At 46.6% G+C, this 242,084-nt stretch overlaps 1 protein-coding gene across 14 annotated transcripts; it reads left to right on the top strand.

Moving 5' to 3' along the window:
* The first annotated feature begins 33,176 nt into the window (after positions 1–33,176).
* On the top strand, positions 33,177–233,475 carry MAP2 (microtubule associated protein 2). Of its 14 annotated transcripts, none has more exons than XM_083154432.1 (18): positions 33,177–33,273; positions 57,783–57,828; positions 123,133–123,195; positions 147,413–147,489; positions 158,159–158,430; positions 188,566–188,679; positions 195,317–195,394; positions 197,552–197,779; positions 206,857–210,225; positions 212,033–212,239; positions 212,429–212,563; positions 217,307–217,362; positions 218,999–219,155; positions 221,259–221,599; positions 221,979–222,071; positions 223,749–223,830; positions 225,994–226,106; positions 228,762–233,475. In XM_083154432.1, exons 5-18 carry the CDS (start codon positions 158,178–158,180, stop codon positions 228,975–228,977), a joined length of 5,442 nt encoding a protein of 1,813 aa, XP_083010558.1. In that variant the 5' UTR covers positions 33,177–33,273; positions 57,783–57,828; positions 123,133–123,195; positions 147,413–147,489; positions 158,159–158,177; the 3' UTR covers positions 228,978–233,475. The 14 variants fall into 14 exon arrangements, with proteins under 14 accessions (XP_083010558.1, XP_083010559.1, XP_083010555.1 ...); XM_083154433.1 differs by having other exon boundaries at positions 197,549–197,779; positions 206,869–210,225; XM_083154429.1 differs by having other exon boundaries at positions 197,549–197,779.
* The last annotated feature ends 8,609 nt before the right edge of the window (positions 233,476–242,084 follow it).

The following is a 242,084-nucleotide window of genomic DNA, read 5'->3' as shown; positions in this document are numbered from 1 at the left end:
GAAAGGCAGATGTATGGAGTGATTAGGGCTTAATTTAAAAGTGTGGCGTAGGGTTAACCATAGTTTGCGGACCGACATTAGGAGGGGATTAGTTTGTATTTCTGGAGGGATGTCTCTGTCTTCTAGATGTAGGAAGGCAGTTAGGGATATATGGGGTAAGAAATTTTGTTCTAGAGTGGTGTTGGCATAGGTATGGTTCATAAGTAACCAGTCTTTGAGGTATCTAAATACCGCCGCCTGATTGTATACCGTTATATCTGGGAAATTAATACCGCCGTTCCATTTAGGTTGAGTTAGTTTTATCATTCCAATCCTTGCCCTCCCCTTGTTCCAAATAAAAGTTCGGAACAGCTTTGTGATAGCGAGGGTATCGGATTTAGTAAGAAGAAGGGGCAAAACCTGAATTTGATATAGGATTTTAGGGAAGTATATCATTCGCAGGAGGTTCGCCCTTCCCAAGTAGGACAGCTGGAGGTGACTCATTCCACCCAGGTCTCTGGCGAGATTTTTAATAGTTTTGCTTATGTTATAGGTGTATAGGTTTTGTATGTTTTTGGGCAGGGTTATGCCTAAATAAGTCAGGCGGCCCTTAGCCCATCTCATGGGTAGCTGTGAGGCCCACTTGGGGCGCATGAACCCCTGCTTTAAATATAGGATTTCTGACTTTTCCAAATTAATCTGGAAGCCGGATAACCGGCCTGAACTATGTAGTAGGTCTAAGAGTGGGCGTAAAGAAGTTTTGGGGTTTGCTATATAAATTAAGACATCGTCCGCGAACGCAGTTGTTTTAATTTCCATATTGCCTACATGTATACCTTGTAGGGTGGGCCAGGAGTCAATTAGTCTGAGGATGGGGTCTAGGGAGAGGTTAAATAGAATCGGGGAGAGGGGGCACCCCTGCCTAGTCCCCCTGTGCATCTGGATAGGTGTACTTTTAGTTCCGTTAATGAGTAGGGAAGTGCTAGGGGTGTCATAGAAAAATTTAACCAAGTTTATGAAATGGGGTCCAAAGGAGTAGGCTGACAGTGTTAGGAATAAAAAGGGCCATGAAACAGTGTCGAATGCTTTATGGGCATCTAAGCTCAGTAACATATGTGGGGCATTGGGGTGGAGATTGGAGGCAATTACCGAGGCGATAGCCGTACGGATACCTTTGACGGATTGTCGACCCGCGACAAATCCCATTTGGGTAGGTGAGATGATTTCCGAGAAGAAGGACTGTATCCTAGTTGCCATTATTTTAGATAAGAGCTTGAAATCTACGTTCAAGAGGGTGATGGGGCGGTATGAGTCCAGCTTCATGGGGTCACGTCCGGGTTTGGGGATTAAGGTCGTGTATGCCGCATTAAATGTGGGGTAAGAGGGTCGGGACTTGTGAATAGTCTGGAATAGTTCTAACAGTGCCGGGATGATATCCGGTTGCAGTATTTTGTAATATTCCCCGGAAAGTCCGTCCGGCCCCGGGGATTTATATGTTTGGAGGGACGAAATAGCTTGAGTCACCTCCTCAGCTGTGATGTCTTTATCAAGCATTTCTATTTGGGATTGGGTGAGGGATGGAAGTCTAGAGTCTCTTATCAATTGGTCCATTTGTGTATAATCTGGGGTGTCCGCCTTGTAAAGTGTAGTGTAAAAATCCTGGAACGCGTTAACTATGTCGTGTGTCTTTGTCAGAGGTGGGGAGTCACTGGTTCGTTTTATGGATGTGATGTGGCTTCTGCGGTGGAAGGGTTTAGTTAGATTGGCTAATAAACGCCCCGTGCGGTTCCCCCATCTATAATATCTGTTCTTTGTGTAGTCAAGGTGTCTTTGAGCTTGTGAAAGTAGGAAGTCTTCGAGAAGGTGTTTCGCCTGCTGGTAAGCTGTGTGATTGTCATCAGTGGGGTTAGAGATGTAAGCGTTGAGACAAGAGTTCATATTGGTATGGAGGGAGTCGTATTGTGTTCTGGATGCTTTATTTCGTTTGGCTACATATGCTATTATGTGTCCCCTCATTACTGTTTTTGCAGCTTCCCAGAATAATACTGGTGTGTCCCAATGTTCTATGTTGGTGTCTACATAATCTAGCCAGTGGTGCTTTAGATATTGGCGAAAGTTTTCTGAGTGAAATAGATAAGAGGGAAATCTCCAAGATCTGTGTAGCGTGTTTGTAGTGGATATGTTGAGGGATATATTTATGGGGGCGTTAATTATAGGAGGAGATTTCAATGTAGTCAAAGACCCCATATTGGACAAACTACCTCCCCCACGAACCACTTCTTCCAACATCTGGACAGCATTCAACACATTCTTGACCCAAACACATGTGACAGATACATGGAGACTATTCCACCCTACGGACAAATCATACACATTCCACTCAAAAGGAGAAGAATAATATCTCACATAAAACACTACGACCCAGATATCACCCTACTACAAGAGACTCACTGGAAGGCCGGTGCCAAATCTCCCAACTGTGCTAGTAGTTGGGAGATTTGGCAGAGAAAGTCTGAGGTCTGGGTGTTGGGGGGCGTATATATTCAAGATGGTGTATGTCGAGTCTCCTATCCGGATATCTAATAGTAAGAATCTGCCCTCAGGGTCTAAAATTGAGTCAGTAATGGAATAAACCAGTTTTTTTGAGAAAAGTATGGCCACTCCTCTTGATTTAGTGACATATGGGGCGGATATGCACTCTGCAATCCATGGGGCTCTCAGTGTTGAGTCCTCACCGGCCTTCCAGTGAGTCTCTTGTAGTAGGGTGATATCTGGGTCGTAGTGTTTTATGTGAGATATTATTCTTCTCCCGAGTGGAATGTGTATGATTTGTCCGTAGGGTGGAATAGTCTCCATGTATCTGTCACATGTGTTTGGGTCAAGAATGTGTTGAATGCTGTCCAGATGTTGGAAGAAGTGGTTCGTGGGGGAGGTAGTTTGTCCAATATGGGGTCTTTGACTACATTGAAATCTCCTCCTATAATTAACGGGGAATTTGGTCGTTGTGCTAGTAGTTGGGAGATTTGGCAGAGAAAGTCTGAGGTCTGGGTGTTGGGGGCGTATATATTCAAGATGGTGTATGTCGAGTCTCCTATCCGGATATCTAATAGTAAGAATCTGCCCTCAGGGTCTAAAATTGAGTCAGTAATGGAATAAACCAGTTTTTTTGAGAAAAGTATGGCCACTCCTCTTGATTTAGTGACATATGGGGCGGATATGCACTCTGCAATCCATGGGGCTCTCAGTGTTGAGTCCTCACCGGCCTTCCAGTGAGTCTCTTGTAGTAGGGTGATATCTGGGTCGTAGTGTTTTATGTGAGATATTATTCTTCTCCTTTTGATTGGGGAGTTTAGGCCGCACACATTCCAAGATAATACATTAATAGAGTGTGGGGGGGATGAGTATGGTAGGGTCGTGGGAATGTGCGGTGTCATCCTACTCCAGCCCTGGCAAAGATATTAGAGCAGAAATTAAACATACAAGACGGTCCCACATCCCAGGGGCGACTAATCTTTCACTGCTAGCTGCCACCCTAGGGTCCGCTACTTCCACTTCCTCTGCTCTCTACGCTCAGGGGCAGATTTATTAAGCTCCGTGAAGTGATAAAGTGTCTGGTTCTCAAAATGGGCAAAACCATGCTGCACTGCAGGTGGGGCAGATGTAACATGTGCAGAGAGAGTTACATTTGGGTGGGGTGTGTTGAAGCTGAAATCTAAATTGCAGTGTAAAAAACAATGCAGCCTGTATTTACCCTGCACAGAAACAAAATAACTCACCCAAATCTAACTCTCTCTGCACATGTTACATCTGCCCCACCTGCAGTGCACATGGTTTTGCCCATTTTGAGAACAAATTTGTACTATGATCAGATCTGAATAAGGGCCATAGAGCGGTGTCTGTATCAGTTATACGTCTTTCAAACATTGTGGAAATGCAATCAATCCTTACTGTAAAAGGGATACAGTCGACACTATGAAGTCTACAAACATTAGGTCGATGGGAAGGTCTACCGTAAAAAGGTTGACATGAGTTTCCCACTTTTTTGCCCCAACTTGTGCTGACAGATGGTATTTCATACCCTTCCATCCACTAGGGTGCGGTGGGAGAATATAATAGTGTGCTGTTCGCTGCGAGATGCGGTACACTGATACTGTGTCCATGTCGACTTACGTCGACAGTACAAAAAAATAGGCGTGATTCAGTCCTGATCACACAGCTGTGATTTAGCAGGCCTGGCAATTGTCATTAGACTGAGCAAGCACACAGCCCATAGGCTGTCCTGCGATAAGAGCCTGCTACTTTTTTGGATCGTTGGCCAAAGCCAAGGTGATTGCCAGGATGCTGGCATGTGGGTGTGGCAACCGGTTGTTTCCTGGGAGAGTCAGGAAAATCACAGGAGTATCCAGGTGTTTTAGGGAAAGGCCTGTGACGTCAGCTCTGGCCCTGAGTAAGTCCCTGGGCTACCCACAGACTGTGCACACTGGAAAAATCATACCATGCGGGCTTGTTTGGGGCAGGATTCATTCTGGCATGGTGGCGATCGTACGTTCGATGGGCTCTGAAAATTAGCAGCCGTGCAATCCGGTCTAATAATCAGGCCCTATACCTGTAGTATCACTGACCGCTAATTGTGCACAGAGGTTAGGCCCTTATTCTGGTTGGTTCGGACGGATGCGTATTTCGGACATGAACCGAGCGTTCTTAGCCCCGCCTACCATTTAGCATCCGAATGCGGTAAGACGCCAAGCAAACGGACCGCGAGTGGATGTTTCATGTGAACAATTCCCCCAGCTGTGGGAACCTCCCCCATCCTCCGATGGTCGCCGACCATCGAATGATGGACCGAGCGGTCAGACAGCACCGAGTGCTCCAGACCACTCGGACATGTTTCTGTATGAAAGCAGGGATCTGGGCGGGCAGCTGACATCCGGCTATGTCATATGTCCGCCCCCCACACGTGCGTCACGGCCGCATTACCGTATGTACGCCCAGCGTTTTCATGGGAACGCCCATGAAACGCGGAGCGTACGCATATGTTAATGAGCCTAATCAGCCGTTCACACCCCTCTCCACCCCCTGCTCGGACGGTTCTGACCGATCATTTTCTGCACGGAACTCACGCCGTGTTCGGACGTGCGAAGCGTTCGCACATGCGCAGATATTCCTCTGCACATGCACAAACACAATACATAGGTCGTCCGACCGCACACGGAGCCGTCCGACTCAATCAGAATAAGGGCCTTAGTTCTGATCTGTGTCTTTTCCAATGAGAGTAAGCATACAGATGTGTAATCTATACAGACAATCATGTGTCCTAAACTGATCCCCCAACATTGGGTAATATAAAACTATACTGACGCATTATTTTTATGAACTAGAACTTAATTTACTTTTTTAAATTAAACTTAAAAAACTTTAACTTTCAATTAAATTAAATTGTGATGACCTGGTGTAATTAACTTAGCACAGGGGTAGAACAGTTTGGTTCCGGATGACAGATACATCTACAAATGTAATAATATGAGAGATTCAGAAAGTGAGAGATTTGGTAAGAAATCTCCAGGTTTTTTAAAGCGACAATCATTTAGGGCCTTATTTTGGTTCATTCTTTCTGACAAAATCCTTCTTAGATGGGCAAAACCATGTGCACTGCAGGTGGGGCAGATGTAACATGTGCAGAGATAATTAGATTTGGGTGGGGTTTTACTTCAAAGTGAGATCTATATTGCAGTGTAAAAATAAAGCAGTCAGTATTTTCCCTGCACAGAAACAAAATTACTCACCCAAATCTAATTCTCTCTGCACATGTTACATCTGCCCCCCCTGCAGTGCACATGGTTTTGTCCATCTAAGAAGGATTTTGTCAGAAAGAATGAACCAAAATAAGGCCCTTACACTGCAAAATCAAACTGGTATTGCAGTGTAAATGATTGCCGCTTTAAAAAAAAACCCTGGAGATTTCTTAACAAATCTCTCACTTTCTGAATCTCTCATCCCATTAAATTTCCCCCACAGTGTCTACATAGGTCTACCCCAAAAGATCGACATGCTAAAGGTCGCTCAGGTCAAAATTATGACAGGGTCAAAAGGTCAACAGGAAATAAGGTAGACACATGACATGAGTTTTTTATGATTTTTTTTTTCTTAAACTGGCTTGTCCTTACTTCACCATCTCCAGAGGGAGAATGTAAGCCATGCAAGTATGCATTAGGACAGGCCAACCTGTGGCTCTCCAGATGTTGTGAAACTACAAATCCCAGCATGCCTTGCCACAGTTTTAACACTCCCTTATAGCAAAACTGTGGCAAGCCATGATGGGATTTGTAGTTTCACAACATCTGGAGGGGATCCATTGTCAACAATTGTTGACATTGTCACCAAAACAATGGAAAAACTCATGTCGACATTTCATGTGTCTATCTTTTTATATTGATATTTTGTACATGTCCACCTTAACCATGTTGACCTTTTGACCCTGTCGATCTATTGCATGTTGACCTTTTGAGGTCAACCTATTGACTGTCTATCGAGAAACTTTCTATCTCATAATCCACACCCGAAAAGTTTACCGTCACACCACCACACTATACTGAGGTTTTTTCCCTGTGTGGATGGATCCCTTCTGCCCCACACAGCAGAGGCGTAACTATAGCACTGCAGCCCCCGTGGTCGTGGGGGGGTGCTGTGCATGTGGGGGCGCCGGGGGGCTGCGGTGCCATAGTAATGCCCCCGCCCCCTATCCCCCGCAGGCTTACCTGTCTGCGCGTCCCGGCTCCCCTCCTGGCTTCAATCAATTCTATGGAGACGGACCATGATAAAATGGCCGCCCCATAAAGCAGACTGTTCTCTGAAACTGTCTGCGGTATGGGGGCGGCCATTTTATCGTGGTCCGTCTGGATAGAATTATTAATTGAAGCCAGGAGGGGAGCCGGGACGCGCAGACAGGTAAGCCTGCGGCGATGGGGGGGGGGGGCACCGGCGGGGAGGGGGAGGGGGGAAGGCGCCTCCCCCATTAACGGCGGGGGGGGGGGGACCACAAACCAAGCTACGCCACTGCCACACAGAAAACATGGGACAGTAATGCAATTTACCTTCATACTGCTACACTATACTGGGGGGAATTTACTACGATGGGAGATCTATTTCGGATGGGATGTTGCTAATAGAAACCAATCAGATACTATCTATTATCTTCTAGACAATACTATCTATTGTCCTCTAATCTTCTGTCCAACCTGCGGCCCTCCAGCTGTTGTGAAACTACACATCCCAGCATGCCTTGCCATAGTTTTAGCATTCCCTAATAGCGAAACTGGGGCAAGGCATGATGGGACGTGTAGTTTCAAAACAGCTGGAGGGCCGCAGGTTAGACATGCCTGTTCTAGACTTTCATGGCATGCCCAATTACTTTGATTGACATCTGGCCATTTTCCAATCAGTATGCGGAAACTTCCTTATAGTCTGTTAAAAGACCAGTAGTAACAGCCGCCTACTGGGTACGTACAGCTTGGATGAAGTCTGGTCCAAAGGATTAGGCTGCAGGAAGGAGGGGGGAGGGGGGGGGAGGGGGGGGGGGGTGATTTGATCTTTCATACTACGATACACTGGTGATTCAGCAAACCTTTGCCATCCAGGGACTCTCTCTACTTAACCCTTTCCTACACCACATATAAATACGCGACCGGACTTAACTGCTCTTTAAATGCTGAAATGAATAAAGTATGACTAAACTACAGAATGACACTGAGGCAGAACCCCAGGTCTGGCATATGGCTGCAAACACAATCGTGTGAATAACAAGTACTACACAGCCTAGACAGGGTGTCAATTAATTTTCAATCTGCATAATTAATCACTGCTCCGCCCGGCGGTGGTGCTGTGCTGTTCTCCAATGAATGAGACAATAAGCAATTGCAGTCATAGAGACATTTCCATTCTCCTAGACGCTACTTTCAGTTGTAAGACATAATATTTTATAACCGTCATTACTAGAATGTAAAATGGAGGCACCATAGCTCATAATTACACATAAATATGAATAACTGCGAGCATGATCAGCTGTATATTAATATACGTCAGTTTGTATCAGCGTTCTTCAGCCCCATACAGTGGCGTAACTAGAAACATGTGGGCCCCATAGCAAAAGTTTGTAAGGACCCCTATTTCTCACCTAATGCTAAAAAATGCATAAAGCATATAATACTTTGACAGGCAAAATGGGCCCCTCTCAGCTCTGGGCCCCATAGCAGCTGCACCCCCTGCACCCATGGTAGTTACGCCCTTGGCCCCATACACACGGGGGAGATATATTGCTCAGTTTCTCCTTTTCATCAGCGACCAGAGATGGTCACTGATGAAAGGGAACCTCTACCGGGGGAGCCCGGCAGTGGTAATCAGCTGGTCGCAGGCAGGCCCGGCGACAGGGGGGGTCAAAGGGGACAGAGGGGCCCCATGATCACTGCCTCTATGAGACTTTGCATAATGCACAGTAGAAAAGGGCAGCGGCACCCCCTCACCCCCAGACGCCGGTGATGTGCACCCTGCGCCGCCTTCTCCATCCCCCAGACGCTAGAGATGTGTGCCTTCTCTTCATTCACCCAGAAGCCAGCGATTTTGCGCTGCCCTCTTCCCTGCCTAGAAGCCCTGGTACCTCCCCTCCTCCTGCAGCAGTAAGTCCATGGCCCCTCGGCAGCGCTGCCGGAACGGACGGTGAAAAGAAAAGGTCAGTGCACGGGGCAGTGGGTTGCTGATTTGCCACTCCCCAGTGCTCTGGTGTTGGCGCCTCTCTCATACTATAGGGGGGAGGCAAGCTGCTCCCTTGCCCACCCTGGTCAAACCCACACAGCATCCCCTCAGCAGTGGCAGTTCAGGAGGATTGGAACTCTGCAAGCTGCGGCCACTCTCACTGTCACAGCTCGTCAGCTCCGCCTCCTTGAGCAGCTGAAGAGCTCAAGGAGACAGAGCTACCCGGCCACGACAGTGAGAGTGGCCGCAGCTTGCAGCAGCGGCTGTACTGACAGCCTGCGGCCCTTTTAACAGCAATAATGTACCAGCCAGGGGGGTAGTGGCACTCTGCCGCCTGGCTTAAGAAGGAGCAGATCTACAACTGAGAGGGGAGCGGGACCCAGCCCACCGGGAAATAACCCGGCATCTCAATCCGCCCCTGTAACCCTGGTTGTGGTGAGTCCCAGGCACATATTTATATAATGTGTGAAGAAATAATGGGTACTTGTTTCCTAGCACGGCCACAACGATCATAATCGCGGTCATCAGGGGTAAAATCGGGGCCATCGCGGGCATCGCATGCGCAAAAAAATTGGGTGCGATGGGCCAGACGCGATGCCCGCGATTTCCCCATAGAGAACAATGTTAACTGCCTCAATTTACCCGCGATGACCACGATTTCCCATAGGAAACAATGTGAAATGGCTCAATTTACCCAAATTATCGTAGGAACAATGGTAAATGGGCCAAAAACACCCCTGAACATTGAAATGTCCCCCCAAAAGTAGTTTACGCCACCACGTGATCAACGTGAACCCGAAGCGTGGCGAGCGCAGCGAGCCCGCGAGGGGCGGCGGTACGCGTCCTCCGACCTTTTCATGCCCCTACTATCCACTAGGGCGTGGAGTGAGAATAGAATAGTGTGGCGAGCGCAGCGAGCCACCGAGCCCGAAGTGTGGCGAGTGCAGCGAGCCCCGCGAGGGGACGGGGATACCTGTGAAGCCCGCGAAGGGACGCGTTTACCTGTGAAGGTATCCGCGTCCCCTCGCGGGGCTCGCTGCGCTCGCCACGCTTCGGGCTCGGTGGCTCGCTGCGCTCGCCACACTATTCTATTCTCACTCCACGCCCTAGTGGATAGTGGGGGTATGAAAAGGTCGGAGGACGCGTACCGCCGCCCCTCGCGGACTCGCTGCGCTCGCCACGCTTCGGGTTCACGTTCATCGCGGGGTGGCGTGAACTACTTTTGGGGGGACATTTCACTGGTCAGGGGGGGTTTTTGGGCTTTCTGGCCCATTTACCATTCTTCCCTATGATGATTTGGGTAAATTGACCCATTTAACATTGTTTCCTATGGGAAATCGGGGTCATCGCGGGTAAATTGAGGCATTTAACATTGTTCCCTATGGTGAAATCGCGGCCATCGCGGGTGGACCATTTAAGCATTTTTAGGCGCACACGACGCGACCGACCCGATTTTTCACTGTTTTCAATGCATTTCAATGGAAAAATCGGGGGCATCGCGTCGGTCGCGTCGCAGGCCACTAAAATTACCCCCGATGGCCAAGATTTGTGGCCGTGCTAGGAAACAAGTACCAAATAATGTAGTGGAAGGTCTAGAGGGTTTATTTTTTGGGAGGGGCCCCAGAGATGTCTATGTACCGGGCCCCAAAATTTTTGTTGCCGGCCCTGGTCATAAGGGGGCTAAAAACGGGAGCGCGCACCCGCTGGTGTGCACTCCAATCACTGGCAATATGGTCGCCAGCGACCATATTCCCAGCGATTTCAGCCCCTATCGCCCCCGTGTGTACACAGCATAAGCCTCTGTTACATTTGTCTGTTCAATTAGGGCCTGGTACAAAGGTGATCACAAGACCAGCAGAATTTCCCCTAAAAATGTGCAAATGTCACACACACTTACACCCATGATATTACCCGCTTATCTCTTGTTTGCAAAAAAGGCATTCAGTGCCCGCAATGGGAGTGTGCACCGGCGATATATCGCCGGGTGCGTGCTCCCGTTTTTGCCCCTGTAGTGATCACTGGTCGCAGGAACATGCTCCTGCGACCAGCTGATTACCACTGCCGGGCTCCCCCGGCAGTTTCTTTTTCATCAGCGACTATCTCTGGTCGCTGATGAACAGGAGAAACTGAGCAATATATCTCCCCCGTGTGTACGGGGCTTTACAGCCTAACTCAGCACGGCTGGTGTAGTGGTTAGCATTACTGCCCACAGTGCTGAGGTCATCTGTTCCATTCCCTCCATTGCCCTAACTGTGTGGAGTTTGTATATTCTCCCCGTGCTTGCGTGGGTTTCCTTCGGGTACTCCGATTTCCTCCCACAATCCAAATATATACTGGTAGGCTAATTGGCTCCCAACAAAATTACCCCTACAATTAATGAATGTGTGTGTGTACATGTGGTAGGGAATATAGAAGTGTGGATCATATGGTCGACACAAGCATTAGGTCGACAGTCAAAAGGTCGACATGGGGTTTTTCACAGTTTTTTACCTGGATGTCGACACGGACACAGGATTAAGTGCACCGTGTCCCCTTGCCATGCTTCGGGCAATTTTATTTTATTCTCCCACCACGCCCTAGTGGATGGTGGGGCATCAAATACCGCCTTTCGGCACATGTCAGCTCAAAAACCAGTGGAAAACCCCCATGTCGACTTTTTGACTGTCGACCTAGACCATGTCGAATTAAAGCTTGTGTTGACCTTATGACCTGTCGACCTTGTCCCATGTTGACCTAGACCCATGTCAACCTTTCAGCATGTCGACCTAATGCTTGGCGACCTAATGACCGTATCCCACAACCTCTTGGGCTCGCATCACTCGCCATGGATTTCTATATATAAAAGGCTAACTACTCCTCTCCCCTATGAAGTGAAGTATCACCAGTGACCACTAGAGGCCACTCGATGGGCCAAATTACTCCTTTGTGTGCTAAAACATGACATAAAGTCATGATATAAAGTGAAAGCAATTTTTGCAGGGAGGCTTATCTGTTTCAAACTTGCTAGATATGGAGAGAGGGAGCAGGGAAGACAGAGATTGTAGGTGGGAGCAGATAGGGACTGGGGTGGGGTGGAGAGTTTGTGGGCTAAAAGCTGTCACAGCTCAAAGTGAGAGTACAAACGGTCACAGCTCAAAGTGAAAGTACCTTACAGAAGCCGTCAAATTTGACGGGCTTTTAAATAGTTCCCAATAGATGTTGGTGTTGACAGTAAATCAAGCAAATTTTTATAAAACATGTGAAAAACCCTTTAAAAACAGATGTCAACAATTTGTGTGTCAACCAAATGTGTGATAATCTTTGTCGACATCATTGTCGACATTTTGTACCTGCCAACCTTAGGCACATGAACAACCTCAGTGATGATGTTGCAAGAGTTACAGCAGGCAGCGTCCAGTACAGAGCGCCTGGTTCAGAGGTGGGCGCTGTTCTGGTAGTGACTGAGGGACAGATGCACTAAGCTTCAAAAGTGATAAAATGGAGAGTGATAAACAGCCAGCCAATCAGCTCCTGTCTGACATTTTTCAAACACGGTCTGTGACCTGGCAGGTAGGAGCTGATTGGCTGGCTGTTTATCACTCTCCATTTTATCACTTTTGAAGCTTAGAGAATCTGACCCTGTGTCTTTAGGCTAATGCCACAGCCAATGGTCATCCTGTTGACACGGTCACCTGCTACGGTGCTGGGTCACAAAGACGCACCATCCGTCACTCCAACGATTGCTACATCGGACGTTCCAGAAGCATTATGGAGGCGCATTATGTTCCATCTAAATGGCGCCAGTGTCAGTATAAATGATGCAGTCGCTGACTGGGACTCGTCCGTGTCTGGCTGGCCACTGTTTCCCCCGGATACCGCCCACAACGGCTAAACAAAATGACATGGATCTGCATCTCAGAGCAGAGACCAGAAAGCACGTACAGACTGATAACATTGAGCCTGATTCACACCTGATCGCTGTTGTGCAAAGCTGCTGGTAACTGCGGGTAGATAGCCACCACCACCTCCAACCGCTTTGTGTTTATGATCCAAAGTAGGGATAGCCATCGACCTTCAATGATTTAAAATAATCGATTGTTTGTGGCCGTTGTCGAATACTTTTGCCATCTATGTGGGAGTACCAGATGGTTTCCCTACATCGATGGCAAAGGAGAAGCGATGTTTCCTTTTTTTTTAGATAGCCATCACCTCCATACCACCATCTGACCCGTGGGTTCTTCATTCGGCAGCACACTTGGAACTGTGGCAGAGTTCTCAGGTGTAGCTGCTCCACGTGAATCTAGCGAGTAACGGCACACCGCCGCCGGGAGAGACTGAGGGGTAGATTTATTAAGCTCAGTGAAGTGATAAACGGTCTGGTTTTTATCACCGGCCAATCAGCTCCTACCTGTGAAGCTACAGGCTTGGTTTGAAAAATGACAGGTAGGAGATGATTGGCCAGTGATAAAAATCAGACAGTTTATCACTTCACCAAGCTTAATAAATCTACCCCTGAGGCCATTATCCCACACGCTAAGGCTGGAGAGAGGCACCCACGCTAGGTGCGCTATTCACTGGAGCCGCAGCAATAGCCCCGAGCGGCGCAGCCCTCCAAAGAAGCACCGTGCATCTCCAGCTTCCCCGCAGCGGCGCCAATCAGGCTGAATAGCCGCACATCTGGGACGGGTAATATACCTTATACTTGCCATTATAACTGTCTGGATACATTGACTGTACCTCAGCGCTGGATTCGCTTGTGTTATAAGCACTGACTTGTTCAGTATAACAACATAAATACCGGCAGTTGGAATTATACCTGCCCAAAAGCTATAGCACTATATATTTAAAAAAACCCGGACGCGGGTAACTGCACTTAATGTTGGACAGTGCCTCGTGCCTCACTCAAGGCTGACCCCTCATTCATACTGAACACGTGTTTAGCTTATACTTAACCAGCTAAATATTCCCCACCTATTTTTTTTCCATTTTCATTTTCTTATTTTTATTTGACTGTTTATTTCATTTTATTTCTTTAATTTTCTTGTTTTTTTATTGTGTGTATTTTTATTGTGAATATTGTTGTGCAATTTGCACAGTAGCCATTATGATATGTGTACCCAATAAATGTTATTGATTTTAACTGTCTAGTGTGTCACTTCAGCGCCCCGTGCTATTTTGGTTTCTTTGTGGTATTGGGGGAGGTTGGCATCCCTCCAGCACGGCGGCTGCAGAAGGTACACTGCCCAGTACACACTACGCTAGCCCCGAGCGCCGTGGACATTTGCTGTTCCGAGAATAATGCACTGTCACTCGATAATAGCTCGATCTGCGAATTCATTGATCAGCAATCCACTCTGAATCAGGCCCTTATTACGATGCCCAATTCTGTACCTTGGAGATAAATGAGCATCACTGAAAGCTTAGATAGATAGCGCTGCCTGGCTGTATACTGTGTGTATTGTCTGTATATGGAGAGCCGCGTCGCAATGCTGATATAATGCATGGAGGCAGATCTGAGTAAGCAGAGTGTGACATGGATGGGAGTGGGCGAATGTGAGATCAGGGAGAGGAGGGGGTGCCTGCATGCTAATGGGGGGAATGTAGGGGGGGGGGGCAGCGGAGGATATAACGCAAACTAATATGGGGACGAGAGGATGGATCAGACTGATGATACAGCAGCACGCACACCCCTTTCTATGTCATGGATGTGCACATGTATGGCCTGAACCTAACATAGTATTTCCATAGCATACATACAGATAGTGGTAGATGCTCAATTAGTTCAGTAACATTACCCAGGTGCATGAGGGAGGGGTTAAATACTGGGTAAGTAAAACAAGACATTTATTTCCATAGCATAGACAGGTCATTGCTGCTCACGTGAGCCGTGTGCTGTGTATGTGTCTCATACAAGGATGCAGCAATGCCAGAGATGTCCGTGTAGTGATTGGTATTCATAGGAGGAGAATCACATCCTTTGGGCACTTGCGCAGTCTACAGGTTGCTATAGAAACTGACGGTGTCACAGCTGAGCGGAGAACAAACGAACGAACGAGTCTATTTGTGTGTCTGACAAATAATATTTGTATGGATCCGTCGGGAATTACTGCAGCTCTGGGAGATCCGCTCGGCTCCTTACCTCGGATCCTCAGATCCCTGTGTGTTTACATAAGGAAAACGCAATGTGTCATGGCTGGAAAGGTCATGAAGGTCGACCATTAAATGTCGACAGGGCTAAGGTCACCACAAGCATTAGGCCGACAATAAGAATGTCTACAGTCAAAAGGGCAACACGAGTTTTTCACAGGCGGTATTTCATACCCTACCATCCCCTAGGGCAGTGGTTCCCGACTTTTTTTCCCCCGTACCCCTTGATTAGGCTTTTCATTTTTGAGTACCCCCTCCTCTCATAAATCCCCCACAACCATCCGTCCTCGCCAGAAAAGTTGGTTTTTGTTAGATAGTAATGTTATTAGGTCAGCTAAATACTAAAAGCAACTCTTTAATGGCCTTTATAGGCTTTTACTGTTGATGTTACATTCTATACACATTGTAGCAGCATAGTCCCCCCTTTTTACACACTACGGCAGCATATAACCCCTCTATACACATTGCAGCAGCATAGTCCCCCCTTTTTACACACTACGGCAGCATATAACCCCTCTATACACATTGTAGCAGCATAGTCCCCCCTTTTTACACACTACGGCAGCATATAACCCCTCTATACACATTGTAGCAGCATAGTCCCCCCTTGTTACACACTACGGCAGCATATAACCCCTCTATACACATTGTAGCAGCATAGTCCCCCCCTTTTTACAGACTACGGCAGCATATAACCCCTCTATACACATTGTAGCAGCATAGTCCCCCCTTTTTACACACTACGGCAGCATATAACCCCTCTATACACATTGTAGCAGCATATTCCCCCCTTTTTACACACTACGGCAGCATATAACCCCTCTATACACATTGTAGGAGCATAGTCCCCCCTTTTTACACACTACGGCAGCATATAACCCCTCTATACACATTGTAGCAGCATAGTCCCCCCTTTTTACACACTACGGCAGCATATAACCCCTCTATACACATTGTAGCAGCATAGTCCCCCCTTTTTACACACTACGGCAGCATATAACCCCTCTATACACATTGTAGCAGCATAGTCCCCCCTTTTTACACACTACGGCAGCATATAACCATCTATATACATTGCAGCAGCATAGTCCCCCCTTTTTACACACTACGGCAGCATATAACCCTCTATACACATTGCAGCAGCATAGCCCCCCCCCCCCCCCCTTTTTAAACACAAAGACACCAGAGCAAACTAAAGTGGCTGTCGTTCCTATTACCACATACATCAACAAGCTATAGGTGGCTGACATCATTTGTATGTCCAGGATCACATTCCCTCCAACATGACCCATTGCGTCTGGTACATCTTGTTCTGTTCCTGGACTTCCCTGGTAATGTATGATTGCTGTCACCTGAGTTGAAACACCCTCCTCGTCAATTATTTTGTTCCACACAGGTGCTGGCAATCCTACATTAAGAGAGAAGGCCAGGAGCAGAGCATTGTGTACCGAATGGATCATGTTGGAGGGGATTCGGTATGAAATCCCGACAGGATCGAAATCCCGAATGGGTCAAAATACCGACAAGGACAAAATCCCGACATGGACAAAATCCCGACATGGACAAAATCCCGACAGGGTCAAAATCCTGACATTTAAAATCCCGACAGGGACAAAATCCCGACATATAGAATGTACAAGTGAAACAGTATACATGACTTTCGGTCGACAGGTGCGAGGTCGACATGGGTTTTTTCACAGTTTTTTGACCCGAATGTCGACACAGGGCACGGTGCCTCGCTGCACTCGGCACACTATTTTATTCTCCCACCACGACGTAGTGGATGGTAGGGCATGAAATACCGCCTGTCGGCACATGTCGGTTCAAAAAACAGTGAAAAAAACCCATGTCGACCTCGCACCTGTCGACCGAAAGGCATGTAGACTGTTTCACCTGTACATTCTATATGTCGGGATTTTGACCCAGTTGGGATTTTAAATGTCGGGATTTTGAACCTTTCGGGATTTTAAATGTCAGGATTTTGTCCATGTCGGGATTTTGTCCTTGTCGGTATTTTGACCCATTCGGAATTTTGACCCTGTCGGGATTTTGACCGTCGGGATTTTGACTGCATCCCGTTGGAGGCTATGGGATCAGGGCAGGTAACAGACGCTGGGAGTGAGAGGACAGAGAACCCACCCTGCCATATATGGGGCATTTGCAGGCCCGGTGGGCTCTGAAAAGCGTCTGCCACTTTCAAGTGTGGCACAGTGTCAGTTTCAAGATAAATACAGGGCCAGTATTCGAGCAAGGTAAGGGTCTGACTGCCTGGTAGTCCTCAGGGGGAAACATGAGAGTGTCCAGAAATGCAGTAGTGCAGCTGCAAGAGGGACAGAAAGCATACTCACCTGGCATCTCAGTGGATCAATCCGCCCATCCTGTGACGGCGTCCTTCCTTCCAGGCATCCTTCCAGGCGCAGTGGCTTTCTTCCAGGCGGGGCGGTGTCCTTCAGCGCAGCTGCGCGTGCGCCGGGGGTCCGTCCTTCCAGGCGCGGCGGCTTTCTTCCAGGCGCGGCGGTCTCCTTCTTGTGCAACTGCACATGCGCCAGGGGTCCGTCCTTCCAGCCGTGGCGGAGTGACCTGGCGTCCTGCGCATGTGCCGGGTCATGGAGCCGGCATTACCGGCTTCTGCTTAGCATACCCCCTGGAAGACCAGCTCGTACCCCCGGTGGTACCCGTACCACCGGTTGGGAACCGCTGCCCTAGGGCGTGGTGGGAGAATATAATAGTGTTCCCGAAGCGAGCGCAGCAGGACACTGACACGGTGTCCATGTCGAATTATATCAAAATTTGAGTTAAAAAAAAAAGTGAAAATTCATGTCGACATTTTGATTTTCGACCTTCCCATTGTTGACCTAATGCTTGTGTCGACTTTCTGACCCTGTCGACCATGCCCTGTCGACCTTTAGTGGTCAACCTAAATAAATGTCGACCTTCATAGTGTCTACCCTAGGCATATACCCCGGGAAAGATACCTGCATTTGGAAATCCATTCACAATAGGTAGTCTATTGGCAATATGATAGATCTGCAAATTATCCATATAAATCAATAGGAGACTGCTCCAACAGCTCGCTGACTTACACAGACTCTGGTTTACTTGTTTTCCAGGGAAGCTTCATGCCCTATTCCAAGATGGCCACAGAGATCTCTACTGAGCATGTGCAGGAGTCTTAAGAATGTGTAGTGTGACTGTGGGAGAAAGAAGTCTCCTGCTTAGCTCCTATGAGAGACCTGGTTAATATGAGCTGCATCCAGCATCCCAGCTCTTATACCTGCAGTATACACTCGGTGGTTTGGGACAGAGCCAGAAAAAAACAGGTAAGCGGGGTAAGCCTGGCGGGGGCGCCAAGCCAGAAAGGCACTTCCCTCTGCCAGTTATACCCCCGCTGCATACCCTCCAACATTTGAAGGGCACAAATCGGTACACCCCCCCCCCCCCCCGAAAGGGGCGTGGCTACATGCAAAGGGGTGTGTCCACTGGGAAAGGGGGCGTGTCATCCCTTTCCGATCGTGAGCATTATAATATATATTATTATCTGGCAAGTATAAACAAGGGTGGGGGAGCCAGATATCTACAATGGCTGAGTCCTATCTACCTACAGCCCCAGACCTCAAAGTAGTATAACAGCCCACCAAACGTTACAGGAGGCAGAGGAGGGAGCCAGGCACACAGAAAATACAAACTGCGGTGATCCCCCATGGCCAGAACACAGGCAGAGCCTGCACACTCACCGCTCAGGAGGCTGCGGGGGACACTTCATCAATACACAGCTGGTGGTCGCGACACAATGCTGGATATACTGTAGAAGACACAGCCGGAGTGATTTAGGGCCACTTATACTAAGCCATCATGTCAGACCCTGCACAAAACAGGTGGAACACGATGGCTGTATATTTTACTGTGACTCACAGAGCGCAGCTAGTGTTATAATTTAGACTAGCGCCTACACCTACTTGCTGCAGACTCATGAGACAGTGGAGGATCAGGCTGTGTTGCAGGCAGCGGGGGTCCGAGTCCTGAGAGATACAACCTCATGCGTGCCCCGGCTGACCACCGCACGGCGCACCCTGTCTGGCCTCACATGACCTCATTCGCGCCCTCAGTCTGCTCATGGGAACGGAACTTGGGAGGGGAGAGCCGGCGCAGGGCAGCAGCAAGCACAGGAACTTTGACAGCCAGGACTCAGGAGCGGAGATGGAATGATTTTTCACAGTGACAGTGAGTTACAAAAAAAAAAAACGGTACATTCGGTACAAAGTGATTTTGCCGGTACAGACTGTTAAAAAACGGTACTGTACCGGCAAAATCGGTACAGTTGGAGGGTATGCCGCTGGCCTTGATCCCTGGTGTCTGCCTTGAAAGTAGCCGAGATAAGCTGGTGGGTGGGAGAAGAGCAGTGCCGGGCTCAGAGTCTCTGTCCGCATTCATACAAAGACCCTGCGCCAATCCAAAAATGCCCGTCACCTTAGAGGGGAGATACTTCTAGCATATGTCAGGGTGCCCAGCGCTAACCGGAAGTGCGGATTCTGAGAGTGCTGGCACACTGTGCACCTTTAACCCTTTAACCCCCCCAGCAAATGAGCATGTTACCTCATGGCAATGAGCATGTAATCTCCCCTAGGAAGATGAGCATGTATTCCCCCTTGGCAACGAGAATGTAACTCGCTGGGTATGACTTCCCCCTGGGCAATGGGCATGTCACTTCCCATGACAAGGAGCATGTAATCCCACCTGGGCAACAAGCAGGTAATCCTCTGTAGCAACTAGCATGTAACCCACCCAGGCAATGAGGATTTTTTTAACCCTCCTTAGGCAATGAGCATATAACTTCTCATGGCAAGGAGCATATAATCACCCCTGGTTAATGATGATGTAAATCCCCCCCCCCCCCCTGGCAACAACCATGTAACTCCCCCTTGCAGCGAGCATATAATCCCCCTTAGACCACATGCATGTAACTTCACCTGGTAAGAGCATGTAACCCCCGTGGGCAACAACCATGTAATCCCTCCTGGCAATGAGCATGTAACCCCACATGACCACGAGCATGTAACCCCCGTGGCAAGGAGCATGTAACAGTTGGCAATGAGCATGTAACCCCTAGCATCAAACAAGAAACCCCTGGCAATGAGCATGTAGCTAAGCAGTACTTATGTGGCATCATATGTAATAGGCATTAAGGTAGGTGGTATAATGTGTAATGGGCATTACGGTTTGTGGTATAATGTGTAATGGGCAATACGATGTGTTGCATAATATGTAAAAGGCATTATGGTGTGTGTTTTAATATGTAATAGGCATTATGGTTTGTGGTTTAATATGTAAAAGGCATTATGGTTTGTGATATGTAAAAGGCATTATGGTTTATGGTACAATATGTAATAGGCTTTACGGTGTAAGCAGGGCCGAAACTAGGGTTTCTGGTGCCCGGGGCAAGACATTCATTTAGTGCCCCCCCCCCCCCCCAAATTTTATATATATATATATATATATATATATATATATATATATATGCTTACAGACAACAGAAGGGTGATATTAAACCAACAAACAAGACAATATATCATATATTATATATACACTGTATTCTGAAATGAAATATATATTTATAAATGATCCCTCTAGAAACTATATGAACCTGAAAACAGGTCCAATATGTCACAAACATACCTCCAAACACTGGAGGCAGAGTAGAGGAGACATCTAAAATTAGAGCGTTCACCTACTACCGTGGTACTCCTGCGAGACTACATCCAACCTTTTTTTCCGCTATGAGGGCATGGTCAGCTCTCTAAGAGCTGTAGCCACATGGGGTGCGGCCATGGAAAATGGAGGTGTGATACACATATGCCCACAATAGTGCAGTGCCAGATACACATGACCCCAAAAGTGCAGTCCGTGATGCCCAATATACCTATGCCGCATACTGTGATGCCCATTATAAATATGATCCGCACCGTGATGCTCCATTATACATATGCCCCACACCTGGATGTCCATTATACATATGCCCCACAACGTGATGCTCCATTATACATATGCCGCACACCGTGATACCCATTATACATATGCCGCACACCGTGATGCCCATTATACATATGACACACACCGTGATGCCCATTATACATATGCCGCACACCGTGATGTCCATTATACATATGCCACACACCGTGATGCCCATTATACATATGACGCACACTGTGATGCCCATTATACATGACACACACCGTGATGCTCCATTATACATATGCCACACACCGTGATGCCCATTATACATATGACGCACACTGTGATGCCCATTATACATATGACGCACACTGTGATGCCCATTATACATGACACACACCGTGATGCTCCATTAAACTTATGCCACACACATGATGCCCATTATACATATGCCCCACAGCGTGATGCTCCATTAAACATATATGTCACACACATGATGCCCATTATACATATGCCACACACCTTGATGCTCCTTATTAATGAGCATCAAGGTGTGGGGCATATGTATAATGGGCATCATGTGTGTGGCATATGACATGTTTAATGACTCATTAAACTTTAATGAGTCATTAAACATTTGCCACAGTGCACACATGATATCCATTATACATCAGTAGGTATGCAGGCTGGAGTCAGACACAGTTTAAAAATTAAACATCGATTACCAGATGCAGGGAGATGATTAGGAGGAGCAGCAGCGTTGACGGCATGTCATGAGGCATGAGGGAAGGAGGAGGAATAAAGCGCGATTTCTAGCGCTGGGGATGGGAAGGCAAGTGCTGCTGTGCTGTGTGCTGTTCCCTCACTTGGCGGCAGGAGGTCAGATAGTGACCTCCTGCCTCTCCGCCGTCGGGAAGCGCGTCATCGCTTGGCGGCAGGAGGTCACTATTTGACCTCCTGCCGCCAAGCGAGGAACCGCTACACAGCGGCAGCCCGGCAGGAGGTAAACTTTACCCTAAAGTAAGCGCCGAGCCACTGAGCACCCGGCGAGCTGGTTAGCTAACAGCAGCGGGACTCGGGCTACATCAGTCCCCGAAACCCTGCTGGCTGTCACTCTCCCGGACCTGACAGCGCCCCCCCCCCCTCCAGCGCCCGGTGCGCGTGACCCCCCAGCCCCCCCCTAGTTACGGCCCTGGTGTAAGGTATAATGTAAAAGGCATTATAGTGTGCAGCATAATGTGTAATGGACATTACCGTTTGTGACAATGTGTATTATGTACGCTATATTCTATTAATTGCGGCTTATTAATTTTATGCATTGCATGTTAAGACCGCTAGGTCTGAAGCTCCAGTGTTATTATTTCACGCATCCTGACTTCTCGTGAATGAATTCATGTCCAGATGTATCACCCTCATTCATATGTACAGCTCTCAGAAACTTTTCTGCTCGTGCGTTTCCATGGCAGCATAGCTTAGTAAATACACTGACGTTACCTGAAGAGAGACATGCACGGAATCAGAAGGTGATGGTTTAATTCTTCTGCTGAGAAACACCCAATGAGATCGTCTTATTTCTGATGCTCCTCAGCTGATGACGCACGTCATGTAACAATGACTTTGACAGGCTTATATTAATTTAGTCATAAATATTGGTTGATGACTTGTAAATAAGCATTAAATAGCATCTCTGAAGTGCCTGGAAGTGCATCTTAGAATGGTTCCTGTAATGGTTTATTTGGATTAACGTTACATTGTTATAGGGAAATGAATGAATTAAAGCATAACATTAATTTGCAAGAAGACAATATTGCTATAATGACTAAGTTGCACTTCAATGCTATGATGGAGAGCAGGGCCTCCTCCCTGCTTGAGGCACGACTAGAAAATTCATGTAGGGTTCTTACCAGTTCATTGCCGTATTGCTTTGCGGTGTGAATGGGTTGATCGGGTTGAGCAACCCATTTTGCATTCACACCAATGGAGCTGGCAGTGCTTGGAGCAGCGCCAGCTCTAAATGCTGCCACCTCCCCCGCCCCCGATGATGCTCCGCCGCTCTGTTGCACCCCCGGATGATGTCAATGAACCAACAATATTGCCGGTTCGCTGAAGTAATGTGAACAGACCAAAATGCGAGGTCACACCAGGACTGAACCATTTCAAAGTCCTGTGCCATCGCTGCATTTTGCAGTCTAAAAGTGGTATAACTTGGATATTACAGTCCCTGAGGATGCTATACCGATGATAGGTCCTCAGTTAGGGTTTAAAGTGTGTATGGGAGGGGGGTGGGGGCACACTTGGTGGAACTGACTTCCACCACCTGTAATGGTAGGGGGGAAGTAGCTCCACCTTGTATCTGAACGGCAGATCAAACATGTTTAGGCCAACAATATCATGATCTACCGCTAGTGGTCAATGGCATCTAGTTAGACGCCTAAAATTGTTGGACGGCGTCTAGATAGACAGTGACGGCAGATCGACGCAAGTGAAGGATCAACGGGAATGTGTTTGACCGTAGCAAGATCGACACAAGTTTTTTGTGTTTTTTTTTGGTGCTGGTCAACTTGGTTCCTACTTTATTATCCAGGTGTACATAGAGTTAGATTATAATATTGTGCCGAGTGTAGCCAGTGTCCACGGAGACCCCTCTGACATTTGGCACCAAAAAACCACTTGTGTCCACCACGGGGACGCTTTGACATTCACACCAAAAAAAACCCCGAAAAACTTGTGTCAACCTTGTTCCCGTCAATCCTTCTCTTGCGTCACTGTCTATCTAGATGCAGTCAAACAAATTTAGACATCTCGAAAATCAGGGTATATTGCGCTCTACCTGATGTATGTGCTTGGTGCTGCTAGTCCTAGGGGTTGTCCAGAACCCCTTTGGTAATGATTTTAAACAGGATGATGGATAGCGCACTCTGTGATTGTTTGCAGTGTTTGCAGTCCATTTGGATCTATGGTTTAAAGGTACCTGTTGGTGTCCTGATTCCCACGGGGCTCCTGACCAGCACAGACTTACGCCATCAACAGTTGTTACCTCCGTAATACACAGAGGCAGCACACCACCCGCACCCATACTGCACCCCTATGAGGAGACATGGGTCCTTTTAGGACATATGGTAGAAGGGAACCTGTTGGCATCCCTATTCCCCCAAAGGGCTCCTAATAGGAACAGTGGGGTGATTCCCAGACACCCATTGAACTCATTAATTGACAGTGTCACCATTATCTCCTTTGGAGCACAAGCCCTACATATCGTATTATTATTTCCACATAATAAATTCATGTATTTTACCATAAACCTCTCTCTGACCATCATTTAAATACCCAGATAACCCTGTCAACCACCCCACTCCCTCCCCAACCCTTTTCCACCCACCCCAATCCCCCATTCCCCCTCCCTCCACATCACCCTACCCCCCCTCCCCTTTCCCCCACCCTACCCTTAAACTGACCAACACTGCAAACAATCACAGAGTGTGCTATCCATCATCCTGTTTAAAATTTAGACATCTAACTAGCCACTGTGGACCACTAGTGGTCGATCATGGTATTGTAGACCTGAACATGGTTGATCCTCTATCCTTGAACCGTTCCATCTCCACCACAGTTCTGCATAGTAATTCCAGCAGAAAAGCCTGTCCCAGCGGTGTCCTTTTCTGGCACGACACTTGTGATGTCACGTTGTCACCGCTGAAGTGAGCCACTGGGAGGAGCAGGCTCTGTACATGCTGTAAACAAAGTGATAGAGACAGTAGGTACACAAAGACGTGGGGGAGCTGATGGAGTGGTAGAGATGTGTATAAGGGGTACTACTGCTGTGGGCATTATGTTCATAAGGGGCACCAATGTGGCATTATGTGAAAGGGGCACTAGCACTGTGGGCATTGTGTATAAGTTACACTATTGTGTGGTATGACAAGTATAAGGGGTACTTCTGTGTACTGTACTTCGATATAAAGCTTGTGTCGACCTAATGACATGTCGACCTAAGCCCACGTCGACCTTCCCATGTGTTGACCTTGGCTAATGTCAACCTTCAGTAGTCGACACAATGCATGTCGACCTTACTGCTGTAGACCCTATGACCCATACCCAACTACGTATGGGAACGATAAAATGTGCCGAGCGCAGTGGTAGTGGAGTGAGGCAACTTACCTGAAGTGCGGCGGGCAAAGCGAGATATGCGAGGGGACTTGGTACAATAATTTGGGGTCCCAATGTGCTGAAATGTACAAATTGACACCCATGTCAATCCTTTTTCTGGTGTCAACATTTTGTCTATGTTGACCCGGCATTAGCCAATAGAAGTCTATCTCAGTTAAGCCCATTGTCCAACAGGAACATGAGAGCAATGGCTTAGCTCAGCTTCATAAATAGGCCCCATACGTACTCTGCATCGTCCATCATTATATAGATGTAACTACGAGGCTGAAGTTGGCTTCTTATTCCAGCTCCAGCTTCTTATTCAGGACAATCACTTTGACACTTGAAACCCACATGGCCTATCTCACATGCTCGTGAAAAGAATAACGTGGGCCACATATTGCCGCCCTTAATGCAAATTATGCCCCACAGTGCAAAACAACCCAATAACCAATAAAAGCGGCAGAGCGCCCTGAAGATGCTCTGCAAAAATGTAGGGCATGGCTGTGTGGGACAGGGGATTATTATTTATTTTATTATTGATTACCAGTTATTTATATTCTGCAGCGATGTACAGAGAATATTATGACCACTTATTTATATAGCGCAGACATATTCAGCAGCGATGTACATAGAATATATGAACTATTTACATCTGTCCCTGCCCCAGTGGAGCTTACAATCTATATTTCCTACCACATATACATGCACACATTCATTCTAGGGTTAATTTTTGTTGGGAGCCAATTAACCTACCGGTATATTTTGGTTTGTGGGAGGAAACTGGAGTAATCGGAGGAAACCCATGCAAGTACGAGGAGAATATACAAACTCCAGCGCTGTAAAGCAGTAATGCTAACCATTACACAGTACGTGCTGCCCCGGGATTATGCACACCATAATGCCCATTACACATTATGCCACACACAGTAATGCCCATTGCACAATATGCCACACACGGTAGTGCCCCTTACATATTATGCCACATAAGTGCCGCTTACCTACATGCTCATTGCTAGGGTTTGCTTGTCAGGGGTTAAATGCTCAGTGCCAGAGGTTTCTTGCTCGTTGCCAGGTGTTACATGCTCGATGCCAGGTGTTTCTTACACGGTGCCAGGGATAACATGCTCTGTGCCAGGGGTTAAATGCATGGCACCAGGGGTTAAATGCACTGCACTCACTGTGTGGTAAAGGAGACAGCTGGGCAAAGCAGTGGAAATCCGGCTGTCTTTCTAAGAGCAGGTCCATCCATCCGCGACTCCGCGGCTATTAAAAAATGAAGCCACTTGGCCCGGCTCACGGCCCGGCAGCCAATCAGGTAGCGGCAGCTCCGATTGGCTCGCGAGTCACAAGCCGGGTGCGTCATTTTAAATAGCTGCGCCGCGGAGTTGCGGATGGATGGACAAGAGAGACAGTTGGGTTTTCACAGCTCTGCCCAGCTGTCTAGCAAAGCAGGGCGGGGACAGACCCAGGGGTGCAAGGTGACCGGACAGAGGCAGAACCGTTCCGCCTCCAATATGGAACTGACAGAACACAGTTCCGGGTCACGTTAACCCCTGCCCCACACTGCAATGCCCATTACACATGACACCACACACCATGATGCCCATTACATATAATTCCACATAAGTGCCACTTACCCACATGCTCATTGCAAGGATTTTTCTTCTACGATCCCCATGGCAGCCATAACACTGGGATGTTCCCTTCCCCCATAGAATTAGACAGGATAATTTTTCTCTAGGACCGCCCACCTTGGGGTATAATAGCCTCCTCTTCCCCCTCCTCCATGTCTTTTTTCCTGTCTCCGTTAGAGTTAGGACAGAGTAGGCTGTTATGTTTTGTTTAAGCAGGGTTACCTCATGCAGCATGGAGCTGAAGGGGTGGCTCCCCGGGGAGAAGAAGTGCCTAACTAGCTTTAGCTATGTTAGTGCAATGGTTCCTGCCTGTATACGCGATGTGAATAATGGTGACAGTCCCACGTCTGAGCGGAGGTACCTGTAGTGAGATGAACACAGGACGCCAGCGGGATCCTTGCGGCATGGTGAAGCTGGCGCGCGCTCCACGTGGAGTGGGGTCAGACCGGCTGGAAGCCGCGTCTGCACGCTCCGGATACATCAGGCAGAAGGGGCGGAAGTGTGCGCGCGCGTCACTTCCGCCTGAAACGCCGGGGGACGGGCGGTAAATGCTTCCCCACGGAAACAAGGGGAAGCATATTGGTTCCGCTTGGCCATCCTGAATGAAGGTGAACCAGGGAACTGAGGGTTAAGGCGCCATATTTAAAGGCGCAGATGGACAGCGTGCCTTACACTGATCTCAGTGCCTGGCTGTCTGACTGCTGTGTACATCATGGATGAGCCTTCTCCCCATAAGCCGGATAATGCCCCTCAGAGGTAAGCCCTTGGTTTTTGTGGGCATTAGTTGTTTTATTTGTAGCGTTTTACTACAGAATAGTACTTAGTAATTTCTTTTTTGTAGTGTGCCTATAGAACAGGATGAGGATGTACCTGCTATTCCTAAGAAGAGAACAGCCAAAAAGAAATTACAGATTAATTGCATGTCATGTGACAAGTCATTTGCATCTGCCCAGAAGAAGTCTCTATGTGGAGAATGTGAGACCAGACAGGACAGATTAGAGAAGAAAGAAAAGAAGTCAGATGTTCTTAGAGAACTCATGGACTGGATGAAAGAATCCTTTGTGTCAAAGCAGGAGTTTGCTCAGTCACAGACCCAGAAAAGATCCAGAACCCAGGCAGAGTTTAGCCAGGAGGAGGATACAGCTGAAGAGATAGAGGGTGATAGAAAGGATTCTACAGATGAAGGTGAAGTTGAAGATGTAAGATCTTTTAATTTGGAGTTGGTGGAAAATGTATTAAAAAACATCTATAAAGCAATGAATTATAAGGAAGAACCAGGCACGTCAGAGAAGAACCCCCTATTCGAAGATAGGGAGAAGAAAGGGAGAACGTTCCCGGTTCACAAGATGGTCAGGGAAACCATTTCCAAGGAATGGACGAATATGGATAAGAAACTGACTCTGGGAAATCGTATTGAGAAGATGTATCCGTATAAGGATGATGAGTTCCTGGGATGGTGTTCTATCCCGAAGGTGGACGCTGCTGTAGCAGAGCTGACCTCCAAGTCTACTATCCCGGTGGAGGACGCAGCAGCATTCAAGGACTCAATGGATAGAAAAATTGAGAACGGACTTAGAAAAGTTCATACGGCCTCAGCTGGGTCTCTTAAAGCTACGGTAGCAGTCGCGTCGGTGTCCAGGGCCCTGAGACTGTGGGCGACTAACCTACAGACAGATATAGAAGAAAGAATATCTAAACATTATGTATTGAAAAGTTTGGAGGTGATGCAAAAATCCATAGATTACCTGTGCGAGGCCTCCCTGGATTCAGTGGCCTTTGCGGCGAAGACTATGGCAGCAGGGGTAACCGCTAGGAGGGCCCTGTGGCTAAAACCCTGGAGCGCTGACGCGAATTCCAAGAACAAGCTGACCACTCTGCAGTTTGAAGGGAAATTTCTTTTCGGCTCAAACCTGGACGCAATGATACAGAGACTGTCAGGAGGAAAATCTGTACGTCTCCCGCAGGACAGGAAGAGTCGCTTCCCGTACCCCAGCACGACCAAGCAATCCTATAGGGAATCTAAGAGTTATAGGCCTGGTAGGCCCTACTATAGGAGAGGTGGAGCAAGCACTTCACGGCAAGCCTTCCGCCAGCCCTTTCGAGGACGCTTCCAACCTGACAGAGGAAGATCATGACTATGCCCAAGAGGCAGTGATAGGGGCCAGACTCCTCCAATTCAGAAGCCAATGGGAGAGTACCATATCCGACAGATGGGTACTGAGGATAATCCAACAGGGTTATCATATCGAGTTTATGGAAATTCCACAACAGAACAGATTCCTGACGTCCAGAGTACCTATAGAAAAAGAAAAAAGGTCAGCTTCATGCTCCAAGATAAGTCAACTACTGAAGCAGGGAGCGATCGAGTTGGTACCCAAGATTTACCACAAGAAGGGATTCTACTCCAACCTATTCTTAGTAGAAAAGAGCAGTGGAGGTTTCAGGACGATCCTGGATCTCAGGGACCTGAACTGTTTTATCAAGAAAATAAAGTTTCGCATGGAGTGTCTGTCATCCATAGTGACGGGCATAAGACAGGGCGAGTACTTAGCGTCAATCGATCTCAAAGACGCTTATTACCATATCCCGATTTGTACGGAACACAGAAGGTTCCTAAGATTTTATGTGGCTGGTCAGCATCTCCAATTCACGTGCCTCCCGTTTGGGTTGAGAACATCCCCAAGAGTCTTCACCAAAGTCTTGATTACGCTGGTAGCGGAGATGAGAAAGCAGAAGGTCCAGATCTGGCCATACTTGGACGACTTATTGATAGCTGGGAGCTCAGTGGACGAGCTGAAGCAAAGCCTGAACCTGGTCACAGAGACACTGCAAAGCCACGGATGGGTCATAAACAGAGACAAAAGCCAATTGATACCAACCAGAAATATTCTTTTTTTGGGGGTAAGGATAGATACCAGAAATTATTCTGTAGCCCTATCTCTCGAGAGGTGCATGAAAATAAGGGAGCTAATTCTGGAAATCCTGCAAGGAAAGAAAATTCCCCTAATAAAAGCAGTACAGTTATTAGGAATGATGGTCTCCTGTATAAAAGTCATTCCGTGGGCACAGTGGAATTCGAGACAGCTTCAGTGGTTTCTTCTGCCCTTACTAAAAAGAAGACTAAGGGACCAGCATATGATAAAGTTATCGAGCCAGGTGAAGCAATCCCTTGGTTGGTGGATCCAAGACTTGGAAAACAAGACTTCAAGTTTGGAGAACCCACAGTTCCTGGTCCTGACCACGGACGCCAGCTTAGTGGGGTGGGGAGGTCACCTCAAAAATATGTCGGTCCAGGGAACTTGGTCCAAAGAAGAAGCAAGGAACTCTTTCAATCTCAGAGAACTACAGGCAGTCTGGGAAGCTATGTGTCAACTAAAACCCAAGATTCGGGGCACACATCTGAAGATTATGTCCGACAACGTGACTGTAGTCGCTCACATAAACCATCAAGGCGGGACCAGAAGCCTGAAACTGATGAGGATGTCGGAAGAAATTATGAAGTGGTCGGAGAACAACCTAAGGTCAATCTCGGCAACTTATATTCCAGGCAAGAAAAATGTCATAGCAGACTACCTGAGTCGCAAGACTGTATTGCCAGGAGAATGGGAGTTGAACAGCGAGGTCTTTCTGCAGATAACAAGAATCTTTGGAACACCAGAAGTGGACCTGATGGCCACCTATTTGAACAGAAAGGTGAGCGAATTCTACGCAAAGTATTATCATCCACAGGCGAAGACGTTAGACACTTTCTCAATCAAGTGGGTATTTAAACTGGGATACCTGTTCCCGCCATTCCCAATGATATCCAAGGTATTGAAAAAGATCAGGGAAGACCAAGTAATAGTGCTGATAATTCTTCCACATTGGCCAAGAAGAGCCTGGTTTTCCAATGTCTTGAGGATGGCAATACAAGGACCGTGGCAGCTGCCCAGCAGGCGGGACCTTCTTCATCAGGGACCTATGCTGCACCCAGAGCCGGCGAGTTTACAACTAGAGGCGTGGAAATTGAGCGGCAGATTCTGAAGAGACACAATTTGTCGCCCCAAGTAATTGAAATGATGCTGAGAGCCAGGAAGAAAGTTTCGTCAGAGGCCTACTATAAAACCTGGTATAAGTTTATCAGTTGGGGACGGTTCAAAGATAACTGTATGGACATTCCTACTGACCAAGTATTACAGTTCTTGTTTGAAGGTTTCCAGATGGGTTTGGCCACAGCGACGATTAAGGCGCAGATATCGGCATTAAGTGTGTTACTGGACAGGCCTCTAGCAGAAGAAAGAATTGTTAAAAGGTTCGGCAGGGCGATGAAGAGGATCAGGCCACCGATAAAATCAATTGTCGCCCCCTGGGATCTAAACCTGCTTCTGACGGTCTTAACAAAGGATCCTTTTGAACCGCTTGAAGATTGCCCGCTAAAATATCTAACTTGGAAAGTGGTATTCCTAGTAGCTGTGACTTCAGCACGACGGGTCAGTGAGCTTCAGGCACTGTGGATGGAGGAGCCATATTTGATAATCTTTCCTAATAGGGTAGTATTACGGACACATCCAGACTTCGTTCCCAAAGTAGTGTCAGCTTTTCATCTGAACCAGGAAATAACCTTACCTGATTTCTATCCTCAGCCTAAAGGTAGAGAAGAAGAGGCGTGGCACACGTTAGACCTGGTGAGAGGGATAACGTTGTATCTGGAGAGAACAAAGCCTTTCAGGTTAACTAAGCACCTGTTTGTGATTCCGGAAGGAATAAAAAAGGGTAAAGCACCTGTGAAGCAGACCATATCTCGGTGGATTAGAGAGACCATCTTATTCGCTTATAAGAAAGAAGGCAAAGCACCACCTTCCATAGTACAGGCACACTCTACCCGGGCAGTGTCTACCTCATGGGCGAATAAGGCGAAGGCGTCAACAGCTGAGATCTGTAAGGCAGCAACATGGTCCTCAATTCATACTTTCTCAAACCATTATTCACTCAACGTTTCTACTGCCCACTTTGGGACGCATGTGTTGCAAGAAGCCCTTACGGGTGAATGACTATATATATATATATAAAATATTTCATGCAGTATCTAGCCCTCCCGTGTGTTTACTTGGGTATGTCCCAGTGTTATGGCTGCCATGGGGATCGTAGAAGAAAGAGTCGAATTATACTCACCGATAATTCCTTTTTCTTCCTAGAGATCCCATGGCAGCCACTGGTTTGCCCTCCCTATGTTATGTATTTTTCTCCAGGACATATTCGGAGACAAGAAAAGACATGGAGGAGGGGGAAGAGGAGGCTATTATACCCCAAGGTGGGCGGTCCTAGAGAAAAATTATCCTGTCTAATTCTATGGGGGAAGGGAACATCCCAGTGTTATGGCTGCCATGGGATCTCTAGGAAGAAAAAGGAATTATCGGTGAGTATAATTCGACTCTTTTTCTCAAAGCCAGGGGCTTCATGCTCGATGCCAAGGGGGTTTCATGCTCGTTGCCATGGGGGATTACATACTTGTTGCTGTAGGGGATTACATGATCGTTGCCAAGGGGGTTTCATTTTTATTGCCAGAGGCAATTACAAGCTCTGCCAGGTGTGGTTCATGCTCATTGCCATGGGGGAGTGAGCCTGGCAGAATGGAAGTGATGTGACAGCCGGGCAGAGAGCGGTGGGCTGTCTGGCTGTCTTTTCAGCTATTCTGCGGCTGATTGGCTCCCGGGCCGCGAGCTCCTATTGGCTGGCGACCCAGCACGATACTTCAAGTAGCCGTGGACTAGCCGGGCAGCCCACCGCTCTCTGCCCAGGTGTCACATCGCTTCCGTTCTGCCAGGTGAGCCGGTGTGCAAAAGTATCGGCTGCGTCTCGAGGGCAAGTGGTACGGCGTACCGGCGATATATATCTTACAGGTACGCCAGGTACACGCACCCAACATAGCGGAAGAAGGGGCGGAGAGGGGCATGGGGCGCTGGGCAGCCCCATTATCAAATGGGAACGGCCAGCGTTTCATGGACATTCCCGAATTCGCAGCCTTGCGAATCAACCAGAATAAACCCCTTTGTCATCAAATCTGTTGCCATCAAATCTGTTGCCCATGCCCTATTTTGATGCCCAAATGCTTGTAGGTCAAAGAAAATGTTTGATGGGTGACAAGTAAGTGACCCCCCTGTGCGGGTTTCAAGTGTAATAAGTTTTGACAAACGTTGTTTAACCCTTTCAGGACACCAGCTACTTATTCAAAATGATGAAATCTGGGACCCATGCCCACTTTAGTGCCCTATTTCTGCCCAAATCCTTGTTGGTCAAAAGAAATTTCAAGTGGGTCATATGCAAGTGACCCCGTTGAAGTGACCTACGTTGATTTCTGGTGTCAATTTCGGTCCAAGACTCACTGACCCTTGTAAAAGCGATTGTCCTGAATAAGAAGCCAACTTCAGCCTCGTGTTGTAACTATCATTCATATCACTGACTTCCAGCCATTCCTGAAGCCCCGGCCATCTCCGCCGCACAGAGCAGCGCTTGCTTGCTACAGTGTAACAGGGCGGAGATCGATTCAGGCTCCGGGGGCAGAGCTGCTGTTAGTATAAGCAGCATCCACAGTACGGGCGTGGCTATGCTAATAGGGGGCGGGGGCGGGACCATCTCCAGCTTCTTCCAAGCTGCAGCTGATCACAGGCGATCTGAGCATCCCCAGTGCTGCAGCCGGAGACTCAGCCACCCGGTGAGTACTGTCTGCTAGTATTAATACCGGTTATTACAGGCCATGCAGCGTTATTATACAGAGGCTGTGGAGTACTGCCAGCTTCCTGCCATCACTCTGCCACACTCTCCTACCCACCTGTGTGTAACCCACAGCCATATCCAGGTGTCACATCTGCAGTACCATGCCATCTTCTGCCACCCTACCTGCAATCTATTAATACATGGTCCTCCCCTGTGCCATCACTCTGCCATACTCTCCTACCCACCTGTGTGTAACCCACAGCCATATCCAGGTGTCACATCTGCAGAACCATGCCATCTTCTGCCACCCTACCTGCAATCTATTAATACATGGTCCTCCCCTGTGCCATCACTCTGCCACACGCTCCTACCCACCTGTGTGTAACCCACAGCCATATCCAGGTGTCACATCTGCAGTACCATGCCATCTTCTGCCACCCTACCTGCAATCTATTAATACATGGTCCTCCCCTGTGCCATCACTCTGCCACACGCTCCTACCCACCTGTGTGTAACCCACAGCCAGGTGTCACATCTGCAGTACCATGCCATCTTCTGCCACCCTACCTGCAATCTATTAATACATGGTCCTCCCCTGTGCCATCACTCTACCACGCGCTCCTACCCACCTGTGTGTAACCCACAGCCATATCCAGGTATCACATCCGCAGTACCATGCCATCTTCTGCCACCCTACCTGCATCCCCCTGCAATCTATTCATGCATGGTCTCCTCCTGCCATCACTCTGCCACACTCTCCTACCCACCTGTGTGTAACCCACAGCCATATCCAGGTATCACATCCGCAGTGCCATGCCATCTTCTGCTACCCTGCCTGCATCCCCCTGCAATCTATTCATGCATGGTCTCCTCCTGCCATCACTCTGCCACACTCTCCTACCCACCTGTGTGTAACCCACAGCCAGGTGTCACATCTGCAGTACCATGCCATCTACTGCCACCCTACCGTAACCAGCATCCCTCTGCAATCTATTCATGGCCGTCCTCCCCTGCTTCTATTATACATGTTCCATTTGCCTGCACAGTGTGCATCCAGCAGGCAGGACTCAGCCATATCCCCATGTGTTGCATGCAGCGTATAATACTCTGTCTTCTCTCTGCACCCTCCCATCTAATTGCACCCAACAGCTCAGCTCTTTGTTACCTACACCTGCCTGCTCCCGGGTCACTGGTGGCTGGTGATGTCATTGTCATCTTCAGGACTGAGCAGTCGCTGGTCCCCATCTAGATTCCAGCAACAGGCACATTGGCACCTCATAGCGCCTCTTATATATCAATCGCAAGGGCAAAGGAATAGGCTAGTGCTATGTAAAATAAAATGTATTTAATAATGATAATGGAATAATAATATTATTATACACAAGCCTTCTATCCTTTCTCCTGGCACTGGCGTCTCGCTCGGTGGTCTGTAGTGGCAGGTGGGCACTGATCCTGGTAGGTGCCCTGCCACAGGTCTCTGAGTCCCCCATCTGACCCAGTCCCTGGGAAGTGGATGTCTGCATTGCAGTGTTTATAATCCTTGGACATCACACAGTACTGACAACACAGCACCAGGAAAACGATTGCCGTGTGAGGATTTATGGCCATTATTAAATGTTCTATAGCACTAAGTCAGCAACCCTGCAGTGCACCCCTATATCTGTCCCAGCCTGGGGCGCATGGTGCCTGCAGTGCGCCAGTCCTACACACTGACAGAGCTGAGCAATAGTCACACAATGTTGTGCGGTGATTGGTAGTCAGCACTCTAGGAAACGAGTGCAGACCGTAGGGAATGCCTACTGCTCTCTGGCATGGCACCAAGATGGCACCTGTGACTGGTGGGGAGGTGGGGGGGTCACCAGTCTGGGATAAAGCACAGGCAATGAAGGGGTGTAGGGGGTAGGAGGTATTTAGGATCCCATCCACATGCTGGATCCTATGACTGCATTCTGCAGGCCCCTATTGCAGTCCTCGCGCGTTTCATCTCCATTTAATGTAAAGCTGCACCTAGGATTCTGCTGGCCGTCAGCGGTGCCGTGCGAGGTGCCAGGGCGCAGATGAATCGCTCTCCAGGGTGCAATTTTTATTGCGAGATTTATTGCTGTACCTACATGGAGCCAGAGGTTATTTTTAAAGCAGATCTTTTTCCATTAGGCCTGTGAATATAAAGGCGGTGGAGCATGTAACGTCCCCTGTCTGATATCACAGTGCGGCACAGATGCTGGGAGACTGTGCGGTTATACATGGGCTGCAGGTGCTGGGGATGTGCTGGCACTGAGTGTGCCAGGTACTCTGTAGGTGGCCACGTGCACCTCCCTCCGCCACTGTGACAGTCACTCACAAGGTGTACCATAAGAACCCGTATGTGTGTATATAAAAATATATATGTATGTATGTCTGTATGTCTGTATGTATGAGGAATATAAAAGAAGAGCTCCAGTGCACCGGCGACAATGAGAATCCTCACTGAATATACACAGCCTGTGGTAGGTCTGGGTAACACTGAGGAATCTTCCAGATCAGGCTGCTGTGTAGGGAGGCAGCAGACAAAGAGGCATCATCAGTGCTGGCATGAGCATGAGGGAGGGGGGTGTCACCTGAGAGTTCCTGGTCAACATGTGTGTGGCATGTATCATACTGTGACTTATTGTCACACATATCTCTCTAACTATCTATCTATCTATCTGTCTATCTGTATCTCATATCTATCTATCTCTATCTATCTATCTATCTATCTATCTATCTATCTATCTATCTATCTATCTATCTATCTATCTATCTATCTGTATCTCATATCTATCTATCTATCTATCTATCTATCTATCTATCTATCTATCTATCTATCTATCTATCTATCTATCTATCTATCTATCTATCTATCTATCTGTATCTCATATCTATCTATCTATCTATCTATCTATCTATCTATCTACTGTATCTCATATCTATCTATCTGTATCTATCCACTGTATCTATTTATCTATCTATTTTATTTATTTACAGTGTCTTATATAGCGCAGCAGATTCCGTTGTGCTTTACAATAGTAGACAGTGATAAAACAAACTGGGTAACAACAGACAGACTTGGGGGTTAGAGGGCCCTGCTGCAAGCTTACAATCTATAGGATCTAACTATCTGTCTGTATCTACTGTATCTCATATCTATCTATCTATCTATCTATCTATCTATCTATCTATCTATCTATCTATCTATCTATCTATCTATCTATCTACTGTATCTCATATCTATCTATCTATCTATCTATCTATCTATCTATCTATCTATCTATCTATCTATCTATCTATCTACTGTATCTCATATCTATCTATCTATCTATCTATCTATCTATCTATCTATCTATCTATCTATCTATCTATCTATCTATCTAGCTACTGTATCTCATAACTATCTATCTATCGATCGATCTATCTATCTAGCTATCTATCTAGCTATCTATCTGTATTTCATATCTATCTATCTATCTATCTATCTATCTATCTATCTATCTATCTATCTATCTATCTATCTATCTATCTATCGTATCTCATAACTATCTATCTATCTATCTATCTATCTATCTATCTATCTATCTATCTATCTATTTATCTGTTTGTATCTACTGTATCTCATATCTATCTATCTCTCTATCTATCTGTCTATCTGTCTGTCTGTCTGTCTGTCTGTCTGTCTGTCTGTCTACCGTATCTCATATCTATCTGTCTGTCTGTCTGTCTGTCTGTCTGTCTGTCTGTCTACCGTATCTCATATCTATCTGGATGTTGGGAGTGCCAGACTATGCCGGAGGGCTGACACACACACACACACACACACACACACACACACATACACACATATAATTTGTATCATTCTAATAATTTTTTTTAGAACTCTGTTTATCTATATTTAACACATATCTGTTAATTTGTTGTACAGTTTATTTACATAATGCCATCCTATTGTGGACTGCTTAACATTGATAGGCCAATTCACTTAACGGCTCTGTAATGTCTGTCTGCCCACATCATGGTGACAGGATACACATTATAGTGAAGGCTAGTACCACCAAGCCAGGTGCACATCACAGGGATCTGAACTGTCCCCGCCCCCGCCCAGTAGTCCCTGCCCCAGAGGAGTTTACAGCCTCATTTATATCTGTCTACCTCTCCATAAATCATAAAATGTGATCTGGGATCATTTAAAAAAAAAAAAAAACTCATGTTGCATAAAGCATATTTTGATAATTGGTTAATTTCGAGGAGAGAGTTGGCAGCGTTAATTATAGCTGTAAGTGTGACGGAGCAGGGAGCGTTCGGCTTTGTGTGCAAAAATCATTTCTAATGATTGAAAACAAATTTAATGCAACGCTCTAATCAAAGTAATGCCTTATTCTAAATACTCCAATGTGTTCTCGCAGCTGAAAGACATTTACCTGTTTGTAGGATGAAATAGGACTAGCACAATGGCTGCCTGTCCCCTCTGGGCGGATGGCGGAACACTCTGTATGATCGCAATGTTGTTTTCTATGGAACATCTCTGTGCAATTATTTTCTGTGATTGTTTTCATGCAGAAAGTTAACACTTTGCATTCTGAGACGTAGCTATCTGTCTTTATGGAACTAGTGGCTTCAAATGTGATGTTAAAGAACAAGGAATTATATGGAATATTAATCAAAACTTGGAGATAAAATGGCGAGAGATAAAGTAATTGGCTCTTCTGACATTTTTCATCCACAGCCTTTAACATGAAAGCTAGAAGCTCATTGGTTGGTACATTGGCCCTTATTCTGGTTCACTCGCAAAGGCAGTTTCCTTTTCAAATGGACAAAACCATGTGCACTGCAGGTGGGGCTGATGTAACATGTGCAGAGAGAGTAATATTTGGGTGTTATTTGGTTTCTGTGCAGGGTAAATACTGACTGCTTTATTTTTACAATGCAATATAGATATCAGTTTAAAGTACACACCCCACCCAAATCGAACTCTCTGCACAAGTTACATCTGCCCCACTTGCAGTGCACATGGTTTTGTCCATTTGAAAAGGAATTTGCCTTTTTTATCTCTCCCCACTTTACCTCTCTTCATGGTTTAATCCATCTCCCTCATTAAGTTTGGCTTTCCTTAAACAGATTAGAAAGTTTGAGATGTGGTTTACGGATGGCAATCGACCGTCGATGATTCGTAGTCATTTTTGGATTATGGCCGATGTTGAATACTTTTCCCATCGATGGGAGAGAATCAAATTGTTTCCCTCCATCGATTGCACAGCAACACCTAGCTCGGCGTATAAGACTAGTCTCCACTTCATCTCTTGCCAAGCTTTGATAAGTGTCCCCCATATCCGGAAAGCAGCGTACGCTGGGGCCGCGATGTTAGCTGAACGCAGTTAGTGACACAGTTGGGGTTCAGGTTGGCAGATGTTAAAGGGGTTAATGTACTGAACCATTATGTCGTTTTTTTTTCCAATTATGCAAATATATAAGGGTGTGGGTGGAGTTATGATCAAAGCATTATCTGCCATTTTCTACTAGAGATAACACAGATTAATCAAACAGAATGAGTGATTAATGGAACTGGCCGAAGATTGGAGGAAATGCGTTCCCCCTGGATTTTGACTTCTGCATTCATAATGAGATTCTGATTTGTCCGTTATAGGACGGAAGAATATATCTAGGGGAAGAATGAGGGACAAAGGATTTGGGGAATGAGGCTTAGAATATCTGCCCTCTATTGCACCGTTAGATCTGCATGTACCGGCTCTTTGGCGAGCAGGGAAATCATCGTTATCCTATTAGTGATGCGTTATTCCTTACCGGCAGTGGTGTGATGAATGAACTCTTGACCCATCTTTGCTGAGCTGCTCAGTCACATTGCTCCCATGTCAGCGGGTTTTGCAGGCAGTTGTACACGATTGGGCAAAATTAAATGTAATTAATGTTTTCGTTTATTCAAACATAAATGTTAAAATTAACAATGCTTAAATAATGAAATGGAAGCGCTGATACTGTGATGTCATGCATAGTCAATGTCAGACAGACACCATCTAGTGTACAGTTGTAAAGGGGCATTAGGGGACCTGTAAGGTGCCCATACACTTATGCGAGGTATCGCACACCTTCCTCACATGCGTTACCCCAACAAATGCCCGCCAGTGAGCCGCCGTGCTCCCAGGCGACAGGATAGCATGCAATATATCTTAGGTGAAAACCAATCACAATCTCTCGCCATCGAATGGTTTTACCCCTGTTCGCAGCTGCTGTGTAAGTCTAGACCGCAATCACCATGGGGGGATGGAGGCCGCTACTGACACCAGCGGCCCTCCCTCCCCACTTGCGTTTTTAGGCCGCAATCCCAGAAAACACTGGAGTGCCATCTACAGTTGTCCACCCGGCTGTCAATCACCTTGGGAACAGCCAGTAAACCATAAGTACCTTGCACATTATTATTATTATTATTAATAACAGTTTATTATATAGCGCATACATATTCCGCAGCGCTGTGCAGAGTATAGTTGAACTTTCACATCAGTCCCTGCCCCAGTGGAGCTTACAATCTATATTCCCTACCACATGTACACGCACACAGACATTCTAGGGTTAATTTTTTTTTTTGGAAGCCAATTGACCTACCAGTATATTTTTGGATTGTGGGAGGAAACCGGAGTACCGGTAAACCCACGCAAGCACGGGGAGAATATACAAATTCCGCACAGTTAGAGCCATGGTGGGGATCGAACCCATGACCTCAGTGCTGTGAGGCAGTAATGCTAACCATTACACCGTCCGTACTGCCCCGTATATATAACACATGGTGGGGATAGAACCCATGACCTCAGCGCTGTGAGGCAGTAATGTAACCATTACACCATCCGTACTGCCCCGTATATATAACACATGGTGGGGATAGAACCCATGACCTCAGTGCTGTGAGGCAGTAATGCTAACCATTACACCACCGTGCTGCCCATGCATGGTCAATCAATAAAACTCAGGGCTGCAAATGGGTCTGAATCAGGCCCCATTTATCTTGAAAGATATAGCGGTTGCATGAAAGTGGGTGGAGCCTTACATAAGTGGGCCGTGCTGGGTAGATTTGCTGAGATCGGCTGGGATTTATTTGTCCCACTTTCACATGTCTAGACGTTGGGAAAATGGACAATTTTGAATGTTTACAGCATTAAGCGGTGGTGTCAGCCTTGGAAGTCCCTACTGCTTCCTCCACTTTGCCTCTCCTTCCCACCCCTTCCATCCATAATAGATACACCAGTGTCTAAACCAGTGGTAGCCAACTCCAGTCCTCGAGAGCTACCAACAGGTCACATTTTCCAGCCCACCCAGCAGCACAGGTGCACTCATTACTGACTGACACATTTTAAAAGAGCCACAGGTGGAGCTAATTACTTCACTTGTGATTCTCTGAGGAGATCTGGAAAGCATTAACTGTTGGTAGCTCTCAAGGACTGGAGTTGGCTACCCCAGGTCTAAACTGTATGTAGGTAATGAGTGGACTTTAATTGTGTGACTTATAGTGGATTAAGGGGTCTATGTACTAAGCTTTGGATGGGGATAAAGTACCAGCCAATCAGATCCTGTCATTTTTCAAAACAGCCTGTAACATGGCAGTTAGGAGCTGATTGCCTGATACTTTATCTCCGCCCACTTTCTCTCCCCAAATCTTACATAGACCCTTGTATTCTCTATTCTCCCTAGGCATCCTGCCTATTACTAGTCTACTAGGACCCAAAATAAGACAACCGCGCCCAGGTCTTATTTTTCTCCTTTAAAGAACTTTTTACAAGTTGGCAACTTTTTTACATATAACAACTTTCTGTACTTATTTAGTTTCACGGCGGCCGATATATCGGATGCAATATCGGCCGATATATCCGCAGAGGAGCGGATTACTGCGCTCGCCACACTATATAAAATCAACTCCATGCGTAGTGGATAGTGGGGTTATGAACAGGTAAAAAAAATCGGATCGCATCGGACCGGACGATATATCGGCCGATATCGCATCCGATATATCGGCCGCCGTGAAACTAAACAAGTACCCAACTTTCCCCCGAGTACGTCCAATGTGGTGTTTGCAACTTAGCTGTAGAATTCCTTAAGCAGAATTTTTTTTTTGTGCTGAGGATATAATATGAATGAGAAGAGATTTAATATACCCTGCTCTCAGCCTCTCCAGTCCATTTCTCCCAGGTAAATACATCTACCAGCAGATCCAACCCTGGTAATAGGTAATCTATATCAATGCCTACAGTGCTATAACTCCAGGGGTGGGGGTAGGGTGGGGAGTGCTCAGTTTGTGAATTCCATGCATCGATTTACTTAAACTTAAAAGACAACAGCTAAAATCTTGCCACCAAATTGGTCAATTCCAGCTACTGGGGTGTGTGCGTGTTTGTGTGTGTCTGTCTGATGGAGCGTGGTGTCATTGTATGCTCTGCTTATGTTATATTTTGCACCAGAGATTGCATTCACCCACATCAGGCCATTCCAGAACACCAGGCACCTGTACGTTGAGTCAGTATATGATGTAAAACCTGTTTGATTGGTATGGTAGTGACATACATTTTGAAGTACTAATTACATTATACAAATTTACTTTTAAAAGCTAGACTGATGTGGTGTCTTCCTGACACCCACATGCCACCTAAACAGATAATGATTATCCCCTTTGATGATATATTTTTTAGATAAATATGAATACCTAATTATTTTAATCATCCAGTATCTACACAATTAGCATGTTTGGGCAGCAAAATGCCTTTATTATTCAATCTATTAAGGAAGTTGTAGCATCATAAAATGACTTGTTCTAACACGGAAAACAAACATAAAGCATAAGGATAATATACCACTGATTAACGATTGTGGAATAATTAAATGTTTTCAGTAGTGGCTGTGTATATTCTGCTGGAGAACCAGTTTGGGGGTCAGAGGGACCCCATAGCGGTACTTCTAGGGATGATTTTTCTGGTGGTGATTACTCATCAGAAAGAACAGACCTGTACAGCGTGCACCCATTGTACTAAGCTTGCTCAATTATCTTTCTCTACCTGTAAGAGCATAATGTATGTCTAGCCTGAAGATTCCTTTTGGCTTGGTCTTAGCTTTATGACTGTGCAGAGTGAGTTGCACTGTCCTAGGACTATCGCAGGATGACATAACTCAACAAGACCCAACACCAGTACATAGGTGGATGCCAACTGGTCACAGGCAAATGGAGAAAGCTGATAACATCATTATTATTTTTGAAAATATATGACCATGTCTTCCTCACCTACAGAAAGGACATAATCCTTTTAAAATTTAATTTCACCTTCTTGAAATTTTTTTGGACCTTGCCACTAACTTCCATATGATGTGAAGGCCCCCCCCCTCCGGTGGTCTTCAGCCAGCACCATCACTTGTACCAGAGCTGATATGGCAGTGTTGTCACACTGTGGTCTTGGATGTGCTTGTTATACATCATTCTCTCAAGGCTACGTACTTGAGGTACATTTTTTCACTTACCTTAGGCTATTCCAAATGGGTGGGAGGCTGAGAGATAGTCACCTTGCTAACTACAGTCTGATATCAAACCCTCCGCTTCTTAACACGATATATAGCAATTGCCACTAGCAGATTATAATAATTTGGATGATATTTCTCCAGCACTTTAATTATGGAATCTATATGTCCGGATCTGGGGGTGGGGGTATGCGGTCATTTGGCCGGTGGTGTCTAGGTTGACGGTCAATAGGTCAACCACTATTGGTCAACAGGCAGAATGTCGACAAATGAGATAGTCAACCTGCATTAGGTTGATTCGGTCACAAGGTGGATGCATGCAAAGGTCACAGGACAATGTGACAGTTAGTAATGACTGCAGCTGTGCACCAGCTAGGTGATCTGCAAAACATGGACCGTTGGTAGATCTGGAGGACCGGTTTGACCCCTGATTACATTATCCCGGAATTTGGGATTGAAAAATGCCTAATCTGGGGATTCTCTGGATCCCGCAATTGGCTTCCCTGATAAAAAAAAAACATATTTACTTACATGTGCGGTGCGGCCGTGAGCTATATGGTGCTGCTGGGCGGATAGGCCACGATGCTGCTGGAAGCCGATTGGGCAGGCTGTTCTCCTGGAGCTGGGTAGAACGCAATAGATGCGGTGGGAGGGCAGCGTGCCCATGACGAGGTGGGCTGTGCTGCTGTGTGGCCTGCACAGCGTGACCTCTGACCTCCTGCAGAGCCACGCTGTCAGAGATGGTCGAAGCCGGGCAGTGTCTGAGCTGGTGCTCAGGCGCTGCCCGGCATTAGACTGCGCATGCGCAATCTAATCCCGAAATCCCGGTGTTTTGGGGGCCAAATATCGGGATCCCCCCGTTCCCGGTATTGGTCACCCTAATTGTGACTAATTACAGAAGTTTTTATTGTCAGCTATTGCTTATACATTTAATCTAATTTCCCTTTATTCTGTGTGGTTCTCCCTGTATGAGTTCCCTATTCCTATTACTTAAGGGGTGTACACACGGTGGGATTTTGACATGAGATTTTGAGTAGATAGTGGAAATCTCCTAGAAGGTTAGCCAAAATCTCCCTATTTTTCTCCTGCTTAGTCAATATTATCGACTACTAGCATAGATTGCTTAGCATGGATTGACTGTGCAGGAAAGGCAATTTTGACGAGATCATCTCCTATATATTTAGCCAGATGTGTCAATCATGTGTGTGTATAACGCTGGGTGCAGTTAGTTAAACAGTTAACTCCGCCCCCTCCCAGCATTATACGCACACCGCCCCCGGGCTAATAGCCTATCAACGCAGATTGTCCCGCCCCTCCCGCAATTTCAAGGCAGCATAACCCACCCGGGACGCGGAGCACTTTTTCGGTTCCCATGTTAACCTTTTGACTGTCAACTTTCCCATTGTTGACCTAATGATTGTGTCAACCTTTGATCCAGTCGACATTGGGCATGTCGACCTTCCGTGGTTGACCCAAGGCTTGGCCGCCCCCAGTGACCCATAACCATTCTAAGACACCGAGCGTCACCACCGCAGCCACACTCACCTGATGGGCTGCAAATGGGTATTGGTGGGTGGGGTGAGGGGGAATTAGCTGAAGTCTTGCCTGGGGTGCAGAGTAACAGGGTTTTTTGCCGGCAATAGGGTTTGCATCAATGGGTTACAACTGAGGGCTGTGCATGGGTGTAGCGTGTGTATCAGCTACTTCAGCGGTATTTGTACCTCCGCAATGCTTGTTCCGTCATTGCCATCTCAGATTGGAGGATACAAAAGAAAATTCATGGAGACAAAAAAGTTATATTATTAGGATAAAGTATTTAAAAAAAATTATTTTATCTATTTTTAATGATTTTATTTATAATCATTTTATTAACTAGATGGAACTGGGCCTTCAGGTCTAATGTGCACACCCGGGGCTGGCTAATGCCCGGTACACACCAGGACGATGGTGCTCGTGAGCGGATCATCACAGGAACGTACGACCCGCTCACAAGCTGTCGGCGCCGCCCACATGCCACAAAAATGCCGCTGATGTGATCGCGATCCGATCACGACCCCCACCCACTGCAATGGCCGGTTCTAAGATCCTACCTGCAGCAGGTAGGATCTCAGAAAAGACCGACCGACCAGCGGGGCCAGGCATCGGATCGGGATCGCATTAAAAGAACAGCGAAATGGCCCAAAACATCGCCAATTTACATTGTTCGAGATTGTATCTAAATTGACTCGTTTTGGGCCATATCATCCTGGTGTGTACCCCACATTAGACTCAGGGGGAGATTCTCTAAGAATCTCCGCTCCCCTTCGCCGCCCATCGCATTTATAATTATCGCATATGTTCTAACATATGCGATAATTATAGCAAAGGACAGCTCTTGCGTTAAGAGCTGTCCTTTGCGGTGAGAGTCGCCGGGTCCCAGCAGGTCCCGGCGGCTCCCCCCTCCCTCACACACCCGGCGCTGCTGCTGTTGCGCCGGGCTCTCCTCCTCCCTGCACCCGGAAGAGGATCAGTGCAGGGAGTAGGTCACAGGTCCGGGCAGCACAGAGCTGTGCTGCCCGGACACAGGTGAGGGGGCGATGCGGGGCGGCGGGGGGTCGTTGCGGGGCGGCGGGGGGTCGTTGCGGGGCGGCGGTGGGAAGCGGCAGAAGCCCATTGGCTTCTATGGGGCATCGCCAGATTTTTCTGGCGATGCCCCCCGCCGCGTTAACCCGGCGGGGGATGCTTACAGCATCCCAAAATGCGGTAAAAACCCAGATAACGGGGTTTTTACTGCATTTCTTGCTTAGAGAATCTCCCCCTCAGTCATCGGAGACTGGACCTTAACGCTATCACTTCCGACCAGTGTCCCTGAGGAACAGAGTAATGCTCCGCTGACTGGACACAGCGTTACTGATAGGTTACTGCTGAGAGAGTTTACTGTTATTAGCATGATAAGCAATTTAAGATCATTGGTTGCCGTTCCGCCTAGTATATGGTAGCCATTGCCAGGGGCGGAGTCTACAGATCCCTCTCCCAGTGAATTATGCTTTATGTAGCCCATAAACTACAATACCATAGCAACCAATGAGATTATGTCTATCATTTTCTAGGATGCAATAGATAAATGATAGAGAGGGGGACATTTACTAAGATGGGAGTTATATTTCACATGGGATGTTGCTATAGGCAATTAATCAGAATCTACTTATTTACTTAGCATCTTCTAGAACAGGAATAGGGAACCCTCCAGCTGTTGTTGAACTACACATCCCAGCATGCCCTGCTACAGTTTTGCTAACTGGCCATGCTTCCTTTCCACATCTTTTCTGTCTTGTGACTTCATAGGTAACAGTTTTTGCCAGGGTAAATCACAGGTATATTTTATGCACCCAGTGTCTTTCCCATTATTACATGCAGTGTTTAATTCAGTCAGCAACAAATATGTAAATCAGTACGACAGACCGCTGCGCAATGAGACATAGCAACAGCTGGAGCTGGCGTGGCTTCATTTCCAGAATTAACCCCTCTGTCGCCGACCAGTAAACAGATCCGGCCTGTTCTGCTGCCGTCGGTGCAGGGTACAGGCTGCATAAGTTCCAGCGTCGCTCTCGGGGTGGGTGCTGAGAACAGTGTGATTCACACCTGTGAATCATGTCGTGCGGCCTCAGGGCTCCAGCAGGGAGTTGGGATTTGTACATCAACGTCTTAAATAGAATTTAGTACTTGGTGCAGGACATCAGTCAGACCTGCGCTCCTGTAATGTGTCACTGTTGTCATGAGGAATCTCTGTCAGGACAGATGAATGTGTTGTCAGAGTACAAGGAGGAGACCTCTCTGGCCTGGTGCCCGCCGGGATTTGTCACCTCATTACCAGCAGGAGTTTTTTCTAATGTCATTATATAATCTGTGTTGCTGGACTATCCCAATGTTTTGTCCATGATTATCTAGGAGCCTGTGCATGGTCTCTGGGTGATAGGTCAATAGTGACATTCCATATGTCGACACATATTGTCGACATGCACTAGGTCAACCTTGGCAATAGATTTTCTTTTGTTGAATTTTTTCATGCCTTATGAGGGATGCAGTCAAAATCCCGACAGGGTCAAAATCCAGACAGGGTCAAAATCGTGACAGGGTCAAAATCCCGACAAGGACAAAATCCCGACAAGGACAAAATCCCGACATTTAAAATCCAGACAGGGTCAAAATCCAGACATAGAATGTACAGGTGAAACAGTCTACATGACTTTCGGTCGACAGGTGCGAGGTCGACATGGTTTTTTTCACTGTTTCTTGACCCGACATGTGCCGACAGGCGGTATTTTATGCCCTACCATCCACTACGGCGTGGTGGGAGAATAAAATTGTGTGCCAAGCGCAGCGAGGCACCGTGTTCGAAGCATTGTGAGTGGCTGCGGTTCACTTCCAACTGTGTCCATGTCGACTGTGTCGACATTCGGTTAAAAAAAAACAGTGAAAAAACCCATGTCGACCTGGCTACCTGTCGACGGAAAGTCATGTACACTGTTTCACCTGTACATTCTATATGTTGGTATTTTGACCCTGTCTGGATTTTAAATGTCGGGATTTTGACAATGTCGCTATTTTAAATTTCGGGATTTTGTCCTTGTCGGGATTTTGTCCTTGTCTGTATTTTGACCCATTTGGGATTTTGACCGTCGGGATTTCATACCGAATGGGCATGTCGCTTTACACTAATTGGGTGTTAGTGTTGACATGTGTCGACATTGACACAAAGGGGGTTATTCTGGTTCACTTCTTCTGGGAAATTTATTTTCAGATGGACAAAACCATGTGCACTGCAGGGGGGCAGATGTAAAATGTGCAGAGAGAATTAGATTTGGGTGAGTTATTTTGTTTCTATGCAGGGAAAATACTGACTGCTTTATTTTTACACTGCAATATAGATCTAACTCTGAATCTAATTCTCTCTGCACGAGTAACATCTGCCCCCCTGCAGTGCACATGGTTTTATCAGAAGGAGTGAACCAGAATAACCCCCAAAAAGCAGTGAAACCTCATTTTGACCTTTTCATGTCTGCCTTTTTTCCTGATGGCCTTTTTCTTTTGTTGACCTTTTGTCAATGTCGACTTTGTTTATGTCGACGTGCCTGTTGACCTTTCGGGATGAAGCTATTGATTGCCGTTCTATGCACTCTCGACCCTGTGGTTCACCTTTGCCGGCCCAGCATCCTTCTCAACTACGGTAGAGAAACTTATTTACAGAATTATCGGTACTTATGTAGTATCTGGGCTGCCGATTTTTTGATTGTATGCCTTAAGTTAAGGCATACAATCAGATGCGATGCGATGCGATATCGCATCGCATCGCATCCGATATCGGATGCGATATCGGATGCGATGACCCGATTTTTCCATAGGAATCAATGTTAAAATGATTCCTATGGAAAAATGGGTCCTTTTCATACCCCTACTATCCAAGTGGGCATGGAGTTGGATATAAACCTGTGGCGAGCGTAGCGAGCCACCGAGCCCGAAGCGTGGCGAGCGAAGCGAGCCCCGCGAGGGGACGGTATTCATCCCCTCGCGGGGCTCGCTTCGCTCGCCACGCTTCGGGCTCGGTGGCTCGCTACGCTCGCCACAGGTTTATATCCAACTCCATGCCCACTTGGATAGTAGGGGTATGAAAAGGACCCATTTTTCCCATTGAATTCCATGTTAAAATGGACTCAGTCCATTTTAACATTGATTCCTATGGAAAAATCGGGTCATCGCATCGCATCGCATCGAATCGAATCGCATGGTCGCATGCGATGCGATGCGATCTCCCGATCCGACCCGATTTAGAAATCGGCAGCCCAGATACTACATAAGTACCGAATTATCTAGTTTTGTTTACACCGGTTTTATTTCCTGTGCAAATAACAGGGAGGTCGGCGTAAAGGCATACTTACCTACCCCCCCCCCCCCCCGCCCCGAAATGGCCGGGAGGCTCCTGAAAATCAGGTCCCCCTCCCGGCCCCACGGGAAGGTGGGCAAGTCTTCTGCATGCTCTCCAAAGCCCCTGCACCCCACGAAACCACTGAAACAAATGCCAATCAGCTTCTGTCACTTTTCAAACACTGCCTGCATGTGACAGTTAGGAGCTGACACTTTATATCTCTGGGTCACCGCCCCCCACCGGTTGCATTTTTCGCAATGGGACCGAAGTTTCATTTTTCGCAGTGCACCCGCAGTATTAAGGCGCGTGTGATTACTGAGAATCGATGGATCTGTATGTGAACCTGAATCAAGACCATCCCTCAATGTGTTTTTAGACAGAATTGAAACAGCGTATTAATGTCAGTAAAAAAGGCTAGCTGTCAGTAAATTTGTACACAATTATAAATATCTAAATAAATTGTCAACCTACGTGTATAGCAGTGATAAATGATATTTTCCCTAGTCGGTCTGCCCGGCTCTATGCTCCCCACCTGCGCAGGCACGCCCCACAACATAGATTTTGGTAACACCATTGTATTTAATGCTCTGTGCACTTACACTGGCACACACGGGATTGGAGCAGCTGTAAGCAGTGGCGTAGCTTCATATGTGGCAGATTCTGCGGTGGCTTGGGGGAGCAGCGCCAGCAGGGTCTGTGGTGGGTGCCGCTGGCTGAACTGACAGGTGGAATTTTTGGAAGAAAAAGATTGTCTGTTGCTGGTGCACCAAGGATTAAAGATACAATAAGATTTAACTTTTATTAGAAATTGTAAAAAGATTGCGAAATAAAACACACAAACTTATACATAGACACAGACTAGTGAAAATAAGAATCCTTATTCAGTTGAGCTCCCGATATATTCTTTAGTTTGTCGGGCAAATCAATATATTATCACAGATCCCCCAGTGTGTATGCAGCAATGTCCACGGGAAAAACCCTGTTGGAAATGCTGGAGGTCCCACAGTATAAAGTTTATGCTGTATGTGCGGTTAACCTGCTAGATATCTCCCATTTAGTCACTCTACCATGAGAGGGGATTGATATCTATTGCAGGAAAAAACTTTTAGAAGCAGAAAACGGCGTCCTATGCATGGATTCTAGACCTCTGGTGCAGTGTGCGGCTAGTGTTTTTCCGTCACCTGCCCAGGGTCTGATGCTAGCCCTCTCGGACTGTCAGCCATGGTTCTAAATGCAGCAGCGTCTGGGGGTTATACCCGTGCGGCTTCTATACGTATGCCTGTGCAGAACTCTGCAATACAGGCTGCCTGTGTGCGGTGGGCTGTCCAGCGTTTAGACACCACGCTTTCCGGCAGGGGGTTCCGTGTACAGCAGAGACCCGTCAGCGCATCATACAATAATCAAAATACATTTGTATGTGGGGAGGGGTATCGGGAGTCAAAACTGATGTGCGGTCTACTGAACTGACAGGTGACCCAGGCAGCAGTGAACGCTGAGCTGGTCCCGCCCTGTACATATCTAATGAGCGGGGACTAGGGATGGCCATTGACCATCGATGATTAGAAATCATCGATGGTTTATGGTCGATGTTGAATAGTTTTGCCATCGATGGGGGAGAACCAGATGGTTTCCCACCATCGATTTTAAAGCTTAAACGAATAGTTCCGTTTTTGCTTTTTCCCTACAGTGCCGGGACACGGAGCATAGCTCCGCCCCCGATACCCGCGAAGCCCCGCCCCCGCATTTTGATTGGCCCACAGGCCACTCAATCAGAGAAAATGGATGACCATCGATATGCAAAAGCATTGATGGTCATCCATAGAATGGTTATAGACTAACGATGGGCAGTTGCACTTTTGCCATCGATGGCAATCATCGATGGCAAAGGCAACGATGGCCATCCCTAGCGGGGACCCTGGATTTTTTTTGGGCAGGGGGGAGGAAAATTTCAAGCTACGATACTGGCTGTAAGACATATCTACCAACTACTGTGTCCTACAAAAGCTTTAAGACATGAGACAGAGGGACAGTTCCCTAAAATTAGGATTGTCCCATCTAAATTGCTTCTGAGGTGAGCAGGTTCCATGCACACCAGCTACGTGTGTGTGCAATCATACAGGGGTGACCTTAGCGCAGGGTCGCCTACTTTTAAAGACTGTCAGCAGCACTTCGGGGGGCGGGGCCCAATGTAGACGTCATCAAGCCCCGTCCCCAGTACTGCAAATCCCGCAATTTGCAAGTCTTCGGGGAGGGGGCAGGGCTAAATGATGCAATTTGCATCTTTACCCCCTCCCCCTAAAAGCCACAAGTCGCTGGAAATTAACACTGCTGTGGAAGAGATGTGGGGGGGGGGGCACTGGTATCTGGGTTGCCAACCTTTCCAGGGGTCCGTGAGGGGGACATGATTTTCGAGAGCGCCTCCTTTTTGAATTTCCTGCAGTGTAACATGAGTCCAGCGACCCGGGTCCTGCTCACACCATATACCCCTTTTACAATAGAGCCGCGACCCGGATTATTGCCGCTCCAGTCCGGGGCGGGGCTTGGTGTAAAAAAAATAAATAATCCGGGTCCTGTTACCCGGTGTCCGACCCGGCCAATGTTCAGGGTCGGACACGGGGCTTCCCCGGAGTCAGGGGCTGTGTAAATAGGTAACCCGGGTGTTGCAACCAATCAGATTTGAGCTTACATTTTATACGCAGTATTAGATAAATTGAAGCAGGAATCTGATTAGTTGCTATCAGTAACATCTCCTCGTTAGAAGATTTGATCATTTTGCCCCTAAATATTTTAAATACAAGATTATGGCGTCGATTTATCAGATCTTACTGATTCCAGCCAATCAGGTGTTTATTTACTAAGATGGGGGTTCTGTTGAAGATGGGATGTTGCTATGGGCAACCAATCTGTCTGTTATGTTCTAGATAAGGGCAAAATAAATAAAAAGTTGATTCTGATTGGTTGCTATGGGCAACATCACATTTTCAATAGAACTCACATTTTAGTAAATAGGGGCGGGATGTTCTTACATCCGCACCCCAGCTCCGCCCCCTATCGCCGCCCATCGCATACATAATTATCGCATATGCTCTAACATATGCGATAATTATGGCAAAGGACAGCTCTTGCGTGAAGAGCTGTCCTTTGCGGTGAGAGTCAGCGGGTCCCATCGGGTCCCGGCGGCTTTCCCCTCCCTCCCTTATCCAGCGCTGGTGCTGCTGCACCCGGAAGAGGATCAGAGTGCAGGGAGGAGGTCACAGGTCCGGGCAGCACAGCACTGTGCTGTCCGGACACAGGTGATGGGGGGGTCGGTGCGGGGCGGCAGGGGTCGGTGCGGGGCGGTGGTGGGTCGGTGCAGGGCGGTGGGGGGTCGCGTTAGAAGCCCATAGGCATCTATGGGGCATCGCCAGATTTTTCTGGCGATGCCCCCCGCCGCGGTAACCCAGCGGGGGATGCTTAGAGCATCCCAAAATGAGGTAAAAACCTGATAACGTCATGTCTAATGCTGCAGATAAATTCTTCCAATTCTATATTTGCTGTGATCTGATCTGTGGGCGATTCTTGGATCATTGTGCACCCGTACACTCAGCAATTCTAGATCAGTGTGTATGGTCTGCAGATCTCTGCCATGGGATTGGGAGGTCAGGAACAGTGGGGGGGGGGTTGTGTGTTGGGCAGTCCAAAATTCTGCCGGTCATTCGTATGTATTCCACATAAACAGTGACAAAATATTGTAATTAGTACAAGGGGCAAATCTACTCCAGATCTCACTAGGCAAAGCTTACCCCCGGTAGTGGCAGCGTGTCTGCGGTGCTGCTACAGAAGTCTACATTTAAACCTAGTGGGAAGATAAAATTGGGAATTTCCCAGAAGTGCCCTTTAATTCCCAGTGTGGTTTGAGGTTAGCGGAGACCACTGACATTCTCAGGACCTCCAGCTAGCTTCTCGTTTCAGCATTGAGAATGATTATACACTAATAAGGCATCCCCTGTATTCCGACATTCCGCCAGAGTGCATCGTACATGCCAGCAGCCTGGCATATTTCATGTTCATGTTTATGGAAGAGGGGTATATAAAATGTACACAAATCATGGTGTGGTTTGTAGTGTTCCAGGTTCCAGCGAGGCGGCAGCACACCAAATGCAATCATACAAATAGTAGTAGGCAGGCCAGAAGCTGTAATACTCCTCATCCTGTTCTAGGTGCAAGAAGTTCCCCAAGATCTTATGGGATGATTAAAGTTCTGCATCCTATACAACAGGGACGGGGAACCTTTTGGTTCACCAGTTGTTGAACTACACATCCCAGCATGCCCTGCAATAGTTTTAGCTTTGCTAAATAGCAAAACTGTAGCAGGGCATGCTGGGATGTGTAGTTCAACAGCAGCTGGAGGGCCAAAGATTCCCTATCCCTGCTATACCATCATTGTGAGGGGCTGGTAATGTTTGAGGCTTCTTTGTGCAGGCCACAGCCTCCACACATGCCACAGCCCCCACACATGCCACAGCCTCCATATATGCCACAGCCCCCACACACGCCACAGCCTCCACACACGCCACAGCCTCCACACATGCCACAGCCTGCACACATGCCACAGCCCCCACACATGCCACAGCCCCCACACACGCCACAGCCCCCACACACGCCACAGCCCCCACACACGCCACAGCCCCCACACATGCCACAGCCTCCATACATGCCACAGCCTCCACACATGCCACAGCCCCCACACATGCCACAGCCTCCATATATGCCACAGCCTCCACACACGCCACAGCCTCCACACACGCCACAGCCTCCACACACGCCACAGCCTCCACACATGCCACAGCCTGCACACATGCCACAGCCCCCACACATGACACAGCCCCCACACACGCCACAGCCCCGAAACACGCCACAGCCCCCACACATGCCACAGCCTCCATACATGCCACAGCCTCCACACATGCCACAGCCTCCATACATGCCACAGCCCCCACACATGCCACAGCCTCCACACATGCCACAGCCCCCACACATGCCACAGCCTCCACACATGCCACAGCCCCCACACATGCCACAGCCTCCACACATGCTACGGCCCCCACACGTGCCACAGCCCCCACACATGCCACAGCCCAGACACATGCCACAGCCTCCACACATGCCACAGCCCCCACACATGCCACAGCCTCCATACATGCTATGGCCCCCACATGTGCCACAGCCCCCACACGTGCCACAGCCCAGACACATGCCACAGCCTCCACACATGCCACAGCCCCCACACATGCCACAGCCCCCACACATGCCACAGCCCAGACACATGCCACAGCCCAGACACATGCCACAGCCCAGACACATGCCACAGCCTCCACATATGCCACATCCTCCACACATGCAACAGCCTCCACACATGCCACAGCCCCCTCACATGCCACAGCCCCCTCACATGCCACGGCCCCCACACATGCCACACGGCCCCCACACATGCCACAGCCTCCACACATGCCACAGCCCCCACACATGCCACAGCCTCCACACATGCCACAGCCCCCACACATGCCACAGCCTCCATACATGCTACGGCCCCCACACGTGCCACAGCCCCCACACATGCCACAGCCCAGACACATGCCACAGCCTCCACACATGCCACAGCCCCCACACATGCCACAGCCTCCATACATGCTACGGCCCCCACATGTGCCACAGCCCCCACACATGCCACAGCCCAGACACATGCCACAGCCCCCACACATGCCACAGCCCAGACAAATGCCACAGCCCAGACACATGCCACAGCCCAGACACATGCCACAGCCCAGACACATGCCACGGCCCCCACACATGCCACGGCCCCCACACAACACAGCCCCCACACATGCCACAGCCTCCACACGTGCCACAGCCCCCACACACGCCACAGCCCCCGTACATGCTATAGCCCCGAACATGCCACAGCCTCCACACATGTTACAGCCCCCACACGTGCCACAGCCCCCACACGTGCCACAGCCCCCACACATTCCACAGCCTCCACACGTGCTACAGCCTCCATACATGCTACAGCCCCCACATACGCCACAGTCTCCACACGTGCCACAGCCCCCACACACGCTACAGCCCCTTACATGCCACAGCCCCCACACATGCCACAGCCCCACACATGCCACAGCCCCCACACATGCCACAGCCTCCATACGTGCTACAGCCCCTGTACATGCTATAGCCCCCATACACGCTACAGCCCCCACACATGCCACAACACCCACACATGCCACAGCCTCCATACGTGCCACAGCCCCCACACACACTACAGCCCCGTACATGCTATAGCCCCCACACATGCCACAGCCCTCACACATGCCACAGCCCTTACACATGCCACAGTCCCCACACATGCTACAGACCCCACGTATGCTACAGCCCCCACACATGCTACAGACTCCACACATGCCACAGCCCCCACACATGCCACAGCCTCCACACATGCTACGGCCCCCACACGTGCCACAGCCCCCACACATGCCACAGCCCAGACACATGCCACAGCCTCCACACATGCCACAGCCCCCACACATGCCACAGCCTCCATACATGCTATGGCCCCCACATGTGCCACAGCCCCCACACGTGCCACAGCCCAGACACATGCCACAGCCTCCACACATGCCACAGCCTCCACACATGCCACAGCCCCCACACATGCCACAGCCTCCACACATGCTACGGCCCCCACACGTGCCACAGCCCCCACACATGCCACAGCCCAGACACATGCCACAGCCTCCACACATGCCACAGCCCCCACACATGCCACAGCCTCCATACATGCTATGGCCCCCACATGTGCCACAGCCCCCACACGTGCCACAGCCCAGACACATGCCACAGCCTCCACACATGCCACAGCCCCCACACATGCCACAGCCCCCACACATGCCACAGCCCATAGGGCCTTATTCTGGTCGGTGCGGTCCGTTACGAATTCTTTCTGAGGGCGCGTTTTAGCCGTCTGCGCATGCGTAGGCAACGCTATGCGCTTGTGCCACACATGGTCTCCGTACTCGTTCTCACTAATACCATCCACAAATGTGCACCGAATTGACTCGGGAAATATGGGCGTAATATGGGCGTCATTCGGACCTACACAAGGGCGTGGATTCAAAATGGGAAAAACTGGGCATAAATATGGGCGTACACGAGGGAGTGCACTAACTGTGGTAGGCGTGCATTTGGATGGCACACCGACTGCAAACGAACCAACACGCATGAAATATGCGGTCTTCATAAGCAAGTTTCACTTTGCGGAGAGCACTTGTTCATGCGCTAGGCATTCGGTTCGCCCAATTAGTACGGCCGCACCTGAAGCACTCTCAGCTGAACACAATACAATCCACTCCTCTACTCATTAGTGATTATTTACACTCTTTTCATAGCTTCAATTGGAAGCATTGCTGCCTAAATGGACCATTACTAAATACACAAATATAAGCTGAAAACACCACTGCATGTTTGCTACTTTACCCACATTTACACTGCAAGCAATGGACAGAAATTGGTACCACTAAGATCCATTTTTTACGAGGTTGCCTAATTGCATAAGTGTGTCATGTGACAGATTTATGAGTTCAGAGAATAGTCGTGAGTTTTGCGGACATACCCCGCATCGGTGCGTACGGGCAGCTTCCCGTCCGTTCTGACGCTGTAAGACCGTGCAGAATCTTTGTGTTCCCACCGCACACGCACAGTTTGGATGTTGTCCGAAAACACACCCTCTTCTTAGAGAGTGAGTCCGTCCGAATGCGGAGGACCTGTGGGCGTTTCTTCTTACAATGTCCGCACAGCGTGGCGTGCGGTCCGCTCCGAAAGAATTCGTAACGGACCGCACCAACCAGAACAACCTCCTTAGTTCTTATTTATTTAGCCCCTTCTAGAAGATATTAGATAGAATCTGATTGGTTGGCCATAACAACATCCCATCTTCAGCAGATCTCCTATCTTAGTACATTTCCCCCTTTGGGTCCCGTGCCCTTGTTATCTCACAAATCCATGAACTTCTCACAGATTCTGTGCATTAATGCCCAATACTGCTAACTGGCATTACCGGGAGAAATCAGGAGTATAATTGAATAACCTGGTATGATAAGGAAAAAGTCTGGGTCGGCAGTCAATCGATCGACACCATATGGTGGACATAGAGAAGGTCAACACAAGCAAAAGGTCGAAATGCGTTTTAAAATGTTTGCTTTTACTTTTTCATAATTTAGCATATTGACACCAAAAAATATGAAAAACTCTTGTTGACCAATGCCATGTTGAACTTCTGTTTGTATCGACATTTTTGTCTATGTCGACTTTGTCCATGCCGAGCTGCTGACTGCCACCCTAGACACTGTCAACCCGTTATACCGTAACCGTGACGGAGCATGGAAAATTATGTTAAAGTCCTTTTACTTTCTGTAACTTCATGTTCCGGGTATACAGTAGGTCATAGGGTCGACGCCACTAACGGTCGACGTGGCTAAAATGGCTAAGGTCGACGGGCTCGAAATGTCGACACAAGCATTAGGTCAACAATGGGTAGGTCATCAGACAAAAGGTCGACATGAGTTTTTCACTTTTTTTCCCCCCTCAATTTCAACGTGTCGACATGGACACCGTCTAAGTGTATCGCGTCCCTTCGCATGGCTTGCTGGCACACTATTATATTATCCCACGACGCCCTAGTGAATGGTAAGGTATTAAATACCGCCTGTCGGCACAAGTCGGATAAAAAAAATGTGAAAAACTCATGTCAACGTTTTGACTGTCAACCTTCCCATTGTTGACCTAATGTTTTTGTCGACCTTGCGACCCCGTCATCATTTAGTGGTCCACCTAATGTATGTCGACCGTCACAGTTCCATGTTCCATGTAGATGGATTTTCGTCAGTACATTTATTTGGGTTTAGTGACATGTTACTGTGCGCAGATTATTCTGTCACATCATTGCTGTGTAGATCCCTGACTGTCACACAAGTCACACGTCCTTCCACCAAGACAAAAGCAGAGTGTTCCGCGGCCCTGAGGCGTGAGTAATGATGTTGTTTACTGTCTGATTTCAGATACCTCTCCTGCTGGACTTGGCGCTGGATGCTTCATTAATCCCTGGTAAGCTCCATCACAAACTTCTGTTGTATCTGTACTTAGATAGAGGGACGCAGGCACGGGTGGATTTACCACAAGGCAACCTAGGCGCCAGCCTAGGGCCCCCGTAAAGATACCCTGGCCTTCCAAAAGTTTTCCAGAGGAGCATTGCTTGACTACCCCCCAAAAAAATATGAAAACTCATGTCGACATTTCCCATGTCAACCTTTTGACTATCGATCTAGGCACTGTCGACCTAATGAATCATATACATATATATAAATATATATTTGCTGATGTCGGCAGTTTCCGGGCTGTTACATTTACCACATTGAGCATGTGGATTGAAAGTTCTACGGAGTCAAAGTCGACAGTCAATAGGTCAACACCAAAAGGTCAACATGCAATTGATTCGACATTGACAAAAGGTTGACACAAGCACAAATGTCGGTATGAAAAAAAAGTTGATAAGGTTTAAATGAGTTTAACACTGGTTTTTGTGTGTGTCAATGTCGAAGCCTGATGACACGGGCCCCCAATTAATGTAGCATGGACCCTCGGTTTGCACGCCAGGCTTCATGCACTTTACCGTTTTTTGTCAAATGTAGTCCAAGTGGATGATAAAGTATGAAAAAGTACAAATAAAATGCGAAAAACTCATGTCGACCTTTAATTTGTCGACCATTGACACGCCTTCCTTTTACTTGTGTCAACCTTTTATTTGTGTCGACCCATTACTTTTCCACATTATGTCAATGTCAACCGAGTGCACGTCGACCTTTGCCAAAGTCGACCAAGTGTATGTCAAACCAATTAATGTCGACCTAGATACTGTGGGCCTATAAAGGACTTTGTATTTATACTCCAGTAAGTTGTTCCCATTTATATTTCTGTATAATTAATATTGTCAGTGAAAAATGGTTAAAGTAATTCTGTTTTTGAGTTTGATTCAGTGACGACGCAATGTCAGCATTGTACGCTGTGTATGTGTGTGTGTGTGTGTGTGGGTATATATTGTACTGCCCATGTGTATAAGTCACATCCCGCCGAAACCGGTCCTGGGTCTGCGTCGATGCATATTTATTGGGACCGGGGGTCCGGATCCAACGTCCGCGATACGGGGCGGCGGTACACTTAGACGGTGTCCATGTCGACGATGTCAACATTTGGGACAAAAAGTGTGGAAAAACTCATGTTGACCTTTTAACTGTTGACCATCCCATTGTCGATATAATGCTTGTGTCTGCCTTCCCACCCTGTCAACCCATTTCATACTCGACCTAAGCCATGTCGACTTTCAGTGGTCAACCCAATGCGCGTCGACCAATTATGAGTCGACCCAATGACCTATATCCCAATGTCCAGCCTGAGTCATCTTCAGTTTACGCAGGACAATCGTTACCCAAAAACATTGCGTGCGAACGTTCCAAGCATCCGTGATAAGATTGCGGCGCTAGAATATAGAGTAGTTATTAAGGGGACTCTCCTGTTCCCAGAGCGCAGCAATCATTGCAATGCTGCCTGTGAAAGTGCCGGCAAAATGACCTATTTGTGGTTTTCTCCCTTGAATTCTCGTCTCTGGTTGAAGTGCTTTCCTGCGGAAGCTCTGAGCTGCATTGCTGATGCCAGTGAGCGGCAGACAGCATTGTACTACGCTGATAGCTATCAGTGACTTCCAGATATGATCTCATTACTGCGCTATCTACAGCGGGTCCTGATGAGAGTGAGGTGGCTTTGTGACTGCCGGCTAGTACAATTGATTACTTGTCTCAGGCAGGGCAGCCGCAGTGATCTCGCTCTTGTACATATCGGGGCTTGCTGCTTTGCTATGGAGATTAATACTGCCGACCCACCTTGATAGGCATCCTGGTCTTAATGTCTTCTTGATAGTATTTCTTCAGCTTTGCAATTGCAATGCATATCATTGGGGGTTATATCATTTTTTATTTCCGCTAATTTGTCACTTAGGCCCTTATTCTGATTGAGTCGGATGGCTCCGAGTGCGGACGTCCGAACACGGCGGGAGGTCCGTGCAGAAAATGATCGTACGGAATCATCCGAGCAGGGGGTGGAGAGGGGCGTGAAGGGCTGTTTAGGCTCATTACCATATGTGTACGTCCTGCGTTTCATGGGCGTACCCATGAGAACGCTGGGTGTGCGTATGGTAATCCAGCCGTGACGCACGTGTGGGGGGCGGACAGCTGACATAGCCGGATGCCAGCTGCCCGCCCATATCCCTGCTTTTGCACGGAGAAATGTCCGAGTGGTCTGGAGCACTCGGTGCTGTCTGACCACTCGGTCCAGCATTCGATGGTCGGTGACCATCGGAGGATGGGGGAGGTTCCCACAGATGGGGGAGGTGTTCACATGAAACATCCACTCGTGGTCCGTTCCGTTTTACCGCATTCGGACGGTGTGAGCGATCCGTATTGTAGGCGGGGCTAAGAACACTAGGTACCTGTTCGAAATACGCATCCGACCAAGTCAACTAGAATAAGGGCCTAAGTTATAGTAATTTGAGCTTTCTCTCTGTTTCCTGTCTGGCTGTGATGATCACGCGGCTATGTATAAACAGTCATAATGATGTCACAATGAGTTATGCGGACCGTACACCTACAGCAGGATTTTCCTGTTCTACCCACAATGATCGATGATCAATAACACAATTGGCAGCCATTAATGGTTGAGGATTGTAGGCGTGCGCAGGAGCCGTGTTGGGTGTACCTTTATGGTTCTTCTCCGCCGCATTGTGGACTACTCTACTCCCCCCCCCCCCCCACCACCACCACCACAGTGATCACTATTAGATAACTAACGGTGCAGAGAGGCGAGACGAAAATGGAGTTTGTGGTGTTCAGCCAATCCCCTCCACCCAAGACCACGCCCCTCAACATGACACCCCCCCCTTTTTATATGCGGACACACCTGTCTGAATCAGGCCTCATGTTCCAAGTGGCACCCGTATACAAACAAGTTCTAAATGATCTAAAGGCCTTTATAGAGAGTAAGTGGGCCTACACACGGGGAGATGTGTGCTGAGCGATCTGTCAAGACCAGTGTTCTCCGGTGAGATCACTGGCCCTTACCGGCGATTACAGGAAGTAGATTTATCCAGCATGCTAGATATTAATCGCCGGGCAATAGCGGAGCGCGGGGCCACGCAACACTATCGCTGGGGCCTCTACACACGGAACGATGTTGGGGCATTTTCTAAGCGATCTAGTTAAATCGTAAGTGCTACAGTATATCCAGTACCTGCACATAATATCGCTAGATATAGTATTTGGAAAATTACATTGACGCAATATATAAACATAAGGTACTTATGTACTATCTGGGTGCCCGATTTTTTGATTGTATGCCTTAACTTAAGGCATACAATCAACGCGATGCGACGCGATAATCGCATCGCATCGCATGCGACCAAATCGAAGCCCGAAGCGTGGCGAGCGAAGCGAGCCCCGCAAGGGGACACAGATTTTTAAAAAAGTATTCTGTGTCCCCTCGCGGGGCTCGCTACGCTCACCACGCTTCGGGCTCGGTGGCTCGCTACGCTCGCCACAGGTTTATATCCAACTCCATGCCCACTTGGATAGTGGGGCAAGGAACAGGACCCCTTTTTCCCATTGAATTATATGTTAAAATGGACTCAGACCATTTTAACATTGAATCCTATGGAAAAATCGGGTCCATCGCATCGCATCGCATCCGATTTGGTCGCATGCGATGCGATGTGCCCGATCCGACCCGATTTCTAAATCGGGTGCCCAGATACTACATAAGTACCAAACATAATACTTGATATGTGATACAGAATGAGTCAAAGATGTGAGATTATTAAAGTATATTCTCTTGTTTCCTATCTTACTGTAAATGCTGCGGCACTTAAAGGAAGCGGTGGGGGGATGGAGGGGAGAGAGATTCATGACACCTAAATAGGACAAGCGTAGGTGTTTCCTATAGCAACCAGATTCTAGCTGCCATTTACCTAGCACATTCTCTAAAATAATAGATTGATCCCAGTATTGTTATAATACTTTTTGTTCCAAATCGTAGAACACAACGCTGACCACGCGTCCTCTTTAGAAGGTTTGAGAAATCTTACTTACAATCATGGCCTCGTTGTCTTCTTTACAGACTGCGTTACCGCATCACATTGACATTCCCTGTCACTCCCCCCAACCCCCCCATCACCTTTGCTCAGGTGATCGTACGCTGGAGCTCCCTGACCCCCACTTCTCCAGCCGCCATGCAGTGACGTAGGCGGCAGGCTCGGGGATGTTCGGGGGGGCTCGGGGGGACTCAGGAGTTCAGACGCCCAAGTCCTCCCACGCCGTCGCGAACATCACCGAGCCTACCGCATGAGGTCACTGCTGTGACTGGCGGCTGGGGCAGCGGCGGGGAGCTCAGCCTCCGTACAAAGGCCAGATCGAAGGTTAGGTGGGGGCTGGGGGAGGGGGGGGGAGTAATTGCCGACGTTGTGCATGTTGACCTTTGTCAGTGTCGACCGTGTGCATGTTGACATAAATTCCAACAGCTAAATTAACCAAATATCCCCGTTTCCCCCACCTCGCCCACTATTTCATTGATGAGGATGGGGCGGCTTTCCGAAACTCTGTTGCCCGAGGTAGATTTTCCCAGACTTATTTTTAGCTAGATCACGCCTGAGCTCCCCGGTAAGATCACGCTCAGTACTTGAAAGACAATATAAATCTTGCTGAGTAAGGATCCCAGATTTCTGCATCTAAATGTGTGATAATGCCGGCACCCAGGGTCTTGATGGAATGTAATTAGTGAGGAGAATGAAAGAACAGTAAAATCGGTAAATCAATCGTTTCGACTGGAAATACCCATTTGTGCTCATTATTTTCTTTCCTTAAACTTTCAAATGGTTGCGTTGTCACTTTTGAAGAGTGATATGAATACTTTTGCAGTCGAGAAATGCATAAACAGCAAAACTGTTTTTTTTTTTTGCAAACAAATAAATATAAAAATAAAGTTGAAGAGTGAAAAAAAAAAATGGAATCACTTTGAACGTTATAGACAGTTGGTTGTAACTTTAATCCTACTGGGGCGTACACATGTAGCGATATAAGGCCTTTTTTTCTGAGCAATCTCACTATAGCGTGAAGGGACATAGCGATAGTGATGCGTGGCCCTGTCTGCTGAGAAAACTGGCCCTGACCCCAGCGATTAAGTTGATTTATCCGGGGCGTGACCACGGATAGCAGGGAGTGAGTCGGAGGACGCTGTGCTCTCCTGCTCCGTGATGTCTGACAAACCACGAGGAGATCTCCTACCTCCCCGCTAGACGCGCTTTCCCCTGACCCGCTGTCGGCATCTAGAGAGCCCGCTGCCGCATGATCCCCGCTGCCGGTGAACCAGAGAGCCCGACGCCGAGGGGGAAGTTGATACACTCCGTCAGAGGGAAGTGACGCGGCCGGAAGCTGGAGACCAGTCTGGGGTCAGAGCTCCGGCGTCTGTAGCAGGAGGCACGCCGTCACCTTCCCTGTTTCTTTCTATCCGGCAACTACTTCCCTTAAATTGGGCTGTGAGCGGCGCCGGAGTCACTGAGCAAGACAGGGGCACTAAAGAGGCAAAACAGAGGGGCAACCTGCCAGCGGGGAGAGCGTTGGTGGAAGCCATAGAAAGCTGGGGGAAGCCACACTGCCGTAGAATCTGCGGTAGAGGAGCCTCCCTGGACACTGCAGTGAGGAAGCCGTGGATATACGAGTTAAAATCTGAGGCACTGCAGGAAATACCTCGAGGTACTCTGGGATAAAACAACTTGCCGGCAGTTAAAGTGCTGGGAATACAGCATATCCAGAGCTACTGTGGTCCACATAAGAATTCTTCTAAAAAGCGATATCAGTGGATAAAACTGGTAATAATCAAAACGGCCTTGGCTGGAAGCCTGAATTAGGGACACGCTAGCCCAGAAGTGAGTGAGAAAAGTACCTCGATATCCCCGTGGCAAATGTGAGTACACTAAGTATATTATTCAATTTACTCTGATTTACACTCTGTTAGATAGTGTACAAGACTTGGACACTCTCCCTGGCCCTTATCCAACTGCATGCACCCGGGATTGGTTCCTTAGAGCCCTGACCTTTGTAAAAAGACATATCGCTCTGGAACCCCAAAGCTAGACCTATATATCAGCCTCTGACTTAAGAGGGGAAAGGGCAGGGATTATAAAAATATAACCCTTTAACAAACCAAGCATTTAAAAGGAAAGACCCCCCTCTCTACCGGATAAAGGCAACAATGGTAAAAGGCCAGAACACGGCCGCCAATCGGCTAGCTAAATTTGCCAGGCAATCCGAGACCCCAACCTCCTCACCTAAAGGCGCAAAAGGCGGCGACTCCCTACTAGACATTCCCGCAGAAAGCGACAAACAACTAGAACAACCAGATATGTCTATACAAAAAGTCCTCGATGCTCTGGCTGCCAGTGAGGGCAGGCTAGCGGAAAAAATAGAAAAAGTACAAGGAGACTTGGACATAATTCGCCAGTCAGTAAACAAAGTCCAAGATCGAGTAAAGGAGCTAGAGGTCCGTACTTCATCCCTAGAGGATACAGTTACACCGCTCACAGGGAAAATGGAAGATATGGCTTTACAGATTAAATCAATCAACACAAAAATAAATGACATGGAGGGCCGCCTACGCAGAAGCAACCTGCGGTTTATTGGGTTGCCTGAAAAGGTAGAGGGGAATACTCCGGAACTTTTTGTGGAGAAATGGTTGACAGAGACATATGGCCGGGAGGCCTTTTCACAATTTTTCTTAGTCGAAAGGGCTCACCGAGTTCCAATGAGGGCTCCCCCCCCTGGGTCCAATGATCGTACATTTATTATTAAACTGCTTAACTATGTAGACAGAGACATAATCCTAAAATTGGGGCGAGCAAAAGGCCCCTTACTCTGGAACCAGAAAAGGGTCTCAGTTTTCCCCGATTACGCGAGCGGGATTCAGCGAGAGAGAGCCCAATTCTTCCAAATTAAAAAGAGGCTTAGAGAACTTGAACTGCAATACACAATGATCTACCCAGCAAAATTAAAAGTTATACATCAGGGCAATTCCCAGTTCTTTCTCACACCAAATGAGGCTGCAGGATGGCTGGATGTGAACTTTCCAACCAAACAGATGATGTCACCCCGAGAATAGAGGGACCCGGTCAATGAAGAGAAAATGGTGTTAATTAATCGGCATGGAACAGAGGAAAGGAACTGTGCAGGATAAATGATATTATCTAGGCCTGGACTGACCCCAAAGGTTGTGGCCCCCCTTGTGTTTTTTTTTTTTTTTTTTTTTCTCTCCGGGCAGGACATAAGGATTATGATCAATGCTATATATAATACCGGACTTTGAGATCCTGGACAAATATGTTATAATTTTTCCTTTTTTTTTTTTTTTTTTTGGGGGGGGATTCTCCCTGAGGGGGATATATAAGGGCCTTATTGACCCTTTAGGTTATATCTACATACTTGACTTTTGTTTTTCTCGTATTGTGGTATTCTTCTTTTACTGCATATTCCTTCCCCATAAATGCCAGAATACTTTCTTTATTCAGCTAAATATCTTGGGAAGAGTTAATAACAAAGATGAGAAAAGGGAAAGGAAAATACACTATAAATAGACAGCGGTAAGGGGGGAAGGGGGGAGGGGAGGGAGGGAGGAGATAAGGAAATAAAAACTGTTTTGTGGAGCAGGAGGGCACCCCCTAGCAGGTGGTCATTCATTTATAGTCCCCGCAAAAATGTCAATTGAGTCTGTGTTTTCCAGTTTTGGGGGGGGAGGGAGGGAGGGTGGAAACAGAGGTAGGCGAGCCACGGGGGGGATTGGTCTTGCAGGGAGGGAGGGGGGGGATAGAAGGGTGGTGGGGAAACGGAAAGGGCTGCTAACACTCCAATATAATTCAACTTCATGGGTAGAAGTAAAGATGATAACCAGAAGTCTATGACGTATAACCTTGTCACCTGGAATGTGAGGGGAATGAACAATAAAATCAAACGCTCCCTGGTAATGAACCATATCCGCAAACAGGCGGCGGACATAATATGTCTCCAGGAGACCCATCTGGAGGGTGGGAAGGTATTGGCACTTAAAAAACCCTGGATTGGGTGCGCATATCACTCAACGCACACCTCAGCCTCCAGAGGGGTCTCAATTTTAGTTCGGAGGGGGGTTCCCTTCATAGCGGAAAAAATTGTAGTGGATAAGCTCGGCAGATACGTGTTTCTTAAATGTAGGCTAGGGTCCAGGACTTTATTAATAATGGCAGTATATGTCCCGCCGCCGTTTGGATATGAGACACTGAAAATAGCTGCAGAATTTTTAGCTCTCTATCCCTCTACTCCAGTAATAATGATGGGAGATTTTAACAACACTCTTGATCCAGTGCTGGACAGGAAAAGTGGGAGGGGCATAGTAAATATGCCACGGAAAACGGGATTCGCAGATATGATCGGGGAGATGGGGTTGAGAGATGTCTGGAGGGAAAAATTTCCTGATAGACAACAATATTCATGTTTCTCGAGCTCATACACTACTTTTTCCAGAATAGACCTGGCCTTGGCCACGGAGGAGTTGATTCCCATTATAAAGGAAGTGGAATACCTAACAAGGGGAATATCAGACCACTCCCCACTCAAGCTAGAACTCGACCTTGGGGACGAAAAAGGATATTCATTCTGGAAGCTAAATACATTTTGGTTAACTCAGATCCAATTCGGTGAGGGCCTTGAGGCGGGGTGGAATGAGTTTCTAGTAAAAAATAAAGATTCAGCGTCAACAGAAATAATATGGGATGCTTTTAAAGCATATGTTCGGGGCTCCCTAATAAGAGAAATTGCCGGCCTTAAAGCTTCGTATAGAGCTAGGGAAAGAGAACTGGAGGCAAAAAGTCAGAATCTAGAACTAAGTTATCTTCAAAATTCCACAGAAGAAAACAAACAGAATTGGAGGGAGGCCCAGGAGGCATGGCTACAATGCCTGACGGAGAAAGAGAGGCTCCGGGAATTATATGCTGGGCATGTAAGATACCTTGAGGGTGATAGACCAGGAAGCTTCCTCTCAGGCATTGTAAGGCATGACAGAACAACTAATACAGTGACTGAGATCAAGACTAGAGAAGGAAGCCCCGTTTACCAAACCCAGGAGATAGTTGAGGTATTTAGAAACTTCTACCAACAATTGTATCAATCTTGTCAAAAATATACAACTTTAGAAATTCAGAATTATTTGGCAGACATAAAACATCCAATTCTATCTTCAGGGTCAAGGGAATTTCTCGACGCTCCCATTACAATAGAGGAAATCCAAGGGGCGATCACATCCATCCCGGTTGGTAGGGCCCCCGGGATGGATGGGATACCCCATGAAATATATAAAAAATATAGTAACTTTTTCTCCCCAAAATTTCTTATGGCATTCAATGATATATATCAACAAGGGAAACTCCCAATATCTATGACTGAGGCCCTCATTATTGTAATTTTAAAAAAGGATAAAGACCCTCGGGAGGTTGGATCTTATAGGCCTATATCCTTACTGACAAATGATGTCAAAATCCTTGCAAAAGTGCTATCTAAAAGATTGAATCAAGTCCTATCAGAGGTAATACATAGTGACCAAGCAGGGTTCATGCCAGGTAGGTCTACATCTTCTAATTTAAGGCGGCTCTTTTTACATCTACAGGCCCATCGAGATGGGATACAAGGCGCAGCAGTTATCTCACTCGATGCGGCCAAAGCCTTCGACACAATAGAATGGAGCTACCTGTGGGAGACTCTGGTGTGGATAGGAGTAGGCCCAGTTTTTGTCAACTGGATCAAGTTGTTATACCAGTCTCCTTCGGCTAGAGTCTCAGTTAATAACTACATTTCCCCAAAGTTTGAAATAGGAAGGGGTACAAGGCAGGGATGCCCTTTGTCCCCCGCTCTTTTTGCCATCGCCATCGAGCCACTGGCCTGCATGGTAAGAGAAAGTTTAAATATCAGAGGCCTTAGTATCGGCAGGAGGGAGGATCAGATCGCCCTCTATGCCGATGATATCCTCTTATTTGTACATGACCACTTGGAAGCAGTACCGGAGGTCTTGAGGATGGTAGAGAGATACGGGGGATATTCGGGCCTCCAGATTAATTGGTCAAAATCTTGTATTTTACCACTTCAGGGAACATGCCCCCCCTTGGTCACTACTCCGATACCCTTGAAATGGGTACAGGAGTTTCAGTACTTAGGAATTCGGGTGACTAGGAATGCTTCTGAGTTCGAGAAACTGAATATTTTACCCCAAATAGAATATATTAAGTCCAAAATAGAACCATGGGGGCGACTCCCACTCACAGTCACCGGAAAGGTGAATCTCGTAAAGATGATAATCCAGCCAAAGATATTATACGTTCTCCTGAATTCACCTAAATATTTACCAAGACAAATTTTTCGACAGATAGAGGGATTGATTTCATCCCTAATATGGTCCAATAAGAGACCAAGGATAAAACTAAAAACCCTGATGAGACCAAAGGGAGAGGGCGGACTGGCGTTGCCGGATCTTTGGCTGTATTATCTTACAGCTCAACTTGCACACCTTAAAGGGCTAATTCAAGAAGAGCATAGAAATGATAGTTTCACAGAGATAATTAAGATCATATCCCCAGGGCATACACCACTACAGATGCTTCTGAGTGGCAATAGGAAAAGAAGTTGGCCACCTATAGTCCAGCAAATGATCTTAATATGGAGACAGGCGGAGGGTATCCTTGGGACCCAAGGCATAGACCCAGATACACCACTTAATAATGCCAGGGTACTAGTAGAAGTGAATAAATTACAGGTTAGGAAGGTCTGGTGTGAGGAAGGAATAAAAGCGATTGGGCAGTTGTATCTGAACTCGGAATTTAGATCTTTCCAGTCTCTAAAACTTGAGTTCTCTCTCCCAAACAAATACTTGTACAGTTATATACAGTTAAGACATGCATGTAATACCCAATTTAATCAAATAGGGCCCAACTTAGAAACTTCACTAACAAAAAATCTATTAAAAAAGTGCCCTAACAGACACGCAGTGTCATACCTCTATAAGGCCCTTAGTCATGAAACACAAAAGGATGATCTGATAGAACTAAAAAATGTTTGGGAGAAGGACTTAGGTCCTATCTCCACTGAACAATGGAAAGAAGCCCTGGCAAATGTAGGGTTAGCAACTAATCAGCTGAGTCGGCAGCAGACTCAGTTATTTGTGGTGCATAGAAAATATATGACAGCGGAATTACTCCATAGGATAGGTGGTAGGGAAGATGCTAATTGTCCCAAATGCAGGGTTAATATAGGAACGTTCTGGCACTTAGTATGGGCATGTCCCAATATAGCAAGTTTTTGGGAATCGGTAATGGAAGAACTGTCCACTAGAGGAGTCCCTAGGGAAAAGAATACGCCAGCTGCTTGCCTTTTGGCAGTAATAGAGAAGGAGGGTATGGATAGATACTTTAGACAATTTCTTATAAACGCTTATACTCTGGCAAAAATCTGTATAGCCAGGAAATGGTTGGCTAAAGAGAGTCCTGAGGTGGGAGAATGGAAGGCCCTGATGGACATAACAATGTCTCATGAAAAATTCACTTATATGGCCAGAGGGGCGGTAGGCACATTCCATAAGATATGGAACTTCTGGAGGACCTAGAGGTCGAGTGTATCCACAACGGAAATTAAAATAGGGTGATTTAAGGTTTAAATCAGAAAAGTGAAAAAATAGCAATAGGGGAGTGGGGAGCAGCCTAATCCGGGGGGAAGGGGGGGGGGGGGGGGGGGATAAGACGAAGTAAATAATAAAGTTGAGTAGGGACAAAGGTCTTCAGGCTGTTAAAAGGACTAGCTTTAATATACAATAGTATTTAGGTAAACCTTTACACTTAGCGATTTGAAACATAAAGGACACATCTAAGGGGATTGTCTCCCCTAGTGCACTGGAGAGAGGATGGGGGGGGATGAAGGGTGCGGACATCTGGGGACAAGACGGGAACGGAATGCTGGGCCTCACCGGTATTGGCTAATAGGGTAGGGAAATAAGGTAAAAAGAATAAATCACAACCAACATTAGATTAAATAGATACACACAAGGAGGAGAAGGAGGGGGGGGGAAAGGGAGGGAAGAAAGGGGGGGGGGCAAGAAAACACACATTCACAGTCACATGTAATAGACACGGCACTACGACTTAGGTCTAATAAAATTAAGTTACACATAAAGTAAAGTAGAAAACACCAAACACCATAAATTTAAAACAATCGGCGACACCCGAGGATTGAGAATGGAGTCGTCAATATCACATTGGCCAGCGGCCGGTGCAGCCCAGCATTGGCCCCGTCAATATATGTTCGGCCCGTAATCCCGGCCCTACCTCTACCCAGTTATTAACATATACGAGTCGATACATCTGGGAATTTGGGTTGTAAATGCATAAGGTGAACAGATAGGAGGATAAGGAAATTGTCTATACTTTTGTTTTTCTTTCTTTTTTGGCTTTGTTTTTCCTTTTCCTATTTGGACAGATATGTGTTGGTTTATTTATTGTATATGTATTTAATATGTCAGACACCTGAATACCGAAACGCCTACTTATCTCAAAATGTTGTAATTAAAATTTAAAAAAGGAAAAAAACCAAAAATAAAGTGGAAATTAAAAAAAAAAAAGTTGATTTATCCAGTTTGGGCTGCACATGACTATCGCTATGCCCCTACACACAAAGCGATGTAGGGGCATGTAGTGAGATCGCTCAGAAAATGGCCTCAAATCGTCCCGTGTGTGGGCCCCATTAGTAAAGCTATATAATAAAATCAAGTGCTGATATGAAAAATAAACAGATGAGGGGGATGAGAATGGTGGATTAAGAGGGGGAGAAAGAGGAGGAGAAATGGATTTGAGGGTGTAGAGCTGAAGAAAGGCAGAAAGGGAAGAGAGAGGAGGCAGCGCTGGGGACTACTTGTTACATAGGTCCTTATTCTGGTTCACTCGTAAAGGCAAATTCCTTCTCCAAGGGACAAAGCCATGTGCACTGCAGGTGGGGCGGATGTAACACGTGCAGAGACAATTAGATTTGGGTGAGTTATTTTGTTTCTGTGCAGGGAAAATACTGGCTGCTTTATTTTTACACTGCAATACAGAAGTGATAGAATCACTTTGAAGTAAAACCCCACCCAAATTGAATTCTCTCTGCACATGTTATATCTGCTCCACCTGCAGTGCTCACGGTTTTGTCCATTTGAGAAGGAATTTGCTTTTGAGTGTGAACCAGAATAAGGACCATACAGTATAAGCCAAGTGTGCCAGCATCTCATACGGTTAATTGCTTCAGACACAATGCAGCAGAAAAGCATTAAGTATGTCATAAAACCTAGTGATGTCACCAGCGAGAGGGTGGAGCAGGGAGCTGTTTCTGTGAAAGCCGAGAGACGGGGCGCGGTTCCATTTAATAGAGCATTGCAGACAGATATGTCACCTCAGCTGTTGTATTGCAGGTTCAGTCTGGGTACACCTAGTAGTACTCACTCCCTCATACTGTAAATATTTTACCAGACACACCTCAGAGTTCTCTGATTGTATAACAGCTACTCTGTGTAAATATTAAGTAACACCTGACTGTAAGAAGTAGGGAATGCAGCAGGTACCTCCGATGCTTGCTGATTTCGAAGAGGATGCGATGATGCCAGATGTATCAATATGAGGAATGCAAAGCATTCCCAAAACTGGTCCCCGCAGCCCCTCATTGTAGGCTATGGGCTACAGATCAGGGGATGTAGTTCCAGAAAGGTTCCTTGAGATAGCATTCAATCAGCAATGCATGACAAATGGGCCCGTTACTGGCAGTCTGAACAGTCTGAAGTGTTTGAACCATACTTGCCTACTTTTTAAAACTAGTTTCAGGGAGATTATAGTTGGTAGTAGAATTTTGCACAGCGCCCCATTGTCATGCTCCACCCAAAGGGCGTGTCTAGTTCCATATATGGAGAAACTGTGAAAAGAGATTGTGAACGTGGCACCTAGAAGCGTGGGTGTGTACTGCTACATCTTAGAGGAATCTTTTAAAATTACTTATATCCAAATGTAGATGAGCCTCAAAGCAGTTAGTAAGAGCTACTGTACTTGGTAAAGTGCTGGAAAATGGTGCTGATGATTCAATGTAAATGTATCTGTCTCTCATTCCTTTTTCCCCAAAAATGTAACAGTGTAATGTGGGCTAGGTGACATGAGGGAGATTGCTAGACTAATGAGGGAGAGAGGGAGATTGCTGTTATTTCAGGGAGTCTCCTGCAGAATGCAGGAGGGTAGACAACTATGGTTTGAACCACAACCTAGACCAAAGTAGTGGAATGGGGTACAGAACCAGTTCTGGTCCCATCCCCTTAGTGCATGACATCATGCTGAGTGGGCGGGGCTTCCAGCATCGGGAAGTGCCTACTGGTTGCAGAGTACCATTCCAGGCAATTTAGTTAAAGTTCTATGCAAAACTGCCTCTCCATGAGAGTCAAAATTGCTGATGAAGAAATTAAATCTCCCAACCAGCCTCAGACCTGAGAACTCGCCAAGTTACCACCAGGCAAGATGAGTGCAAATTAATTTTTTAAGACAAAGTGCGATTTCAAGGCAAAATTCACAAGTTCCAGGCAATATTAGCTGCAGAGAGATTTTCTCTGTGTGTCTAAGCCTTGCCAAAGAGTTTGGAACGCAGCCTAGAGATTTATGCAATATATCTAACAGGCTGAAGAGATGAATCTGAGGGTGTCAGCGAGGGTGACCTCACACTTACACAGCTGTGTGGATGCAGATTGGATCGCCGACCTCAACAATCAAAAGTCAACAAGCGGTTGCTAGCTCAAAATTCTTGCTCAAGTTCGAAGACGACCCATCCTCCTGGTCCAGCTGAAAGCCAGTGTCAGCTGCATTATCATCTACAGAGACTGAACCGTCTTAGCAGCTGATGCTAGCCAGGGGTGATTTGGTGCTGCCCATTATTCCATTCCTAGAGGAGTTCAGAAAGTCAACAGCTGAACCCACAGTTATATACTCAACCAAGAGTGTCAAGCGTCCAAATGGGCGTGGATTATTAGGTCAACAGTCAACTAGTGAACACAGGAAGCAGGTCAACATGAACTAGATCGACATGGACAAAGGTAGACACAAGAATTAGGTTGAACATAGAAATTGTAAACACAGGAAAGGTCACCATGAGTTTAAAAAAAAAAATTGGTGTCTATGTCAACATTTGTTGCCATGGACCCCCAATTAGTGTAATGTAGGGTACACACCAGGACGACCTGCTCACGATGCACATCGTGAGCGGGTCGTCAGTGTCTCGTCCGACCCGCTCACGATGACGCGGGAGGGCACGACCCGCTCACGATGTGCACCGTGAGCGGGTCCGATCCGATGGCGACCCGCACCCGGTTGTATGGTCGTCATTGAGATCCTACCTGCAGCAGGTAGGATCTCAATAACGACCGACCGACCCGCGGGACCGCGCATCGGATCGGAATCGCTCCACACCAGCTCAGAAAAGGGCCCAATCAGCACACAATCTGCATCCAATTGATCGGAATCGGATCTAGATTGTGCTGATCGGGCCCTAGTCGTCCTGGTGTGTACCCAGCATTACGCATACCCTCGCATGGCACACTTAGCTTACCGTTCCCATTTGTAGTCCATGTGACCAGTGCTGGGTGGGTGTGGTCAGTGCCGTGGGGCGTGTACACCCCTACACTCCGTCCCACTCTCTCCCTAAATATGTGAACCCTTTGAGTGCCATGTGAATTTGTAAAATTGGTGTGAAACTTGCCAAGAAAACATTTGTATTTGTCATAATGACCTGTAATGTTACCTTGTATAGGAAATATAATCTTTTTTTTTACACATTTTTTTAATTTGAATTTATATAACAAATGTGAGTGATGCCGGCATTTTTAGCCAATATTTTTTATATCTCTCAAAGAGATCTTGGCAGTTTTAGGATATTTTTCGCATCTCTCAAAGACCTGTTGTTACTCAAAGGATTAAAACAGAAAAATCACTTCATTTTGTAAGAAAAATATAGAAATACGTTAATACTTAAGGTGCGTACACACGGGGGCGATTTAGGGCAAAATCGCGGGAAATATGGTCGCTGAGCGACCATATTGCCCGCAATGGGAGTGTGCACCGGCGATATATCGCCGGGTGCGCGCTCCCGTTTTTGCCCCTGTGGTGATCGCTGGTCGCAGGAACATGCTCCTGCAACCAGCTGATTTCCACTGCCGGGCTCCCCCCGGCAGTTTCTTTTACATCAGCGACCATCTCTGGTCGCTGATGTAAAGGAGAAACTGAGCAATATATTGCTCAGCCATATATTGCTCAGCCATATATGGCTGAGCAATATATCTCCCCCGTGTGTACACAGCATTAAGGTGACCGTTTAAAGTGTGTGCACCTCACGCCCATTGAATTGCCCAGCATTGAATAATCACTTTGCAGACAATAGGTTTGAATTTTTTTCCTGTGGGGCCAATGTGTGTATGTATATATATTTTTTTTTTCCTGTGAGGGCCAATGTGTTTTATTAAGAGCCAATGTATATGTGTTTTTTTTCACTGTGTGTTGATTTTGGTGATAGTTTCCACGCTAATGTTAGAATAGAGAATGAACAGAATTCAGCTTTTACAGTAGATCACCTATTCCAAAAGTGTGGCCACCCCTGTTCTAGGGAATAGGACTGGCACCTAGCAACAGCAGATTGATATAGACAGTCCACCTCCCAATGATCTGCCTCCAGGCAGGGAATGTTAAAGTGACATTTATCAAATTTTGGAGAGAGATAAAGTACCCATCCATCGGCTTCTGTCATTTTACAGGCTGTGCTAGATAAATGATAGTTAGAAGCCCATTGGTTGCTATGGACAACCTCTCCCCTTTATCTCTCTCCAAGCCTCCCGCATAGTTTTAAATAAATGAGTCACTTCTCTGGTTGACAAGTAGGCCCCATATTCCCTAATTTTTGAGCAATAATAAAAAAAAAAGATAGAGAAAATGAAATTATTTTGGAAATCGTCCCCCCCAGGCAGCTCAGAAATGAAATAAGCGAAATCGTGATGTTTGTTTAATGAGTGGTTTAATTTGTGGAAACTGTTTAAATGTTATTTGTGCTAAGAAATATGTTGTTGTTTTTAGTTGGCTTCCAGGGACTGATTGCGATGCTGCGTGCCCCCCACCCCCCACCTCCTTTCTCCTTATTTCTTAGGGAGCCTTTAGGTTCTGAGATAGACTCAGTCGAGGCACGGTAACCGGCGCCATGGCAACTGGAAGGGAGGTAATTTGGATGCTGGCAAGTTAAGCATGGTTAACCATTTCGCTGCCTTTGTCTGTGCGCCTTTATGTGTCTGGATTTATGCTACATGTAATACAATTCCATAGATCAGTACCTTTGTCACTGGCAACCCGTCTTGTGATCATCTCTCTGCCCGGGAGACTTAGACATCTCTATGCCGATGCCCAAGGTGCTGTCCTATCTTATTTCCCATCATTTTGTTCTGAGCCATGGTGACACTGCGGTGTAACGTTATTTCATGGTTTGGGTAGAACGATAGTCAGAATAAATGGGGCGGACGTATCAAGTCGACCAGTGGCGCCATGGCAACCAATCAGCACAAGGGAAGTATTTATCAAGAACATGCTACGTAATAATAGGTAGAAGATAATTGGTTGCTACGGGCAACTTCTTCACTTTCCTCGCTGCTTGATCAAATTGATATTTTGAACTGGCATTCTTAGTAGTCTATTTACTAAATACAAAGAGGCAATGTTGCCCATAGCAACCAATCAGATTCTGTCTCTCATTTTATAGGATGCAATAGAGAAATCATAGAAAGGATCTGATTGGTTGCTATCATACTTGGCGACATTTAATGTCTCCTTGCCAGGAGAAGCCCAGAGTGGAGACTTTCAGCTGCCATTAGGAGGTTGGGGACGGAACCCTACAACATCAAGTCCCGTCTCCGTCGCAAAAAAAAAAATCCACAGGTGTACGCTAAGTGGGTGGGACTAAAATTAAGCAAATTGGTATGGGGAAAGGGAGACGTACATGCAAATCTCTGGATTTTACGGCGGGGTAGGAAGATGTATGTGGAGGCTTGCTTACCCTTCCGGGCGGCCGAGAGGGGCACCCTATTTTCGGGAAGGCAAGTATGGTTGCTATAGGCAACATCAACTTTTTTCATTTTTAAAAGCTTTATTAAATATAGCCCTAAAAGTTCAAAAGACTGAGCCTTGGTTGACTGAGGTGTTCCAGGATTATTAATACTACTACTTACCAACCAGTCAACATTATGGAACAGCCTAACAGTAATGGAGTAACTCGTGGATCGCTCTGTTGGGCGCCATCTTGTTGCCGATGGAAGGAAAACACTTAAATTCCCCCCATGGGGGTGAGGAGCCCCATTCGGCTTCTATTATATAGGCTCCACAGGGTGTCCATGGCGCGTTACAGGAATTACCAGTGCCAATGTACAGCAACACATAAGCTGCCCATACATCAGAACCACCTGCATACGCAGGTCGTAAAAAAACGCACATACGATCTGCTTCCGACCGCTAGCCATACCGACTGATCATATGAGCAGCACATGTGATCAGTGGAGCGACCGGGACCAGGCATCATATCGATATTCCTCATAATGTGCACACCATCGATCGCACGACCCAGTATGTTCGGGCCTGAGATTGTTCTAGTGTATGGCTGCCTTTAGGATGTAGCAAAACAATGCAGGTGACAATGGGTGGAGTGAGTGGGGGCAGCAAGTGTTATTCCTTACAGGTCAAGCAATGCAAAAACATCATAAGTAACAATTAGTGCACCAAAGAATTTAGTTATTTCTAGGTTATTTATATAAACAATAATATATGGCCGTATAAGGAACAATGGAGAAATACATAGTACTATATATGCAGTTAGCATTCTGGTGATCGGGATGCCGGCAGCTGAAATCCCATTGCCAGAATCCCAACCGGCAACCACAACACTGGCACTGGAATCCCAACATCACTAGAATTGTCCGTCAGTTGGCACCCCGATCATAGTGTGCCGCGGCCTCGGTGTTAGGCAGAGGAAGGCAGAGGAAGGGGGTATGGTCTAGGCACTGGGGGTAGGTGGTTTATTCTGCAAGGTGGGAGGAGCAAGGTTAACGATCAGGTTTGAATAATGATTGAGTACCAACCAATCAGCTCCTAACTGTCAATATTGCAGACTGTGGGGCAGATTTAACAAGTGATATCCTTGTTATCAATTGTTAATAGGGATGGCCATCGTCCATCGATGATTCAAAATCATTGATGGTTTATGGCCGATGTTAAATACTTTTGCCATCGATGGGGGAGAACCAGATGGTTTCCCTCCAACGATGGCACAGTGAAACCGATGTTTTGCTTTTGTTTGTATTTTTCAAAGTGCCGGGACACAGAGCATAGCTTGGGCCCCCGACACCCGCAAAGCCCCGCCCATGTGTTTTGATTGGCCCACAGACCAATCAGTGAAACATAATGAATGACCATCAATATGTAAAACTATCGACAGTCATCCATTGCATATTTTTACAGTATCGGTGGCCAGTGGCACTTTTGCCATCGATGGCAAAGGCAACGATGGCCATCTCTAATTGTTACAAGCCTTAAATGGTGTTCCACCCAATCAGCTCCTACTGTATTATTTCAAACACATGACTCTCACAGTAGGAGTTGATTGGCTGGAGCAACATTCATCCTGCCCAATCCATGATCGATGGTCAGCCCTTTTCTTTGTATAACTAGCCCATGGACCAATCAGAACCTGGGGGCGGGGCTTCACAGGAATCAGGGCAGAGCTAAGTTCAGTGTCTGGGCACCTTGGGGAAAGTTTAAAAAAATATTCTATATCATAGTTGATTGGCTGGAGCACCATTTCGAATACACTACGAGTTTTAAATAGCTAAAACTCACTGATAAATGGGCTCCCATGTATTTGAGATTAAAGACAAGAAGGGCCCACATGACGTGGCGGTGGACCAGGATACTGATACCGAATGTTGGCCTGCAATCTAGAACAAGCAGAATATACTGTGGGAACTGGTGTCTGTTGCCGCGGTGAAGTTTGGCACCGATCCTGTGAACATATGCACTTGTTCTCTACGGCGTGTTACTGTTGTGCCATATGCGCAAGGCATTTTCTCAGTGTATTTAAACACTACCTAGTCTTCCGAGAAGAGATGGTGCTATTTAAGCTCAAGGTTAAACTCCCACTTCTCCGGGACCAGATTTGGTATACACAACAGTGTTTGCCAGAATGCTGAGGCTCCCCTGGCATCGTATATTTTATTTATTTATTTTATTATATATTATATTATTCTATTTGGCCAATAAATGCATGCTGACACACCCATTCGCAGGCGGGCATACGGGGGAAAAAAATCATTCGATGGTCTATACTGACTTTTATTTGGCTCGGAAATGTCAGAGAACGGGGCGGCCGCCGACGTCATGTGACATGTGAGTTCGCATGGGGACGTCCAACATTTTTCGGGGTGCACCCACCATTTTTGTGGGCACGCCCAGGAAACACTGGTCGACTCCATGTGCCAGCCATCTGTCCACTCTGATGTCTGCAAACGCCTCGGCAACTGTGCATTTGCAGTTCCCAAGCCATCAGTAACTGCTGGGTGACTTGTAAAACGTGAATTGTTAGGGGTACTTAAGGACCAGGGTCTAAGGCTAAAGGCTCATACACACAGGGCGATTTCAGCCCTATATCTACGCATTCTGACTAGATTGCTTAGAAAATGAAGCACCGATCGATCCGTGTGTGTGCCCTCAAGCGGTAATGCGCCAGACTAGATCTTGACTGCATACATTCAAAATCTTTTCAGATCGGCAGCGATCTCAGCAGAGGTCCGCACAGATCATTCAGCACACATATAGCTGGTGTGTAACGGGTTGGTGTGGTGCCTGCAGGTGTAGCTTGACCACTTACCTGGTGCTGCACCCTCTCACCTTCACGGTCCTGGTAACCCGCTGGACATGATGACCTAGGAGGAATGGATAAGATTATTTTTTCCTAGACGCAGACCGATGCGTCCAGCGACGTGCCTTTAAAATCGTGTTTCGAGCTTGAGGGAGAGTCATCCGCTGCACTCTTGGCCTCAGAGCCCGAAGTACCAGCTATCGGCACTTGCAAACCAGGTGGCAAACGCGACCTAATACCGGGGTGCAAGGTCCATGGAAGGGTCATAGACAGAGACAGACACACAAAGATAGACAGACAGACAGACAGAAATGGTACTCACTGACTCTCAACTTGCAAAATGTTGACATTCGGGACAAAAAAAATGTGAAAAACTCATGCCGATCATTTGACTGTCGACCTAATGCTTGTGTCTACCTTCAGTGGTCGACCTAACGCATATACACCTCAATGTAGTTGACCCTATGACCCATACCAGTATATGGGCCTTAAGGCTGCTCCTGTCCTCTGTTATGTGCTCTGGCGGCCACTAGAGGCCGCCCTACGGACCATATGAACCCTTTGTGTGCTGCAAGATGTCACAGCTGAAAGTAGAGATGTAATACAGGGAGATGTAATACAGGGAGATGTAATACAGGGAGATGTAATACAGGGGGTGATTCTGATTAATTCAAGCGTTTTTCGCATAGTTATTAATATGCATGTGCAGCCGCTGTGTGTGACAGTCATTAGGTTGACACCATTGGGTCGACATGCAACAAGGTCGACAGGGTTATAGGTCGACATGTATGAAGGTCGATAGGTGTCTAGGTCAACCTGGGACAAGGTCGACATGGGTTTAGGTCGACAAATGCGTTAGGTCGACATGGGTTAGGTCGGCAGGTCTCGAGGTCGACATGGGTTTTTTCACTGTTTTTTTACCTGAATGTCGTCACAGTCGACATGGACACAGTTGGAAGTGAACCGCAGCCCCTCGCTTCGCTCGCAATGCTTCGGGCACGATGCCTCGCTGCGCTCGGCACACTATTTTAGGTACTTGTTTCCTACTGTAGCACGGCCACACCGATTTGCATCGGGGTGGTCGTGTCGGAAAAATTGCGTCGGTCGCATCGCATGCGACCAAATCGCATGCGATGCGACCGACGCGATCGACCCAATTTTTACATTGAATCAAATGTGAATAGGGTCCCTGGGACCCTATTTTACATTGGATTCAATGTAAAATATTCCCCAGACCCCCAATTTCACCCCCTCAACGCCACCCCACGATTGACGCCAACCCGAAGCGTGGCGAGCGCAGCGAGGCGGCGGTGCGCGTCCTCCGACCTTTTGATACCCCTACTATCCACGTCGGCGTGGAGTTGAGAATATAAAGTGTGGCGAGCGCAGCGAGCCACCGAGCCCGAAGCGTGGCGAGCGCACGCGTATAACTTCACAGGTATACGCATCCCCTCGCGGGGCTCGCTGTGCTCGCCACGCTTCGGGCTCGGTGGCTAGCTGCGCTCGCCACACTTTATATTCTCAACTCCACGCCGACGTGGATAGTAGGAGTATGAAAAGGTCGGAGGACGCGCACCGACACCCCTCGCGGGCTCACTGCGCTCGTCACACTTCACAGTATACGCGTCCCCGCGCGGGCTCGCTGCGCTCGCCACGCTTCGGGTTGGCGTCAATCGTGGGGTGACGACGGGGCCATATACAATGTGAAATGGGTCATATTGGCCCATTTCACATTGTTTCCTATGTGAGATGGACTTAATCAAGTCCATCTCATCTTGACTGACGTGATCCTCCCGATTTCAATGTTAAAAATATTTTAACATTGAAGCCTATGGCAAAATCGCGGGCATCGCGTCGGTCGCGTCGGGGGCCATGTTAATGGCCGCGACCAATGCGATGCCCCCGATTTTGCCTTTGCCGGCAAAATGGACCTGATTTCAAAGGAAATCGGGTCCATCGCGGGCATCGTGTACCTTAACTTTAAGGTACACGATGCCCGCGATTGTGGCCGTTCTAGGAAACAAGTACCCTATTTTATTCTCCCACCACGCCCTAGTGGATGGTAGGGCATGAAATACCGCATGTCAGCACTTGTCGCTCAAAAAACAGTGAAAAAACCCATGTCGACCTCGCGACCTGTCGACATAACCCATGTCGAACTAACGCATTTGTCGACCTAAAACCATGTCGACCTTGTCCCATGTTGACCTAGACACCTGACGACCTTCATCCATGTCGACCTAGAACCCTGTCGACCTTGTTGCCTGTCGACCCGAACCTGTCGGGTCGACAATACGACCGTATCCCGATACGGGGGGGTGGGACATCAGCGGATGTCAGCTACCCACCGGCTTTTCACACAGCGCTCTCGGAAATCTCGGGAATCATACATTTGCAGCCGTGCGGGGGGCCACGGGTGCTAGGGGGGGTGGGCAGCTGGTGGCATCTGGGGAACTCGGAAGGCTGTGAAATTTGCAGCCTTGCGAGTCAACCAGAATAAGGGCCACAGTTTGCTGCTATTTGGCTGTTTCACATTTGCTGCATATGCGGAGAGAGTGCCACTAAATTAAACCACGGGAACGTCCCGGTTTTCGGGGACGTTCCCGCGGCCGGCAGTGTCCCGCGGCGGGGGGGGGGGGGGGGACAGTTGGGAGTCCCCCTGTTAGTTGCTGGCCATCTGTAAATAATCTATCCCCGCAGCCAGAGGGCTCACAGAGCCTCTGGGCCATGCCCCCACATACTTTACTATCCAAGTGGGTATAGAGTAAGTATATAACAGCAAAGCGGGCAATGCGAGTGGACGCTGTACACTTATACGGTGTCGACTTCCTGACCAGGGGAGGAGGTGAATCAGTCCGGCAGACAGAGGTGATACCCTGTGTGGGGTGGTCAGCGCGGAGACCGGGAGGAGGAGGGAACGGTGCTGGGGGTGCAGCAGATGCGGGTGAGGAAGAGGCAGGTAACTGGCTCAGCTGCTTTATATATACTGCGGAGCTGTTGAGGGGCGGTGTCATGTGCTTGCCCCTCCCACTCCCCTGCACAGGCCTTGCCCAGACCCCTCTGGCCAGCGTTTGGTGGCTACTGGTGTCCTCTACCCCTAAACTGGCCAGGAGCTGTGCAGGGACTGGTGAGCTTACACGTGCCAGCGGAGGCGTTTTAAGATGCCCATGTGCATCCTCCCCCTGCCAGACGTCCTCCTCTCTGCCATCACCGCACTGGTATGAGCACTAGTGCTCAAACCCTTCTACTCAGATGATCCCGATGATCTCCGTAGCTGCAACAGTGTGGCGCTGTAAGGCTAGAGCGCTCAGACCCTGCGTACCAGGTTTTAGAGCAGCAGAAAATTCGATCCTGTGGCTTTCCTGATATAAGTGTTTCCTGGGCAGGACGTTGCTCCTGATGTTGTAAAAGCTGCCCAGGTGATAGTTCGGGGTGTGGGCTACAGTAGGGACCATTGGAACATTGTGAGGCATTTTACTATGCTGTGACATCTGTACGCTGCATATATATATATATATATATATATATATAATATGTGAAACAAATCCGCAGTTGGGAGTCCATATTAGAGGTAACTATTTATTTACATTGCCATATTGCCATTGTAATAGAACATTTACATTCCTCAGCCTAGTTGTCCATTATACACAAATATGTATTTTGCAACCCTGCTCAGGCACAAGGCGAAACGATAACATAATAATAATAACAGCAGCATGATAGCAAATATGTCAATTTTGGAGTTGGCAGACTCTCCATCCTGTTACTATGACAACCAGAGTCAGTATTTACCTCAGCCCGCGCAACCTCATACAGTGCGATAATGGATTCTCTGGACTTTTTCATGGGCACGGCCTCAGAACCAGCCATGCTGAATTCTGCTATAGTTTAACCCCATAATAGACATACACATTGTATTTGTTGGATTGTCTCCTGTACTCACATTTTAGGCTAATTTTAACCCCTTGAGTGGTGGGTTTTGCTGGGGCAGGACAAACCTATCAGGGCAGGTTTGTCCTGCATCAGCAAAACCCACCACAGAATTTAGGCCCCACCCACCTCCGCTCCGCTGTTTGTACGCCGGAGCTCCCTTGCCGATGCCCCAGTTGCCGCTTCCCCAGCCATCACTCACAGCAGTGACCACAGGCGGCAGGCTCGGGATGTTCGTGGCGGCTTGGGAGGACTCAGACGCCTGAACTCCTGAGCGCTCCCGAGACCCCCCAAACACCCCCGAGCCTGCCACCTTCGTCAATGCTGTGAAGTGATTGGCGGCTGGGGAAGCGCAGGGGTGCTCTGGCGTAAGATCGCCGGAGTGGAGGTGATGGGGGAGGGGGACTACAGAAGGGGGGGGGGGGGGCTAGAGGTGGTGCGCCAGTGGTGCACAGCTGGAGGCACCACTGGCGCGCACCTTCTGCATAGTGGTAGGCCCAGAAAATTTCCGGGACAGCCCGCTGCGGCATACAACCCAAAGGGTTAAGCACAGATAGGTCTTTTGACAGCATTGTAAAGTAAGTGCCCTTTATTAGGAACATTGGGACCGATTCAGGATCCGAATTAGGCCCCGAGAGTCGGGGTTTGCGCATCCCCTGGGAACGCAGGTGGGGCGATGTCACATGCCTCTTCGGGGGACTCCGACAGAAATAAAAGTCGGTTTAGACCTTTGTATATGACGAATTACAATAGTGCAAATCTGTTAATACTAATTTGTTTCTTATAACTTAATAGCGCCAGGCCATTGTTCTGTCATTTTACGTTTTTTTTTTATTTTTTTTATTCTTCTTTAAAATATTCCTTCACTTGTTTTTCACCCTGTGTAATGTCATAAGATGCAGATAGACATTCATGAGGCAAGATGCTGGTATGCACCTAACCTACCTTATATCACCCTGCCTTCCTGTGACTCACCCTGCATCTTCCTTTTATCTCTATATCTATCTATCTATCTATCTATCTATCTATCTATCTATCTATCTATCTATCTCTATATATATATTTATATTTACAGGGCTATTTTTCAGTAGGCTCCAGCAGGAACTGAGGCCCTAATCTAGTTCACTCATTCTGACAAAATATTTCTTAAGGAGCCCATACACGCTCCGTTGCGTCCGGCTCCGTTTTGTACTATGCGATGCGCGCTCCCGCGCATCACATAGTACGGTACAAAAACTATGTGCTGCACATACTTTTTGTACTAGGTACACATCGTATCGGATCGCAGTGCATGCAGACTGCATGCACTAGGGATTCGTTCCGATCCGATGTGTACTTTAAAAGTACAGAACGGACCGAAAAAACGGACCGTGTATGGGGGGCATTAGATGGACAAAACCATGTGCACTGCAGGTGAGGCAGGTGTTACTTGTGCAGAGATAATTAGATTTGGGTGGTGTTTTACACCTACCTCACCTGCAGTGCACATGGTTTTGTCCATCTAAGAAATATTTTGTCAGAAAGAGTGAACTAGAATAAGGGCCTCAGTTCCTGCTGGAGCCTGCTGAAAAATAGCCCTGTATATATATATACATGCAGAGAAGTCGGCACTCTTCCAAGGAATATAAGCTTGCCCCCGGTGCCTCCAATTCCAAACCCAGGGTCAGGATACACACAAAAAAACAAAAGGTGGCACTCGGTTTCCACAACAAAAGACATTTATATGGTATCCTGAGGAAATTTCCATTAGAGAAATGAAACGTTGATTGACACACGTCTCTGAGTCTTTTGTTGTGGAAAGCGAGTGCCACCTTTTGTTAAAGGATAACGATTCCTCACCTCTGTGAGGTGAAGTACCACCAGTGACCAGTGACCACTAGATGCTCACTTATAAGGAGACCGCCGGCTTAACATCCCTCTTCTTAGTGGTTAATCCTAGTCTGAATGGCGACTATTTTCTGCCGTTTATTTGGGAATGGAAAATGTAGGTCTCTGAAACATTATTCCTATGTCTGACAGTCCCATGATTGGCCCTTTATAACATCGGACATACTCGCAGGGAAGCTAGTGCATATCTATCAGCTGTAAACTTTCACCTGTGCAGACAGACTTAGATTTCAGAAATGGAACGAGCTGCGCCAAAAGTGTGCGCACAAATGGGTATGCAGAATCTAATATTACTTGCCATCTGAGCAGATGGCGTGCTGTCTGTTGCCTGCTAGAGGGAAGGTAAGTGCTGACTGTACATGTGTGGTAGTACTCTCAGTCATTCCCTCTCGGTGCAGTGACAGTCACTTATGGAGTCCAGGCTGTGAGGACCGCAGAGAATCTCAGACTTTATCACAGCAGTAGGAGCAGATACTAGAGAATCCTTCAGCTGATATGAGGAGCTCAGCAGAATAGTTGCAGATTGTTTCCAGTACTCTTAAAGAAATGCAGGTGAGATCCCCCTCATGTTTGCTTGTCTCCAGAAGGAAAAGCACTGTCACAGTGAACATTTGTAGAAATGTGTTCAGGGCCCTAACTAGAGTTGAACCAGTGATATTGTCACATACTTCCCAAATGTCCCGAGTTTCGCAGGACAGTCCCTTTTTTTTCAGGACTGTCCCACGTCCCACCTGGGTCCAGCAATGTCCAGCGTTGGGGGGGGGGGTCAATTGAGAGTCCCCCCCTGTCAGTCACTACTCTACCTTGTGGTGAATAGATGTGCACAGTGGCTATTCAGAGAGACAGAGGGACAGGGAGCGTGGCCTGTGGCTCACAGAGCTCTGACCATGCCCCCACAGCAGCAAAATGGGGGCATGGCTTCAGAATACCATAAAGTCACGCCTCCATACTCTAAGCCACGCCCCAGGCAGGGCCACACAAGACTCGTTGACATTAATACACTTGTCCAGTGTTTATTAAACTTAATAAGTCTTTGAGTGCCAGCCAGCAGCATTGATATATTTTGCTCATTTGGAAGGTGGGCACCTCAGCAAACTGATTTACGGTGATTATTGAGCGCCGGTCACTTGCTTCACAAAATTATAATGAATAAACAATAAAGTTTTCAAATATAAGATAACAGAGTAGCGATCACAGACAGATACATTTTTACACTTCTCATATAGAGCACCTACTCCTTACCTTTGTACCACGTTTACCCAAATGTATCTAACCAATGTTGGATACTCTGTTGTCCAAAGGGCATGTTCTTTGGAAACAGTGAACTGTTTGTTCCTCCTCCTGTATGTGCCACCATTATCCCTCCCCCTGTAGGTGCCACCTTAATCCCTCCCCCTGTAGGTGCCACCATTATCCTTCCACCTGTAGGTGCTACCATTATCCCTCCTCCTGTAGGTGTCACCTTTATCCCTCCTCTTGTAGGTGCCACCATTATCCCTCCTCCTGTAGGTGCCTCCATTATCCTTCCTCCTGTAGGTGCCGCCTTTATCCCTCCACCTGTAGGTGCCACCATTATCCCTCCACCTGTAGGTGCCACCTGTATCCCTCCTCCTGTAGGTGCCACCATTATCCTTCCACCTGTAGGTGCTACCATTATCCCTCCTCCTGTAGGTGCCACCATTATCCCTCCTCCTGTAGGTGCCTCCATTATCCCTCCTCCTGTAGGTGCCGCCTTTATCCCTCCTCCTGTAGGTGCCACCATTATCCCTCCACCTGTAGGTGCCGCCTTTATCCCTACACCAGTAGGAGCCGCCTTTATTCCTCCTCCTGTAGGTGCCGCCTTTATCCCTCCTCCTGTAGGTGCCACCTTTATTCCTCCACCTGTAGGTGCTGCCTTTATCCCTCCTCCTGTAGGTGCTGCCTTTATCCCTCCACCTGTAGGTGCCGCCTTTATCCCTCCTCCTGTAGGTGCCACCTTTATCCCTCCTCCTGTAGGTGCCGCCTTTATCCCTCCACCTGTAGGTGCCGCCTTTATCCCTCCTCCTGTAGGTGCTGCCTTTATCCCTCCTCCTGTAGGTGCCACCTTTATCCCTCCACCTGTAGGTGCCGCCTTTATCCCTCCTCCTGTAGGTGCTACCTTTATCCCTCCTCCTGTTCGTGCCACCGTTATCCCTCCACCTGTAGGTGCCGCCTTTATCCCTCCTCCTGTAGGTGCCACCTTTATTCCTCCACCTGTAGGTGCTGCCTTTATCCCTCCTCCTGTAGGTGCTGCCTTTATCCCTCCTCCTGTAGGTGCTGCCTTTATCCCTCCTCCTGTAGGTGCCACCTTTATCCCTCCACCTATAGGTGCTGCCTTTATCCCTCCTTCTGTAGGAGCTGCCTTTATCCCTCCTCCTGTAGGTGCCACCTTTATCCCTCCTCCTGTAGTTGCCGCCTTTATCCCTCCTCCTGTAGGTGCCACCTTTATCCCTCCACCTGTAGGTGCCGCCTTTATCCCTCCACCTGTAGGTGCTACCTTTATCCCCCCTCCTGTTGGTGCCACCGTTATCCCTCCACCTGTAGGTGCCGCCTTTATCCCTCCTCCTGTAGGTGCCTCCTTTATTCCTCCACCTGTAGGTGCTGCCTTTATCCCTCCTCCTGTAGGAGCCGCCTTTATCCCTCCTCCTGTAGGTGCCGCCTTTATCCCTCCTCCTGTAGGTGCCACCGTTATCCCTCCTCCTGTAGGTGCTACCTTTATCCCTCCTCCTGTTGGTGCCACCGTTATCCCTCCACCTGTAGGTGCCGCCTTTATCCCTCCTCCTGTAGGTGCCACCTTTATTCCTCCACCTGTAGGTGCTGCCTTTATCCCTCCTCCTGTAGGAGCTGCCTTTATCCCTCCTCCTGTAGGTGCCACCTTTATCCCTCCTCCTGTAGGTGCCACCGTTATCCCTCCACCTGTAGGTGCTGCCTTTATCCCTCCACCTGTAGGTGCTGCCTTTATCCCTCCTCCTGTAGGTGCCGCCTTTATCCCTCTTCCTGTAGGTGCCATCCTTATTCCTCAGCCTGTAGGTGCTGCCTTTATCCCTCCTCCCGTAGGTGCCACCTTTATCCCTCCACCTGTAGGTGCCACCGTTATCCCTCCACCTGTAGGTGCTGCCTTTGTCCCTCCTCCTGTAGGTGCCGCCTTTATCCCTCCTCCTGTAGGTGCCACCTTTATCCCTCCACCTGTAGGTGCCATACTTATTCCTCAGCCTGTAGTGCCGCCTTTATTCCTCCTCCTGTAGGTTCCACCTTTATCCCTCCACCTGTAGGTGCTGCCTTTATCCCTCCTCCTGTAGGTGCCGCCTTTATCCCTCTTCCTGTAGGTGCCATCCTTATTCCTCAGCCTGTAGGTGCTGCCTTTATCCCTCCTCCCGTAGGTGCCACCTTTATCCCTCCACCTGTAGGTGCCACCGTTATCCCTCCACCTGTAGGTGCTGCCTTTGTCCCTCCTCCTGTAGGTGCCGCCTTTATCCCTCCTCCTGTAGGTGCCACCTTTATCCCTCTTCCTGTAGGTGCCATCCTTATTCCTCAGCCTGTAGGTGCCACCTTTATCCCTCTTCCTGTAGGTGCCATCCTTATTCCTCAGCCTGTAGTGCCGCCTTTATTCCTCCTCTTGTAGGTGCCACCTTTATCCCTCCACCTTATTGGCTGGTGAAAGTTGGCATTGATGATGATGAGGACTAGTGTCAATCCAAGGCCTTATGACCGCGGATATTTTGACCGAATCCCCCGGGTTTACCAGCTGCTTCTGACTGTCAATGAATAACATCACATGTTCTGGGGGCTGTCACGAGGTGGGGAAGTGTCCTTCTGTGTCCCCGCGATTCTGCCGTACCTACGTGTAATGCTGAGATACTTTATGAGATTTCTTTTGTATTGATTCATTATTGTAAATTCAATGTCAAATAGGTCATTATCTACTAGAAAGTATCTGTTCCCTTGCTTACTGAGAGTGCGGAACAAATATATTTGGTAACAGATAATGATATGCCATGTGTAGGGGTAAAGAAGAAGCAATCATAGCAATTAAATGAAAACATGTTAACGTTGTTATGGAAACAAAGCTATTGTCTAATCTGATCTTGCGCTGATGATAAAGACATTTTTCTGCCTAGCTTTTCTGTGCCACTAATGTGGATGTGAGAGGTGCATTACCCAGCCCATACAGTAGGTGGCACTGGTGAGGGCACATATCAGGCACATTGTATTGTCACTGTGTCTGTACAGTAGGCAATACTTGTTCACTGTTAGATGTGCACGTTCCTTGCCCTTGTGGCATGTCCTCCTAACTGCCTAATATTAAGCATTTCCTGTGGTTGGTGCGTTGGGCCCGCATTGGCAGCTTAAACTGGTGTTATGGGTACCAGAGGCTGGCGACTCTGTGCCTACAGTTATTGGAGTTCGATATTATGAGGAAGGCAGCAGTTTTTATGGAGACCAATCCTGGGTGCCCTCCGTGATGTTACCACACCCATTACAGCGGTATGACTCCATTATCTAAAAGTCTGCTGCAACTTTAGTGTTGATGATAATGACCACGTGTCTTGTTTGCTCATCTGTATGTATAATACACTTTCCAACTCACCTAGTCCCGGGAATGTTCTCTTGATCAAGGGGAGCAGGACCTGTAATGCAATCAGTCACACCGCCCCTACCCAGTGGCCACCTCCATCTACCTTCTGGGGAGTCTCGGTGAGAGGAATTATGAAATACTGCCAAGTATGCTTTAGATACAATCAACTCAGATTCCTGCTCCAGTAATGTCAATGTACTTTTTATTCAGCCGTATAAATGTGTCAGTTATTGGTTTGCCTCAGATCTGTCTCGGTGTCTTGGCCATGCCTCACTGTCTTACGTCATGCCCCCATCACCACCACCAAAAGCAGAATGGTTGGGACTTGGGTGCTATGGTATCCGGTTGGCAGGTCAACAATGTCTACGTCAACTGTCACTAAGGTCAACCCTGCAGCCTAACCCTTTCCCGCAGCCTAGCACTAACCCTTTCCTGCAGCCTAACTCTATCCATTCCCTGCAGCCTAACCCACTCTCCACCTGCAGCCTAACCTTAACCTTTCCCTGCAGCCTAACCCTTTCCCGCAGCATAACCCTTTCCCGCAGCCTAGCACTAACCCTTCCCTGCAGCCTAACTCTATCCCTTCCCTGCAGCCTAACCCCCCCCCCCACCCGCAGCCTAACCATAACCTTTCCCTGCAGTCTAACCCTTTCCCGCAGCCTAGCACTAACCCTTCCCTGCAGCCTAACTCTATCCATTCCCTGCAGCCTAACCCACTTTCCACCCGCAGCCTAACCATAACCTTTCCCTGCAGGCTAACCCTTTCCCACAGCCTAGCACTAACCCTTCCCTGCAGCCTAACTCTATCCCTTCCCTGCAGCCTAACCCCCCTCCACCCGCAGCCTAACCTTAACCTTTCCCTGCAGGCTAACCCTTTCCGGCAGCCTAGCACTAACCCTTCCCTGCAGCCTAACTCTATCCATTCCCTGCAGCCTCTCCCACTCTCCACCCGCAGCCTAACCTTAACCTTTCCCTGCAGCCTAACTCTATCCATTCCCTGCAGCCTAACCCCCCTCCACCCGCAGCCTAACCTTAACCTTTCCCTGCAGCCTAACCCTTTCCCGCAGCCTAGCACTAACCCTTCCCTGCAGCCTAACTCTATCCCTTCCCTGCAGCCTAACCCCCCTCTACCCGCAGCCTAACCATAACCTTTCCCTGCAGGCTAACCCTTTCCCGCAGCCTAGCACTAACCCTTCCCTGCAGCCTAACTCTATCCATTCCCTGCAGCCTAACCCACTCTCCACCCGCAGCCTAACCATAACCTTTCCCTGCAGGCTAACCCTTTCCCGCAGCCTAGCACTAACCCTTCCCTGCAGCCTAACTCTATCCCTTCCCTGCAGCCTAACCCCCCTCCACCCGCAGCCTAACCTTAACCTTTCCCTGCAGGCTAACCCTTTCCTGCAGCCTAGCACTAACCCTTCCCTGCAGCCTAACTCTATCCATTCCCTGCAGCCTCTCCCACTCTCCACCCGCAGCCTAACCTTAACCTTTCCCTGCAGCCTAACTCTATCCATTCCCTGCAGCCTAACCCCCCTCCACCCGCAGCCTAACCTTAACCTTTCCCTGCAGCCTAACCCTTTCCCGCAGCCTAGCACTAACCCTTCCCTGCAGCCTAACTCTATCCCTTCCCTGCAGCCTAACCCCCCTCCAACTGCAGCCTAACCTTAACCTTTCCCTGCAGCCTAACCCTTTCCCGCAGCCTAGCACTAACCCTTCCCTGCAGCCTAACTCTATCCCTTCCCTGCAGCCTAACCCCCCTCCACCCGCAGCCTAACCATAACCTTTACCTGCAGGCTAACCCTTTCCCGCAGCCTAGCACTAACCCTTCCCTGCAGCCTAACTCTATCCATTCCCTGCAGCCTAACCCACTCTCCACCCGCAGCCTAACCATAACCTTTCCCTGCAGGCTAACCCTTTCCCGCAGCCTAGCACTAACCCTTCCCTGCAGCCTAACTCTATCCCTTCCCTGCAGCCTAACCCCCCTCCACCCGCAGCCTAACCTTAACCTTTCCCTGCAGGCTAACCCTTTCCTGCAGCCTAGCACTAACCCTTCCCTGCAGCCTAACTCTATCCATTCCCTGCAGCCTCTCCCACTCTCCACCCGCAGCCTAACCTTAACCTTTCCCTGCAGCCTAACTCTATCCATTCCCTGCAGCCTAACCCCCCTCCACCCGCAGCCTAACCTTAACCTTTCCCTGCAGCCTAACCCTTTCCCGCAGCCTAGCACTAACCCTTCCCTGCAGCCTAACTCTATCCCTTCCCTGCAGCCTAACCCCCCTCCAACTGCAGCCTAACCTTAACCTTTCCCTGCAGCCTAACCCTTTCCCGCAGCCTAGCACTAACCCTTCCATGCAGCCTAACTCTATCCATTCCCTGCAGCCTAACCCCCCCACCCGCAGCCTAACCTTAACCTTTCCCTGCAGCCTAACCCTAATCCTTCCCCGCAGTCTAACCCCCCTACCCGCAACCTAACCCTAACCCTTCCCTGCAGCCTAACTCTATCCCTTCCCTGCAACCTAACCCCCCTCCACCCGCAGCCTAACCTTAACCTTTTCCTGCAGTCTAACCCTTTCCCGCAGCCTAGCACTAACCCTTCTCTGCAGCCTAACTCTATCCCTTCCCTGCAGTCTAACCCCCCTCTACCCGCAGCCTAACCTTAACCTTTCCCTGCAGCCTAACCCTAATCCTTCCCCACAGCCTAACCCCCCCTACCCGCAGCTTAACCCTAACCCTTCCCTGCAGCCTAACACTTAGTCCCCGACTCCCCCGTCCCCCTAATGCCTAAACCTACCCCATCTAGTTTCAGACATATCTGCACCAAGGATAACTCTGGTGCAAATAATGCACTGGTACTAATGGCAGCGGAAGGATACGGCCATACGGGCAATGCTGGGGCCTAGTTGCAGCTATGATTTCCAATTGATAGATGAGCACAGACTGAGGCCCAACTTGTCTATGTTGCACTATTTATTGCAAGCCTCAGGTTGTGCCTACTACGAGGACCGTGCGTTGCTTGCACCAGCGTCACCGTCTCCGTCTTCAGCGTGAATCATCCCAGAAAGCTGTTTTACTGTGTTTTGCTGTCGAGATATTTGTTTCATGGCGTGTCTGAGTGTTGCTGGCCGCTGATGCTTCTGTCAGGTAGTTATTAGGATAATTAGTCAGGAGTGGTTGCACCCTGCGCAAAATCCTACTTCCAGAACAGTATCAAAGATTCGACGCTGGTAATGATTGGTTTTCTGGTTCCTGTCACAGAGTAAATCCTCAAGGTCTGAAGTGCTAGTGTTAATCTAAGCTCTTACAGATTAAGGTCAGTAAAAGTACCATTTCTTGCAGATGACAGAGACGACTCTTATACTGCAATATATCCTTAGAAATCTCATTAAACGTATTGTGTTCTTCAGGGTTCTTGCCTTCACTCGCACAGGGCCTCATTTCCAGTTGGATGTAAAGATGTCCTCACTGCGTATCAGCAAAGCAACATCTGCACACGTCTGTAGTCTAAGCTGCCGCATATCAGATACGTTTGGCCTTAAATTGAGCGTTCTGATGCTTCTGGATCCCAGAGATGACAATTATCAGTTACGCAACCTGCACAGAATTCATGCAGAAATTTACATCTCGGAATGAAGGTATTAAGGTAACGTAAGATTAGACACAACGAAATGGCGAGCGGGCTTGTATAGACTAAAAGATGCAGGATTACGCTTGGCGTATTCCGTACATATAACAGCCCTGATCAAGTCAAGGTTTCACCTCAGAATGTACAGTATAGAGAGTATAAATGCTCATAGAGGTAAGACCATGAGCGCTTATCCTAAAAAGATATTAAATGTGCGGGTAGGGGAAAAGTGCATTAAAGGACTGCCATAGTCCAACGCGTATCAAGTATACAGTAGGCTTTTCCTCAGGGAAGTATGACAAAAGTACTTTACTGAAGTAACATGGTGATCCTCTACTTCCAGGTCAAAGGGGAGTGGAATACATTTTAATTCAATTTGCTATTCTATATTTATTATATTTTAATTAGATTTAGTTGGACGATGGTGAAGTGAGTAATGTAGTTTCTTAAGTAGGACAAATTGTGATTTTTAATTGAAATGTATTCCACTCACATTTGACCCGGAAGTACAGGATAATTTTATTTAAGTCAATTTCAATGTACACCTCCCATACTACCCTGAAGAAGAGCCTATACTCAATATGCATTGGCCTATGACAGTTGGTGAAAGTGAAGGTGAAAGAGGTGCCTGTTTTGTGGAAGTTGAGCTCAATATTCTAGACCTCCAACTCGAAAACCATCTCCATGTTCCTCAGTCACTTGGGAGAGGATGTGGCTACACTACAAAGTGCCTTAATTAAACTAGGAAGGTGGGCGGAAAGGTGGAAAATGCAGTTTAACGTTGATAAATGTAAAGTAATTCATTATGGGAACAAAAATGACCAAGCACCTTATAGGCTAAATGGAGTTATTATAGGGAATTCTGCTGTAGAGAAGGACTTGGGGGGTCATCATAAAAATTGGGTAATTGTGCACACTGCTCAAGTGCAGCAGCAAAAGCAAACCGGACACTGGCATGCATTAATAGGGGAATGGATTCAAGGGATGCCAATGTGATAGTGCCTCTTTACAAGGCATTGGTGAGACCACACTTGGAATATTGGGTTCAGTTCTGGGCACCGCACCTTAAAAAGGACATAAATGAATTGGATCAGGTACAGAGAAGGGCGACTAAGCTAGTAAAAGGTCTCAAATCCAGGGCCGGCCTTAGGCATAGGCCAACTAGGCAATTGCCTAGGGCATTTGGAATGCCTAGGGGCATCAGCAGCTTCTGCTGATTAAAATGATATGCAGCATGCCTATATTCTGTGTGTGAGTGAGGCTGTATCTGCTTATGAAATAGTGTATTCATGGAAATCACTGTAACATAGCATTCCGTATGCAGGTACAGCCACAGTCGCACACAGAATATAGGCATGCTGCATATCATTTTAATCAGCAGAAGCTCTTGTGTGTGCTGGTCATAACAATGCAAATAAGACGAATTTTCAGCAAAAAAGGCACCGAATGGGTGTGCTGGTTCTATTTAAAATATTGCGGGTAGGGACACCAAAATGATGACTGCTATGATGAGGGTTGATGGTGCTGGGAAAGGGGAGACGGAACTAGTGGCAGTGCTAGGGGGCAACAGTCAAAATCTTGCCTAGGGCGTAATTTAGGCTAGGGCCGGCTCTGCTCAAATCACTAGAATACAAAGACAAGTTAACCAGGCTGAATATGTTTTTACTGGAGAAACGGAGGTTGAGAGGTGATATGATTAGTATGTTCACATACAGGATTGGGAATCATATGGAACTGGGAGATGATTGGTCACTAACAGGCCTATACTCAGGACACGCTGACATGTACTGAGGCTCGAGGAAAATAAATTCCGTACTGAATTAAGAAGAGGATTCTTCACCATTAGAGCAGTAACATTCCGGAACTCATTGCCGGTGGGGGTGATTACAGCAACTACTGTTACTGAATTTAAATCAAAACTGGATGCGTTTTTGGCCACTAAGGGAATCCTATAGATATGACTTATTTATAGTCAGTATTTACAAGTCAGATAGGTTGAACTTGAGGGACTAACGTATTTTTTCAGCCTTAATTACTAGATTACTTGACCTTCCACAAGTGCTACATTCATTTAGAAGGGACGTGGTTGTTCTTCTTTTAAATTCTTATCTTTTCTACACTTAGGCCTTTTTTCCAAAACCCATACATTTCCAAGCTGGTCTGCACATGGCCAGCCCAATAATTGTTTGCAAGGGCACGATTCAGACCTGCATTTTGGGCTGCGAGTATCCGGATCCCAGCGAGCAGGTAAAAGCATCTCTGCTGCATATTTACAGCCGTGCACACAGTGAAAATCACTCACCATGGAATGATCCCCCCCCGCTCACAGTAATAGTGCCCCTTAAAAATAGTGCCCACACAAATAGTGCCCCTTACACATAATGCTCACAGTAATAGTGCCCCTTACACATAATGCCCACAGTAGCGCCCCTTATACACATAATGCCCACAGTAATAGTTCCCCTTACACATAATGCCCAAAGTAGTGCCCCTTATACACATAATACCCACAGTAGTAGTGTCCCTTATACACAAAATGCCCACAGTAATAGTGCCCCTTACACATAATGCCCACAGTAGTGCCCCTTATACACATAATACCCACAGTAGTAGTGTCCCTTATACACATAATGCCCACAGTAATAGTGCCCCTTACACATAATGCCCACAGTAGCGCCCCTTATACACATAATGCCCACAGTAATAGTTCCCCTTACACATAATGCCTACAGTAGTGCCCCTTATACACATAATGCCCACAGTAATAGTTCCCCTTACACATAATGCCCACAGTAGTGCCCCTTATACACATAATGCCCACAGTAATAGTGCCCCTTACACATAATGCCCACAGAAGTGCCCCTTATACACATAATGCCCATAGTAATAGTGCCCCTTACACATAATGCCCACAGAAGTGCCCCTTATACACATAATGCCCACAGTAATAGTGCCCCTTACACATAATGCCCTCAGTAGTGCCCCTTAAACACATAATGCCCACAGTAGTAGTGTCCCTTATACACATAATTCCCACAATAGTACCCCTTATACACATATCTGCCTCTGCCACTACAACAGCTCACCGCCCATGCCCCTCCAGCAGCACCATGCCCTGTGTCCCTCCAGCAGGGGGCTGCAGCACTCGGCCACCACCCCCCCTCAACCCCAGGATATGCCCACCATCCCACGGCCGGGTGGCCCGCCCCCTATTTTGAAAATTACATTACAATCATTTTGTCTGATTCGGAACTCTTGCACAGTAAATCCTCACAAGGGGGAGTGATCTCTGCAAAGGGGATGTGGCTTCATGAGAATTAAGCTATCACGAGACACACCTCCAATTTTGTGCTGCCCAGTACTTTGTGAGCCCCTAGCATACTTCCAGACCCTCTGTCTTCTGTGAATAGATGCTGTGCGCTGGTCACCATTGCTCTGCCACTGCTGTCCTCAGGTGGAAAAAGCGGGACAGTCCAAAAAAACAGGACTGTCCCATTCTAATTGGGAAAGTTGGAAGTTCTGATTACCCCCAGCCTCACACTGGTTCAGTCCAGCCCAGGGAGAGGCTGGAATGTTTCCATTAGAAATTATCAGCAAGTGATAGGGCCGCAGCTTATTAAGCAGAGTGTTGGAGGGTGAACTTGCTCGGCAATAAGATGCGACGTCAGCTCCTTTCCTGCTGAAACTGCTTCTTAGGAAAAGGGACAACTGTGTTCTACTGTGATACATTTGTTTCCTCTGTATCTGTATATTTGGGCCAGATGAATCAAGATACAAAAAGTGATACATTTAAGAGTGATAAACAACCAGCCAATCAGCTTCTACATTGGAGAAAAAGATTGACCGAGGTGAAAATATAGGCGCTATGGGGTGGGGTGTTTAGCCAGCTGCTCACACACAGGGGAAGGTCAGTCCCCAGAAAAGGAAGAAAGCAAGAAAAAAACAATAATGGTGGATCGCTCAAATATACTGACATTTTCAGAAAATGAATGAATAACACATGATAAACATTAATTAATGGCAAATTTCAAAGCATGACGCAGAATGTATATCATAAAAAAATCAATATTAAAAAGATGCACCTGTTAAAAATAATGTTGGATGGACCATAAAATGTCCCGCTTGTTCCCATTAATGCTCCTCAGTGGTTCTGCGTGGTCTCCCGGATGATTACTGGTATGGTGGGTGTCCATAAACCTGTCTGGATGCCTGGATCTGATGGTATGAAGTTGGTCCTGACTGGTGGCCAGGATAGGCTCCAAGTGGTTAGCAGGTGGTGGTTTCCCAATGTGAATTTTCAAGTTGAAAGGGCAAAGCAATGTTGTAAATCCGATAAGGAGATAAATGGTGGAGAACTGGTCCAAGTTGGATGACCAATTAAAAAGTCCAGTGTCCAACAAGAGAGTGTGGTCTGACGCGTTTCGTGGTCCTGGGACAACTTTTTCAAAGGTATGCCACTCTGTATTGGGTCAGGGTTTATTAAACAGGAAGTGCATCATCAAACAATGATTCAATGACCCAATCGATCATTTTTAGTAAACTTAATTATTTGGTTTTCACAATACTGTATATATAGAATCATATAGATCATTAAACAATATAGGAGGTAGTCAAAGTTATATTTGTATCTTAATACATGTAAATAAAGACGATACATCTCTTTCCGCCCCACTTCCAGTAGTTGGAACGCACGCCGCATCAAACTTCAGGTCGTTGGAGCGCATACTTCTGTTAATATATGTCCGCAAGGGCAAATCTTTTATTGTGGACATATTCCATTATAAGTCCTTAATAGGGCGAACATTGTGGAGGAGGAGGGAGATACGGTAGTTAATGAGCAGCAGGATATGTATCCCCAGCATACTTTCCGAGTGTAGATAATTCCATACTGTCCCACCCGATTACTTCATTCTGCAGATTATTCCATACTGTCCCACCCAATTATTGTGTTCTGCAGATGATTCCATACTGTCCCACCCGATTACTGCATTCTGCAGATGATTCGATACTGTCCCATCCGATTACTGCGTTCTGCAGATGATTCCATACTGTCCCACCCGATTACTGCGGTCCGTAGATAATTCCATATTGTCCCACCGATTACTGCAGTCTGTAGATGATTCCATACTGTCCCACCCGATTACTGCGTTCTGCAGATGATTCCATACTGTCCCACCCGATTACTGCGTTCTGCAGATGATTCCATACTGTCCCACCCGATTACTGCGTTCTCCAGATGATTCCATACTGTCCCACCCGATTACTGCGGTCTGTAGATGATTCCATACTGTCCCACCCGATTACTGCAGTCTGTAGATGATTCCATACTGTCCCACCCGATTACTGCAGTCTGTAGATGATTCCATACTGTCCCACCCGATTACTGCGTTCTGCAGATGATTCCATACTGTCCCACCCGATTACTGCGTTCTGCAGATGATTCCATACTGTCCCACCCGATTACTGCGTTCTGCAGATGATTCCATACTGTCCCACCCGATTACTGCGTTCTCCAGATGATTCCATACTGTCCCACCCGATTACTGAGGTCTGTAGATGATTCCATACTGTCCCACCCGATTACTGCGGTCTGTAGATGATTCCATACTGTCCCACCCGATTACGGCGTTCTGCAGATGATTCCATACTGTCCCACCCGATTACTGCGTTCTGCAGATGATTCCATACTGTCCCACCTGATTACTGCTTTCTGCAGATGATTCCATACTGTCCCACCGATTACTGCGTTCTGCAGATGATTCCATACTGTCCCACCCGATTACTGCTTTCTGCAGATGATTCCATACTGTCCCACCCGATTACTGTGGTCTGTAGATGATTCCATACTGTCCCACCCGATTACTGCGGTCTGTAGAGTATTCCATACTGTCCCACCCGATTACTGCGGTCTGTAGATGATTCCATACTGTCCCACCCGATTACTTTGTTCTGTAGATGATTCCATACTGTACCACCCAATTACTTTGTTCTGTAGATGATTCCATACTGTCCCACCCGATTACAGCATTCTGTAGATGATTCCATACTGTCCCACCCGATTACAGCATTCTGTAGATGATTCCATACTGTCCCACCCGATTACTGCGGTCTGCAGATGATTCCATACTGTCCAACCCGATTACTGCGGTCTGTAGATGATTCCATACTGTCCCACCCGATTACTGCGGTCTGTAGATGATTCCATACTGTCCCACCCGATTACTGCGGTCTGTAGATAATTCCATACTGTCCCACCCGATTACTGAGGTCTGCAGATTATTCCATACTGTCCCACCCGATTACTGCGGTCTGCAGATGATTCCATACTGTCCCACATGATTACTGCGTTCTGCAGATGATTCCATACTGTCCCACCCGATTACTGCGGTCTGCAGATGATTCCATACTGTCCCACATGATTACTGCGGTCCGTACATAATTCCATACTGTCCCACCCGATTACTGCAGTCTGTAGATACTTCCATACTGTCCCACCCAATTACTGCGGTCTGTAAATTATTCCATACTGTCCCACCCAATTACTGCATTCTGTAGAGGATTCCATACTGTCCCACCCGATTACTGCGGTCTGTAGATGATTCCATACTGTCCCACCCGAATACTGCGGTCTGTAGATGATTCCATACTGTCCCACCCGATTACTGCTTCTGTAGATGATTCCATACTGTCCCACCCGATTACTGAGGTCTGCAGATGATTCCATACTGTCCCAACCGATTACTGCGGTCTGCAGATGATTCCATACTGTCCCACCCGATTACTGCGGTCTGCAGAGGATTCCATACTGTCCCATCCGATTACTGCGGTCTGCAGATTATTCCATACTGTCCCACCCGATTACTGCGTTCTGCAGATTATTCCATACTGTCCCACTCGATTACTGCGTTCTGCAGATGATTCCATACTGTCCCACCCGATTACTTTGTTCTGCAGATTATTCCATACTGTCCCACCCGATTACTTCGTTCTGCAGATTATTCCATACTGTCCCACCTGATTTCTGCGGTCTGCAGATGATTCCATACTGTCCCACACGATTACTGCATTCTGCAGATGATTCCATACTGTCCCACCCGATTACTGCGGTCTGCAGATGATTCCATACTGTCCCACCCGATTACTGCAGTCTGTAGATGATTCCATACTGTCCCACCTGATTACTGCGTTCTGTAGATGATTCCATACTGTCCCACCCGATTACTGCGGTCTGTAGATGATTCCATACTGTCCCACCTGATTACTGCGTTCTGTAGATGATTCCATACTGTCCCACCCGATTACTGCGGTCTGTAGATTATTCCATACTGTCCCACCCGATTACTGCGGTCTGTAGATGATTCCATACTGTCCCACCCAATTACTTTGGGGGTTATTCTAGTCCATTCTTTCTGACAAAATCCTTCTTAGATGGACAAAACCATGTGCACTGCAGGTGGGGCAGATGTGACTTGTGCTGAGAGAATTAGATTTGGGTGGGGTTTTTCTTCAAAGTGAGATCTATATTGAAGTGTAAAATCATGCAGTCAGTATTTTCCCTGCACAGAAACAAAATAACTCACCCAAATCTAATTCTCTCTGCACATGTTACATCTGCCCCCCTGCAGTGCACATGGTTTTGTCCATCTAAGAAGGATTTTGTCAGAAAGAATGAACTAGAATAAACCCCATGGTTCTGTAGATGATTCCATACTGTACCACCCAATTACTGCGTTTTGTCGATGATTCCATACTGTCCCACCCGATTACAGCGTTCTGCAGATGATTCCATACTGTCCCACCCGATTACTGCGGTCTGCAGATGATTCCATACTGTCCCACCCGATTACTGCGGTCTGTAGATGATTCCATACTGTCCCACCCGATTACTGCGGTCTGTAGATGATTCCATACTGTCCCACCCGATTACTGCGGTCTGTAGATGATTCCATACTGTCCCACCCAATTACTGCGTTCTGTAGATGATTCCATACTGTCCCACCCGATTACTGAGGTCTGCAGATGATTCCATACTGTCCCACCCGATTACTGCGGTCTGCAGATGATTCCATACTGTCCCACCTGATTACTGCGGTCTGCAGAGGATTCCATACTGTCCCATCCGATAACTGCGGTCTGCAGATTATTCCATACTGTCCCACCCGATTACTGCGGTCTGCAGATTATTCCATACTGTCCCACCCAATTACTGCATTCTGTAGATGAAGGACATTTAGCAGTACCAGGGGCGGATCTAGACTTTTCTTCTTGACCCTCCCCCTCCAGTCCTGACTCCTCCCCCTTCCCATTCCTGACTCCTCCCCTTCCCATTTCTGATATCTCTCTCTATATATATATATAAACCTATCTATCTATATATATATATATATATATATATAGAACTGCCCCTCCCCCCTGGCGTCCGCCACCCGAGATCGTGGCCCGTTTGCCGCCTGCCCACTTCTGGTTTGCCTGCGAGTGGGGATCAGGGATGGAGGCTGGCGCTCCTGCCTTCGATTGCCTGGTGCTACTGCCGCTGCTCGTACTGGCTAACGTGGCTACAGCCCCGCTCCCACCCTGCCACCTCCCTGTGCCTGGCCACCCGCCAACGATCTCACCGGGTCACCGCGGCCCCTTCCGGACCGGCAGCTGCCGACCGTCCAGCCAGCCAAGGGGGAGCAGAGGTGAGGGGAGCCGAGGTGAGGTGAGCCGCCCGGGGTATCAGATGCAGTGCCGCTGCTCTGCCCGCTGTCCATTACAAAGCGTGCGGGCAAGCAGATCGCTGCAGGCGCAAGTGGGTCTGCACCACCGGGAACCAGGGCTTGCTTGCGGATCTAGACTTTTCTTCTAGGGGGGGCGTCCACCCCATTCGCCCCCCCTCAAATCCGCCCCTAAGCAGTACCTAGAATCTCCCGCAATTCATCTGGGGGTTGAGCTTGTAGGGCAGTGATGGCTAACCTTGACACTCCATATGTTGTTAAACTACACATCCCAGCATGCCCTGCTACAGTTTTGCTATTTGGCCATGCTAATACTGATGCAGGGCATGCTGGGATGTGTAGTTCAACAACAGCTGGGGTGTCAAGGTTAGCCATCGCTGTTGTAGGGGGTCAGAACGTCGACACAAGCATCAGATCAGCAACAGTCAAAAGGTCGACATGAGTTTTTCACGTTTTTGTTTAGCTGACATGCCGACAGGTGGTATTTCACGCCCCATCGTCCACTACGGCGTGAAGGGAGGATAAAATACTGTGCCGAGCGCAGAGAGCCATGCAAGGGGACGCGGTACACTTAGACGGTGCCCTTGTCGACTGTGACGACATTCGGGTATTTTTTCCGGAAGAACTCCTGTCGACCTTTTCACTGTTGACCTAGGAGGTTATTCTGATCGGAGCGGCCAAACGTGCGTACGGTCACTATTAGCGTACGCTCTCCGTACGCGGCCGTTGGGGTTAAGTCCACCCACAACTCAGCCGCATACGTACGGGCAGAAACAACGTCGAAGGGGAGTGGCGTACAATTGAGCGTACGCCAACGTACACGGACGGACCAGCCCTTACACTCCGACAACTGGCGTACAACAGAGCGTACGCCACCGTTTACGGACGTCTCTCGTCCGTCTTCCCACCGACTTCTTGCGGCTATCTGAGCGTACGCCAGCTTGCACGGACGGGTCCCTATTGTTTTCAATAGAAAACTCGGCTTATGTCACCGCTCGTGAGAGTGAGCGTACGTCCGTGCACGCTTGCATACCCTTCACATATATGGACCTGCAAATCTTGCCTTTCAACTACAATTCTGACAATTAATTAATTATTCTAATTGTTATTCAATTATTGTTTTCTATTAACTCAATTGTCTACCTTAATAAAGACAGTTCTGTATTTTGGGTACTATACAAAGATTGTGTGCAAAATAGTGGGCATGGGCTTAAAACATTGCTGAAACATACTTTGTAGGTGTTAGATGTGGTTTATGTTATTGTATCATAAATACAAAACCTATGTTTGTATTAGAGTGAACACGTTGACACATGTCGACTTGTGTAGATTGAGTGTGCTACTGTGTAAAGTCTATGAAAGCACGTAGTGAATGTGTCTAACTGTTTAACAAATACCTACCTTAGCATATATAAGCAGGTCTTAAAAAGATTCTTACCTTAAATTAAACAAACCTTTAAATGTAGAGAAGTATAGAAAGATAAGCTTCCAATGTGTTTGAGTGCTGTGTGTGGCTTGCAGGTAGTGAAATCATGGTTTGGACTTAATAGACTGCAGCATTGCTTATTACTAGAGACAGGATTATATGCAACATAAAAAGCTCGAAATATGCATGCAAATATGCATGAAAAATACTTAAAATATGCATGAAAAGCGTCAAAATATGCTAAATAAAAAATACAAAATAAAGTGAAATTGGTACTTATGTAGTATCTGGGCGTCCGATTTAGAAATCGGATCGCATCGCATCGTATCGCATCGCATGCGACCAAATCGTATGCGATGCGATGGTCAAGATTTTTCCATAGGATTCAATGTTAAAATGGTCTGAGTCCATTTTAACATAGAATTCAATGGGAAAAAGGGGTCCTTTTCCTTTCCCCACTATCCAAGTGGGCATGGAGTTGGATATAAACCTGTGGCGAGCGTAGCGAGCCACCGAGCCCGAAGCGTGGCGAGCGTAGCGAGCCCCGCGAGGGGACACAGAATACTTTTTAAGAAATATGCGTCCCCTCGCGGGGCTCGCTGCGCTCGCCACGCTTCGGGCTCGGTGGCTCGCTGCGCTCGCCACGCTATATAAAATCAACTCTATGCCCACTTGGATAGTGGGGAAATGAACAGGACCTTCTTAACATTGAATCCTATGCAAAATCGAATCGCATCGCATCGCATCTGATTGTATGCCTTAAGGTAAGGCATACAATCACAAAATCGGCAGCCCAGATACTACATAAGTACCGTGAAATTTTATAGTTTTTTATTTAAATCAGCATACAATTAGTAAGTAGTAAATGACCCCCAGCAGTATACCCCACATAATGCCCCCAGCAGTATACCCCACATAATGCCCCCAGCAGTATACCCCACATAATGCCCCCAGCAGTATACCCCACATAATGCCCCCAACAGTATACCCCACATAATGCCCCCAGCAGTATAACACACATAATGCCCCCAGCAGTATACCCCACATAATGCCCCCAGCAGTATAACACACATAATGCCCCCAGCAGTATAACACACATAATGCCCCCAGCAGTATAACACAGATAATGCCCCCAGCAGTATAACACAGATAATGCCCCCAGCAGTATAACACAGATAATGCCCCCAGCAGTATAACACAGATAATGCCCCCAGCAGTATAACACACATAATGCCCCCCAGCAGTATAACACACATAATGCCCCCAGCAGTATAACACAGATAATGCCCCCAGCAGTATAACACAGATAATGCCCCCAGCAGTATAACACAGATAATGCCCCCAGCAGTATAACACACATAATGCCCCCAGCAGTATAACACACATAATGCCCCCAGCAGTATAACACAGATAATGCCCCCAGCAGTATAACACAGATAATGCCCCCAGCAGTATACCCCACATAATGCCCCCAGCAGTATAACACACATAATGCCCCCAGCAGTATACCCCACATAATGCCCCCAGCAGTATAACACACATAATGCCCCCAGCAGTTTTAACACACATAATGCCCCCAGCAGTATAACACACATAATGCCCCCAGCAGTATAACACACATAATGCCCCCAGCAGTATAACACAGATAATGCCCCCAGCAGTATAACACAGATAATGCCCCCAGCAGTATACCCCACATAATGCCCCCAGCAGTATAACACACATAATGCCCCCAGCAGTATAACACACATAATGCCCCCAGCAGTATAACACAGATAATGCCCCCAGCAGTATAACACAGATAATGCCCCCAGCAGAAGTGCACATAATGCCCCCAGCAGAAGTGCACATAATGCCCCCAGCAAAACCGCACATACTGTAATGCCCCAGCAGAAACTGTGCTGTAAGTTACACTCACCGTTGCCATCCGTTGGTTGAGGTCAGTGTTCTGTCCAGAAGCACCACTGTTCGGGGCCTCCAGCACCCGTGTGGCGCGCAGTGATTCCCCATGTGTCAGCAGAGGTGGACAGCCTGTCAGCGCGGCGGGCAGCCTGTCAGCGCGGCGGGCAGCCTGTCAGCGCGGCGGGTGTGGGATGTAGCTGGAAGAGCCTACAGTACACACTGCGGCGTATCAGCTCTTCCACCCACATCCCACCCCCCGCCGCGCTGACAGGCCGCTCAATCCATTCCTCTGATGGGCGATTCTGTCAGCCTATCAGCGGCGTTTCCTCACATAAAGAAAAAAAAAGTCAGGAAGTGAGGGTGAACGCTCCGCTCCGACCGCGCTATGCCAAATATGCACCATCAGGACATTTAGGTCAGATATGCAATTTCTGCTGAAAATCGGGCAAATATGCAAATGCATATGCAAATGCATATAATCCGGTCTCTACTTATTACATTCAGGTGTATGTGTTTGAGTAGTAATCAGCGTTAATTAGCAAACCCAGGCGCACGCAGGCATGCGGTATCTGTAGGGGTGGTCTGAGCTGGCGGTTGGCGGCCGCCTGTTTTGTGTCCGAAATAAACGGTGCTTTAGGCGATCGTGCGGTAGTAGCACCGCTCATTTTTGGTGCACACCCCCGTGTACGCCCATGTTTACGCCCATTTTCCCTCATTATTTCGGCCGCTCCCCTCAACACGCCCCTATGCCGCCCCCAATGGCCGTACTCTCGCGTACAGGTTTTTTCGCACGGAGAGACCCGTCCGTAAGCGTTGTGGAGTGTTCGCGCCTGCGCATTAGCGAATGTACGCATGCGCAGATCATAAAAAACCCCGGAACGTACGCGTACGGCCCGGCCGCTCCAACCAGAATAAGGCCCCTAATGCTTATGTCAACCTTAGCCATGTTGACCTATTTAAAGAGTCGACCTAAGGCCTTTCGGCCTTCAGTGGTAGCCCCAATGACCCATACCCTCAAATATACAATGATAACTTCTCGTTGTTTGCAGAGACGGGGACGTGTGAGCATCTCACACACTCGCTCATCCCATTGCTGCGAATGGGGCTCACATGCGCTCACGTCCCACTCTCAGCAAGCTTCTGCGAATGGCACCCTGAGACAGGACACTGGCGGGCTGGATAGGCGCGGCCCCATTTGTAGGTCACCCTGTGGGATTTATTTACTGGTTGTTAGTTCGACAGTGTCTAGAACGGCATGCCTTATTTACTAAGATGGGAGTTCTATTTGAGATGGGATGTTGCTATTGGCAACCAATCAGAATCGACTTCTTATTTGCTTAGCACCTTCTAGAAGATAATAGTATCTGATTGGTTGCCCATAGCAACAGGCCATGTGAAATAGATCTCCCATCTCAGTGAATTGTGTGTGTCTGCTGTCACTGTAGCTGCCCGTCCCCAGCAGACAGCGCTGTGAGGCGCCGACCGGCTGCCGGACCAGCTCCGAATGCACAATCTCAGTTCTCCCTGTTTGTTCTTTCCAATATTACAGAGGCTGCGAGAGCTCATTTAAATGCTAATACACAGCCATCTGCTTCTGTAGCATGACTGTGCACTGGGCCATGTGACATCAATTAATATAATTGTGAGCTTTTCATCAGCTCAGCCACAGTGTCGCGAAGACAGAGCGGCATCTGCTCCACTTTACCCCCACCCTCTGCCCCATGCACCCCTTTCCCCGACATGGTACTTCGTCATCACACATTGCATAATACCGCGCACACATTAGTGGCGGAACCTGTGGCGGAACCGTCCTCCACCCCACCCCAAGTTCCCAATATGCAACATGACAGAGTGTGACAGGGAAAGACAGTGGGTGACAGGAAGAGGGTGACAGAGGCAGCAGCGGGCCCCTAACTCCAACGCCCTAAGTGAACGCTTACACATCCCCCACATGCGGCTGCCCAGCAGAGAGATCATTCAATGTTCGCTGACTATCCAATGATTTCTGCAGCCTCCAGTCTGAAAAGTAAGTCAGTACCTACTTTTCAGATGGCCGCTAATGCATACTTGCCTACTTTTGAAAACTAGTTTCAGGGAGATTATAGTTGGTAATATAATTTTGCACAGCGCCCCATTGAGGGGGCGTGTCATGCTCCTCCCAAAGGGTGTGTCTAGTTCCATATATGGAGGGATTGTGAGAAGAGATTGTGAACGTGGCACCTAGAAGCGTGGGTGTGTACTGATACATCTGAGAGGAATCTTCTAAAATGACTTATATACAAATGTAGATGAGCCCCAAAGCAGTTAGTAAGAGCTACTATACTTGGTAATGTGCTGGGAAATGGTGCTGATGATTCAATGTAAATGTACCTGTCGCTCATTCCCTTTTCCCCAAAAAAATTAAGAGTGTAATGTGGACTAGGTGACATGAGGGAGATTGCTAGACTAATGAGGGAGAGAGGGAGATTGCTGCTATGTTAGTGAGTCTCCTGCAGAATGCAGGAGGGGAGGTAACTATGCTGTAACAGTGTAATGTGGGCTAGGTGACATGAGGGAGATTGCTAGACTAATGAGGGAGAGAGGGAGATTGCTGCTATGTCAGGGAGTCTCCTGCAGGAGGGAAGGTAACTATGATGTAACAGTGTAATGTGGGCTAGGTGACATTAGGGAGATTGCTAGACTAATGAGGGAGAGAGGGAGATTGCTGCTATGTCAGGGAGTCTCCTGCAGAATGCAGGAGGGAAGGTAACTATGATGTAACAGTGTAATGTGGGCTAGGTGACATGAGAGAGATTGCTGGACTAATGAGGGAGAGAGGGAGATTGCTGTAATATCAGAGAGTCTCCTGTAGAATGCAGGGGAGGAGGTAACTATGATGTAACAGTGTAATGTGGGCTAGGTGACATGAGGGAGATTGTTAGACTAATGAGGGAGAGAGGGAGATTGCTGTAATATCAGGGAGTCTCCTGCAGAATGCTGGAGGGGAGGTAACTATGCGCTAATGTCATGTGACTGCCCCACGCAGACATCGACGTGTACATTGCCTATAAGAGTATAATTAGGCGTAAAGGCGTGTTTTATGCATAAACATACAGCAATGTTTCCTTGAGTGAATGTTGTACGTCTGCGGATAACCTCACTGCCCTTCACTTGTTTATCCCGCAGAGTTGATGCCATTACAGAAATTACAGGATCAGATAAATTAGTTCATCCCATTACTATGGGTGCATCAAGCAGAGCCGTTGACATTTGAAAACACTTTGCGGGGACGCTGAGCCCCTAGGAAGGGACGTGGAGCCCTCTGCAAGCGATGCAGTCCCTCCCTGCAGACTTTGCTGCAATGCAATCCCCTGATCAGGGTGTAATGTCGCTGTGATACATAATAGAAATTAATGGTGGTTATTGCATTAGACGGGTTCAGTATGATTTCCCGACATTCAAAATACCGACAAGCGTTGGCAGTCAAAATACTGATGTTTAAAATGTTGACACGTTCAAAATGGTAACATTTAAAATGTCGACATGCAAAAAATGTCGACTTGTGTGCTTTTTTTTGTGTGTCTGTGTCGACATAGATCGACATGGACACGGTGTAAGTGTACTGCGTGGCTCGCTGCACCCCCCATGCTTCAGGCACGGTGCCTTACTTCACTCAGCACATAATCTAACTCTGTGCCCACTTGGATCGTGAAGTATACATGAAAAACACACGGCGACCTTTTGACATGTCAACATTTGAAATGTCGACATTTTGACCATGTACGACAATGGTTGTCTGTATTTAGACCGTCGGTATTTTGAATGTTGGTAATTTGATTGCATTTCCATTAGATATGCAAAAAAATGCAAATTATACAGCACAGCGGATGGTTTTAACAGCACTGAGGTCAGTTCTCGGTCAAGGTGTATCTGTGTGGAGTTTGTAGTCTCTCTCTGTGTTTGTGTGGATTCACTCCCGTTACTACTGGTTTTAAATGTTCAGCTCTGCCTCCCTCATCGGCTGCCCAGCATACAGACAGACACATACAGGCCAGGTCCTCTTAACCCATAAACCCATGGAACCAGAGGTAGATTTAGACCTCGTGAGGCCCTAGGTAAGACACTGGATTGGGGCCCACCTCCCTCCAACAATCCATAGCGGTACTCTTTACTTAGAAGGGCGCCCATCTCGGCCATCTCGGGCATTGAATGCACTAAAAAATCAGGTGCGATGCGACAGACGAGATGCCCGAGATTTTCCATAGGGAACAATGTTAAATGTCTCAATTGACCCGATTTTCCTGTTCAATGCCTCAATTGACCCAATTTTTCCATAGGAAACAATGTTAAATGGGCCACAGAGGCCAAATAGGCACCCTGAAGTGAATAATGGCCACCCGAATTGTTAACGCCACCCCACGATCAACGTCAACCCGAGGGGCGGCGGTACGCGTCCTACGACCTTTTCATACCCCCACTATCCACGTCGGCGTGGAGTTGAGAATAGAAAGTGTGGCGAGCGCAGCGAGCCACCGTGCCCGAAGCGTGGCGAGCGCAGCGCGCCCCGCGAGGGGACGCGGATACCTTCACAGGTATCCGCGTCCCCTCGCGGGCTTCACAGCTGTCCGCGTACCCTCGCGGGGCTCGCTGCGCTCACCACGCTTCGGGCTCGGTGGCTCGCTGCGCTCGCCACACTTTCTATTCTCAACTCCACGCCGACGTGGATAGTGGGGGTATGAAAAGGTCGTAGGACGCGTACCACCGCCCCTCGCGGGCTCGCTGCGCTCGCCACGCATCGGGTTGACGTTGATCGTGGGGTGGCGTTAACAATTTGGGTGGCCATTATACACTTCAGGGTGCCTATTTGGCCTCTGTGGCCCATTTAACATTGTTTCCTATGGAAAAATCGGGTCAATTGAGGCATTGAACAGGAAAATTGGGTCAATTGAGACATTTAACATTGTTCCCTATGGGAAATCTCGGGCATCTCGTCGGTTGATCGCACCCGATTTTTTAGTGCATTCAATGCCCGAGATGCCCGAGATTTTTTACTAACGATGCCCACGATCAAAATCGTGGGCGCCCTTCTAAGTAAAGAGTACCTCCATAGCACTGATATTCATGTACAGATGTAGCCCTCGATTCTATCGCCAGCCTCTGCCAGCGGCCGGCTCCCGCCAGGGGCGCGCTCGCACGAGATGCTCGCACGCCCGTGGCAATGGAGCTTGTCGCGGGTCCCTGCTGCCTCCCCCGCCGTCGCCCACTGTGCTGTTACTGTTAATGCTCCAGCCCCTCTACACCCCAGGGCCGTCTTAACAGTACTGTAGGCCCTGGGCAAAGTAATGCACTGAGGCCCCTTCCCACCCACTAACAACAAATCATAACACGCCCCCCCTGCAGTCCTGGGTGTCAGCACTATGATTGGTAGATAGCACCAACCCTCCACCAAGCAGCATGCTGACAGTCATTCACTGTCTGTCTGCAGACTGGGACACAGGAAGAGAATGTCGCACTTTGATTGGTGGAAGAGAATGCTCACTGGCACCTCTGATATACTCTACTGTCTCCCAACCAAGAATCTCAGGAGCAGATAGATGCCCACAGCCAGGGCCGGATTAAGCCTTCAGAGGGCCCGAGTTACTTTAGACAGGGGGGCCCCCTCCCACGTCATTACTGGCTGCAAACCTGCACGGGAGAATATTACACTGTCAAAACACAGAGTAAAGGCAGTATAAACTTGGTGAATGGGTAACTGCAGGGGGATATATATATATATATATATATATATATATATATATATATATATATATAAAATACCATACGAAAAGCCTGTGGTTGTCCCTCTGTGCCTTACTCTTTAGGAGCCCTGACAGGCTCAGCGCTGCCTCTGATTAAAAACCCTCCCATGACGAGGCCCCTGCTGCTGTTCTCCATGGGCCTGAGAAGCATATGATAAGCTCCACCAAGCAGAGCTCAGCACAATCCTCTCAGCCTCTGACCTCTTGTGCAAAGTCTCATGGGATGTAGTCTACTCCCAGTAATGCACTGCAGTGTGCCTTGGCTCCCGATGCTCAGCACCATTAGTCATTGTCACATTGGCAGATAGGTGAAGCTGCAGCACTACCCCACTCCCATGCACACAACCTTTAGCTAAAAAGAAAAAAATCAGAAAAATACATGCCAACCACAGTGGGCCCCTAGATAGAGAGGGGGGGGGATAGGTACTGACCCCCTTACTGGCCATGCCCACTGCCCAATCTGCCCCAGCTCAAAGGCCCCTAGAATTTGGCGGCCCTCGGGCAGCTGCCCATTAAGCCCATACATTAAGATGGCCCAGCTACCCCCATAGAGCACACACTGCTATCCTTTGCTGTATCTTGCAGTGTGCCAGCACTGGCCGTTACTACACGCACTGATGTGACAATGTATGTCAGACGTCAATCACACATTGCGCACACTCTTCAGGGATCTCTCATATTTAATTAACAGCTGAATAGAAGAATATACTTTCCCAGCCGCCTCCACAAGGCCAACGAGGAACCAATTTCTCCAGCAAAACGATTCATAGATCTAAGGGGGGGGGGGGGGTGACAGTGTCTAGGATCGGCAGTTAATAAGTCAACCACTAATGGGCAGTGAGTAGGTCAACACCTAATAATTGTCCACATACTCTCTAGGTCGACATTGACAGACGGTCGACACAGACAAAATGTTGACATGGTCGACAAATGGAAAGGTCGACACTCGTTTTTCATGATTTTTTTTTTAACCGACTCGTTCATACTTAGAAATATAATGAGCACAGCAAGATACCGTGCCCGAAGCACGGGGGGGTGCAGCGAGCCATGCTAGGGGGCACAGTACACTTATACGTGTCAACCTTCTCACATGTCAATCATGTTTATGTCGACTGTCGACCTTCTTTCACAGTCAACCTAGAGTATGTCGACCATATTTAGGTGTTATCCTACTCATCGTTGACAACATTTCTGATCCCAATAGCAGCCACTATAATTTCTACATGCTGTATTATGGGATTTACCAGGAGCAAGCCATTGTACAGTAGCCTATAGCTACAGATTGCACCATTTCCCCCGGGAGAGGGATCCGTAGGATCGGTCCCCAGTTAAAGCCTCTTGAATGCACATCATTTCTTATTGCCTCAATATTGAAAGTATATGAAAATGTAATGATGGGGTCTAAAACCCGAAAATTAATAAATAGACCTCAAAGGAGTCTCATTGTCATTTGTGGCAGTCGGGACCCATTATTGTGTGTCCTAGCGACACATAGTGACGCACAATTTGCCACGGCGGAACCCCCTGTTGTGAGATTATTCCGTGGCAGTCATCTCTGTTGGAGAACGAAAGAAGTGAAATGCGTGGCTAACATCCCAGCCGTACACAGTTACTGCCACCCAGACATAAATTGCCTACCTTAGTTCTGCCATCCCCATAGCGTTCCGAGCGCGTCAGTAATGTCATGGCGTAACCTGTTACTTCAGTATGTGATAGACTTCATTATAGGCTGCCAATACTACCCAGCGTTTCCATTTGTCACCCTTAATTCAGGTACCACCCCTATGGGGGATACCCTTGTGCCTGCTATTCTTGGTTACCCAGACGTTATTGGAATACTGAGGTAAATCAATGAATCCCTGTATTTGGCAGTTAAGGTACCCATACAATTGTCCAATTTGGGACAATTTCGCCAGATCTAGACAGATCCGGACAAGAAAAATGCCCAAATCGTAAGCGAGCCTCCCATGGAGCTGCTGGGGTGCTCTCAAGGGCAAACTGGTCCGACTTGTCCCTAATCTGTAGACTGCATTAGAGCAGTGCCAACTAGTGGACATAATTTAATGAAAAACAAATTGATCAGCATAATTCTACATGACAAGAAGAACATACAATAGTATCACAATAAGAGTACTTATTTATTTCATCTTACAGCATAAGTAGACGGCATGTGTCTCACCAGCTGTTGTGTTGTGGCATGTCCAGGCTGACGGGGAGCGCAATGTAATTACACAGCAGCTGGCCGCGGAGAGCCACAGGTCTCCTAAGCTTGAGTTAATGTTTAATTATAAAGTGTCAGGGTTTTACTGGTCCACAGGGTGTAGGGGAACCCCTGGTGTGCCCCACTGCCTGGGGGCCCCCCACCTCCTGCTCTAAGGATCGCTTTACAGATTGTGCACTTGAATTATACATATGTTACATTATACTGCACTGGACTATGGTGTATGCTGTTAATATTTTGGTACTTTGTCATGTATATTCCTACCTATCGACTGTCCCAATTTTTCGTGACTGTCCTGCTGTGCCACCCACGGGCAACCGTGTCCCGTGGTGGGGGGGCAGTTGGGAGTACCCCTGACACTCGCTGCTCTGCAGAGCAGTGGTGAATCGACGTTCACAGATCGCTGGGCATGCCCTCATAGTGTTGGAAAAGGGGGTGTGGCTAGCGACTGTGGAACCCCTGTGAGGCCACACCCCTCCAGCAGAGGCCACGCCCCTTCCAATGGCAGGGTCCTATCTGCAACACGGTTGATTCTCTCTCTAACAGTTAGCCGATCCTCTGTGGTGGATGGCTCCACCCATAAACACTGAAGATACCACCCGCATCCCAATCTCAGGCACACACACAACCCCTGCATCCCACTCACAGCTCAATGAGCCAATCCCAGGTCGGCCCCATAAGCAATCTTACTCAGACTGGCCAGTGGAACTCCTTTGCTGGTCCAGGAAGTCTGCGCAGGCGTATAACAGTCCCGGTCACCACCCCTGACACGCAACAGCATGCAAACGGCGGACTACGAACTACCACACAGAACTTGTTCCGAATGGGTCCTGCGCAAGTGCGGTTCACCCACTATCGGATTTCTGCTTAAGCAATTGTGTCTACGTGCCGAGCAGAATCAGACCCAGGGCCAAATGTAATAGGGTGAGAGTTTCAGAAAGGGAGAGATTTTGGAAGCATTTTCTCATTTGTTTTTAAAGCAGCAATCATTTACATGGCAATACAAAGTTGATTTTGCCATGTAACTGATTGCCGCTTTAAAAAAAAAACACGGGAAAACTCTCCCAAAATCTCTCACTTTCTGAAACTCTCACCCTATTACATTTGGCCCCAATGTTCTTTGGAGGCAGGTGGGTTTGTCTCTCACCCAGTAAAATAGAGTCTTCCACCTGTGTATGACTAAAGAAATCCAGAAAACATGGCCTGTTGGCGGTACTTGAGAACATGAGGACCCCTGGGTGGCAGACGTGGTCACGACAGTCGGGATCCCGACAGGTATTCACCCGATGTCGGGATCCCAACAGTCAATACACCGACAGCCAGGTTTCCCACGGCCACCTGCTATTTTCCCTCGTGGGGGTCCACGACCCCCATAGAGGAAGAATATAATAGGTGGCGAGCGCAGCGAGCCACCGTGCCCGCAGCTTAGAGAGTGCAGCGAGCCCGCAAGGGGCTTAGTTGCGCTCACCATGCTGTCTGGGTCCGGCCAGTCGGGATCCCGACGACGGGCTAATGACTGTCGTAATCCCGACTGTCGGACCCCTATACCACACCCGGACCCCTAATGTGCTGCACCAAAACAGGGAACTCCATAGACTAGGTGGTTTATCTATTAGACGAGGGGGAGCCGCTGTTGTTTCGCTAATGGGGTGAGTCTTGAAAGCAAATTATATAAGAACATTTTTGTTGCTATAAGCCGGGATGGGGAAATGCACTGCGTCAGCTGTATCTTTGATCAGAGTCTGAGCAGCAGAGATTGCCTTGCTATGAGTCCTCTGTGTGGGCAACTTTGAGGGAATGAAAGTTTAATACTTTCTCAGACTTAACACTTTCCTCTTATTGATTCTCCGACGCGTTTCTCCGCAGTCAGTTCCGTCACCTTGTCAGCAATGGAAAGAGTTAAAAAGTGAATGAAAATCAGAGCGCAGAAGGGCTGAGACTGGAGACCATGATTGTGCAGCGTGTGGGTGTTTTACAGAGGGAGCCGAGCATGGCGGGGTGGGGAAGGTTAATCCTTACGCTGAGGCGGAAATGTTCCGTTCTCGCCGGGACAAAGGAAGGATCCAGTGCATGAATATGTATACAGACACCTGTGTCTGCAAAGATGAATGAACTTAATGGGCTGTTATTATCTTGACTGCCAGCGTTAATCTTTTTACTACCACTGCCTTATTTACTTTGGTAACTTTTCATGCATTGCAGTGTAGCAGATCTGCTTTCCTTCCATCATTATATATATATATATGTATGTATATATATATATATATATATATATATATATATATATATGGGTGTGACCAAGCTACGGTCGACATGCATTAGCTGCACCACTTAAGGTCGACATGGCTTTAGGTCGACAGGGTCATTAGGTAGACACAAGCATTAAGTCGACATGGGGACGGTCGACAGTCAAAAGGTCGACATGGGTTTTTCACTTTTTACCCCCGAATGTCGACATGGACACCGTATCGGTGCACCGCATCCCCTCGCATGGTTCGCTGCGCTCGGCACACTATTCCATTCTCCCTCCACGCCCCTGGTGGATGCCCCATGGGCATGAAATACTACCTGTCGGCACATGTCGACTAATAGAAAAAAACTGTGAAAACCATGTCGACCTTTTGACTGTCAATCTTCCCCGTGTTGACATAATGTTGGTGTCGACATAATGACCCTAAAGCCATGTCGACCTTTTGCATGTGTCGAATTTCAGTGGTCGACTTAATGCATGTCGACATTTGTACTGTCGACCTAGTGACCGTATCCCTTATATTGGGTCAGGCTGTGATGGAGGGTTAGGGGAGGGACAGGGGGAGGGTAATTATACTGGCACATAACCCTGATCGGATACGATACATCGTGGGTGCTAAAAAAAAAAAATCACCTGTGATGTACACCGATGTATCCGATTTCGATAGATCATACGTGCTGCACGTATTATGTTCTACAGAATCCGATGTGCTTGGGAACGTGCATCAGGTGGGATCCGATGTCAAACATCAAAGATTTGGCCAGTATTCATCCGATATATCGGCATGATCATTGGAACAGGAAGAAAACAGGCCAAATCGGACCTGTGTATGGGAACCTTTATACTGCAATATAGATTTCAGTTTAAACACATCCCACCCAAATCTAACTCTCTCTCTGCACACGTTACATCTGCCCCACCTGCAGTGCAGCATGGTTTTGTCCATTTGAGATTAAATGTTCTTACGATCAGGTCTGAATTATGCCCTAAGTCTTGGACAGAGATAAAATAGTAACCAATCAGCTCCTAACTGCAATGTTACAGGTATAATAACAGCAGCTTATTGGCTGGTCTGTTTTTCCACTCCATGGTCGAATTGACCATAGAGCTCAATGGGGCAGATTTATCAATGACAGTTGGGAGCTGATTGGTTAGAGCAGGATTCGCCATTCGTAATGAGTGATAACAAGAATATCGCTCATACCCCTTTTATACCAAAACGCCAGGTCGCACCACGTTTTTGGACCCAGCTTCAAGCCAGGTCGACCCGGCGTTTGGTCACTTTTACACCGGAACCCCCCCCCCCCCCCCTCCCTCCTGGCGCAGACGGTTCCTGAGCCGCCGCTTGGAGATGACATCATCTCCAAGTGCCGATCGCCGCTGCCGGGACCTGGACCGCGGCACTGGGGGCAAGCCCAGCACTAAGGTAATCTGGGCTGCCCCCAGCGCCCTTGTCCGGGAGGTGAATGGATGCCGCACACAGGCATCCATTCACCTCCTCCGCTGCCACCTGCAGAGTATAGCAGACAGCAGCGCAGGCTGTCTGTGCTCCCCCCCCCCGTGCAACCTGCGGACTCTGCTGTCCGAAGGTTGTACGTCCCCATTGATGTAAATGGGAGCCGGGTGGTATGACCCGGCCTACCCATTTACACTGCCCTCTACCCATGTCCTAGCCGTGTAGAAGTCCCGTGCAAAGGGACACGGCGTGTCCCATTTACACCACCACTGACCCGCCGAAGACCCGGGTTTTGCCTCGGTGTAAAAGGGGTATTATTGGTAAATTTGCCCCGTCGATATCTAATATTTTTTAGGCTCATTTTTTTTTTTTTTCTTGGGGTGAGCGGTATTAACTTTTATATTATGCAAGTAAATATAGAGCTCAAGGCCACTCCTGAGCTCGATATTAGCATATATATTACATGTATTATAAGCAATATATATACACATTTGAATAGAAGAGTCAATTCATCAAATACATTGCAGTATTTGTAATGATATTAATATATATAGTATTACTCTTGTATGCTACTTGGGGCCAGATGTATCAAGCTTCAAAAAGTGATAAAGTGAAGAGTGATAAACAGCCAGCCAATCAGATCCTACCTGTTATTTTTCAAACACAGCCTGTAACATGACAGATCGGAGCTGATTGGCTGGTTGTTTATCACTCTCCATTTTATCACTTTTGAAGCTTGATACATCTGGCCCTATAATCTTTTTAGTTTTTTCTGTTTATTGATTGACAGCAGTGGCCTTTAATCTTCCCATGGATGATCTGCAGGATGTGCAAGCCCCTTATTGCTGTGGCCTGCGATCGCCAATAGGGGTTATTCATCTCTGTCTTTTGTCATCTGTGTTCTCTAATTTACACACTGATTGTTTACGGCGACTTCTGATATTACATAGTGATATAGTCGCACACAGATGGATGATTCACACTATGGGGGTTATTCTGGTTGTCTCTTTCGGATGCAAATTCGCACCCTTGCGAGTCAACCAAACCCCGCCTTGCAAATGGTGGACGGCCGCCACCCATTTGCAAGGTAGATTCGCATATGCTAATCGCAAAGAGCCATCAGATTTTTTTTTTTCGTGTGTGTGTGGCTGGGACCTGGATCATAGCTCCGCCCCTGGCACCCACAAATCCCTGACCCCAGCCTGTGATTGGCCTGCAGCTCATTGAATAGAACAGCACGGATGACCATTGGTGGGTGAAATTATTAATGGTTTCCTTGCGGATTTTATTATAATATTGAGGATAGCTATCAATGGTACCATCGATGGTTAACCCAATGTCACACTACATAGGCTCAACACAGTAAAGAATAAGCGGTACTTGTGTATTAGCACGGCGCCCGATTTTACTACGTACGCAAACGTAGTAAAATCGCATCACATGCCGTTATGGTATGGCATCCGATGTGATGCGATGCGATTTTGACGCTTATAATGGCATTTAATGTAGTATACCATTAAATTACATATAATGTCATTTTTTAAGGCCACCCCCCCCCCCCCAGTATCGACGTGATCCCGAAGCGTGGCGAGCGTGTCGGTAAGCGTCCGTCCAACCTATTCATACCCCCACTATCCACGTCGGCGTGGAGTTGATTTTATATAGTGTGGCGAGCGCAGCAAGCCACCGAGCCCGAAGCGTGGCGAGCGGATGCGTATTATGTTACATGTATTGCGCGTCTATATAAAATCAACTCCACGCCGAAGTGGATAGTGGGGGCATGAAAAGGTCGGTTGCTGCGCTCGCCACGCTTCGGGATGACGTGGATAGTGGGGGGCAAAATAAATGACATGACATGTCATTTAATGGTATAGGACATTAACTGGCATTATTATTGGTTCCATCAGAACCGATATCTCATTGCATCGCATGCCATACAATAATGGCATGCGATGCGATGGGATGCGATTTTTTATCGCACCCTATCTTTTTAATGGATTCACTGACACAGAGCAGTGAATTCATTATATAGGAAAATCGCATCGCATCGCATGCCATACAATATGGCATGCGATGCGATTTCACTACCGTGAATAGCCCTCTACGCGAACGGCGTAGTGGGCGCCGTGACAATACACAAGTACCGAATAAGCTCCTGCACATGCTTAATACAGATCTTGGCATCCATCTTGGGATAGGGAATGAAGCCTCCTTGGAAAACAGGAGTTTGCGCAGTAGCGCATGTCTATTTCAGCATTTTTGAAGTTGTTTGTTTCATGGGTCTAACCCAGGTAACTAGCCGGGTTGGAGTCCTGGGTCAGTCGACCCGGGATTTTGCATTTCCACTAGCAAAAAACCCAGGTCGATATGCATGGACCTGGGATATTTTTGCTAGTGGAAAAGTGGTAATAGTGACCTGCTGCTGCAATTAGGGGACCAAGCAGCACTGTTATATACAGTGCCAGATTAAGGTCTAAATGGAGCTGAAAATGATCAAGGGCCTATTATTGCCAATAATAGGGGTTGTAGCCAGCACCTAATAATGTGGGGGGCGTGACCAGTGTTCTGGTTGGGTGGTCTGCTCATGGGTGTGTCTCTATTTGTTTAAATACTTTCAACTAATTATATATGCCTGGAAAAGGCAGGAGGATGGCATAGGAAAAATGCAGGGAGATATATTGGCACATGCCCTCCAAAGGTGCACCCGCAGGATGCCGATGTCCTAAGATACTTGCGGGGTGAGGCGGCACTCCAGTCATAAAAAAATACTGAAAGCCGAAACTTGGTAGACATTTCAGCACCTTTTATGTGGTCACATAAGTTTACCACACCATATACCCCTTATATAAATCATACACCACAATAGTAACCCCCTTATACTGTACTTGCCTCTTACACATTATGCCACATGTATTGAGCCAAAATTCACACTGACTGAGCCAAAATTCACACTATGGCACATGGATTGAGTCAAAATTCACGTTATGCCACACAGATTAAGGCAAAATTCACATTGTGGCACATGGATTGAGCCAAAATACACACTATACCAAACAGATTGAGCAATAATGCACAATATACTTCATAAACATGGGCATTGTGCGCCAAAGGCGCGCATTAAAAATTTACACCATAATGCCCATTACATGTTAAGCCACACACCATAATGTCCATTACGTATTATCCCAAACACTATGAAACTGGGTCGGTTGGTTCCACAGAAATCTGTCCTCAAACAACATGAACATCCATGAAATTACATTTCAGAAATGAAAAAATCGGGTTACCCACAATATTTCTAGAACCAATGAACCCATATCGACCAGCCTGGTATCAAATTGAAGGACCAGCCATTTGGGTTCGACTGAGCTTCTGTGATGCCGAAGGGGGAATCTGGCAGCCGTTAAAACTGGGTGCGGGTCAGAATTAGTGGGTCCCATGTTATTCTATGGGGAAAATGTTCCAGCTTTGCCTGGCAGTATCTCTGGTTCACGGGGGGCTAGCGATGCGGGGCCGGGCTCATTGGAAAGCCCTGGCCCTCAGCTACAAAAGGGGCCTATTTGGAGAGAGGGTCTGGAGCTGTAGCTCCATCAGGCCCATTGTTAATCCGGCCCTGGTTATATACTGCAACTTACCGGGTGCCCAACATTCAGTTCTCCAACATCCCGACTGTTTAAATGCCCATCAGTTGGGATAGAGAATGACAGGGGCTATTCTCCCTCGTGTGACGGCAGTCGGGGTACCGGCAGTCGGGATTCCGATGTCGGTATACGCTGCTGTCTACACTGCTGGCGCGCCATTCTGTGCTGTACAGAAGCGGCGATTCACGGAAAACTGGCATTTGTATTCTTGAACAACAAAGGAGAATAGTGTGCGGCTAATATTTACCCACCACAAGTGTATTCAGTGCTGTGTAAACGTTTATATGGAGTGTCTGCTGAGAGCAGGAGAAGAACATTTCATGTTCATGTTATGTGACATTTCAATGAACCTAAAAAGGTATTGCTGCAAATCCAAGATCTATGTATTTGTCTACTCTCCCCGAACGGTCAGGAGGCTCCTGAAAATCAGGTGGTACTCCCTTCCTCTGAGTGGGGACTGTGGAGCGTTAGGTCGACAGTTAAAAGGTCGTCGACTATATTGATCAAGAGGCAGAAACTTGACACATGATAAAGATCAACACGCATTTGCGCAACATGGTCAAAAGTTAAAAAAAAAAAAAAAGAAAAACGCACGTTGACCTTTCGCCGTGTCATCCCTTTGCTTGTGTCGACCTTCGGACAATGTTGACCCAATGCATGTCGACCTTTTTCAGGTGTCGACATCCTAGACCCTAACGCGGCTGCCTGCACCTCCTTGAAATCGCCCACACATTTCAGCAGTCGTCCGCTTTCCTAGCGGACTAGGAGGCAGGGCGAAGATGCGATCACATGTCCCCGCCCCCACACCGCATACACACATTGAAGCCACGCCCCCTGTGTTGCTAACCGGTCTGGCCCCTCCTGGAGGGAACAGGTAGAAATCAGCATACCTGTATATAGTTGATACCAGGAATAATTCTATCATGGGTTTTATGTCATTTCATTTTTATAACTATTTTGACCTTTTAATTGTTGTTTATATGTATGTTACAGTATGTGAAATAATAAATGCTAGGTTTAATTACTTTATAGAATTGACGTTCATTGCTCTTGGTGGGCCAGATGTACTAAGCCTTGAATAGTGATAAAGTGGAGAGTGATAAAAGTCCCAGCCAATCAGCTTCAATCTGCCGTGTCACAGGATGTATTTAAAAAATAACAGGAACTTTCTAGGGATGGACATTACTGCCATTCCCATCTATGGCTGCCATCTATAGCAATAGTGCAGCTGGTCATTCATAGTGGCATACTATGCAGTGGATGACCATCGATGTTTTTACCTATTGATGGTCATCCATTTTCTTTTTTACTGATTGGCCTGTGAGCCAATCAAAACATAGAGGCGGGTCTTCACAGTTGTCGGGGAAGGAGCTATACTCCATGTCCATGTCCTCTTGGTCATCCCTAGTACTTTATCTCTCTCCAATTTGTCACCTTTCACAGCCTAATACATCTGTACATCTTCGTTTTCACCAGGTGTTAACCCCACAATCTGATAATTATGGGGTTTCTCATTATCATACTAAGGGGTCAATTTACTACAGTGAGAGTATTTAGAAATGAAAGCTGTTGCCCATAGCAACCAATCAGATAGTATTTATTATTTATCCAGCACCTTGTTGTGGATAATAGCTAGAATATAATTGGTTGCTATGGGCAACATCTCTCACATCTAAAAGCTCACACTTTAGTAAATGTACCCGTAAATGCTGGATATTATTTTCACCGTGTCTATAGTTGGCCTATAACCGCACCCAATTTTACCAATGTGTGGGCGCACCTCTTGTGATGCCCAAAGCCTCGCTCCTCAGGGGTTGTGTAACCCACCGGTAACGCACCTATAGGGTGCGCCCCCACCATCTGTATATATATGTGTGTGTGTGTGTGTGTATGTGTGGTGCACTTCACAAACTTGCCATGCCCCATCTACCAGGCTGGGTCGAAGCTTGGTAAGTCCACCAGCCCTTTGTGCTGCGTCTGTGTGTGTGTTGGAGGAGGAGGAGGAGGAGGGGCGCTGGTGCCTCGCTCCTCCTGAGACACGCCGGCTTGGTGCAATTAAAATGCCTGTCAGGTAGCTGGTGTCAGAATCCAGTGACAAGCCGCTCTGTGTAGACACCGGGGCAGCTTCGCGTCGGAAGTGAACGATGACGCGTCTCTTGTCTGGTCTTCCTTCTAGAAGATTCCAGATCTAGCGGCGAGCTTGCAATTTTTTTTTGTTGTACTAGATTTCTGCCATCGTTTTGTGCATCGATTAACCTTTCCATCCCCGACTGTCGTTCTTTTATTTTTATCCCTCAAGATACCTTGCTCATTTCACATTCTTTGTCCCTGTCATCTCTTCCTTCCATCTTAACACCTGCTCGTTTCCCCCATCGCACCCCCTTCTCTCCTGTGCTCTCACACCCACCCACCCCCCCATCCTCCTCCTCACCAAAATATTTCTTTCCTCAGCTCAGTAGTCTGTTCTCCCCAGCCCCCTCCTTGCTTCCTCTGTCCCTCACCCCCCCCCCCCCCCCCCCTCTCTCTCCTCAGTACCACTGCAGGCTTCATAGAGACAGGCTGGTGGCTGACACAGTCCTGGGCAGAGAGCCGGCAGAGAGAGAGAGAGAGGAAGGGAGGGAGTGAATTAAATGTATCTCAGCCTCTGTATTTCACGGGAGCCTATTAACCAGTTCTCCCAGTACCTCCATCACTAAGCATCAGCTGAATTAAGACAAAGAGCATTATGCTGCAGTGCCAGGGAACAGAAGGTGTGTTAAATCCACATAGCGGCTGCTTGCAGACCTTCACTCCACACAGGGAGTGCGTCTTCCCAGTTCTATTATCCCAAAAAATACTAACGCCTCATCCTTTTGTCCCCCCCCACCTCTTTGTTTTATTTCTCCAGTTCCTGTCTGATTCGTGCTTTTGTTCCTGCCTCTCCGTCCTACTACAGCATCCGGATAAAGAGGTATTTACCATTGCTTAAATATCTTTCTTAGCATACGGTATTGTGGCTCCGTAGATAGCAGGCGATCCGCGCCGCCACCTCTACTGTCTAATGAAACGAATGGGAAAGGAATTTGCTCTTAAACACTTTGTCGCTTCGAGGGCCTCTATACGCGTAGGAAACCAAATAATGAGTGTTTATTCTGTGGACTTATGTATTAATGTCTTTTACTTCCGGAGGGGGGTACAGTAAGGGCTTAGTAAGACCCATTTGTGCAACGTCTCAACCCCTACAGGGTTGCCCGAAATCAGAAATGATTTCCTTGAATAGGGTCATCCGAACCGTACTCGTTGTCTTGGTTGTGAGCTATGATGGGATTAAGTTATGGCATTTGTACATAGTGAGCTGGATTTGACCGCTGCTCTGTCACTATTGCCTGGTGGATTTTCTTTTTTTCACTGCATCATCTGTGTGCAGCTAGATCCATCTGCTGAATCAGCAGCTCACAGGGGCCCTCTACATCGGAGCACGTCTGTACAGATGCGCCCACCTTTGTGTGTGCGCTTGTCTGTTCGCCTAGGAACGTCAACATTGCAATCTGTAATCTGGTGCGCATAATATTCATACAATCCACATACAGTATATCTATCATTGCGTCAGGAAGTCCACAATGTTTTTTTTAATGGATGCTGGGAACGTGATTAACACAATAAGGAGTTTGTGTTCAAATATACATTCCAGCGCATTATTGAGTGTATCCTGATATGGATTTATAGGTGAGACTATTATGAAGAGTAGACTGCATTGGAAGGAAACTGCGATTTTTCATTACCGCTCGTCATTGCCGCCTTTGTCCTTAGCCCGGTCATACCGGAATAAGTAAAATTATATAATAGGATAATACAAATACAAGATCAGAGAGGTGATGTGGCTGCTTCATACAGAAAGATAAGGGCGAGCGAAGATGCTGATCGAGTTCATATGGTTCATTTATATTAGGGATCAACAGTTTTACTGTATCACAATGCACCAGAGGTTATTTCATCAGTCCCAGTGCTCACAGATACAGCGACGTTGTTGAAGCTGATCTTATTAATTTACAAAGCATGATTATCTCATGCAAAGCGATTATTTACATTGTTAGATAGAAAACAGATCTGCCCGGTCTGGGTCTGTCCTTGGCTTTGCTAATAATTTAGCTGTATCATAGATATTCTCCTTAGGTCATGTTCTTCTGATATACAGTCTGATGTAATGATTACTTATGAATGGTCATAAGCTTGTAATGCTCCCAGGATTGGGGGAGGGGGGGGGGGGCACCTGAGTCCTGGCGTGCTAAATCAGATGCCTGGATTATACCAGGACGGAGCAGTAGTATACAGTATGTGCCTGGGTTACACTGGGAGAGAGCAGTAGTATATGTGCCTGGGTTACAGCAGGAGAGAGCAGTAGTATATTTGCCTGGGTTACAGCAGGAGAGAGCAGTAGTATATGTGCCTGGGTTACAGCAGGAGAGAGCAGTAGTATATGTGCCTGGGTTACACCGGGAGAGAGCAGTAGTATATGTGCCTGGGTTACACGGGGAGAGAGCGGTAGTATATGTGCCTGGGTTACACCGGGAGAGAGCAGTAGTATATGTGCCTGGGTTACAGCAGGAGAGAGCAGTAGTATATGTGCCTGGGTTACACTGGGAGAGCGCAGTAGTATATGTGCCTGGGTTACACCAGGAGAGAGCATTAGTATATGTACCTGGGTAACACCAGGAGAGAGCAGTAGCATATGTACCTGGGTTACAGCAGGAGGAAGCGGTAGTATATGTACCTGGGTTACACCGGGAGAGAGCAGTAGTATATGTACCTGGGTTACACAGGGAGAGAGCAGTAGTATATGTACCTGGGTTACACAGGGAGAGAGCAGTAGTATATGTGCCTGGGTTACAGAGGGAGAGAGCAGTAGTATATGTGCCTGGGTTACACCTGGAGAGAGCAGTAGTATATGTGCCTGGGTTACACTGGGAGAGAGCAGTAGTATATGTGTCTGGGTAACGCCAGTAAAGAGCGGTAGTATATGTACCTGGGTTACACCGGGAGAGAGCAGTAGTATATGTACCTGGGTTACACCGGGAGAGAGCAGTAGTATATGTACCTGGGTTACACAGGGAGAGAGCAGTAGTATATGTGCCTGGGTTACAGAGGTAGAGAGCAGTAGTATATGTGCCTGGGTTACACCTGGAGAGAGCAGTAGTATATGTGCCTGGGTTACACTGGGAGAGAGCAGTAGTATATGTGTCTGGGTAACGCCAGTAAAGAGCGGTAGTATATGTACCTGGGTTACACCGGGAGAGAGCAGTAGTATACAGTATGTACCTGGGTTACACCGGGAGAGAGCAGTAGTATACTGTATGTGCCTGGGTTACACCGGGAGAGAGCAGTAGTATATGTGCCTGGGATACATCTGGAGAGAGCAGTAGTATATATGCCTGGGTTACACCGGGAGAGAGCAGTAGTATATGTCCATGGTTACACCGGGAGAGAGCAGTAGTATACAGTATGTGCCTGGGTAACACCAGGAGAGAGCAGTAGCATATGTACCTGGGTTACAGCAGGAGGGAGCGGTAGTATATGTACCTGGGTTACACCGGGAGAAAGCAGTAGTATATGTGCCTGGGTTACACCGGGAGAGAGCAGTAGTATATCTACCTGGGTTACACCGGGAGAGAGCAGTAGTATATGTGCCTGGGTTACAGCAGGAGAGAGCAGTAGTATATGTGCCTGGGTTACGGCAGGAGAGAGCAGTAGTATATGTGCCTGGGTTACACTGGGAGAGAGCAGTAGTATATGTGCCTGGGTTACAGCAGGAGAGAGCAGTAGTATATGTACCTGGGTTACACCGGGAGAGAGCAGTAGTATATGTGCCTGGGTTACAGCAGGAGAGAGCAGTAGTATATGTGCCTGGGTTACACTGGGAGAGAGCAGTAGTATATGTGCCTGGGTTACAGCAGGAGAGAGCAGTAGTATATGTGCCTGGGTTACAGCAGGAGAGAGCAGTAGTATATGTGCCTGGGTTACACTGGGAGAGCGCAGTAGTATATGTGCCTGGGTTACACCAGGAGAGAGCATTAGTATATGTACCTGGGTAACACCAGGAGAGAGCAGTAGCATATGTACCTGGGTTACAGCAGGAGGAAGCGGTAGTATATGTACCTGGGTTACACCGGGAGAGAGCAGTAGTATATGTACCTGGGTTACACAGGGAGAGAGCAGTAGTATATGTGCCTGGGTTACAGAGGGAGAGAGCAGTAGTATATGTGCCTGGGTTACACCTGGAGAGAGCAGTAGTATATGTGCCTGGGTTACACTGGGAGAGAGCAGTAGTATATGTGTCTGGGTAACGCCAGTAAAGAGCGGTAGTATATGTACCTGGGTTACACCGGGAGAGAGCAGTAGTATACAGTATGTACCTGGGTTACACCGGGAGAGAGCAGTAGTATACTGTATGTGCCTGGGTTACACCGGGAGAGAGCAGTAGTATATGTGCCTGGGTTACAGCAGGAGAGAGCAGTAGTATATATGCCTGGGTTACACTGGGAGAGAGCAGTAGTATATGTTCCTGGGTTACACCGGGAGAGAGCAGTAGTATATGTGCCTGGGTTACAGCAGGAGAGAGCAGTAGTATATGTGACTGGGTTACAGCAGGAGAGAGCAGTAGTATATGTACCTGTGTTACAGCAGGAGAGAGCGGTAGTATATGTGCCTAGGTTACAACGGGAGAGAGTAGTAGTATATGTGCCTGGGCTACAGCAGGAGATAGCAGTAGTATATGTGCCTGGGTTACACCGGGAGAGAGCAGTAGTATATGTGCCTGGGTTACACCGGGAGAAAGCGGTAGTATATGTGCCTGGGTTACACTGGGAGAGAGCAGTAATATATGTGCCTGGGTTACACTGGAGAGCAGTAGTATATGTGCCTGGGTTACAGCAGGAGAGAGCAGTAGTATATGTGCCTAGGTTACAGCAGGAGAGAGCAGTAGAATATGTGCCTGGGTTACAGCAGGAGAGAGCAGTAGTATATGTGCCTGGGTTACACCGGGAGAGAGCAATAGTATATGTACCTGGGTTACACCGGGAGAGAGCAGTAGTATATGTGCCTGGGTTACAGCAGGAGAGAGCAGTAGTATATGTGCCTGGGTTACAGCAGGAGAGAGCAGTAGTATATGTGCCTAGGTTACACTGGGAGAGAGCAGTAGTATATGTTCCTGGGTTACACCGGGAGAGAGCAGTAGTATATGTGCCTGGGTTACAGCAGGAGAGAGCAGTAGTATATATACCTGGGTAAGAGCAGGAGAGAGCGGTAGTATATGTGCCTAGGTTACGCCGGGAGAGAGCAGTAGTATATGTGCCTGGGTTACAGCAGGAGAGAGCAGTAGTATATGTGCCTGGGTTACACCGGGAGAGAGCAGTAGTATATGTGCCTGGGTTACACCGGGAGAGAGCGGTAGTATATGTGCCTGCGTTACACTGGGAGAGAGCAGCATTATATGTGCCTGGGTTACAGCAGGAGAGAGCAGTAGTATATGTAACTGGGTTACATCGGGAGAGAGCAGTAGTATATGTGCCTGGGTTACAGCAGGAGAGAGCAGTAGTATATATGCCTGGGTTACACTGGGAGAGAGCAGTAGTATATGTTCCTGGGTTACACCGGGAGAGAGCAGTAGTATATGTGCCTGGGTTACAGCAGGAGAGAGCAGTAGTATATGTGCCTGGGTTACAGCAGGAGAGAGCAGTAGTATATGTACCTGTGTTACAGCAGGAGAGAGCGGTAGTATATGTGCCTAGGTTACGCCGGGAGAGAGTAGTAGTATATGTGCCTGGGTTACAGCAGGAGAGAGCGGTAGTATATGTGCCTGGGTTACACCGGGAGAGAGCAGTAGTATATGTGCCTGGGTTACACCGGGAGAGAGCGGTAGTATATGTGCCTGGGTTACACTGGGAGAGAGCAGTAGTATATTTGCCTGGGTTACACAGGAGAGCAGTAGTATATGTGCCTGGGTTACAGCAGGAGAGAGCAGTAGTATATGTGCCTGGGTTACAGCAGGAGAGAGCAGTAGTATATGTGCCTGGGTTACAGCAGGAGAGAGCAGTAGTATATGTGCCTGGGTTACAGCAGGAGAGAGCAGTAGTATATGTCCCTGGGTTACACCAGGAGAGAGCAGTAGTATATGTGCCTGGGTTACAGCAGGAGAGAGCAGTAGTATATGTGCCAGGGTTACAGCAGGAGAGAGCAGTAGTATATGTGCCTGGTTACAGCAGGAGAGAGCAGTAGTATATGTGCCTGGGTTACAGCAGGAGAGAGCAGTAGTATATGTGCCTGGGTTACAGCAGGAGAGAACAGTAGCGGATGTGCCTGAAAATACTAGGAGATGGAACTGTACAGTGGTAGTAGTAACCGCTAATGTAACTTTACATACAGTAGTTTATGCATAGTATAGTCTGTCTATGTCTGGACAGTGGGCCTTATTCTGGTTGGAGCGGCCGGGCCGTACGCGTACGTCCCGGGGTTTTTCATGATCTGCGCATGTGCAGATACGCTAATGCGCCGGCGCGAACGCTCCACAACGCTTACGGCCGGGCTCTCAACGTGCGAAAAAACCTGTACGCGAGTGTACGGGTAATGGGGCGGCATAGGGGCGTGTTGATGGGAGCGGCCGAAATAATGAGGGAAAATGGGCGTAAATATGGGCGTACACGGGGCTGTGCACCAAAAATGAGCGGTGCTACTACCGCACGATCGACTAAGGCACCGTTCATTTCGGACACCAAACAGGCGGCCACCAACCGCCAGCTCAAACCACCCCTACAGATACCGCATGCCAGCGTGCGCCTGAGTTGGCTAATTAACGCTGATTACTACTCAAACACATACACCTGAATGTAATAAGCAATGCTGCAGTCTATTAAGTCCAAACCATGATTTCACTGCCTGCAAGCCACACACACAGCACGCAAACACATTGGAAGCTTATGTTTCTATACTTCTCCACAATTAAAGGTTTGTTTAATTTAAGGTAAGAATCTTTTTATACGCTAAGGTAGGTATTTGCTAAACAGACACATTCACTACGTGCTTTCATAGACTTTACGCAGTAGCACACTCAATCTACACAAGTCGACATGTGTCAACGTGTTCACTCTAATACTAACATAGGTTTTGTATTTAGGATACAATAACATAAACCACATCTAACACCTACAAAGGATGTTTCAGCAATGTTTTAAGCCCATGACCACTATTTTGCACATTAATTAATTCAATCAATTAATTAATTTTCATAATTATAGTTGAAAGGCAAGATTTGCAGGTCCATATATATGAAGGGTATGTCAGCGTACACGGACGTACGCTCACTCTCACGAGCGGTGACATAAGCTGACTTTTCTATTGAAAACAATAGGGACCCGTCCGTGCAAGCTGGCGTACGCTCAGATCTCCGCAAGAAGGCGGTGGGAAGACGGACGAGAGACATCCGTAAACGGCGCCGTACGCTCAGTTGTACGCCAGTTGTCGGAGTGTAAGGGCTGGGCCGTCCGCGTACGTTGCCGTACGCTCATTTGTACGCCACTCCCCTTCTACGGTATTTCTGGCCGTACGTAAGCGGCTGATTTGTGGGTGGACTTAACCCTAACGGCCGCGTACGGCTAGCGTGCGGTAATGGCGAACGTACGCACGTTTGGCCGCTCCGATCAGAATAATGCCCAGTGTTATTAATAAATAATTAAGTCACATTTACTATGCAAAACTCAATTAAAACTAGGAAAATAAAATGAAAGTATTAATTAGGTTGAAATAAATATACACATCCATTTGTCTTCCCCTTTAATAAATCAACTCTTGTTTTACTGACTGATTACAAGTATCAGTGTAATCATATAGATAGGTTCCAGTAGCAACACTTCTAATAGTATCAGTGGGAGGGATTCAGTCACACTCAGCCAATCGGAATCAGAGGCTGATTTCTGTGCTCATCCTCATGAGATTGTATTTTGCATCTACAAGTGGTCCGCCTCCTGATAGGTGCATGGTGGCCTTTCATGTGGTCCATATAGCACAGGTATGGGAAGAAAAACGTAGGGGGATGAAGATGGTGGTAGCGCATTTTAGGCTACGGGTTACTCATGGCATTTGCAGTCGGGGGACAATTCCCCCGGAACTCTTGCCGGAAATGTCCGCTGTGCATATGCGGTCACCTGAAAGAAGTTCTGCAATGATCTTTTAATCCGTGCCAACATCTCTGTGAGAGATGCCCAAAATTTCCACTAAAGATGGCAGCGGCGCTCACATTTGTTATATAAATTCAAATAAAAAATGTGTAAAAAATAAGATTATATTTCCTATACAAGGTAACATTACAGGTCATTATGATGATGAAGGGTTAATTACAGAAGTAAACACCAAAAAATGCAGCTCAAACCAGACTATACATTGAAGCCTGTAATCCGGGAATGCAGCACTGTACTGTGCACCCAGGCACAACTTGCATCCCATCTCCAGGCTCCGTAGTTCTCACCTCTTGGTGGCAAGTTTAACATAACAGCAAATATCTCAGTGAATAAATTCACTGTGCAAAGACTGCAGACACGACCGGTGCTAATTATGATAAATCCGGCACTCCGAATTCTAGAGCAGAATTGAAGAATCACTTTATGACCGCTGTAGTGAAGACGATGCCTTACTTTTTAATGTCACTACACACACAACAATGCTTTTGTACAATGCTAAAAAGTGGGCAATAGGAAAAGAATAGATATGTCATGCCTAGGATACAAAAAAATAACAATCAGATAACTTTCAGTCAGAGTGGATCATGGAGGGCCCACCAAGGTAGGGGCCTGTGCTTAAGGGGGTGTGGTCAGCCACCAGAGTGGGTGTAGATGCTTGGGCAACCATAAGTCAAATCTTAGTATAGTTTCTATAGGGCAAACTAAGCACCCATGTTTATTGGTGGTCCTGCTTAACCAGGTAACTGATACAGAAGATTTGGAGTAAGGGAAGGGGGCCCTCAGGCTGTAGGGCCCTCTGGGGATTCCCCGGGTATCCCTGAGGGCCAGTCCGCCGCTGCTTTTAGGCCTTCATCAAGCAAGATTCTTACAAATGACCCCACAAAAGATATCTCTTTGTTTAGCCAATGCAAGCAGAGAATGGGACATGGGGAGTAATTAATTTCACACCAGACTGTGACAAATGATGGATCATATTATTAAGTTCCAGATAAGAAGCTTGGAAGCCTGTGGTCTGTTATCTGAGATTTGGTCCAGAGAGGTGACAAGCGCAGAGTACAGTATCATCAAATGCCATAAATCCTTCGGCTAAATTGGTGTCAGAAGTTGTCATACATTATATTCCCAGATCTGTCTCTGACATTTCAAAATTCCCCTTTAGAACCGGAGAACTTTCATGTCTGTCAGACTGTGATCTAAACAGCGAGGGGCCTATTTATTATTAAAGGTTTTCTTTTAAATGCTATTGCATTGTTTAGCGCCGATTTAACGGGGCGGGGTTTAAGAATATCTGTTGCCGGGACAACCATTTCCAATGAAACCGTTTGCTTATAGTAAAGTCATCTCTTCCTGTTTAGCCCGGCGAAACATCATGCGTACAGCAACTGGATACCCGAGCATGCAAAGATGGCAAAGATTCCATGAAAATGCCTGATAAATTGGGTTACGTCACCAAGCTTGAAAAATGGAGTAATATCTTCCATACACTATATTAATGTTGAAAGATTAGTGTTTGATAAAGTGTTTACCTGCACAGATCTTATGATGTCATCACCTGAAGGAAAAAGATAAATCTGAAAGCCATATTATTTATTATTACTAGTTATTGTATATCACCTACATATTCTGCAGCACTTTGTAATCGTTCACATCAGTCCCTGCCCAAGTGGATTTTGCGATCAGCATACCCTGATGGGATGTTGCTATGGGCAACCAATCGGAAACTGCTGCTTATCTATTTAGCACCGCCTAGAAGATAATAGATAGCATCTGATTGGTTGCCCATAGCAACAGCCCACCTTCAATATAACTCCTATCTTAGTAAATAAACACCTATGATTTTAGGATATGGATGGAAGGTCATAACCAACTACAGCAGGGCTGGGCAACACCGTCCCTCCAGATGTTAGTAAACTACACATCCCAGGATGCTTTGCATTAGTTTTGTTATGTGGCCATGCTGAAACTGATGCAAGGCATGCTGGGATGTGTAGTTCACTAACATCTGGAGGGCCGGTGTTGCCCAGCCCTGAACTACAGGTTGAGTATCCCTTATCCGAAATGCTCGGGACCACAAGCATTTTGGATAAGGGATTTTTTCAGATTTGAACATATGTATATATTTTTTCCATACTTACCTGGTCCCCTGGTGGTGCCCCCATGGTCCCCCTATGTCCACAGTGTCCCCCGGGGTCCAAGGCGGGCTTCAGGATCCTCTTCAGCAGCATCTCCGGTCCCAGGGGTGCATTGTGCACAGGCGCTCCGGTGACATCAGCGGGTGTGAGCCCGCGCACTTGCGCAATGCACCCCTGGGACCTGAGATGGGGTGGGGTGTGTGTGTGTGTGTGTGTGTGTGTGGGGGGAAACAAAAAAACACCCCTGAAATATTCTGAAAAACCACAGTTTTCAAAATATTTCGGTTTTTGGAAGACACGGATAAGGGAGACCCGACCTGTATTATCTTTATCTAGACGTTAAATAGGCAACAAAGAAAAAACATTCTTACGGCCGATATTCACTAAGCTGTTTGGTGAATGCAGGTGGTGAGTGACAACAAATGTACTTAACTCTGTGAGTGCCAAGTGAATTTGCCAAAAACAGTGACAGGGAGAGAGAGAAAGAGAGAGAGAGAGGGATAGCATGACAGGAAGAGAGGGAGAGAGAGGGATAGCATGAGAGGGAGAGAGGAGGGGATAGCATGACAGGGAGAGAGAGAGATGGAGAGAGGGAGAGGGGGATAGCGAGACAGGGGGGGAGAGATAGAGAGAGAGGGAGGGATAGCATGACAGGGAGAGAGAGAGAGAGAGAGGGATAGCATGACAGGGAGAGAGAGGGATAGCATGACAGGGAGAGAGGGAGAGGGATAGCATGACAGGGAGAGAGAGAGAGAGGGATAGCATGACAGGGAGAGAGAGAGAGGGATAGCATGACAGGGAGAGAGGGGGGATAGCGTGACAGGGAGAGAGAGAAAGAGAGAGAGAGGGATAGCATGACAGGAAGAGAGGGAGAGAGAGAGAGAGGGATAGCATAACAGGTAGAGAGAGAGAGAGGGATAGCATGACAGTGAGAGAGGGAGAGAGAGGGATAGCATGACAGGTAGAGAGAGAGAGGGATAGCATGACAGGGAGAGAGGGAGAGGGATAGCATGACAGGGAGAGAGAGAGAGAGAGAGAGAGAGGGATAGCATGACAGTGAGAGAGAGAGAGAGAGAGAGAGGGATAGCATGACAGGTAGAGAGAGAGAGGGAGAGAGAGGGATAGCATGACAGGGAGAGAGAGAGAGGGATAGCATGACAGGGAGAGAGAGAGAGAGGGATAGCATGACAGTGAGAGAGGGAGAGAGAGGGATAGCATGACAGGGAGAGAGAGAGAGGGATAGCATGACAGGGAGAGAGGGAGAGAGAGGGATAGCATGACAGGTAGAGAGAGAGAGGGATAGCATGACAGGTAGAGAGAGAGAGGGATAGCATGACAGGGAGAGAGAGAGAGGGATAGCATGACAGGGAGAGAGAGAGAGGGATAGCATGACAGGTAGAGAGAGAGAGGGATAGCATGACAGTGAGAGAGGGAGAGAGAGGGATAGCATGACAGGTAGAGAGAGAGAGGGATAGCATGACAGGGAGAGAGAGAGAGAGAGAGGGATAGCATGACAGGGAGAGAGAGAGAGAGAGAGAGAGAGAGAGAGGGATAGCATGACAGGTAGAGAGAGAGAGGGATAGCATGACAGGTAGAGAGAGAGAGGGATAGCATGACAGTGAGAGAGGGAGAGAGAGGGATAGCATGACAGGTAGAGAGAGAGAGGGATAGCATGACAGGGAGAGAGAGAGAGAGAGAGGGATAGCATGACAGGTAGAGAGAGAGAGGGATAGCATGACAGGTAGAGAGAGAGAGGGATAGCATGACAGGTAGAGAGAGAGAGGGATAGCATGACAGTGAGAGAGGGAGAGAGAGGGATAGCATGACAGGTAGAGAGAGAGAGAGGGATAGCATGACAGTGAGAGAGAGAGAGAGAGAGAGAGAGAGAGAGAGAGAGGGATAGCATGACAGGTAGAGAGAGAGAGAGAGAGGGATAGCATGACAGGGAGAGAGAGAGAGGGATAGCATGACAGGTAGAGAGAGAGAGGGATAGCATGACAGGGAGAGAGAGGGATAGCATGACAGGGAGAGAGAGAGGGATAGCATGACAGGGAGAGAGAGAGGGATAGCATGACAGGGAGAGAGAGGGATAGCATGACAGGGAGAGAGAGAGAGAGAGGGGGATAGCATGACAGGGAGAGAGAGAGAGAGAGGGGGATAGCATGACAGGTAGAGAGAGAGAGAGAGGGGGATAGCGTGACAGTGAGCGAGACACAGGGAGAGAGGGAGAGAGAGGGATAGCGTGACAGTGAGAGAGAGAGGGATAGCATGACAGGTAGAGAGAGAGAGAGGGATAGCATGACAGGTAGAGAGAGAGAGGGATAGCATGACAGGGAGAGAGAGAGAGAGAGGGATAGCATGACAGTGAGAGAGAGAGAGGGATAGCATGACAGGTAGAGAGAGAGAGGGATAGCATGACAGGGAGAGAGAGAGAGAGAGAGAGGGATAGCATGACAGGGGGAGAGAGAGAGAGGGATAGCATGACAGTGAGAGAGAGAGAGGGATAGTATGACAGGGAGAGAGGGAGAGGGATAGCATGACAGGGAGAGAGGGAGAGGGATAGCATGACAGGGAGAGAGGGAGAGAGAGCTAGAGAGGGGGGATAGCGTGACAGGGAGAGAGAGACACACACAGGGAGAGGGGGATAGCGAGACAGGGAGAGAGGGGGAGGGGGATAGCGAGACCGGGAGAGAGAGAGAGGGGGGATAGCGTGACAGGGAGAGAGAGAGATGGAGGGAGAAGGGGAGAGACATGGAGAGGGATAGCGTGACAGGGAGAGAGAGGGAAAGACATGGAGAGAGATAACTTGACAGGGAGAAAGAGAGAGAGGGAGAGACATGGAGAGAGATAGCGTGAGAGAGAGAGAGAGACGGAGAAAGGGAGAGAGAGGGGGAGAGGGGGGATAGTGTGACAGGGAGAGAGAGAGAGGGGATAGTGTGACAGGGAGAGAGAGACGGAGAGAGGGAGAGAGAGAGACATGGAGAGAGATAGCGTGACAGGGAGAGAGAGAGGGAGAGACGGAGAGAGAGAGGGGGGGATAGTGTGACAGGGAGAGAGAGGGAGACGGGGAGAGAGAGAGGGAGAGGGGGATAGCGTGACAGCAAGAGAGAGAGGGGGGGGGGAGACATGGAGAGAGATAGCGTGACAGGGAGAGAGATAGAGAGAGCGAGATAGCCTGAGACAGGGAGAGAGATAGATATAGAGAGAGATAGCGATAGTGTGAGATGGGTAAATAGATAGCATGACAGAGAGAGAGCGTGACACAGGGAGAGAGTGTGACACAGGGAGAGAGCGCGACAGTGGGAGAGAGAGAGCGTGAGATGGGGAGAGAGAGAGATATTGTGAGACAGGGAGAGAGAAAGAGTTGGGGGGTCTTGCTTATATTAATAGCATAAAGGCTTTCTTCATAAGGGAATGGTTTATTATGTCGAAAAAGGTCAGCATGATGAAAAGTTGATGTGGAAAAGGTAAAAAAAAAATACAAAGGAACTGAAGCTAGAGTTTTTGTAGTGGGCGGGGCCTGGGGAATACACGCATTGGGCGTAATCAATGCTCTTTATCGAGCGGTGACAGTGAGCAGTGCTGATTGAGCACCGTCACAGCGTGCAACTGACCCCCCTGCACCCGCCTTTTCCACCTCTCTGGGTTTTTACAGCAATGTGGAAAGGGCGTGTCCGGCCACCAAAACGGCAAGACTTGCGGCTAAATGCAGCGGGCTCCCTGCATTAGCCGCAAACCTTGTCATTTGGGGGAATCCTCATCATCCTCTGACAGCTAGGATTCCTCCGGAGCGTTGAATAGGCTGTTAACGGAGAGGATGGCTTGTTTTCGGCCATCCTCGCCATTTAACCCCCTCGCTGGCGGCATTGAATCCTGCCCATTGTTGTTTTGACTTAAATAGGAGTAGACACATGTACGTATGCCAGGTACACACTAGGGAGTCCACACTGTGGACCCATTGATATTGGTGGCTGCGGGGACCCGGCACAGCGCCAGCAAGTGCTTACACACTTGGCGATGCCAACGGAGGGTGGTGTGACTTTACAGGGTTAACGAGGCCCTGCCTCACCGGTACCGGACAGATAAGGGAGAGGGTCAATAACTACAGGTATGTGCGGGAGCATCACAGTGTGTATCTAGGCTGCAGCCCAGGGGTGTAGGAGGTGTGGAATTATTTTATTGTTTTCGCGGATACCTATTTAAGCCAGATGCTGGATGTCCGATTACAGAGAAAACGTGTATTTCTGGTCATTTACCTGTAAATATTAACTATCATACCAAATATATAAAGTTTGGTGAATTGAAGCATACCGTCAGCATCTATATAGTCATTCTATCATTCTGTATGAGCCTCAAAGCTTTCAGTAGTTAAATCAGTGCAAAGAATGAAATACTGTAAAACCATTGTACGTGTTAAAAGCATTTATGACCCCAGTTGGTCTCCATCACGCAGGTAGGAGGTAGAGGAACCTGCCTTTCCCTCTGTGCCGCTTCCTTTACACTCGCTGCCAGAACATTTTAATAACTATTGGCATAAACAGGGACCTGTATTGTGAGGGAATTTACAATCATGTTTCTTAGTAATTCTCAGAAAGAGCAAAGCAGGGAACACGGTTTATAAGTAAGCTATGTACGAGGATCGTTTGATAAGTGTGGTAAAAAAGCAAGTAAAATACAATGTTATTTGTAGACTTTCTCGGGGGTGATACATGTTTAGTCTTGGTTTTAGATAAATACTGTTTAATAATGCTCCACTATATAATAAACCAGGGCACCCATCTCTGAAGCAGGTTCCGTCCTATGGGGGTGATTCTGGTTGGGTTGCAAAAGCAAAATCCTTCTTTAATAAACAAAGCCATGTGCACTGCAGGTGGGGCAGATGTAACATGTGCAGAGTGTTAGATTTGGTTGAGTAATTTTATTTCTGTGCAGGGTAACAGTTTGAACACACCCCACCCAAATCTAACTCTCTCTGCACATGTTACATCTGCCCCAGCTGCAGTGCAGCATGGTTTTGTCCATTAAAGGACGAGTTTGCTTGTACATCCTGCCACGCTTCACAGTCATACTAAGCTGCCCTTTGCTAAATTTAGAAGAGATTTTGATTAGGCTGCAGGGGAGGGGGGGTATGTTTATGTGGCTGTGTATGATGGTTAGGTACTAGCAGGGAGGGTTAGGCTGCAGGGGAGGGGGGTATGTTTATGTGGCTGTGTATGATGGTTAGGTACTAGCAGGGAGGGTTAGGCTGCAGGGGAGGGGGGGTATGTTTATGTGGCGGAGTATGATGGTTAGGTACTAGCGGAGAGGGTTAGGCTGCAGGGGGGGGGGTATGTTTATGTGGCGGAGTATGATGGTTAGGTACTAGCAGGGAGGGTTAGGCTGCAGGGGAGGGGGGTATGTTTATGTGGCGGAGTATGATGGTTAGGTACTAGCGGAGAGGGTTAGGCTGCAGGGGAGGGGGGGGTATGTTTATGTGGCGGAGTATGATGGTTAGGTACTAGCAGAGAGGGTTAGGCTGCAGGGGAGGGGGGGGTATGTTTATGTGGCGGAGTATGATGGTTAGGTACTAGCAGGGAGGGTTAGGCTGCAGGGGAGGGGGGGGTATGTTTATGTGGCGGAGTAAGATGGTTAGGTACTAGCAGGGAGGGTTAGGCTGCAGGGGAGGGAGGGTATGTTTATGTGGCGGAGTATGATGGTTAGGTACTAGCGGAGAGGGTTAGGCTGCAAGAGGGGGGGGGTATGTTTATGTGGCGGAGTATGATGGTTAGGTACTAGCAGGGAGGGTTAGGCTGCAGGGGAGGGGGGTATGTTTATGTGGCGGAGTATGATGGTTAGGTACTAGCAGGGAGGGTTAGGCTGCAGGGGAGGGGGGTATGTTTATGTGGCGGAGTATGATGGTTAGGTACTAGCGGAGAGGGTTAGGCTGCAGGGGAGGGGGGGTATGTTTAGGTGGCTGTGTATGATGGTTAGGTACTAGCAGGGAGGGTTAGGCTGCAGGGGAGGGGGGGTATGTTTATGTGGCGGAGTATGATGGTTTGGTACTAGCAGGGAGGGTTAGGCTGCAGGGGAGGGAGGGTATGTTTATGTGGCGGAGTATGATGGTTAGGTACTAGCGGAGAGGGTTAGGCTGCAGGGGAGGGGGGTATGTTTATGTGGCGGAGTATGATGGTTAGGTACTAGCAGGGAGGGTTAGGCTGCAGGGGAGGGGGGGTATGTTTATGTGGAGGAGTATGATGGTTAGGTACTAGCGGAGAGGGTTAGGCTGCAGGGGAGGGGGGGTATGTTTATGTGGCTGTGTATGATGGTTAGGTACTAGCAGGGAGGGTTAGGCTGCAGGGGAGGGGGGGTATGTTTATGTGGCGGAGTATGATGGTTAGGTACTAGCGGAGAGGGTTAGGCTGCAGGGGAGGGGGTATGTTTATGTGGCGGAGTATGATGGTTAGGTACTAGCAGGGAGGGTTAGGCTGCAGGGGAGGGGGGTATGTTTATGTGGCGGAGTATGATGGTTAGGTACTAGCGGAGAGGGTTAGGCTGCAGGGGAGGGGGGGGTATGTTTATGTGGCGGAGTATGATGGTTAGGTACTAGCAGAGAGGGTTAGGCTGCAGGGGAGGGGGGGGTATGTTTATGTGGCGGAGTATGATGGTTAGGTACTAGCAGGGAGGGTTAGGCTGCAGGGGAGGGGGGGGGGTATGTTTATGTGGCGGAGTATGATGGTTAGGTACTAGCAGGGAGGGTTAGGCTGCAGGGGAGGGAGGGTATGTTTATGTGGCGGAGTATGATGGTTAGGTACTAGCGGAGAGGGTTAGGCTGCAAGAGGGGGGGGGTATGTTTATGTGGCGGAGTATGATGGTTAGGTACTAGCAGGGAGGGTTAGGCTGCAGGGGAGGGGGGGGTATGTTTATGTGGCGGAGTATGATGGTTAGGTACTAGCAGGGAGGGGTAGGCTGCAGGGGAGGGGGGGTATGTTTATGTGGCGGAGTATGATGGTTAGGTACTAGCAGGGAGGGTTAGGCTGCAGGAGGGGGGGGGTATGTTTATGTGGCGGAGTATGATGGTTAGGTACTAGCGGAGAGGGTTAGGCTGCAGGGGATGGGGGGTATGTTTATGTGGCTGTGTATGATGGTTAGGTACTAGCAGGGAGGGTTAGGCTGCAGGGGAGGGGGGTATGTTTATGTGGCGGAGTATGATGGTTAGGTACTAGCAGGGAGGGTTAGGCTGCAGGGGAGGGGGGGGTATGTTTATGTGGTGGAGTATGATGGTTAGGTACTAGCAGGGAGGGTTAGGCTGCAGGGGGGGGGTATGTTTATGTGGCGGAGTATGATGGTTAGGTACTAGCAGGGAGGGTTAGGCTGCAGGGGGATATGTTTATGTGGTGGAGTATGATGGTTAGGTACTAGCAGGGAGGGTTAGGCTGCAGGGGAGGGGGGGGTATGTTTATGTGGCTGTGTATGATGGTTAGGTACTAGCAGGGAGGGTTAGGCTGCAGGGGAGGGGGGTATTTTTATGTGGCTGTGTATGATGGTTAGGTACTAGCAGGGAGGGTTAGGCTGCAGGGGAGGGGGGGTATGTTTATGTGGTGGAGTATGATGGTTAGGTACTAGCAGGGAGGGTTAGGCTGCAGGAGGGGTAGTTAGAGTACGGCTGTGGAGTGGGAGGGTAAGGGGAGGCCAGGTGAGAGGAATACTAGAGGAGGAAGACAGGGGGAGGAGAGATGCCGGCCAATGGGATTGCCATAAGCAACATTTTATTTTTTATTTTTCCTTTGCCCTGCCTGTGGCTGCTTTGGGGCCCCTATGCGTGTGGGGGACCCCGGGTAGAAATCCACCCAGCCCAGTGGAAAAGATGGCCCTGATATTACTACACTGTACTCCTTGTGTGTTTTTTAGCCGTAGACAAACAAGCCATTTTTTTCGCTAGCACCACAGAGCAGAGTAATGAATGCAGGAACGCCAGGCATGCTGCGGTGTGTGATGTACACAGTGTAACGTACCACAATAGCAATGCAGGGGCCCTGCAAATAGCCATACTTAATACATGTGTAATTTCCCAGCCTTTGTAGCTGGTCCCTCTACATTATATTGTAGGAGAATAGCTGTTACTCTCATGTCCTGATTTACTGACTGTGGAAGCCACAAAACAGTCATTTACCAAACATTACCATTGGGGGTTATAGAGGTCCCTGTTAGTAGATAGTCAGCCTCTGCAATGTGAATAGTCCCCAGCCCTCTGTTTAGATATAACTTGCGCTACCTAACAAGGCGTCACCGCCAACGACTTACCTTACAGAGCCGCTGGCCATGCCCCCACAGCAACGAAAATGGGGCGCTCTTATAGGCCAATCCCCCCTTGCCACTAGTCCACGCCCCCAAAATGTTGGTGTACCTCTTCCTATCACTCCAATGTTCGGAGGTATGTTAGTGTCAGTATTTCAAGATGATAAGAGTTATAGTCTGTGGAAATGTTTTCCCCCTAGACTAGAGATGTGTATACCTTGACAGGAACCTATAACCAGGCAAAGAATCTCAGCGCCGCAGCGGCAGTACAGACTGCGCTCTGCCGAGATAGCGGAGCAACTAGATGACAAGTCTGCTGAAGAAGCGAGCGGACTTGAAGGCAGGGCCCGAGGCATACACAAGGGCCTGATGCATTACACTGTGTCAGGTCCTTGTACACTACAGTACAGTAACACGCACAGCCCGCACTGCACTGCATCACGTCCTTGTACACTACAGTACTGTAACACACACAACCCGCACAGCACAGCCTCAGGTCCTTGTACACTACAGTACTGTAACACACACAACCCGCACAGCACAGCCTCAGGTCCTTGTACACTACAGTACTGTAACACACACAGCCCGCACTGCACAGCCTCAGGTCCTTGTACACTACAGTACTGTAACACACACAGCCCGCACTGCACAGCCTCAGGTCCTTGTACATTACAGTACTGTAACACACACACAGCCCGCACTGCACAGCCTCAGGTCCTTGTACACTACAGTACTGTAACACACACAGCCCGCACTGCACTGCCTCAGGTCCTTGTACACTACAATACTGTAACACACACAACCCGCACTGCACTGCCTCAGGTCCTTGTACACTACAGTACTAGAACACACACAGCCCGCACTGTACTGCGTCAGGTTCTTGTACACTACAGTACTGTAACACACACAGCCCGCACTGCACTGCCTCAGGTCCTTGTACACTACAGTACTGTAACACACACAACCCGCTCTGCCTCAGGTCCTTGTACACTACAGTACTGTAACACACACACAGCCCGCACTGCACAGCCTCAGGTCCTTGTACACTACAGTACTGTAACACACACACAGCCCGCACTGCACAGCCTCAGGTCCTTGTACACTACAGTACTGTAACACACATAGCCCGCACTGCACTGCCTCAGGTCCTTGTACACTACAGTACTGTAACACACATAGCTGGGCATTAATATAGAATCTATATATAGATCCTATTTGCAATGAAATGAAATTCCAGGTGGTAATGGACGGTCTCGCTGCTGAGACACAGCAAGGCAGGCATCGAGATACATAGGCATGCCCGGCTGTGCCTCTGCAGTGCGACCGTCCATTACCCCCCAGGAATTTCACTTTTACCCCATTTGGGGTAATTTACCCCTCTTCCCTGACCACTGTCCTACAAGCCCAAGCTGAATGTACTGGGCATTCGCTACAATATATTAACACAATCTCTGTACCATAATTTTAGTGTATTAATATTTATAGAACCATCTTTTATCTTCTTCCAGAAATGACAGAAATGTGATAACATTAACAGTTCGGCTTAGCAGTAGGCTTACGGTGGGAGGGTTCTGGTGTGTGACATTGTGACCTGTGCACACATCACACCTCATGCAGCACAAAGGCTGCAGCGCATGCTGCATCTGCTGAGCCCAGATTCAATTTGGGAGAGATTAGTAAATGTAATAGGAATTATGGGTAATACTATGCAAATGAGCATGAAATCCAGAGGAGGTAATTGATGCCAGCTTTAAATTCTGGAGCTTAACTATAGACGCGCTGGGGCAAAGTGTAGGCTGTAAAACGATGTTTGCACACACCCACGTGCATAAAAAGCATCATATCGGATATATATATATATCCTCCCTGTGTATAATGCCAGCTTCAGCTGCCACCACATCTCTAGCACCACTATACCCTGCCTGTGTATAGTGCCAGCTTCAGCTGCCACCACATCTCTACCACCACCTATACCCTGCCTGTGTGTAATGCCCACTTCAGCTGCCCCCACATCTCTACCACCACCTATACCCTGACTGTGTGTAATGCCCACTTCAGCTGCCACCACATCTCTACCACCACCTATACCCTGCCTGTGTGTAATGCCCACTTCAGCTGCCACCACATCTCTACCACCACCTATACCCTGCCTGTGTATAATGCCCACTTCAGCTGCCACCACATCTCTACCACCACCTATACCCTGCCTGTGTGTAATGCCCACTTCAGCTGCCACCACATCTCTACCACCACCTATACCCTGCCTGTGTATAATGCCCACTTCAGCTGCCACCACATCTCTACCACTACCTATATCCTGCCTGTGTGTAACGCCCACTACAGCTGCCACCACATCTCTACCACTACCTATACCCTGCCTGTGTGTAACGCCCACTACAGCTGCCACCACATCTCTACCACTACCTATATCCTGCCTGTGTGTAATTCCCACTTCAGCTGCCACCACATCTCTACCACTACCTATACCCTGCCTGTGTGTAATGCCCACTTCAGCTGCCACCACATCTCTACCACCACCTATACCCTGCCTGTGTATAATGCCCACTTCAGTTGCCACCACATCTCTACCACCACCTATATCCTGCCTGTGTATAATGCCCACTTCAGCTGCCACCACATCTCTACCACCACCTATATCCTGCCTGTGTGTAATGCCCACTTCAGCTGCCACCACATCTCTACCACCACCTATACCCTGCCTGTGTATAATGCCCACTTCAGCTGCCACCACATCTCTACCACCACCTATACCCTACCTGTGTATAATGCCGGCTTCAGCTGCCACCACATCTCTACCACTACCTATATCCTGCCTGTGTGTAATTCCCACTTCAGCTGCCACCACATCTCTACCACTACCTATATCCTGCCCGTGTATAATGCCCACTTCAGCTGCCACCACATCTCTACCACCACCTATATCCTGCCTGTGTATAATGCCCACTTCAACTGCCACCACATTTCAAAATCTAAGACCAAACCTTTTATACTGGTGTAGGCTGGTAATATTATTGTACAGTACCTATGTGATGCGTGTTCCTCCACCGTGACCCCAGCAGTTAGCCTTAAAGTCTCTATTTCTCCATAGTGCTTACTACCTAATAGCTGTTTCCCTAGAGATCTGGCTGTGGGAAATTGCAGTCTCAGGACACCTCGCTGAGGGATGATGCCTTTGTCATTTCCATGCTACGCCTCCACCCGCAGCACCAGGCTGGGATTTAGGGCAGAGCTGCATTTACCCAATGACAAAGCTGTGTCTCCTCTCCAAGGAAGGAGCAGTGGATGCAGTCTTCTAAACAGACAATGACCATTTTGAATAAAGCCTTAGGGAGATATTTACTAAACAGCTGCTTTGTGCGTGGTTTCCACAGATTGCATGTGGTTTTATGATAGGGGAAATCAAACTTTTAAGTTTGAGGTTCGAATTTATAGTGCATGCTAGTTCCACCACAAGTGCCAGCATACAGTTCGATCGATGTAAGGCTTTGCCTGGTAAAGGTGCGCTGTAGTAAATCTTTCACCAACCGGATACTTTCTGTAGGCATCAGTTGTAATAGTGACACCTGCAGGAAAATAGATGGTACTGTACTTGAAGACAAATATAATTCTCTAAAGTAGCTCATTAAATATAATCCAAGGAACCAGCGTGCTGCCAAAAGTTTGGTCATTTTTAATTTGTGGCGTCCAATTATTTTCCATACATGCATAAGGCAGTATCAACAAGGTTACATTCACATCTGCTAACTGAAGGGACCAGGTCCCTCTTTTTACAATTCAGTGCACCAACACGAGATCATCTTTAGGATTATGAGGAGGGAGATAACAAGAGAAATTACCGCCCTACACAGCCTAATGTATACGATGATATGCGCATGTTCAAACCCCGGGAGCCAACGTCTTTGGTGAGTTTCACTATCGCCAGACCGTCCGCTCATTGGCGGGTGGTAAGAGGGCAGACAGGGGGCGGAACTGGGGAACCCCCAGTGTTTCACGAATGTGCCCATAAAAATGCTGGGCGTACTCCTGCAGACGCAGGTGTGCCGATACCTGCTTGGGCAGGTGGGATTCAATGTGCTGCGTGCCAATCGGCAAAAAGGGGGGCGTGTCCGCTTAAACGCACGTAGATTATCGAGATACGGCTGTAATCGCGACAATTTACGGCCGTTCTCGGCAAAACGGGCCCAACAGCTTTTAAAGATGGCCCCCGTTCTGTCGCTCTGTCTTTTCAATGCTGTCGGGCAAGACAGCATTGAATAGGGGCACCCTACTATTTCCCCTGTCGAAAATAGTGGCGGGTATTGAATATCCCCCACAGTCTGGTGGAGGATCTGGGTGTAAATTGATGAAGCATGTTTCTGGTGCTTTTTTTTGTTTTTTTTTGCCATCATTTCTTTCCCCACAAAATGAATACTGTCTAGAATTTATAGATTGGGAAGACTATGTTACCGATTTGCTTCGTTTGACTTTTCCAAGTTAATGTTGAATGCACTTGTTGGTGTGTTCCCCGCTCTCTTGTCACTATGAAGTCATGGGACGGCCCTTGATGACTATAGGTAAACAAAACATATATTAAACATGTGAGGGAAATGTGTTACATGGCATTTGTTCTGAATAATGTGCCCGTCGGTGACGTTCTGTTGAAGTAAATCTCCTTGGATACTGACAGATATAGGCTAGCCGTACCCTAAGGCCGGGGATACGTGTCTGGGAATAAGTTATCTCTGCAGTTATATCTGACTGTCTCTGCATAAACAGAAAACAGCATACGCCACACAGCGATATAGTGGATGAGACCGCCCACCCGCTATGTTAGAGATACAGGGGGGGAATTTACTAAGATGGGCAACCAATCACATTCTATCGCTTAACTTCTAGAAGGTGCAATATAAATAAGAAGTAGATTCTGATTGGTTGCCCATAGCAACATCTAATGTGAACTAGAAGTCCCATCTTAATACATTTTCCCCACAGTGTTTAAATCAGGGTTGCCGACCCTCCCGGAATTTCCGGGAGTCTCCCGAAAATTGGGACGGCCTCCCGGCCCCCCGGAAGGGTGGGCAACCCTCCCGGATTCAGGGGGGACCCCCCGCTGTCCCCCGGATCGCGCCATTAAAATGACGCAATCCTCGGGTCTCAGAGGAGGGGGCGGAGCTAAAACGGCACAATCGCATCATTTTAGCCCCGCCCCCTCCACTGAGATCCGTGAATTTGGTGTTTTACCATCATGGGGCGGGGCTTAGTGATGTCACGCATAAGCCCCGCCCCCTGAGCGGCTGCTGAAACTCTCCTCTCCGGGCTTCTCCCGGAGAGGAGAATAATAAAGTCGGCAACCCTGGTTTAAATTGTATTGCTTATACTCAGGCGCACACACCTGCAAACACACTCATCCGAACACACACTCATCCAAACACACACACACACTCATCCAAACATAAACACACACACAAATCTAAATCCAAACACACACACACACTCACACTCATCCAAACATAAACACACACACATTCATCCAAACAAACACACACACACTCATCCAAACATAAACACGGATTAGGTATGAAATCCAGACGGTCAGAATCCCGACATTTAAAATCCCGACAAGGTCAAAATCCCGACTTTTAAAATCCCGACAAGGTCAAAATCCCGACATTTAAAATCCCGACAAGGTCAAAATACCGACATATAGAATGTACAGGTGAAATAGTTAACATGACTTTGTCGACAGGTCGCGAGGTCGACATGGGTTTTTTTACACTGTTTTTTTTTACCCGAATGTCGACACGGTGAACATGGACACAGTTGGAAGTGATCCGCAGCCCCTCGCATCGTTCGCCATGCTTCGGGCACGGTGCCTCGCTGCGCTCGGCACACTAAACCCATGTCGACCTCGCGTCCTGTCGACAGAAAGTCATGTTGACTGTTTCACCTGTACATTCTATATGTCGGTATTTTGACCTTGTCGGGATTTTAAATGTCAGGATTTTGACCTTGTCCGGATTTTGTCCTTGTCGGTATTTTGACCCTGTTGGGATTTTGACCGTCGGGGTTTTGACTGCATCCCATAAACACACACACAAATGGAGACAGCGACGTTGTTCTGTGAATCAGTGTTAGCGTCAGATGTGCTAAAAAGTTATAAAGTGGAGAGTGATAAACAACCAGCCAATCAGCTCATAACTGTCATTTTTCAACCACACAGCCTGTAACATAACAGTTAGGAGCTGACTGGCTGGTAGTTTATCACTCTCCACTTTATCACATTTCGCCTATTACATCTGGCCCATAATGAGTATTCAGCCCTGACCTCAGTAGGAGACATATGTAGACCAGTATCGCTGAAGCTTTCCCAGTATCTGTAGTGAACGGATAATCTGCAATGTGACCAATGCCGGCTCTGCCAGTGGTACGGTTACGGTATAGCCACCTTCACCTCATTATGTGGGCAGCTACAGCAGCGAATGCTCTTTGGATGAAAGACTGTGAACTGCGCAACAAAACTAATTCCTACTTTTATCCCGTGTTCCGGTGTTGCTAGGTGACGCGCTTTTGATATCTGCAGTTCTACAGAGTTCGACTCTTCATCCGGAAGAAGGACACTGACTACAGCAAGGGGTAAGTCTGTATTTGTGCCTGCTGATCCCTCATCATGAGTCATTATCACCAGAGGTGTCTAATTATATTCTCACAATCCATCACGTGTCCAACCCACTCAGGCTTCCATACGTGTGTGATATCGCTCTTATGGAGGCCATTGTCGCTTGTAGTCCTGTCATTTGCATTTCTTTCAATTACATCAGCGTCTCTACACCTTCAGCTTTTTCTACCTGGATGGTAACCATGGGCCTCATTCAGACCTGTTAGGAAAAAAACATGCTGCACTGCAGGTGGGGCAGATGTAACAGGTGCAGAGAGAGTTAGATTTTGGGGGGAGTTATTTTGTTTCTGTGCCGGGTAAATACTGGCTACTTTATTCTTTACACTGCATTTTAGATTTCAGTTTGATCACACCCCACCCAAATCTAATGGTGCCCATACACTGCCTGCGACGTCTCGCAGCAGTGTACGGACACCCGATGGACTGCAAGCCGCCGGGTCCTTCCGGCGGCAGGGACACATGCGATCCGTTGTGATGGATAGCATGCGTCACTGCTTAGCGCCCGTCCCAGAACGGGTGGTCGGACGGCCAGCCGGTCCGACCACCTAGTCGGGTCCGATGCGCACGGGACCGCGCATCGGACCCGACTACATGTCAGGGAGAGGCGATTTGGTCCGATTTAACGGGCCGATTGGTCGCAATCGGCCAAAATCGGACCAAATCGCCTTGATGTATGCCCAGCATAACTCTTTCTGCACATGTTGCATCTGCCCCACCTGCAGTTTAGCATGGTACTGTCCATCTACAAAAAGTGCAGCCTTGCCAACAGGACTGTATTACGCCCTATGGCAATTGCATAATGCAGAATGACTAGCAGTAAGAGGCTTTGCTATGGAGCCGTGGATAAATAAATGATCATACAGCGATCTGGTCCATTGTCTGTATACTTAGTCCGACCCGTGTAGAGAACATTCTAAAACTAACAGACATAACAATTTGAGTTATGTGTCGTATAATATGAAAAAGTTACGTGTGCGATTTTAAAGGGGCTTGTTAATAATTATCTGGTATCTGAGCCAATAATTATAATTTATTACCACTGCGATAAGAAATTAAAGAATATCCGGATATATTAAAAATCACATACAGGGATCGGTGCTCGACAGGGTCATTAAGTTGACACAAGCATTAGGTCAACATGGGGAAGGTTGACAGTCAAAGAGTCGACATGAAGTTTTTCACTTTTTTGTCCCGAATGTCGACACAGTCGACATGGACACCGAAAAGCAGCACCGCTTGCCATGCTTCAGGCACAGTGCCTCGCTATGCTCGGCACACTATTTTATTCTCCCACCACACCCTAGTGGATGGTAGGGCATGAAATACCGCCTGTCGGCACATGTCGGCTCAAAAAAAAAGGTGAAAAACCCCATGTCGACCTTTTGACTGTCAACCTTCCCCATGTCGATCAACACTTGTGTTGACCTAATGACCCTGTCGACCTAAACTATGTCAACCTTCAGTCATGTTGACCTTCCGGCATGTTGACCTAGTGGTGTTGACCTAACGCTTGTAGACCTAGTGTTACGTATCCCATATGAAGATGGCATTAGTTGCTTGGTAAATTTGGCAATAAAGTAGCCCCCAATGAATTATTAATATTATTATTGTTTATTTATATGGTGCCACAAAGGTTCTGCAGTGCCTGACAATACATAAATGAGCAAAAACAGATAACAAATTACAGTACAAGACAGTTTAGGACAAGTACATGGTTAATATGGATAGTTGCATCAGGGGATAGGACACTGAAGCAATCATCAGGGTGGCAGAGGTTTATATATTCTAAGAAAGGCGCATGAGGAGAGAGGGCCCTGCCCGTGAGAGCTTACATTCTCCATATCTGCTGCAGTTCTCTGTACATACATTAGATGGAAACTTAATATTAGTGGGTCTGGAGATGTAATTAACCATTAGAAAAGTAATGTGCAAGCAGGGCTGTTGACAGCTGGGCCGGGCCCCAGTACTGGGAGAGGGTGTGGCTATCACAGGGAGGTGTGGTTTGGCCCCGTTTTTACTAGCAGTATAAAAATATGCTACGCAAAATGTGCATCTGTGTCGCCTAGAGGGTGGTACCGGTGGTTAGCCAGAGTGGTAGATGTGGGGGTGGGGGGGTGGGGGGGGGTAGTAGAGTGCAAATACATCCCCCATTGCACAGCACACATAAAGCGAGAGAACTGACTGCTGACATTTCTCTATGACATTGCTGTCCATGATGGAGGGATGGGACAAGCCCCTATTGGGCCCCTTGAACATACCCGGGCCCAGGTAAAAAGCCGTTAATGATTATATTTGCAGAGTTACTCTAGATGCATCTGCTGCATGATGTTAAGGCCCCCTTACATTAGTCCGACTTGTCCTGGGGACAAGTCGGACCTGATTTCCCCTGCAGCTCCCCGGGAGGGGGACACACGATTAGACACTTGATGTGCCAAGTTTTGCATATGTCAAATCGCATGGATTTATCATATGCAGTCCCGGGGAGCTGCAGGAGGAGGGACTTGAGACTGGCTGGGCGGGGGGAGCTGTTGCGGAGAGTCGGGCAGGGGTGGAAGCCGTGCGGGGGACGGCAGCGGGCAGGGGATGCCGGCTAATAGACAGCCGGGCGGAGGGAACAGGGTGATGTGGCATAGGGAGCCGGGCAGGTGAGGAAGGTGATGCCCAGGCTCCGAGTCACAGTGCCAGCGGGAGCAGGGCGCCTGGCGCCGGGCAGGAGAAGACGCTGGTTGCCGGGCAGCGGCGGGAGGAGCAGACAGCAGAGCACTCTGGCTGAGAGAGGTCTCAGCCAATCAATGGCTTCCTATTCATCTGTATGGGCTTTTTTTTTCCAAGTGCTCTGCTGTCTGCTCCTCCTGCTGCTGCCCGGGCAGCCAGCGTCTTCTCCTCCCCTGCGCCGGGCATCCTGCTCCCGCTGGCACTGTGCGTCTGAGGGCAACAGCTTCCTCACCTGCCCGGCTCCCTACGCCACCTCCCCCTGTTCCCTCCGCCCGGCTGTGTATTACCCGGCATCCCCCGCCCGCACGGCTCCGGGCTGCACATAAGATTTAGCAAATCTTATGCGCAGCCCGTCCGACCTCCCGACTCCGATCCGATGCGCACGGGACCGCACATCGGGTCGGACCGGATGTCTACAAGTGCGATTTGGGCCGATTTCACGCCCCCGATTCATCCAAATCGTATAAGGGCCTTTAGCTGTAAGATTCCCATACCTTCAGGCATTTGCAATAGAGGACTCGTATGAATTGTGTCTTCCCTATAACAATTGGAAGTGATATATTGCATTTTCCCTAAAACCATCAGTCCTGCTACATTCTTGCTGACGTTTGCTAGATCCTCACCTCCTGACACATATTTCGTGACACATGACTCCGGTTACACCTGGTGCCTGACAGCAGGTATTCCTCTAATAGCACAAAGCTGCTGAGTTTAGTCTTTCTGGACACAGAGCCCAATTATATGCACAGTGTTTGCCCAGGGTGAGTAAATACCCTTATTAATAGACTCTTTCATTGTGATTCAATTGCAGCGATTGCCGTGCAAAAGGTCTCACTGCAGAGCCTATGAGTGAGCTGAAATGCTGCATTGCAGTCGCTGTTCTAAGCAATAACTATTTAATTGCTGGCTAGTAATGCAGGGAAGAGATCCCCTCTCCCAGAGCACCTCTGCTCGGGGGGGAACTGTTACCTGCGTACAGGACTATAATCATACGCATTATTCATGAGGACAGCATGTGGATGTGAATTATCTTCTGCATTATTATATCTTATTATTTCAGATAAATTGGACACAAGAGATTCATGATATTTGGTAGTTTTCGGTCTGGCAGATAAATCTCAATATACTTGTCCCGGTTAGAAGGATGCATATCTGTCAATTACTGTGAGGGGAGGGGGGGGGGGCAGTTAGGGTTAAGCTGTTGGAGGGGTGGGTTAGGATGTGGGTAATGGTTAAAATACTGTACCAGAGGGAATTGAGTCATCTGCCACCAGGCTCCTGCTCTTAAGGGGGAACCTCTACTCACCTGCAAGTTTGATTTAGTTAATTGAAGCTGTCTATATTGGTTCTGTGGTTGGCGCCCCCTCCTAGCAGGACAATAGATGTCACTGTCTTTATTCTAAACATAATTTTTGAAAGTGACCTGTCTTACTGTACTGACTTACTTGTATTAGAACCCATCCATGACCTTTCTTACTGGAGGCAGACACCTTACTGATTAGACCCGTATTAGAACCCATGACCTGTCTTACTGGAGGCAGACACCTTCCTGATTGAGCGATTTGGGTGACACCGATATTTACCTTATATAGTTGTGATCATTTCTTTCTTCCGTTTCCTGCTTTGTACAGTTGACACCTAACAATGAGAACGTTTGTAAATACACATTTATATTATATCTCTGTGTTGTTTCCTAACAGTTTGTAAATGTGCAATAAATCATTGCAAGCAATCAGCATTTCGCTCTGGTTTGACAGCACAAGTTAGACAGTGAAAGCAAATGTATTATTAGTTGACAGCGTATCCATTTGTTTTGGTTGCCAAGAGCAACACCATCTTTCATTGCACCAGTTCTATTACGTTGTCAATATATTGTTTGCCAGTCACTGGTGGTCAGACTCTGGGGGAAATTTACTAAAGGAAATTTGTAAAAAATAGGTGTATTTGTATCCAGAAATACACTTATTTTTGACATTTACTATCCCAAAAATACGGCAATTCGTATTCGTATTGATAGCACATCAATATGAATACGAATTGCTGTATTTTCGGTATAGTAAATGTCAAAAATAAGTGTATTTCTGGATACAAATACACCTATTTTTTACAAATTTCCTTTAGTAAATTTCCCCCTTACTATCCCGAAAATATGGCAATTCGTATTCGTATTGATGTGCTATCAATACGAATACGAATTGCCGTATTTTCGGGATAGTAAATGTAAAAAAAAAATGTATTTCTAAATACAAATACACCTATTTTTTACAAATTTTCTTTAGTAAATTTCCCCCTCTGTGTCTGGATTCGTGTGCCCCTTAATTTGCATAAGCATGGCAGGGAGCGTAAAAATTGCTAAGCAAAGGGTGCCGCATTGTTCCCTCTGATATACAGAAGAGCCTCACCAGGCTGACTCATTACTCGGAGCATCTGATAATTGTGGTGGTGCACTTGGGATTGGTGGTGCACTCTCAAGGCTGTTCCTTGCCATGCATACATGTATACACAATGGTTCTTGGACTGTGTACCAGATGACAATCGGCAGAGACTTCCCACCCTCAGGGCACTGTGCAATAAATAAATCACCCATAACAACTTGGGTATTGTGCCCCTACCCCAAATCTTCCAGCAGCCCCAGGGCTAGAGTCTGGGCTGATTTCTACTATAGCATTCAACGCAGGAGTGGTGCCCCCTTGTACGGTGAAGACCAGTACCAAGCTAATGTATTGTGGGGGAGAGGCACAGGAAACCAGCATGCCATCATTCAACCTCCTTCACCACTTTATCATATCTACAGTTAAATCCGCCACAGTACAATTGTTCTCCCCCCGCTTACTACCTATTATAGTGCTAACAAGAACTTAAGTCGTTAGGGACACCCCAAAAAAAACTCATGTCGAAATTTTTTATGACAATCTTTTTCCATGTTGACCTAATACTGGGGCATGAAGGGCCCACGGGGGAATGCTGAGATAGGGGGCCTTGTTTAGGGGTGTGGCCAGTCTCCAGATGGGGTGTGGTTAACCATAAGAGTGCAGTCTGAGCCCCTTGAGAAATATATATAATAAATATTGTTGGTGCATGATGATGTACCAAATTAATAATCGCCAAGGACTGTAGAAAATACATAGTCCCAAGAGAAGGTGCCCGTTCCCCCAGGCAGTGGGGCCCACCAAGGGTTTCCCCAGTGCCCCTGTGGGCCAGTTCAACCCTGATGTCACCTTATTGTAATCCAATGAAGGCCTGGGCGCATTTATAACAGTCTTACACTAAGTTTTGGCATCAGTCAGATGTCCTGAGATGCTTAGCAAGCGGGCACTGACTGTAAGGATGTGTGCAGGATTCATGCAGAAACTTTTGGCAGGGCACTGGGTATGCAGCCAGCCATGCGCAGCCTACCATATCCGCTCGGAGAGATCATTCCTGCAGGTGTCATATGCTCAGCAGTAGCCAGGAGTCAGCACAAGTGATTAACAAGATGGAAAATTGACCTGATTTCTTTAGAGTCGCTGGAGTGTAGCACCAGGCCTGGAGGTAGAAGGCACTGCTGGTAGCTAGTGACCTGTCTGGACCCACAGTGCCCAGGGCGCGTATAATTAGACATAACAGAGACATTGAACTAAAATATATTTACGGGAGTAACTGATGAGTCATATTCTGGGATAGAGCGTTACTATGGCGGGGCAGCGTTTCAGAGATGTCCCTGTTTATAGGGACTACGAAATTCTCCCACTGTGACAGAGGAGCTGGACTCCATCCAAGCTGGAATATTGTAGGATGCACCCTCTTTACCAATGGTCTGGTCTTCTGCCAAAAAGAAGAAGGGGGTGTCAAAGCTTGGAGAGAGATAAAACAGAGAGCGATAGAGAGTATCAATCAGCTTCCCATTGCCATGTTACTGGCTGCATTTCAGAAACGACAGGAGCTGATTGTTGCTACTTTATCTCTCTCTAAGCTTTGAAGTGGGGTGCGTTCTTCTGCCTCCTGAGCTTCTTGGGAAGCAGGAAGAGAAAGCTGCCTGGTCGCCATGATTGTGAATTACACAAAAACAGGGCGACCAGGCAGCATTCTCTTCCTGCTTCCCAGTGAATGGCTGTCAGCATGCATGGTGGAGGACAGGAGCTATCCACCAGAGTGCTGACAGCCATTCAGTGGAAAATGGCACGGGACCACAGGAGGGGCATGTTATGATTTTGTTTTTGTTTACATTTTTCTTATGGGTTTGTAGGGACCCAAAATGCATTGCTTTTCCCATTGCATTGCTTTTGATCTGTTCGGCTAGTTGGCCTTGAAGTTCTGCTGGTTTGACTATGCAGTTCTGCTAGTTTGGCCGTGCAATTCTGTTGGTTTGGCCAGGCGGTTCTGCTACCTTGACAATAGTTTTATGCTAGTTTGGCCACCTGGTTCTGCTTGTTTGGCCATGCGGTCCTGCTAGTTTGGCCATATGGTTCTGCTAGTTTGGTTATGAGCTTCTTCTAGTTTGGCCAAGCAAGTCTGCTAGTTTAAACATGTGGTTCTGCTGGTTAGGACAACGGTTCTGCTAGTTTGAGCATGCAGTTCTGCTAGTTTGGCCATTCGATTCTCCTAGTGTGCCCGAACGGTTCTAGCTAGTTTGGCAGAGTGGTTCTGTTAGTACGGTCATGTGGTTCTACTATTTTGGCCGAGGGGTTCTCTTAGTACGGTCATGTGGTTCTGCTAGTTTGACAGAGTTCTGTTAGTCTGGCCTGTTAGTACGGTCATGTAGTTGTTAGTTGGGGGGCGAGAGGTGTGGCAGAATTGTGTGCGATTCTAATTCCTCATCCCCGTTCCTGTAGGCATCTAGTAAAGGTTGCAAAGCTGAGCGTGCAGTCAGGCCTCAGTAGCCCTGCCCCAGCCGGTGAACCAGCTAATCCACACTCTGCTAATTAAATCTGCCTAGCTGTCAGTCGCCCTCGTAGAGGCTCACCTCCCCCCCAGCATGGCAGCCAGCGGCAGAGCAGTAAGAGCATTACGGACATATTAGGTACAGACATTGTAATTATTTAATGAACATTATTCAGATCACTAGCGCAAAGTTTAATATATCTTAATTTTAAATATAGGCTTTGCTTCCGATATATAGATTATTCAATAAACCAGTTTTTGAGCCTTAGAACCGCACGTCATGTCCTATAGTCTATGGGGCAGATGTATTAAGCCTGGTAAACTGATAAAGTGGTGATAAAGTGGAAGTTGATAAAGCACCAGCAAGGGCGTACCTAGATATTCATAGGCCCCATAGCAAAAGTTTGTAAGGGCCCCCTATTAAGCTACTGATGGTGATAAATATATGTAAAACTTATTACTAAAACAGAAAAGATGGGCCCCCTGAAGCTCTGGGCCCCATAGCAGCTGCATCCCTTGCACCTATGGTAGTTACGCCCTTGTGCACCAGCCAATCAGCTTTGTTTAAATAATGTCAGTTAGGAGTTGATTGGCTGGTGCATTATCACCTTCCACTTTATCACAACTTTATCATTTTACCAGGCTTTGCACATCTGCCCCATTGGTCTACAGTCATTGCATGACATTTGGTTTCCCATAGCAACAACAATAGAACTCACATCTTAGTAAATAAACCCCAATGTGTGTCATTTACAGTAGAGGAAGTTAATATTTGATCTACTCTCTGAATGGAGAATTGCTCTATGAAAAGATCAAAAGGATCCATGTAGCCAACTTCCATGTGACTTGTGACAGAGCCGCGGTGTCTGTCTCGCCGTTCCCTTTACTGCACACAAAGCGCCTCTGTCACTCAGTCCATACTCTAACGTCCTCTTCCCGATGCAGCTCACTTAGCAGACAAGAGAAAGGACGTTTGTTAGAGTCTGAAAGAAGCAAATGGAGCGATTTAGCTCGAAATAGCCGGAACAATGAGGGTCTGTTGTGCACCACAGATACACTTCTGTCTGCCAAACAAGGGTCCGCACCTTCATGGGCGAGGGGGCTCAGCTGGTTTTTTCAATGGAGGGACGGAAATATAATATTTCTATTAAGGAAATATCAAGATGACTGGTGCGGTCCTCAGAAGTCCAGATGTGTCCGCCTGCATGTCCTCTTATTGCTCAAAATAGCCATGTGTATATTGCTGCAGACTATGGGCCAGATTCTCTAAGCTTCAAAAGTGATAAAATGGAGAGTGATAAACAACCAACCAATCAGCTCATACCTGCCATGTCACAGGCTGTGTTTGAAAAATGTCAGACAGGAGCTGATTGGCTGGCTGTTTATCACTCTCCATTTTATCACTTTTGAAGCTTAGAGAATCTGGCCCTTTATGACTTAAGGGGTTTACACAATGTTGCGATTGCCTTGCAATTAGATCCTGATTCGATCAATCGGGATCAAATCGGGATCTAATCGCACGGCAAGCAAAAAGCATTCAATTTTGGACATATGGTACAGATATATGTTCAGGTCCATTTGCATCCCCTGTGCGTCCGCACGGGGGACCTATGGTGGGCGTATGCGCAATTCTGTGCATTTGCATATGCCGGGTGCGTGTAACCATGGCGAACAGACTGCGGGCGGTGGCGGATTGTCACACCCATGGGAGCGCTGGGCGTTCCCATGGAAATTGCCCGGTGACATAGGTGCCGGGGCCAGTAGCTGACACCGGATGTCAGCTTCCCGCCCACTTCCTTCTGAATGTCCACGCAGATCTAAGGTTGCCTCACAGTAACCTTAGATGTGCGTGGGCCTTCGACATCATTACCCTTGGAATGGCGTCAGACGTGTCGCGCTGCACGGTGCACAAAGGATTGGTGTATGAGGACAGATCTGTGTAATACTTTGTATCATCCCTCATTGATCTATAACTAGTAGATAAATAGGTGCACAGATGGCGCCCACAGCATGTACAGAATAATTAAACCCTATCAAAGTAGAGGCTGCGTCTAATCTTTTCTAGTTTTGATTTCGTTAAATGTTTACAACTAATTCATTTAATTGTTTAAAAGTTGTTTAAAGGTTCCCATACATCTGGGAAGCGGAGTTGAAATAGCATCCGGGTTGGCAGGGGAAAGCAGGGCCACCATTAGGGGGGGACTGTGGGGTCTGGAGTCCTGGGTCCTGACAGAGAGGGGGCCTGGGTGGCAGCATTCAAAGGGTGTTTGGAGGCCCCAAAGCAAAAGTTTGTAAGGGCCTCTTTGTACCTCCCAATGGTGAAAAATGTATATAGCACATTTTGTTTTGGCAAGGAAGGTGGCCCCTCTCAGCTCTGGGCCCTAAAGCAGCTGCACTCCCTGCACCTATGGTAACTACACCCCTGTATATATAACACATGTAACTGTGACAGGGAAGGTGGCCCCTCTCAGATCTGGGCCCCATAGCAGCTGCACCCCCTTCACCTATGCGCTTGTATATAACACATGTAACTGTGACCGGTAAGGTGGCCCCCCTCAGCTGTGGGCCCCATAGCAGCTGCACCTATGGTAGTTATGCCCTTGGCAGCATTGTGACATATAGAAGACAGAAATAAACTAAATGCCTATTTTTTCCATCCTGGGCCCCACAATTTCTGATGGCGGCCTTGGCAGGGGGTGGAGCCGAGGAGGGGGAGGTGACCTTGGCAGGTGCTGGGTCCGTTTACTAATCTCCTAATGGATCTCCGAGGGATAAACACATTTAGCAAAGGGTTACAGTGGTTGACAATACAAGGCTGTGATATTCTTGTGCTAATTTGGGGCTAGACCAAACAAACAAGAAACTCCTAGACAATAGCCTGCAAATATCAACCTGTAGAGCGAGCAGTCAGTTCAACCAAAAAACAGTCCATCAAGAACCCCAGGATTCATATGTTGGATTTCTTTATATTAAATGCTCAGAGCGGCGGTTACATGTATGTAATGTTCTCAGCAGACCCTTTCCCTGTATATAACTGGTCTATGGTTACAGGTGTCTGGCTGGAGAAGGCATGACGGACAACAGGCAAGATGAGCCCAAGCCACCCCACTGGGCACCGGGACAGCTCACCGAGGCTTCACCTCTCCCGCATGCCACAGACATGAAAGAACAAGGGGGAGCTGGAGCTGGGATGGTCCACAGCTCGAATGGCATTCCCTTCCGAGAGATGGCGTATGGGGAGCAGGCTCTCCGAGCAACTCATCCCACAAGCAAGGAGAATGGCATTAATGGAGAGATTCCATCTGCAGATTCCGAAACTGCAGGTAATGGCGCTTATCCAGTAACAATGTTCTAACGCTACCAGCGTTTCCATCTATTTATACCATTTTTCATGAAACTCACGGGTTTGTATCAGTATAATCCTTATCTTGGTTGCATGGTATCAAAAATATATTTTGTGCTCTGCGGGTTGTCAGAGTGGAAGATCTTACTTTGAGGCTTGGGGGAATATTTACTAAATTGGAGGCCGTTTAGCCTTTAGAATTTAAAAACACATTAGTAATATTAGGTGCAAAGGACTCCTGGTCCTAAATTCTGCCAGCGAGACCTCCAGCAGGCTTGGAAATGTCGCCATTTAGTAAATCTACCCCTTTATCTTATTTGCATCATGGTTGATTTAAAATCATGAGATATGGGGGGGGGGGGGGGGGGGAGTAGCGGCCCCTGGGCATGGGAACTCGCAGCATTTCATGGACGTCCCATGAAAACGCTGGCCGTTTCCATAGGATTGGGGGTGGGACGAGCTGTGCCGGGGGCGCTCCCGCCCTGTCTTTGTCTTGATTTGGGGGCCCATGCATATTTTGCAGCCACCTTCACTGGGAGGTGCAGCGTGGGTGGTAGGCACAAAGAGGAGAATGGCCGACGGGAAGGTGGGCTAACCTGGGGGCGTGGCATCAAAATGACACAATGACATCACTGTGGCTCCACCCCTGCAATACAGTGCTTATTAAGCAGGCACTGTATAGGGGGGTGGGGCTACAATGACGGAATTCAGCACAAATCACATCAATGAGTCCTCCTGCAACTGCCCACTTGTACTCTGTTGTGGGCGGCGGAGAAAGGGGTGCTTTGATGGGAAACCGGGATACTTGCCCAGCTAACCGGGGATCTGGGAGCCCTACCCGGTTTTCTGGAGCCTCTTGGCCATTCCAGGAACATAGGCATGTACGGACCTGTGTATTAAAGCTCGGAGAGAGATGAAGTGGAGTGAGATAAGGGAACAACCAATTAGCTCCAAACTGCCATTTTTCAAACACAACCTACTTTATCTCTCTCCAAGCTTAGATACATAGCCCCCTAAATTACCTTCTGTTTATAAAAGTTTCTAGTCCAGGTGGAATTTGTTAACCCTTTATCCGTTAAAAATGCCGGCGCCGTTCCCAGAGACTGTTCTTTTGTTTGGACGCAATATTTATCTACGCTTCAATTAATTGACTAGGCTGTATTCTATTTATATATATACTAAAAGCACTGTCGCTGTGGGCGGCGCTGCCATTTTTACAGCAGATATTTTGAGGATCGCTCACTCCTTGGATGATTCCTGAAGGATCCAGATTAGGAGGCTACAATTCCTTGGTTTTTTTTTAGCTCAGCTTTCTCAGGCTCTAAGGGGTTTATTCTAGTTCATTCTTTCTGACAAAATCCTTCTTAGATGGACAAAACCATGTGCACTGCAGGGGGGCAGATGTAACATGTGCAGAGAGAATTAGATTTGGGTGAGTTTTTTTGTTTCTGTGCAGGGAAAATACTGACTGCATGATTTTACACTTTAATATAGATCTCACTTTGAAGAAAAACCCCACCCAAATCTAATTCTCTCTGCACAAGTTACATCTGCCCCACCCGCAGTGCACATGGTTTTGTCCATCTAAGAAGGATTTTGTCAGAAAGAATGAACTAGAATAACCCCTTGTCCGCAGCGTGTTTTTTCTTTATGAAGCATGTTTTTGGCGGTGGATAGATTGTCTACACGAACACTGTGCCGGAGGCATTCAATTGCATTGCTGAGATTCTCTGAAGTATGAAAAGGTCAGCACCGGTGCCATTTAGATTTTGTTATGATGTTTGGCTGGAGGGAATGTGCTCTTCTAGGTGCAAATATGTTCTTTTGCCATTTGGTTATCCTGAATAAATTGGTGGCGCCTGTTAGTGATGCGTGCGCAGTAACTCAATGAGACGCGGATGTGTGATGTTGTGGGGATTATTCACGCAACGACGGCACAGGGCTAGCGATAACCGAGAGAAAATGTTCCTTTAATCTGTAAAGTTTTATAGGTGAATGGAATTTGGTTGGATTTTGTCCAAATGAAAATAATAAAAACAAAATACATTTATTACAGCAAATCATTGGAAAGTGTTTGGAGAGTACATGATTTAAAAGGACATTTTTTGCGCGGAAACAATTTTCTAAATAATTTGTGCGGGTAAATTGCTGGCTTCGCATCGGCCGCATTAAGTGCAAAATCTGATTCGCTTTTATCTAAGAACATTGATATTATGCATCATAAAATTCTTCATCCAAACTTCATTCAATCAATCCCATCATACCCGGCCTTATACCTATGATGTTTATTTAAATATCTGAAATTAAATATGGAATTGCAATTTGTTCGTTTACTTTCTTGCCCTTGTGGTGTTTATTTACAAAGATGGGAGCTGTATTGAAGATGGGCTGTTGCCATGGGCAACAATGAGATTCTGTCTATTATGTTGGAGAACGGGCTAAATAAATAAGAAGCACGTTCTGATTGGTTGCTATGGGCAACCTCCCACCTTGAACAGAACTTCCATCTTAGTAAATGTACCCTTATAAATTTACTGTATATGTAATGCTACCTTTGCAGAGACTCCACTGGTTTCACCACATGTCTCAGGGGGATGCAGTCGCTAATTCGATGCTATGAATGTTGCGTCGACCACTAAAGCTTGACAGGGCGTATGTCAACACATCAAGTAGGTCGACACAAGCATTAGGTTCGACAGTGGGAAGTTTGACAGTCAAAAGGACGGTTTCCTGAGCCGACACGGGCCGTAATTCGTACCCTACCATCCACTACTGCGTTGTGGGAGAATATAATAGTGTTCCTGAAGCATGGAGACCCCTGCAACGGGACTCCGTACACTGGTATGGTGTCCATGTCGACTGACGTCGAAATTCGGGTATAAAAACTTAAAAAACTCACGTCGACATTTTGACTGTCGACCTTCCCATTGTTGACCTATCGCTTGTGTTGACCTTCCGACCCTGTTGGTCTTAGCCATGTTGTTCTATTTCATGGGTTGACAAAAGCCCTGTCGACTTGCCCCCAAAATGTCACGCGATAGGAATGTTTGCCACGCCATCTCGCGGTCTCATCTCTGTCACCCTCACCATCTGCCCTCTGGGTGTCTTATCTGTTACCGTCAGCCAGGCTTGCCTACCCTCCCAGAAATCGGGTCCTTCTCCTTCTTCTGGCCCCCCGGGAAGGTGGGCAAGTCTCCCGCATTTTGCTAATTGCCCCCGATCCCCCCTTGCCCGCTGGTGTAATTAGCTGAAATCGTGGGTCCGCGGAGAGGAGGCGGGGCTAAAATGACGCAATCGCAACATTCTTCTTCATTTAAGCCCTGCCTCCTCTCCACGGCCCGCGAATCACTGAGTTTTCTGGCATGGGGGGTGGGGCCAAGTGATGTCAGACTTGCTCCCGCCCCCCTGACCTGTTGCCTCTCCGGGCTTCTCCCGGAGAGGTGAAATTAAAAGTAGGCAAGTATGCCGTCACCCCCTACTTTCCTGTCTCTCATCTCTGTCCACATCAGCCTCAGTATCCCTTTCTTATGTCTGTGCCTCCTGTCAGTCTCTCTCACCTCTGACCCCCTGTATACCTGTTTACTATATGTATTATATGCCTATGTGTTCACAAACATCTATCCTCCGTACGCCACAAGTCATGTTCCACGTAACGAGTGAGCACCGTGTGATTCAGTAGCACCGAACATGTCTCTGTGCGACTTTTCCCATTGCCACACGTCTTATTCACAAAACAAAGCATTTATGATGCGTACAATGGGCGGGTATAGCCCTCAGTTACTTGTGTTCGAAGGGGCTGCAGACCCAGAGTGGTCCAAACTCTAATAAAGAAGTATGCAGGCAGGGAGGTGCTGCGCTCACCTTCTGAGGTGCTAGCACAGCCGGTGTGGTCTGTGAGCACTTCTTAGTATGGCCTATGATGTAACCCTGGGTTGGACCATAAACGTGTAGCAAAAACAATAGTAAAGTACTGTGGGTGATATAAGAGATGTTTATTACTTGTAAACAATTAAATGACAAGTGGGGATGGGGCTGGTGGCCGTGTAGCTTCCACTCTGTTGGAGTGGTGTCCGCTACCGGCAGGGTGTGGGGGGGGGCGCAGGTCAGGAAAGTCTCTATCCTGCGGTGGGTGGTGTGACGGGGGGAGGGGGAGAATAAACAGTCCCGATCTCTGTCCAGATTCAATATGGTATGGAGATGTCACCGGAGGCAGGCGTCCCAAGACACTCCAGTGGTGCATACAACATACCTTAAAGCTGCCGCAGTAGAAGGGAGTGTTCAGATACTTGTAGCCGTTGATTCCCCTGGCGTCCTGCTGTGTTATAGTGGGGACGCCAGTCGTGGTTCCACGCTGCTTCCACAGTGCGCCTGCGTCTGCCGGATGGTGCGGGCTGACGTGTCCTTGCGCGGTGCACTGGAGTGACGTGCTCAGCGGAGGAAACTTGGATGTGATGTTAGGTAGTTGTGGGGTGTATGGGCGGGATGTATTAAAATACATCGCCGCCCTTCGCGCCCCCCCCCCGCCGCGATGCCGCCGCATATGTACTAACTTATACCTGTACTGTGGTCTGAGGGGGGTCTCCGTCACCTCCCAGGCGGCTTCTGCTGCTTTCACGCCGGGGACAGCTAAGCAAGCTGTCCCCGACGCTTCCTCCTCCCCCCTGCAGCCGGAAGGACGTCCGGCTGCGTTGCTCGGGGGAGGAAGGGCTTACCTTCCGGGGTCCAGGAGGACCTGCAAGAAGGTAAGCCCAAGGGAGGGGGGGTCGGCGAGGCGGCGGGGTTGCGGCAACGCGGCGGGCGGCGGAAAGAAGCCCATAGGCTTCTATAGGGTATCGCCACCCAAAGGTGGCAATACCCTGCCCTGCGATATCGCTGCAAACGGGTTTTAATACATAGGAAAATGCGGTAAAACGGGGGTTTTACCGCACTTTCTCTTTAGTACATCTCGCCCTATACCCAACGCGTTTCAGCCGGGGTTCGGCCTTTTTCAAGGGTCATGATGCATGAGCAGCTTCTACTGATTATAAAGATGTAATGTAGGATTTCATACGCAGGTACAGCCGCAGTCACACACAGAATATAGACATGCACCATTATGTGATTAAGAGGCATTGCAATGGAAAACGTGGCATGCAAAGACGCTGGGTGCTACCGAGTAACGCTTGGGTATGGTGGAACTAGAAGGGATGTTTAATGTGCAAGGAGGCTAGATGTGTGCGGACATATGTGTATGTTGCCTGTAGGAAAGGATAACTGTATTATATACCTATGCAGCTGATAGGAAAAAAAATCACTGTATTGTAAACGTATGCTGGTGATAGGAAAGGATCACTTATTGTAAACTTATGATGCATATAGGAAAGGATCACTGTATTGTATACCTATGCTGCCAATAGGAAAGGGTCACTGTATTGTATACCTATGCTGCTGATAGGAAAGGATCACTGCATTATATAGCTATGCTGCTGATAGGAAAGGATTACTGTACTGTATACATATGCTACCAGTAGGAAAGGATCACTGTATTGTATACCTAAGCTGCCAATAGGAAAGGGTCACTGTATTGTATACCTATGCTGCTGATAGGAAAGTATCACTGCATTATATAGCTATGCTGCTGATAGGGAAGGATTACTGTATTGTATACATATGCTGCCAGTAGGAAAGGATCACTGTATTGTATACCTAAGCTGCCAATAGGAAAGGGTCACTGTATTGTATACCTATGTTGCTGATAGGAAAGGATCACTGCATTATATAGCTATGCTGCTGATAGGGAAGGATTACTGTATTGTATACATATGCTGCCAGTAGGAAAGGATCACTGTATTGTATACCTAAGCTGCCAATAGGAAAGGGTCACTGTATTGTATACCTATGTTGCTGATAGGAAAGGATCACTGCATTATATAGCTATGCTGCTGATAGGGAAGGATTACTGTATTGTATACATATGCTGCCAGTAGGAAAGGATCACTGTATTGTATACCTAAGCTGCCAATAGGAAAGGGTCACTGTATTGTATACCTATGTTGCTGATAGGAAAGGATCACTGCATTATATAGCTATGCTGCTGATAGGGAAGGATTACTGTACTGTATACATATGCTACCAGTAGGAAAGGATCACTGTATTGTATACCTAAGCTGCCAATAGGAAAGGGTCACTGTATTGTATACCTATGTTGCTGATAGGAAAGGATCACTGCATTATATAGCTATGCTGCTGATAGGAAAGGATTACTGTACTGTATACATATGCTACCAGTAGGAAAGGATCACTGTATTGTATACCTAAGCTGCCAATAGGAAAGGGTCACTGTATTGTATACCTATGTTGCTGATAGGAAAGGATCACTGCATTATATAGCTATGCTGCTGATAGGGAAGGATTACTGTATTGTATACATATGCTGCCAGTAGGAAAGGATCACTGTATTGTATACCTAAGCTGCCAATAGGAAAGGGTCACTGTATTGTATACCTATGCTGCTGATAGGAAAGTATCACTGCATTATATAGCTATGCTGCTGATAGGGAAGGATTACTGTACTGTATACATATGCTACCAGTAGGAAAGGATCACTGTATTGTATACCTAAGCTGCCAATAGGAAAGGGTCACTGTATTGTATACCTATGTTGCTGATAGGAAAGGATCACTGCATTATATAGCTATGCTGCTGATAGGAAAGGATTACTGTACTGTATACATATGCTACCAGTAGGAAAGGATCACTGTATTGTATACCTAAGCTGCCAATAGGAAAGGGTCACTGTATTGTATACCTATGCTGCTGATAGGAAAGTATCACTGCATTATATAGCTATGCTGCTGATAGGAAAGGATTACTGTATTGTGTACATATGCTGCCAGTAGGAAAGGATCACTGTATTGTATACCTAAGCTGCCAATATGAAAGGATTAAATACCGAAGGCCAAAAATCACTGTATTATAGACTCATGCTGCTGATAAAGGATAACTGTATTGTATACCTAGTCTCCTGCCGATAGGAAAGTATCACTGCATTATATAGCTATGCTGCTGATAGGAAAGGATTACTGTATTGTATACATATGCTGCCAGTAGGAAAGGATCACTGTATTGTATACCTATGCTACCAATAGGAAAGGATCACTGTATTGTATACCTAGTCTCCTGCCGATAGGAAAGGATCACTGTATCATATACCTATGCAGCCAATAGGAAAGGATCACTGTATTGTATTGTAAACTATGCTGTCAATAGGAAAGTACTGTATCTGTATTATAGACTCATGCTGCTGATAAGAAAGGATAACTGTATTGTATATCTATGCTGTTGATAGGAAAGGATCACTGTATTGGGTAACGTTATATGTGGTCAGTGTTTGTCCATGTAACGCATCAGCCAGCCTCACACTGATTTTAGCACAGTAGAACCAATAAAATGCAGAAAATGATTATGCTGTGCTTCCTCAGCAGCTCCTGGATCTCAGGCAGAGTGATATGCTCGGTCCAACCTGCTGTGGTTTGTTAGCAGCCAGCAGCGCAGTTTCCACAATTTATGTGTGCCCGCAGGCAAACATGGGAAGGTTTAGGGAACGGAGAAGGGGAGTAATCAGTGGCATTAGTACGAGCCGCGCTGCAAATTCCCAGCACCTGCTCCTGTGGCCCTCTCCGTGCACACACAGGGATCACACAGCTTGTGTTACTGATAATATGAGAGCAGGCAACACACACTAATATGCGGCACTGTATGCTGTCAGCGTGATGGGGGCGATTTCCAGCCTTCGCAGGAACATTCGGCTGTATTTTCCATTCTGCAAATGCCCAATGTAACATAAAGGCCCACGTTACTCTGCATTCGCTGCTATCAGTGTGACGCCACAACCCGTCGGCTTCCATAAGATCAAAATAAAACAAACAAATCCAAATACTAAGCTTACAGTTGTGCGATTTCAGTGGCTCAGCATTCTTCCAGCGTGACCCATTTATAGCAGATGCACCGTAATGTCACCCCCTGCATTCCTGCTGCGCTGTCACTTGTACTTGATAGTGAACTGATACATCCTTGTGAATGCTCAGCAAAAAAATATAGCTTAACAGTATCACTGTATATATAGACAATGGGTATACATTAAATAGAAGACATATGCGATGAGCATCGTGATGACGTGCGTGGGATGTTCCGCCGCTGCTTGCTACATCCTGACCATGCTTGTTTGGTTTGTGTCCCTAAGCAAGGGGAGTGGAGGGGGTGTGGTGAAGTGATTGTGTCACTGTAGCCCCTCCCCCCAAACTGCAATGCTAACATGCATTGCTCCAACCCCTTTTTTTCCATATGAACAGCAATATCGGGTTTGGGGGTGCGGACAACCGTGACGTCACCCTGTCCCCGCCCTGTTACATAGTTACATAGTAGGTGAGGCTGAATAAAGACTTGCGTCCATCTAGTTCAACCTATGTTTATAGTAGCTAATCCCTTGTTGTATAGTATGTTCTGATATTTTATTTTACTTATTCGTACCCATGGATGTTTTTAACCAATAAATGTTTATCCAACCTTATTTTAAACGTATTTGAAGTGTCTGTCGACACCACTTCTTCAGGAAGAGAGTTCCAAAGTTTAACTGTTCTGACTGTAAAGAGATTTTTTTCTTCTAGATTAACCAAATCTTTTTTCTTCTAATCTGAACTCATGCCCTCTCGTCCTAGATTCCTGTCTAGCAGAAAAAATGGTGCTTGATAATTCCTTATATTGGCCCGTGATATATTTGTACATGTTTAGCATGTCCCCCCTTAAACGTCTCTTCTCTAGTGTAAATAGTCCCAGCTTGCTTATTCTCTCCTCGTAGCTTAAACTCTCCATTCCCCTAATAAGCTTAGTTGCTCTTCTTTGGATTTTTTCTAATTCTATGATATCCTTTTTATCCTGTGGGGCCCAGAATTGTACTCCGTATTCGAGGTGCGGTCTAACCAATGATTTGTACAGAGGCATAATTACTTTTGAATCCCTAGTTTCCATGCCCCTTTTAATACATGCTAGAGTTAAGTTGCAAGTATAGTCAGAAAACTGAGGGAGAGACAAGTACATTTACAGAGGAGAAAGTCCTCACAGAACTCTCAAAACTGAAAGTGGATAAATCAATGGGGCCAGATGGGATACATCCAAGGATACTTAAAGAGCTTAAAGGGGAGCTGGTAAAACCAATAACAGAATTATTCAACCAGTCACTAGCTACTGGAGTAATCCCAGAGGACTGAAAAACAGCGAACGTAGTCCCACTGCACAAAAGTGGAAGCAAGGAAGAGGTAAGCAACTATCGACCAGTGAGCCTTACATCAGTAGTAGGGAAATTGATGGAAACGCTCTTAAAACAAAGAGTTGTAGGATATTTTAAAAACCAGCAATTTACAGGATCCAAAACAGCATGGGTTTACTGGGGGAAGATCATGTCAAACAAATCTTATTGACTTTTTTGACTGGGTGACTAAAGTAATAGATCAAGGTGGGGCTGTAGATGTAGCTTATCTAGACTTTAGTAAAGCTTTTGACACTGTCCCACATCGCAGACTGTTAAATAAACTTGAAAGCTTGGGATTGGATTCTAAGATAGTTGAATGGATAAGAGCGTGGTTGCAGGACAGAAAACAGAGAGTTGTAGTAAACAGCGTACAGTCAAAGGAGGGAAAGGTTACAAGTGGAGTACCCCAGGGATCTGTACTTGGACCGGTGCTTTTTAATATCTTTATTGGTGATATTGCAAATGGAATTGAGGGTAAAATGTGCCTTTTTGCAGATGACACAAAGGTATGCAACAGGGTAGACACACCAGGAGGGGTAAAACAAATGATTGAGGATCTAGGTAGATTAGAGGAATGGTCAAGAGCATGGCAACTACAGTTTAATGCCAAAAAAATGCAAAATCATGCACTTGGGTCTCAGAAATCCAAAGACTCAATATAGTATAAATGGCACTATAATGGAAACTACTGAGGAAGAGAAGGGTATAGGTGTCACTATTTCAGGGGACTTAAAAGCAGGTAGGCAATGTAACAAAGCAATGAAGAAGGCAAGTCAGATGCTTGGTTGCATAGGTAGAGGTATCAGCAGTAGAAAAAAAGAAGTAATAATGCCACTGTATAGGTCATTGGTACGACCTCACCTAGAGTATTGTGTTCAGTTCTGGAGGCCATATCTACAGAAGGATATAAATACATTAGAGACTGTACAAAGAAGAGCAACTAAAATGGTGCATGGCCTACATCACAAAACGTACCAGGAAAGACTAAAAGATCTTAATATGTATACTTTAGAGCAGAGAAGGGAAAGGGGGGACATGATAGAAACTTTCAAATATATCAAGGGTTTTACCAAGGTACAGGTAGGAGACATTCTTCACAGGAAGAGGAGCAGCAGAACACGAGGACATGCACTGACACTAGAGAGGAAGATTCAGGGGAAATTTGAGGAAGAATTTTTTCACAGAAAGAGTAGTAGATAAGTGGAATAGCCTCCCATCAGAGGTGGTGGAGGCGAATACAGTAGTACAATGTAAACATGCTTGGGATAAGCATATTGATATCCTTACAAAAAAGTAAGGATCAAATATGGTTTGAGGGAACATGTTTAAAAAAGGGGGCAGACTAGATGGGCCAAGTGGTTCTTATCTGCCGTCAAATTCTATGTTTCTATGTTTATTGGTCTTTTTAGTTGCTATATTACATTGGGCACTACATCCCAGTTTGTTGTCTATTTGGACTCCTAGATCTTTTTCGAGTACTGAATTACCCAGTTCCTCTCCGCTAAGGTTGTAACTTGCACACTGGTTGTGTCTCCCAAGGTGCATAACCTTACATTTATCTACATTGAACCTCATCTTCCATTTTTTTGCCCACTCATCTAGAATTGCAAGATCATTTTGAAGCATGGTGACATCTTCTGATGATTTAATAACTCTGCTCAGTTTTGTATCATCCGCAAAGATGGATACATTGCTGAGTAACCCTATCCCAATATCGTTAATAAAAATGTTAAACAAAATGGGCCCAAGAACCGAACCCTGGGGCACTCCACTTAGTACCGGTATCATATTTGAAACTGCACTGTTCACAACCACTCTTGTTCTCTATTACACAGCCAGTTCCCTACCCATCTGCAGATATTTTCACCCAATCCTATGTTCTCCATTTTATTAATCAATCTCTTGTGTGGGACAGTATCAAATGCTTTACCGAAATCTAGGAAAATCACATCTACAGCATTTCCATTATCGAGGTTTTTGCTAACCTCTTCATAGAACCCTAGTAGATTAGTTTGGCATGAACGATTTTTCACGAACCCATGTTGGTTAGTACTGAGTAAACTATGAAGGTCTAAATATTCCTGGATCCCATCTCTTAAAAATCCTTCAAATAGTTTACCCACAATTGATGTTAAACTAACAGGTCTGTAATTAGCGGGATCTTCCTTTTTTGAATAATGGCACTACCTCTGCTATTCTCCAGTCTTTTGGTACCTTTCCTGATGATAGTGAATTATTGTAGATATAATGTAGAGGGGAAGCTAATTCCTCCCTTAATTCCATTAGTACCCTAGGATGAATCCCATCTGGCCCAGGTGATTTATTTGTTTTGATTTTGCTGAGCCTCAATATTATTTCCTCGGTAGAGAAATCAATATTGAGGTCTGAATTGTTCATCCCATTTGTGGGACTGCATGTATTATTTATTTATTTATTTATTACCAATTTATATAGCGCACACATATTCCGTAGCGCTTTAGAATATTTGAACATTCACATCAGTCCCTGCCCCAGTGGTTCTTACAATCTATATTCCCTACCACATATACATGCACACAGACATTCTAGGGTTAATTTTTGTTGGAAGCCAATTAACCTATCTGTACATTTTGGGATTGTGGGAGGAAACCGAAGTACCCGAAGTAAACCTACGCAAGCACGGGGAGAATATACAAACTCCGCTCAGTGCTGCGAGGCAGTAATGCTAACCATTACACCATCCGTACAGGGGACATCGCTAACAACCCTCGGGAGAATGCATCTTTAACAATATTTATGGTACAAATGATGTCGCTCAAAGGGCCACAATATCAAATAGTGTGTATTATGTAATGTATAGCCATTGTGAAAATTAGAGGACCGTTGAATTTGCGCCCCCAGGTTGCTTGTTACAGGTCTAAGATGTAGAGAATATTTGAGATGAAGTAGAGATATTGCCCATAGCAACCAATAAGCTTCCAATTCATTTCATTCATTGTGCTTGGTGCTTAACAGTCACAAGCTGATTGGTTGCTTTAGCCAATTTCTACACTATCTCTCTCTCTCGAAGGTTCAATACAGTCCCCCCCCCCCCCTTATAGGCAATTTTACTAAAGGTTCTACAAATAAAAAGAAGTGATGTTGCCAATAGCAATCAATCAGATTCTGTCTGTCATTTCTCCATACCGTCCAACTATCCTGATTTTCCCAGATCAGTCCGCTTTTTTTTGGGACTGTCCCGTGTCCCACCCGGTGGGGGCAGTTGGGAGTCCTACCCTACCAGAATGGCCGGGAGGCTCCCGAAAATCAGGTCGGCCTCCTGGAACCCCCCCAGAATGGTGGACAAATCCCTCGCAATTACAGCAGCCTACTGCAACCCCCTCCTCGACGGAGGGGTCTGCGGGGATCTGATGAAGCGAACCGTAGCATCTTGACTCCGCCCCCCTCTATGCAGTGACTGTAAACTTAAGTCAATTTCCCCTTAAGACTGTAGCACGTCAGTAGTGATGTACTAACATGTCACGCTTTTATTAATAGTCTTGTTTTACGGGTCATATATCAATGTATTGGTGTGTATTGTAGCCGCAACACACTTATCAGTTACAGATTATTAAGGAGGATTATTTGTGATAAATAAAAAAAAAGAACATTCTGTCGTTACTATTAGCCACATACAATTGGGCGCACAGCCATTATATAAAGGAATCACACATGGAATAGATTGTGTGATACAGGAGACGGGGGAATATTGGCCTGTCGTATATCTCAATGTTTATGGTGAGCTATGGATGTTTTTATGTGATTATAATGGCTCCTGTGTCAGGGAGATAATTATTTATATGAAATTGTTGGTCGCAAGCCCAAAACCAGCTGCTTCCCAATGCTGTTGCCGTGGCAACCCTCCAGCCGGCGCTGGTCCCTGCTTGCCTGCTTGGAGGGATGGGGCACACACACAGATGCAGCCGGGCAGTGGGCTCGGAGGCTGTGCCCTACCGTTAACCTTGTCTGTGCTGGTGTAGTCAGCGGTTCTAGAAGAGAGCACCTGGAAAGCACATGGGTTAATGTTTGTGCAACCAAAACTTGGTCCTCAAGGCATCCTAACAGTTCAGGTTTAAAAGATATCCACATTTGAGCCCATATGGTTAAATATAAATGACGGTGGTACTTATTTAGTCACCTGGGAGTATCCTTAAACCTGTCAGGGCCAACCAGCCCCTAACTGTCATTTTACAGGCTGCTTTGATAAAATGGCAGGTAGAAGCTGATTGGTTGTTAGACAGACATTTTGGGGCTTATTTGTTAAGAGGGGAGTTCTATTTCAAATTGGTTGTTGCTATGGGAAACCAATCAGAATCTACTTCTTATTTATGTAGCACCTTCTAGAAGATAATAGAATCTAATTGGTTGCCCAGAACGACATCACATCTTCTATAGGACTCCCATTTTAGTAAACTAACCCCAAATTTCCTTCACCCCTAGAACGATCCCTTCCCTGCTACTCTGTAGTGTGACCATGTGATGAGGACGCTGTTCGTCGTCCTTCTTCTTAAGCTTTTACTGTTTAAATTGACACCTTTGTTTTGCATTTCACAGGTTTTGATGTTGTCAGCAGTCGGGCATCTGATGTATAAGTCATGTGTATAATGATATATTCTAATCATTTCATTCCCGTTGCAAATTCGCCAGTGGCCAAATTAATAAGAATGAGCCCATAATTACGGAACCGGTAGCCTTCCCTGGTCCCGAAAGAATAGTGAAACGAAAGTGAATATTGGTACATTTGGGTAAAACGTATTTTCTTATTGCCAAGAGGAACCTGACGATTGTTAAAAGTGCCACTTTGTGCGCACATTCCTTTTGTAAAACGGCGATGTCACAAACACCAGCATTATTCCAGCTGGAGAACACACAGTAACATCCATAGTGTTCAATCACTCCAGTGCTACCGCATGAAGCCAGAGGGGGGCGCTCTTCCCTGTCACACATGATGAATCACTGGAGTTGCTGCATCATTTTCTGAACCTAATTGTTCCCATGTGATAGCTGAGGCCATGTTTTCCCCTGAAGCCCAGGAAACTATATGCTGGAGATCTGTCTTCCTAACATGGGTTTATTTCCCTTCCTCTCAGATCTTAATTGGTCTGGGTCATGTTATGATTTCCCAACCAGAAGGACACGTTAGCGCATCCTTACTGCTCTACATGGAGGATAATGGTTTCAGAAAATACTGGTTAGTAGTAGTAACAGTTCATAGAAAACGTAAAACCAGAGTTGCCTACCCTTCGATCCTGCGGGAGAGTCCTGTTTAAATTTATTATCTCCTGCTGCCCTGCATCATGAATAAAATCTCCCGGATTATTAACTGAGGCCAGGGTACCACCAAGGAATTTGCGAGGGCAGTTTTGATGCAGTCACTATGACAGCTATCTCCGCACAGCAGTCCCTAATGTCGACTTCCAGCAACGCTTTCTTAAGGTGCAATAAAATGATCGATATCGCAGATTTTAGCCCTTCTGAGCAATATCGCTCATTTTACCGCACCGTATGCATGCTGCACCCAATGGCCGATATGCCCTACTGCGGGTCGTTTACAACCCCCTCCATCATTTGTGCATGCACAGATGAAAGAGTGGATCATTAACGAGTACTATGCCCCCCTCCGCCATCGCTCATCACCTGCCTGCATTGGTAAGTTTGCACGCATTTGCCTATGCCGGGTCCTGTCGGCCGCCGATATCGACGGCTGGAGAATCTTGGGTGTGTACGCACCTTGAATCTTCCTGCAGTAGAGGACACTGTGCAACAGAAGTCTTCTTATCTCAGTGTCTGCTAATGCTCTCTGGTGTGAGCTGAGGATAAGAATGCTCTATTAGTATTACAAACATAGAATTTGACAGCAGACAAGAACCACTTCTCATCTAGTCTTTAGCCAAACACACAAAAAGGACAATACAAAGTTTTAAAATCCGATTTTTACCAAGAGAAGATCATGTATGTGAGAATTTACACAAGGTTAAATTGCATTTGCAATTTATTGCATAGGCATCACATTTATAATCATGCATAATGTGATGGGTGAGAAGAGAATAAATATCACAGCAAATAGTTGCCAACAAATAAATCCAATATTGCAGGCAGAAACATTATTATCAATACTTGCCAAATTTCTTATATTAAATCAAATGGGTTATATACTGTATACTGTGTTTTCTTGTATTTAGTGTGTAGCTCTGATAGGTCCAATTTATATGCGATTTAATGTGACCGGTGGACCACATGGAGGACCCGTAATTTGGAACTCTGCCAGCTCGGAAACAATTAGCTGCGGTTGCCATGGAGTATCTCACACCCTGCCAGGATGAGAGAGTCGTGTTTTGACTGTATCTCTACAGTGATAATTATACCTTAACATTCGGCTTAGAATTTATTTTCATTTCCAGAGAAGGATGTTTGTACGTGGCTAGATCAGTGCTTGGCGTTTATTCTCTGAAGTATTATCACTTTTATGTGATCTCTTATTTGTCTCTTGAATTAGCTATTAATAGCTATTTAAGGGACGGACTTCCGAGTGATCCTTCAATTCATATCGTATATCATTGTGGCACTTAGGGCTCGGTTCATTCCTAGCAAAGATGAAGAGCCTCCACTACACCCAGCCCCGTCTCTGGGGGCAGCCAGCATCTCGGAGGGACTAAAACGGCGCCTAGGTGAGGCCTTGCTGCCTTTCAAGGCCATGCCCATTTTTTGAACGGCCGCATTTCTGACACAGCACGGGGGAGAGGGTGTTAATGCAAAGGGCAAGGCTGGATGGCCTTTTATATTTGTTGAATAATAATAATGGTGCCAGCCGAAATAAAAACATCAGCTGGTAGAGGTGTCACCCATCAGATGACTAACCACAACTTGCAGGACCAATTGTCCATTAACGCAAGTGCATAGGTCAATATCTACTCTCCGACAGAAGCCCGCAGATGAAACTAAAGTCCCTTTTCAGGAGGCGAGGCTGTCACGTCACTTGGGCCCCACCCCCATTGTGGCAAAATGCCAGGATTCACAGGTCCATGGGCGGGCTCAATGTCATGAGTTAGCCCCACCCCCTCTGTACAGAGCTCCAAATACAAGTTATAATCAAATCACATTACTGGAAAGCAGGCAGGATGCGGGAGGCCCGGTCACTGTGGGCGAGACCTATGGGAAAGTAGAAAAGTGTAATAACGCCCCCACCATTATCATAAAAGCCAAGTTAGACAACAAAGGCCTCTTATCCCAGTAGGGACACTCAGCAGAGACATATAACTAGGGGGGGAGTGGTCATTTAACAACTCACTGACCCTCAGTTGCAGAATAACAAGAAAAAGTAAAGTCTAAAGCATGGGTCCTCAAACTGCGGCCCTCCAGATGTTCTGAAACTACAAATCCCAGCATGCCTTGCCACAGTTTTAACACTCCCTTATAGCAAAACTGTGGCAAGGCATGCTGGGATTTGTAGTTTCACAACATCTGGAGGGCCGCAGTTTGAGGACCCATGGTCTAAAGACAACAAATTGAAAAAATTGGGGAAAGAAAACTAATCCTGCCCCGCCATTAACTATTGGTTAACAAGATCAAAAACCTTAACTCTCCTGCTTTTATTATTATTTATTATTCACCCTCTCATCCAGCCTAGGGGTTTAAGGTCTGTCCTGTGCATCCGGGTGCAGTTGGTCGTCACCTCCAGCATAGCTTGGCCCAGTTGCTTGCATTTATTCACTAAATCCATTTGTGGTGGTATGACAGGGCTACTGGCGTTTGTGTAACATCGTGATGATACATCTAATTGCTCTACAGTATTTATTTACATTTGATTAAAATATGAATGTTTTAACACATATATATATATACTAGGTGATTCATCGCGCCCTACGGGCGCTCTTCACACCGTCGTAAGGGGCTGCGCCCCCTTAATTTGTGAACATTTGTATGTGAGAAAGATGGCCTGTATTGCAACTTGAGTTCTAGGTGAAATGTGTTAAATAGAGAGCATATGATGTGGAAGGGGGGGTGTATTGTTTTGTTTAATTAAAAAGCGGTTACAGAGTAAGATGTACATTGATAGTGTGGATGGTACAGTGACATTTGTGGGTGTGTGTGTGGGGGGGTGCGTGTTGTTTAGGTGTGTGTGTGTGCAATAGTATAGTAGGGTGTTTTTGAGTCAGCGGCTCCCCACTAGCGGAGGTCACAACACAGGAAAACAGGAGGCTGGGTAGTGATAGGGGTGTGTGGGCATAAGGGGGACTAAAGAGGAGTGTGGGAGATACTGTGCAGCTTCTGCCAGTGGGTGAGTGTCTAGTGTGGCAGTACAGGAGTACAGGATGGTGGCCCTGAGTCAGTGTCTCCTCCTACTGGGTGGGAGTTAGTGTCCATGAGAGCAGGAGGCTGGGCTATGAGGCATGATAGGGGCATGTAGGCAAAACAGTGTCAGCGACTCCCCAGTGATGGAAGTTACGGTTCAGGAGAGCAGGAAGCTGGGTAGTGATAGGGGTGTGTGAGTATACAGGGGACTAAAGAGGGGCTTAGGGGTGCCGTGAATTGTGGGAGGGGCGCGGGGGGTGCCGTGAATCAAGGGAGGGAGGGGGCGCAGGTGTCCGCGAATTGCGGGAGAGGGCGGGGGTCTACAAAGCGTGGGAGGGGGTGTGAATTGCGGGAGGGGGGGGTTGCGAATTGCGGAAGGGGGGGTGTGCGGGGGGTGACGTGAATCGTGGGAGGGGGCGTGAATCATGGGAGGGGGGGTGCGCGGGGGGTCCGTGAATTGCGGGAGATGGGGGCACGGGGCGCGATGAATCACCTAGTTGGTTATATATTCTTGTAGAAGGATGGTAGGATGTTGCTGTCATTCAGAATGCATTTACATAAACAGTAATAGTAGCAGTAAAAGATCTGACTTAAAACACCTACAGTAAAACAGAACAGGTGTTATATATTATACAAAGAATTGGTTGATGATGTGTAGGTTGACGTGCACATAGTTGTCACTGGAAAAAAATTGCTACAAGAAAAAATCAACACAGAAAGGTCAACACATGTAAATGTTGACATAAGTGTGGCACTTCATTGGTGTCCATGTCAACACATGAGAATGAATATGAAAACATTCAAAAAAGAAAAATAAATCTTTAAAAACTCATGTCAACCTTTTTCATTGTCGACCATAGCCGTGTCAGTGTTTTGAATGTGCCATTTAATCCTGGGGTTGCCGTGAATCGCGAGCGGGGGTGGGGGAAAGGGAGGAGGTGAGGTGTGTACTCGAATCACGGGAGGAGGGGTCGTGGGTGGATGCCGTGAATTACAGAAGGGGGGGTCGTGGGGGGGGTGTGGGTGCCGTGAATCGTGGGAGGGGGGGGCGCGGGGTGTTGCAGTGAATCGTGGGAGGGTGAGTCGCGGGGGCGGGGGGTTTGCCGCAATGACAGGAGGGGGGGTCAGGGGGGGAATCGCGGTAGGGGGGGTCGCGGGGGTGGGGGGTACCGCGAACCGCGGGAGGGGGGGCCCGGGGGGTTGGCGCAAATCGTGGGAGGGGGGGTCACGGGGTGTCACGGGGTGGGGCCGCAAATCGCGGGAGTCACCGCGAATTGCGGGGGGTGTGCTGCGAATCGCGGGAGGGGGGTCGCCGGGGGGTGCCGCGAATCGCCACAAGAAAAAATCAACATAGAAAGGTCAACACATGTAAATGTTGACATAAGTGTGGCACTTCATTGGTGTCCATGTCGACACATGAGAATGAATATGAAAACATTGAAAAAGTGAAAAATAAATCTTCAAAAACTCATGTCAACCTTTTCATTGTCGACCATAGCCATGTCAGTGTTTTACATATTCCATTTAATTGTGGGGTTGCCGTGAATGGGGGGGGGGGGAGGTGCATACCTCCCAACATGACCCTCTCCAGGAGGGATACATTGCTCTGTTTCTGGACTTTCTTTTTAATTTATGGATTACCATCACCTGTGCTTAAACACCTTTCTTATCAATTACCCTGTTTAAAACAGGTGATGACAATCATATATTAAGATGGAAGTCCACAAACAGAGCATTCTGTCCCTCCTGGAGAGGGTCATGTTGGGAGGTATGGAGGTGTGGGGCGCTCACCTGGTGTGTCTGGTGAGTAGCTGTGTCTTTGCTGTGTAACATGGAGAGGCAGAGGGTGTCTGGCACTGTGGGCTCACTGGGCTGGTTCTCTGTCATGTGAGTCAGTCATGTGAGTCAGTCATGTGAGTCAGAGGCTCCACCTAGCGTTACAGCTTCAGACACACTTTGAGTGACAGATGTAGCCAAATATATAAGAGATTTTATACAATATTAATATTTTTTGCTCATGGTGTATTTTGTCAGATTTAAATTATACTGTATTTTCATTTTAAAATGTAAAGCTTCCCAGTACCTCATACATATCATAGTTCATACTAGCCTACAGGCATCAATGGGGTTATGGTGACCAATCATTGCTCAGCAGTGGTGAGTTTATAGTGCCCAGTATTGTTCAGCAGGGGTGGGGCTATGGTGACCCATTATTGTTTAGCAGGGGTGGGGCTATGTTGCCCAGCAGGGGTGGGTTTATGGTGTCCGTCATTGCTCACAGGGGTGGAACTATGGTGATCCATCTTTGCTCAGTAGGGGTGAGGCTATTGTGACCCATTATTGCTCAGTAGGGGGTGGGTCTATGGTGCCCATCATTGCTTAGCAGGGGAGGAGCTATGGTGCCCATCATTGCTCAACAAGGGTGGGGTTACGGTGAGCCATCATTGATCAGCAGGGGGAGAACTGTGGTTACCCATCATCACTCAGCAGGGGTGGGGCTACAATAATGTAATTCACAGAAAATCACAACATGGGACTGGGAGCATGGTTACTCTCTTGACTGAATGGACTCTCTTAAATTAAAACAGAAGAAGCAAATATGCCTTATATCTGAGCATGTGTAACCCATTTAGTACAAGTTCTGTTTTCTTTTATTTTGTAATCTTCAGATAATAAATATACACACTGGGGGATATTCTAGTTGATTCGCAAGGCTGCAAATCCACCAAACCCCACCCGCCGAATGTAGGACCACCCGCCCCCCTCGCAGCGCGGGTTCGTCTGCACAGGCTGCAAATGGATATTTAGCATAAACATCCATTCGTATGCCGTGGGTTACCTCCCACATCTTTCGATGGTCGCCAACCATCAAAAGATGTGGAAGGTACACGCATACTTTCAAGTCACTTCCATATGCGTGCACGCTGGGACGAATATGGGTAGGCAGCTGACATCTGGTGCGATCCCCCCGCACCCGCGTCACCACCTCATTACCACCCAGCTGGGCGTTCCCATATGCAGCCCAGCACCCCCGCCCTTCTCCGCCCCCTGCACGCCATGTAGGGTGCGTGTACCCAGCGAAACGGAAGTTCTCTGTGAGTGCACGCACCCTACATCTGCACACGTGCAGAAACGTGCTTGCGCATGCGCAGACGCGCAACATTGGTCCTCTGTGCATAGAGGACCGAATGAACGAGAATAACCCCCACTGTATATTGACCAGATAATATGCTGCATTTAACATCTTACTATACCGCTTCCAGCAATGTTTTGCTTATGGAAACATCCACCTATTACAATTATTTGACTTATTCATCCGTATCCTATCTTATAATGAATTCAGAAACAGTATGAAATCCTTACACGATTTGTAGAGTCAAATACATTTGCGAAATGTAAACTGCTGTGTAATCGAGATGCCGTTTTTAATATGATAACTATAATTGAACTCCGTAATTTATTTCTCTGAGATTGGAAGTTGATTTAAATAGAGAGGTTTGTTGGTAAAGGCTGTCCTGCACCCACAGCGCCAATCCTAAGAACAGGGCTGATATAATGGCTGCGAGGTTAATTATTCCACGCTCTTGTAGTGCCACCGCTATGCTCATATGTTAAATTCAATTTAATTTATTTTCATTTGGTTAGCGCGGAGAACAAACTGTGTTTATCAATGCGGCAGAGGGGAATAGGAATTATCTGCAAGGAGACAGCAGCAGAATATCAACGTTCAGTCATAGTCATTTATCATGTAATATTTGCAAATTATACCCGCAATGACCTCAGATATAGACCCTGTAGGTTTCTATGGGGGGGTTATGAAGCTGTGAGATCTACCAAGCTCCGGAATGCGGTGCCTTGGCTTTATCCTGAAGTAGCCAATGGGCTACTAATATGCAAATTGTTATGTCGCCCCCTGGTGGCACATGCACCGACTGGTGCACAGTGTGTGTGGAGGAGCAAAATCAGGAAGCGGTGTGATAGTGTTACGGATTCATCTTTCAGGTCGTCACCAAGACGGGATCCTTTGTTGAATTGTCGCGGTGTAATTTATCACATCTACTTACAAAAATTATAATCATAATAATTGTACCCAAAAACGATGGATAATAGAGATCAGGAGGCGGTTTTATAGACAGGCTAATTTTAGAGTAGAGTTGCGCGTGCTCAGTGACTAATCCCATGAGAATATGGTGCAGCTCGATACCACTGCTTCCTATGGCTGAATCTGTGCATCTGAGATCGAAGCCACTTGCATTGACACTCCCATAACACACCCACTGAACTACTACCCACCTCCCAGTCACTGCTCAGGAACACCCGTGACTTTGCCGCCACCCTTTTGATACCATCTGCCTTCTCACTGTGTAACGCATGCGCTGTAGGGATTTTGAGAAATTTGTGCACCTGTGCAGTTGCAAATAATAATTAACTGTGCACAGTTGTCGGAATAGGGGTGGCAAGGGGGTGTGTTGCCCCAAAAATATTTAATAGGTGCCAGTCAATGTACTGTGATGTAGGGCATAATTCACCCACCATCTACAGTTACCATGGGCAGTGTCAGGAGGGAGATGATCCCCTTTCCGGCTGCTCCACCTCCTCCCTTCTTACAGCCCTTCTCCACCCACATCCAGAGTCCTCCTCCATCCTGCACCCAACTCCAGCTCCAATAGTGTGTGACAAGTTACTCTGGGCTGACATCCTCTGGACCGCTCCTCCACCCTTCTCACCTCCCCCTTCATATGCTCCTCCCCTATTCCCCCCTCGGCTCCCCCTGTCTCCTTTCACTCTCCCCTCACAACATATAGATTATTATTATCCTTTATTTATATGGTGCCACAAGGGATCTGCAGCGCCCAATTATATAAAAAAAAATCAGCAAAACAGGAAACAGTGACTTACAGTTGAATACAATAAAGGATATGTACAGGGTACATAACCATAGCGGCATCAGCTGGCGACACTGACATAAGTATCAGGTGGCAGGAAACTGCAGGATTTGGTGCCATCGAAGATGGTTTAATTAAGGAAAAGTACATAATGGACGAGGGCCCTGCTCGTGAGATCTGACATTCTGAGTGGGAGTTATATAGAACTAGGTAGGTGGTGTACTGAGTACGTTCAGCTGCCACTGAGGGGGTGGCATTCCGAAATGTAGGACACCATCTTTCAAAACACTTGAATCCCTCCATAGAGGTAAGGAGCAGCGCTAGCCCTGTATTATAAAGGATAACAGCTTTCTGGAATTTAAATCAGCCAGGAAAAGGGGCTCCATACATATTCTGCTTTAATGCAATACGATTTAGCACCAGTCACCCCAGTGCTTGTACATCGCTAGACTTCTATCATCCGATGAGACTAAAACCATTGCCAGAATTGGTCCCCGGCTGGCAGTAATGAGACGTGAAAGAATGAGGTGAAAACAAACAAGCAAACAATCACACACTGTACACCCAGGAAACTTTTGGCAGTCTGCGTCCCCTCTCCGTCTGTACCCTTCCTGTTCCTTGAACTGGGCGTGAACCCTTCGTAAAGTGCAGCTCGAGGAATCTCTGTATGAAGCCTTGAAGGGTAAGTTGGACTCAGGGGCGTAACTAGTACTTAGTGGGCCCCATAGCAAAATCTTGAAAGGGGCCCCCTCCCCATTGTCACTACAATACCCCTTATGGGGGCAGGAGAGTGATGGGAATGGAGCGACAAAGGGGTCTATGTAAGTCAACGCACTGTGAATAACGATCACCGCTCCCTGCCATTTTGCTGATGGGGATGCACGAGTGAGGTGCTCGTACGTCCCAGTTAGCCACTACGCCCTCCGCCAATCTGCACCAGCACATGCAATTTGGCAATGCTGTAGGTTGGCTGACAGCGGCTCCATCGCAAAAAGATAAAGGTGACACGGAGGTGGACTGAGAGAGAAGGGTGAGAAATAGAGTGGGCAGAGATAGAAAGAGAGGAGAAGGGGAGAGAAGGGTGAAGGAGGAGGGGGGAGTAGAGGACAAGAGGGAGAGGGAGTAGAGGATGAAAAGGGGAAGGTGGATGCTAGGGGGGGATGCTAGGGGGGATAGAGAAGGGGAGGTAGAGGAGGAGAGGCCAGAGGGGGGAAGAATGGAGGGCAGGGGATTACAAACTTGTGGCAGCCATCACTTGTCCCTCCTAATCCTCCCCACCTCCCCCAAGTACAGGGAGGACTGTATAGCTGTGTGTACCTCTCTGTCCAAGTGAGCAGTGCAGAAAATCAGGGATCCTTGTCACTGACACATACAGTGCAGGCTTCCTTTCACTGCTGCCACACTGTCATAATGTACCTGTTGCATTGGTCCCCTGCTCCCACCAGCGCCGCTCCCCATCTCCTGGTGGTGCCAGTCTCTTGCTCCCCCTGTGCAGGTCCCCTGCGCCGTGCCTCTGCTCCTGACATCGCCAGCCCGCTGCTTCCAGTCGCACCAGTCTCCTGCAAGTGCTGGTCCCCTGCTCACTGCCGCACCAGTCTTCCGCTCCGCCCGGCACTGGTCTCCTGTGCCCGACAGCAGCATCCCCATGCTTCCAGCCGCGCTCCTGTCTGCGCTGGTCCCATGTGCCGTGACAGGTCGGGCGCGCCAGTCTCCCGCGCTGCTGGTCTCCTGGTCTCCTCCTACAGCCAGCCGGCCATCATCTGCCGCTTAGGGTTAATTGCTTCACCGCTGAAGGGGGTATGCACAGCGCACAACACTATTTAAATAAAATAATCGAATGGGTGCAGGGGATTGCTTTGGGGCCCCCTCAAGCCTCCGGGCCCCATAGCAGCTGCACCCCCTGCACCCTGTGTAGTTACGCCACTGGTTGGACTTCTTCTATTTATAGAGGACGTCCATTAGTTCCGAAGTGTCTGGCCCTTTTTCAGCATCATTAATAATAAAAAAACAATTTCCGCCGCCGCGCTCCTTTCTCTTGTCTCTTCAAATAAGCATCAAAGCTGAAGATGAGAAGCAGAGATGCTCCTGCAGACGTCTCCGTAGGCGGTGTACTAACTTATAGCCAGTGTTAGAATCTCAGCAGTTTCATAATTCCCCATGGTACATAGCTAGTTATGTAATAGTAATACTGGGGCAGATGTATTAAGCCTTGTGAAGAGAGAAAGTGGAGAGAAAGTGGAAGGAGAAAATGCACCAGCCAATCAGCTGTGTTTGAAAAATGCTGGTGCGTTATCTCCTTTCACTTTTTCTCCACTTTATCTCTTCACTGGGGTTAATACATCTGCTCCACTGTGTGCTGTGAGTATCATAGGTTGGCCCCTTACCTGTCTCAGCAGGCTGCTATGGGGTTCTTTCTCATTAAAATATTGTGATAGCCCTGTTGTTATTATTATTATTATTATTATTATTATTATAATTATCCTTTATTTATATGGTGCCACGAAGGGTCTGCAGTGCCTTAGAAAGCAGAGGCGTAACTAGATATTCGTAGGCCCCCTAGAAAAAGTTTGTAACGGCCCCCCATGGCAAAAGTTTGTAAGGGCCCCCTATTTAGCAACTGATGGTGATAACTTAGACAGTATGGGGCCTTCAGCTCTGGGCCCCATAGCAGCTGCACCCCTGTAGAAAGTACAGAAACAGAAGTAGTAGGAACTATACAAGAACAGCATAGAACATTGCAGTACATGGCCATGCTCCTCACCTCTATGAGGTGAAGTATTGCCACTTACCACTAGAGGCCACTAAAAGATGTGCTAAAATATGGCATAACAGAAAGTGAAAGCAATTTTCGCAGGGACACTGATCTGTTTCAAACTTGCGGGATATGGAGAGAGGGCGCTGGGAAGACAGAGATTAGAGGTAGGAGCAGATAAAGACTGGAGATGGGGTGGAGAGCTTTCGGTCTAAAAACTGTCACAGCTCAAAATGAAAGTAAAAACTGTCACAGCTCAAAGTGAAAGTACATTGCAAAAGCCGTCATTTTGCCCGGCTTTTTAACTAGTTGTGTGTAAACATTGCTGTGTCAAAACTTCTGTTGAATATTTGCCTCGTTTTGCATTCGGGTATAAAATTTCCATAATTTGCCATGCACAATTTTGGCGTAACCAGCAGGATTCTTCCTATCATGTGTGTTCCTACTGGACATTTCCCTTACACCCCAACCATACCATATAGCAGAACAACTGTTAATGTCAATGGCAACAGAATAAAATATAGTCACGGCACATAAACCTACAGCAGTGACATATTTTCCTGATACAGTAAGTAGCGATTCAGAACCTTACGCCAAATGGAACAGACCTTTTGTTGGCCGAATAGAGAGCTCTTGTGTGATGACTCTGCTGCAGAGAAGAAATCTCTGAAGAAATACATGAATATTTACGATCCGTCTGTAGTTTACCTGCTGTCAGTCTGCTACTTGGTGTGGCCATGTTTGCTACAGCCAGGTATATTTTTAGTTAGGCTACATAAATAATTGCCTACAAAACTTTACTTGGAACGCACTTTTGAACACTTAATGAAACTTTTTAACCAAAGCCTTAAGACCTAAGGCGCCTAAGCTACTATTGATTGATGTATGCGTGCCTCTGACTGTAGCAGGATTAAGTTGCTGATTTGCATCTAATTGCTAATTTAAGGTTATTCGAGAGTCGGAATTATGTCCTTTTGTGCACCATCCTGACAGTGATCATGTAAGGAGGAGGATGGGTCTGTAGAAAAGAGAACTGTCCTAAAAAGGAGTATTTTAGCACTTTAACTCATTGTGAGATTTGGGGTGTCAAGTCCAAATACCACCCATATGCCTTGTTAAATGATATTGTATGGGATGTCTTGGAGCCACAAGGTAACAGATATCATGGGGTGAGATTTAATAGGATGAGAGATTCAGAAAGTGAGAGATTTGGGAAGAAATCTCCAGTTTTTTTAATGCGGCAATCATTTACACTGCAAAACCAGTTTGATTTTGCAGTGTAAATGATTGCCGCTTTAAAAAAAATGGAGATTTCTCCCAAATCTCTCACTTTCTGAATCTTTCATCCTATTAAAGCTCACCCCATGTGTTTGAAAAAAGTCGTTTGATAGAACTATGGACTGTATTTATGGTTTTTCTCACTGGGGATTTGATGACGTTCTAGTTATTCAATATTTAGAGCAGAATTGGCAAAACTGGTCCTCAAGATCTACCAACAGTCCGTGTTCCAGACAACATAGCTTATCCACAGGTGCAAGCCATTACCAACTGTCACATTTTCAAAACATGTTCTGCATTCATTCTTAATTGACATTCTACAGATCCACAGGTGGTCTGAATGCATGAACTGTTGGTGGGTTTCGAGGACCGGTTTGGCCACCAAAGGTTTAGAGTCACCTGGTTCTCTGCACTTGCAACACCATTCAACCTGTGTGATGTCAGCGATGCAGGAGCGGGGGTAAAGTTCCGGGTGCTTCTAAACATTGGCCCGGCACAAATGGACAGGAAGTGGATCCCCGTTGAGCCAGTCCGGCACATTTCAAGATCATTTCAACTCAGTCAGTGACCTGAATCCTTCTCATTCAATGAATTCAAAATAAAAGTATTTCTTCAACGTGTTTGAATCAGACTTCTGTCTAATTAGATAGAAAAACAAAAGAAGGGAATTGCAATAGAAAAATCATTACATGGTGAATACAGAGTGAGGCAAAACATTAATAAAACGAGATTTTAAAGGTTAATGTAGCATGGTAAATACTATACAAAACGTCCGACCTCCGACTTGGCCCCCCTCCCAGCAGCAAGGAGCGGGATCAAAACATCACATCCACAAGGACCACATGCGGTGTACCGCATGCAATCCTGGAAGCCGCCGGGAAGATCCACGGTAGCTCAAGGGAGATCGGCAGGCCATACACTGCTGTGACCTCCTGCAGAAGTGTATGGCCACCTTAAGCCCTACCTTTCTCGACGGTCAACCAATAAGCCCCCTACTCTTATCTTTCTTAACCACCGCCCATGACTACTTCATATAAATGCATTCATTTTTATTTTATTTACTTTTTTCAAATGATCTCCAAGATTTAATATTTCTCCTTTTTAATGAAAAATATCATATTCACATGTTATTCTAATATTCACATTTTAGCATTGTAATACAAATAATTGGGTACAATTATATCTTAGAATTATCCCTTCATGATTCCTGACTAAGGGCCTGATTCTGAATCAGCCACGCCCCTACAGCAAACAGTGAGTGGCTATCAGCACTCTAATTGGTGGATAGCTCCAGCCATTCAGCACTGTGATTGGTGGACAGCTCCAACCATCCCCCAATCTGAATTCACTGTCTGGATGTAGGCTGGGAGGATGCTGCCTATCCACTCTGACTGTGAGACCACCTTCCCTGGCCCCTGGGGTTTTGGGCAGCTGCCCAGTGTGCTGATGTTAAGTTGGCACCTTTGCACACTATCTCATTCGGCATTTTTGACTGTGAACAACCAAGGATCAGGCTCTGGGCTATTACCTCCACATGTGCTGCTGAAATTAGAAGCAGCTAAACTCGCATTCTGGTTTTGTACAGTATGTTCCCCAAACAATGCACATGGCACTGATTCCCCCACCCCCCCCCCCCCCAACACCAGCCCTTCTCTCCTCCTCTCATTGACCCAACTGTGCTGAACTCACCATGTTTCCAAATATCTCACTTACTCCCTATTCAGGGAAAGTCTTGCTGTTTATCTTCCTGAACCAAAGATGCTTCCCCTGTTACAGAATCTACAAGATCATGACCCACCATGTGTTACCTATTCAATGCTGCTAGAAAGTGACATGCACTGTATTGAACAGGTTTTCAGTATGACTTCCCAACATTCAAAATACCGACAAGTATTGGCAGACAGTGAAAATACCGACACGTTGACAATTACGTCGTTCACAATGCCGACACGGTCAAACTGCCGAAACGGGCACAGAGCAGACATTTAACCCTTTGAGTGCCAATTTGTCAAAATAGGTGCAAAGACAGCCAAGCAAACATTTGTATCCATTATAATGACTAGTAATGTTTACATTATACAGGTCGAGTATCCCGTATCCGAATATCCGTTATCCAAATTATTCCGAAATACGGACATTCCAGAAAGTGAAAAAAAATTTTTTTTTTTGCTAAAAACTCACTGGGGACATTTGTAACAGCATCACTGGGGACATGATATGTAACTGGCACTATATATGTGCAAGACAATGATTGCTTGGCATTCAAATTCAGTGCTGAGATAGTACACACATTTTGTTTCACGTTTTGAAACCTTGTTTTTTGAACAATTAAAATATATTTGTGTGTATTTTATGTGGTAATAAAATATATTTGTGTGTATATTATGTGTTTATACAGCATAAATGCAAGATACTTCAAAATACATCATTGAAATATTAAAATATTCCGAAATACGGAATAATCCGTTATCCAAAAATCTCCTGGTCCCGAGCATTTTGGATAAGGGATACTCAACCTGTATAGGAAATATAGTCTTTTCTAACGCAACATTTTTTTTATTTGAATTTATATAACAAATGGGAGCAATGCAGGAATTTTTAGCGGATATTTTGAACATCTCTCACGGAGATGTTGGCACTCAAAGGGTTAAAAACGTCAATATGCCAAAAGTGAAATTTTTTTTAGGCGGCTGTCAACATGGGTCAACAGGGATACCGTATAAGTGTACTGCACGGGGGGGGGGGGGGTCATTTAAATATTTCACTATGACAAAGTAATATAAAGAATTTGTAAGGACTATGTTAACACCCTCATGAGTTCCGCACCTATATAGTGTAACATGCAATGGGGCAGATTTATCAAAGCTTGAAGAGAGTTTATGTACCAACCAATCAGTTCCCAGCTGTCATTTTTCAATCCAGTCTGACACTGTACATGGCAGTTAGGAGCTGGTTGGTGTTTTATGTAATTCCACTTTATGTGATACTTTATTATCATGATACCTGGCTGCAATGGGATACAGTAGTATGCAGTATGGATGGTGGGAGTTTGTATATTCTCCCCGTGGTTGCGTGGGTTTCCTCTGGGTACTCCGGTTTCCTCCCACAATCCCAAAAAATATACTGGTAGGTTAATTGGCTCCCAACAAATAATAACCCTAGTGTGTGCGTGTACATGGGCAGACTAGATGGGCTAAATGGTTCTTAACCGCCATCACATTCTGGGGGAAATATACTAAGAGGAGAATTAGACTTCACATGTGATGTTGCTATGGGCAACCAATCAGATCCTGTCTACTATCTTCTAGAGGGTGCTAAATAAGTAGATTCTGATTGGTTGCCCATAGCAACAACACATGTGAAGTCTGATTCCCATCTTAGTAAATGTCCCTGTCTACGTTTCTATGCATTTTCTCTTAAGATTCCATGTGCTATAATAATTTAGCCTGGTTAGTGATCCTACCCCCAGACCAATTGTCAAATTAGTGACTTCTCTCCTAGTACTGTCCATGATAAATTTGAGTTCTGCAAATCCCCTGCCCTCCCATATTAACATCTGTATTGTTTGCTTGTCTTGTTTTGCCCCAATTGACGCTGCGGCAGAGGAGGTATCTGCGCGAATAGTCCAAGTAGTAACTGCAGACGCTGTAGCCGTCCTGAGAGGTGAACAGGAGAAAGGAGTCCAGCTCACCATCCCGTCAGGAGATCTGCCTTTAGGTAACGCAGGGTGTAGTGGGGGATGTGAGTGTGGTCTGTGTAGTGCAACAGATTCCCTGTGTCTGGCACACAAAGGAATGGTTACATTAGTTCTGATTGTTATCCTAAAACCATTGAGTGTGTGCCCATTTACCATCACTCCCTTTAGTTTATAGAATAATTGGAAGAAATCGCTTTGATACATCAGTTTGCTAGATGCGTGTCATTGTTAATATTCTCTGTGTGTGCTTGAGCTGTGCTGATTACTGTAAGGCCAACACTTTAAATTAAATATTGTTGACATTATCCAGAAACCATTGGATACTTGGCAATCATTAACATCCTGCTGTCTAGGGACTCTGCTCCTCCTACTGAACTGCTAGGCAGAGACAACGGGTACGGATCATGGGGTCCTCAGTAGTTAGACTGACAGTGTCTATTTCGAACCCAGAAGGTCGGCATGCACAAGAGTGATGTGGAAAAAGGTCGACACTAGCAAAGTACGGACATGAAAGGGTCAACATGGGGTTTTCACAGTTTTTTGGGTTCAATTTATACATTTGACTCCCAATTAATTCAACTTGCCCCCTCGCATGGCGAGCAAAGCGACCCCTTCTGAAGTTTAGGCTAGGTGCCTCGCTCCACTGTTCCCCGCAAACTTGACTGTTCCCACACGTAGTCCAGGCTTGTCTACCCTTCCGGAATGGCCGGGAGGCTCCCGGAATTCGGGTCCCCCTCCCGGCCCCCGGGATGGTGGGCAAGTCTCCCACATCAGCCACGCTGTCCCCCTCAGCCCCCCTTCCCCGCTGCGCTACATAGCGATATTCGCGGTCCGCGGCGAGGGACAGGGCTAAAATGATGTGAATTGCGTAATTTTGCGCCATTTTAGCCCTGCCCCCAATCCGCGGACCCGCGAATTGTCTCATTTGCCTGCTATGGGGGCGGGGCTTGGTGACGTTCACCTCATTCCTCCCCCTGACATGCTGCAGTCTGGATCATAAAGTAGGCAAGTATGATGTAGTCACCGCAGGCATTTCTGTGTGTGGGCCATAAAATGTGTGGCATAATGTGTAATAGGAATTGTGGTGTGTGGCATAATGTGTAACGGGCATTATGGTTTGTGTGGCATAATGTGTAAGAGGCATTACTATGAAAAGGAAAAATGCCAAAACATACTCCATGTTACCTAGCTACACTAAGGACTTTCTATTGATAACTACAAGCTAGTGTGTTGCTATGGGCAACTTCACCTGTCCTCTTTGAATGTTTGCTACATCTCCCCTTTGCTTATTTTTAAATGAGTAAATAGACTTTGGATAACTGCATAGGAGACAACCTGGTCTTCTTCGCTATGTACAATCCCGCTGTGACATGTTCCTTTGTACTTATTAGTGTCTCCGTGACAAGGACAGATCAGACGCACTGCAGCGTATTCAGTAACTGTTGCGTTGGGCTATTTGCTTAGTAGAAACCCTTTGAAGGGTACCTTTACCCCACTCAGTGGCACAGGATCCAGACAATCGCGGAGCGGAACACGCAGAGAAAATTACACTCAAACTATTTGTTCTCTGTAGGAAAGAAAGTCCAGAAAGGGCTAAGAGGATGGTTGTGTATTCTGTGTGTGTAATGAATGATGATAGCCTGGAGGGGGGGGGGGGGGGGGGGATTTAATTGGTAAAACAAATATATTTGTAGTCTGCAAACGTAGTAATAGTAATAGTAGTTTACAAATGTGTGTGTATATATATATATATATATATATATATATATATACACACATATATGCATGGGTAATGTCCGGCACTCCTGTATGGAGTAAACAGATTGCTGACCTGGTGCCCTCCAGCCTGGGCCAAAATGGTCCTTTGTATGCAGTGGAAATCAGGCGTCACTCCCGGATTTGTAGGCAAAAAAAAGTGATCCCTGAGGACAGGCTGTGTGTTGCCCGAAACATGTCGGATTGATAAATCACTTTTTTTTGCTTACAAATCCGGGAGTGCCGCCTGATTTCCACTGTGTATATATATATATATATATATATATATATATATATATATATATATATATATATATATACAGGTTGAGTATCCCTTATCCAAAATGCTCAGGACCAGAAGAATTTTGGTTAACGAATTATTCTGTATTTCGGAATATTTTTATATTTCAATGAGGTATCTTGAGGTATCTTGCATTTATGTTGTACAAACACACCAGACACATGAAATGCACACAAATATATTGTATTTGTGCATAAAACAAGGTTTCAAAATAAGAAACAAAGTTTGTGTACTATCTCAGATACTGAATTTGAATGCCAAGCAATCATTTTCTTGCAGATTTTTAGTGCCAGTTACATATCATGTCCTCAGTAGCGCCAGTTACATATCATGTCCTCAGTAGTGCCAGTTACATATCATGTCCTCAGTACTGCCAGTTACATATCATGTCCTGAGTAGTGCCAGTTACATATCATGTCCTCAGTAGTGCCAGTTACATATCATGTCCCCAGTAGTGCCAGTTACATATCATGTCCTCAGTAGTGCCAGTTACATATCAGGCCCCCAGTAGTGCCAGTTACATATCAGGCCCCCAGTAGTGCCAGTACAGATGTCCCCAGTAGTGCCAGTTACATATCAGGCCCCCAGTAGTGCCAGTTACATATCATGTCCTCAGTAGTGCCAGTTACATATCATGTCCCCAGTAGTGCCAGTTACATATCATGTCCTCAGTAGTGCCAGTTACATATCATGTCCTCAGTAGTGCCAGTTACATATCAGGCCCCCAGTAGTGCCAGTACAGATGTCCCAGTAGCGCTTTTAGCAACAACAAAAAACGATATAGGTTTGGAATGGCCCAGAATTTTCAAATATTATAGTATAGCATTAAGGCAGTGGGGGCCGCAAATTAAATAGAGTGGCAAATAGAATACCGATTAATAAAAGGTACAAGTTAGCAAAGCCTAGCTTTTTTTTTATATCATAATACAATAACAGTGGCAGATAGAATGATAGTTGGCAATGCCCAGGACATCTAATGGAAAAGAGAGACCCATATGAAATAGCAGCCTAGGATAGATAGTATTGGCCCTGATTCTGGTGTAATCGCTCCCCTGCGCGTTCGCAACTGCGCATGTGCATCAACATTGATGTGCCTGTGAAGCCATTTGGGGGTGGGTGGGGGGCATGGGGCGGTGGGCTGTCGTTGCACCCATTCCCATAAAAATTTGCCCGTGATGTGGGTGCGGGGTGGGCAACTGACGTCAGCAGATGCTTCCTGTACACGGGCTGTAGAAATCATTCGATGGTTGGCGACCATCGAATGATTTTTCCCCAACACGCAAGGCTGCGAATGGGTGTTTATGATTGTGTATGCAGGCGGGGAAATTGGCGTGCAAAGGGGAGGCATTCGTGCGGGCACCGGGCGCAGTTTAGAGGACCCGCAAAGCTTTGTGGGTCAACCAGAATCACCCTCATTAGCTCTTTGAGTGCCAACACTCTGTAAGCGATGTGCGAGATAATCAGCTATACGCCGGCGTCTCTCACATTTGTTATATAAATTCAAATAAAAAATGTGTACAAAAAGTTTATATTTCTTACATAAGGTCGTTATGATGAATAAAAAAGTTCATTTGGCAATTTTCACGCCAATTTAGAAAAAATTCACTCGGCACTCAAAGGGTTAAATGTTTCAGGTTGGGATAACCTTGCATTTCTTAATAATCACGGTGAGAGAGGATGGCATTTCCCTTACGCCTGTCCACCCACGCCTATGTCGTAGATTAAACAAGGTATGTCACTTTTCTTCTGCCTGAGACTTTATTCCTTGGATGACCTTTCCTACCAGAAGCAGCAGTCCTGCCATGTTCCTGATTCACAGATGAGTCTCTGACAACAGCAATAAAGCTGTGTACAGTAAAGTCGCTGGAAAATAAATCATATGACAAACCAAACTATGGTTTAGCTGCCACCTCCACAAGGACAGAGCATAGGAAATTGCCTACTACTAAATATATTTTATTTTTGCGAATTGAATATTGTAACAAACTAGTTTTATAGCCCCATGACGACTTCTTCAATGTACTTTCACTTTGAGCTGTGACCGTTTTTTCATTCGCTTTGAGCTGTGACCGTTTTTAGCCCACAAACTCACCACCCCATCCCCCAGTCCCTATCTGCTCCTACCTCCAAGCTCTGTCTTCACAGCTCCCTCTCTCTGTATCCAGAACATTTCAAACAGATCAGTGTCCCTGCAAAAATTGCTTTCACTTTCTGTTATGACATCTTTTGGCGGCCTCTAGTGGTCAGTGGTGGTACTTCACCTCATAGAGGTGAGGAGAGTTAGCCTTTTATATATAGAGAGATTTTTTTAATATATATTGTTTTCTGCTGTTTGTTTTCAACACTGCATTGATACCCATTTAGCTCTGGCATGGTAAATCGATCAATTAATCTAATCTACTTTGCAATTAGGAAAATAATTGAGGTTATCAACAGTGGCTTCAACTACGGTGACAGGCAAAAGCAAATATTCCAATGATTAATTGATAATATTCAATATTCGCCTATATTAATAAACTATTGCCCCTTTCACACTGCACTTGTTAAACAGTATATTGCCATTTTTTTCCCATGTTAAAACACTTAAGGCTGCAGTGGGAAAGCGCCAAAGTTGATTTACCGGTTAAAGATAACACACAGGAGTCCTACACGTTTCAGAGCCGGTTTTTATGCAGTGAGAATGGCTCTGAAACGGGATTTAGTAAAAACAACAGATTACAGACCTGTGATAGGCTGTCCCCTGCATTCTGCCTTGAAACATGTTCAGGGGATTAAACGGGTTGACTAATGTGAATGGTACTTAAACGGTATTTAAAACAGTAATCTACTGCAATTTTAAGGCTCAGACCCGTTTTAAATACCGTTTAAAAATACCGGTTTTCAAAACGTTTTGGCAATGTGAAAGCGGTATACAGTATGTAGACAAAACTGATAGGACACTGACAGCACATAGATCCGTGAGATGTTACTGACGTTGGTACTTTGTAAGTGCACCACATGCAGTGAGTATTGCAGGCCCACTTCTTGGCAAACTGTCCACGAGTTTCTGGACAACAGTAGGCGTATGTGCTGCCATTACGCCTAGGGTACAGTGACTGTGACACTGAAGAAGGTGGAGTCAGCCTAGAACGCACCTGTTCATCCAATTTATCCCAAAGACTCTCATTGGGGGTTAAGATCTGGACCCTGGGTTACCGAATATACTGTAAAACCAGCATAACACCACCACCACCGTCATACTGTATCTTCTGTACACTAGAGTACCAGATGTTCCGTCAATCGCAAACCCAAACAAATTCATTGGTTCCTGAATCGTTTATAGCTTTTTTTTTATTGTGCCGCGGCATCCAATCGTGTAGGGCGTCTATTGTGCTCTCTGATGACTTTTTTAATAGAAAATTATGCATTTATTTTAACATTTTATAATGCTGTATTTTATACTTCTTTTAAATCTCTTCTCCGGGGTAAGCCGGGATAGGAGCCACTTCAGGGGGTGGGGCAACACTGTCATTAGGCCCCGCCACCAACACAGTTCAGGGTGGAGTTAAATTACACTAACCAGTCATTAAGCCCTGCCCCCTTCTCACAGCCACCATGTTTGCAAGTGATTATTACACAATTCTGCCCTCTTCACTGAAAGAGGGCAGGATGCGGGAGAGAACCGCCTACTCTTCCAGGGCTGTGGGGGCTCCCCAAAAATCAGCCGCCATCCGGGAGGTTAGGCATGTATGCTGTATTTATGTTGCTATATGATTGATTAAATGTAACCACACATACTTGTTTAAAAATGAATCAATGCTTCCATGGAAACTAACAGACATTGATGCCATGCTGATTGCAATTATGTTTTATTAATAGTAAATGCCTATCAGATGCCACTTATGCTGCGTTCTCAATGCTGCCCCTGCAAACTCCCGGGTTTGCTGCCCCTGCAAACTCCCGGGTTTTTGTTCCCATGCATTCATACTGCACCTTAGACCTGGGAAATTCCCGTGTCTACCCTGTTCACACTGCTTCCCCTGGTATGCCTGCCATCAAGTGTGTGGCATCTAAGAGCTGCTTTGATTGGATGTTTAAAAAGTATATTTGATTGGCTGTTTAAAAAGCAGCTTTGATCAATGCGATGAACTTGCTCTTTTGCATTTTGTGAGAAAAACCCGGGTCTAGCCTGTTCACACTGCCATACACCTGTGTATTACCCAGGAAAAACCCTGCAAAAACCTGTGTGTAATTCCCGGGGCATAACACCCGGGAATTTCACAAAGACCCTTTCACATAGAGACGCGACATGGGAAATTTCCGCTTGCCCCGGAAAATGCCCGGGTTTTTGCGGCAATGAGAACGGGGTATTACTTGTATAGTGCTAAAATGTAAACAGGTCAATTCATTCACAGTTTTACAGCCCATGGTGTTATATAAACTAGCCATAAAACAGTGGAATGCACAATATATAAATACAGAACGACATTGGAGTGTGGAACCTTTTAGAACCCATTTGTGGCCGCTACTTACTGTTATGCGGGCACAGTGGGTAATGCACCTTCTCCTGGTAAATGATTTCCCTTTTATTAATCTGCATTTTTATTTGCTTTATATTCTAGCTGTGGAAGACACGACCAACCTACCGCCGTCCCCTCCCCCTTCACCAGCGTCAGAACAGATGGGAACGGTGGAGGAAGGTAAGGTGTTCTAATGAGATAAGTTCTTTGTGAATGTAGGGTACACAATACAAATGATGATGCGTGGAGCCATCTAGTAAAGGTTCGAGACACCCTGCTTGTCTTTCATCCACACTGGTGCTGGTGTTACTAAGCATCCCCCAACATCCATCTCCATGACATATACTCATCTTGTGTACTCACTGCTGCCATTAGACTTTAGAGGGCAGTGGATTTGGACACGGGTAGTGACCTATCAGTTGCAAGGTTTTACATCGGGCGGGGCAATGCGGAGCGGCATTGGGGGGTGGAGGAGGGGGCAGAACTTGGAGCTGACAATGTCTCCATGCACAGACTTCTCCATAGTGTGAATGGGACCCAGGTCCCTCGACCCTGGGTACCCATTCACACTGCTAAGCAACCCGGGTCAAACTCCGGATTAACCCTTCTTACAACCCGGATCGGAATGCTGGGTTGCTTGACCCAGGTTATACAGTAGGTTTTGGTGCTTTCACTCCGCACCGAAGATGCGGTGTGAAAGGGGTATAATTATTCCCCTTTCACATCACAAAAATAACCCGGGTCGACCTGGGTCTCTGAAAGGGTCTTTATATTTCCTGGGTCAAACGATCTGGCATTCCGACCCGAGGTAAAAGAAGGGATACATTGCTTGCATGGCGCTCTGCTGCACCGTCCAGTCTCCGTCTTTTGTGTGGAGCAAAACATTGCAACTTCCAGGTCGTTCCCGGGAAGGGCCTGTGTTCCAAATCGCTGTGTTTCAAATCCGGCGTTTGTGATGTGAAAGGAGTATTAGGGGTTTATTACAGTATTGAAATTTTAAGGGAGGGCTTTGTTTGATTTAGGGTAGTATTAGTGCTAGAGATAGATTTAAGGTTGGTTTGGATTATTTTATCTATAGGATTTGGAAATTAGTTCCTATAATTATAATTTGTAATCGCCACCTACAGTATCACGGAGATAAGAAATGGAGTATCGTGGGAGATTACCAAGAAAATCGCATGCAGGGGCCAAGAGCCCATCTCTGCCAGGTTTTCCAGGTCACATGTCATGTTTTTCAGGTCACCTGGCAGGTGCACTGTCTATCCCCAACAGTCATATTTTAAAAATCTACAGGTGACCCCGAAAACATGGCCTGTGTGGGGTCCCGAGGACTAAGTTTCAGAACCTGTGCTATAACCTTATTTCTCTTATTATATAAAACAGAGTAGCCATGTATTTTAGTAGCCTTCAAATGTTACTTAATGAAAATGAGGGCCGAATATTGAATGAAACTTAGGGGTTTCTTAGTGACTTTGTTATTTGGCGGAACCTGCCATAGATGTTATACCTACCCGAATAGTTTGGATGCCGTAAAATAATTACACAGTATCTTATCTGCAGTAAATACACTTAATTCGATATTTGCACCATTCCCATGAACGAGCCATTGCCCAAACTCATTCTACATTGCTTTCTGCTAGTGCCGTACATAAAATGTCAGAAAGCACGCCCCTTTATTCTCTTCAGCGGTCGCCAAACCCCCACCTCCGAGTGGTATAATCAGTCATTTACGCATTTGTCTGTAAACAAAAACGGAAATGCTTCCATCAAAATCATCCGCGTCCCATTGGAAATGTTCCCAGGCTAAACATCTTTTGTTTGTCCTGCTTAATGAGGAATTAACGTTATGGAATGTTTTGAAAACAGTCTTACGTTTCCTTTAATGGACATTGTTTCTCTTTAAGTGGACAAAAACTTGGTGTAGTGATGTACGATATGGGCTTGGTTCTGAGTCGAAGGCAAGTCCAAGAGTGGACACATCCCATGGATAGACTGAGGTTCCAAGAGGAAGAGTTGGCTTCATGGGTGGTAGGACCTCAATTCCCTTGCAATGGCCGCTTCTGGGTGGCAGCTAGGTGGCTACCGTAGAAGAGCTCTCTTCTTAGACATGAGTGGGAGAGTAACTCTGGTTGCCACGACCAATTGGAACGAGCGCCTACTTTGCGTACGACTCAGAACCAGGCGCTCTGTTTCTGAAAATCTACTATGGCTAGCGCATCAAGCACACCATCCCTTACATAACTCTCCTGTGACTTGTCTTGTCTGTTCTCTTCATGTCACCTTGTTTTTCATCCCTTCCCACCCCGACCCCCACCCCACCACCCCCCCTCCAAGAAGAAAGAGTTAAGGGTCTCGAACCTGAGAAAGAAGAGGAAACAGCTCAGGGGGGAGAAACCAGGTCACCTGAGCCCTCCATCATGGGGCTCAGCAATGTCCAATCAGATCCATGCTCTGACGACGCACAACACCAGGAAGAAAGTGTTGTGTGCGAAATAAGTGATGGCGCAAATGTTGCAGGAAGTGGAGAACCTTCTGCCGTTGTTTTGCCTTCCTTACCAGAGGAAGGTGTGTTCTGTGTATACTACTGTGCATGAAGCTTCTTCCCCAAGCCAACCTTAAGCGCTAACCGAGGCTGTTCCATTTTCGTGTTGTCATTATAATTGGCTTTGCCGTTCTTGCTAAGCTGACTGCAATCTGTTATGTGTCACAGACGGACGGTGCCGTTTCCTACCTCAATAGCCGACCTGCAGGTTACTGTGCCATGATACAATAATGCTTTGCCGCTAAGCTGTTGCTTCATGTTAGTCCTCTTCTGCCATGTTAGACGTGTTTGCCAGTCACATTGCTGATAACTGTATACCTCTCTGATTTATTTTTTGTTGTACTCATTTATTTTACGACTTAAATTATTGTTTCTCTTCATGTAGCTGCTCGGTTTATAAACTTGATTTTTTTTTTTTTATTATTATTATGTCTCATTTGTTTCATTTATGTTTTTTTGTTTTTGCTTTTCTGATCTTCATTTTGTCTTTTCTTCTCAACAACTGCTGTTTTCTTCTTCTTTGTAGCATGTCGTTTTTCCATCCATCGCCGGCTGCGGCTGCCCATTGCAAGCTATGTCGGCAATCTATTTCCCGCCTTGATAATTGTGTATATTTTACTGTTTTCTTTTCCTTTTTGTGTGTGTGTGTGTGTGTGTGTTGCAGCTACAAATGTGCGAAGTTGAATATTTGCACTTGTATAGACACGGACCTAAATATTACAGTATAACAAAAACATTTCCAGCTGTGCTGATAGGGGCTGGGAGCAGATAAAATAATGCACCAAGGAATCCCGGAGAACCTAATAGACTCATAGGGGTAAAGTTACTAAGATGGGCGTTCTATTGAAGATGGTCTGTTGCTATGGGCAACATCCAATCCTCAATAGAACTCCCTTATCAAATTTACCGTACAGTTGGGACCGTTAATGAACTATGTTTCAGGCAGCAGTACAAAGAAAAGGTTCAGGTGTCACTAAGGTGGAGATTTATCAAACATTCTGAAGGGGACAAGTGGAGGTGTTGTCCATAGCAATGGCGACTCAGGGTCGGTGACACAAAGTGCAGCAAAGTAACTGAAAAGGGGGGGTGGCTTCACACAAATGGGTGTGGCTTTGCGGAGCCCAGCTAAGATCACTGAAGGGATAGGGATGGCCATCATTGTGTTCGCCATCGATGGCGACATTACAGATGGTCATCGACGGTAGCATAACATGTACTAGATGACCAAAGTTTGATGTTTCAAACTATCAATGGTCATCTATTTTCTCTGGCTGACTGGCGTGAAGGCCAATCAAAGCCTGGGGCGGGGCTTATAAGGTGTCCGGGGTGTGGCTATGCTCTGCGTCCTGGCACCTTAGTGGGGGGGGGGGGGGGAGTAGTTATGCTGTACCACTTGGTTCTCCCCCATCAATGGCTAAACTATTCAACATCGGCCATAAACCATCGATAATTTTGAATCATCAATGGTCGATGGTCATACCTATAAAGGGGCATAGATTCGTGGGTGAATTCTCCAATGACCTCACTCTGAGGAGACTCTTCCAGCACTGCTGGCTCCTTCACAGTGACAGGAGCCAATTGCTGCAGAGTAATGTCCTACTTCAGAACCTAGCTCCTATCACTATAAAAGACTTGGCATTTTGGTGTCACCCCCTGGAGGGGTGGCACCCAGGAGCGACCTGCACCCCTCTTGTGAAAATGAGATCCTAATTATCATTTGTTTAGTACAGTCTATAAAAAGATAGCTGTAATCTCATTGGTTGTTATATACAAGATGTACACTTGTCCCCTATAGAAGGTTTGATCTCTCTTCCCTTTAGCTTGTTAAGTTTATCTGTAAAAATATTAGTAAATATTAGTAAATAATACAAGTTATGTTTCTGTATTTCAGCTCTCAAAAAAATACTATTTAAATAGTCCAATCATAAAATTAGCTGCCGCTCCTTCTGTGATTCCTTCCAGGTCCATTCAACACGGTCACAATGCCTAATAACAACAGAGTGCGCCAGTTACTGAGCTGATTCCGAGATGGGCACAGTTATAGTCACAATTTTGCCACATCCATGACAGTGTTATTTTGATGCCATAACCAATCCTCTTCCTACTGAGACACCCACCAGCTATGGCGCTAATATACATTGTGTGTATTGAGACGCACCTTTGCTCACATCATTGAAAACTGCACTAGCCTGATGAAGCGATTGGCACCTCTCTGTGTGTGCGCAATTTCATTCTGCGTCTTTTGAGCGATAACCGTCAGGACGGCTCAGATGCACGGGCAGACTGAAAACAGCTGCTTGCGTCCTACATCTCCGCTGTGTCCATCTCTGAATCAGACCCATTGTGATCTCAATTTGAATATGCCCACAATTCAGGCTTATGTAAACTCACCCGTGTTCTAGACTGAACCATCAAGTTCGCTAGCTTAGTTGTCCATCATTGGAGTCCATCATGAGAAAAGAATCACATTGTGTGGCCTTCCACTCTGTGGTGATGTACTGGGACCTAGCTGTGCCATATTTGGAACAATTGGTGGATAGTTTGGTGACAACTTGGATAGTGCGCCTTGTAGGGTGACCAACTCATCCCTTTAATCCGGGACACATATTAATTACACAGGTTCTGTGGCAGTTTAAAACCAGGTGAAATGGAGTCTTGAGGTGTGGCAGTTTAAAACAGGTGAAAGCCAGCCACAGAACCTGTGTAATTAATATGTGTCCCGGATTAAAGGGATGAGTTGGTCACCATAGCGCCGGGTGATTTTCCCTAACATGAAGGCTAGTTCAGATCAGGCTGATTATTGTGAGCCAGCGGCGTAGCTCCGTTTTGGGCGCCCCCCCCGCCGCCCATTCAAACCCCCCAATCCCCCGCAGCCTTACCTTTCGCGCTGGTCCCGGCGGCTCCGTTCTTCTGCTGAGGACCACCACAAAATGGCCGCCCCCATACAGCAGACAGTTTCAGAGAACTGTGTGCTATATGGGGGCGGCCATTTTGTGGTGGTCCTCAGCAAAAGAACGGAGCCGCCGGGACCAGCGAAATAGGTAAGCCTGCGGGGGATTGGGGGGAGGTGTAACTATAGCACCGCAGCCCCCCGGCGCCCCCATATGCACAGCAACCCCCACCCACCCCCCGCGGTGGCGGGGCTGCGGTGCTGTAGTTACGCCAGTGTTGTGAGCATATTCCAAATTAGGGGCACAATGGGGGTTATTGTTGATCACTCGCAAAGGCACAATCACTCTCTAATGGACAAAAGCTTGCACTCTAGGTGGGGCAGATGTTATATGTGCAGAGAGAATTAGATTTGGGTGGGGTTTGTACTTTAAACTGATATCTATATTGCAGTGTAAAATAAAGCAGTCAGTATTTACCCTGCACAGAAACAATAAAACACCCAAATGTCACTCTCTCTGCACATGTTACATCTGCCCCACCTGCAATGCATATGGTCAGCAGCCATATACGGGCGAGGCTTGATGTATCGCATGGAGCAGTCAGATCTGTGCAATCCTTCTCTGTGTAACAATAATAAAAATGGCGTGGGGTCCCCCTTCCCGAGCACAACCAGCCCTGAGCTCATTAAGCTGGTCCCAGAAATACAGGGGGGGGGGGGGGATCAAATGGGGTCCCCCTTTGTTTCTATAACCAGCGTAGGCTCCAGCATGTGGGGAGGCTTGCTGGGCCTTGTAGTTCTACTATAAAACCCAATATCTATTTTTAACACTTTAATATAAGCCAGGGTTTCCGACTTTTGGTATCTCCTCTCCGGGAGAAGCCCTGAGAGGAGACTTTCAGCAAGAGTTCAGGGGGGCGGGGCTTGAGTGTGACATAATAAAGCCCCGCCCCCATGCTGGAAAATGACCCTGTTTGCCTATCTCTGCGGAGGGGGCGGGGCTAAATGACGTGATTATGACACTTTAGCCTCGCCCCCTCCCGGAGATCGGCAAATCAGGTTAGCTAAATGCCGCATTCAGGGGTGGAGGAAGCCACAAACAAGGGGGGCGAGCGGGGGTCCCCCAGAATCCGGGAGGGTTGCTCACCTTTCCGGCCATTTCAGGAGAGTAGGCAACCCTGATAGTGTTCTAGACTGGTTACTAATGCCATTCAGTGTGCTGGGGGAAACCATGTATTGTTACTAACCCTGATTTAAGCCCAGCTCGGGTGTCCCCTGGAGGGGGGAGACCCCTTTATTGTGGGGGTCCCCACTCCTCCACGGACCCGTCCTGGCCTAATCACAAAGAGTGTTTTGGCTCTGAGAACTAATATAAATTGATTTCCCCGGCTGTAGTATGGCTCTGCTGGCTGCTGGAGCCCGGTGCTAGTTTCCGAAATACAGGGGACCCCTGCTCCTTTTGTCCCCCCGTATTTTGGGAACCAGGACCGGGCCAAGAGGATGGTACTGGTTATAGAAATACGGGGGGACCCCATTTGGTTTTCCCCTGTATTTCTGCAACCAGGACCGGCTCAATGAGCCTGGGGCTAGTTACACTTGGGAGGGGAGGACCCCCCATAATTATTTATTTCATTTTCCTATTTTTTACACAGAGAAGCATCACACCGCTCCGACCGATCCGTGCAGGCTTCAGCCAAATAAGCCTTTCCAGTTGTATTTTCTGCTGAATTCCAGGCCGAATTCAGCAGTACCCATGCTAGTAAATGGGCACACCACCATCGTACTCATGCCCATATACAGCCAAGTTCTACCAATGGTATATTCATTCATACACCAGAATTCGGCTGAGCTTGCTGTATTTGTATAAATATGGGGTACTCTTTACCTAGAAGGGCGCCCATCGCGGGCATCGCATGTACCAAAAAATCGCATGCGATGCGACCGACGCGATTACCGCGATTTCCCATAGGGAACAATGTTAAATGTCCCAATTGACCCGATTTTCCATAGGGAACAATGTTAAAAGGCCCACAGAGGCCAAATAGGCACCCTGAAGTGTGAAATGGCCCCCCCCAATTGTTAACGCCTCCCCACGATCAACGTCAACCCGAAGCGTGGCGAGCGCAGCGAGCCCGCGAGGGGCGGCGGTACGCGTCCTCCGACCTTTTCATACCCCCACTATCCACGTCGGCGGGGAGTTGAGAATAGAAAGTGTGGCGAGCGCAGCGAGCCACCGAGCCCGAAGCGTGGCGAGCGCAGCGAGCCCCGCGAGGGGACGCGGACACCTGTGAAGCCCGCGAGGGGACGTGTATACCTGTGAAGGTGTCCGCGTCCCCTCGCGGGGCTTGCTGCGCTCGCCACGCTTCGGGCTCTTTCTATTCTCAACTCCACGCCGACGTGGATAGTGGGGGTATGAAAAGGTCGTAGGACGCGTACCGCTGCGCTCGCCACGCTTCGGGTTGACGTTGATCGTGGGGTGGCGTTAACAATTGGGGGGGCCATTTTACACTTCAGGGTGCCTATTTTGCCTCTGTGGGCCATTTAACATTGTTCCCTATGGAAAATCGGGTCAATTGGGACATTTAACATTGTTCCCTATGGGAAATCGCGGTAATCGCGTCGGTCGCATCGCATTATATTTTTTGGTCGCATGCGATGCGACCGACGCGATTTTTTTACCTTACGATGCCCACGGTCAAAATCGTGGGCGCCCTTCTAGGTAAAGAGTACCAAATATGGCAAATCAGACGAATTCAGCTGATAGCAAATTAGCAGATGCTAATTTATCGGCTGTATGTGACATCGAATGGGTAGGAATACGTGCATTCGTACCCATCCGGTCTTAGTAAATTTCCCCCACTATTGCTTTAAACTGGGACGCCCATGGATTACACAGGTTCCGTGGCTGATTATAAGCAGCTGAATCGCGACTTGAAGTCAGCCAGCCACAAAACCTGTGTAATTCATAAGAGATGAATTAGCTGCTTATCGGTGAAACTTTCAGCTGGGTGATTACCCCTAATGTGCCAGGACGTAGAAGCATCACCTGCTGCCACATTTGGTGTCAATAAAACGTCTCTCAGCAGGTTACATAATATAGCTTACAGTATGTTGATAATGTCTGTATTCAGTTTGCAATGTGTTTTACTAATGCAGTGTAACCTGGTTAATAATGATGGAGTTTGAACTATTTGTACTAATTTGCAGTAAATATTCACTGTTCATACTGTATGAATCAGATTTTTTTTACTTTTTTTTTTAAGTCAGTTTCCATTTCTCTTACTGGGAAGAGTAAATATAATTATTTGTAATAAATAATTTTCAATTATAATATCAGTTTAATAAATCATGCACAAATGAGTTGTCTTCTTTGAGGCAATCACCTTCTCGAATTATCCCCGCTTTCCCACAGATACACATGCATCAGTGGAGATTCACTGTTTCCGCATTTAGGGCCTTATTCAGATCGAGATCTGCACATTTTACATCTGCCCCACCTGCAGTGCACATGGTTTTGTCCATCTAAGAAGGATTTTGTCAGAAAGAATGAACCAAAATAAGGCCCCATGTGCACTGCAGGTGGGGCAGATGTAACATGTATAGAGAGAGTTAAATTTGGGCGTGGTGTATTGAAACTGAAATCTAAATTGCAGTGTAAAAATAATGCAGCCAGTATTTACCCTGCACAGAAACAAAATAACTCACACAAATCTAACTCTCTCTGCACATGTTACATCTGCCCCACCTGCAGTGCACATGGTTTTGCCCATTTTCCAAACAAATTTGTACTGAGCTCAGATCTGAATAAGGCCCTTAGTGGATAAAAGTGGCAATGACTGACCCATTCCTTTGCATTACGGCAGTGGTTCTCAACTTTGGTCCTCAAACACCCCCCTAACAGTTCAGGTTTTCCAGGTCAACCGGCAGGTGCACAGGGGCACTCATTCCTCACTGACACATTTTGAAAAAACCCACAGGTGGAGCTAATTATTTCACTTGTGAGTCTGTGTGAAGAGACCTGGAAATCACGCACTGTTGGGGACCGAGGTTGGGAACCACTGCATTATGGCACCAGAACAGTGTATGTACAGTAAATGATGTACCTGATTGGATGGCCAAGGCCTCTGGCCAATCGGATATCACATTCACTTCCTTATTCCAGTACCAGCTGGTTTGTCATTTCTAAAAACATTTACAATCAATTCTGAACCCTTTCATTGGTGATCCAACCAAAGTGCAGCCTGCGAAGTGCCTAACATCTGTGCAAGGTTTGTCATCAAGCGGACAACTCATTCAGACCAGAGTAGTTCAGCTAAGATCAAAAACTCCCACTGATTAAAATGCCCCTGTGTACATAATCCATGATTCAGATTTGTAAGTAAAGCAAAAAACCCAAGTAACTTAGGGTAATTTTACTAAGACGGGAGTTCTATTGAAGATATGATGTTGGTCATAGCAACCAATCAGATTCTACTGTTTAATTTATTTACATACCCTCCAACATTTCCATCTAAAAAATCGGTACAGGGGTGTGGCCATGGTTAAAAGGGGGCGTGGCCTTCACCATTTTACTTTGGACTACATGTGCCAATTTCTTTATGAGGCCCATTTTAATATAAATCCTGCACTGGCTGTTCCTACCTCATCAGCTTTGCGGGGTCTGGCCATAAAATCGCCGACTGTCCCCGCTGTCGGGTTCTCCATGCTGCGGCACGTCCATGCTGTGGTGACGTCACGCAGCCCCGGAGGTGGCGGCTTGTGCTATTGCGGCCGGGACTTGTGGTCTCTGGACAGCCGACATCCTCCAACCACAGTCTCTCCCTGAGCAGCAGGGGAAGGCAAGCCTGTCACAGCCCTCCGCTGTGCACCCTGGGAGATGTAGTCCTGGCCGGCTGCTTCTCCATGCTCTCTGGGGAGCAGTCGGCAGTGTAATAAACTACATCTCCCAGAATCCCTCAGGCAGCTAAAGCTGATGTTAACAAAAACCGGTACATTCGGTACAGTTTATTTTACAGACCGTAAAAAAAAACGGTACTGTACCGGCTAAAACGGTACAGTTGGAGGGTATGTATTTAGCACCCGCTAAAACAGTGGTAGCCAACCCTAGCCCTCGAAAGCTACCAACAGTTGACATTTTCCAGACAACCTAGCTGCTGCACAGCTGCACTCATTAATCACTGACACATTTTAAAAGATACACAGATGGAGCTAATTAGCTCACTTGTGATTCTGTGAGGAGACCTGCAAAACATGCGCTGTTGGTAGCTCTCGAGGACTAGTGTTGGCTACCCCAGCTCTAGAAGATACGAGATAGAATTTGATTGGTTGCTACGGGCAACATCCCATCTTCAATAAAACTCCCATCTCAGTAAATGTATCCCTATGTGTCTGGAATAAACCATGTTGCTATGCAAGGAGAGCAAAACACATATTTTTTTCTGTGCATGGTAAATAATGTCTGCTTTTGCATGTAGCCCACGAATATTAACTTTATTTTCAAACTGGCATTTAGATTTCAGTTTGAACACGGCATGCCGTCGTTATTTCGACAGCGTCTAGGTCAACAAGCATTAGGTTGAACACTATTGGTCGACAGGCCATAGGTTGGCACATGCAAAAGGTCAACATGTAAAAAGTTGACATAAAAATGTCGCCATGAGTTTTTCATGAATTGATCCAAAAACTACAACAACAACTTTGCCATCCCAGTGGGCATAGAGGGATAATAATATAGTGTGCCAAGCATGGCGAATGAATGAATCCTTGTCCACTTATGTTGACATAAACAATAAAAAAAATGAAAAAACTCATGTCGACCACCCAAATCTAACTCTCTCTGCACATGTGCAACATGGCTCTGTCCAGTCTTCATTTTTGCATTGCATGCAAATCAGGGTCAAGCCGATTGTACAGATTTTTCCCAAATATTTTTTTTTTTTTGCAATAATCAAGGATTTTCATCAGGTAAGAGAAAGCTCTGGTCAATAATACATTAATATATACTATTATATGTAATATAATATCTAGTAGCAATCAGGTTACAATGTTTTGGTTTCCTGCTTCTATACGACATGTTATGCTGTTTTACATACGTATCAGTTGTAGTCATTTATGCTTTGCTGCAATTCATTGGCAATGGTTTAATTTACTATATTGTACCTGTAATAATAGCGATCAATATGTTATGAAAAAGAAATCAAACTGCTTTAGATTTACTTTCAGCCTCGAAGATGGGGGCACAAGGACAGTTGGATTCTCTCCATTTCTCTGTGGAAGCCGTAGACACTGTTAAAGATACTCCATCAAGTAAGATCGGGGAGGAATCAAAGCAAGATATGAAGAAATCGGAGAAGGAAGATGAGAAATTACCTTCGGCGCTGCAAATGCCTAGTGACAACACAATGTTTGAGTCTCCGCATGTGTACTCATTTTCTGTCGAGCCGTGCACCCCGACGTCTCCGGAAGCGGACAAGGCTGACTTTTGCCAGGATACAGCTCAAACAAGCATTGTTAATGAAAGCCTACTCTCTACTTTCCCTTCGAGTCAAAGTGAAAGTCCTGTGCCACTGTCCACTGCGTTCGATAAAGGGCAGGCTGCCAAAGATGAACTTTCTTCACATACCTCATTACCAGTTACGGATCCATTTGACAAAGACATTACCAGTGCAGCCAAGGCAGATGTCTCGGATATTCCCAAAGATAGTTCAGGTGACAGTTATCAGAGCCACCTGGCTCAGCCTGAGGTAGGACCAAGTAAAATGTTGAAACAAGACGAGCCCCCAAGTTCAGAGGTGGCTGATAAACTTTCTGGTAAGCATGTTGAGGGTAAAGGCAATGGACATTCCACGTCTGATGTACCACACACATCACCTGAAACTGATACCATGTTGACAGAGGAAGAAGCTATGAGTAGCAAAACTGGTGACCATGCAGAGCAACTCAAAGACTTTGGCAGTAAAGAGTATGGCAAGGATGGCATCGCTAGTGAAAAACGAGAGGCACAACTTATCAGTAGCAGAGACACATTTGAAATACTTGATAGAAAAGACATTGAACCTGAATCTCCTGTAGAGGTTGTTTCACCAGAATCTAAGGCTGATATCAAAGATCTAGGTGATCATAAAACTAAACTGGATGAAGATAAGTCTGGAATGTCAACATATTTTGAAACATCCGCCTTGAAAGAAGAAGCATTGCAAGGTAATGTACAACAAAGCAGTGACTACTATGAGCTGACTGATGTCAAAGAACCCTCACACGAGGCCTGCTCCACCACTCATGCAGCCAAAAGTGAGGAGGATGAAGAGGACAGTGAGGTAATACCAATTGTGAAAGGAAAGGTCAGTGCCTCTGTTCCCAAAGTAGGGTACAGCATGTTGACCTCGGGAAGAGTGCACTCCAGTGTGGCTTCCGGGGATCGTCTGTTTACGATTGATCCAAATATCTATTCAGACAAATCTGAGTTCCTTAGTAAAAATAAAGATGATCTAACTTTAAGCCGCAGTCTAGGACTTGGTGGAAGATCTGCCATTGAGCAGAGAAGTATGTCTATTAATCTCCCCATGTCTTGTCTTGACTCCATAGCACTAGGATTCAGTTATGCCCGTGCCCATGATCTCTCTCCTCTAGCAACTGATATTTTGTCTAACACAAGTGGAAGCTTGGATGAAGGAGATGAGGCTGACTTACCAGCCACCACCCCATCGCTAGAAAAAGCCCCTTCATTTCCAGAAGAAGCAGAACATGAAGAAGAGGAGGAGGAAGAAGAGGAGGACAACATCATCGAGCCAGAGAAAGACAATGGGAAAGAAAGGTTTGAATTAGAGCCATTATGTGAGTCCCAGTACCAAGCTAAAGAGTACTACAAAAATGGTACAATTATGGCACCTGACTTGCCAGAAATGTTAGATTTAACTGGATCGCGAGCCAGATTAGATTCTGGAAGTGCAGACTCTGATGCTGTTAGAAGAAAGTCTTCAACCTCCGAAATAATCATTGATGAAAGTAATGTGATCCAACATGAATCTATTAGTGAAGGTAGCAATCTCCTTTTAAAGACAGATAGCCAGCAAGAAGAATTGGGTTATTGTGTTTTCAATAAGTACACTGTTCCTTTGCCATCCCCTGTGCAAGACAGTGAGAGTAGTGGGATGTCTTCCCTTTATGAAGGACATGCTGTAGATCCATCCATCATTGAGGTAAAACTTGCAGCAGCCGAGAAACTTGAAAAAGAAAGACAGGGATCAACAAGTGATTCTGTAGTTACGGGTTGGGAGTCAGAGCTGGAGAAAAAAGTTAGTGAGAGTAAGCTTGACCCTTTGATAGAAAAAGTTCAGGAACAGGTTGATATAAAAGAAACTCTAGTAACCACAGAGCAGAAACCACAAGTGGAGGAACCTGGTTTGGAAGAATCAAAAGAGAGACCCTTCTCAGAGAAGAGAGATGAAAAATGTAGCGATGAACATTCTAATTTATCAGTACAAGATGCCAAAGAAGCTACCCCTGAACCAACCCCAGTTTCTGTTCCGAATATAACTACAACAGAGACATCTGAACTTCCAAAGTTATCTACTGAGGAAACACTCGACCAAGTGGTTATTGAACTCTCAAAAGATAAGACACAGTTACAAAATGATTCTCAACAAGGAACAGACATTGGAGATCAAGAAACTAAAACTTCTGATTCCAGTATGGTCAAAGTAGATTCTGATGAAGATGCTGCCCTCTTGAAAGATGGCTCCAAGCTTTCTGAAATGGATTTGAAAGAAAAGGGTGCAAAACCTGATTTAGTCCATCAAGAAGCTGTTGATAAAGAAGAATCCTATGAATCGAGTGGAGAGCCTGAGCAGGCTCAAGAATCATCACAGGAAAAGTCCAAGGCTGTGTCCTCGGTGGATATACAGAAACTGGGGGCTGAAGACATTAGTTCACAGATCACTCGTGAGCAAACAGATGGTGTTGTTACTCAAACACAGGACATAAAGGAAAAGGAGGCAGAAGAAGCACAAAAGGAAAATATCGGAGAACTTAAAGAAGAACAACCAGTTGAAGCAGTTATGGTGGAAGAAATTGAGCAGAAGACAACTCAGCCTATTGTCGAAGATTCTGATAAAGAGGAGCATGAGGTACAGGCAGTCGAGGAATGCAGCAAAGACATAACACAAGAAACACCACAGAAGATTGAGGTTGAACCTGGCAAAGAAGAGGCACAGTCTGTGGAAGAAGCTACAGGTATTATTGAGTCCGTAGTCACAGTTGAAGAGGATTTTATTCAGGTGGTACAAACAACTATAGATGAGGGTGAACTGGTTGCTCAAAATGTGCGGTTTGCACCATCTCAAATGACTGAAGCAGAAGAAAAGCCTTCAACAGAAGGAGAAGAAGTTGAACAAGAAGAAGAAGAAGAAGAGGTAATTGAAGAAGCGTCTAATGAAGAGCCAAGAGAAGGGTCACCTTGTATGCCAGCTTCTCCAGAAGCCGAAACAGACTACAAGACAGAGACCCAGGATGATTACAAAGATGAAACCACCATTGATGATTCTGTGTTGGATACAGACAGCATCTGGGTGGATACACAAGGTGGGTCACATTTTTTTTACTCTTTACCAAGTGCCTCAATAGTATCAGTAGTCCGAAGCTTTCCGATATACTATACATTCACTTCCATAATGTGCACACAACGGATAGACTAAAAAGATATCCAACATTTTATTTTGCACGTTTTAACTTCACATAAACTTTTTTGTAGTTTGTTACTTTGTGCAAATCTTTTATAACCGGGCTTCGCTAATTTACCTTCGTCAATTTTGCACCTGTATTTCACTTGTATATAAGTGCTTCCTATAGTACCTTGAGATACATATGATTTTTTTCAAAAAGTAATACCATTTTTGTAGCAATAAAAGTCTAAGGAGGCTTATTAAATACAGTAAGTGCTAAATAGAAATATACCCAACAATCCAAGTACTTGAACACATTACTACATGGTCACTTGCACATGCCCTAATAAATATTACTACTGGATTTGTTTATGAGCCCTTAAAAGATCTAGACTAGTGGTTCCCAAACATTTTTAAATCTCTGGGCCCAATAGTATCATAATTTTTTTATAGGCAACCTTAGTCCAAAAGTTTTGTATTGATAAATTAAAATAAATATTTTAATGCAAGTAAATTGTCACCCTTAGGAAAAGTTATTTGGTGGTGGACCTACTTGCCTACATATTTAATGATTGTCAGTACCCAGCACTGGATTTGCTATTACTTTGGTCATAAATAATTTGTTTTGCTCCTGGACCACCAACTGAAGCACCCCAGGGTGTCTAGACATACAGTTTGGGAACCACTCATCTAGACACAAATAGCCCAGGTGTGAATCCAAAATCTGATATTATTTCCTCATTATTTTGGAATCACATCTGCTATAAGTGAGAGATCAGGACTTATTTAATTGTGTATACAGCTTATATTATTAAACACATTCTTCTCATTGTCTGAGATGATAACGACTACATGATTATAATTCTGCTAGGGGGGAAAATATCAAACTTGAGAAACCCACTAAATTATCAAACATTTTTGTAGGAGCCTGTATAAATCAAGATACATCAACTCACGTTGATTTGTACATTGTAGCTATACTGGAAATAAAATATAAACATAGGGGGAGATGTATCAAGCATTCTAAAGAGTGGGGAAGTGGATAACCGGGATGTCCACTTCCCCCCTCTTTGGGAGGGTTGATCCATTTCTCCAAAAGTTACAAGAAAATGCAGGATTAAAGTTTATACAAGTATTTACATTTTTATACCTCTAATATACCGTTTAGAATAGGGGTAGCTAAATCAAGTATTCTAGAGCTAACGGCTAATGTTGTCCACATCTCCTCAAACAATCATAAGTGAAGTAATTATCTTCACCTGTAGATCTCTTAAAATGTGTTAGTGAGTAATGAATATACCTGTGCCACAGCTAGATGGAGGTTCACGTTGAGGTTACGTCCTAACCTCACATGGAATTCCACCATGCTGTAGGAAAAGAGTGATCATTTTTGTTTGCACCACTATGCGGTACCAGCAAACACCTCTACCAGTGGGGTTTTACTGCCATAATAACCACCTACTGTATGAGCACAGCCACATAGGGTGAAAGGTTCCAACACAACCTTGACTTTAACTGAATCCTTCCCTTATTCCTATTGATAGATGTTACATGGTATTTCCACTGTAAACTTTTTGGTACCCATGTGACATTCATGTTCAGAGATCTCAGTATAGAGTATTTGTGGACCACTGGTGTATGAAGGTTCCACCACAAGCCTTGGGTGTCAGGGTCTTCTGCGACCACTTATATCTCTGCTGCTCTCCTAATTCTGTTTTCTTGTACAGACGATGACAGGAGCATCATGACTGAAGCAATAGAACCTATCCCCAAGGAGGAGAAAGTAGAACGAGAGGTACAGAGGGCTCCTGTTGAAAGACATAGAAAAGAGAAGCCTTTCAAAGCTGCCCGAGGACGTATTTCCACCCCAGAGAGAAGGATTACTAAAAGAGAACCTAGTGCAACCTCCAGGGACGAAGTGAGAAGGAAAAAAGGTCCATCACTTATTCATCATATATATCCAAGTAAAGCTTGGTGGCACATCCAGGGCACCTAAATATGTTCCTCCTTAGAGTATGCCAAATGGTTTAACGATGATAACCTATGTTGTAACTCCCCTGACCATATGCTTTCTCTCTCTTTCTCTCTCTCTCTCTTTTTTTCTTATTTTCCCCTATATATAGCAATTCTTAAGAAAGCTGAAATTGGTAAAAAACCTGAGGCTCAGGCCCACTCTCCCTCCAGAAAAGTTATTTTAAAACCCGCGGTCAAGCAGTCTAGACCGGCCCAACTGTCCTGCGTGAGGAGAAAGCCGGCAGGTGACTGCTCTGTTCAGTTTTTTTGCAAATGTGGCTGGCAAACATGATTTTGGTTGGTTTCCATGTTGAGTTGCTTGTAGATTTCATCCTTGTTTATTCCTTTTTATTGCGTTCCAGACTTCCATGACAATGAATCTCCCATGTCAAAGCCTTTGCATTTTATTTTACTTTTGTGTTTTTGCTTCTTGTTTATTTTTCTATTTGTTTGTTGATTTATGGATTCTTGTTCATTTCTTTGCAGAACTCATGATCACATTCGCTTGCGAGAACCATAAGCGTGCATTGGTTGTATCTTGGCATAGTGACTTAGTGCTTTCTTAGAAGTTTGTATATCCATGTCTCTGTTCTGGTGGAAACTCCATGATCGATTGAAACCATGGTACACATTTCCATTGATTTGCCTCCGTCTCATACATTAACCGCATCAACTCTAACTCTTACCTTGGTTACTGCAGAGGTCAGGAAGCTCTCAGTGTCTTCAGCAATTAATGATCAGCTTGTAAATAATGCATGTGTATGTCATCGCAACATTTTACTAAGTAGGGCGGCTTGGAAAGGTTTTCAGTATGTAGACCGCATCTAGGCAACCTGTGGATCACAGATTCTGTTAAACTATAACGATCGGTGAGTAGCACTTGCTGATTCAGGGCTTGCAGGAGATGTTCCTTCATGTAGCTGAGATCCCAGTACTGCAACCGACGTTCAAACTGGGATTCAAGACCATTCCCCGCAAGTGGCCAGCTTGGTACGCTCCAGCATACTCAGCTGGACCACGGATGCGGAGGTTGCGAAGCAAGGAATTGTAACTGGTAACTTGCAGACCCCTAGCTTACCCCTCCCTGAAAGGAATGACACGCCCCTGTTTCTGGGAACACAGTCCTCTCCCTTCCCCAACCCTTCAACACTGATGAGTGTCAATCAGGCAGAGGGGAAGTGCGGGCAAGATCGCAAGGCCCTTTCTACGCTTGCCTAAGATTGACCATGAGCAGTCACAGGTTCCCCATAATTGGGCGTCAGGCCCTCAGAATAATAATAATAGGGGTTATTGCTTAACAACAACCTGGAGATACATCATGCGGTATAGACTATGGCTTATTTTAACTCCATGATTCACTGTTTTATCACTTTCCTAGATGCAATTGCAGCAGTCAGAGTTGACCTTTAGACGATGGGATATATTTAAGGTGTCCATGCAAACTGTACTCAGTTAAATCCAAAATGAGATAGCAAAATTGGGCCATCTTGGATTTAACTGATCACAGTTTAGAAGAGTGTAAGCCAAGGAAGACCATTCATTCTGACCAGAACCTGAAAAGTTGTTTAGACAATAGACACATAACACTGATATCATGGTTCAGTCACAACCCATTGTAGGCATTCAACCTTAACACCAAACTGAAGATCTTTGCGATTTGGCTATGCATTAGCCTGTGTATGGTCATTTCTTCTGTGAATGGGCAACTTTAGTGATAGAGAACATCAGTTTGTGTCCAAGGTAGACATCTCTACACTATTGTAGCTGTATTTGCTACAGCTTATGGGGCTTATTCATGGCTGGCCTCCAATGATTAAGTATCCCACTCGCTGCAAGTTGCGGCCGTGAATACATAGTTACCAGAGCAAGAACAGCTGCACCGTAAATCAGCTGTACCCGCAATCATATCACTGCTACAGAAGTGAGACTTACCGGTGCCTGTCCAGGGGTTACATATGCACACAACAAAAGGTTGCGCTGCGCTGGGGTGGAGATCTTAACTCTGTAACTCCCTCCCATAGGAAAGCTTGGGCTTCTAGAACTAGTCTGAAGATGGTGTTGGCTTTTACTAGAAATCTAGTAAATAGGTGGTGATAAAAAGGCAAAATGTGATTTTAAATGATGAGCCCCCTTCTGACTTATTAGCAGTACTGCAGGGGTCGGGAATTCATGACCTGGGACAATTGAGTGTTGCTCGGTACTGTCCCCGGTGGTCATCTCGTATTCTCTCAGACAACTCTGAAGAGTTTAATGCGTACTGTACCTCACATCTATAGCCTTCATTGAAATCGGAAACTGCTGCACCAGAGGTCCAAAAAGGAGGCTGAGTCACAGTAGGAGGGCGTGGTCTCTGGTGGGGGCGTGGCCTAGCACCTCGACCCCCCCCTGTTTTTGCCATTTTGGGGGCAGGCCCAGCGCTAGCCGAGCAGCTGAGCAGCCCCCCAGCTCCCTCCCCCCGCACTGTTAGATGCCACATCTATTCAGTGATACAGTATTGCGTGACAGCAGTAGAACGATGAGGAGAAAATGCTGCACAAATCACAAATTAGCATATCAGGACTTAAACATATAGGGCCAGATGTACTAAGCTCGAAAAGTGATAAAATGGAGAGTGATAATCCACCAGCCAATCAGCTTCCAACTGCCATGTCACAGGTTGCTTTTGAAAAATGACAGGTAGGAGCTGATTGGTTGGTGGTTTATCACTCTCCATTTTATCACTTTCAAGGTTTAGTACAGTACATCTCGCCCATAGAGAGGGAGATTTATCAAGCCTTCTAAAGACACAGAGTGGAGGTTGCTCATAGCAACCAATAAAATTCCTGTTATCATTTATCTAGCAACTTTTTTAAAATAGCAGAAGCTGTTTGGTTGCCATGGGCAACTTCTTCATGACGACACAATAGGGTAGATTTAGGATGGGAGTTCTATTGATGGGCCCAGAGCGTCCAATCAGAATCTACTAATTATTTATTTAACACCTTCTAGAAGATAATAGATAGACTATCATTTGTTGCCCATAGCAACATCCTATCTTCAACAAAACTCTTATCTTAGTAAGTAAATGTGTAGCATAGGTATTGTAGGGATTCAGAGTAGGGACCAGTTAGCTACTGTAAGCACACTTCTTATACTTATCCTTGATAATGAGTACTTGGGGGGTGATTCAACACCGCTCATGTGTACTCAGTGTACTTGGGGGGGTGATTCAACACTGCTCATGTATATTCAGTGTACTTGGGGGGTGATTCAACACCGCTCATGTGTATTCAGTGTACTTGGGGGGTGATTCAACACCTCTCATGTGTATTCCGTATACTTGGGGGGTGATTCAACACTGCTCATGTGTCCTTGGGGGGTGATTCAACCCCGCTAATTTAGCAGCGATCGCTCGCTGCTTAACGCCGCGCACCAAACAACCACCCAAACACCCCCACAGCACACGTGCACTGCCAATGTCATCTGCATCGCGGTAACATCCCCTCATATGCGGCCGAAGGGGAGAGAATCGCTGACCATCAAATGTTTTCTTCTTACCCCTTGGAAATTAAAGTCAGTCTGAACTGACTTTTATTTCCTTTGGACTCCACCGAAGAGGGGGGCGGCCATGGGGACACCCATGAAATGCTGCCCATTCCCCTGCCCGGGGCCTATGTCCACCCCACCCCTCCCTCCCCCTACACGTACGAATGCCTTGGCGGCTGTGAAAATCGCCGGAGGCATTCATACAGCAGTCCTGCGCACATGCGCAGAGCCACATGCACAGGACTGATTGACCTTGAATCAGGCCCTTGGTGCAGGAGTCCATAATATGGTAGTGATAGTATAATAGTGTAAGTTACACAATACTAGTCTGGTGTGAGGTATATAGTTAGCACTGTGACATCACAGGGGGGGCAGTTAAGGTGTGTACACACTAGACCAGGGATGGCCAAACCGGACGTCGAGACAGTTTTGGTGACTCCTGCACTAGATGATTTTTTACACGATATGCAGGATAACAACATATTGTATCGGCATTATCTTATATATCAGCTAATGTTTGCACACTATATAGTTAATAATCTGCCCTCCCACCGGACGGTAGCCATGTCCTTCGTCGTCTGTACATGCAGGACGATGGAGGATATTGGTAGAGGGCACCAAGCTTTGGAATACAGCATGGCGCCCGCTCCCACCCACCATCACTCTCCGCGCTGGGCAATGGCATGTATGTACACACTTGCCAATGCCAGCTACCCCACCGGGTCCCATCACTCCCCATATCACGATCAGTACACACCATCTAATGTGTACCCAGCTTTTGTTAAAGCCCCAGCAGTTCCATAACAGCCACTTCCCGTTAAAGGTCACGCTGGAGTCCTGTTGTTCTAATCCCATGCCAAGCGGTATACTTGACTGATGATCAGAATATATTGAGGAAATAATGAAGTGGGTATTCTCCCGGGAGAGATTTCTCTTTATACCTGAGCCTCTATTGTAATCTAAGAAGTGGCGTCAACATTTGTTGTGCTAAATTGCTTATTAGCGGTTGTGTGACACAGTGCGCGGGGCTCACAGTCCCTGCCTGGCGGGAAGGACTTTGACAGTATCATTAAGAATCTTAATAATGTTTTATGGTTTATATAAAGGTTATTGCAGTGCCTGATGTCACTGAGCATGGACTAACCATATTAATACATTATCTCTCTCCTCTTCGCATAAGAATGACAAACCATAATGAGAAAACTTGCTGTAATAAATAGATAAATAACGATGCTAGCTATTATCGGTAAAGGTTGGGAATTTCCATTGACTCTACAGCATAAATAATTAAGCAGCCTGCCATACACAGCAATAGCATGGACCTCCTTAGATAGCAGGGGTAGGACACACAAGTACAGTGTCGGGGGGGTGATCTCCTGTCTGGCCATTCCGTACCGCTGCTACGTGGTGTATGTAACCATTAAGTCTTTCTTTTCCTATTTTCCTTGTGTTGGTGCCATCAGGGGGAGACTCCCAACAGACTACAAGTGCCGTTCGGCAATCAAGGGACCGAATTACGGTGAGTAGATCCATGCACTCTATAAGTTTTAAGGGTGAAGGGTCCCATAACTTTGTAGAGCCTGTTTTTTTGTGTTCCGGGTTACTAACTGCCCCACCCGTATTCCAGTGAGATCAATTTTGACATTATCTGGATCACATGGGAACAGGGAGAAAAAGCAACAATAGATACCAAATTCATATTTGGTGTGACCGACCTTTGCCTTAAAAAAAGCATGAATTCTTCAAGGTACTTCCACACAGTTTTTGAAGGAACTTGGGAGGGAGGTTGATCCAAACCTCTTGGAGAACAAACCGCGGTTAACTGCCTTCTGTTACCGCCAAATATTTCACGTTTTATTCTTCAGTCCCGAGCACCTGCTGCCATATTTCTGCCAGTTCCTATGTTTTTGTGCATAGTTGAGTAGCTTGGCCTTGTTTTCACATCAAAAGTATAGCTTTTTGGCAGCAATTCTTCTATGAAGACCATTTCTGGCTAGACTTGTTTGAACAGATGAGAGATGGGTCCCACTGGTTCCTCTCAGTTCTGAGCTGATGGCACTGCTGGACATCTTCCCATTTAAAATAAAATAAGCATTATGTGTTTTTTTTATCTGATGCCCTAAGTTTTTTGGACCACTGCATCTACGCTTCTCAATGTTGCCCAATTCTTTGCACTTCGTTAAAAGGGCTTGAACAGGACATCTTAGTCTGCTTTGAAATCTTTTACTGGGAGAGACCTTGCTGATGCAGTATAACTACCTTGTTTCTTGTTACGTATGACCTTTGACATGAAATTGTCTTCCACAACCTCACTTTTGTAGCATACTGTAGTTTGGCTGTCCTTCACCCAGTATTAAGCCTCTGACACAGCGGCTTCTGTTTTACTTAATGTCTACATATGATCATTATCACCTGTTTTGTATGATTGGTTAATCATACACCTGGCTATAATCCCATAATCTCCCTGAAATTGTGCAAGTGTACCTACAAGGATTGATGCTGTATTGAAGTGTTGCCATGTTTTGCATTACGGTTGCCATGTTTTGCATTACGTAGATATTTATATGTTTGTGCTTTCTCTCCACAGCTATGAAGGCTGTTATATTATTTGTGTTCAGCTTTGGGTGCTACTTATAACACACAGTACACAAAACATAACAATTGGCTATTCCGAATTATTTTGTTCTCTACACTCTCCCAATTCCTTAGATAATACACTGTCTTTTTGTAGAACCTAAAGGTTCTAGAACTTCTATGATGACTTCAAGTACAATTTACCTTCAGTTTCCTGTTTTGTTCAATGTGCAGAATAAATCCTAAGGATCCTCAAGTCGGCTGTTTAACATCACAGTCAGAGGAAGCGGTTTACCATGGGCAATTGTAAACAGTGGGCAGTTGATACAGCGGCGTGCAATTCTAGACAAGACATAGCAGGGATCACACCAGTTAGATACTGTTAGAGTGGATTTTTAGAACTTCAACTGTGTTGCCCCAGTGGACATCTTATTGGAAATGTGATTATTAAGATCATTCGTCATGGTCTTAAAATGTCAAATTGTATATGATGTTATGCTACTATAATGTTTTATTGTTATATCCTTATGTTAGTTAAGAAAACAAAGCACAACCTTACCTCGCCTTCATCTCTTCTCTAGGATGGTGTGGGCCACTTGGCCAAAAGTCCGGAGAAACGTTGCTCCCTGCCTAGGCCGTCATCCATCCACCCCACCAGGAAAATCATCCCTGTAGACAAGGAAGACCTCTCTTTATCCATCAGCTCCTCAGTGTCTTCCTCAGTGAGGCGTACCACAAGTATGTTCCCTGGGGTTTAGATGTTCTGGTACATACATAAATGGTAGGGGGGGGGGGGGTGTTATCAAACCTTCCAAAGAGAACAAGTGAAGGTGTTGCCCATTTCAGATTCTAGCTATAGGAACGTATGAGTAAAGTGAAAGCTGGAAGATTATTGGTTATTACAGGCAACACCTTCATATATTTCTTCGGAGTAGAACACACTGAAAATAATACACTGCAAACCTCCAGGGTGATCTAATGTCCACAAACTGTACTCAGTTGTTACCCGGCCAATTACTAAGACCGTAACTAGTGGTGGTTGAGCAGAGCAACTGCTTAGGGCACAGAACTTAGGGGTGGATGTATGAAGCAGTGATAAGGGAGGAGAAGTGATAAAGTGTCTGGTACTTTATCACTGGCCAATCAACTCCTGACTGTCCCTTTTTAAACCCAGCCTGTAACTTAACATTCAGGAGCTGATTGGCCGGTGATAAAGTACCAGACACTTTATCACTTATCCTCCCTTATCACTGCTTTATACATCTACCCCTTAGGGAACACCAGCATTTGTCTTGTATGGTAGGTGGAACAGCACACAGCAACCTAGAAATCTGCCAGGAGTGGTTTTAGGGCGTCCTTAGGATACTAAGGGCGCTCAGTTCCCTCTGATCCAAGGGTCCAGCCCCCCCTTATTGTGACATCACAGATCCGGGGACTACCAAAGCAGCATATATCTGGTAACAGGAGGACAGTACAGGGTACGAGAACACTACAAAACATAAACAAAACACAAGTAGAAATAGTTTGAAGCACATCTAAGAGATAGATCAGTCGCTCACAAGCTAATTGGTGAATGTGTACACCCAATATGTCTGTGAACTACGTCATTCAGATATTCATTGGCTGTGCAGCCGATATATCTACAGACACTTAGGGATTATTCAATCTTGGGTCACGGCTGTCAAGCTGGCCTGACAGCCGTGAACCCTGTCCCATTCTGGTCTGCTCGACCGAGAATTTGCAGGTGGGATTCAATGTTCCGCCTGCAGCGGGACGAGAAGGGGGCGTTGCCGTGAGCTGCAGCTGGGAAGAGGCAAAGTCATCAATTCCTGGCCGTTCTTGCTTATGAAGTCGGGTTCGTTCTGCTGAGATCCCCTGTTCAATGCTGTTGGGGAAGATAGCATTGTATAGGGCCCAACAGCCATCTCCCCTGTCGGGAGATGGCTGCGGGAGATTGAATACCCCCTTATACTGAATCAGCAGGTCCACCGTCATGTCTATCTGGAACACAACATGCTGGAGTACAAGCGGTGAAAATACATTGATTAGGTTTGCACGCAGTGTAAATACTGGCTTGCCTTTGCATGTAGCCCAAAAATGTCCGGCAACCTTATTCTAGTGCATTGTAGAATTGAGTTTGGGCACCTCCCACCCCCTCTTCCCCCTTCTGTGCAATTTGGTTTTATCACAATATATGTCCACAGCCTATGGGCTTAAGCGGTGGCTAAAAGTCTCCATTACTACATTAGGGGGCAGATGTATTAAGCCTGGTAAAGTGAAAAAGTGGTGATAAAGTGGAATGTGTTATCGTACCAGCCAATCAACTCTTTAACAGGATTAATACATCTGCCCCATTATTTCTTATTTTGTAGTAGATGCTAAGGGGCATGATGCTCTAACATCCGCCGCACCACATCGCCGGCATTTGCCCGCTACCGTATTCTTAATAATCGCATATGCGCTAACAAATTCTATTAGTAGTGCAAAGGTTAGCTCTTCCGATAAAAGATTTCCTTTGCGATGTGGCTCCGACTCTTGACTTCTGGGTCCGCGAGGCATGATGGGAGGGATCCGTAACAGATCCCTCACACAGCGATGCGAAGAGAAGCCCATAGGCTTCTATAGGGTCCATACTACTGTCCATTCCCCCGGCAGTGGTACCCCAGAGGGGCTTTAGTGCATATGAAAATGCGGTAAAAACCAAAACCAAAAACAGGGTTCTTTTTACCACATTTTCACTTTAGTGCATCCCGCGCCAAGTTCTGCTCTTCATGTCTTGCTTTGGTGCTTAGCAGACCCAGTCTCAGTTTTACTCACAACATTGTCCCATTTGTAACCCAGGATCTGAGCCAATATGGAGTCGAACAGGAAAGAGCGGAACATCTACACCAACCACTCCTGGGTCTACTGCCATCACTCCAGGAACACCGCCAAGCTATGCTTCTCGAACGCCAGGAACCCCAGGGACCCCAAGTTACTCACGCACGCCACGTACTCCGGGAACACCAAAATCTCTACTGCTGAGCTCGGAGAAGAGAGTGGCCATTCTTCGCACACCCCCCAAGTCTCCGGCCACTCTAAAACAAATGCGTGTAATGAACCAACCCTTGCCAGACCTGAAAAACATAAAGTCCAAGGTCGGATCCACAGAGAATATTAAGTACCAGCCTAAAGGTGGACAGGTGAGAACCTGAAGAGATTGACCTAGACCTATGCTGACACTATGAACGTAGGGTGGAAGATTGCGATAACATGTAGGTTATATATATATAAATATATACCAAAACAACACTGACCTTAGTATAGCACCAGTGGCAAAGGGTTAGCAGAACATGTTTTTATAGTTAGCCTAGTACCAGAGGCACATTTATCCGGTTACGGTCATGAAGAAAAGAGTATTGGACTCGGAACATACGAGTATGGACTCTACAATCCATAAATTATTATGTGCATCATGGCTTTGTGTTACCCACCTCTCTGTGGTCTTCTCAGAGGTGGTACTATGGATTGGTGCTCTTCTGTCTCATTGGGCACTCTTACTCTACCTCATGTTCCTTTTAGGTTAAGATCTTAAGTGAGAAGATTGATTTTAGTGGTGTTCAGTCTCGTTGTGGCTCCAAGGATAACATCACTCATAATGCTGGGGGAGGTCAAGTAAGTAAGGGCGCATCTCCCAAGCTTCTTCCTTGGTGCTCCTCTTGACCACCCGCACAGGTTCTACCCTTTCCTGCCACACCTAACCAGCACCTGTTCTGTCCTTTTTGTCTGTCTATTCACATCGGTGCACTTTCCCGGTGAATTTTTAAAGCTCGAACTGGTGCCTTGAGCAGTTTATCTGGTGACACGCAGTTGGAGAACGTCAACTGATCAGAGAATTTTAGCAGTTGACGAGATTTCAACAGTAATTGTCTGGTTTCTCCCAATTGATTATAATGTTGTGTTTCAAGAGCTAAAACTTACTAACATTTAAAAAGCGATGACAAAAATCATCTCTGTTAGTAAATGTCTGTTTTAACCCATGGAACACTACATCAACTGAGATGGATTTAGTTTGGTTTAAAGTCCACCCTTGGTAAATGAGAATCCGTAAAACAGGGGTGGCCAAACAGGTCCTTGTGATCTACCAACAGGTCATGTTTTTGAGGTGACCTGTGGATCTATAGAATGTGTCAGTTAGGAATAAATGCAGCACATGTTTGAAAATGTGACAGTTAATAATGACTGCATCTGTGCACCAGCTAGGTGGTCTGAGAAACATGAGTTAGTAATGACTCCACCTGTGCATCAGCTAGGTGGTCTGGGAAACATGAGTTAGTAATGACTCTATCTGTGCATCAGTTAGGTGGTCTGGGATACATGGCAGTTAGTAATGACCCCACCTGTGCACCTGCTAAGCGGTCTGGGTAAAGTAACAGTTAGTAATGGCTACAGCTGTACACCAACTAGGTGGTCTGGGAAATGTGACAGTTGGTAATAACTCCACATGTGCACCAGCTAGGTGATCGGGGAGTGTGACAGTTAGTAATGACTACAGCTGTGCACCAGCTAGGGGATCTGGGGAATGTGACAATTAGTATTGACTACAGCTGTGCAGCAGCTAGGTGATCTGGGGAATGTGACAATTAGTAATGACTACAGCTGTGCACCAGCTAGGGGATCTGGGGAATGTGACAATTAGTATTGACTACAGCTGTGCAGCAGCTAGGGGATCTGGGGAATGTGACAGTTAGTAATGACTACAGCTGTACATCAGCTAGGTGGTCTGAAAAACATGGACTGTTGGTAGATTGCAGACATTAAGAACACAGACGTCGGTCCAAACACTGTACATACTGTAGATCTTCCATGGAAGGCAATGGGCAGGGGCACCAAAACTTTAAGGGACCCTGGCTGCTGAGACGGGGCCTGCTCACTAGAACGTAGGTGGCTAAACACCTATTAGGAGTAGTTAGCAGTTGGGGTCATGGAACTGCTGGTCAAACACCCTGGTGAGCGGTGGGCAGCCAGCCACTTATAGACAGCTGGAGCAGAATAGGGTCCATGTCTAAATTTTACTGTAGTGTCTTCAAAACAGGAAAACCTTGCTCAAGGTCAGACGAATAGTGACTCCTCTTCAATGTTAATTATTCCTTTCCCATCATACTACCTCAGTGTGGTGAATTCTGTTGCTTGCTACACCACTAACACGTTTTCTCTACAGTTTTAACGTCACCTAAATTCCTTATTATTCACTATCGTTTTAGCTTCTCCAACACCTTGTTGCCTTTTCCTGCCTGGGGTTAGAAACACTTTCTTATGGGTCTAAATTCATTTATGTGCTCCTCCTAACAGGTGCAGATCGTAAGCAAGAAGATTGACCTTAGTCACATCACATCCAAATGTGGGTCTCTGAAGAACATCCGCCACAGGCCAGGTAAGGCCATCCCTTAAGCTTGTGAACCACCAATATGTGTAGGGTTACATTCTGAGAAAGCTGATAATTGACTTCATGGATGTATGTATCAACACAGACACAGGAGAGAAGTACACAAATGCAATAGGTGTATACAGCAGTTGTGCAAAAATATTAAGATATGAAGGAGTTATGCAAACCGTAAGGCATCGTTTTCCAACCACTGTGCCGTGACACACGTGTCATAAGGTCTCTCCTGTGTTCTACAGGAAGATAAGCCTGGCACAGACTCTGTATTGTATTTTACTGTGTTCATCTGGGGGCCAAAGTGATATATGATTCTGTTCTATTGGGGATTTTTTTTTCATGTGGGGACTAATGGATTTTTTTTTTCCTGTGGGGGCCATTGTGTATGTGTGTTTTTCCAATTGGGGGACTGGGCAATTTGAAAATCATGTTCGGTGTGCCGCGAGTTCAAAATCACTGCCCTAGGGCATAATTCAAATATGAACACAATGCTGATATTTGCGCATTTTAGCGGATATCGCCAACTGCGTATGCATCATGGTCACATTGTCCGTGCGCCAAGGTATTGGGGGATTGCGGGGAGTGACGGCAAAAATAGACGTGCTTATCAACTGCTTTGGGGACGTGTCAGCCCACAACTGTCATCCCGTACATAGCACTAACCTCCCAGTTCCCAGGGGTCATCCTGCATGTCCATGGCTGATTATCGAAGGATCAGCAACCACGGCTGTGAATGTGGGGGTGGCACAATGCTAACACATGAATACAGGAAGATAGTCGCATTATCTTTCCGTCAGTGTGCCGCATCCGGCTACATACAGAGCTGAGTGCAAATCAGACCCAATAAATATATGATGTGCACTGACTCATAAACCAATGTGGTAAAAAAAATGAAAGTTGTGACACGTGATATAAAAACCTGCACTATGCTGTCACAGCGATGTGTCATGCTAAGCGTTACCAGGGGGTAAAATGAGAGGTACTATGAGTAAGAAGAAAATCTAAAGCTTAAGTTACAGTAACTAAGGGTGAGGTCAAATGTAACAGCAGATTTAAAGCGTCGGTCGGTTATAAGACAAAAACAGCTTTTTAATTGGTTAAATTTAGCCGATATCACGCCGGTTCCTTCATCTTGGAACCTATTACATATCCCCCTTTGTATATGCTAATACTTACATTGGAAAACATGCACTTTTTATCAATTGAGTTTAAGCACGATTAATATACTGTACAGAACAACTCAAACCTCCGTTCTTATCAAAAGCTATTACTGAGCTTAATAAATTTGCCATTATATATGTCTGTGGTTTAGAAACTGCACATGTGCAAGGCAGGTCCTTCGCTAGCATTGTGGTATGCACTTCCGCCTGTATTTGCATTGCTATGGATCGCATAAGATAAGCTTCCTTGAATCGGGTCATCTTGGCCCCGCCTTTTCTTCATGGACACGCTATTTGCAGTATTATGCAGTGAGGGGGTGGGGCTTAATGTCTAGAAGTCAGAGCTGGCTAAGGGGGGGGGGGTCAAAGGGCCTTGACCTTGTGGGGGCCCCCAAGGTTCTGAAGGATTCAGGGGATGTAAGCATGGCGGGGCAGCAGTGCAACGCCTAGCAATGGTTTATAAAGATGCTTGCCCAGATTTCTGGCAGAGAACTCACTTGGACCCTTCTCTGATAACCCCCCTGGGTTTGGTCACTTGTCCAGCTATCCGTACTACTGACTTTAATGACATTATGATACTTTAATTGCATAGTGAATATTAATTATGTGTATTTAATAACTAATTATAAATATTAAATATGTGGGTATTTTTTGTAATAATAATACAAATCTAATTTAATATGCAATGTAATAAAAATACTCTGCTCAAGGAGGGTGGGGTTCGGGAGGCTCAGAGTTATCAGTGTACCGGGCCCCAAGATTTTTGTTGTTGGCCCTGCTAGAAGTGTCTGTCTTCACCCCACACAGTGTACAGTGGTATCGCTTTCCTGGGAGAGAAGAAGACAGTTGGAAAGTATGACGTATGCGTATTCATGTACGTATGCACACGTCCCGTTAGGTCACTGCAGCCGGGACTAGATTTACATGGCATAAACCATACCTTATCATTTAATCTTAGTCTAGCCGTCACAGCTTTACCGTTTTATTGTTTGGGCAGGTGGAGGACATGTGAGGATTGAGCGGGTTAAGCTGGACTTCAAGGAGAAAGCTCAGGCTAAGATTGGCTCTCTAGACAATGCCCACCATATGCCTGGAGGCGGCCATATCAAGGTAGGTAAGAAGTTATATCACTTGTTCTCCAGCGATCCCCACTGCTAATTACCTCCATTGATGAACCACAGGGGGGGGGCTTTTCCTAGCGAGCCTGGCGCTATGGACAGTTTGATGGTCCTTTTGTAGAAGACACATCCTCACAATAGCACAGGGATACTACTGTACTCAGGAGCCTCAGCATAGGCAACCAGTGCTGGCCCCATCCCAACCTTGGACTGCTCCATGCTGAGAGGCTTGCTCTTAACGGGAGGGAGGCCGAACATAAGAGTGCCCCCTACTAATCACAACTGGCCGATGATGTGGTTGTAGCTTGATCACAAGCACTTTTCAGGTCTGTCCATTAGTTTTGACTGATACAATATTATGGGGCCAATTCAGACCCATTGTATCAGGTCCGGTAGCGAACAGCTTCAGTGAGTATCACACTCGCCGGTCTGTTCACTCCAGAAGAGGGTGGGTAGAGGCAGGCAGGAGGTCCCATATGATGTCAGCACCTGACCATCTCCATGAGGGAGAAAATGTTCTGTTCCTGGACTTCCCTGGTAAGGTATGATTGCCAGCACCTGTAGGGAGCTAGGTAATTGATAAGAAAGGTGTCACCACAGGTGATGGCAATCATACATTACCAGGGAAGCCCAGGAACAGAGCATTGTGTCCTCCTGGAGAGGGGCATGCTGGGAGGTATGGATAATGTATGATTGCCAGCACCTGTGGGGAGCTGGGTAACTGATAAGAAAGGTGTCACCACAGGTGCTGGCAATCATACATTACCAGGGAAGCCCAGGAACAGAGCGTTGTGTCCTCCTGGAGAGGGGCATGCTGGGAGGTATGGATAATGTATGATTGCCATCACCTGTGGGGAGCTGGGTAATTGATAAGAAAGGTGGCACCACAGGTGCTGGCAATCCTACATTACCAGGGAAGTCCAGGAACAGAGCATTTTCTCCCTGAAGGAGAGGGTCAGGTGCACCTAGCTCAGGGGTGGCTGAACCGGTTATCAAGATCATCCAACAGTCCATGGTTTCCAAATGACCTAGGTCAGGGCTGGCCAACCCAGTCCTCAAGCTCTACAAACGGCCCACATTTTCCAAATCACGTAGCTGGTGCACAGCTGTAGTCATTACTAACTGTCACATTCCCCAGGTCACCTAGCTGGTGCACATCTGTAGTCATTACTAACTGTCACATTCCCCAGATCACCTAGCTGGTGCACAGCTGTAGTCATTGCTAACTGTCACATTTCCCAGATCACCTAGCTCAGGGCTGGGCAACACCGGCCCTCCAGATGTTGATGAACTACACATCCCAGCATGCCTTGCATCAGTTTCAGCATGGCCACATAGCAAAACTAATGCAAAGCATCCTGGGATGTGTAGTTCACTAACATCTGACCTAGCTGGTGCACAGCTGTAGTCATTACTAACTGTCACATTTCCCAGATCTCCTTGCTGGTGCACAGGTACAGTCATTACTAACTGTCACATTCCCAGTTCACTTAGCTGGTGCACAGGTGTAGTCATTAATGTCACATTCCCCAGATCACCTAGATGGTGCACAGCTGTAGTCATTACTAACTGTCACATTTCCCAGATCACCTAGCTGGTGCACAGCTGTAGCCATTACTAACTGACACATTTCTCAGACCCCCTAGTCCAACTAGCTGGTGCACACGTACAGTCATTACTAACTGTCACATTCCCCAGATCACCTAGCTGGTGCACAGCTGTAGTCATTACTAACTGTCACATTCCCCAGATCACCTAGCTGGTGCACAGGTGTAGCCATTACTAACTGACACATTTCTCAGACCCCCTAGCCCAACTAGCTGGTGCACACGTACAGTCATTACTAACTGTCACATTCCCCAGATCACCTAGCTGGTGCACAGCTGTAGTCATTACGAACCGTCACATTGTCAAACCTGCTGCATTCATTCCTACTATAGATCCACAGGTGGCCTGACACATGAACGGTTGATAAACCCTGAGGACAGGTTTGGCCGCCCCTGACCTACAGTAGCTGGTGCACAGGTGCAGTCATTACTAGCTGCCACATTTTCCAGCTGTCTTTGTATTTAAAAGCTCTCGGTTAAACATCTTCCCTTAGATTTATTTTAGTCATTGTTCCTTGTGTTTGGACCATGGAAGCTGATCATGCCTATCAGCACAATTATCACCCGGGTGACCTGGTCTGATTGATGAGGCACGCACTTCTCCATCCACAGGTAGACACAAGCTGTCCTTCAGCATACTCATGTTTATGCCCACTTTGCCTCACTCCTGCAGTGAAATGCACAAGATAATATATTATCTGCGGATGAGCGAGTGGTTTGTACAGCCCTGCAGGCAAGTCTATGGCTGCTTCTCTGCAGTTATGAATCCCTTGGCCTAGAGATGCTTGGTTCCCCTGAAGCGGCACAGTCTGGAATGCAGATATATATATTCCTCGCAGCTGACAGGCAGGTGGCGAGCTCTTTAATAGCTGCGTATGACACATCCTAGGTAGGTTCCTGTGACTGGTGAACGGTGCAGTTCTGACATCGCTCCGCAGAATCCTTGTGAGGATGGCAGACCTTTGCTGCATAGAAATGCGCAGTGACTTAATTGCTAGTATATTAATAATTTAATATCGGTTTCTCTCTTTCTCCTGCAGATAGACAGCCAGAAATTGCACTTCCGGGAGACAGCCAAGGCCCGCGTAGATCACGGTGCTGAAATCGTCACGCAATCTCCAGGTCGCTCCAGCATCGCCTCGCCGCGGCGCCTCAGCAACGTCTCCTCATCTGGAAGTATCAATCTGTTAGAATCCCCGCAGCTTGCTACCCTAGCAGAAGACGTCACTGCAGCCCTGGCCAAACAGGGCTTATGAATGTGTGCTACCGTTAGCAGTGAATGAAGTTAATCTTATTAATAATAATAATTATAATAATATTACTAACGAAAATATTTACGCATGAGCTCTTGGCAGGATTTGGGCTCAAAGCAGGTGTCATAATCATCGCCTATCAAACCCTTTTAAACAATAAGCAAATATCGCATATTGCCAAACCTATACACACGTAGGTTACATCTTTGTATAGCTATCATTTCCTGCGTGACGATGCCAGATTCGTCCATTCTGCTGCTGGCAGAGGGTACTGACCCTGGAACCACTGTAGGCAGAGAGGTCTGGTCATCCGTTATCACATTCCACAGGGGATTAGAAGACCAAACTTCATATATTTCAATATTTCCAAAGCATCGCCCAAGTTGTTATCACTGCTCTCAACTAGTCTTGCATGGAGCCCTAAATACTTGGTGTAACTTCAACATGTGCCTGCCAGCCACCTGAACAAAGTTTGCATAGGCGACATTCCCCGCCACAGCGGTTGCCCATCTTCCAGTCCTGCTCAGATAGCGGCCCGCCTCTTTGTTCCATCCAATCCCTAATCCCCAACGCCTAACAAGCCCATTGAAGCTTTCTGCTGCACCGGGAGCCGAGGCGCAACACGTTTAATGACGAACACAAGCAATCAACCCCTATACGACGTTGGAGGCAGATCTTGTAGAGTTGGTCATGCCGTTATGATGGGTGCAACCGATTTGCGGAGAAGGCTCTTCAATTAAAAATGTGGGAGCGGTTTTGTAGGTTAGCAGCTACCAACATAAAGCACTCGTTTTATGACTAGTAACTGTATATTTGACGGTCTCGTAGCCTGCCTTGCTTTGTAAAATGGCGCTTCGCAGGCCTTCCGAGCAGCTGAGGCTATAAATAGAAAAAAAAAATTAGCTGTGTGCATAGGCCGAAATATCCAACGCCCCTTTTTTTTCCACCTGTTTGATACAGTATTATTAATCTAGATGTATATATTTCTCTGTGGCCATGTTTTCATTCACCCTCCCGAAACCTTTTCATATACTTGAAAATTCCATTTCTTACTCACAGTATCTGTGTCTATTGCACCATTTGGTAAAAGCAGATTTAGGTAGGCATAATTTAATGTTAGGAAAGCTTCTCTTTTTTTCCTATGTAAAAAAAAGAAAAAAAAATGCAAAAATGACGTACAAAAAAAAAACAACTACAAAAAAAAAAAACACGACGACGTATAAAAAAAAAAAAAAAAAGAAAGAGATGAAAACAAAGCAAAGCTCTTTCGCATGGAATTGCTCTTTTTAGGGATCTGACGAAGCATTGGCTGTTTCGGGTTTTCCTTTTTACGCTGGATCGCTTCACAAAAAAAAAAACGCAGTTTTTGTCAATGACTTTGTTTTTCTCTCTCGCTTCTCATTTTGATAAGGGCTGCCGCGCGAGTTGGTTTTTAACCCCCGAGAGTTTCCCGTTTTCCTTTCCATGTAAAATGACCCGGTAACAAAGTATTGTACGTTTTTTGTTTTCTGCTTGCTAAAGTTGAACATGCCATTGTGGTCCTGGTATGGTACGGTGCGTTTCTGGGTGGCAGTTTCACAGGAGTAAGGTTTCGTACATTTTTATATGGTTAGTGAAGTGTCCCTCCCGACTTTTACTGTTGAAAACTGCAGTAGGGGCTTTGCACAAAGAAATGTTATAACCACACTTAAACCTTTTATAGCCCCCTTTTTAACAACATCATTTCAAATCTAATTAAGCACTAAAAAAAATTAAGACTAATATTAATATACTAGGTCAGGGGTTCCCAATCTTTTTTTAATCACGGCACCCTAGAGTATAAGAATTTTTTTCGCGGCACCCCTAGGCCAAATTTATTTTAATTAGATTGGATTTATATGCGATTCTTAGGGTCAGTTATGTGGAAAAGGGCAGGAATTGCTTCTATTTGTACACATTTTATGATTGGCAGCCACCAGCACTGGTTTTGCTTATAAATAATTAACCATTAATAATTTGAGTTGGTCCTGGACTACCAACCCAGGGCACCCCTGCATGTGTCCCGAGGCACCCCAGGGAGCCACGGCGCACAGTTTGGGAACCACTGTACTAGGTGATTCATTGCACTCTACGGACGCTCTTCACAATTCTGTGTATGCTTTAAGATGTTAATAATTATTAAAATAATCTGGATAAAATGACAGAGGAAGCAAGTGAGGACTCACCTGTATGCTCAATAGAGTCAAGCATTGGGATAATATTGGATCTTGACGAGGATTGGTAAATTGAAATTATTGCCCCTTGGAAAATAATTATCTCTATAATGTTTACTTTTTTCTTTTTGATTCTTGATCATCCTAGAGACCAATCATCTTAATGCAGAAGCATTTTTTTTATAATTATAATAAAATAACAAAATAACCAATCTAGAATACATTTTGTTAGTCTACCAAACTCTTGCATCCAGTAGCGTTGCTACGGTGTTGCTGCAAGTGCCGTCTCTACACATTTTACAGGCCCCGCCCTCAGGGGGGTGGGAGCTGTAAAAGGGCGCTGGTGAGCCCTGCTCTGGTACTGATATAAGAGCACATAGTAACATAAAGGACCCTGTTCTGTTCACGTTTAACCTGTGGTTTACCGCTTGCCTCTATTCCCCAAACATCATTAAAGGGAGCCAATCACATCTCATCCTGTCATGCAGTTAAGTAAGTGGGTGTGTCACTGCTTTCCGTAAGATTAGCAGCACGCGGAAAATTCAGGTGATGTGATTGGGTACAGTTCTATCTTTGGCAGCTTCAAGACTATAAGGACGCCCAGAACTAGGATATGAAGAATAAATAAGATAAGGTGCGCAGATACTAGTCAGATGCAGCAAAAAAATGTATAGCTTATTTATTGAGTGTTTATATAGCGCCTACCTTTATTGTAGCGCTTTACAGGAACTATTTAAGTCTATCATAGCAGTCCCTGCCCCAGCGGAGCTTCTATCTGTATCCACTTGAACACACCCTAGGTTTAATTAATTATTATATTTTTTTTTTTTGATGGGGGGGATTGTGAGAGGACACAAAAGCACCCAGAAGAAGCTCACAAAAAATATTTGGAGGACATGCAAGCTCTACACAAATCAGCCATGGTCTTGGTGTTGCGTGGCACTAACACTAGCCACTACACCAATCAAGCTGATCAATTATTATTTTTGTGTAATAAAGCACAATTAGTTACGGTAAGAGCCCAAACATCTAGCAGCAGTGTCATTTCCATTGTATTTGCAGTACATGACACTAGAAAGCCATGAGGTCAACAAGGCCAGGAAACCTTGTAGCACTTATATAGGTTAGCTGTGTCCCTACAATGAGATGACCTTGCTGGTTGTGCTGGCTTTTATATTTCACAACTGATGTAGCTGGTAAGAAGTAAAAGAACTTTAACTGCATTAACTAAATGTCATTGCACGGAAGGGGACATTATTTGCGGTCAGTTCGTCTTCTCCTACTGGGTGTGCTGCTTCTCCTACAGTCCTCCTCCTACTTCCTACTCCACCTCCCTCCCTCACAGAACTCCACCTCCTTCCCTCACATAGCTCCACCTCCTTCCCTCACAGAGCTCCACCTCCTTCCCTCACAGAGCTCCACCTCCTTCCCTCACATAACTCCACCTCCTTCCCTCACAGAACTCCACCTCCTTCCCTCACAAAGCTCCACCTCCTTCCCTCACAGAACTCCATCTCCTTCCCTCACATAGCTCCACCTCCTTCCCTCATAAAATAGATACTGGACCTCTCTAAATTCTACAACCCAAAGTGTGGCCTTCAAACCTAACCTTGTAATGCCTGGGCCTCTGGTTAGATCACACTGCCTAGTTAGTCCATGTCTCTTTCGAACTTATCCTGAGCAAACACTCTAAAATAGGAAGGGCAGGGAGGCCTGGTTCTGTCCTGTGGCATTGCGGGTTCCTGTAGTATAGCCAGACAGGCTCGGGGGCAGTGCAGCATCTCCAGGACCCCCTGGAGTGATGAAATTGGGGGCCACACCACTTATCATGAGGACACACCCCCTGTTACAGCGGGTATCCTAGGTGATAGGGACGCCCCTGAGGTAGGTCACTAACATATCCAGTGTCCATTTATTTATTTACAGTCCCTTATATAGCGCAGCAAATTCTGCTGCCTTTTACAATTGTTGACAATGATAGAACAAACTGGGACAGACAGGCATGGAGGTAGGAGGGCCGCTGCAAGCTTATAATCTATAGGGCCATGGGGGGGGGGGGGGGCACACAAGGACAGGCACCAGTAATAGCATAGCATCTAAAAATCCGCTAAAAAGGCCAGCATTGCACACATTTGTTATACAAATTCAAGTAAAAAATGTGTAGAAAAAGACTATATTTCCTATTTAAGGAACACAGTACAGGTCATTATGATTAATTAAAATGTTAGCTTGGCAAGTTTTACACCTATTTTGACAACTTCACTTGACACTCAAAGGGTTAAGTAAAACAATATATAACTTTTTAACCAACTAACACACATTTAGTGATACAGCTCAATGGGTAGTATAATAAAATAAAAAAATGAGGTGACTTTTTAAACGGTTTGTTCCAATCTCTTAGAGAACTTTTACACTGAACTCGTTACAATTTTAGCTTCAATATCCAAGCGGTTTTAGACAAATGAATCGGTGCTTTATTCTTTTATTTATTTTTTTGTATAATTTATAGGAAAACGTGTATCTGTAAAATGCCCGCTGGCATCGATGCCAGGGCATCGGGATATCTGCTTTATTTTGTATGCTGGACACGTTATACAATTACGAACAAAGATTTTTTTGCACCAAATATAAGAGCGGCTTCAGTATAGGCAGAATACCTACCAAACGGTAGACTCATTAAATGTAATAAATAATGGGTTAGAAGAATCGCTTTTCTTTTAATAAATCTTAAAGGATGCAAGAACATTTTGACAACGCAGACTCCAAAAATCGCTTAATCCAGCATATAAAATAGACTCATCTTTTTGTAGCCAGTACTGTACATGTTCAAGGTATTTAACCCAGCATGGTGTCAAAGCCGTTCCAACCACTGAATCCATCCGTCTGTTTGCAGGATAGTACATTTCGCATTTCAGCATATTTGGGAGTATTAATGAAAAGTAGAAAAAAAAATGTTAACAGTTCAACTTTAGCAATGGAAAAGAAAATGCAGTGCATTACTTCTGTGCTGGGCTGTGAGGCGTACATAGCGTAGCCTGTGAACATGGGGGGAGGTGTTTATTGAATGGATGGTGGTAGTTAGTTCATGTTTTTCAATCCAATTTGCAGTTGTATTTGTTGCTGTATAGTGATTGTTTTGCAAAATAAAACCGCTTGTCATGGTCTTTGCTCTACTTTTTTTTTTTTTTTTTTGCAACACTTTATTGAACAAGGTAACGATAACAAAAAGGTAATGCTAACAAGAAGGTAACGATAACAAAAACCTATATAATATATTCTGTTGATAATTTTTTTTTTACCCTTAACCCTTTGAGTGCCAACATCTCTGTAAATTATATTGAACATATCCGCTAAAATTGCCGGCGTCTCTCACATTTGTTATATAAATTCAAATAAAAAATGTTGTGTAAAAGAAGATATTTTCTAAATAAGGTAACATTACAGGTCATCATGATGAATAAAACTGTTTTTCACACCTATTTGGACAAATTCACTTGGCACTCGAAGGGTTAAATCGGTTATTTTTTCAGTTTGGTTCTCAATTTAAGCCTAACACTGGGCACAAGTTGACAAAGACAGAGGAGGAGCCAAATGTCCGATAGTTGGTCTGGTTTCCATTCAGAACCTGAAGATGGCTGAATGTTGGTTAGTTGGATGATCAGACAGAAAATCAAACCGGAAGCTCCAGAAGCACTGTTTTTCAGTGTTTTAAAGAAAAAAAAGCAATTGCATATCATACACTAATACCCCTTTCAGACAGAAAAATCCTGAAAACCCAGTTATTACTCAGCTAATGCCGTGTTCTCACTGCGAGTGAGAACTACACGGCTTTTACCCGGCCGACTGCCGGGGACTGCATCGAGGGACCGCCGTTCTCACTGCTAGGCAAATTCCCGGGTGAAGAAGTTCTACCCGGGAATTTGGCTTTTAACACTGTTTTTTATGCAGAGAGAACGGTCAACCCGTGTCTGCATACTCGGATCTCAAACACGGGTAAAAAGAAGGGTTTTACCCCTGTATGAGATCCGGGTATGCGACCCGTTCACACTGCAACAGACCCCTTGTTAAAAGGGCAAATTTACGGATCTACATGCTATGTAGACCCGGGAATTTTCCTGCAGTGAGAACGGGGTATAAAAGCTCTGACCCCCTTTCACACAGCACGAAAAACCTGGGTATTTCCCGTGTCGACCCCTTTCACACAGAAGCATAATTTTTCTTGCAATGTACTGTATGTCATGAGAAAAGGACAGTTTTAAAGGCACACAGAGATGAGGTCATGAAAAGTGGGTGGTGACTGCTCACTGCATTGCATTAACCATGGCATGACTCAAGGATATGTTGTATCATGTTACCTCACATAGCTGTCAGTATATTGCAATGTGTGAGTACACTGTGGCATCTTTGACTGCCCCAGTCATCTGTTTGCGAATCTCCTCCTCCCCTCTCACTGCCAGCAGCTCTCACCCCTTGCTCCTTCCAGTGAGCCATGCTGTCCTTTCTGCAGCTCCCTAATGACTTCAGAGGCCAGCCCCAGTGCCATGTCCAACCCAGGTTGCACCCTTTCTGACAGCCGGTGACCCAGGAAAACCCTGATAAATTCCAGGGTTGAAGCCCTGGTATTTTAGAGCCGGTTCGACCCTTTCAGACAGAAAAAAAGCCAGGTCTATCCACCTGGACCAGGGTAATTTTTTTCTGTCTGAAAGGGGTATAACTTATCTAATATTTCAATCCGGTCATTTACTTGTTGGCTGGTTTGCACAAATATCATGCGTTGGTGCATGGCCAGCTTTAAACTAAAGGGATAACACCTTATACCTCTTATTTGCTATATTGAAGATGCTCATTTTAATAAAAATGGCAGCCCAGGGCAGGTGTCTAAGAATTAAGAGGGTTACACTAATACCTTGCCTTTGAAATAATACATTACAGTTTCTATACTGTTGTAAAATGTGTGCTTGCATTATGCACCGGACACAAATTCAATTCATTTTTTGGGAATTCAAGTGTGTTACTCACCAGTGGCCACTAGATGGCAGCCGTCAGAGCAATTCAAGTGCTTCTCCACACAACCCCCAGCAATGACATTACGGGCAGGTTGTAATGAAGTCCGAGATTGCAAGGCGTGCTGGATGTTGTCCGATGTAGGACGTGTTTTTAAAGAGGCAATCCTTTATATGGTATGGTTTTGCCTTGTAAATGATTGCCTCTTTAAAATACCTTTTAAGATTGCCCAGGATCCTGCACGTACCGCGATCTCGAACTGCATGTCATACCGCCCTACATTTATGTTATGTTATTCTGTCTCTTTAAGGGGCTGGTAACTAGTAAATAAATAATTGAATAGATTTGGCCAGACAAGGATTCCCAGAATCCATGGCCTGTTATTCTGCTGGGGATAAAGGTTGGGAAAATTAGCAAAAACAGCCATAAGTACTGCAAACTATACCGGTCATGTAAATACACAGTAATACATATTTTAAAATAGATAAAATGTATAAACCTTACACAGCCAGATGCATCCACACCATCATTCATGCCAACTAAACTAAAATAAAGACTCAGAGAACTGAAGTGGCGTGAAAGGGGTCAGCTTTTTATTTAAAGAGGAAGGCCTATTTGAACTTACTCTGATAAAAAAAAGTCCCTCCTCTAAACTATGTTGACCGGCAGAAGAACAGTTCATAAAAAAAATACACCATAAAATTTAGAAAAATAAAAGTAAAAAGAAAAATCACCAAAAGGGTCATCTGCCCTAATGGCCAAGGATGGACCTGCCGCCGCTATCCTTGACCAAGACTCAACTCGCAAGAGTGGAGATCACCGTCCCACCCTTACGGGGACTTAACAGATATCCTAAGAGGGCCACCTGCCCGTCTCAGCACAACTTGAGGCGACGGCTCAAAATAAAGTGGCGGGAGGGCCACCCTGGACCAGTGATGCTCGAAGACGATAACTGTTCTCATACCTTGCCACTTTCTCCAAAGGAGCTGTCCCCCAGGGAAAATAAGTAACTATTACACAAACTACAGCCACCGTTCTGAAACCATCCATTACCAAAAGCTGACACAACAAAAAAGTAACTAAAAACAACCACAATAGGGTGAGAGGGCGGATAACAACCACATGTAAAGAGACTGGATCATTCCAGAATTTCCTCTATCCTCTAACACCGCAACCCTTGCTTAAATTCAACCAATCATATTATCTGACTAGCGGAGGGCGTTCCTTCGAACTCTGAAAGCTTAACCCCGAGTTGTCAGGAACATAGGGCCTTATTCTGGTTCGTGCGGCTGGGCCGTACGCGTACGTTCCGGGGTTTTTAATGATCTGCGCATGCGTACCATCTCCAATGCGCAGGCGCGAACACTCCACAACGCTTACGGACGGGTCTCTCCGTGCGAAAAAACCTGTACGCGAGAGTACGGTCATTGGGGGCGGCATAGGGGCGTGTTGAGGGGAGCGGCCGAAATAATGAGGGAAAATGGGCGTAAACATGGGCGTGCACCAAAAATGAACGGTGCTACTACCGCTCGATCGGCTAAAGCACCGTTCATTTCGGACACAAAACAGGCGGCCGCCAACCGCCAGCTCAGACCACCCCTACAGATACCGCATGCCAGCGTGCGCCTGGGTTTGCTAATTTACGCTGATTACTACTCAAACACATACACCTGAATGTAATAAGCAATGCTGCAGTCTATTAAGTCCAAACCATGATTTCACTACCTGCAAGCCACACACATCACTCAAACACATTGGAAGCTTATCTTTCTATACTTCTCTACATTTAAAGGTTTGTTTAATTTAAGGTAAGAATCATTTTAAGACCTGCTTATATATGCTAAGGTAGGTATTTGTTAAACATTTATACACATTGACTACGTGTTTTCATATACTTTACACAGTAGCACACTCAATCTACACAAGTCGACATGTGTCAACGTGTTCACTCTAATACAAACATATGTTTTGTATTTATGATACAAATACATAAACCACATCTAACAGCTACAAAGGATGTTTCAGCAATGTTTTCATCCCATGCCCACTATTGTGCACACAATCTTTGTATAGTACCCAAAATACAGAACTGTACCACTTTCTGATCTGCTATGAATTTAATAAACAATAGAGACCCATCCGTGCACGGTGGCGTACACTCAGATAGCCGCAAGAAGTCGGTGGGAAGACGGACGAGAGACGTCCGTAAACGGTGGCGTACGCTCTGTTGTACGCCAGTTGTCGGAGTCTAAGGGCTGATCCGTCCGTGTACGTTGGCGTACGCTCAATTGTACGCCACTCCCCTTCGACGTTGTTTCTGGCCGTGCGTATGCGGCTGATTTGTGGGTGGACTTAACCTCACCTCACCACCGAAGAGCGTACGCTAATATGGAACGTACGCACGTTTGGCCGCACCAACCAGAATAAACCCCATAATGTGTATCAGCACTAGGCCAGTAAGCTTAGGTCACTTCATTTTAGAGACATGCTCACCTGTGCCCAAATTCATACATTTTTCAAAAACATATGCCAACATCAGCTCCAGAATGCCCATTTGGCACTTCTGGGAAATGCCAGAAAGGTTGTTGGCCTGATGGACCGGTCTGGCAACACAGAACGACCGTTGCTGGCCAACTAGCAGGGATGGAGCCATGAGCGAGGGAAGCAAGGCCAGACGGAATGGGATCATTGGGTCGACCTAAAGATGGTCGACAGTCATTAGGTCGACACCACTAGGTCAACATACCGCAAGGTCAACATGGGACACGGGCGGCAGGTGTTAAGGTCGACACAAGCATTAGGTTGACGTGGTTTAGGTCAAAAGCCAAAAGGTCCACATGGGGTTTTTCACTTTTTCCCCCCGAATGTCGACAGAGTCGACATGGACACAGGATTAAGTGCACCGCGTCCCCTTGCATGTGAGCGTAGCACACTATTTTATTCTCCCACCACGCCCTAGTGAATGGTAGGGCATGAAATACCACCTGTCGGCTCATGTCGGCGCAAAAAAAGTGAAAAACTCCATGTCGACCTAGACCATGTCTACCTAACGTTTGTCGACCTAGACCCATGTCAACCTTGCAGTATGTCAACCTATTGACTGTCGACCATATTTTAGTCGACCAACTGACCGTATTCCGGCCAGACAGAGTGGAGGGTAGGATGGAATGAGGCAGGGTATGGGGGTGGCGGGGGTATTGGGGAATGAGGCAGGGTATTGGGGTGGCGGACTAAGCAAGTAGCAATTAAGACTATGGTGCATTTACTAGAACATCTTATAAGAAAAAGTGGATGAGTTGTCCGTAGCAACAGAAATCAGCTGTCACTTTATAGAATCTGGTTGTTCCAGGAGACTCCAAATTGTTAAATCTACCTCTTGTCCTGTGCCCAACAAATAGATACAGTAAATCTGAAGTGTCCTTCTGTAACAGAACAATGGTTTAACATAATCTGGTTTCCAGAGACCACACGTATTAGATCCATGTATCACTGTTTCACGATAGTAACATAACCCTGACATCCATCAATAAATAATTCTATACCACAATGTATTTATTATGAGCTATACGGCTAATCAGATGTATCCAAATGTACACTGTCTCCTGAGGTTTTGTTTCACTCACAGTAATATTATCAGATCACCGCTTAATCACTTGTACGCTGCAATCTGAGAACCTAGCAGACGGATTCTGCACACAGCCTATTGCACACTCCGAAGAGCAAAGAAGGAATTCCACATTTATTAAAAATAACTATATACAGTATTTGTACGCCAATCAGCTAGAACCATTGGTGGCTCCAGAGGCGGAACTGCGGCACAGTTCAAAATTCAAATAGGGAAGCCACACCCACTGCCAGTGAGTCCGTTTGGATTGGTTAAAACAGACCAATCATGGCATGGACTCCAAAAGGCTTCGGGAGATGTCATGTGGTATCTAGCACCAAGGCGTTGGCAGCAGATCTTATACGTCCTGTGAGGTGGGTTTGGTCCGGCCTAGACATGCAAGAGACAAATATTTAGGAACCGATAGTTGAATTATGTTCATTTTATAGCCTACCCATAGTTACAGACTACATGAATAAACCAGAATCATACAATAAGGGAACCAACAAATAAGCAGACTGCCGGACTTCTTGAAGGAGCACGGCCGAAGCTTGGGTCCATGTGGCCCCAACACCTCCCCTCTATCATTGGCAGGTGGCAAAAGCCTCGTTCCGCAGCCTATCACAATCTGCTGCATGCTGGGCTGCTGCAGTTGGTTCAGGGTGGTGGTTTGGTGTAAATGGGGTAAAAGAAATTAACCCGGGTCCTTTTACCAGGCCATTCAACCCAGGTAATGTGGGTGAGACCTGGCTTCCGGGCAGTGTAAACGGGTAACGACCATGGACCCGTTTGCACCAATGGGGTAGCCCATACCTCCTGACCGTAGCATTCTGCGGACAGCACGGAGGTTGGGCAGGGGGTGCATACAGCCAGCGCTGCTGTCTGCGGTACTATGCAGACAGCAGCAGAGCCGGGGAGGAGGTGAATAGATGCTTGTGTGCGGCATCCATTCACCCACAAATGGAGGATTGGGGCGCATGGAGGCTGGGGGCAGCCCAGCAGCTTTCCCGGCATTATTTAAGATAATGTCACATTAATAAAAAACATTAACTTAGAAAAATGATATATAATCAATAATGCACTTCTCCTATAAAATAAAGAGTTGGTGGTTTCCACATATGTGCTAAATTAGACCTCTAACAGAATGTTATTCTTGACTGATTTATTAGCTGTAGAAATCAATTGTCCCTGATGAATTGGTGACAACACCTTATGGGGGACCTTTATATATGTAGTAGCTGGAATGCGGTGAAGATTAACCAGCTGATTTGAAGTAGGTCTGTGGCAGCTGATGTTGCAATAAGACCCTGTGTTACCACCACATCTCTTCCAGTGATAGAGCGGAAACTCTTTAACCTCTGCTGTTTTAGTTCAAAGCCACAAGGTGGCAGCGTATCCCCAACAAACTGAAAGCACCTTAAGAATTATAGCAGGTGGGTGAAGATGTCAGAACAGGTGTTATGTGAGCTGCTAGTGGACAGTCATGGGACAACTTCATTCAGGGTTGTCCTTTTACAATGTGGCACCAAATAGCCCCTCTCTGTGCACCAGGTCCCATGCGATTCAGCTGCGCGGAGCATTGTTTTTGCTCAAAATATGCATCATATTTGTGCAGTATAACTACAACAACCAGAAGTGGCAGAACGGAATCTTTAGTGTAAGTTGACCACTGGGTGTGCGACATTCATACATCTGTGCAAGTCTGACTCTGTGTACTAAGTGCTGCGATCAGCGTCCGCTCCTTTTCCTATACCTGAAAAATCTGTGCATTTGTCAGCATGTTATACTAATTCCTGTGTGGTTATATCTGCAGCCCAGGCTCTCTGGGACACTGACAGTGGGATTTACCACACCTGCCAAGCGCCTGAGGTGCAAAATGGGCAGAAAATATGGTACTTGTGTACTTTCACGGCTCCCATCGCCAGGGCTGGCAACAGAAATCTTGGGGCCCGGTACACTGATATCTCTGACGGGCCCCCTAACCCCGCCCCCAGCAAAATATTTTAGTATACAGCATATTGAATGTGTTGTTTTTTTATTGTTACAATATTTCACTAATACCGGGTAAGTACCCTTACAGGAACCAGGGGGGTGCCTTTATAAACCATTGCTAGGCACTGCACTGATGCAGCTATGCTAACAGCCCCTGAGCACCTGAGAACCTTGGGGCCCCTAACAAGCTTGAGGCCCGGTACAGGTGTCCCCTTTGACCCCCCCTGTCGCCTGTCCTGCCCATCGCATGCCATATGTAGCGGCATGCGATGCGATTTTACTGTGGTTTTATGCATTTTTGTTATAAATCGCATGCGA

The sequence above is a fragment of the Crinia signifera genome, chromosome 7 (genome assembly GCF_055691185.1).
Source record: "Crinia signifera chromosome 7, ASM5569118v1, whole genome shotgun sequence".
Classification (NCBI taxonomy): Eukaryota; Metazoa; Chordata; class Amphibia; order Anura; family Myobatrachidae; genus Crinia; species Crinia signifera.
The sequence above is the reverse complement of the archived record's forward strand: the minus strand, read 5'-3'. Positions and strand labels throughout refer to the sequence as shown.

Bases quoted from the DNA above. Each gene is read 5' to 3' on its own strand.
- MAP2 (XM_083154429.1), top strand. From the start codon at position 158,178: ATGACGGACAACAGGCAAGATGAGCCCAAGCCACCCCACTGGGCACCG. The intron at 210,226-212,032 runs GTGGGTCACATT...TTTCTTGTACAG, and splicing joins CATCTGGGTGGATACACAAG to ACGATGACAGGAGCATCATG. The intron at 219,156-221,258 runs GTATGTTCCCTG...TTTGTAACCCAG, and splicing joins CTCAGTGAGGCGTACCACAA to GATCTGAGCCAATATGGAGT.